Here is a 288,358-nt window from a genome sequence, read left to right as displayed (position 1 = left end):
AGCCACTCCTTTCCCCATTATAATCTGGGCTCTGATGCAAATCCTTGTCAGAGCTAGCATTTGCTGCATGGCTAACGATGGGAGAGGAGTACATATGAGAAGGAGAGTTGGTGGAGTTATCTATGACTGTTATTTGGTTTGTATATGTGGTAATTCCTTATCCTTCTCCATTTTGGTTTATTCCCCTACATCCTCTCCCCGATGTATTCCTCTGTTATATGTGAGTGAATATTTTGTATGCCTGGAGTTTTCTTGTTTGTGTTGCCATGTTTGTCTGGTTGGTGTACTACAGCGCACAGTAGCGCCCCTCTGCCCTGGGTGGGGGAAGAGAACAGACGGAGGGCTGTCTCAGGAGATAAGGCAAGGATGGAGGTATCTTCACCTTCAGAAGTATCCAGTGAAATAGGGCGAGATAGGGCACCCCTAGTGTTAGGGACAGGGAAGGAGCCCCTGTTCCCGGGTCACACGACATCTGTGTTGTGACACAACCTCTCCACCACGGCTAAGATCAAAGAGCTGTCTATGGACATCAGGAAAACAATTGAAGACCTGCACAAGGCTGAGATGTGCTACAGGACAATAGGCAACCAGCCTGGTGAGAAGGCAACAACTGTGCAGTTATTAGAAAATGGAAGAAACACATGATGACTGTCAATCTTCCTCGGTCTGGGGCTCCATGCTAGATATCGCCTTGTGGGTAAAGGATGATTCTGAGAAGAGTCAGGTATCATTTTTTTCGATTAACATTATTTTAATGTACGAATATCCCCAATTCTAAAAATACTTAATTCACTGTCAAATCCAACTGGAGTAATATATAATATATAACTTTTAATATTTATATATATTAAAACCTAAATACAAACTAACACTTACATATACCTATTTTCTCACAGGGCCAGTTAAGTAAATACTACAGCAACCCTTATTTTTGATAATAATCCATATTAGCAACTATTTGTAATTGATATATATGATGCCTATTGACAAATTGCTAAAATACAGCAACTGTTGTTGCTGGAAGTCCAGCATAGCAATTAAATTATTGCTAATTCAAAAATATTTGGTTGATGGATTATTAAGTAACACCACTAATTAGGTATAATCATATTGAATACTGTTGGTGACCACTAGGTTTCGTGGGCACCTAAAGGTGTCACTAAATAATTCTCAAATCCTAGCACTCTACAAGATCCTGAGCATGGCCACCAAATTTCAGTGGTCACAAACCTCTCTACCTAAATGACCACTAGTTGTGGTGGACACTTCTCATGTCAAGATTTATTATTGAGGTTTAAACATCAGCACCTTAGAGAACAAGCCCTACCCGATTCCTCAACTATCTATCACTGTTTTGAGTCATCAGGGGCTAGCAGTAAATAAAGTGAACTCAGTGCAATCAATATCATGATGTGATATTGGTAATGTGTCAGCCTAGTTACTGGCTGCATTCGTCTGCCAAACCACCATCTTTAAATAGGCCGGGATTCCCCGCATCAGCAAATTCTCAGACACACCCCTTAACCAATCATATAGAGGGGGCTTAAACACATCTGACCTGCCCCACCAATAAACCATTGAAATGTGCAAAGGGCCTGTTCGCATGACCCAATCAGACCCCTTTACATCATAACTATGTTGGCTAATCAAAATTATAAGTGTCAAAGCCACGTCACAGATAACCGGGCCAATCAAATGATACCAAGTCTCAGCATCATCATGACGGGCATATCCAACCAATCAAACGACGGGAGTCCTCCACATCATCCCAATAGGCAGCGTAACCCTGATTATTAACCAATAAACAATTGAAACGTATAGAGGGTCTGTCCGCTTGAACCAATCAGACCCCTCTGTGCAGAGATGTATCAAGGTTTTCTGGCACCCGGGGCAAGAATTCAGTTTGGCGCTCCGCCCCCCACCCCCCTCACCTAGCACATATGGGATGTGTACACTTAGTCACGTGCCGACGAGCTGCTCTTCCTAGTTTTCTCAATGTTCAGTGAAAAACAGAGAAGCAGGAAAAGAGGCTTGTTGTCACATGACCAAATAGGAAAATCTCATATGCGTAAAGTGGCCATGAGATGACTGCTGGAACCAGCAATTAGAGCTGAATTCTGACAGTGAAGATATTACACTCTGTTAGGATTGGCATGCTACAATGCTTCACTTTATAATTAAAGGGTGCGTCCAGGTTTGAGATGAAAGTTTGCAGTCACTATAGGTGGCTGCAGACTTCTGAATTCTCACAGTGCATGCACTGCACACTTTTAGGATTCTCCCTTGCACAAGTATGGGGGGAAAATTGGCGTGCGTTTTATAATGCAGATATACCTTACCAGCTGCGGTGGAGCAGGGTCTCAGCTGGAGGAGGAAAGAGTGGAACGTTGCTGCAGGCAGCAGGGGGTGTTCGGATGTGCGGTGCCGCTGAGGCTGGTGTCTGGTGCTGTGGGAGGTCTGATGACATTTTGTGAAAGGCCAGAGGCCCCGCAGTCCCATGGTTTCCTATGAGGCGGACTCCGGGAAAATGGCTGCCGGGGCGGGGCATGTGCAGATGGAGATCTCCCGAGATCTTGATGCCGAAATCTGCATCTGCGCATGCGCCACCCCTGGCAGTCCACCACATAGGAACCATGAAACTGCGGGGGGGTTCTGGCCTTTCACAAAATGTTGTTAAAGCCCCCTGCAGCACCGGACACCACCCACAGCACCGGACACCACCCGCAGCACCTGACACCACCTGCAGCACTGGACAACCGCAGTGGCGCACCGCAAATCCGAACACTCCCTCATCCCAGCCTGCGGCCTGCAGCAATGCTCCACTCTTGCCTCCTCCAGCAGCGACCCTGGGACCCCGCTTTACCGCCTTCACCACCCCCAGTAAGCAATAAGACACATGGATTATAAGAAGCACCACCATTTTATTAAAAAAAAGTTTTTTTTCCTATTTTGCTCCTTAAAATTTGGAATGCGTCTTATAATCCGGAGTGTCTTATAATCCGAACAATACGGTAAATAAAAATATGAGAATTGGGCAGGATCACAAAAAAACATTTACATCAAGGTACCTTATAGATGACGCTGTCTGTAGTCGTTCTCTTTCTTTTCTTCTTCATTTTGTCCAGACGCTATGATTGATGACGTTTCTCATCCACAGCTCGTCTCCTCACACATCTCCACATGATGCCCTTAAAGTGTCAGTGTCATTATAATGCTCCTGATTAAAAATATCTGAATCCCTGAATAATTAATTACCCCTCACTATATTCCCTACACCAAATATGACCCCCACACTGTCGCTCTTATGGTACATCCCCTCCACACTGCCCTCTCCTTTCCATACTGGGCCATATCTTCACACCAGGGCCGGACTGGCCATCTGGCACTTTTGGCAAATGCCAGAAGGGCCGGTGCCAGTAGTGGGCCGCTGCACTCTCCCCCTCCCCCCGCCAGTGCCGCCGCTGCATTCAACTATACTGGCGTCTATGACGCCGGTAAAATTCAATGCAATGATGGAGGAGAGAGCGTCTGCTGATGCTCCCTCTCCCATCATTCCCCGCTCTGCCTCTGACACTGCGGGTGCACAATGACGTCATATCATCATGCACCTGCTGTGTCTCGGGCAGACTGCAGCCGCCGAGACAGCAGCAGGGATCAGCGCGGGCAAGAGGAAAGGTGCGGAGAGTGGTTTTTTTTGTTTTTTTTTACTGGACTGTGGGGCCATTATCGGGGGTGGAGGGGGAAGGAGAGGAGAGATGAGATGTGGGCTGTGCTAGTCTGTCATTGCCTCAGTTACAGTTGTGTGGGCTGTGCTGTATATACTACTGTGTGGGTTGTGCTGTATACTACTGTGTGGGCTGTGCTGTATATACTACTGTGTGGGCTGTGCTGTATATACTACTTTGTGGGCTGTGCTGTATATACTACTGTGTGGGCTGTGCTGTATATACTACTGTGTTGGCTGTGCTGTATATACTACTGTGTGGGCTGTGCTGTGTACTACTGTGTGCGCTGTACTGTGTACTTCTGTGTGGGCTGTGCTGTATATACTACTGTGTGGGTTGTGCTGTATATACTACTGTGTGGGCTGTGCTGTATACTACTGTGTGGGCTGTGCTGTATACTACTACACGGGCTGTGCTGAATACTACTTGGCGGGCTGTGCTGTACTGTATACTACTTGGCGGGCTGTGCTGTATACTACTAGGTGGGCTGTGCTGTATACTACTACGCGGGCTGTGCTGTATACTACTATGCGGGCTGTCCTGTATACTACTACGCAGGCTGTGCTATATTATGCAGGCTGTGCTATATACTATGCGGGTTGTGCTATATACTATGCGGGTTGTGCTATATACTATGCGGGCTTTGATATATACTATGGGGGTGTATATTATATTCTACTAGATGGTGGCCCGATTCTAACGCATCGGGTATTCTAGAATATGCATGTCCCCGTAGTATATGGACAATGATGATTCCAGAATTCGCGGCACACTGTGCCCGTCGCTGATTGGTCGAGGCAACCTTTATGACATCATCGTCGCCATGGCAACCATTATGACATCTACGTCGATACTGTGCCCGTCGCTGAATCAGAAACGTGAGATGTCTACGTCCTTTATGACATCATCGTCGCTGTGCCCGTTGCTGATTGGTCGAGGCCTGGCGGCCTCGACCAATCAGAGATGCGGGATTTCTACGTCGATGCTGTGCCGGTCTCTGATTGGTCGAGGCCGCCAGGCCGCCATGGACAATGATGATTCCAGAATTCGCGGCAGACTGTGCCCGTCGCTGATTGGTCGAGGCAACCTTTAGGACATCATCGTCGCCATGGCAACCATTATGACATCTACGTCGATACTGTGCCCGTTGCGGATTGGTCGAGGCCTGGCGGCCTCGACCAATCAGAGACGCAGGATTTCTACGTCGATGCTGTGCCCGTCGCTGATTGGTCGAGGCCTGGCGGCCTCGACCAATCAGAGAGGTGGGATTTCCAGGACAGACAGACAGACAGAAAGACAGACAGACAGACAGAAAAACCCTTAGGCAATTATATATATAGATGGGGGAGGCCGTTTTATATACTATGTGGCTGTGTTATATACTACTAGATGGTGGACCGATTCTAACGCATCGGGTATTCTAGAATATGCATGTCCACGTAGTATATTGCCCAGTCACATAGGATATTGCCCAGCCACATAATATATTGCCCAGCCACATACTATATTGCCCAGCCACGTAGTATATTGCCCAGCCACGCAGTATATTGCCCAGCCACGCAGTATATTGGCAAGCCACGTAGTATATTGGCCAGCCACGTAGTATATTGGCCAGCCACGTAGTATATTGCCCAGCCACGTAGAATATTGCCCAGCCACGTAGTATATTACCCAGCCACGTAGTATATTGCCCAGCCACGTAGTATATTGCCCAGTCACGTAGTATACAGCACAGACACGTAGTATATTGCCCAGCCAGGTAGTATATTGCCCAGTCACTTATGTAACAGGTTAAAAAATAAAAAAGAAACATACTCACCATCCGAAGAGCCCGTTGTAGTTCCGGTGCTTGTGTGCGGTGTCCGGTCCCAGGATTGGTATGAGCGCAGGACCTGTGATGACGTCGCAGTCACATGACCGTGACGTCATGGAAGGTCCTTCTCCCATAGCATCTTTGGAAGCGGAACCTGCCGCTTTCAGTGCCGAGGAGAGGACGCGACGGTGGAAGGTGAGAATAAGGTTTTTTTAAATTATTATTATTATTATTTTTAATATTAGATCGTTTTACTATTGATGCTGCAGTAAAAAGTTGGTCACACAGGGTTAATAGATGCGTAACCGGAGTGCGTTACACCGCGTTCCGGTAACGCTGGCATTAACCCTGTGTGAGGGCTGACTGGAGGGGAGTATGGAGCGGGCACTGACTGCGGGGAGGAAAGAGAGGCCATATTGCTGCCGGACTGCGGGCGTCGCTGATTGGTCGTGGCAATGGTCGTGGGCGTTTTGCCACGACCAATCAGCGACTTGGATTCCATGACAGACAGAAGCCGCGACCAATGAATATCTGTGACAGAAAGACAGACAGACAGACAGAAGTGACCCTTAGATTCTATGGAGGAGGCTGTCTTATATACTATGGGGGGCTGCATTATATTCTATGGGGGCTACATTATATATTATGGGGAGATGGGTTGTATTCTATTCGGGGCTACATTATGTTCTATGGGGGGTTGTATTATATTTATATTCTATGAGGGGTGATTGCATCATACTCTATGCTCTTTTGTGTCTTCAAGTTTCTTGGTGGTGTGTGAACATGTTCCTACAGACTTGTTCACTGTGCAAGTAGCCCATGTGTTCCTGTTTCCATAATTGTTCTCTTGTGTCTACAAGACTAGGGAGTTACCCACCACTCCTCTTGGGCTATCTGCACAAAAGCTGTTCCACTCAGCATGTCCACATGGACTTTTCCTCTCTGAACCCTGTTCACACAGGTAATATACAGATAATCAGGGTTTTAAATACATCAGATAGGGATTGCATACAGTACATCAGTTAGGACTGCTCTGATATGGGTATACCTTGACGATTGGTGGAGCAGCTTAGCATACATTTTTTGCAAAAAACGTATCAACCAAATACCCTGTTTTTTACATCTTTTACTAGCACTTGCGGATTACTGTGATTTTTTGAAACTGAGTGTTTTTGGTTCTACTATGCTCTTTTGTGTCTTCAATACTCTATGAGGGGGATGCATTAAACTATGAGGGGGGCTGCATTATATTCTATGGAGGGTTACATTATACTCTGGGGTGGCTGCATTATACTTTGAGGTGGCTGCATTATACTCTGGGGTGGCTGCATTATACTCTGTAGGGTGGTGGCTGCATTATACTGTATGTGGGCTGCATTATACTGTATCGAGGACTATGGGGAATACGTTATACTATATGAAGAACTATGGGGTGCATTACACTATGGGAAGTGAATTGTACTACATGGATGACTATGGCGGTGCATTATACTATATGGAGCACTATGAGGACTGTATTATGCTATATGGAGGCCTATGAGGAGTGTATTATACTACGTGGAGGACTGAGCAGTGTATTTTAATATATGGAAGCCTATAGGGAGTGTATTATACTATATGGAGGACTGTGGTGCACATTATAATATATGGAGGACTATGGGGTGTATTTTACTAAACAAGTAAAATGCTGCATATTCAGATTGTTTTTGCCGGAACAAAAATCCTTGTTCTCAGCAGCACATCGCCGGTGTAAACTGTAGATGTGCTGCTGATAACATGATACTGTATGGTGATCTGTTAGCGATCTATTAGTGATGGTTCTGTCCCATCATTCTTTCTCAGACGGTGGAAGAGGCCAGGAAACAAGCTTTGAACAACTTCAGTATCGTCGATCAAACTCATTTAGCGGCCTGAACTCGCATGTAATTACAACCGAAATGCTTTTGTGTGATGGGCAATATGTTGTCTAAGGCTGGAGTCACACTAGCGAGTTTTACGGACGTAAGAGCGCAGAAAATACGTCCGTAAAACTCGCCAAACAAACGGCACAATTATTCTCTATGCCCCTGCTCCTATCTGCCGTATTTTACTGATCAGTATTATACGGCTTTCTACGGCCGTAGAAAATTGCAGCATGCTGCGTTTGTCACCGTATTGCGCTTTTGCTATCTCCTTCCTAAACCCGACATGATATGAGACATGGTTTACATACAGTAAACCATCTCATATCCCCATTTTTTTTTGCATATTCCACACTACTAATGTTAGTAGTGTGTATATGCAAAATTTGACCGTTCTAGCTATTAAATTAAAGGGTTAAATGGCGTAAAAAATTGGCGGGGGCTCCCGCGCAATTTTCTCCGCCAGAGTAGTAAAGCCAGTGACTGAGGGCAGATATTAATAGCCTGGAGAGGGTCCACGGTTATTGGGCCCGCCCTGGCTAAAAACATCTGCCCCCAGCCACCCCAGAAAAGGCACATCTGGAAGATGCGCCTATTCTGGCACTTGGCCACTCTCTTCCCATTCCCGTGTAGCGGTGGGATATGGGGTAATGAAGGGTTAATGCCACCTTGCTATTGTAAGGTGACATTAAGCCAAATTAATAATGGAGAGGTGTCGATTATGACACCTATCCATTATTAATCCAATACTAGTAAAGGGTTAAAAAAAACACAAACACATTATTATAAATTATTTTAATGAAATAAAAACAAAGGTTGTTGTAATAATTTATTCTACGCTCAATCCTTCTGAAGACCCTCGCTCTGTAACAAAGTAAAAATAATAAACCAACATACCTTCCGAAGATCTGTAACGTCCCACGATGTAAATCCATCTGAAGGGGTTAAAATATTTTGCAGCCAGGAGCTCTGCTAATGCAGCGCTGCTCCTTGCTGCAAAACCCTGGAGAATGAAGGTAAAATAGGTCAATGACCTATATTTACCTTCATTTGCGGTGAGGCGCCCTCTGCTGGTTGTCCCTAGATCGTGGGAACTTTCCTAGAAAGCTCCCAGGCTCGAGTTCATAAGAGGCGCCCTCTGCTGGTTGTCCAGACGTTACAGATCTTCGGAAGGTATGGATATTGTTGGTTTATTTTTTTTGTTACAGATCGAGGGTCTTCAGTGAGTGGATTGAGCGTAGAATAAAATATTACAACAACCTTTGTGATTTTTTCATTAAAATAATTTTTAATAATGTGTTTGTGTTTTTTTTTTAACCCTTTACTAGTATTGGATTAATAATGGATAGGTGTCATAATTGACGCCTCTCCATTATTAATTTGGCTTAATGTCACCTTACAATAGCAAGGTGGCAGTAACCCTTCATTACCCCATATCCCACCGCTACACGGGAATGGGAAGAGAGTGGCCAAGTGCCAGAATAGGCGCATCTCCCAGATGTGTCTTTTCTGGGGTGGCTGGGGGCAGATGTTTTTAGCCAGGGGGGGACTAATAACCGTGGACCCTCTCCAGGCTATTAATATCGCCCTCAGTCACTGGCTTTACTACTCTGGCGGAGAAAATTGCGCGGGAGCCCACGCCAATTTTTTCCGCCATTTAACCCTTTAATTTAATAGCTAGAACGGCCAAATTTTGCATATACACACTACTAACATTAGTAGTGTGGAATATGCAAAAAAAATGGTGATATGAGATGGTTTACTGTATGTAGACCATGTCTCATATCATGTCGGGTTTAGGAAGGAGATAGCAAAAGACGGTAATTGAATTACCGGCTTTAAAGCTATCTAGCGCTGTATGAAGTAATAATATATATACATATATGTGTCTACTGACATATATATATATATATATATATATATATATATATAGAAAGTATATATGTTTTTTTTTTTTTTTTACACATGGATCCCTTGTATAGCCGTATGTCGGTTTCGCAAGCCTGCGAGAAAAACACTCAGTACGGATGCCATACGGATTACATACGGAGGATGCCATGCACAAAATACACTGACACACCCTGCCTACGGAGGAGCTACGGACCACTATTTTGGGGACTTTTCAGCGTATTACGGCCGTAATATACGGACCGTATTGTCTTACGCTGAGTGTGACTCCAGCCTAAGGGGTATCGTTTTTCCTTATGGAGAGTGACATACTATCTCTGTCTTGTCAAGGTAAGGAGGCTTATTCGCCGTGCAATGCTCCTCTGGGAAATATAATATGCAAATTGCCTCTTCTGAGAAAAAGAGGACTTAACTCTATAGCGCCACCTGTTGGAAGTAGCGATCCTACAAGTCACAATCAACTCTTTAACGAGTCGTGCAATATGACTTAGGATAAAAGCCAAATTAGTATCTCAATTCGCAGACACGGTGTTTCGGCAACTTGCAATATGTTAGCATTTGAGGCCCCATTTTAAACTTTGTCTAGGGCCCCACTTTGCCTAAAACCGGCCCTGCCTACAAGTATACAAAGATATTATACAGTCACTCACCATGTAAGAAGTGGGCGCAGGCTCGGACTGGCCCACCGGGGAACCGGAGGATCCTCCGGTGGGCCCTGACACTGGCATCTGCTGGCAGGGCCTCCCCCCGCTCCAGGGCCCACCCCCCGCTCCAGGGCCCCCCCCCGCCGCCGCCGCCCGCCCGCTCGCTCGCTCGCACGCCTGCTCGCCTGCCCGCCTTGAATACTCACCCTGCTCCAGCGATGGTCTCGGCGTCTGCACTGCAGCTCGTCCTGAACGAGCGGTCACGTGACACCGCTCATTAAGATCATGAATATGCGCATATTCATGATCTTAATGAACGATGTCACATGACCGCTCAAGCAGGAAGAAGGTGCTGCGCCGGCGCCGCCGCCTGGAGTCGGGACAGAGCGCGAGGGATGTCGGCACGGCCGTGCAGTGGGACAGGTGAGTATGAGGGATGGGGGAACGGGGGGGGGATGAAGGAGGACATAAGCCGGCGCGCCGAGCAGGAGCAGGAGCGGAGAGATAAGCCTGCATACAGGGGGGAATATGAGCCATGCAGGGGGGGATATAAGCCATGCAGGGGGGAATATGAGCCACGCAGGGGGGAATATGAGCCATGCAGGGGGGAATATGAGCCATGCAGGGGGGAATATGAGCCATGCAGGGGGAATATGAGCCATGCATACAGGGGGGAATATGAGCCATGCAGGGGGGAATATGAGCCATGCAGGGGGGAACATGAGCCATGCAGGGGGGAATATGAGCCATGCGGGGGGGAATATGAGCCATGCAGGGGGGAATATGAGCCATGCAGGGGGGAATATGAGCCATGCAGGGGGGAATATGAGCCATGCATACAGGGGGGAATATAAGCCATGCAGGGGGGAATATGAGCCATGCAGGGGGGAATATGAGCCATGCAGGGGGGAATATGAGCCATGCGGGGGGGAATATGAGCCATGCGGGGGGAATATGAGCCATGCAGGGGGGAATATGAGCCATGCAGGGGGGAATATGAGCCATGCAGGGGGGAATATGAGCCATGCAGGGGGGAATATGAGCCATGCAGGGGGGGAATATGAGCCATGCAGGGGGGGATATAAGCCATGCAGCGGGGGATATGAGCCATGCAGGGGGGAATATGAGCCATGCAGGGGGGAAAATGAGCCATACAGGGGGGAATATGAGCCATGCAGGGGGGGATATAAGCCATGCAGGGGGGATATGAGCCATGCAGGGGGGAATATGAGCCATGCAGGGGGGAATATGAGCCATGCAGGGGGGAATATGAGCCATGCAGGGGGGAATATGAGCCATGCAGGGGGGAATATGAGCCATGCATACAGGAGGGGGTAATATGAGCCATGCAGGGGGGAATATGAGCCATGCAGGGGGGAATATGAGCCATGCAGGGGGGAATATGAGCCATGCAGGGGGGAATATGAGCCATGCATACAGGAGGGGTAATATGAGCTATGTATATGGGATAGGAGGGAGATGAGCCATGCATACAGGAGGGGGGTCATTATACAGTATGGAGCATCATGTGTGGCCGTTATACAGTATGGAGCATCATTTGTGGTCATTATACAGTATGGAGCATCATGTGGGATCATTATACAGTATGGAGCATCATGTATGGCCGTTATACAGTATGGAGCATCATTTGTGGTCATTATACAGTATTGAGCATTATGTGGGATCATTATACAGTATGGAGCATCATGTGCGGCCGTTATACAGTATGGAGCATCATTTGTGGTCATTATACAGTATGGAGCATCATTTGTGGTCATTATACAGTATTGAGCATTATGTGTGGCCATTATACAGTGTGGAGAACTGTGTGGCCGTTATACAGTATGGAGCATCATGTGCGGTCATTATACAGTATGGAGCATCATGTGTGGCCATTATACAGTATGGAGAACTGTGTGGCCGTTATACACTATGGAGCATCATGTGCGGTCATTATACAGTATGGAGCATCATTTATGGTCATTATACAGTATTGAGCATTATGTGGGATCATTATACAGTATGGAGCATCATGTGCGGCCATTATACAGTATGGAGCATCATGTGCGGTCATTATACAGTATGCAGCATCATGTGTGGCCGTTATACAGTATGGAGCATCATGTGTGGCCATTATACAGTATGGAGCACTGTGTGGCCATATTTTTGTTTGCTTATAATTATTGTATATAAAACAGTGTGATCAGCAGCAGGCTCGGATTGGCCCACCGGGGAACCGGAGGATCCTCCGGTGGGCCCTGACACTGGCATCTGCTGGCAGGGCCTCCCCCCGCTCCAGGGCCCTCCCCCCGCTCCAGGGCCCCCCACGCCGCCGCCGCCCGCCCGCTCGCTCGCTCGCTCGCCTGCTCGCCTGCCCGCCTTGAATACTCACCCTGCTCCAGCGATGGTCTCGGTGTCTGCACTGCAGCTCGTCCTGAACGAGCGGTCACGTGACACCGCTCATTAAGATCATGAATATGCGCATATTCATGATCTTAATGAACGGTGTCACATGACCGCTCAAGCAGGAAGAAGGTGCTGCGCCGGCGCCGCCGCCTGGAGTCAGGACAGAGCGCGAGGGATGTCGGCACGGCCGTGCAGTGGGACAGGTGAGTATGAGGGACGGGGGAATGGGGGGGGATGAAGGAGGACATAAGCCGGCGCGCTGAGCAGGAGCAGGAGCGGAGAGATAAGCCTGCATACAGGGGGGAATATGAGCCATGCAGGGGGGGATATAAGCCATGCAGGGGGGGATATAAGCCATGCAGGGGGGAATATGAGCCATGCAGGGGGGAATATGAGCCATGCAGGGGGGAATATGAGCCATGCAGGGGGGAATATGAGCCATGCATACAGGGGGGGATATAAGCCATGCAGGGGGGAATATGAGCCATGCAGGGGGGAATATGAGCCATGCAGGGGGGAATATGAGCCATGCAGGGGGGAATATGAGCCATGCAGGGGGGAATATGAGCCATGCAGGGGGAATATGAGCCATGCATACAGGAGGGGGTAATATGAGCCATGCAGGGGGGAATATGAGCCATGCAGGGGGGAATATGAGCCATGCAGGGGGGAATATGAGCCATGCAGGGGGGAATATGAGCCATGCAGGGGGGAATATGAGCCATGCAGGGGGGGGATATAAGCCATGCAGGGGGGATATGAGCCATGCAGGGGGGAATATGAGCCATGCAGGGGGGAATATGAGCCATACAGGGGGGAACATGAGCCATGCAGGGGGGGATATAAGCCATGCAGGGGGGATATGAGCCATGCAGGGGGGAATATGAGCCATGCAGGGGGGAATATGAGCCATGCAGGGGGGAATATGAGCCATGCAGGGGGGAATATGAGCCATGCAGGGGGGAATATGAGCCATGCATACAGGAGGGGGTAATATGAGCCATGCAGGGGAGAATATGAGCCATGCAGAGGGGAATATGAGCCATGCAGGGGGGAATATGAGCCATGCATACAGGAGGGGTAATATGAGCTATGTATATGGGATAGGAGGGAGATGAGCCATGCATACAGGAGGGGGGTCATTATACAGTATGGAGCATCATGTGTGGCCGTTATACAGTATGGAGCATCATTTGTGGTCATTATACAGTATGGAGCATCATGTATGGCCGTTATACAGTATGGAGCATCATTTGTGGTCATTATACAGTATTGAGCATTATGTGGGATCATTATACAGTATGGAGCATCATGTATGGCCGTTATACAGTATGGAGCATCATTTGTGGTCATTATACAGTATTGAGCATTATGTGGGATCATTATACAGTATGGAGCATCATGTGCGGCCGTTATACAGTATGGAGCATCATTTGTGGTCATTATACAGTATGGAGCATCATTTGTGGTCATTATACAGTATTGAGCATTATGTGTGGCCATTATACAGTATGGAGAACTGTGTGGCCGTTATACAGTATGGAGCATCATGTGCCTTCATTATACAGTATGGAGCATCATGTGTGGCCATTATACAGTATGGAGAACTGTGTGGCCGTTATACACTATGGAGCATCATGTGCGGTCATTATACAGTATGGAGCATCATGTGCGGTCATTATACAGTATGCAGCATCATGTGTGGCCGTTATACAGTATGGAGCATCATGTGTGGCCATTATACAGTATGGAGCACTGTGTGGCCATATTTTTGTTTGCTTATAATTATTGTATATAAAACAGTGTGATCAGCAGTGCTAAATGGCTGCGGTTGGGACGTGGATATGGGTGTGACTAGTTGTGAAATGGGTCTAGTCAGAGGCGTGGCCTAAAATTTGCCACGGCGCACTACGCGCGCCGCAAACTTTATGCCTCCTTCCCTTCTTCAAAAGTTGGGAGGTATAGTACCACATTTGCCAGATCACGGCAAGTGCCGCAAATCCCATAGAGAATGACTGAGGCCGAACGCAGTGTTGCCATAAGTGATCCGTCACGCGGCAGATGCAGAAAAACTGCCCGATCTGCTGCAAAAGGCGACTTTCACATCAGCGATTCTTGCCAAAGTCACTGCCGATAGTGTCATACTCAACAATGGGGGAGGCAGCACTAAAAGTGCCTAGGGCAGCAGAAACTCTAAATACGGCCCTGGGGGGCTAAATTATATTCTGTGGGGGGACTGCATTATACTCAAGGTACTACATTATATTATGGGGGGCTACATCATACTATATGAGGGGTTACAGTATACTCTATGGGGGGCTGCATTATATTCTGTGGTGGGGCTGCATTATTCTCTCAGGGGACTACATAATATTATGGGGGCTACATCATACTATATGAGGGGGCTACAGTATACTCTATGGGGGGGCTGTATTATATTCTGTGGTGGAACTGCATTCTCTCAGGGGACTACATTATATTCTGTGCTGGGTGGCATTATACTATATGAGGGGGGGCTGCATTATACCCTATGGGGGTGCTACATTATATTCTATGGTGGGGACTGTGTCATACCTGAGAGGGTTGCATTATATTTTGTGGGGTGCTGCATTATATTCTATGAGAGGGGACTGCATTATATTTTATGAGGGGGCTACATTATATTCTGTGAGGGGGCTACCCCAACCCTTGCTACATTATTAAGACGTGAACTACCTTATATTATACCCTGATATTAGCGCTTTTTACCGCACAATTGGTGGTCTTGTATCTATTTCTATGTAGCTACATAGTGGGCCCCAAGAATGATTTTCTCTGGTGGGCCCAAGGTGCTCCAGTCCGACGCTGAGTGGGCGTGTGTAACTTCAAATGCCAGGGCTAAATTTTAGTTCCAGTCCAGCCCTGCTTCACACTGTCCAGTCTGGCCAGTCTCTATTCTATGCCCCCTCACCATGGTTTCCTTCCTTGGCTTGCTTTCCCTTACACTGTTCCCCCATGCTACCCCCCCCCCCACACACACACACACACACACACACACACACACTCTTTATTCTGTGCACACTCACACTTTTCCTTTTACCTTATTTATTTTATTCACTTATATAGCACTATTAATTCCACAGCGCCTTGCAGAGATTATAAGCACTGTCCTCATTGTGGCTCACAATCTACATTCCCTATCAGTATGTGTTTGGAGTGTGAGAAGAACCAGAGAACCCAGAGGAGACCCACGCAAACACGGGGAGTACATACAAAGTCCTTGCAGATGTTGTCCTTGGGATTTGAGGTGGGATTTGAACCCAGGACCCCAACGCTGCAAGGGTAACCACTGAGCCACCGTGCTGCCACAGACGTGTATAAGGCAACATGTGGGTGTCCTCAAAATTATATCTGGAAAACCAATAGGGAGATTTGGAGGCGGATTCTTAAACATATTGGTTATATCAGAAGAAAAGAGGACACCACATTGTCACGACATTCTGTATGTTTGAGTGGCACTCAATCAATCCCTTTGATCTTCAATTTCAAGTTCTAGAAGTAAGGCTAGATTCCCATTGCGTTAATGGGACCACGCTAACTGACAGCGTTGCACGGCAAAATTAAAACATTGCGTTAGCACAATCCGCTAGCGCTAGGCGCTAAACGTATTGCTCTAACGCAATCTGAACCTAGCCTAATGCGTCCACCAATCAGAGGTGGATATTTGGGACAAAATACTGTTATGGCTCATACTCATCTATGAGGAAAACGGATGAGTGCAATCCAATAAAAAAATCAGATTGCACTCTGACCAATGTTAATTTATGATCCCTTGCTCATTTGCATTTTTTTTTCTCAGCTGAAATCGGACTGAGAAAAAAATCTGTCCTCGTATCTTGGACGAGAGTCACCAATGCAAGTCACTGGGTGCAAAAAAAAAAAAATCACACTGCACTCAGACCATGTAAGTGCCTTTGGAGCGCCCCCAGACGCAGGGCCGCGGGGTACTCGGTTCGGGGTTGTCACGGTGGCTAGACCCGGTCCGTGACCCTGCTAAGGGGTGTCCAATGAAAGGTGATAGTGCGTGGTGCAGAACGCGAGGAATAACGAGGACGCAGGGTTGCAGTCTCTTTACCTTTTTACTGAAGCCTTCGGGATCCGCAATCCAGAGCACTGCTAACAGGGCTGGCTGAGACCGGCCGGTGCGAAGGCACATCCAGAGTTCCCTTTGCAGGTGGAAATCAGTGTCTACCTTCTAGCGCCTGTGTATTGTAGTCCTTCCCTGCTGAGCACCAAGGGATAGTCCTGACAACTGTCGTATCCGTTCTTTCTCTCTCCATCCCCCAGTATAATATGGCTAGGACGCACCCATATGACAGGTAGGCCTGGAGTTATTCTGGGACCCTAGAGACGCCCCTCTCCCACGATTGCCTCCTATGTCCATTCAGGTGATTTAGGTCAGACAGCCAACCTCTAATTAACTGTCCTGCCGCTGTTTGAAGTAATGCGTAGAGTCTGTTACTTCCTCGGTGCTCCGGCCACCGGCTACGCGCCTCAGAAGGATGTTGCCGCGATATTAGGGGCACGACTCCTTCTGGTTCTATCTCCTTAGTTCTCTGATCCCGTTTCTCACTTCTCCACAATATACTTCGCTTCGTGTCCTTTCTTAAGATGCCGCCGCAAGGTAGTGCAGGCGCGGCTCCGTAACCATCTGTCCTTTCTGCTAGGTACCTGCCAGGAACCCACTTCTGACAGGTCCTCCCTGGAGCTCTCCCAGGCTGCTTTCTCCCTGACTTCCTGTCCAACCCTCAGTTTTACCAGAGTGTGAGGAGTGGCCTAATACATAGAGCCTTTTGCTCCCCCTGGTAGCCGGAGTGTGAAGTGTAATGTGTGACTGTGATACCTGGTCAGGTGAACTCCTTTAGTGCAATCAGACATAACATCACTCCCCTTAGTGGCAGAGCAACATTACTGCAACGACCAGGACTCTGGGGCGCTGCACTCCCCCCCCCCTTGGTTAAATCCAGTACTCCCGTACTGGGAAAAGAAGAATAACAATACATGTAAATAGAAAATACACAACATTTTTAAGTACTATGAACAAGTAAGTATAACAGTGCTTTCCGTTACAGAAGGTGAGGACGCTTGAACGTTGCAAAAGGTTGGACATGCACAGTTCATGACTCCCAGTTCAGTAGGTGCAACCATGGAACAGCAGGGACCCCGGGTAAACAAAGGGGTCCCTGTGAAAGTTTTGGAGCGATTCACTGTCCATCACACCATTGTCCATTTTTTAAACCTGTAACAAAGATATTTACACAAACATTTTCAACTAAATAGCAACTATCGTTAATATCTCCAAGTTTTATAGCGAAGTGGAGTCTGATTCTTGGTGCTACGCGTAGACCTCCGCAGCGCAGGGGTTGCTACTGGCCTGACAGGGCCCGCTACACTTGCTATCGCTAGTGTAGTGCACTGTCTTCTAGCTACACTTCTAGTGAGTCTGGGCAGCACTTGCATGCTGGAGTCCTCAGAGCTGCCACTACTAATGGTGGGCATGGCAGATTCACCGATAGCAGAGGGAGGGCTTGCTGGCTCGACTGTTGGCACCGCATCTTCTGGTGGGGTCAGCTGTGCTTGCGGGACCGGATGACCTGGCAGCCCATTTAATTCTGGCGGTTTCAGTTGACGAAACGTTAAGACAGGTACCACAATGGCCTGATTTATTTGAGTCCAGGACTGGGGAAAATCGCCAAGAACAGTGTGTATCATCTTCTCCTCTTCCACGGGCGGAGAAGTCCCGGGGTCTGTTTCCCCATCTCTCAGCTTATCAGGGCATATTTTAAGGTGGTCTCTGGAAATTGCCGTTGAGGTTTCCCCTCTGTCTTTACTGATGAGACAGACCTTCGTATTGTCGAAATCAGAGGGCAGAATGGTATACGGCTCCGCTTCCCATTGGTCATCAAGCTTGTGCAGTCTCCTCTTCCGTTTGAGTACCTGCTCACCGGGTGACAAGGGAGTCGCGGGAGCATGCTGGTTGTAGTCCCTTTCTTGTTTTCGTCGGGCTTGTGCGAGACTTTTTTCTACACATTCCTGTAACATAGTAACATAGTAACATAGTTAGTAAGGCCGAAAAAAGGCATTTGTCCATCCAGTTCAGCCTATATTCCATCATAATTAATCCCCAGATCTACGTCCTTCTACAGAACCTAATAATTGTATGATACAATATTGTTCTGCTCCAGGAAGACATCCAGGCCTCTCTTGAACCCCTCGACTGAGTTCGCCATCACCACCTCCTCAGGCAAGCAATTTCAGATTCTCACTGCCCTAACAGTAAAGAATCCTCTTCCATGTTGGTGGAAAAACCTTCTCTCCTCCAGACGCAAAGAATGCCCCCTTGTGCCCGTCACCTTCCTTGGTATAAACAGATCCTCAGCGAGATATTTGTATTGTCCCCTTATATACTTATACATGGTTATTAGATCGCCCCTCAGTCGTCTTTTTTCTAGACTAAATAATCCTAATTTCGCTAATCTATCTGGGTATTGTAGTTCTCCCATCCCCTTTATTAATTTTGTTGCCCTCCTTTGTACTCTCTCTAGTTCCATTATATCCTTCCTGAGCACCGGTGCCCAAAACTGAACACAGTACTCCATGTGCGGTCTAACTAGGGATTTGTACAGAGGCAGTATAATGCTCTCATCATGTGTATCCAGACCTCTTTTAATGCACCCCATGATCCTGTTTGCCTTGGCAGCTGCTGCCTGGCACTGGCTGCTCCAGGTAAGTTTATCATTAACTAGGATCCCCAAGTCCTTCTCCCTGTCAGATTTACCCAGTGGTTTCCCGTTCAGTGTGTAATGGTGATATTGATTCCTTCTTCCCATGTGTATAACCTTACATTTATCATTGTTAAACCTCATCTGCCACCTTTCAGCCCAAGTTTCCAACTTATCCAGATCCATCTGTAGCAGAATACTATCTTCTCTTGTATTAACTGCTTTACATAGTTTTGTATCATCTGCAAATATCAATATTTTACTGTGTAAACCTTCTACCAGATTATTAATGAATATGTTGAAGAGAACAGGTCCCAATACCGACCCCTGCGGTACCCCACTGGTCACAGCGACCCAGTTAGAGACTATACCATTTATAACCACCCTCTGCTTTCTATCACTAAGCCAGTTACTAACCCATTTACACACATTTTCCCCCAGACCAAGCATTCTCATTTTGTGTACCAACCTCTTGTGCGGCACAGTATCAAACGCTTTGGAAAAATCGAGATATACCACGTCCAATGACTCACCGTGGTCCAGCCTATAGCTTACCTCTTCATAAAAACTGATTAGATTGGTTTGACAGGAGCGATTTCTCATAAACCCATGCTGATATGAAGTTAAACAGTTATTCTCATTGAGATAATCCAGAATAACATCCCTCAGAAACCCTTCAAATATTTTACCAACAATAGAGGTTAGACTTACTGGCCTATAATTTCCAGGTTCACTTTTAGAGCCCTTTTTGAATATTGGCACCACATTTGCTATGCGCCAGTCCTGCGGAACAGACCCCGTCGCTATAGAGTCCCTAAAAATAAGAAATAATGGTTTATCTATTACATTACCCGGAGATTTATCGATTTTAATCTTATTTAGCCGGTTTCGCACCTCTCCTTGGGTTAGATTGGTGACCCTTAATATAGGGTTTTCATTGTTTCTTGGGATTTCACCTAGCATTTCATTTTCCACCGTGAATACCGTGGAGAAGAAGGTGTTTAATATGTTAGCTTTTTCCTCGTCATCTACAACCATTCTTTCCTCACTATTTTTTAAGGGGCCTACATTTTCAGTTTTTATTCTTGTACTATTGATATAGTTGAAGAACAGTTTGGGATTAGTTTTACTCTCCTTAGCAATGTGCTTCTCTGTTTCCTTTTTGGCAGCTTTAATTCGATTTTTAGATAAAGTATTTTTCTCCCTATAGTTTTTTAGAGCTTCAATGGTGCCATCCTGCTTTAGTAGTGCAAATGCTTTCTTTTTACTGTTAATTGCCTGTTTTACTTCTTTGTTTAGCCACATTGGGTTTTTCCTATATCTAGTCCTTTTATTCCCACAAGGTATAAACCGCTTACAGTGCCTATTTAGGATGTTCTTAAACATTTTCCATTTATTATCTGTATTCTTATTTCTGATCTTATTTCTGTACTTTGTGGTACCTTTGCTGCCTCTCGGTATCCCAATCCGCATCTGGCGATATATCTTCGGGGGGGTCAGGACCTCCATGTCCAGATCGACGGGTAGCCTGCTAGACCTTCCTGGCATCAGGTACGCTGGGGTGCAGTTGGTGGAATTCACCGAGATGTGGTTGTACATGTCTACCAAGTCTGGTAACTTTGTGGGCCACAAGTTCCGCTCCTCTACAGGTAAGGTCTTCAGTAAGTCGATCACCACTTGGTTCATCTTCTCACACATCCCATTGGTTTGTGGATGGTACGGCATGGTTCTGATCTTCTTACACCCGTACAAATTTCAGAACTCCTGGAACACCTCCGCTTCAAATGCTGGTCCTTGATCGGTCAGCACCTTCTCCGGGTACCCATGGGGTCTACAGAAGTACTGCTGGAAGGTTTTGGCAGCCGTCCTAGCCATTAGATCTTTGACCGGCAAGACTACCAGGAATCTGGAGTAGTGGTCCACGATGATGAGAGCGTAGATATAATCTGACCGGCTAGGTGTTAGCTTTACGTGATCCAGCGCGACCAACTCAAGCGGCCGTTTGGTGATCATGGGCTGCAAGGGAGCCCATTGGCTGTTACGATCCTTCCGGCGTAGGCTACAGGGGCCACACTCTCGACACCACTTCTCGATGGCTTTCTTCATGCCAATCCAGTAGAACCTCCCACGGAGTGGCCTCTCCAGCTTCCTCCATCCGAAGTGTCCTGCTCCATCGTGGTACACTCCCAGGACCATTGGCACATCTTGTCTTGGGACCACGATCTGCCATACCAATTCATGAGTGCGTGGGTCGATGCTCCTCCGGCACAGCTTGCCATCGTGGATAAACAGTTTGCCCCTCTCCTTCCACAACTGTAATGCCTCTGGTGGATCATCCGGGCCAGGATGCAAACCTGCCTGGGTCAGGAGCTCTTTCACCCGACGGACCGCAGGGTCGCCATCCTGGTTCTCTGTCCACCCGTGATGGGGCAGGGGATCCAACGGGGCACCCTGTTGATTCCTACGCCTGTTCTCCACCTGATGGGAACACTGGGTTGCCTTGGGGCGATGGAAAGCGGGCAGCTCTACCTCTTCAAATGCTTCTGGATCTTTCCCCGTTTCAGGCAAGTGAGGCATCCGGGACAATGCATCAGCATTCGCATTCTTGTGCCCCGCCTGGTACTTGATGGTGAAGTCGTAATTGGACAACCGGGCCATCCACCGCTGCTCCAAGGCACAGAGTTTTGCTGTGTCCAAGTGCGTTAGCGGATTATTATCCGTGAAGATGGTGAATTTTGCTGAGGCCGGGTAGTGCTAGAACCTCTCCGTCATGGCCCAAATGACAGCAGGGAACTCCAGCTTAAAGGAACTGTAGTTGTCAGGGTTCCTTTCAGTGGGGCGAAGTTTCCTGCTGGCGTAAGCGATTACTCTTTCCTTGCCCTTCTGGACCTGGGACAGGACAGCTCCCAGCCCCACCTTGCTGGCATCCGTATACAATGCAAACGGTTGGTCATATTCAGGGTAGGCTAGTACCTCTTCTCCCGTGAGCACCGACTTTAAGCAGGTGAACGATTTTTCCAGTTCGTCGTTCCAATCAAACAGGGTATTCTTACCCTTGGGTTTCTTGGGTTGGCCCACCAACAGGTCTTGCAACGGTGCGGCCTTCTTCTTGGTGAAGTCTTTGATAAACCTCCAGTAGTAGCCACCAACCCGAGGAACTGTCGGACTTCGTGGAGGTTACCGGGCTGCGGCCAGTCCTTCATCACCGTGACCTTGTCAGGGTCTGGGGCCACTCCTTCGGCACTCACCACATGGCCCATGTACTGCACTTTGGGTTTCAGCAGATGGCATTTGGACGGTTTTACCTTTAAGCCAAAGTTGGACAGAGCTTCAAACACCTCGGCCAGGTGCTTCAAATGGTCTTCATAGGTCTTGGAGAAGACAACAACATCGTCCAGCTATAGCAGCACGGTCTCAAAGTTCTTGTGTCCCAGACAGCACTCCATCATCCTCTGGAACGTCCCCGGGGCATTACTGTTATGCTAGGCAATTCAGTAACACATTGTACATAGCGATCAGAGCACATACAGTGATCTGACAATAACCCAAAATAATAGAACGAGCTCTGAGACGTGGAAACTCTGTAGACCGCAATTCCTGATCCTCTCCAAACACAACTAGAGGCAGCTGTGGATTGCGCCTAAGGCTCCCTATGCAACTCGGCACAGCCTGAGAAACTAACTAGCCTGAAGATAGAAAAATAAGCCTACCTTGCCTCAGAGAAATATCCCAAAGGAAAAGGCAGCCCCCCACATATAATGACTGTGAGTAAGATGAAAAGACAAACGTAGGGATGAAATAGATTCAGCAAAGTGAGGCCCGATATTCTAGACAGAACGAGGATAGGAAAGATAACTTTGCGGTCTACACAAAACCCTAAAGAAAACCACGCAAAGGGGGCAAAAAGACCCTCCGTACCGAACTAACGGCACGGAGGTACACCCTTTGCGTCCCAGAGCTTCCAGCAAAACAAATAGACAAGCTGGACAGAAAAAATAGCAACAAATAGCAAAGAAGCACTTAGCTATGCAGAGCAGCAGGCCACAGGAATGATCCAGAGAAACACAAGTCCAACACTGGAACATTGACAGGAAGCATGGATCAAAGCATCAGATGGAGTTAAGTAGAGAAGCAGCTAACGACCTCACCAGATCACCTGAGGGAGGAAACTCAGAAGCTGCAGTACCACTTTCCTCCACAAACGGAAGCTCCCAGAGAGAATCAGCCGAAGTACCACTTGTGACCACAGGAGTGAACTCTGCCACAGAATTCACAACAGTACCCCCCCTTGAGGAGGGGTCACCGAACCCTCACCAGAGCCCCCAGGCCGACCAGGATGAGCCACATGAAAGGCACGAACAAGATCGGGAGCATGGACATCAGAGGCAAAAACCCAGGAATTATCTTCCTGAGCATAACCCTTCCCTTTAACCAGATACTGGAGTTTCCGTCTTGAAAGACGAGAATCCAAAATCTTCTCCACAATATACTCCAATTCCCCCTCCACCAAAACCGGGGCAGGAGGCTCAACAGATGGGACCATAGGTGCCACGTATCTCCGCAACAATGACCTATGGAATACGTTATGTATGGAAAAAGAATCTGGAAGGGTCAGACGAAAAGACACAGGATTAAGAACCTCAGAAATCCTATACGGACCAATAAAACGAGGTTTAAACTTAGGAGAGGAAACCTTCATAGGAATATGACGAGAAGATAACCAAACCAGATCCCCAACACGAAGTCGGGGACCCACACGGCGTCTGCGATTAGCGAAAAGTTGAGCCTTCTCCTGGGACAAGGTCAAACTGTCCACTACCTGAGTCCAAATCTGCTGCAACCTGTCCACCACAGTATCCACACCAGGACAGTCCGAAGACTCAACCTGTCCTGAAGAGAAACGAGGATGGAACCCAGAATTGCAGAAAAACGGCGAAACCAAGGTAGCCGAGCTGGCCCGATTATTAAGGGCGAACTCAGCCAAAGGCAAAAAGGACACCCAGTCATCCTGATCAGCAGAAACAAAGCATCTCAGATATGTTTCCAAGGTCTGATTGGTTCGTTCGGTCTGGCCATTTGTCTGAGGATGGAAAGCCGAGGAAAAAGACAAATCAATGCCCATCCTAACACAAAAGGCTCGCCAAAACCTCGAAACAAACTGGGAACCTCTGTCAGAAACAATATTCTCTGGAATGCCATGCAAACGAACCACATGCTGGAAGAACAAAGGCACCAAATCAGAAGAGGAAGACAATTTAGACAAGGGTACCAGATGGACCATCTTAGAAAAGCGATCACAGACCACCCAAATGACTGACATCTTTTGAGAAACGGGAAGGTCAGAAATAAAATCCATAGAGATATGTGTCCAAGGCCTCTTCGGGACCGGCAAGGGCAAAAGCAACCCACTGGCACGAGAACAGCAGGGCTTAGCCCGAGCACAAATCCCACAGGACTGCACAAAAGTACGCACATTCCGCGACAGAGAGGGCCACCAAAAGGATCTAGCCACTAACTCTCTGGTACCAAAGATTCCAGGATGACCAGCCAACACCGAACAATGAAGTTCAGAGATAACTCTATTCGTCCACCTATCAGGGACAAACAGTCTCTCCGCTGGGCAACGATCAGGTTTATTAGCCTGAAATTTTTGCAGCACCCGCCGCAAATCAGGGGAGATGGCAGACACAATTACTCCTTCCTTGAGGATACCCGCCGGCTCAGATAAACCCGGAGAGTCGGGCACAAAACTCCTAGACAGAGCATCCGCCTTCACATTTTTAGAGCCCGGAAGGTACGAAATCACAAAGTCAAAACGGGCAAAAAACGACGACCAACGAGCTTGTCTAGGATTCAAGCGCTTGGCAGACTCGAGATAAGTCAAGTTCTTATGATCAGTCAATACCACCACGCGATGCTTAGCTCCTTGAAGCCAATGACGCACCTCCTCGAATGCCCACTTCATGGCCAGCAACTCTCGCTTGCCCACATCATAATTTCGCTCAGCAGGCGAAAACTTCCTGGAAAAGAAAGCGCATGGTTTCATCACTGAGCAACCAGAACCTCTCTGTGACAAAACAGCCCCTGCTCCAATCTCAGAAGCATCAACCTCGACCTGGAATGGAAGAGAAACATCTGGTTGACACAACACAGGGGCAGAAGAAAAATGACGCTTCAACTCTTGAAAAGCCTCCACAGCAGCAGAAGACCAATTGACCAAATCAGCACCCTTCTTGGTCAAATCGGTCAATGGTTTGGCAACACTAGAAAAATTGCAGATGAAGCGACGATAAAAATTAGCAAAGCCCAGAAAGTTTTGCAGACTTTTCAGAGATGTCGGCTGAGTCCAATCATGGATGGCTTGGACCTTAACCGGATCCATCTCGATAGTAGAAGGGGAAAAGATGAACCCCAAAAATGAAACCTTCTGCACACCAAAGAGACACTTTGATCCCTTCACAAACAAAGAATTAGCACGCAGGACCTGAAAAACCGTTCTGACCTGCTTCACATGAGACTCCCAATCATCCGAGAAGATCAAAATGTCATCCAAGTACACAATCAGGAATTTATCCAGGTACTCACGGAAGATGTCATGCATAAAGGATTGAAACACTGATGGAGCATTGGCAAGTCCGAACGGCATCACTAGATACTCAAAATGACCCTCGGGCGTATTAAATGCAGTTTTCCATTCATCGCCTTGCCTGATTCTCACCAGATTATACGCACCACGAAGATCTATCTTAGTGAACCAACTAGCCCCCTTAATCCGAGCAAACAAATCAGATAACAATGGCAAGGGGTACTGAAATTTAACAGTGATCTTATTAAGAAGGCGGTAATCTATACACGGTCTCAGCGAACCATCCTTCTTGGCCACAAAAAAGAACCCTGCTCCCAATGGCGACGACGACGGGCGAATATGCCCCTTCTCCAGGGATTCCTTCACATAACTGCGCATAGCGGTGTGCTCAGGCACGGATAAATTAAACAGTCGACCTTTTGGGAATTTACTACCAGGAATCAAATTGATAGCACAATCACAATCCCTATGCGGAGGCAGGGCATCGGACTTGGGCTCATCAAATACATCCCGGTAATCAGACAAGAACTCTGGAACCTCAGAAGGGGTGGATGACGAAATTGACAGAAATGGAACATCACCATGTACCCCCTGACAACCCCAGCTGGACACCAACATGGAATTCCAATCCAATATTGGATTATGGGCTTGTAGCCATGGCAACCCCAACACGACCACATCATGCAGATTATGCAACACCAGAAAGCGAATATCCTCCTGATGTGCAGGAGCCATGCACATGGTCAGCTGGGTCCAGTACTGAGGCTTATTCTTGGCCAAAGGTGTAGCATCAATTCCTCTCAATGGAATAGGACACTGCAAGGGCTCCAATAAAAACCCACAACGTTTAGCATAATCCAAGTCCATCAAATTCAGGGCAGCGCCTGAATCTACAAACGCCATGACAGAATACGACGACAAGGAGCATATCAAGGTAACGGACAGAAGAAATTTTGACTCTACAGTACCAATGGCGGCAGACCTAGCGAACCGCTTAGTGCACTTAGGACAATCAGAGATAGCATGAGCGGAATCACCACAGTAGAAACACAGCCCATTCAGACGTCTGTGTTCTTGCCGTTCAACTCTGGTCATAGTCCTATCGCACTGCATAGGCTCAGGTTTAATCTCAGGTAATACCGCCAAATGGTACACAGATTTACGCTCAAGCAAGCGTCGACCGATCTGAATGGCCAAAGACATAGACTCATTCAAACCAGCGGGCATAGGAAATCCCACCATGACATCCTTAATGGCTTCAGAGAGACCCTTTCTGAAAATGGCTGCAAGCGCAGATTCATTCCATTGAGTGAGCACGGACCATTTTCTAAATTTCTGGCAATATAGCTCTATCTCATCCTAAGCCTGACAAAGAGCCAGCAAATTTTTTTCTGCCTGATCTACTGAATTAGGCTCATCGTACAGCAATCCAAGCGCCAGGAAAAACGCATTGATATCACTCAATGCAGGATTTCCTGACGCAAGCGAAAATGCCCAGTCCTGAGGGTCGCCACGCAAAAAAGAAATGACGATCCTAACCTGTTGCGCTGGGTCACCTGAGGAACGAGGTTTCAAAGCCAGAAACAGTTTACAATTATTCTTGAAACTCAGAAATTTAGTTCTATCTCCAAAAAACAAATCTGGAATAGGAATTCTCGGTTCTAACAAAGAATTCTGAACCACAAAATTTTGAATATCTTGAACTCTTGCCGTGAGCTGATCTACACATGAAGACAGACCTTTAATGTCCATTGTAACACCTGTGTCCTGAACCACCCAAATGTCTAGGGGGAAAAAAAGACAAATCACAGTGCAAAGGAAAAAAAATGGTCTCAGAACTTCTTTTTTCCCTAATCATTAGTACTTTGGGCTTCCTGTACTGTTATGCTAGGCAATTCAGTAACACAATGTACATAGCGATCAGAGCACATACAGTGATCTGACAATAACCCAAAATAATAGAACGAGCTCTGAGACGTGGAAACTCTGTAGACCGCAATTCCTGATCCTCTCCAAACACAACTAGAGGCAGCTGTGGATTGCGCCTAAGGCTCCCTATGCAACTCGGCACAGCCTGAGAAACTAACTAGCCTGAAGATAGAACAATAAGCCTACCTTGCCTCAGAGAAATACCCCAAAGGAAAAGGCAGCCCCCCACATATAATGACTGTGAGTAAGATGAAAAGACAAACGTAGGGATGAAATAGATTCAGCAAAGTGAGGCCCGATATTCTAGACAGAACGAGGATAGGAAAGATAACTTTGCGGTCTACACAAAACCCTAAAGAAAACCACGCAAAGGGGGCAAAAAGACCCTCCGTACCGAACTAACGGCACGGAGGTACACCCTTTGCGTCCCAGAGATTCCAGCAAAACAAATAGACAAGCTGGACAGAAAAAATAGCAACAAATAGCAAAGAAGCACTTAGCTATGCAGAGCAGCAGGCCACAGGAATGATCCAGAGAAACACAAGTCCAACACTGGAACATTGACAGGAAGCATGGATCAAAGCATCAGGTGGAGTTAAGTAGAGAAGCAGCTAACGACCTCACCAGATCACCTGAGGGAGGAAACTCAGAAGCTGCAGTACCACTTTCCTCCACAAACGGAAGCTCCCAGAGAGAATCAGCCGAAGTACCACTTGTGACCACAGGAGTGAACTCTGCCACAGAATTCACAACACATTACACAATCAGAAGGGCATGTAGTTGAACTCGCAGAGACCCATCGGCGTCGTGAAGGCCGTCTTTTCCTTGTCCGCCTCTGCCACGGGAACCTGCCAGTACCCACTGGTGAGATCCAAGGGAGAGAAATAGTTAGCAGACTTTAAAGCAGCCAAGGACTCCTCTATCCTAGGCAGGGGGTATGCATCCTTATGTGTAATGCGGTTTAGTTGCCTATAATCCACACTCATCCTCATGGTGCCATCTTTCTTCCTAACGAGAACTAATGGAGCTGCCCAGGGGCTACAGCTGTCTCTCACTACCCCAGCCTCCTTCATCTCTCGTAACATGTCCTTGGCACACTGAATGAGCTGGGGGTACAGGACGGTATCTCTCTTTTATGGGTGGGTGATCTCCTGTGGGAATATGGTGTTGAATCCCTTTTACCCGCCCGAAATCAAGAAATCAAGGGGGTGCTTGCTGAATACCCGCTCATACTCGTGAACCACCCTGTAGGCCCCCTGTATCTGGTGAGATGGAGTAGAATCAGTGCCCACATGTAATTCTTGACACCAATCTTTCGATTGCCCTGCAGAGCCGTTGTTCTCCGCCGGATTGTATGGGACCAAGGGCCCGGGTGCCTGTATCACGCTGTTATTAACAGTAAACAGCTTGGCAAGCGTGACATATTTGGTTAATGTGTGTCACTCTGCCCTGCTACATTGTTGTTGTCTAGTTGGATATCGGGTCATGGTACCAGCATTATAATTGTATATATTTCTCTGCCCATACTTATGGATTGATATCCTTTATCTTTGGAGTATGGTATGCTTTGGCTATGGGTGGGATCTTGGGCCCTCTGTTTTATGTATTATCACTTGAGTTCCTTTGTCTCCATACTTGTGTCCTCTGTATCTGTTCTGATACACTTTTTTATTGTATATTAATAAAGTTTATATTTTTATGGGATTTTTTTCTGCATTATTTGTGGTGATTAGGATAACTGGTAGGTTCGCAGCTGTCCCTATATAGTCCTCGATATACATACATGGGGTACTCCCTTGTGTAGTTTATATTTACATCATTGCATATTTTATTTTCCATGTATGTAAAATGCGAGTTACAACTCTATTATCCATATTTGGTTAGGTGGACTTCTTCCTCCCTACAGTTAAGAACACGTACTGGCACCCTCCCCTTGTGGACGTCAACCACCCCTCTGGCTGTCAGGAGGGTAGGCCTATTATCTGAATACACAGGGTTTACTAGGGCCTGATAGTCTTTGCCCCCGAGACCTATGGCTGCCCGACACCATATTAATATTTCACTCCTGGGGGGTATTGCAATGGGGTTCGAATCACTCACTGTGACCTGGCCAATTTCACCACCAGTCAGCTCCACCTGCTGTCTCCGCATTAGGGCTCTGATTTCTTTCTGCAGGGCACGTTGTTCACTGTACCCAGCTGTCTCTGCTACCTGCTGCAACAAGACAATAACTTCTGCAAGACAATTTTCTATGACATTAGTACCGATGGTCATCATGGGGTTACATTCACGTCGGTCAATATCAACAATGACAATTCCCTGGGCCTTCAATTCTACCCGCCCCACCTTAATGGGGACCTCTTTATACCCCACTTACGGCAGTGGCTGACCATTACTAGCTATTATGGTAAAATCATTATCGGGGCCACGGGTAATGTCAGTGTCCTCCCAATAACGTATATAAAGAATGTAGGGCATAGTTGTCACCTGGGAACCAGTGTCCAGCAAATCGTTCATGGGGATACCGTCGACCACGATGGGGAGTACTGGTCACCCTCCGATGTTATTTGGCTCTCCAATTCTGCGGGCCTGACCGTTCTACTCCTGGGGGTTGGCCCTCTGCCCCAGGGGTTGCTTGTTTAAATGACAGTACCTTGCAAGATGGCCCACCTGATGGCAGCGGCGGCAGATGGGTCGTCCATCCTAATGAAAGCGATCGTCGTCTCTGCCTCTGGTCGAAGGGACTCTCCTTGGTCGCTGCCAGGGGACATCTTCCGGTCTGGAAGCCAACTGGATCTTCTCCTTGGGAGCCTCCTGTAGGGATTGAACGGTCCGGGCTAGGGCAGCAACGCTCCTGGTCAGCTCCTGTATCTGGAGGCGCAGTGCTGCAGAGGAGTCGTCTTCCAGGGTCTGGGCATCGGCCTCGGCGGAAACTGGTGCGTCCGGCGCCACCTCCTGGTGGTACGTGAGGGCTTGACGCCTGGGAAGTGTGGTACAGCTAGGCTGTCGCTGCGGTAGTGCCTGGATGGCTTTATCTTTGAATTGTGCAAAAGTCAGGTCTGGAATCTGCATGGCCAGGAAGAGTAGCTGGGCCCTTTGGTTACTGCACAGGAGCCCCTCGATGAACCGCTCCTTCAGGAGTTTATCTTCATCTTGCATGCTGTTTGGGTCACTTTGCTTGATGGCCCGCAGAGCCTCCTGAAGATTAAGGGCATAGTCCCGTAAGCTATCCTGCGGCCTCTGCTTGCACCCATAGAATGTCAATTTAATTTCGGTAGCGGTGCGGGTGTCAAAGGTGGTTTTAAGCTTTGCAAATACCTGTTGCACAGTTCTCTTATCCGCAACGGGCCAGGACTTCACTTCCCTCAATGCTGCTCCAAAGAGTTGGCCGATTATTATATGAACTTTCTGAGGCTCTGTCAAGGGATAAAACTCGAGCAGGCTACAAATCCCCTCTTTAAAGTTAGTTAACGTGTGGGATTCTCCAGAATATCGTGGGAGCCAGGCGGCTCCTGGTAGGTATGGCATAGAGAAGGGCATTATGGCTGTTGTAGCTGCGGCAGTGTCCGGCTGGCTGATGGGAGCGGCAAGCCCCGCGGCATCTAGCGGTGATACCGGGTTTGTGGCTGCGTCTGCCACGGAATCTGGAAGTGCCCCTGAGTCTGCAGCTGTGGCCGCCGCCTCCGCTCCCCCGGGATCTGACATGGCCGTTCCTCCCCCCTGCTAACCTGCCGGGGTCGGGGTTCTCCTTCTGGGATCGGCGCCGGGGTCGGGGTTCCTCTTCCGGGATCGGCACCTCACCGCGTCTTCCCACTCTGCGCTCTTTTCCAGCCGGCTCCACCCACGAAGCTATGGCTCCTCCCCTCGAGCTCCACACGGCGCGGCAATGGCGGATTTTTGGCGGCAAATAGCGATACACAGTCTTTGCAATAAGTCACAGTTCACTCACAGTTCCAAGGCACACATGACCTGATTCTTCAGGCTTAAGTAGGTCCTGTTCGTGACGCCAAGTTGGAGCGCCCCCAGACGCAGGGCCACGGGGTACTCGGTCCGGGGTTGTCACGGTGGCTAGACCCGGTCCGTGACCCTGCTAAGGGGCGTCCAATGAAAGGTGATAGTGCGTGGTGCAGAACGCAAGGAATAACAAGGACGCAGGGTTGCAGTCTTTTTACCTTTTTACTGAAGGCTTCGGGGTCCGCAATCCATAGCACTGCTAACAGGGCTGGCTGAGACCGGCCGGTCCGAAGGCACATCCAGAGTTCCCTTTGCAGGTGGAAATCAGTGTCTACCTTCTAGCGCCTGTGTATTGTAGTCCTTCCCTGCTGAGCACCACGGGATAGTCCTCACAACTGTCGTATCTGTTCTTTCTCTCTCCGTTCCCCAGTATAATATGGCTAGGACACACCCGTATGACAGGTAGGCCTGGAGTTATTCTGGGACCCTAGAGATGCCCCTCTCCCATGATTGCCTCCTATGTCCGTTCAGGTGATTTAGGTCAGACAGCCAACCTCTAATTAACTGTCCTGCCGCTGTTTGAAGTAATGCGTAGAGTCTGTTACTTCCTCGGTGTTCTGGCCACCGGCTACGCGCCTCAGAAGGATGTTGTCGCGGTATTAGGGGCACGACTTCTTCTGGTTCTCTCTCCTTAGTTCTCTGATCCCGTTTCTCACTTCTCCACAATATACTTCGCTTCGTGTCCTTTCTTAAGATGCCGACCGCAAGGTAGTGCAGGCGCGGCTCCATGACCATCTGTCCTTTCTGTGTAAGGACTGAGACTGCATACCTGTTTTTGTCTGTTCTTGCCCTTAGTTCTGTTGGATTCTGCCCTTACCCAAGATGGAGTGGCTGGCTTCATGGGGGCCATCTTGTTTCCTGTCTGATACTCCTTGTTTCCTGTCTGCTGCATATATAAAGGAACTCTGCACACTATACCTTGCTTGTGTATCTTGTATCTCACTTGCTGCCAAGCTCAAGGACTTGCAACCTGCTTGTTCTTCTACTCCTCGGGATACCCCACTTGCTTCTGGATCTACGTACCACCGGAAAGACTCTGTTACTCTTCACCTGCTCTGCACCCACCTCTGCTACGGTCTGCCCCTCTGCTAGGAGCCAGCCTGGACTCTGACCTCTGGATACTGCATTGCTGGACTTGTACTTGCACCCTCGGTGTGTACTTCTAATATCTGCATATTCTTGAGACTGTTTACTACTTGCTTATCTGTAAAGCTGCAGTTTGCATCAGTTATCTGAAGTTCATCTTCCTACAGTGTATATATATATATATATATCTTGAACTGTGATATACCGTGTTTGTCGTCATTCTGACTCACGTCATCGGTCTCCATAGAACATTAGCATAATCTTATTACAGAATACACAAGCCTCAAAGGAAATGGAGATCACTGGGTCAGATTCTATGGAGGCGCGGGTGAAAAAGCTGTGCTCATTTGTCACAGGACTGCATGCGGAGCTTCAGGCAATTAAGACAAAGCTGGAGCATTGGAGTCTCAAACTAATCATAATGCAAATGTGGCTGATACATCTATCCAGTCTCTAGCCACTCGCCTCTCAAATGTGGAGACTACAGCTGTAGCTGCGGTTCCAGCCCCAGTTGCAAGTCCAGCTCCGGGTCCGGTTTTTCCCAAACTCCCACCATTCAGGTTTGGTGGAGAAAGAGAGAAATTCCGTCGGTTTCTGAATCCGTGTCAGTTTAATAATCTTTATTTTTCAGCACGTGCAGCTCAGTTCTCAACTGAACGGGACAAGGTGTTAACCATGATAATGTTGCTGACAAACAAAGCCTTAGCCTGGGCTAATCCTCTGATTGAAACCAATGATGCATGTCTAAATTCTCTGAATGACTTTATTACTGCAATGTGTCAGATGTTCGACGATCCCAACCGAAACCTCATGGCAGAGGCTGCTTTATTAACACTTCGTCAAGGAAAGCATCCTGTCGTGGAATATGCTATGGAATTTCGGAGGTGGGTGCTGGACACTACATGGTGTGACTCAGCAAAATCTGCAGTATTCAGGAGGGGTTTGTCTGCTACCATTAAGGATGAATTGGCTCGGGGTGAATCACCTACTAATCTGACTTTATAAATCATTGTATCCGGATAGATATTCGTCTCACCGAACGCCGGCAAGAGAAGTGGGCGGAGGCCAACCGTAATAACCCTATATTCCTCCCATCCTCCTCCAGGGAAACTCAAAACAGGTCGTCTTCTCCAGCAGAGCCTGAACCTATGATGCGGTTCGGAGGAGTACCATCGACGCACGCAAGGAACATCGCTTCAGAGAAAATTTATGCTTCTACTGTGGAAAATCGGGTCACTACATCTCGGTCTGTCCGGGAAAAAATCGCAAGTCCGCAGCTGCGGTAATCAAATGTGACTTTTCTGATGTCTCTTCTGTATGCTCTCAGTCAATTTCTTGCGCAAAAGTGATGTCAGATGAAAATCCAGACTTTCCTGATTGTAGTTCAGTAGCATCGTCACCAGTGGGTGGGGATGTATTTTCAATAAGTTCTGCTACGTCAATCTCAGGCGACGTCAGAAAAGACTCACTTTGTACTATTCCCATTAAGATCTGGGTGCAATCCTGTTGGGTTACTAGTACAGCCATGATTGACTCTGGGGCTAGCGGCAATTGCATGGACATTGCATTCGCTAAAAAACATGGTATACACTCGCAGAAGAGACGCTCACCGGTGTTAATGGAGAGAGTAGATGGGTCTCCGTTGGTATCTGGGCTGGTAGACTTTCAAACAACACCTCTGAAAATTCGTATGGGAGCAGATCATTCTGAAAAACTGTCATTTTTGCTAATTTCCTCTCCTCACTTCCCTATAATTCTAGGGTTACCATGGTTACAGCGGCAAAATCCCACTATCGATTGGAAGACGAAAGAATTGCAGTTTCCAAGTAAACAGACATCATCTGGAGAATTAACTTCAGTCAGGTCAGCAATTACAGTTGAGTTAAAATTACCAATTGAATATCAAGATTTTGCGGATGTATGTGATAAAAAAATGCAGACAAATTGCCACCGCACCGACCATACGACTGCCCTGTAGAACTACTCCCTGGTGCCGTGATTCCATTTGGGAATATTTATCCCTTGTCTGGACCTGAATTAAAAGCTCTTAAAGAGTATATTGACAAGAACTTAGCAAAGGGATTTATACGACCATCTTCCTCCCCAGCAGGTGCCCCAATCTTCTTTGTCAAAAAGAAGGATGGCTCTCTCCGCCCGTGTATTGACTACCGTGAACTTAACAAGGTTACTATTAGAAACTCTTATCCACTTCCACTAATTCCCGAATTACTCAAGAGGGTGCGACACGTCAAGATCTTCACAAAATTAGATCTCCGTGGTGCCTACAATTTAGTACGGATTCGCCCCGGGGACGAGTGGAAAACAGCTTTCCGGTCACGTTATGGACATTTTGAGTATCTCGTTATGTCTTTTGGTCTGCGCAATGCACCGGCTACATTCCAACATCTGGCAAATGATATTTTTAGGGACATACTCGATAGTTTTGTTGTGATTTATTTGGATGATATTTTAATTTTTTCCAGCAATATCGAGGATCACCAGCGGCATGTGAGAATGGTTCTGGATCGTTTACGGCAAAACCATTTATACGTCAAACTGGAGAAATATGAGTTTCACAAAACGGAAATACAATTTCTGGGCTATGTTATTTCTCCCCAGGGCCTCAGCATGGATGCGAGCAAGAAACAAGCTATTCAAGAGTGGTCAATTCCCAGTTCTGTGAAGGAGGTCCAACGATTCATTGGATTCGCCAATTTTTACAGGCGGTTCATTAAAAACTTTTCAGAGATCGTCGCACCCATCACTCAATTGACTCGGAAGAAGACGCCGTTTGTTTGGTCACCACAGGCACAACTAGCATTTTCTAAATTGAAGGCTAAATTTACTTCGGCCCCTATTTTCGTGCATCCAGACCCAGATCGGGCCTTCATAGTGGAAGTCGACGCCTCGTACTGTACTATAGGGGCCATACTCTCACAGAGAACAGGTGAGAAAGATCTCCTACACCCTTGTGCTTTTCTCTCCCAAAAGTTGTCACCTGCAGAAAAGAATTACGACGTTGGAAATAAAGAGTTGTTGGCGATTATAGCCGCATTCAAAGAATGGAGGCATCTGCTACAGGGAGCATCCCAACAGACTGTTGTGCTCACGGATTACCGAAACCTTGAATTCATGAGGTCGGCAAGGTGTCTTAAACCCAGACAAGCTCGGTGGAATCTGTTTCTTAACCAATTTGATTTCATTATTTCCTATAGACCAGGCTATCACAATGGGAAGGCCGATGCTCTATCCAGGATTCATTCGGATGATGTAACCTCAGCTTCGCCTTCAAGGACCATACTATCAGAACGAAACTTTGTAAGTATGCTGCATGATCAAGATCTATTAAAGGATATTAAGGAGGCCTACGCCACAGATTCACTTCTAATTCAACCACCTAATCAGGTAAATTTAACCTTGAAAAATGGCCTTTGGCTTCAGAGACAACGTCTGTATGTCCCGGAAACAATGAAATTAAGAGTAATGAAACTGATGCATGACTCTAAGATCGCCGGTCATAGAGGAGTTCAGAAAACTCAAGAATTTGTGTCTCGTTTCTTTTGGTGGCCAACTTTCCAAAAGGATGTACGACTGTACGTGTCATCATGTGAGCTATGTGCCAGATCAAAAGTTCCTCGCCTACTGGACTATTGCAACCTCTTCCTATCCCATCTCGTCCCTGGGGGTCTATATCAATGGACTTTATCGTAGAGTTGCCTACATCCCAAGGGAAGAGCACGATTCTAGTAGTAGTTGACCGATTAACCAAAGCTGCTCACTTCATTCCTTGTACCGGGTTACCGACGGCCAAACAGACTGCGGATCTTATCGTACAAAATATTTTTCGATTACATGGAGTCCCAGATGAAGTAATATCTGATCGAGGGGTCCAATTTACTTCAAAATTTTGGCAAAGTTTTTGTGCTGCTCTGGACATCAAGGTAAATTTGTCATCTGCATTCCATCCGCAGTCTAATGGCCAAACTGAACGGACCAATCAAACGCAATATATGCGTTGCTATGTGTATCACTTACAGGATGATTGGGTGAGTCTGCTTCCGCTGGCTGAATTCAAATACAATAACTCACAGAGTGCATCCACCGAAATGTCTCCATTTTTTGCTAATAAGGGATATCATCCCAGCATTCTTCCTTGACTTCCGATAGACATTTCTGTGCCTGCGGTAGCCGACCGCATTTCGTCTCTGCAGCAGAATCTGGAAGTTCTGAAGCAGACGCTGGCCACAGCACAAGAAAGATACAAGAAGGCAGCAGACAGATTCCGTAAACCAGTACCCACATACAAGGTAGGAGACATGGTCTGGCTCTCAACAAAGAACTTGAAACTCACGAGTTCCAACATCTAAATTGGGGCAAAAATATGTTGGTCCGTACAAGATCAGTAGCATAGTGAGTTCTGTAGCATGCCGACTCAAGTTGCCTAATTCTTTAAAAATACATCCTGTCTTTCATGTTTTCTTGCTTAAACCGGTAGTGGCAAATCCTTTCTCCGGGCGCACATCTGCTCCTCCTGATCCAATTCTCATAGATGGGCAGGAGGAATTCATCGTGGAGAAGATCATCGATTCTCAAATTCATAGGGGACGACTTCAGTATCTGGTAAAGTGGCAAGGATATTCGTCTGAGGAGAATTCCTGGGAACCTCTAGAAAATTCACGCTCCTCATCTGATCAGACAGTTTCACAGCAGATATCCCAATAAACCAGATATAAGAACGTCCAGAGGACATCTTTAAAGAGGAGAGTAATGTAAGGACTGAGACTGCATACCTGTTTTTGTCTGTTTTTGCCCTTAGTTCTGTTGGATTCTGCCCTTACCCAAGATGGAGTGGCTGGCTTCATGGGGGCCATCTTGTTTCCTGTCTGATACTCCTTGTTTCCTGTCTGCTGCATATATAAAGGAACTCTGCACACTATACCTTGCTTGTGTATCTTGTATCTTACTTGCTGCCAAGCTCAAGGACTTGCAACCTGCTTGTTCTTCTACTCCTTGGGATACCCCGCTTGCTTCTGGATCTACGTACCACCAGAAAGACTCTGTTACTCTTCACCTGCTCTGCACCCACCTCTGCTACGGTCTGCCCCTCTGCTAGGAGCCAGCCTGGACTCTGACCTCTGGATACTGCATTGCTGGACTTGTACTTGCACCCTCAGTGTGTACTTCTAATATCTGAATATTCTTGAGACTGTTTACTACTTGCTTATCTGTAAAGCTGCAGTTTGCATCAGTTATCTGAAGTTCATCTTCCTACAGTATGTATATATATATAGTGGGGCAAAAAAGTATTTAGTCAGTCAGCAATAGTGCAAGTTCCACCACTTAAAAAGATGAGAGGCGTCTGTAATTTACATCATAGGTAGACCTCAACTATGGGAGACAAACTGAGAAATAAAAATCCAGAAAATCACATTGTCTGTTTTTTTAACAATTTATTTGCATATTATGGTGGAAAATAAGTATTTGGTCAGAAACAAACAATCAAGATTTCTGGCTCTCACAGACCTGTAACTTCTTCTTTAAGAGTCTCCTCTTTCCTCCACTCATTACCTGTAGTAATGGCACCTGTTTAAACTTGTTATCAGTATAAAAAGACACCTGTGCACACCCTCAAACAGTCTGACTCCAAACTCCACTATGGTGAAGACCAAAGAGCTGTCAAAGGACACCAGAAACAAAATTGTAGCCCTGCACCAGGTTAGGAAGACTGAATCTGCAATAGCCAACCAGCTTGGAGTGAAGAAATCAACAGTGGGAGCAATAATTAGAAAATGGAAGACATACAAGACCACTGATAATCTCCCTCGATCTGGGGCTCCACGCAAAATCCCACCCCGTGGGGTCAGAATGATCACAAGAACGGTGAGCTAAAATCCCAGAACCACGCGGGGGGACCTAGTGAATGAACTGCAGAGAGCTGGGACCAATGTAACAAGGCCTACCATAAGTAACACACTATGCCACCATGGACTCAGATCCTGCAGTGCCAGACGTGTCCCACTGCTTAAGCCAGTACATGTCCGGGCCCGTCTGAAGTTTGCTAGAGAGCATTTGGATGATCCAGAGGAGTTTTGGGAGAATGTCCTATGGTCTGATGAAACCAAACTGGAACTGTTTGGGAGAAACACAACTTGTCGTGTTTGGAGGAAAAAGAATACTGAGTTGCATCCATCAAACACCATACCTACTGTAAAGCATGGTGGTGGAAACATCATGCTTTGGGGCTGTTTCTCTGCAAAGGGGCCAGGACGACTGATCCGGGTACATGAAAGAATAAATGGGGCCATGTATTGTGAGATTTTGAGTGCAAACCTCCTTCCATCAGCAAGGGCATTGAAGATGAAACGTGGCTGGGTCTTTCAACATGACAATGATCCAAAGCACACCGCCAGGGCAACGAAGGAGTGGCTTCGTAAGAAGCATTTCAAGGTCCTGGAGTGGCCTAGCCAGTCTCCAGATCTCAACCCTATAGAAAACCTTTGGAGGGAGTTGAAAGTCCGTGTTGCCAAGCGAAAAGCCAAAAACATCACTGCTCTAGAGGAGATCTGCATGGAGGAATGGGCCAACATACCAACAACAAAGTGTGGCAACCTTGTGAAGACTTACAGAAAACGTTTGACCTCTGTCATTGCCAACAAAGGATATATTACAAAGTATTGAGATGAAATTTTGTTTCTGACCAAATACTTATTTTCCACCATAATATACAAATAAAATGTTAAAAAAACAGACAATGTGATTTTCTGGATTTTTTTTTCTCAGTTTGTCTCCCATAGTTGAGGTCTACCTATGATGCAAATTACAGACGCCTCTCATCTTTTTAAGTGGTGGAACTTGCACTATTGCTGACTGACTAAATACTTTTTTGCCCCACTGTATATATATATCTTGAACTGTGATATACCGTGTTTGTCGTCATTCTGACTCACGTCATCGGTCTCCATAGAACATTAGCATAATCTTATTACATTCTGCTAGGTACCTGCCAGGAACCCACTTCTAACAGGTCCTCCCTGGAGCTCTCCCAGGCTGCTTTCTCCCTAACTTCCTGTCCAACCCTCAGTTTTACCAGAGTGTGAGGAGTGGCCTAATACATAGAGCCTTTTGCTCCCCCTGGTGGCCGGAGTGTGAAGTGTAATGTGTGACTGTGATACCTGGTCAGGTGAACTCCTTTAGTGCAATCAGACATAACATCACTCCCCTTAGTGGCAAAGCGACATTACTGCAACGACCAGGACTCTGGGGCGCTGTACCTTCCTATCTTTACACACCCAGATTTGCCTGCAGAATTTTCTGCACAGAATCTGCACCTCTTGGCAGAAAACACAGGTAAAAATCAGCGCATATTTTATGCATTTTTGATGCGTTTTTTTCATGCGGATTTGTATGAGTTTTTATAACCTAAATAAAGATCTATTATTTAAAAAAAAAAAAAAAGAATTGTGTTGTCATTTCTTTGTCCAACCTCTTATTTTACATACAGAATAGTGTTTACACACAGACAGACAAATATAGATAGACTAGATGGTGGCCCGATTCTAACGCATCGGGTATTCTAGAATATGCATGTCCACGTAGTATATTGCCCAGCACAGAGCCACGTAGTATATTGCCCAGCCACGTATTGCCCAGCCACATAGTATATAGCAGAGCCACGTAGTATATTGCCCAACACAGAGGCACGTAGTATAGAGACTTAAAAAAAAACAAAAAAACATATACTCACCTATAGCCCGTTGAAGTCCTGCTATACTTACCATCCGCCGCCTTTCTCGCTCCTCTCCACGCTCCCGGGATCGCTCCATTGCAAGCAGCAGCTTGCGGTCCCGTCCCAGCGCTGGTGTGAGTAGGACCTATGATGACGTCGCGGTCACATGACCGACCGTGACGTCACGGCAGGTCCTTGTCCCACAACAGCCCTGGGACGGGAGCGGAACCTGCCGCTTGCAATGGAGTGGTCCCGGGAGCATGGAGAGGAGCGAGAAAGGCGGCGGAGGGTGAGTATAGCAGATTTTTTGTTTTTTTTAATTATTTTTAACATGACATATTTTTACTATTGATGCCGCATAGGCAGCATCAAAAGTAAAAGGTTGGGGACACAGGGTTAATAGCGGCGGTAACGGAATGCGTTACCGCCGGCATTAACCCTGTGTTAGCGGTGACCGGAGGGGAGTATGGAGCGTGCGGGGAGCGGAGCGCCAGGGACACAGTGCGGGGAGCGGAGCGCCGGCGACACAGACTACGGGGAGTGGAGCGCCGGGGACAGTGACTGCGGGGAGCGGGCGCCGGCCACTGACTGCGGGGAGTATGGAGCGGCCATTTTCTTCCGGACTGTGCCCGTCGCTGATTGGTCGTGGCTGTTTTGCGGCGACCAATCAGCGACTTGGATTTCCATGATAGACAGAGGCCAGGACCAATGAATATCCGTGACAGAAGGACAGACAGACAGACGGAAGTACCCCTTAGACAATTATGTATATAGATAGATGGACAGATATAGATAATAGATAAAATGGTACATAAATAGTTAAAGACACACACACAAAATCGGCACGCAACATCTTTAATTTTAAAAAAAATTCTGCTCCAGAAAGGGAAAGCCGACGGCCGGGGACCAATATTTCTAGCCTGGGAAGGGGTTAATACACATGGAGCTTCCCAAGCTATGAATATCAGCCCGCAGCTGTATAATTAGACTTTACTGGCTATTAAAATAGGGGGTCCCCCAAAAAAAATTACATGGGGTCCCCCTATAATTAACCCCTTTCTGACCTTGGACGGGATAGTACGTCCAAGGTCAGAACCTCTGCTTTGATGCTCTGGCGATGAGTCCGCATCAAAGCCGGAACATGTCATCTGTTTTGTACAGCTGACATGTGCCCGCAATAGTGGCGGGTAGAATCGCTATCCACCTGCCGCTATTAACTAGTTAAATTCTGCTGTCAAACGCTGACAGCGGCATTTAACTAATGCTTCCGGCCATCGGGCCAGAAATGAGCGCATGTAAGTCATGTGATCGGGGGTCAGCGATGCGTCGGCATGACAACCGGAGGTATATTGAATACCTCTATGGTTGTTGATGCCGGATTGCTGTGAGCGCCACCCTGTGGTCGGCACTCATAGCAATGCTGTAATTCAGCTATATAGGAGCGATCTGAGCATCGCTCCTATGTAGCAGAGCCGATCGAGTTGTGCCAGCTTCTAGCCTCCCATGGAGGCTATTGAAGCATGGCAAAAGTAAAAAAAAAAAAGTTTTTAAAAATATGAAAAAATCTATAAAAGTTTAAATCACCCCTTTTGACCCCATTCAAAATAAAACAATAAAAAATCAAATATACACATATTTGGTATCGCCAGGTTCAGAATCGCCCAATCTATCAATAAAAAAACCTGATCGCTAAACGGCGTAGCGAGAATAAAATTTGAAATGCCAGAATTACATTTTTATGGTCACTGTGACATTGCACTAAAATGCAATAACAGGCGATCAAAAGAACATATCTGCACCAAAATGGTATCATTAAAAACATCAGCTCGGCTCGCAAAAAATAAGCCCTGAGCCAACCCCAGATCACAAAAAATTGAGACGCTACGGGTATCAGAAAATTGCGCAATTTTTTTTTTTTTTAGCAAACATTGGAATATTTTTTCACCACTTAGATAAAATGGAACCTAGACATGTTTGGTGTCTATGAATTTGTGACCGGTCACCTAACTGCGACGTCATCGAAGGTCCTTCACTCACTGCATCCTTAGGAACGGGAGAGCCAGGGTCCGTCGGAGAAGTGAGTATATCCATATTTTTATTTTTATTCTTTATTTTGTACATGAATATGGATCCCAGGGCCTGAAGGAGAGTCTCCTCTCCTCCAGACCCTGGGAACCACACGCAGTATAAGATGACTGGGCGTATAAGATGACCCCCGTCTTATACGGCGGGCATATCCCAAATTCCATATTTTATATGGAAAAGTTGGAGGTCGTCTTAGGCTTCTTTCACACTAGCGTCGGAATCTCCCCGTCGCAATGCGTCGGGGAGAGATTCCGACGCTAGCGTTTAACGCATTGCACAATGGAGGCAGCGGATGCATTTTTCTGGCGCATCCGCTGCCCCATTGTAAGGTGCGGGGAGGTGGGGGCGGAGTTCCGGCCGCGCATGCGCTGTCGGAAAAAGCGGTCCGTCAGGAGCAAAAAACGTTACATGCAGCGTTTTTTGCTCCCGACAGTCCGCCAAAGCACGACGCATCCGTCGCTTGATGGATGCGACGTGTGGCAATCCGTCGCAAATGCGTCATCAATACAAGTCTATGGGGAAAAAACGCATCCTGCAAGCACTTTTGCAGGATGCGTTTTTTCTGCAAAACGACGCATTGTGACGGATTGCAGAAAACGCTAGTGTGAAAGTAGCCTTATACGCCCAGTCGTCTTATACACCAGAAAATACGGTAATTCTCTATAATAAATCTTAGCACTAGGAGTATCCACCACAAGTAGTGAGTGGTCACTTAGGTAGAGAGAATTGTGACCACTGAAATTGGTCGCCATGCTCAGGATCTGAGCTTGTTTTTTAAGGTGCTGATTTCTAATAATTCTTAACACCATTAGTGCCCACTACAATTAGTGGTCACTTCAGTAGAGAGCTTTGTGACTACTGAAATTGGTGGCTTCTGCTCAGGATCTTGTAGAGTGCTAGGATTTAAAATTATTTAGTGACACCTTTAGGTGCCCTCGAAACCTAGTGGTCACCACCAGTATTCAATATGATTATACCTAATTAGTGGTGTTACATAAAAATCCGTCAACCAGATATTTTTAAATTAGCAGTAATTTTGTTGCTGTGACGGACTTTTAGCAATCTGTCAGTAGGCATTGTTTCAAACAATTATAAATAGTTGCTAATGGGGGGCGTGGCCTGAGAGTCCATGTGAGCGGACGTGCGGCTGTGAGCTCCCGCCGCTGTATATTGTAAAATCCTGCAGAGCCGCTGCTGTTTGGTCCCTGCGGGGGCTTACTGGCTGCGGGGAGACTTGGAGAGGCCGGCGGTGCTGTTCGGTAGCGCTGGAACCGACGAACATGACCAGGAGACGGCAGAAGGACGCGGGAGCCGGGGATGCAGGCGCAATCCAAGATGGCGCCGACTTGAGGGAAAAGGCAGACAAGGAGAACGCCGCATGCAGAAAGCGCATGGAGGTAGCGGCAAAGCTCCAGCAGTTTGCGAGAGCGGAGGCCGCAGAGGAGGGAGCCGGAGCTGATACCGAAGAGGAGGAGGAGGAGGAGAGCCCAGCAGGAGAACATGAGGTACAACAGGGGAGAAAGGAGAGTAAAATGGCGGTGGCAGAAGGGGGACCCGAGGAAATGGCGCCAGAAGCTGAGCCTACCCTAAGAGACGTTTTTGCGCTAGTCTCTTCATGTAAACAATCTCTGACCATACAGATACAGGAGGTTAAGGGGGACACAGCCCAGATAAACGCAGCCATGCAGAAGATTGACAAACGTGTGGGGGAGGTAGAGGAGAGAGTGAGCACTGCAGAAGACCATATAGTGCAGCTGCAAAAAGCAGAGAAAAAGTTCACTCAAGCAATAGCTGAATTGGCTGCGAAAAATGAGGACCTTGAGAACAGGTCCAGAAGAAATAATATTCGCATAGTGGGCATCCCTGAAAAAGCTGAAGGGAGGAATCCAACGGAATATATTGAAAAATGGCTGTTAGAGACATTTGGAGATATGGCGCTAACAAAAGTGTTCGCGGTAGAAAGAGCGCATAGGGTCCCGCCGAAACCACCTGTCCCTAGAGCGAATCCCCGTACCATGCTCGCCAAAATTCTAAACTATAGAGACAGAGACATTATCCTGAGGAAGGCCAGAGACATGACGGATCTGACAGTTGAAGGTCAAAAGATTGCTATATACCCAGACTATTCTACTCTGGTGCAGAAACAACGGATGATGTTCACGGGTATCAAGAGACGGCTGAGGGAATTGGGTGTGCAGTATTCCATGATGTTCCCAGCAAGACTGAGGGTGGTGGCGTTTGATAAAATTCATTTTTTCCAGAAGCCGGAGGACGCTACCCAGTGGATCGATATTAATGCTAAAAAGCTTAAAGGAAAAGGAGACTGAAACTGTGGGAAGAGTCTGAAGTTGTTTACTTATCTGTCAGTTGGAAAAGAGTCATGTGATTGACAAGCCAAGGGGTATGGGGGGGGGAGAAGGGAAAGGGATGGTGTAATGGCTGCTGGGAAAGGGGGAGGAAGGGTTTGCGACATATTTTAAGCTTATGCAGACTTCTTGTGTGTGCAAATAATTCTAAGTTAAAATGTTTTGAGAACGTTATTTTTCAAAATGTCTGAAATCCTGTTATGTACAGTGGTGGGAGGAGGGTTGGGAAGGTAATGCCAAACGGAGTGTTCGCTATGGGCGATGATGCCCCACTCTTGGAAAGAGGTGGAATGGTTAGATGTGAGGGGGGAAGGGTGGGAGGGGGAGTTGGGAGGGGGGGGGGGGGAGGGTAGTTAGACAGCCTGAGCTCAAAATTGATGATACTTATAGTGAAGATGAGCCAAGTGATGGGGACCCGTTTTAAGATTTTGTGCTGGAATGTGAGAGGCCTAGGGGAGAAATCTAGACGTGCTGCGTGTTTGCAATATGCAAGAGACCAAAGGGCCTCAATGATTTGCTTGCTGGAGACGCATTTGGTAAGGGAAAAAGTGGATGTTTTGAATAGACGATGGATCCAGAGGGGATATCATTCTACCTTCTCCACGTATGCAAGAGGAGTCTCAATCTTGGTTCCAGCGGGAGTTCAGTATGAGGAGGTGAAGGTATATGTGGACGTGGAGGGACAGTATGTACTATTACGGTGTATACTGTATGGAGTGATGCTGTGTGTTGCCGCGATGTATATTCCGCCTCCCTACTCTAGCAGGAAGATTAGAGAAGTAATGGAGCGAGTGGAAAAATGGGGACCGACACCGTTAATAATTATCGGAGATCTAAATAACATCTGTGATGAATATTGGGATAAAAATAAAAATACTCAGAATAGGTCGGAGGGACACATAACAACATTTGGCACCTATATACAGGAGATAGGTTTGATTGATCTGTGGAGGGTTAGACATGTGGGGGAGAGAGGGTACTCATGTTATTCACCGGCACATGCCACACTCTCTAGGATTGATATGGCTCTGGGTAACAGGATTTTGGACACATTGGTTGGGGAGGTGAGATATCTGCCAAGGGCCTTGTCGGACCATAGTCCAATTGAAGTAGAGGTTAGATTGGAGGGGGCTCGCTCGCTAAGTGGGAGAGAATGGAAGATTCATCCTAATTGGTTACAGAGTATTGAGTTGGAAAGTATAGGACGGGAGGTGGCGGAATTCTTTCTCTTAAATGATGGAAGCGCCGACGCTCTTACAATTTGGGATGCAATGAAGGCGTACCTGAGGGGACTACTGTTTAGGGACATTAGTAGGTGTAAGCGGAGGACGAGAGAGGTAGAAAAAGCGGCAGTTGAGGAGTTGAAGGAAGCAGAGGATGGGATGGCCACACTGGGAACCCCTGAGGCAGAGAGAAGAATGAAAAACGCACAAAATCATTTGGAAAAAATTCTGCTAGGCAAAGCTGAGAGGAAACGAGATTTCCAAAGGGTATTGTTCTATCAGGAGGGAGAAACAGTGGGACATATGCTGTCGGTAGTGGCTGCTGCTCAGAAAGGTTCTTCATATATACACTCTTTGGATTCTGCTAGTGGAGGTAAAATAACGGAAACACCTGAAATTTTGAGAGCCTTTGCGGACTTCTATGCAGATTTGTATTCCTCTCGGGTTGGTGAATCGGTCGAGGATGCACTGACTTTCTTGGAAGGTCTGGATTTGCCGAGACTGAGTGAGGCAGATAGGGAGAGCCTTGAGGCCCCTATCACTGAGGAGGAATTGAGTCGGGCATTGATGTCTATGGCCAATGGGAAGGCGCCTGGGGTCGATGGGTTACCCGCTGAGATCTATAAAGGGTTGGCAGAAGTGTTGATTCCTAGATTAAAAATGGTATTGGAGGAAGCTAGGTCTTGTGGGCGCTTGCCAGCCTCTATGAGAGAGGCCATAATAGTGGTCATTCCAAAGGAGGATAAGGACTTGGGGAAACCGGAGTCGTACCGCCCAATTTCTTTACTAACAATTGATGTCAAGCTTCTGGCCAAGGTGTTGGCTCTCCGCCTCTCTAGTGTTATTGCGAGTCTGGTGCATTCGGACCAATCTGGCTTTATGCCGGATAGATCAACGGCGATCAATTTGTGGAGGTTATATGTAAATTTGCAGGTAGAGTCTGATAACTGTGGTCGAAGAGTGATTGTATCGCTAGATGCACACAAGGCGTTTGACAGCGTCGAATGGGGGTACCTCTGGCAGGTGCTGGAATGTATGGGGTTTGGCCCGCAGTTTGTGGCCTGGATACAGCTGTTGTACTCATTACCATCCGCCAGAATTAGAGTAAATGGGGAGCTATCTCGTCCTATAGGGCTGGCTAGGGGTACTAGGCAGGGATGCCCGCTTTCACCCCTCCTGTTCGCGTTGGCTGTAGAACCTCTTGCTGCTAAGATTCGGCAGTCGGATGGGGTCCCTGGGTTTAGGTATGGCAAAGTAGAGGAAAAAATAGCGTTATATGCGGATGATGTTTTGCTGTTCCTGGAGGATCCAGACAATTCACTAAGAGGGGCCGTTGAAATTGTTGAGAGATTTGGTACTGTGTCGGGACTAACAATTAATTGGGATAAGACGGTTCTTTTTAGAGTGGATGACGTAGGAGAGAATGTGAGTGAGGATGTTGGGGATGAGAGGCTGAAGGTGGTTTCCCAATTTAAATATCTTGGAATATGGATTTCGGTGCCGGTGGCGGAGTTTCTGCAAAGAAATTTGACTCCTGTTATGGGGGTACTCAAGGCAAAGGTAGACGCCTGGAATAAGCTACATCTATCGGTCGTCGGTAGGGTAAACCTTATTAAAATGGTCCTTATGCCCAAAATTCTTTATGTTCTGCATAACGCACCAATTTGGATCCCTCGGGGGAAGTTCAGGCAGATTAATGCCCTCTTTAGAAGTTTGATATGGGGTAGACAATATCCACGTATTAGCTTGGAGACGCTTCAACGACCCAAGGAAGATGGTGGTTTGGCTTTGCCCAACCCGGAAATATACTTCCTTGCGGCCCAGAGCCAGCATTTGAAGGGCTGGGCGCGAGGGGCGTCATCCAGTGCAGTACAACAGCTATTGGAAGAGGTGACGGACCGACGACCGATGGCCAGGTGTTTGGAGGATGGCTCATTGGGCGCGCTGGGGAAAATATACCCAACCCTGTTCCTGATTCGTAAATTATGGAATAGATTAAGGCAGATTCGTGGGGTTACAGGGTTGACTAAATTCACACCGATATGGTCTAACCACAACTTAAAGGATTTTGAGGCCCTGGGAGGATTGATGGAATGGCAGAATAAGGGAATTTGCTTTGTTCACCAGATAATCCAGCAGCAGGAGCTGAAGTCCTTTTCCCAATTGCAGGAAGAATTTGGTTTGCGATCCACAGGGGAATATCAGTATGCGCAGATGAGACATGCCTTTAGAGCTCAGAATAAGAAGGCTGATATCAGGGTTCAAGATGATATAGTGTTGGAGTATGTGTGTGGTGAGGGTACTACAAGGGGAGTTATTTCCACTCTGTATAAGGACCTTATGCACACATTTCTGCTAGATTTCCCTATAAAGGCGAGAGCTAAGTGGGAGAGAGAAGTGGGGCCGATGGAAAATGAAACCTGGGAATCGGTGATGGAGTGGGTTCCGCGACTATCCTTGAGTGAACCATATAGGCTCTCGCAGCTATACATTTTGCATAGGGTATATAAATCTCCGGAAGTGTTATACAAAGCGGGATTGCGTGCCAATTCTGGGTGTCCGAGGTGTGCGAGTGAGAAGGCAGGAATATATCACATGATGTGGACGTGTCCGAGACTGGCTGCCTTTTGGGTGGTGGTTTTGAGCCGAGTTGAAGCAGCGTATAAGTGCAGAGTTGTTAGAGACCCGATAGTATGTGTGCTGGGATATGTGGAAGAAATTGGAGTTGACAATACTTGGAAGATTGCAATTGCTAGGCTACTCTACATGGCCAGGAAAGTAATAGCACGAAACTGGATAAACGCGGAACCACCTGTGAGAAGGGAATTTCTCCAATATGTTCAACATGGTCTAAAATTGGAAAAGGGGGTGTACAGTAAAAGAGGGAAAATAGAACTCTTTAATAAAATATGGTCTCCTTGGCTTGATTTGGATTGAGGAGTATAGGCGTCGTGTTTCCTAAGACCTGGAAGAGGATAAATTACAAGAGGCAGATAATGCCTCGGTGGGGTGGAGATTGAGACTGAGCTGTCTTATGGGGGAGGGGGGTAGTTGGGGTAATGTTGGGGTTTATTAAAGTAAGAAAATGTGTATCTGATATAATGCAATGTAAATGGCATTCTGTTGTTCTCCTTTTTTTTTATATTGTTAATAAAAATCTATTTAAATTAAATAAATAGTTGCTAATACAGATTATTATAAAAAATAAGGGTTGCTGTAGTACACTACCGTTCAAAAGTTTAGGGTCACTTAGAAATTTCCTTATTTTTTGGAAGAAAAGCACATTTTTTTCCAATTAAGCTAACATTAAATGATTCAGAAATACACTCTATACAATGTTAATCTGGTAAATGACTATTTTAGCTGCAAACGTCTGATTTGTAATGCAATATCTTCATAGGTGTATAGGGGCCCATTTCCAACAACCATCACCATCTTAAAGCTAATGAAAACCCTTGTGCAAGTATGTTAGCACAGCTGAAAACAGTTTGGCTGATTAGAGAACCTATAAACCTGACCTTCCTTTGAGCTAGTTGAGAATCTGGAGTATTACATTGGTTGGTTTCATTAAACTCTCAAAATGGCCAGAAAAAAAGAACTTTCATGTGAAACTCGATAGTCTATTCTTGTTCTTAGAAATGAAGGCTATTCCATGCGAGAAATTGTCAAGAAACTGAAGATTTGGCTCTGACCAGAGTAGAAAGAGAAGTGTGAGGCCCCGCTGCACAACTGAGCAACAAGACAAGTACATTAGAGTCTGTAGTTTGAGAAATCGACGCCTCACGGGTCCTCAACTGGCAGCTTCATTAAATAGTAAATGCAAAATGCCAGTGTCAACGTCTACAGTGAAGAGGCGACTCTGGGATGCTGGCCTTCAGGGCAGAGAAAAAGCCATATCTGAGACTGGCTAATAAAAGGAAAAGATTAATATTGGCAAAAGAACACAGACATTGGACAGAGGAAGATTGGAAAAAAGTGTTACAGATAGACAAATCCAAGTTTGAGGTTTTTGGATCACACAGAAGAACATATGTGAGATGCAACACAACTAAAAAGATGCTGGAATAGTGTCTGACGCCATCTGTCAAGAATGGTGGAGGTAATGTGATGGTCTGGGGTTGCTTTGGTGCTGGTAAAGAGGGAGATTTGTACACGGTAAAAGGGATTTTGAATAAGGAAGGCTACCACTCCATTTTGCAACACCATGCCATACCCTGTGGACAGCGCTTAATTGGAGCCAATTTCATCTTACAACAGGACAATGACCCAAAGCACACCTCCAAATTATGCAAGAACTATTTAGGGAAGAAGCACGCAGCTAGTATTCTATCTGTAATAGAGTGGCCAGCGCAGTCACCAGATCTCAACCCCATTGAGCTGTTGTGGGAGCAGCTTGACAGCATGGTATGCAAAAGTGCCCATCAAGCCAAACCAACTTGTGGGAGGGGCTTCTGGAAGCATGGGGTGACATTTCTCCAGATTACCTCAGCAAATTAACTGCTAGAATGCTAAAGGTCTGCAATGCTGTAATTGCTGCAAAGGGAGCATTCTTTAACGAAAGCAAAGTTTGAAGGAGAAAATTATTATTTCAAATAAAAATCTTTTTTTCAAACCTTGTCAATGTCTGGACTAGATTTGCAATTCATTTGGCAACTCATTTGATTAATAAAAGTATGAGTTCTCATGGAAAACAAAAAATTGTCTGAGTGACCTTAAACTTTTGAACGGTAGTGTATATACTTATCTGACCCTGTGAGAAAATAGGTAGTTGTTAGTGTTTGTTTGTGTTTTGGTTTTAATATCCATAAATATTATAAGTGATATTTTTTATATTACTCCAAGTTGATTTGACAGTGAATTAAGGGTCAGGAATCAGCCAAAACCTACATAGGAGAACCTGGTCAATGACCTGAAGAGAGCTGGGACCAAAGTCTTAAACATTACCATTAATAACACACAACAACATCGTGGATTAAAATCCTACAGGGCACGCAAGATTTCCCTGCTCACGCACATGTCCAGGCCGATTTGAAATTTGCTAATGACCATGTGGATGATCCAAAGGAGGCATGTGAAGGTCATGTGGCCAGATGAGACCAAAATAGAAATTTTTAGTATTAACTCTACTCGCTGTGTTTGGAGGAAGAAGGATAAGTACAACCCCAAGAACATTGTCCCAACCTTGAAGATGGTGGGGGAAACATCATACTTTGGGGGTGAGTTTCTGCAAAACTGACAGGACGACTGCACCATATTGAAGGGAGGATGGATGGGGACATGTATTAGGAGATTTTGACCAACAACCTCCTTGCCTCAGTAAGAGCATTGAAGATGTCTGGGTACTTCAACATGACAATGACCCGAAACAGCCAGGGCAACTAAGGAGTGGCTCCATAAGAGGCATTTCAAGGTCCTGGAGTGGCCTAGCCAGTCTCCTGACCTGAAACAAATAGAAAATCTCTGGAGTGAGTTAGAACTCTGTGTTGCCCAGAGATAGCCCCAAAACCTGAAAGATCTGTATGGAGGAGTGGGCTTAAATCCATGCTGCAGTGTGTGCAAACTTGGTCAAGAACTACAGGAAGCGTCTGACCTCTGTAATTGCAAACAAAGGTTTCTGTACCAAATATTAAGTTCTGTTTTTCTATTGTATCAAATACTTATTTCTTGCAATAAAATGCCAATTAAGTACAGTATGTAAAAATCACAGAATGAAGATTCTGTCTCTCATAGTTGAAGTGTACCTACGATAAACATTACAGACCTCTCCATTCTTTGTAGAAGTGAAAACTTGCAAAATCGGTAGTGTATCAAATACTTATTTTCCTCACTGTACATAATGAATCAATTACATAGTGTGAGAAATACTAAATAACAAATGTTCCCAGATAACAGTTCTGTTACATTATGCTCAAAAAGAAACTGCATTGCTATAATATTTCTGTGCCAAGAAGAGGAAAGTTCCGACATGGAAATTTTGCTTTCCTAGGTATTAGCCAGTTGGCATACAGAATGCAATAGGAAGGGCAGTAATAACAAAAAGGCGTTGCATGGAAATGTGAGTCATTATATAAACTTGAAAAAATTGGAGTCCGGCTCAACAGGACTGGATTTTCCTTTTCTTTTTCTTTTTCAAAAGAAATTATAGTGCATACAAAAGAAAAATGTACATGGTCGACATGACCCAGACGACGTGTTTCGACTGCACTAGGCAGTCTTACTCATGAGTAAGACAGAAAAGGAAAATCCAGTCCTGTTGAGTCGGACTCCAATTTTTTCTATTTTCCTTGATGTGAGGCCAGGGCGAGGCCGGAGTCTGGCTCCAGGTGGATGGGCATCGAGCGGCTGGGTAAGCTGGAGTCAAGTTTCTATAATTATATAAAGTTACTATTTCACAAACATAGATGTTGTGTCGAGATAATAAGCTGACATTCTAGTTATCAAATATTTACCCCGCTCACAGGCCTAGCAGGTTTTCTAGAACGGGGCGCGCCTAAAATATTTAATCATGCAGTAAAATTAGAAGAAAAGTAATATAACTATAGGGTGTATAAACTTTGACTGGCTAGTCTACAGGGGCAGCAAATGTATAGTACAAGTCACTTTGATAAACTTGTTGCATGTTAGACTGTGTCGCCTAATTTCACAGTATTTGAAGCTCTTATGAGGGTATTTTATAAAGTCAATTTTGTTTGTGGCTTTACATGATTTGAATGAAGTTTATGAAAGTATCAGACAATATTTGATAAATTTGGTGCTTCTTACAATATTACACTTCTTTCTAAATATGTTACTCCAGTTTTTACATTACCCATTTGCTGGAGAGTTTTTGCAACTATTTTTACTACTGTTTAAAAAACTTGTAATTCTTAAATCTCGCTAAAACATTTGCATGGCCACCTACATCCTCTTTGGAAAAAAGGCAAGAGTTAAAAAATTACACCAAAAAAAATGAAAATTTTGTAGCAAAAAGTGTCATATTTGTGCTTTTTATGAAAGAATACTGATGGAAAAGACTAAAACGGTTTGTGTCACCACAGAATGATTGTTCAAGCCAAGTACAGATGCTCGGTGCTTCATGGCGGGGCCAAGCATTTAAGTTCATCTTCCCACCAGCTTGTTTTCCATCTATCTTTACCCTTCTCTAGCTCTATGAAGCCAGAACTGTCAATCAAAGAGAAGGGGTGGTGAGGTGGAAATAGAGAGAAACAACCAGGTGTGAAGGTGCACTTAAATGTTTGGCCACACCATGATGCACCGAGTGTTTGTAGTTAGTTTTAACAGTCATTCTGTGCCGACAGAGTCCCTTTAATACATGCGCCTTTATAACTTAGTGCGGGGCAGAAGATGCAGGCTAGGCACTCGTCTTCAGCGACCTTGCGCATTACATGGAAGTGTGGGTCCTGACTGGTTGTATGGACCTGTGCTGTGAGGGCTTTACGCCCGTGTACACCACATTTAACCGGGGTTGTGGGCTTGCCAGGAACATGTGTTTTACAGTTCAATAAGAGAGTCTTCGGTTCCAAAATTAACTCTTTACTGAATAGTAACTAGATAAGGGTTGTATAAAAGGGAACATAGTCTTATGGATGTTTCCTTTACATTATGAAGCATTTTCCACACAGTATCCTTCCTCTGTAGTCTACTCTAGGGCTGTCTATGTCTACTGTTTCTTCTTACTTGACCACGGTGATCTGCTGTGAAGGCACTTAGCTTGAACTGCGGTGACCTTATCACTGGGATTTTCCCACAGTCCAGAGCTTACCACAGTTCAGCACGGCTGGGAGCGCACCCTCAGTGACATCACTGAGGCTGTGGTCGCAGCATCTCATTCACCAGTGGTTCTCTGCCTGGACGGTTGCATCTTGGCACTGTCCAGGTTGAAAGCTAATTCTCCCCCAGACATGGATTATGTAATGGGACTGGACGACCAGCAGGTGTGGTATATTGTTGTTGTTTTTTTTAATTTTAGTTTTATTACAGGAGATCGAGGGCTTTGGTGGAATTAGGCGAGGTCGTAATTATGGTTTAATTGAGATTTTTAAAGGAGTCTGTGTCTTTCTTTCAACTAAATGACTTTTTCTGGGTGTCTGTGTTTTCTTACAATGTGACTATAGGGTTAGTAATGGGGGTGTCTTATTGACGCCTCTCCATTACTAACATCGGGGCTTGATGTCACCAGACAATACAAAGGTGACATCAATCCCCCAACTATTACCCCACTTGCCACCACTACAGGGCAAGTGGGAAGAGCGAGGCTAAGAGCCAGAATTGGCGCATCTTAGAGACACTACTTTTCTGGGGCGGCTGAGAGTTGATGTTTTAAGCTGGGGGGGCAGTATCCATGGCCCGTTCCTAGGCTATAAATATCAGCCTGCAGCTGCCTGCTGCCTTGCTGGTTATTAATTATAGGGGGACCCCACATCATTTTTTTGGGGGGTCCCCCATTTTAATAGCCAGTAAAGGCTGAGTATACAGTTGTGAGCTAATATTAATAGCCTGGGAAGCTCCATGGGTATTACCTCCTTCCCAGGCTATAAACATCTGCCCACTCTCATCAGCTTTCCCTCTGCTGGTTACAAAAATTGCGCAGGAGCCTATGCCATTTTTTTCGAAAAATAATTTTTTATTAAATACATGTACAGTAATTTGCACACACACTCTACTAATTGTATTTGTCACTGACATCTATATATCAACCTATTCTATTTGTATTTACTGCATGTAATCCATCACTTCTATCCTGTCGGCTCTGGCAGTGATTTTACAGAACACGGCAGATGAATTACCGGCTTTTCTTCTATCTATCTCTCTATGCAATATAAATACATATATATATATATATATATATATATATATATATATATGTGTGTCACTGATATATATATATATATATATATATATACATCTATTCTATGTGTATATATCTATTCTATCTATCCTATTCTAACTTGTCACTGTGAATATATTGTACGCGGCAGATGATTTGCCAGCTTTTCATGTATCTATCTATCTATCTATGCAATACAAATACATACGGCATATATACAGTATATATGTCAGTCACTGACACCGCTCATCCCTCTCTCTCTTCTGCACCACGGACATCGTTCCCTCCCTGTTCTCAATTGCATTCACAAACACAATTTCTGTGTGCGACACTCAGGATAGGAACAGAGGAACGGAAATCTCCCGATTCACCCAGATCTCCAGCAAGACACAGGCCACTTCTAGCTTACGCCTTGTTGGAGAAGGTGCATGCAGGGGACATTAGATGGCGGGAAGGAGTGACGTCATTGCGCTGTCCAGCGCCACTGCAGCAATTCAGAGAAGATGAGATGGAGAATGGGAGGCAGGATTAGGCACATATAAACTTGTTTTTGTTGATACTTATATTACTGTTCAGGGGTGCATAAAATGAGAGGCTGTGCTGCTGGGGAGGAATAAAATGAGGGGCTCTGCAGGGGGGCGTGAAATAAGAAGCAATGAGGGGGGTCCATGAAATGAGGGGCTGTGCGTTTGGGCCATGAAATGAGGGGCTGTGCGGGGGAAATCAAAGTATATGAGGAGCTGTGGTGACTATACTGTATATGGGATGTGGAGGTCATTATTCTGGGGTGTGTGGTGAATATCATACTGTTTAGGATGCTGTTTGTGGGTCATAATACTGTATGGAGTGCTGTGGGGGCCATTATAGTATACATGGGGGCTGTTTTGAACATCATACTTTATATGTGGGGGCTGTGGTGGACATCATACTATATAGGGTGCTGTGGTGGACATTATACTATATATGGAGGCTGTGGTGGTGACCATACTATATATTGGCGCCTTGTTGTGGATATCATACTGTATGGGCGGCTGTGGTGACCATCACACTGTGTAGGGGGGACAGTATGAGGAGTGGTTACAGTTTGAAGAGGACAGTGTGCTAGGCAGTATGAGGGCATATAGTGAAGAGGGGGCACTGAATGAATAAGGAAGAAGGGACAGCTTGCAATAGAGGGCTAAATTGAGCGGTTAGCATGGCAGAGGGACAATGTGGAGCTATAGAAAATGTATTGGAAAATTGGAGATAGGACAGCCATGGCATACACTGTGGTGCATAAGGGCAGATAGTGTGGGGGTTATGGCTGATAGTGGTAGACAATGTGGAGGTCATATACCATATTTAGGGTCATACTATAAGCAGAACTTTTCATGCAGAGGACAAAGTCTTATTGTTAAGGGCACTATCGGGATGTGCTGCGGAGAGGAGTGAGTGAGTGAGCAATCACTAACAAGACATTGGGAGCAGTTTAATACACAAAAATGACATGACAGGTCCTGGTAAAGGGAACCTATCAGTGCCACTACCATGACACATATCCATTCAGTGTGAAATGCTCCTACCCTTCATCCACCAGACCAATCGCTATTTGTTACTATGACATACTTCACAGCTACGTCGCTCACACCCCTTCTCTACATGATGTCACTCCTCTTCTTCTACTTCGTTTCATCCATAGCGTTCTTCCAGTTACCACCTGGCGCTTTATACTGACCTATTCAACCTCAATATTCCTTTTGACCACTACATCAGTACTGGTACACTATATATCTCTCTGAGCAGGTATATCTGCTTTATTATATGTTTAATTTGTAATCAGTGATGCTCATTTCAGGTGCGGGGCTAGTCTGTTCACAATGCGTGAGCCTTCTTGCTGGCAAGATATTGTGACATCTCTCTATTGTCAGCTCATCACTACTGATCTGAGCCGACAACATAGCGCACGCTGTCATTGTGCACACCGTGCAAAGACTAGCCCTGCCCTGAAATAAGCAGCACTGATGATGCTTCATTTCAGGAAGGGCCCCCTGATGTCGCTTTATTTGAGTATCCCAGCAGGCACTGGGATTCTCAAACGAAGTGTCATCAGAAAGGAAGAAGGGAAAAAAGTAGAAAGCAGTTAGATGGTGTAGCTAGGGAATTTTTCATGTAAGTATATTAGAAATTTGTTTAAATTATGGAACTAGTTAGGGGTTTAGAATTAAATTTACTTTTCCAGGTCACCCCTTTAATTATTTGCTGCAGACATTTCTGCACCACAAAACGTGTCTCTTGGCAGAAAAAACCATGGGTTAAAAACGCTGTAAAAAAATGCTAAATGAATTGACATGCTGTGGATTTGATTTGAAACTACTTCAAATCTGCAAGGAAAAAAACAAGAAGCATGTGCATGAAACTTCAGAAATCTCAATCACTTTGCTGGTACGGTAAAATGCTGCGGGGTTTTTTATTTGAAGGCAAAAATCCCACTTATGAACTAACCCTTACATCGTTTTTCGGCCATATAAATAAATGGGAAGAAAACACATAAAAACGCATTGATTTTACTCAGCGTTTATTCTGCCAACACACTGGCTTTTGGTTCAAAGAAATCCGCTGCAAATACTCAACGTGTGCACTTTCCCTTATCCTGTTTCTCAGATAAACTTGAAACTTGCGTAACAAAGAGCAACATGCAGCGTGGCATTATTCTGTACACAAGTGAAACTGGCCATTACATACCAACCCTAGGGTGTCAAACAGCGACTACACAGAGCATCAGAGGGCTACAAACATTGGGCTACGAACCAGACATCCAGCTACAAGTAATGCATTGACCTCACGTCAACACTGCCAAAGGCTATCATAATGCAGAGCAAGACGGCAAGAAAGGCTGGATTAGAGGTCTACCTCTTCAGCGATGAGTCCCGTTATTGTCTTAGACGCAATGATAGACCATGTGGGCAATGCCATAAAGCAGTCTTCACGTGGGAACATCACACATGTCTTCATTCAGGATTATGGTGCACTGTGGCATAATGTACGGTAGCCAGACCCCCCTAACAGCTTGGAGTTATATTGATTTGGTCTTGAAACCAGCCATGCGGCCATTTTGAAATGTCCAAGGAGCTGTTTTTAACGTGACAACGCCAGGCCAAATGTTGCTTGTACTACTGTGAATAACTACAACAAAATACTCATCATAATATTGGAAAAAGGCCAAAACTCTGTACTATAGCACACAAAAGGAGCAAGAAAAGCCCAAAGAGTATATGATGCCCAATAAAAACGCTTTTTATTTTAAACCAGAAATAAAAATAAATATAATTATGTGGAACGATGAATAATACCAAGGTGGCTGCTAACCAAAAGAGCAGGGACTGTATCAAACAATGCACGGAGTGATAACAGTTCACATTGTATAGAATAGATATAGAGCCTAACACTATTTGCACTTTCAATGAGTTGTATGTTTCCTCCTTCTAGCAGTTTACGCAGTAATATATTAAGAAGAAATATAAGCCAGCTCACCCGTGATGCATAAACCAATATTCGGGAGCACAGACCCGCTGTGTCCAGGCGTATAAAGTCCAAGAAAGAAGACAATGTCCAGCTCCACCGAATCCGTAAAAAAGTTTTCTTTATTCACAAACTTTGAACATAGAGGATACAGACTTCAGCATGAACCATATGGGTAAGGCTACTTTCACACTAGCGTTAACTGCAAACCGTCCCAAAAACGTCTTTTTGCCGAAAAAACGGATGCGTCAAAAAAGTGGAAAACGTATGCAACGCATACAGCATTTCGACGGATCCGTCGCAAATCCGCTAAACGGTTGCGTTAAAATGCTGGATGCGTTGCATACGTTGCATACGTTTTTACCATCCGTTGCATCCGTTTTTACGACGGATCCGTTGTTAAAATGGGAGGCACCAAAATTTGATTGGCTACTGGAAAATAAGGGAAATCTATATACTGACTGTATTTACAGCCCATCTTTGAGGGTTTTAGTTTAGTGGCAAGGATGGATGGTGTACTTGGGAGGATTGCGAGTTTGGTTACTGACGTTATATTTGAGACGAATCGCCTGGATATCATAGTGCGGGAGAAGGAGGCGGCAGCAGAAAGACGGAGGATGCAACGGAGAGTGAGACGATTCTGGATACATCCGATCAATGAGCTGCGGATGACCAGGGGTGTCCAGTCCACTCTCTATCTGGAGTTGCGGTCTTGCTGTCAGGCTGGGGTCTTGATGTCCGGCAGGGATCTTGATGTCCGGCTGGGGTCTTGATATCAGGCTGGGGTCTTGATGGCAGTCTTGCTGGCTTCTTCTTGCTCTGTCTTCTTTTTGGCATATGTGGGGTTGAAGGCCCAGGCCAGGTTTATATAGATTTGGGGATGTCTGGCCAATTAGCTAAAAAATCCTGGTTCTGAGCATGCTCAGTAAAAAAAAACGTATTGCAGCGCTGCATTGCGTTGTACGACGTGTCTCGACGCATCCGTCGCTCATAGACTTTCATTGTAGCCAAAGACGCATGCCGCTGGATGCGTCGCGACACGTTTTTTTGTCGGAGCCAAAAAACGTTACAATCTACGTTTTTCCAGACGACGTGTCGCCTAATTTCGACGCATCCGTCGTACGACGTATACCGACGTATGCCAATCCGTCGCAATACGTCGCCAATACAAGTCTATGGGGAAAAAACGCATCCTGCAAGCACTTTTGCTGGATGCATTTTTTCGCAAAACGACGCATTTTAACGTATTGCAGTTAACGCTAGTGTGAAAGTAGCCTAAGAATCTCAACGCGTTTCTGGAAACTAAGCTCCCTTAATCATGACAACTGAAGTCTGTATCCTCTATGTTCAAAGTTTGTGAATAAAGAAAACTTATTTACGGATTCGGTGGAGCTGGACATTCTCTTCTTTCTTGAGTAATATATTAAACCTTGACACTTACACGACTAATCACCTGTAAGCATGAAGCCCCTGCCGCGCCAACGAACGTTTCACTTCTTCGTCTCGAGGTGCCTCCTTTATACCTGCCTAGAGAAATATATCGTGTACCACATAATTACTTTTACTTTTGGTTTAAAATAAAAATAGTTTTTATTGGGCATCATATACTCTTTGGGATTCTCTTGCTCTTTTTCTGTGTTGTACTACTGTGAGCAGCCTGCTTGCCCTAAACATGCTGGCCTGCAGCATCTCCGGACTTGTCTTAGGCCGGTTTCACACGTCCTAATATTTCCGGTACCAGAAAAACCGGTACCGCAGATATCTGTGTCCGTTTGTCCGTGTGTGTACTACGTATGGCACATGTGTGGTAACAGTGTTCCACCCATGTGCCGCATCAGTACCACACGGACAGCCAAATGAATGGGTCTGTGCACATGTCAGTGTGTTTCCACGGACCGTGTATCCATGGGCAAAACATGCTGACATGTCCGTTTTTTCCGTCATCACGGACAGCAAAATGTCCCGCACACGTGCACACAGAGAACACACTTAGATGTTCTCTGTGCAACATGGACGGCCACCGGGGAAGAAGCGCTGTTCCCCGGCGGCTGGTGCTGAAGCTGGCTGTCATCATTCTCCCCTGTTCGGCCAGTGAGCAGAGAATGAGGAGTGTTAAATTAAAGTCCGAACAACAGTAGGTGGTGGCATTTGGGACTATTACCCCCCATCATCTGACACCTACTGCCGCTAATAACAATGACAGTAGGTGCCAAGGGTGGGGGTATTCCACAGCCACCGGCTGCGATCGTTCAGAAATAAATGAATGAAAAACACGACGTGGGTTCCCCCCTATTTTATTACCCAAATAGACAAAACTCACAGCTAGGGGCTGTAAACCCCAGCTGTCAGCTTCTACAAGGTTGGTTATCAAGAATGGAGGGGTCCCCACACTGTTTTTTAAATTATTTTAATAAATAATTAAAAAAAAAAAACGCTTGGGATACCCCCCATTTTTGACAACCAGCCTTGCTAAAGCTCACAGCTGGGGGCTGCTATTCTCAGACTGAAAAGGGGCCATTGATTTAGGCTCCCCCTAGAATAAAAACGGCAGCCCGCAGCTGCCCAGAAAAGGCGCATCTATTAGGGGGCATTATTTCTGAAGGGACCACTCTGGGTCACATTATTATTGAGGAGGGCAGTATGAGAGAAGCATTATTACTGAAGGGGACTCTGGAGGACATTTTAGTGTAGGGGGAACTCGGGGGGAAATCATTACTGACAAGGCAACTCTGGGGGAATCCTAACACACCACAGGAAGAACACAGTCACTATGTCCCATAAAATATAAATATAAATCTTTATTCAATATATTTATATAAAACACAGAACATCAGAACAAGCACATTCAGTAAAACTGGGGCTGGTAAAACCAACTAAATGTAACACCAATATACACAAAAAGTAGTGGTGTAGGGGTTGACGCCCCCTTTTGTGTACGAGTTTTATGTCTAATGTGCGGCCATAATATTTAATAATGTTCTGCACTTTTTTGATTCTCCATTTTGTTATATTTACATACATGTGTTCCTTGCCCTTTCATGTGCCCTTATTCAAGGTGGCGTCCGGGATCTGTCTCTGCGCGTGCGCCTCTGTGCGGCCTGTCCACCGTGATGTCTGCTGTCATGTGGTGCCAGATCACGTGGGCCCGCGTGTTTCCGGTTCCGGATGGCGGCGGCGTCTTGGTTGGCGGTGTGCGCGGCAGGTGCGCATGCGCCGGTGACTACTTCCGGCGCCATGGCACATAAAACCGCTATGGACATCTACCCTCTACACCCCCTGAGGAAGGAGCCATTGTAGCGCTCCGAAATGCGCGTCGGGGTGGGCTCTGGTTCCCCCCTTGCTGGCGCACTACTAGGTAAATATTTTGGTGTATATGTGGCCATTTCTCTGTATATAGGCGTTTGCATGGGATTAACTATGGACATATTGGGCGTTTGTGCCCACCTGCATTAGCAGTTTATTGTTGTGTGTATGTTCATCGCTGATCCCTATTGGCTATTCTTATGAGATACTAGCATTTGGCCCATATTCCCATCTATACTTGGCATTATTAACTACCTTATTACTATCATTATCTTCTGTGCGCTGTTGCTATGGGGGGCACCATGTAGCCCTTTTTGTGTATATTGGTGTTACATTTAGTTGGTTTTACCAGCCCCAGTTTTACTGAATGTGCTTGTTCTGATGTTCTGTGTTTTATATAAATATATTGAATAAAGATTTATATTTTATGGGACATAGTGACTGTGTTCTTCCTGTGGTGTATTAGGATTCCTGTTTTACAGTTGTCCCTGTTACTTTGGTCCTTACATGCACACGTACCACATTACACTCCGCTGATGATAATAATTATTGGTATTCTCTGTATGTGATCTATGTGTGTAATATGTGTACTACAATTTCATTACCTAACTCTGGGGGAAGCAGTATTAATAAAGGTGACGCTTTAAGGGGCATTATTACTGAAGAGGGCACTCTGGGAGCATTATTATTGGAGAAGGCATTATTACTGAATGTGGCACTGTAGAGGTGCGTTATTCCCGAGGGGCACCCTGGAGGTATTATTACTGGAGGGGCACCCTAGAGGCATTATTGCTGGAGGGGCATCCTGGAGGCATTATTACTGAAGGGGCACCCTTGAGGTATTATTACTGGAGGGGCACCCTGGAGGCATTATTACTGGAGGGGCACCCTGGAGGCATTATTGCTGGAGGGGCACTCTGAAGGCATTATTACTGGAGGGGCATCCTGGAGGCATTATTACTGGAGGGGCACCCTGGAGGCATTATTACTGGAGGGGCACCCTGGAGGAATTATTACTGGAGGGGCACCCTGGAGGCATTATTACTGGAGGAGCACCCTGGAGGCATTATTACTGGAGGGGCACCCTGGAGTCATTATTACTGGAGGGGCACCCTAGAGGCATTATTACTGGAGGGGCACCCTGGAGGCATTATTACTGGAGGGGCACCCTGGAGGCATTATTACTGGAGGGGCCTCCTGGAGGCATTATTACTGGAGGGGCACCCTGGAGGCATTATTACTGGAGGGGCACCCTTGAGGCATTATTACTGGAGGGGCACCCTGGAGGCATTATTACTGGAGGGGCATCCTGGAGGCATTATTACTAAAGGGGCACCCTTCCACAGAAAAAACGCATCACGGTAAAAAAAAAGCAGCATGTTCATTAATAGCGTTTTTCCCGCTATTCTATGCGTTTGGAGAAAAACGCACCAAAAACACGTAAAAAATGCATGAAAAAACGCGAAAAAAAACGCATGCGGATTTCTGGCAGAAATGTCCGGTTTTTGTTAGGAAAATTTTTGCAAGAAATCCTGACGTGTGCACATACCCTTAGTCATTATATAATACTAGATGGCAGCCCGATTCTAAAGAATCGGGAGTCTAGAATCCATATATACTTTATTTATTCAAATGTAAGAATAATACAATTAATAAATAATAGTAAGAAAGAACAAAAATAATAGGCAGTATATGGAGAAAACACCAAACAAAAGTTCAAAATTGGTGTGAAAATGTCACTGAACCACTTCACAACTAAATATATATAGTTTTGGTAAATGGTATTATCATTTTTTTGACGAAATTCCGCAGGAGCTTGAAGAGCAACGTCACTGGGCCCGCCTCCACGCAGTAGAAACTTGCTGTGAGGTAAAAATTCAAAAATCACACCAAAATGGCGGGCGGAGTGTGTCACAGTACGGCACGTTTCTGATTGGTCGCTCGCAGCAGGCGGCAACCAATCAGACACTGGACACTGTTGACGTCACTTATCTCCGGACATTAGCTCCGGACATTATCTCCGGACATTAGCTCCGGACAGGAAGTTGGCACAAATTGCAGGAAGTAGTAGTCTAGGCAATTATATATTAGATTGGCTGACAGGACTGGTGCTTATCTCTATATGATCACTAAACTACTTTTATTTATTTTTTTAAAGTATCAGTTTTGCAGTGCAGTTGTGTTCTGTATTGGTATATACTGTGGAGGTGAATAGTGGAATTATTGGCAATATTGGTCTTTGTACTGTGTGTAGAAGTATTCTATACTATGTAGATTGTGAGCCCCATTGGGGACAGTGATGTCTGTAAAGCGCTGTGGAATAAGATGGCTCTATATAGGGAAAGCATAATATAGCCCCTATTTGAGTTATTCACATTGCGTTATGTGAACCCGTTAAACGGACTATGGTACACCGCGGTATAACGCGGTGTAACGTAGTCCGTTAACGCCGCCATTGCTTGTAATGGCGAACGCATCGCTAGCGCATGCCCAGATTGAGCGTGCGCTAGCGATGTGCCGTCATTTGAGTGACGGACTGCGAACGCTGCTTGCGTTCACGGTCCGTTCCTGGCTAGCGCAGATTGGGCATCTGCGCTAGCGGGATCGGCAAACGCGATCCCTTTTGGGACATTGCGTTAGCGCAGTCCGTAGCGCTATGCGCTAAGCGGACTGCCCTAACGCAATGTGAACCTAGCCTAAATGCAGGGGCGGACATATCATTGGTGCAATCGTCTGCACAAGGGCCCAAGAGGTAAGGGGGTCCATTTCTACCCCCAAAGCAGGTGGAATTTTGCATTTCTAGGAGCTTTTGGGCTCCAAAGGACCCATATATTGTTCTCTCTGTGCCCCCCAGTCCCTAAAGAGATTGTTGTCTTTTTGTTTTATTGTCTGCAGCCTGAGCAGTCACTAGACTATTGGTAACTGCACTGCAGAGTAAACCCAGAGGACACATGACATATACAGGACAGACAGATCTGACACAGAGGAACGACACCGCCCCTCGCAGCTGTCATATGTCAGACCGGAAGTGTGCAGGGGGTGAGGGGGAGAAGCTCATCTCCAGCCTTTGATCTTTCCTCCAAAAGCATGGCGCCTGTAAGGGGACAGAGAGGGACAGCTCCGGGGGCACAGCTGGTGCTGCTGCTGCTGGCCTGTAGCGTCCTGCAGAGCTGCTGCTCCCTGCACACCAAGGGCTCCTTATCCCTGGACCAGATCTCCTTCTATAAGGTAGTGGCTCCTGGGCATCACATCATCCAGGACACAGCATGGGGGTCCAGCAGGCTGCTGCCTGTCACTGGGTACACACAGGGTGGCCATCACACCAATCCTAGAAGTGCCCGCTTCCCCATCCTGATTGTGTGTGACATCTGTGCGATTCTGGAATTCTGCACCCAGCCCCAGCTCAGAGATGGTCACTGTCCGGGGACATAGATTTATCCAGTAGATCCTATCATTGATTATTTAGATCCATTCTGCTTCTCCGTATTTAGGGTCAGTGAACGCCAGCGCCCAGATGTTACAGCATAGTGGACGGGATACCAGCACGTACTGATATAGCGTCACGCCACATCGTGCCAAAAGCTGGGCAGCTGTACTAATAACAGCTGGTATTTCAGCAATTTCTTTCCTAATAAAAATATATCCGAGCCACATGTTAGCCCCAGGAGTGGGATTAAGGGGTGGGCTGCGATAGCTTTACGTAGCGTTTGATGACAACCCACTGTCTTATAAAAGGATTAACCCCCAAGTGGAAGTCCTGCTCACAATTAGGGGATGTGCACATGTGACAGAAGGTTTGGTGACTGTCCAGGTTATCGGAGTTGAGCTTGCAGAAATGTGCTTACTGCAGACAATCCTATTTACATACAGGGGTGAAATAAGTATTGAACACGTCACCAATTTTCTAAGTAAATATATTTCTAAGGGTATGTGCACACGTAGATGGAACCTCTGCGGATTTTTCCGCAACTGTTTTGAGAAATCTGCAGGTAAGAAGCACTGCATTTTATCTGCAGATTTACCGCGGATTTTACGCGTTCTTTTGTGCATATTCCACCTGTGGTTTTACACCTGCGGATTCCTATTATGGAGCAGGTGTAAAACGCTTGGGAATCCGCACAAAGAATTGACATGCTGCGGAATAAGCAACGCTACGTTTCCGCGCGTTTTTTCCGCAGCATGTGCACTGCGGATTTTGTTTTCCATAGGCTTACGTAGTACTGTAAACTCATGGAAAGCTGCTGCGAATCCGCAGCGTCAAGACCGCTGCGGATCCGCAGCAAAATCAACGTGTGCACATACCCTAAAGGTGCTCTCCACATAAAATTCTCATCAGATGTTGGTAACAATCCATCCTATCCACACAGGCAAAGAAATCCAACCATAGATGTCCACAAATTAAGTTATGTGTAATGAAAAATAACAGGGAAAAAGTATTGAACACGTCTACTGAAATGTAATTAATACTTCATACAAAAGCCTTTGTTGGTGATGACAGCTTCAAGACTCCTGTATGGAGCAACTAGTGGCAGACAATGCTCAGGTGTAATTTTGGCCCGTTCTTTCACACAAACTGTCCCAATCCTGAAGGCTACTTGGGCTCCTTCTATGAACTCTGAATTTTGGTTCCTTCAATACATTGTCTATTAGATTTAGGTCAGGTGATTGGCTGGGCCATTCCAGCAGCTTTATTTTCTCTCTCTGAAACCATCTGAGAGTTTCCTTGGCTGTGTGTTGTGAATTCTGTTGTCGAACTCCCTCCTGTGGTCGTGAATGGTACTTTGGCGAGTTCTGTCCATGGACTCCCTCTGGTGGCTGTGAGTGAAGCTGCTGCTTCTGAGGTTCCTTACACAGGTGACGTGGTTTATCCTTTGGTTGGCTGCTCTATTTAACTCCACTCAGATCGTTACTTCATGCCAGCTGTCAATGTTCCTGCATTGGTTTAGTTCGCTCTTGGATCTTTCTGGTGACCTGTCTTCTCCTGCAGAAGCTAAGTTCCTGATAGTTATTATTTGTTCATTGTTTCCTTGTCCAGCTGGTTATCATGAGTTTGTCTTGCTAGCTGGAAGCTCTGGGATGCAGAGTGGCATCTCCGCACCGTTAGTCGGTGCGGAGGTCTTTTTGCACACTCTGCGTGGTCTTTTGTAGTTTTTTGTGCCGACCGCAAAGTTACCTTTCCTATCCTCTGTCTGTTGAGTAAGTCTGGCCTCCCTTTGCTGAAACCTGTTTCATTTCTGTGTTTGTGACTTTCATCTTTACTCACAGTCAATATATGTGGGGGTCTGCCTTTTCCTTTGGGGAATTTCTCTGAGGCAAGGTAGGCTTTATTTTCTATCTCTAGGGCTAGCTAGCTCTTAGGCTGTGAAGAGGCGTCTAGGGACAGTCAGGAACGCTCCACGGCTATTTCTAGTTGTTGTGATAGGATTAGGGCCTGCGGTCAGCAGAGCTCCCACATCCGAGAGCTTGTCCTGTGTGAGTTTAACTATCAGGTCGTGCCGGGTGCTCCTAACCACCAGGTCCATAACAGTACAGCTGGCCTAAAGTATTAATGTATCTCAATAGAGGGATAAGAGAAGTTCTGAGACCATTTTTTTTTCTTTGCACTGTGTTTTGTCTTTCTTTTCCCCTAAACCTTTGGGTGGTTCAGGACACAGGTGTAGATATGGACATTCAAGGTCTGTCCTCTTGTGTGGATAATCTCACTGCAAGGGTACAAAACATTCAAGATTTTGTGGTTCAGAATCCTATGTTAGAGCCTAGAATTCCTATTCCTGATTTATTTTCTGGGGATAGATCTAAGTTCTTGAATTTCAAAAATAATTGTAAACTCTTTCTAGCTTTGAAACCCCGCTCCTCTGGTGACCCCGTTCAACAAGTAAAAATCATTATTTCTTTGTTGCGTGGTGACCCTCAAGACTGGGCATTTTCCCTTGCGCCAGGAGATCCTGCATTGCGTGATGTTGATGCGTTTTTTTCTGGCGCTTGGATTGCTTTATGATGAACCAAATTCAGTGGATCAGGCAGAGAAAATCTTGCTGGCTTTGTGTCAGGGTCAGGATGAAGCGGAGGTGTACTGTCAGAAGTTTAGAAAGTGGTCTGTGCTTACTCAGTGAAATGAGTGTGCCCTGGCGGCAATTTTCAGAAAGGGTCTTTCTGAAGCCCTTAAGGATGTCATGGTGGGATTTCCCACGCCTGCTGGTCTGAATGAGTCTATGTCCTTGGCCATTCAGATCGATCGGCGCTTGCGTGAGCGCAAAGCTGTGCACCATCTGGCGGTATTCTCTGAGCGTAGGCCTGAGCTTATGCAGTGTGATAGGACTTTGACCAGAGCTGAACGGCAAGAACACAGACGTCGGAATGGGCTGTGTTTTTACTGTGGTGAATCCACTCATGCTATCTCCAATTGTCCTAAGCGCACTAAGCGGTACGCTAGGTCTGCCACCATTGGTACGGTACAGTCTAAATTTCTTTTGTCCGTTACTCTGATTTGCTCTCTGTCGTCCTATTCTGTTATGGCATTTGTGGATTCAGGCGCTGCCCTGAATTTGATGGACTTGGAGTTTGCCAGGCGCTGTGGTTTTTTCTTGGAGCCCTTGCAGTATCCTATTCCATTGAGAGGAATTGATGCTACGCCTTTGGCCAAGAATAAGCCTCAGTACTGGACTCAATTGACCATGTGCATGGCTCCTGCACATCAGGAGGATATTCGCTTTTTGGTGTTGCATAATCTGCATGATGTGGTCGTTTTGGGGTTGCCATGGCTACAGGTCCATAATCCAGTGTTGGATTGGAAATCTATGTCTGTGTCCGGCTGGGGTTGTCAGGGGGTACATGGTGATGTTCCATTGTTGTCAATTTCGCCTTCCACTCCTTCTGAAGTCCCTGAGTTTTTATCAGATTCCCGGGATGTATTTGAAGAGCCCAAATCCGGTGCCCTACCTCCTCATAGGGATTGCGATTGTGCTATTAATTTGATTCCTGGTAGTAAGTTTCCTAAGGGCCGTCTGTTTAATTTATCTGTGCCAGAGCACGCCGCTATGCGGAGTTATATAAAGGAATCCTTGGAGAAGGGTCATATTCGCCCGTCGTCGTCACCATTGGGAGCAGGGTTCTTTTTTGTGGCCAAGAAGGATGGCTCTTTGAGACCTTGTATTGATTACCGCCTTCTTAATAAGATCACAGTCAAATTTCAGCATCCTTTGCCGTTGCTGTCTGATTTGTTTGCTCGGATTAAGGGGGCTAGTTGGTTCACCAAGATAGATCTTCGAGGGGCGTATAATCTTGTGCGAATTAAACAGGGCGATGAATGGAAAACAGCATTTAATACGCCCGAGGGCCATTTTGAGTACCTGGTTATGCCATTCGGGCTTTCTAATGCTCCATCTGTGTTTCAGTCCTTTATGCATGACATCTTCCGAGAGTACCTGGATAGATTCATGATTGTATATTTGGATGACATTTTGGTCTTTTCGGATGATTGGGAGTCTCATGTGAAGCAGGTCAGAATGGTGTTCCAGGTCCTTCGTGCGAATTCCTTGTTTGTGAAGGGGTCAAAGTGTCTCTTTGGAGTTCAGAAGGTTTCATTTTTGGGTTTCATTTTTTCCCCTTCTACTATCGAGATGGACCCTGTTAAAGTTCAGGCCATTTATGATTGGACTCAGCCAACATCTGTGAAGAGCCTGCAGAAGTTCCTGGGCTTTGCTAATTTTTACCGTCGCTTCATCGCTAATTTTTCTAGTATTGCTAAACCGTTGACTGATTTGACCAAGAAAGGTGCTGATGTGGTCAATTGGTCCTCTGCGGCTGTAGAGGCTTTTCAGGAGTTGAAGCATCATTTTTCTTCTGCCTCTGTGTTGTGCCAGCCAGATGTTTCGCTCCCATTTCAGGTCGAGGTTGATGCTTCTGAGATTGGAGCAGGGGCTGTTTTGTCGCAAAGAAGTTCTGATGGCTCGGTGATGAAATCATGTGCCTTCTTTTCTAGAAAATTCTCGCCTGCTGAGCGCAATTATGATGTTGGCAATCGAGAGTTGTTGGCCATGAAGTGGGCATTCAAGGAGTGGCGACATTGGCTTGAAGGAGCTAAACATCGCGTGGTGGTCTTGACGGATTACAAGAATTTGACTTATCTCGAGTCTGCCAAACGGTTGAATCCTAGACAGGCTCGATGGTCGCTCTTTTTCTCCCGTTTTGATTTTGTGGTTTCATACCTTACGGGATCTAAGAATGTGAAGGCTGATGCCCTGTCAAGGAGTTTTGTGCCTGACTCTCCGGGTGTTCCGGAGCCGGTGGGTATTCTTAAAGAGGTGGTAATTTTGTCTGCCATCTCCCCTGATTTGCGGCGCGTGCTGCAGAAGTTTCAGGCTGATAGACCTGACCGTTGTCCTACGGAGAAACTGTTTGTCCCTGATAGATGGACTAGTAGAGTTATCTCTGAGGTTCATTGTTCGGTGTTGGCTGGTCATCCTGGAATCTTTGGTACCAGAGATTTGGTGGCTAGATCCTTTTGGTGGCCTTCTTTGTCACGGGATGTGCGTTCTTTTGTGCAGTCCTGTGGGACTTGTGCTCGGGCTAAGCCCTGCTGTTCTCATGCCAGTGGGTTGCTTTTGCCCTTGCCGGTCCCGAAGAGGCCCTGGACGCATATTTCCATGGATTTTATTTCTGATCTCCCTGTTTCTTAAAGGATGTCGGTCATTTGGGTGGTTTGTGATCGCTTCTCTAAGATGGTCCATTTGGTACCCTTGTCTAAATTGCCTTCCTCCTCTGATTTGGTGCCATTGTTTTCCCAGCATGTGGTTCGTTTGCATGGCATTCCAGAGAACATCGTCTCGGACAGAGGTTCCCAGTTTGTTTCGAGGTTTTGGCAGTCCTTTTGTGCTAAGATGGGCATTGATTTGTCTTTTTCTTCGGCTTTCCATCCTCAGACTAATGGCCAAACCGAACGAACTAATCAGACTTTGGAAACATATCTGAGATGCTTTGTTTCTGCTAATCAGGATGATTGCCTTTGGCTGAGTTCGCCCTTAATAATCGGGCCAGCTCGGCTACTTTAGTCTCTCCTTTTTTCTGTAATTCTGGTTTCCATCCTCGTTTCTCTTCAGGGCAGGTTGAGCCTACGGACTGTCCTGGTGTGGATACGGTGGTGGCAGGTTGCAGCAGATTTGGACTCATGTGGTGGACAATTTGACATTGTCCCAGGAGAAGGCTCAACGTTTCGCTAACCGCCGGCGCTGTGTTGGTCCCTGACTTCGTGTTGGGGATTTGGTTCGGTTGTCATTTCGTCATGTTCCTATGAAGGCTTCCTCTCCTAAGTTTAAGCCTCGTTTCATTGGGCCATATAAGATTTCTGAAGTTCTTAATCCTGTGTCATTTCGTTTGGACCTTCCAGCTTCTTTTGCCATCCATAATGTGTTCCATAGGTCGTTGTTGCGGAGATATGTGGCGCCTATGGTTCCCTCCGTTGATCCTCCTGCCCCGGTGTTGGTCGAGGGGGAGTTGGAGTATGTGGTGAAGATTTTGGATTCTCGTGTTTCGAGACGGAAACTCCAGTACCTGGTCAAGTGGAAGGGTTATGGTCAGGAAGATAATTCCTGGGTTTTTGCCTCTGATGTTCATGCTGCCGATCTAGTTCGTGCCTTTCATTTGGCTCATCCTGATCGGCCTGGGGGCTCTGGTGAGGGTTCGGTGACCCCTCCTCAAGGGGGGGTACTGTTGTGAATTCTGTTGTCGAACTCCCTCCTGTGGTCGTGAATGGTACTTCGGCGAGTTCTGTCCATGGACTCCCTCTGGTGGCTGTGAGTGAAGCTGCTGCTCCTGAGGTTCCATACACAGGTGACGTGGTTTATCCTTTGGTTGGCTGCTCTATTTAACTCCACTCAGATCGTTACTCCATGCCAGCTGTCAATGTTCCTGCATTGGTTTAGTTCGCTCTTGGATCTTTCTGGTGACCTGTCTTCTCCTGCAGAAGCTAAGTTCCTGATAGTTATTATTTGTTCATTGTTTCCTTGTCCAGCTGGTTATCATGATTTTGTCTTGCTAGCTGGAAGCTCTGGGATGCAGAGTGGCATCTGCGCACCGTTAGTCGGTGCGGAGGTCTTTTTGCACACTCTGCGTGGTCTTTTGTAGTTTTTTGTGCCGACCGCAAAGTTACCTTTCCTATCCTCTCTCTGTTTAGTAAGTCTGGCCTCCCTTTGCTGAAACCTGTTTCATTTCTGTGTTTGTGACTTTCATCTTTACTCACAGTCAATATATGTGGGGGTCTGCCTTTTCCTTTGGGGAATTTCTCTGAGGCAAGGTAGGCTTTATTTTCTATCTCTAGGGCTAGCTAGCTCTTAGGCTGTGAAGAGGCGTCTAGGAAAAGTCAGGAACGCTCCACGGCTATTTCTAGTTGTTGTGATAGGATTAGGGCCTGCGGTCAGCAGAGCTCCCACATCCCAGAGCTTGTCCTGTGTGAGTTTAACTATCAGGTCGTGCCGGGTGCTCCTAACCACCAGGTCCATAACAGCTGTGTGTTTGGGAACATTGTCTTGCTGAAATGTCCACCCTTGTTTCATCTTCAGATGGCTACAAATTTTGAAGAATGTCTCAGTACATTTGTCCATTCATTCTTCCTTCAATTACTGTATTTTTCAATTATAAGACACACTTTTTCCCCAAAAAGTTTGGGGGGCAAAATAGGGGTGCATCTTATAATGCGGATATACCTTACGGGCTGCAATGGAGCAGGGTCCCAGGGTCGCTGCTGGAGGAGGCAAGAGGGGAGCTATACTGCAGGCTGCAGGGGGTGTTCGGATGTGCGGAGCGCTGCTGCGGGTGTTCAGTGGTGCGGGGGCTCCTCCGACATTTTGTGAAAGCCCAGAGCCCCCGCACTTACAATGGTTTACTATGCTGTGGGCTCTGGGAAAATGGCTGCCAGGGCAGCACATGCGCATATGGAGATCTCGTCACCAAGATGTTGGGAGATGAGATCTCCAGCAGCGATCCTGGGACCCTGCTCCACGCAGCCACCACCCCCGGTAAGTAATAAGAGGCATAGATTATAAGAAGCACCATTTTATTAAAAGTTTTTTTCTTATTTTTCTCCTCAAAATTTGGGGTGCGTCTCATAATCCACAAAATACGGTACATAAAGTTTGCCAGTGTGGTATGCTAAAAAACAGCCCCCACACCATGATATTCCCACCTCCAAACTTCACTTTTGGTATGGTGTTTTTGGGGTGATATGCAGTGCCTTTTGGCCTCTAAACGTGGTGCGTATTATGGCATCCCAAGAGGTCTATTTTCGCCTCATCTGACCAGACTATATTCTTACAGCATTTATCATGCTTGTCTAAATGTTGTTGAGCAAACTGTAAATGCACTTGAACATGCTTTTTGTTTAGCAATTGAGTCTTGCTTGGTGAGCGTGCATACAAGCCATGAAGGTTAAATGCATTACTTATAATTTTCTTTGAAAAAATTCCGGGTCTTTCTGTAGTGCGCCCCAGGTTGATTATTCTTTTTACGCCTCTGTCTGAAAGCTTGCAGGTAGCACCTAGTTTTGGACTATTCATGGTGGAATCATGGTTTTTTTTCACTTCTGAATTATGGCCCTAACAGTGCTTACTGGAATATTCAGTAGTTTAACCCCTTTACCCCCAAGGGTGGTTTGCACGTTAATGACCGGGCCAATTTTTACATTTCTGACCACTGTCCCTTTATGAGGTTATAACTCTGGAACGCTTCAACGGATCCCGGTGATTCTGACATTGTTTTCTCGTGACATATTGTACTTCATGATAGTGGTAAAAATTTATTTGATATTACCTGCGTTTATTTGTGGAAAAAACGGAAATTTGGCGAAATCTTTGAAAATTTCGCAATTTTTCAAATTTAAATTTTTATGCCCTTAAATCACAGAGATATGTCACACAAAATACTTAATAAGTAACATTTTACTTTACATCAGCACAATTTTGGAAACAAATTTTTTTTTTTGTTAGGGAGTTGTAAGGGTTAAAAGTTGACCAGCAATTTCTCATTTTTACACCATTTTTTTTTTAGGGACCACGTCACATTTGAAGTCATTTTGAGGGGTCTATATGATAGAAAACACCCGATTGTGACACCATTCTAAAAACTGCACCCCTCAAGGTGCTAAAAACCACATTCAAGAAGTTTAGTAACCCTTCAGGTGTTTCACAGGAAATTTTGGAATGTTTAAAAAAAATGAACATTCAACTTTTTTTTCACAAAAAATTTATTTCAGCTCCAATTTGTTTTATTTTACCAAGGGTAACAGGACAAAATGGACCCCAAAAGTTGTACAATTTGTCCTGAGTACGCTGATACCCCATATGTGGGGGGGAACCACTGTTTGGGCGCATGGCAGAGTTCGGAAGGGAAAAGTTGTTGTGCAATTTGTCCTGAGTACGCTGATACCCCATATGTGGGGGGGAACCACCGTTTTGGCGCATGGCAGAGCTTGGAAGGGAAGGAGCGCCATTTTGAATGCAGACTTAGATGGATTGGTCTGCAGGCGTCACGTTGCATTTGCAGAGCACCGTATGTACCTAAACAGTAGAAACCCCCCACAAGTGACCCCATATTGGAACCTAGACCCCCCAATGAACTTATATATTTCCCCCAAGGAAATATATTTACTTAGCAAATTGGTGACGTGTTCAATATTTATTTCACACGCTGTAAATGGAACTGATTTTTAGTCACAAGATTCTGCCCTCTGGGAATATTGCAAAAAGATGCAACCTCACAATTGACATGTTATATGCATCTCCTAGGACACATTTGTTAAACTCTAGCGGCCAAATCTGTAACGCAGGGTGAGTATATTTGCCCAAGACACCGGGCGAGTCCCCCAATTACGGTATATTTGGTCCGCGAAGCCAGGCAGGTCCCCTCTGTATATTTGTATTATATTTTGTATCCAGTCCTGGCATTGCACTTTCAACTATATCGACATCTAATGCCAATACAGTAGAAAGCAATGATTGGAAAAGGAACGTCAGCTGACGACCCCTCTCCCATCATTACCCCTCTGCGTCTGACGTCTCATCACAGTGCACACGATGACGTCATTACAACGCGCCCACTGCGCCACGAGTATCTGAAGACACGATGTAAAGACCAGGGTCATCATAGCGTGCATTTGGAGGAGTTTACTGTAGGGGTATCTCACTGTGTTTGTGGGCACTTTTGTTCTCATCATACTTTATTATCTGTATTATTCAAGGTTTTTTATCCTTTTTTATTATATATTTAAATTAGACCATATGCTTTTATACTGTTCGTACATATATTATTCCTATTTTTTAATCTAAATCTATTACGGTAATTAAAATGTGCTTTGTTCTTGGGACAACCCCATTAAGTTTTTCCATATGAAAAAGTTCATCGTTTTACTTGATAGGGAAAAACTTCCTCAGTTGTAGAATTTTTTTTTAATAAATATTGAATTTGGCCCGCAACTTTGTGCAGGCTTTTAATTTTGACCCTTTGTGTATTAGAGTTTGACGTCCCTGATCTAGGACCTCCTATTCTCCTATCACCCTCAGGTCCCACCTGCCTTCTGACCTTGGTAGAGTGATCTGTACTACTGATTTATTTTTCAATGTTGTGATCCCTGATGTTGGAGAAAAGTTGGGTCTGGAGCTGGGGATATATAGGTATTACAATATTGATTTTGTATTTATTTAGATATTACAGTGTTTATGGTTTTATATTGAATTGAGGTGTCCTGTATGTGTTGAATATACAACAGAGTACACCATGAATCCATAAAGTATCTTTCTGTATTTGATTTGTTGTATACTCTTCAGCTGGCAGTTCAATAAAACAAGATTAAAAAAAAAGGATTAGGAATTTTTTATGTTATTGTTTGCGGCCCATAGTCTATTAACGGTGGTCTTTTTCCTAGGCAAGGAGCGCAGTGTTTACAAGCTCTTATACATTCAGCTTGTAAGCACTACCAAATACCGGATACTGTTAGCTCCTAATCCTGGGCAGCTTTAGTGCAATTATGCTCCTACGATGCTGCAGAGGCAAAGCTCACTTTTGCTTTTAGCATCAGGGAGCACAGAATTTAGGTCCACAGAGCAACTATACTGGCCAGCTACAACGTCACTACACTCCTCCTATCCGGAGAGACAAAGCTGCCACTCAGGGCTGGACTGGCCATCTGGCAATTCTGGCAAATGCTAGAAGGGCCTGTCTGGTCGTGGGCCGCCTTTTCTGCTACATTGTTAGCGGAATCTGCATCCAAAAAACGACCATACTGTTTGTTAACAGTTGTGATGGAGCACAAAGTTGCAGGTGTCCCCTCTGTCTGCAACCTGCAGGAGGCCAGCACCTACATTGGACATTAGCGGTGCAATGACATCACTGCATCACGCTGTCAGCCAGCATCCATTGCAAGAAAGGATACAAGAGGAGTCAGACGCTGCGGAGGATGAGGATGAGTACGGGGATTTTTTTTTTTTTTGGGACGTTGTGGAGAACCATCACACTATATAGGGTGCTGTGAGTTGGACCATCATAGTATATAAGGGGCTGTGAGGTGGACCACCATACTATATATTGTACTGCTGGGGGGCCCATCATACTATATGGGGGGCTGTTGGGGGTACCATCATACTACATAGGAGCTGTGAGGTGGAACATCATCTTATATAGGAGCTGTGAGGTAACATAGTAACATAGTTAGTAAGGCCGAAAAAAGACATTTGTCCATCCAGTTCAGCCTATATTCCATCATAATAAATCCCCAGATCTACGTCCTTCTACAGAACCTAATAATTGTATGATACAATATTGTTCTGCTCCAGGAAGACATCCAGGCCTCTCTTGAACCCCTCGACTGAGTTCGCCATCACCACCTCCTCAGGCAAGCAATTCTAGATTCTCACTGCCCTAACAGTAAAGAATCCTCTTCTATGTTGGTGGAAAAACCTTCTCTCCTCCAGACGCAAAGAATGCCCCCTTGTGCCCGTCACCTTCCTTGGTATAAACAGATCCTCAGCGAGATATTTGTATTGTCCCCTTATATACTTATACATGGTTATTAGATCGCCCCTCAGTCGTCTTTTTTCTAGACTAAATAATCCTAATTTCGCTAATCTATCTGGGTATTGTAGTTCTCCCATCCCCTTTATTAATTTTGTTGCCCTCCTTTGTACTCTCTCTAGTTCCATTATATCCTTCATGAGCACCGGTGCCCAAAACTGGACACAGTACTCCATGTGCGGTCTAACTAGGGATTTGTACAGAGGCAGTATAATGCTCTCATCATGTGTATCCAGACCTCTTTTAATGCACCCCATGATCCTGTTTGCCTTGGCAGCTGCTGCCTGGCACTGGCTGCTCCAGGTAAGTTTATCATTAACTAGGATCCCCAAGTCCTTCTCCCTGTCAGATTTACCCAGTGGTTTCCCATTCAGTGTGTAATGGTGATATTGATTCCTTCTTCCCATGTGTATAACCTTACATTTATCATTGTTAAACCTCATCTGCCACCTTTCAGCCCAAGTTTCCAACTTATCCAGATCCATCTGTAGCAGAATACTATCTTCTCTTGTATTAACTGCTTTACATTGTTTTGTATCATCTGCAAATATCGATATTTTACTGTGTAAACCTTCTACCAGATCATTAATGAATATGTTGAAGAGAACAGGTCCCAATACTGACCCCTGCGGTACCCCACTGGTCACAGCGACCCAGTTAGAGACTATACCATTTATAACCACCCTCTGCTTTCTATCACTAAGCCAGTTACTAATCCATTTACACACATTTTCCCCCAGACCAAGCATTCTCATTTTGTGTACCAACCTCTTGTGCGGCACGGTATCAAACGCTTTGGAAAAATCGAGATATACCACGTCCAATGACTCACCGTGGTCCAGCCTATAGCTTACCTCTTCATAAAAACTGATTAGATTGGTTTGACAGGAGCGATTTCTCATAAACCCATGCTGATATGGAGTTAAACAGTTATTCTCATTGAGATAATCCAGAATAACATCCCTCAGAAACCCTTCAAATATTTTACCAACAATAGAGGTTAGACTTACTGGCCTATAATTTCCAGGTTCACTTTTAGAGCCCTTTTTGAATATTGGCACCACATTTGCTATGCGCCAGTCCTGCGGAACAGATCCTGTCGCTATAGAGTCCCTAAAAATAAGAAATAATGGTTTATCTATTACATTACTGTACCATCATACTGTATGGGAGGGTGTTGCGGGGATTTGGGGGACCATCATACTATATAGGGAGCTATTGGAGGGATCATCAAACTGTATGGGGAGACTATGAGGTGGACCATCGTACTATATACTGGGCTGTGATGTGAAACATGATACTAAACGGGGGGTCTTTAGGGGTACCATCATACTATATAGGGGACTGTTGGAGGGAGCATCATACCATATGAGGGACTGTGAGGCGGACCATCATACTATATAGGGGGCTGAGGTGAAACATGATACTAAATGGGGGGTCGCTGGGGTTCCATCATAATATATAGTGGGCCTAGAGGTGTATCATCATACTATATAGGGGACTGTTGGAGGGAACATTATACTATATGGGGACTGTCAGGTGGACCATCATAGTATACAGGGGGGCTGTGATGTGGACCATCTAACTATATACGGGACTCTGTGGGAGATCATCATACAGTATTGGGGCTTTGGGGGATCTTCATAGTGTATGGGGGATCTATCATATTTTGTGGGGTGGCTATCTTACTGTGTGGTGTGGCTGTGGTGGACATTATACTGTCGGGAGGTCTATGGGTTATGTTATACTATGTTGGGGGTTGTTGGTGACTCATACTGTATGGGATGGTTATGGAGGACATCATACTGTATGGAGGTTGTGGGGCCCTCATATAATATATGGGGCTTTGGTGGACATCACAATTTATATAGAGGCCTGTGGTGGACATCATACTGTGTGTGGGTCTGTGGTGCCTCTCATACTGTATATTGGGGGCTGTGGTGGATGCCATACCGTATGGGAGGCTGTGGTGACAATCTTACTGTGTGGGGTGCTGTGGGGTCATCATACTTTATAGGGGCATAATACTCTATGGAGAGTGGTATCATAGTAAGTGAAACCACTTAGGGGTTTCATTAGCTGCAAAATAACTGTCTTAGTGCTACAATACATTTTGTTCTCCATTTCTTAAAATGTTGGGAGATCTGCTCTTTGACTGTGATGTGATAGGACTTTTTCTATGGGGCGTCTGTTATTTCCATGTATGCTTCTGCTCAGGAGCATTATAACAATAAAGAGCCATTATTATAAGGAGGCACAATGGAGGGATCATTATTATGGGGAATCTAGAAGTCATTATTTTTAACCCCTTAACGACCAGGGGTATTTTTGGTTTTGCATTTTCATTGTTTGCTCCCCTTCTTCCCAGAGCCATAACTTTTAGATTTTTTGGTCAAAATGGCCACGTGAGGGCTTGTTTTTTGCGGGACGAGTTGTACTTTTGCACGACACCATTGGTTTTACCATGTCGTGTAACAGAAAATGGGAAATAAATTCCAAGTGCAGTGAAATTGCAAAAAAGTGCAATCCCACACTTGTTTTTTTGTTTGGCTTTTTTGCTAGGTTCACTAGCACTGGTGTAAAAACTGAGGTCACCATTATACGGTCACTGCATGGTGGTAATATCAGGCTTAGTACAGTGGATTTGGTTAAAGCAGTTGTCCAAGCCTGACGTTACAGTCTGCAGTGACTCTATGTGACTGAGGACTTCTGAGTCATCACAGACCTCGCTGTAAGGATTCTCTGGCTTCGGCGTCGGGAACTGGTGATCATGTGCAGTGGTGTAACTTACATAGCACGGGCACTAAAGCAAATGTCTAATGGAGCCCCCAATTGTTGCAAGACTTTAATAGCATTGGTCTTTTTATATAAGCCAAAGGGACTTTTAGGGCCCCCTAGGCTCCAGGGCCGGGTGCAATTACCGGTACCACCCTCTCACCTACTGCAGTTGCGCTTGGTCATGTGACTGCATGTATGAGATTTTCATCTCACTAGACGTGCTCGGACTCAGAAGTCTGAAGTTACATAGACTTTAACCTGAACACCTTTAATGATCAGTATGGTGGTATTGTTAACACTGTATATGCTGGTGATATTGGTTGTGGTTTGTTGGTATTTGTCTGTAATATTGCAATGTTATTATTTTGATATTATAATTATTGAATCTGATACAGCGATATTATAGGTAATATTAGAAATATTGGTCTTGTAGTAAATCTTTCTTTCCTCCAGGCAGGGTAATATTAGTAATATATCCCCATCTGGTGCTCGGGGGCGAGGACAACATGGGCCTGTGTGATCTCAGATGCCAGGGCTGAATTTCAGTCCCAGTCCGTCCCTGCTGCCGCTACTTGTATCACTGGAGAGCGCACAGTTTCGACCGGCAGTGTTACAACGCCACTCATCTGAACTGTCAATCAAGCAGGAAACCAGGATCCTTACAGAGAACTTGCCACCACCCCTGACATGCCTGTTTTAATAAGTTCTTGCTCGAAAATATTTTCCTAGAATTCTGCATTATGCTCCTCTGGTATTCCTTATAGAAAGTTATGCAGCTGCACATGTTCCAATGAGGCCACAATAAAGAGATAGAAGAAAACATTCTCAAATATGTTGTTTCATGGTTAACACCAATAGTTACTAATACTGAAATGTCAAGATTGGTGACATCTTTAAAGGGAACCCGTCACCACTAAAATGGAGACCAATCTGCAGGCACCATATTATAGAGCAGGGGGAGGTGAATTGATTAATATATAGTTTTGTGAGAAGGGATTCAGTATAATCAGTGTTTTTCATCATTTATTTCAAACTTTATATCAAATTTGGTATATTTTTGCTCTGTCTGTGCATCAGGAAACGGAACTCCTTCAGCTATGAGGTGACAAAGGTTTGTGATGTAAGTTACGCCAGCTTTCTGCCGTACAGTTCAGTACATTTTTGTGCAGTGGTTGACCTGTCCTCTTGTAGAAAAGTGTCAGAGTCGGATCAAAAGGTAAAAAGTTTTTGAGCAGATACCCCTTGTGCTAAATTTTGCCACTTTTACAGATCCAGCCAATAAACAAATGGTTCTTTGGTCTAGGAAAAAAAAAATAATCTTAGGCTCCGTTCTCACGGCAGTATTTTGGTCAGTATTTCACATCAGTATCTGTAAGTCTAAACCAGGAGTGGGCGATAATACAGAAGTGGTGCATATGTTTCTATTATACTTTTCTTCAGATTGTTCCACTCCTGATTTTGACTTACAAATACTGAGGTAAAATACTGACCAAATACTGCTAGTGTGCACATGGCCTTAGACAAATCTTTTCAGTTATAAAAATTAGGTCTCTGATGATCTCTGACCTAAGGTTGCTATAAGCATACAATATATATATAGGGGTCATTTAATTTATTATATTGCTATATTCATTTATATAGACCCTATTTTTAAAAAATCTCACTCCCATCCCCCCATTGAGTTGAAACGTTTCTTATGAAGTACTAAGGTTTATGCTACCTCTATGGTCCCCCTAAAATGGCCCTGGTATGAGGCCTAGTTAGTAGAGTTAATTATTGTATCCATGTGATTTTGGAGTTTAAAGTGCATGCTGTAAACAGCAATAAGCCGTTATGACCTCTGTATAAATTGGCAGACTTCTTGTGGTTGATGTTTAAACCAGTGTGTGTTGTAGTCCTGCTACTAAAAGTATATAGACAAATTGTTAATGTAAGTGCACCTGGAAGATGGAGACAAAGGGGATATTTAACCAGCTAAATCCACCAGAATTGTGGTGTAATTTGCACCAAAAACTGTCTTTCATGACTTTCACCATTTATGATGGTGCTTTTTGCGTGACACAATAGCCCTGATTCATCAAAGTGTTTACACAAGAAATCTGGCATAACACATGCCAAATGTTTACGTAACGCGAGGTGGGGGTAGGACACCCCCTTGTCTACTTCATGACAAGCTGTGGTGTACAGGGGTGCATTAAGAGTAGCCAGGGAATTTAGACAGTGTGTGTGTTCCCCAGGAACCCGATGTATGACGTGACATGTCACATGCCCCCCTGGTAGATCATGTGATAGGTCATGTGAGTAACACACTGGTGCTCTGTGGCACATCCGTACACAGAAAACAACAGAGATGGCGCTATACAAAATAGGGTAGGGGGGGAGTGGCCACATGACAGACTGTGACTATTTTGTAGGCCGAAATTCATTCTCAATATTAACAAAAAAATACTATTAATAATTGTATGACTTAATATTGGATATAAATTCAGCCGTGGTGTAGTCCCCCCAAAAATACTATGAACTCATAAAGGACTAAAATATAACTTTTACTAAATCTATTAAAATAATTAACAAAAAGTGCAAGATGCAGACCAACAAACAAACAAACATGTGTGGGCTGCGCTGTGGATTTTTACTTATAGCATCTCAACAAAACCAACGCAACTACCACTACAACCTAACAATTCACATAGGTTGCCCCTCAGTAGAATACCCCTGAATTGGGGATATAAGTACCACTAGATACTAGAACATAAATCACATAGTTTTGGTGATAATACTACACAGCAATCCCAAAACAAAAGGTACTTTCTAATAAAATATAGTTTATTATACAGAAATAAAACATACATAGACATCAAGTGACAAAAAATATATAAACACAAAATCACAAAAATTCACAAAAAAAGGGTACAAAAGACCATTAAAAAGAGGGACATATCCATAGGAGAACCACTAAATACTATGATGCTGCGGTGCTGTAAAGTAAAGAGAGGCAAAATACCTCACTAATAGAAAAAGGTCATAGTCTAGTATGGCCCATATGTAGTATCATGTGTTCCTGTCTAAGTTTTTAGACCATCCTATATTGTACAAGTGACACATATGGTACTCTAAGGGGAGAAGCCCCTATGACTAAAGTGGTAAGTGCCGATATCGGCATAAAAAGATGCTAGTTACCCGCAGTATGCAGTGTAGTCTCTCCTCGGCGTCCCTCTGCCCCAACGCGCGTTTCACTGACGGCTTCTTCAGGAGGCCACTTTAGTCATAGGGGCTTCTCCCCTTAGAGTACCATATGTGTCACTTGTACTTTACAGCACCGCAGCATCATAGTATTTAGTGGTTCTCCTATGGATATGTCCCTCTTTTTAATGGTCTTTTGTACCCTTTTTTTGTGAATTTTTGTGATTTTGTGTTTATATATTTTTTGTCACTTGATGTCTATGTATGTTTTATTTCTGTATAATAAACTATATTTTATTAGAAAGTACCTTTTGTTTTGGGATTGCTGTGTAGTATTATCACCAAAACTATGTGATTTATGTTACCACTACAACCTCACTAATAATCTGAGCATCCGTGGAAGCAGACTGGAGGATATACTACGCTCTCACAACGGGCCTGTGGTCCCCCTCTATGTCCGCACTTTACAGGGTTAACGCCTTTTCCAATAACACTGAAAACCTCTATATTAAGTGCTCAGGACTGGGGTTTACATTGATGGATACTCTGTTACACCGCATAACGGCATATAAACTGTACCTTTTGCGTGTTTGCCTAACAAGTATGCATATCCATAAATCTGACTGGAAAAATGTACAGAACGGTCTCACCCGCCCGGAACCGTGTATCATATCCTCATTCGGTTCTCCTCATGGCAGTGGACTTATTCCCCTCCTCTCCCGACATGTTTCGGTAATCCTCATCAGGGGGTGACGTTGGGGTTCATCTCATATGTGTTATTCAGCCGACGCTGACATCCGTGTGCGTGCTGTTCACTTGTACATCAGTCTATTTCAAAGCGCGCCTTGTATGTCGACATCCGGTCTGTGTGACGCGTACTGCCGCTCACCTGACCGGATGTGAAGTAGTAGAAACATATCAGCTGTCCGCAGCTTCGGACTGCTGGGTGCCGCGCCTCCTCAGGAGCACAGAGTGTGTACTGCGCCTGCGCTCCATGGTCGGCACAGCGCATTGCCTCATGTTGCCCAACCTAGAAGTGCCGGAGTCGAGTGCAATGCATCTGTTTTTTTTTTTTAAAAGGGGGCGTGTATCTTAGATGCTATTACTCAGTAAGCACTCACCTACACAAAGCCCTCAATATACCACCATTCTTATGTGCAGATTTACACCGTTTACGGTAAGACACTGTCGTATTATCCAAGGAGGGACAAACTATGACATAAGTACATAGAGTGCAGATCCTGTTAAATGTTCATACCGGGGACACAGTAGAGTGAAATGTCAGTACTATTAGAACATGAGTTGAACTCACTGCAGTATGAAATCCATATATTGTGGATAGCGATGGATATTACTCCTCAGGAGAATAGGAAGCATAGAAATTAAAGGTAAAGAGTGGAAAACAGAAACCCCAAATAGAAAAGCCTGCCGTTACCCTAGGGTGCCCTATTCTCACTCCTCCCTGCCTGTCGCGGAGGTTGGCACCCTAGGACCTGGGCAGTGGCGCCCCCACTCATTGGCGGCTATCCCTAGCTAGTCCTTTATGAGTTCATAGACTTAATATTGGGCAGAATTAAGTTTGCTGACACCCCTATATACATTATGACCCACCACATAGCTCCCTACATACAATATCATCCCCCACATAACCCCTTCAATCAGCAATCAACCTATGGGCACCTTATACATGTAAACCATAACGAAAAAAACCTTAGAAAATTCTCTGGTTAGTTACTTTAAAAATCTAATACATAAAGACATACATGCACACACATCTGCACAGAAAAACAGCGATATAAAAAAGCAGAAATGAAGGGAAATTGGAACAAGTTTTTTCCTCCACGCTTTACTTCTAATGATGAGCGAGTATACTTGTTACTCGGGTTTTAATGAGCACGCTCGGGTGATCTCCGAGTATTTGTTAGTGCTCGGAGATTTCTTTTTCGTAGCCTCAGCTGCATGATTTACGGCTGCTGGACAGCCTGATACATGTGAGGATTCCCTAGCAACCTGGCAACCCCCACATGTATTCAGGCTGGCTAGCAGCCGTAAATCATGCAGCTGCGTGTACAAAAACGAAATCTCCGAGCACTAACAAATACTCGGAGACCACCCGAGCAACGAGTATACTGGCTCATCACAATTCCCTTCCTGACAGCGGAAGTTGGCACCCTAAGATGTAATGGTATGGCGCCTCGTCGACTGCCCCTATGTAGCCCTACCACTTCTCTGATTGACCTGGCATCCTCTATAGGTGATCAGATAACATGTAATGAACATATATAAATACATACAATATAGATACTAATGGGCTGAGGGGTATATACAGTATATATCATCAATATTTTTCAACAATCTGACCAGAAAAAAACCCTAACCAAGTCCAAGAAGAAACATATATATGATATCCTGGTCAAACAAAGAATAAGAATCCCTTAGTCTTTTTCAGTAGGCTCCATAATCATGGGGAAGATTACTGACTTGACAGATGTCCAGAAGGCAGTCATTGACACACTCCACAAGGAGGGTAAACCACAAAAGGTCATTGCTAAAGAAGCTGGCTGTTCACAGATTGCTGTATTCACGCATATTAATGGTAGGTTGAGTGGAAGGAAAAAGTGTGGTAGAAAAAGGTGCACAAGCAACCGGGATAACCACAGCCTTCAAAGGATTGTTAAGAAAAGAGCATTCAAAATTTTGGGGGAGAGTCACAAGGAGTGAACTGCTGCTGGAGTCATGGCTTCAAGAGCCACCACACACAGACATATCCAGGACATGGGCTACAAGCGTCGCATTCCTTGTATCAAGCCACTCATGAGCAATAGACAACGCCAGAAGCGTAAATTTTGCATTTCATTTGGAAATCAAGGTCCCAGAGTCTAGAGCAAGAGTGGGGAGGCACACAATCCAAACTGTTTGAGGTCTAGTGCGACCTTTCCACAATCAGTGATGGTTTGGGGAGCCATGTCATCTGCTGGTGTAAGTCCACTGTGTTTTATCAAGACCAAAATCAGCGCAGCCATCTACCAGGAAATTTTAGAGCACTTCATGCTTCCCTCTGCCGACAAGCTTTTTGGAGATGGAAATTTCATTCTACAGCAGGACTTGGCACCTGTCCACACTGCCAAAAGTACCAATACCTAGTTTACAAACAATAGTATCACTGTGCTTGATTGGCCACCGAACTCGCTTGACCTTAACCCAATAGAGAAACTATGGGGTATTGTCAAGAGGAAGATGAGACACCAGACCCAACAATGCAGGTGAGCTGAAGGCTGCTATCAAAGCAACCTGGGTTTCCATAACACCTCAGCAGTGCCACAGGCTGATCGCCTCCATGCCACGCCGCATTGATGCAAAGGGAGCCCTGACCAAGTATTCACTGCATTTACTGAACATACATTTCAGTAGGCCAACATTTCGGATTTTAACCCCTTACTGACATCGGATGTATTAGTACGCCGATGTCAGTATCCCCTGCTTTGATGTGGGCTTCGGCGGTAAGCCCACATTATTCCAGGGACATGTCAGCTGTTTAAAACATGTGCCTGCAATAGCTGATCTGAACATTGCCTCTATGTAGCAGAGGCGATCGAGTTGTGCCAGTTTCTAGTCTCCTATGGAGACTATTGAAGCATGGCAAAAGTAAAAAAAAAAAGATTTTACAAATATAAAAAAATAAATATAAAAGTTAAAATCAATATACAGTGTGAGCCCTCACGTAGCCTCCTGTATACAGTGTGAGCCGTCACATAGCCTCCCGTATACAGTATGAGCCCTCACATAGCCTCCTATATGCTGTATGAGCCTGCACATAGCCTCCTGTATACAGTGTAAGTCCCCATATAGCCTCGTATATACAGTACGAGTCCGCACATCCCATACACATATTAATTAAAAAAATAAGATTTACTCACCTCGCTCATGTTTCTCTGGCGCTCTGCTCTGGTCCCTGAGGCTTCACTTCTACTGGCCAGCGTGTATATGCTAGCGCAATAACGTCATCTCGCTGGTACGTCACAGCAGAGGTAATGGGAGCTTACCTAGAGCTGCGCTGCCATTCTGCATCGTCGGCAGAGCCAGGAAAACTCCCTACCTGCATTATAATGAGGGCAATCTGGCGATAATCCACCCAGAGGTTCAGGCCCTGGGCGGTACTCCAGATTGCCCTCATTCTAATCCGCCTATGGTGGTGTACCTTACACCAGTCCATCCAGCATTTGCAAGTGAAAAAGGAGTTGAAGACAGGAAAAAGCCAATTTTTTTAATTTGCTCCAAATTCAAGAATTTCATTCTCTAATTTTGATTAACTTAGTGCCAAAAATGGCAACTTATACCAGAAGAATAAAAAGGAAAATTACTTAAAAAAACCCTCTCAAATGATGAATCGAGGCTTATGTGTTTAACATGACGGTTCTCTTTAATCTGCTTAGATCAGCAAAGTTAACTGGACATTAATATTATGTCGATAAGTTATGCTAATACATGTTCTGGCTTGTATGGTTTCCTGAGTGCCATTAACATGTTTTGCCTTTCAGGAACTATGCCTTTTAATGATAGCAGTGATGATTGCTTTGTCTGCATTTGGTTGAAGCTGAACTGGTAGGAGCACTCGTCCCCTATTATCGGCTAATTTAAACACGATGACAATCACCAGTCGAACCAGTATAATTCTTGTTTGTTGGGTTTGTTGATATTTATTGAGTCTTAAAAATCATTCTTCTCAGCAGACCATTGTCCAGTGTAAGCAATAGATGTGCTACTGATAACATGGTAAACTATGGGCACAGAACAATCCTATTAGCAATCATTCTGTGGACATAAAATTCTGGTCAGCCTGTCTAGACAGGTCAGTAAGTCACCACCAATTGTCATAGAAGTAATTGATCTGAGATTGTCTGAGGGACTGGATCAGCTGGTGTACAGGCACCATACGTAAGGGTCTCTGGTAATGTGTGTAGTGTTGTGCTATTATACATGCTTCATACTAGGGTATTGAAGTGTGTAATGTGCCGAGAGAGGAGTGTAGTGTGATGTGTATCAGCAAAATTGTGATCTGTGGAGAATTCTTGGAGTCTACTAGGGCTCACCACTGCTGAGGTGGAGTCCTTGGGTGACTTGCTTTGTGGTTCCGGACCACTTCCAGGTTCCATCCAAGTTCTCGGCTTCACTGGCCACTGACCAGCTCCAACACAACAGGTGTATTCTGTTCGAAAGGTATGGACCACTTTGGGAGTGCTTATTAACAGAGGTTAGAGGCATTATTATCTCAACAGCAATGATGACCAAAGTCAGTGTCTGAGCCAAGCCTTGAGGGTAAGTTATGGTGAGTTGCTTTATAATCACCAAGCTTTCATTCCAGCAGGCTATAACTGCTAAGAATCGTGACCATGCACTGTAACCTCCGAGCTAAATGCTTCTGTTTTTAAATATTACACTCTGTGCTCGCTTGGAATAAAGTTTCAGTGGCATACTTTTGAACTACGCCTGCCACATTTGTATGCTCCAGCGGGTCACCATCATAGGGTCAATGGCTATATGCCCCAAACTCATCCTCTTGCATAATCTCAAGTGTTCCTTCTTCTTGCTAACCCTGGAAATGAGTGGAATCAAGGAGTAGAAATAAATAACAGATTGAATGGGCTGCAAAACCTGAATTCCCAGGCATAAAATATTTTTTTTTTCTCCACAGAGGTACTTAAAGGGAACCTGTCAGCAGGATTGTGCTCAGTAAACTACACACTGTGTCAGGTTGGTGCTGTTATACTGATTAAAATGATACCTTTCTTGATGAAATTCATTTTGTGGTTGTTGTTTAATCTTTATTTGTAGTTTGCAGTTAATGAGATTCTCGTGCTGCGGGACGGCCTGTGGAGGGGTCTTCATGTGGTGCTCTACTTGCATATTCATCTGTATGGCTTATGACAGATCACTGATCCCTCACTGACCTGCCCTCTATTTTATATAATGCATATAATTTTGCGGGCTAAGAAAAAAAAAAGTTAATTCAGCAAAATGGCGATAGATGCTACTGTGCAAGCGCCGCTGGTGGCGCCATTTTGTTATAGGGAATTATTTTTGACTGCAGCAAAATGGTGGCGGCACTTGCGCAGTAGCATCTATCGGCAAGTGATAGATGCTGCTGTGCATGCACCCCCGGCGCCATTTTGCTAAAGTTACTTTTTTTTTCTAAGTCCACAATATTCTATGCAGTATGTAAAATAGGGGGCAGGTCATTAAGGGATCAGTGACCTGTCAGAAGCCATACAAGTGAATATGTAAGCAGAGCACCACATAAAGACCCCCACAGGCCGCCAAGGAGCACGAGCATATCATTAGCTGCAAATACAGATTAAACAACAACCACAAGACGGATTTCATCAACCAAGGTATAATTTTAATCAGCATAATGGCACCGACCTGACACTCTCTGTAGTTTACTCAGCACAATCCTGCTGACAGGTTCACTTTAAAGAAGCACTTACTTGATTTTTTTTTTTCACTAAACATGTGTATATGTAGTGTGTGTTAGTATACTCACCTATCACCTCCATCTCCTGTATACAGCGCTGGTCTGCTCCTTTTCTGAATGCCGTCACCAGTGTTCACTCTCTCGAGAATTTCCGGATCACTCTGTGCTCCATGTGTGACCCTGAAGTCTCTTTTGCAATGTAAGCCTATGAAGCCTCATTCTGACACTCCAAAGACTTACATTGTAAATGTCACTTTTATGCCATGCAGAGCTCAGCGTCACCCAGAGAGTCTGAAGAGTCGATATGTCCATAGGTGGATTATAGTGAGAGCAATCTGGGCTACCACCTGAGGCCCTGGGGGGCCCATGGCCAGATTGTCCTCATTATGTTTTGTGCGCTGCCATCAGTGGTGCACATATCCTGGCTGGAAGCTTTATTGTCGCAGAATGGCAGCGCAGCTCAAAGGGAGCTCCAATCACCTATGCTGTGACCTGCCAGCGAGATGAAGTCATCAGCTGGCGCCAGAAGCACCAGCATGTAGTTGTCATCAGCGAGTACAATTGGAGCCTTGGAGATCGGAAAAGAGCGCCGGGGGAACGGGACCGAGGTGAGTATGTGTTTTTTCTTTTTTGTTTTTTTTATATTTTGTGTGAGATGTGTGGCTATGTGTTTACTGTAGATAAGTTGCTATGTGGAGGGTCATCTTGCATATAGAAAGTTATGTGGGGCTCATACTGTGTATATAGGGGCTCATACTGTATATATGAGGCTATATGGGACTCATACTGTATCTAAGCCCACAACAGCTATTTGCGGGCTCATACTGTATATAGGGGGTTGTGTGGGGGCTCATACTGTATATAGAGAGCTATGTAAGGGCTCATGTGGGAGCTTATTCTGCATATAGGGAGCTATGTGGTGGCACATATTGTATATAGGACGATATGAGAGGGCTCATACTGTATATAACGGCTATGTGGGTACTCATACTGTGTATAGGGAGTTATGTATGTGCTCATACTGTATATTGGGGCTATCTGATGGCTTTACCAATTCAGCTTTCCCCTTGCGCATGCACTTCCCACACTATGTGCGCATATAATGTAAGTTGCTGTTGAGAATTCACCCTCGTACATATAGAACGCTGGCGTTTTGAAAAAAGTCAAAGTTTGTCCAATGCGCACAAGCCCCACAAATTACGGGACATACATCAGGAACGACTAGGTTAGCTAGGCTGCATGCGCCCCACATATCACGGCGCATATTCCAATCATAGACACAGTAGAAAGTGGTTTCAAGAAAGTCCCTAATAAATCTATGTATATCACACATCATACTGTGCAAATTAATACAAAAAAGTGCACCGTACCTATATTAAATTATAAGAGATTCCCTATACTACATTTGTGCATGCGCTAGACATAATGGATTCTCTCATTGTACTTTATCTGCCGTGTTATGAGTTAACATCATGTCACAAGAACATGAAAAAAGTTTTTGCTCCTCATGCATTTTAAACTATTGTCAAAATTGTACCTCAATCAATTCTTAAAATATGCCTATAAGCCCGTGCCGTAGATAACATGATATTATTTTGCATACTTTTTGTTTTAATCAATGAAGTATATCCATATTACAAAATACTGTATTTACCCAGGAGAGTCAGCTTGGAAAAGATATATAAAATAGAGGATAAAAATCCAAGCAGGTCGTATGAAGCAAGAGCAAATAAGGGTAAGTGAATTAAATACAGCATATGGTGATATAAGATGCCCAATATAGGAAGCTCTTTTCAAGAAGAGCAAATATAGCTGACCTAGTCGTTCCTGATGAATGTCCTGTAGTTTGTGGGGCGCGTGCGCAAGGGGAAAGCTGAATTGGTAAAGCTTACATGGATAACCGAATATGATGTCTTGCGCATGCGCCGTGTGCAGGACACCGATCTTTTGGCCGTTTCGTCTCTCCTTGCTGCTGACCACCTGGTATGGATTTAAGTATCATTATATGGGAATATTTATAGATGAGCTTTTCAATTCAAAGACACACTTACCTTAAGAAAGACACGGTGGTAGTTGATACGCGTGGGTCCATGTCTCCTTTACAGCCGGTGCCATACATATGGGTTTGAACATTATCGTTTAAACTGCTGATTCCCTGAATTTTTTCCCATGATGTGCCTTATTTTGTCTTTTTGTGACCTCCTTTTTTCTTGAAACTGTTTGAGGTAATTTTTATCTCATTGTGCTGACAGCATATATTTTGATCATTTGGCTTTACCTTTTGGTCATGTATATATCTGCCTTCTATGTGATCATGACACAATAGATGTATTATCAGCACTATTAAGGCTTTGGAGTTATATCCATGATTGAGATCATGTATGCTTAATCGTATTTATTTATGTATGAATTTTTTATTATTGATTGTGTTATTGTTGTTATCAGGCTGTTAGGGACATTTATTATTGAACATATGTATTTTTTGGATCAATTGGGGAAATCCTTGTTTGGATGCTTTTTAAGTGTTTTTAATTTTTTGTTAGCTCTCTAATTAAAGTTTGTTAATATTTGGTGATCCCTTGGTTGTGTGCATATATTCCTTTTCTTTCTATGTATGTAATTTAATAGATATGCACTTAAGTGATCCCGTTCCAAGTATTGTTTTTTGATGGTGCCCACCTATATTTACTTACTTTTGAGGCTATGTAGGGGCTCATACTGTATATAGAGGTATGTCAGCATACTTAAAACGAACCTCCTAGGAACCTTGAGTACTGCAGTAATTCTTTTGTAACCTTGGCCAGATCTGTGTCTTGCCACAATTCCGTCTCTGAGCTCCTTGGCCAGTTCCTTTGACCTCATGATTCTGATTTGGTCTGACATGTACTGTGAGTGGTGAGGTCTTATATACACTGTGTGCTGAATTATTAGGCAAGTTGTATTTTGATCACATGATACTTTTTATACATGGTGTCCTACTCCAAGCTGTTCAGGCTTGAGAGCCAACTACCAATTAAGTAAATCAGGTGATGTTCACCTCTGTAATGAGGAGGGGTGTTGTCTAATGACATCAAAACCCTATATAAGGTGTGCTTAATTATTAGCCAATTTCCTTTCCTTTGACAAAATAAGAGATTTGACGGGCTCTGAAAAGTCAAAAATTGCTAGATGTTTTGCATAGGCATGCAGCATTCTTGAAATTGCCAAACTTTTGAAGCGTGATCACCGAACAATCAAGCGTTTCATGGCTAATAGCCAACAGGGTCACAAGAAGCATGTTGGGCAAAAAATAAAATAGCAAAATAACTGCCAATGAATTGAGGAAAATCAAGCGTGAAGCTGCCAAGATACCATTTGCCACCATTTTTACCATATTTCAGAGCTGCAACATTACTGGAGTAACAAAAAACACAAGGTGTGCAATACTCAGGGACATGGCCAAGGAAGGCTGAAAAACGACCACCTTTGAATAAGAAACATAAGATAAAACGTCAAGACTGGGCCAAGAAATATCTTAAGACTGACTTTTCAAAGGTTTTATGGACTGATGAAATGAGAGTGACTCTTGATGGGCCAGATGGATGGGCCAGAGGCTGGATCAGTAAAGGGCAGAGTGCTCCACTCCGACTCAGACTCCAGCAAGGTGGAGGTGGAGTACTGGTATGGGCTGCTATCATCAAAGATGAACTTGTGGGACCTTTTCGGCTTGAGGATGGACTGAAGCTCAACTCCCAGACCTACTGCCAGTTTCTGGAAGACAACTTCTTCAAGCAGTGGCACAGGAAGAAGTCCGTATCGTTCAAGAAAAAAAAATGACTTTCATGCAAGACAATGCTCCATCACATGCCTCCAACTACTCCACAGCGTGGCTGGCCAGTAAAGGTCTCAAAGAAGAAAAAATAATGACATGGCCCACTTGTTCACGTGATCTGAACCCCATAGAGAACCTGTGGTCCCTCATAAAATGTGAAATCTACAGGGAGGGAAAACAGTAGACCTCTCGGAACAGTGTCTGGGAGGCTGTGGTGGCTTCTGCACGCAATGTTGATCGTAAACAAATCAAGCAACTGACAGAATCTATGGATGGAAGACTGTTGAGTGTCATCTTAAAGAAAGGTGGCTATATTGGTCACTAATTTTGGGGGGTTTTGTTTTTGCATGTCAGAAATGTTTATTTCTAAATTTTGTGCAGTTATATTGGTTTACCTGGTGAAAATAAGTGAGATGGGAATATATTTGTTTTTTATTAAGTTGCCTAATAATTCTGCACAGTAATAGTTACCTGCACAAACATATATCCTCCTAAGATAGCCAAAATCTAAAAAAAACACACTCCAACTTCCAGAAATATTAAGCTTTGATATTTATGAGTCTTTTGGGTTGATTGAGAACATAGTTGTTGATGAATAATAAAAATAATCCTCTAAAATACAACTTGCCTAATAATTCTGCACACAGTGTAGACAGATGTGTGTCTTTCCAAATCAAGTCCTATCAGTTTAATTAAACACAGCTAGACTCCAATGAAGCAGTAGAACCATCTCAAGGAGGATCACAAGGAAATGGACAGCATGTGACTTAAATATGAGTGTCTGAGCAAACGGGCTGAATACTTATGAAGTTACGAAATGGCTGCAATGAAACAGAGTGAAAAATTTAAAGCTAACATATTAAACACCTTCTTCTCCACGGTATTCACGGTGGAAAATGAAATGCTAGGTGAAATCCCAAGAAACAATGAAAACCCTATATTAAGGGTCACCAATCTAACCCAAGAAGAGGTGCGAAACCGGCTAAATAAGATCAAAATAGATAAATCTCCGGGTCCGGATGGCATACACCCACGAGTACTAAGAGAACTAAGTAATGTAATAGATAAACCATTATTTCTTATTTTTAGGGACTCTATAGCGACGGGGTCTGTTCCGCAGGACTGGCGCATAGCAAATGTGGTGCCAATATTCAATAAGGGCTCTAAAAGTGAACCTGGAAATTATAGGCCAGTAAGTCTAACCTCTATTGTTGGTAAAATATTTGAAGGGTTTCTGAGGGATGTTATTCTGGATTATCTCAATGAGAATAACTGTTTAACTCCATATCAGCATGGGTTTATGAGAAATCGCTCCTGTCAAACCAATCTAATCAGTTTTTATGAAGAGGTAAGCTATAGGCTGGACAACGGTGAGTCATTGGATGTGATATATCTCGATTTTTCCAAAGCGTTTGATACCGTGCCGCACAAGAGGTTGGTACACAAAATGAGAATGCTTGGTCTGGGGGAAAATGTGTGTAAATGGGTTAGTAACTGGCTTAATGATAGAAAGCAGAGGGTGGTTATAAATGGTATAGTCTCTAACTGGGTCGCTGTGACCAGTGGGGTACCGCAGGGGTCGGTATTGGGACCTGTTCTCTTCAACATATTCATTAATGATCTGGTAGAAGGTTTACACAGTAAAATATCGATATTTGCAGATGATACAAAACTATGTAAAGCAGTTAATACAAGAGAAGATAGTATTCTGCTACAGATGGATCTGGATAGGTTGGAAACTTGGGCTGAAAGGTGGCAGATGAGGTTTAGCAATGATAAATGTAAGGTTATACACATGGGAAGAAGGAATCAATATAACCATTACACACTGAACGGGAAACCACTGGGTAAAGCTGACAGGGAGAAGGACTTGGGGATCCTAGTTAATGATAAACTTACCTGGAGCAGCCAGTGCCAGGCAGCAGCTGCCAAGGCAAATAGGATCATGGGGTGCATTAAAAGAGGTCTGGATACACATGATGAGAGCATTATACTGCCTCTGTACAAATCCCTAGTTAGACCGCACATGGAGTACTGAGTCCAGTTTTGGGCACCGGTGCTCAGGAAGGATATAATGGAACTAGAGAGAGTACAAAGGAGGGCAACAAAATTAATAAAGGGGATGGGAGAACTACAATACCTAGATAGATTAGCGAAATTAGGATTATTTAGTCTAGAAAAACGACGACTGAGGGGCGATCTAATAACCATGTATAAGTATATAAGGGGACAATACAAATATCTCGCTGAGGATTTGTTTAGACCAAGGAAGGTGACGGGCACAAGGGGGCATTCTTTGCGTCTGGAGGAGAGAAGGTTTTTCCACCAACATAGAAGAGGATTCTTTACTGTTAGGGCAGTGAGAACCTGGAATTGCTTGCCTGAGGAGGTGGTGATGGCGAACTCAGTCGAGGGGTTCAAGAGAGGCCTGGATGTCTTCCTGGAGCAGAACAATATTGTATCATACAATTATTAGGTTCTGTAGAAGGACGTAAATCTGGGGATTTATTATGATGGAATATAGGCTGAACTGGATGGACAAATGCCTTTTTTTGGCCTTACTAACTATGTTACTATATATGAATACTTTCTGTACCCACTGTATAGTGCTGTACATAAGGGAAAAATTATCTGTCATTCTCTCATTCTCCATCTAAAGATGAGCAACAGAGCACCTCTGTGTTACTCACATAATCTATCAAAGGATGACTTGTCACGTGATACATAGGTACCTGGGGTGGAGGTGGGCACGCCTTGTAAACTGCCTGGGGCCCTGGCTACTCAATCCACGCTGGTGATGTCATGCGGAAGAGAAGCAGGACGAAGCCGTATACCGGAGAAGGCGGTGGTAGGTTGGTATATTAACACACTGACAATACACTACATTCACATATACACAGCTTTAATTGGAGGGCTTCTTTAAGAATACATAAGAAGTGTAGAAAGAAAACAAAGGCTAATTACAAATGTATTTTTAGTTGCGTTGGAGATATAGTTGCTTGTTTAGTTGGGAATAATCTTTAATACTTGATGACTTGTTTTAAGAAGAAAATTCTGACTTTAACGTATGTAGAAAAGTTCAATTTCAAAATGTAATTATATATTTTTCCAAGTAAAGCAAGCACGTATTGATACAATGAGTATTTCCATAAAGTATGCCATTTTCTCTTCCACTACAGGTCATTCCAAAGATGAAGTTTGTGTTGGTGAAGTTTGATACTCAGTATCCATATGGAGAAAAGCAGGACGAGTTCAAACAATTAGCAGAAAGTTCATCTTCTAGTAAAGAGCTTCTGGTGGCTGACGTTGGGATCTCAGGTAGCTCGAGCGTTGCTGATGTTTCTAATTTTTGTTCTGTAGTTTAACATTACATTCACTCTGGTTTCAGTTATGTATGCATTTATCTTATAGTAAAGAAAATACATCTACTACTGAAGCAGCCAGCATAGTAAATGATCTCACAGAATTGCTGACCAGTGTTCAGCATCTTTGAAAGCAAAATTAATACAGAAAGAATCTATTACATAATTTGAGCCTCCAGTATCTTTTCTTACAACTCTACATGGTGTGTCTCCTCTGTTAATCCTCACAGAAATGTATGAATACATTGAGATCTGATTTTTTATTTCCTTTGTCAACAGTCTTTGTCACGATATTGCAGTTATTGTCTGCATTCATATCTTATCCTCTTGTTTAACGTGTAACTCTGTTTTTAAGTAACTTTTCAACATAAGGTGTGCCGAAAAATAAACATTTCTGGCCATTATGTGACCTATATCCTACATTCTCACCAGTTTTCCCCTATGCATACTCTATCTATAATTTTCAATCCACTGGTAGCCGAGAGGAGGAGACGTACTGCAGTGATTTCTCCATACACAGCACATATAGGGATTGCCTGCTCTTCATTCAGTTTTTATCTCACTGGGACAAGCTGCAGCAACGTGCAGGACATTTTATAGCAGAGCTGAGCTGTCTTGATCTGAATGAGCTCTTATGTGAGGTAAAAGACTTGTTGCAGAGCTCTGCACAATGTTTTTTTTTTATCTGTTTCCTCTCTATAGAGCAGTGTTCCCCAAGTCCGGTCCTCAAGAGCCACCAACAGGTCATGTTTTAAATATTGCACAGGTGATAATTGCATCACCTGCACAGGCAATAATTCCATCACCTGTGCAATACTAAGGAAATCCTGAAAACATGACCTGTTGGTGGCTCTTGAGGACCGGACTTGGGGAACACTGCTATAGAGGATAAAGGCTGTGTCACATGACACCTGCAGTCATCTTTTCTGAGCAAAACAGACTTGAAATGTTTTTTTCACAGTGGATGACAAGTTCAGGAGGCCGGGGTGAGGAAGAAGGGTCTGATAAGTGGGTGAGCAAGTTGATTTCTCTGATTTCTTATAATCTCCTTTACTATTGATTTATGCAAAATTTTATGAAAGTACAGTTCTGTTTTAAGAACCTGTACCTGCATTCTCTGACAAGCCTTTAACTAAAGGAATGAAAATACTGAGTTGTCCATTCATACATTTCCAGAAGAAATACTAGAGCAGTGGCACAAGACTTCATTCTAAGAAAAGGTGTTTTAGCATTTTTTTTTAATTTGTACCCTTTAAACAAAACCAAATCCTAGCTTGTGACATTCACACATTAGATTGGTATTTCCCCCACATAAATTTAGTGTTATGTGGTTCACTGTGCTGTTCTATACCTCTCTAGATCAAATGCGAGTCAGCTGCATAGAGCTGTGATGGCGGTGCGCCAGTTTTAGACAGCGTGAGTGTTTGCCAAAGGTGTAGCTACTTCCTTGAACTCAACAGGAAAAGTCTGGGAAAAATCTAATCTAACTACTAAACTTGAAAGTTTCAAAAGGCACCACAGAATTTGTATAGCGATAAAACGTAGCTTTATTCCATCCTCAAAATAGCGAAAATACAAAAATGAGGTAGACGATGCCTCAGAATTTTTGGAACGTTCATTGCTTTGGAGGTTGTGGGAGGTCATACCGAGTCTACACGAAGTCACCATTGATGCATGAGAAGCGCTCACTGGATCCACTAGCTACTAAACTTGTCAGATTCCGTTTGTACTTGCTGTTTAAATGAGGAAGGTTAGGTACACTCTGTATATGTGCCCACTGTGAAGCTCAGGAAATATGTGCCCCAGTCAGGATGGAGACCTAGACATCCATCCACCATAGGGACCCATTGTGCATGTTTGTGTATGTGTGTGTGTGTAGTCCACAGCAGGGATAGGCGCCTAACATTAACTTCAGAATTCACTCTAAGCCAGATACCCTCTATTTAATTAAATGATATCACAGTACCCCAAAGCTTTGGTTATACACTGACGCACAGTATAAGGACATTGTGAGTACCTTTGTGGAACACATACCAAAAAGTAACCACCTAAGATCTAAAGAAAACAGGAGCAAGCCTTAACCCCTTAGTGACAGAGCCAATTTGGTACTTAATGACCAGGCCAATTTTTGCAATTCTGACCACTGTCACTTTATGAGGTTATAACTCTGGAACGCTTCAACGGATCCCGCTGATTCTGAGATTGTTTTTTCGTGACATATTGTACTTCATGTTAGTGGTAACATTTCTTCGATATTACTTGCGATTATTTATGAAAAAAACGGAAATATGGCGAAAATTTTTAAAATTTTGCAATTTTCAAACTTTGTATTTTTATGCCCTTAAATCAGAGAGATATGTCATGAAAAATAGTTAATAAATAACATTTCCCACATGTCTACTTTACATCAGCACAATTTTGGAAACAACATTTTTTTTTGTTAGGGAGTTATAAGGGTTAAAAGTTGACCAGCAATTTCTCATTTTTACAACACCATTTTTTTTTAGGGACCACATCACATTTGAAGTCATTTTGAGGGGTCTATATGATAGAAAATAATGAAGTGTGACACCATTCTAAAAACTACACCCCTCAAGGTTCTCAAAACCACATTCAAGAAGTTTATTAACCCTTTACGTGCTTCACAGGAACTGAAACAATGTGGAAGGAAAAAATGAACATTTAACTTTTTTTTGCAAACATCTTAATTCAGAACCATTTTTTTTATTTTCACAAGTGTAAAAACAGAAATGTAACCATAAATTTTGTTATGCAATTTCTCCTGAATACGCCAATACCCCATATGTGGGGGTAAACCACTGTTAGGGCGCACCGCAGAACTTAGAAGTGAAGGAGCGCCGTTTGACTTTTTCAATGCAGAATTGGCTGGAATTGAGATCGGACACCATGTCACATTTAGAGAGCCCCTGATGTGCCTAAACAGTGGAAACTCCCCACAAGTGACACCATTTTGGAAACTAGACCCCTTAAGGAACTTATCTAGATGTGTGGTGAGCACTTTGAACCCCCAAGTGCTTCACAGAAGTTTATAACGTAGAGCCGTGAAAATAAAAAATCGCTTTTGTTTACACAAAAATGATCTTTTCGCCCACAAATTCTTATTTTCACAAGGGTAACAGGAGAAATTAGACCACAAAAGTTGTGCGATTTCTCCTGAATAAGTCGATACCCAATATGTGGGGGTAAACCACTGTTTGGGCGCACCGCAGAGCTTGGAAGTGAAGGAGCGCCGTTTTACTTTTTCAATGTTGAATTGGCTGGAATTGAGATCAGACGCCATGTCGCGTTTGGAGAGCCCCTGATGTGCCTAAACAGTGGAAACCCCCCACAAGTGACACCATTTTGGAAACTAGACCCCTTAAGGAACTTATCTAGATGTGTGGCGAGCACTTTGAACCCCCATGTGCTTCACAGAAGTTTATAATGCAGAGCCGTGAAAATAAAAAAAATTTTTTTTCCACAAAAAAGATTTTTTAGCCACCAAATTTTTATTTTCACAAGGGTAACAAGAGAAATTGGACCCCAAAAGTTGTTGTCCAATTTGTCCTGAGTATGCTGGTACCCCATATGTGGGGGTAAACCACTGTTTGGGCGCACGGCAGAGCTCGGAAGGAAGGAGCGCCGTTTTGGAATGCAGACTTTGATAGAATGGTCTGCGGGTATTATGTTGCGTTTGCAGAGCCCCTGATGTACCTAACCAGTAGAAACCCTCCACAAGTGACCCCATTTTGGAAACTAGACCCCCAAGGAACTTATCTAGATGTGTGGTGAGAACTTTGAATGCCCAAGTGCTTCACAGAAGTTTAGAATGCAGAGTCGTGAAAATAAAAAATATTTTTTTTTTCACAAAAAAGATTTTGTAGCCCCCAAGTTTTTATTTTCACAAGGGTAACAAGAGAAATTGGACCCCAGAAGTTGTTGTCCAATTTATCCCGAGTACGCTGATGCGCCATATGTGGGGGTAACCCACTGTTTGGGCGCACGGCAGAGCTCAGAAGGGAGGGAGCACCATTTGACTTTTTGAGCGCAAAATTGGCTGTCGTGTTTGGAGACCCCCTGATGTACCTAAACAGTGGAAACCCCCCAATTCTAGCTCCAACCCTAACCCCAACACACCCCTAACCCTAATCCCAACCTCATCCATAACCCTAATCCCAATACACCCCTAATCACAACCCTAACCTTAACCCTAATCCCAAACCTAACCCTAATCCCAAGCGTAACCCTAATGCCAACCCTAACCCTAATACCAACCCTAATCCAAACCCTAACCCTAATCCCAGCTCTAACCCTAACTTTAGCCCCAACCCTAGCCCTAACTTTAGCCCCAACCCTAACCCTAGCCCTAAGGCTACTTTCACACTTGCGTCGTTTGGCATTCTGTCGCAATCCGTCGTTTTGGACAAGAAACGGATCCTGCAAATGTGCCCGCAGGATGCGTTTTTTGCCCATAGACTTGTATTGCCGACGGATCGTGACGGATGGCCACACGTCGCGTCCGTCGTGCACTGGATCAGTTGTGTTTTGGCGGAGCGTCTGCACAAAAAAACGTTCAATGAAACGTTTTTTTGTACGTCGCATCCGCCATTTCTGACCGCGCATGCGTGGCCGTAACTCCGCCCCCTCCTCCCCAGGACATAGATTGGGCAGCGGATGTGTTGAAAAACTACAGCTGCTGCCCACGCTGTGCACAATTTTCACGTGCGTCGGTATGTCGGGCCGACGCATTGCGACGGCCCCGTACCGACGTAAGTGTGAAAGAAGCCTAACCCTAAGTTTAGCCCCAACCCTAACCCTAAATTTAGCCCCAACCCTAACCCTAAATTTAGCCCCAACCCTAGCCCTAACCCTACCCCTAACCCTACCCCTAACCCTAACCCTACCCCTAACCCTACCCCTAACCCTACCCCTAACCCTACCCCTAACCCTACCCCTACCCCTAATTTTAGCTCCAACTGCTGTTCTCCTGCCGGCCGGCAGATGGAGACAGATGGCGGGCGCACTGGGCATGCGTCCGCCATGTTCTGCTGCCGGCGGCCAGGAGGAGCAGCAAGAGGATCCAGGGACCTAGGTGAGTATGCTAGGGTCCCCGAATCCCCCTATTTCTCTGTCCTCTGATGTGCGATCACATCAGAGGACAGAGAATTACACTTTACTTTTTTTTTTTTTTGCGGTCGCCGGTAAACAGTTAATTACCGGCGATCGCAAAACAGGGGTCGGTAATACCGACCCCGATCATGCTCTTTGGGGTCTCGGCTACCCCCGGCAGCCGAGACCCCAAAGATTCTCCCGGTGCCGGCCGGCGGGCGCACTGCGCATGCGCCCGCCATTTTGAAGATGGCGGCGCCCACCGGGAGACACGAGGAGCATCGGGGGAGCTAGGTGAGTATTGGGGGGCCACCTGGGACCCCTTTTCTCTGTCCTCCGATGTGCGATCACATCGGAGGACAGAGAAATTAAAAAGAGATCGCTTTTTTTTTTTTTTTGCGATCGCCGGTAAACGGTTAATTACCGGCGATCGCAAATGCGGGGTGGGTTAAAAACCCCCCGAATCATGTTCCCCGGAGAAAATCGGCCTCTGGGGGGCGCTATGGACTTTTTCCACAGCGCCGTTAATTAACGGCGCTGTGGTTTAAGTACCCTTAGCGGCCGCCGTTAAAAGGCGTATCGGCGGTCGCTAAGGGGTTAAAGGGGCTGTACAGTCACCAGATATTGATGACCTATGCTCAGAAAAGGTCATCAATATCTGATCAGTGGAGAGACAACTCCCCCACTAGCAAGCTGGTCTAAGATCCAACACATCAACGATAGGTCATCAATATCTGGTGGCCAAGTAACCCATTAAAAGGATATTGAGTGACCACAGCAGAATAAATATGGATATGTTGATTTTTAGTTGTCACCAGTGTGTTTCTGAATACTGTGCCATGGCACGGGTACATTTTACTTACTACTTTACTGAAAAACCCAGAAAAAAAAATGATTTTAGGAATACAGTAGTTTTCAAAACAGCAATGTGTTCAAAAACATAATAATAATAATAATAATAATTTTTATTTATATAGCGCCAACATATTCCGCAGCACTTTACAATTAAGCAGGGACAGGTACATATAATAAATTCAATACAAGTTAAGACAATTTAAACAGTGACGTTAGGGGTGAGGTCCCTGCTCGCAAGCTTACAATCTACAAGGAAATAGGGGGACACAATAGGCTAAAAGTGCTTGTGAAAACATGAGATAATCACAAAATCTTTACGCTAGTTTTTATTTCCATGCATTGGGGACATTGCACACTGTTTTCTAATTCAAAACATGAAGAGAAATGTATATAGTTTTAACTACTTTACTGAAAATAGCAAAAACTGAACACTGGACTGTTCTAAGAAAAATAGCAGTGTCTGCATTCGTCTTTACAAATTCACAATATGAAAAAGCATTTGTAATGTCACGCCTCAAGTGTTCTATTGGATTGGGCTGGCCACTCCATAACCTCAATTTTGTTGGACTGGAACCAAGATTCTGCATTTTTACTGGTGTGTTAGGGTCGTTGTCTTGTTGAACCACCAATTTCAAGGGCATATCCTCTTCAGCATTAGGCAACATGACCTCTTCAAGTATTTTAATACATGTTAACTGGTCCATGTCCCCTGCTATGCGGTAAATAGGTCCAGCACCATAGTAAGAGGAACATGCCCATATCATGATGCTTGCATCACCATGCTTTACTGTCTTCAGAGTGTACTGTGGCTTGAATGCAGAGTTTGAGGGTTGTTTGAGGAACTGTCTGCTGCCCCTGGACCCAAAAAAAACATTTTTACTTTCACCAGTCCACTAAATTGTTCTCCATTTCTCTTTAGGCCAGTTGACGGGTTCTTTGGCAAATTGTATCAGATTCAGTACATGTCATTTTTTTAACAGTGGGACTTTGCGGGACTTCTTACTAAGAGATTAGTTTCACATAAGCGCCTTCTGTCACAGTACTCACAGGTAACTTGAGACTGTCTTTGATCATCCAGGAGCTGATCAATGGCTGAGCCTTTGTCATTCTGGCTATTCGTCCATCCATTTGAATGGTAGTCTTCCGTTTTCTTCCACGTCTCTCTGGTTTGACTTTCCATTTTAAAGCATTGGAGATCATTTTAGCTGAACAGCGTATTATTGTCTGCACTTCTTTATAAGTTTTACTTTTTAATCTAAATGCTCTGTTCTTCTAAACAATGTCTTGAATAACCCGTATTTCTCAGGTTTTCAAGGAGAAATGCATGTACAACATGTCCTGACTTCACTCTTAAATAAGGTCCACCTGATTCACACCCGTTTCTTCACAGAATGATTGACCTCACTAATTGAACTCCACACTGCTATTATTTTGAGCACCCCCTTTCAATTATTCTAATACACAGACTCAAATACATGCAGATCATGGATGCTGAGTCTGTTGGTTTTCTTAGAATCTACGGCACCAACTGGCAAATTGTTTGACATGTGGTAATATAATTTATACCAAAATCAGTGATTAATCTGGTTAGTCATATTGGACTGCTATTATTTTGAACACTACTGTATAACTCTGAGTCATGCCATATTATTGATGGGTGTCCAAATGCTTGGACTTACAAGATCTTGAGAATGAGTAGACTGCCAGCCTTACCTAAAAGAGCAGATGTTTTGACATTAATCAGTGTGAACTGAAAGTCTGTTTGTTAATAGGATTGTTACTGTGACAGGAGATTTTATGCTGAGATTAACAAACACAATGTTCTCGACCCTTTGTCCCTGCTAAGTCTTCTCCATTGTTGGACATAGCATTAGTGATATATATTGTAAGCATAACATAATAGGACACATTACTTAGAAGAATACGCCTCTCTCTATGAGAAATTATATGTAGTGTTGTTATTCTGATCATATAAATCCCAGCAGGTACAATATTACATAGTTAGGAGCCCTTTGTCCAAACTAATTACTCACTTCCCGTATTTGTAGGAGATATTAACACCTCTGAAGAAGTTTGACCTTGTCTAACCTTGCACCATGGCAGGCTCTTCAGCATCACGCTCTCATTTTTAGACCGTTTTTTTAAATGGCTCTAATTTAAAGGTCCATCTTTTCTGCTGGGTAGAATAATGACTACAATAAGAGAATAATAGACTACACTATTTGGCCTGTAGAGTAATGGAAAACCACATAGCACTCGGACATAGAAAAAATTCAGAATGATTATCATCAATGGGTATGACTGCAACATCGGTTTGCCTGATACTTACAGGGAAATATGTGGACTCAACCATCCTGATTATTTCTACATTTAGTCAATATTTGTTTTAAATTCTTCCTTTAAATTGCAATCTTTTTGCAAAATTTTACTTTTGACAAAGAGTTTCCATCAATGACAGAGTGATGATCCAACCTGCCACTAGTATTGTTGAGTGTGTAACCCATTTTTCTGTCGATGAATCTGAAGGAGCTATAATGGCAGCCATATTGTTGGTTGCAAAGAAATAGGTCACTGAAGCTGTTAACAACTTTAAAAAAAACTAATTTACTAGGAGAAATCTTAAACACAAATTTATTACTGCCTGTATTATTGCAAAAAAAGTTGCAAAGTTTAGTGCAAGCCTGAAACTCCACTCCTTATAATTGTAATTTTTACCAAGCCATATAGAACGTTCTGTACCGAGCATACGTTATTCTGTTCAATGGGTTAATGCTTTCTTGAGCATTTTTGGCATATCCACAGAGTAAGTATTAAATGGGTACAGATTTCACTCAAAGACCCATGTGTCACGATTCCTCTGCTCAGAGTGTTTGGGACTCAGTGATGGACAGCTCTGTCATCCTATCCTGTACTGGGGCGTGCTGAGCTGTCAGTGTTTTGATTGACAGCTCGGTAGATCTATCTGAGACTGATAGGTGCAGAGATTTCCACAGGTGCTCCCTGTTCTTAGTAATTGCCCTGCTATTTAGGTCAGCTGTCTGGCCCATATCAATGCCAGTCAAAGTTTGTTCCAAGCTTGTGCTCTCAAGCGTGTTCGCCTGATCTCTGTGCTGTAAGTTCTGATCTTCTTCTGCTGCTTACCTTTGGACTGTGTTCAGACTACCCGTTTGTTATTGCCCCTTTGCATCTGATATTCTGCTGACCTTTGGACCGTGTTCTGACTAAACCGCTTGTTATTACCCATTTTCTTATCCGCTATTTCTCTGGTACTCTGCTGCTGGCATGTGACCTGTATTTTTCCTTGGTTTACTACGTGCTTTTTTTTGGTATTGACCCAAGAACATCTGACTTTGCTGACTCACGGCCGGTCTGTGGGTCTTGACTAGCGTCACACCATGGTCCTTAGTCACCCATGTGTAGATTCTGGCTGTTTGTACTTTCTGTTAAAATCTAGTTATAAATGGGATTTCTACATAACTCACAAGCTTCACCTTCAGTGCTGTAATGAGCTAGTGAGGTAGATCCTCTTAGCTGTAGGTCAGGGTGAATAATACGGGAAAAAAGGTGGTGCCATAGCAGGTAGGACTTGCCAGATGGCACGTGAATCATTGAGGACCAGGATAGCAGACAGACAGTAGAGCAGGAAACACCAGAAGACACTGAGCCAGGTATATAGACAGACACACACACAGGAACTGTCCATGTACACTCAGTCCAGGACTTGCCAGAAACAAATAGCAGCGTTGATGAGCAGACAAACTGAATACTTGCTTGTAGTGTGAAGAACACCAGAAAAGAGTGTATTCTACTTAAAGCAGATGAAGGGTTGAAGGGAACCTGTCACCCCCCCTCCCCACCCCTACCCCAGGCATTTTTAACAAAAAGAGCCACCTTTGTGCAGCACTAATGCTGCATTCTGTCAAGGTGGCTCTTTTAGTTCGGGTCCCTACAAACGCTGAAATAATCATTTTTAGAATTTGCCCCTCATAACTGCAGTTTGTCAAGGGGGCATGTCTTTTCTCCCCTGACACAAACACCTCCCAGCCATCACTCAGGGCCTCTGTGCGCCACCTCCATTTCCTTCCTGGACGTCCCCGGCACCTGCGCTGTAAGTTCCCATCATGTGATGGGAGTCGAAGGGCAGCGCAAACTGCACATGCCCCTCAAAAAAACTTACAGCGCAGGCGCTGGGGACGTTCAATGAGTCAGGTATACAGAATATTTTCTATATAGCATATTCTGGTGTTAGATTTGCTTTAAAGAGTTAACTAACATAGTAACATAGTAACATAGTTAGTAAGGCAAAAAAAAGACATTTGTCCATCCAGTTCAGCCTATATTCCATCATAATAAATCCCCAGATCTACGTCCTTCTACGGAACCTAATAATTGTATGATACAATATTGTTCTGCTCCAGGAAGACATCCAGGCCTCTCGTGAACCCCTCGACTGAGTTCGCCATCACCACCTCCTCAGGCAAGCAATTCCAGATTCTCACTGCCCTAACAGTAAAGAATCCTCTGCTATGTTGGTGGAAAAACCTTCTCTCCTCCAGACGCAAAGAATGCCCCCTTGTGCCCGTCACCTTCCTTGGTATAAACAGATCCTCAGCGAGATATTTGTATTGTCCCCTTATATACTTATACATGGTTATTAGATCGCCCCTCAGTCGTCTTTTTTCAAGACTAAATAATCCTAATTTCGCTAATCTATCTGGGTATTGTAGTTCTCTCATCCCCTTTATTAATTTTGTTGCCCTCCTTTGTACTCTCTCTAGTTCCATTATATCCTTCCTGAGCACCGGTGCCCAAAACTGGACACAGTACTCCATGTGCGGTCTAACTAGGGATTTGTACAGAGGCAGTATAATGCTCTCATCATGTGTATCCAGAACTCTTTTAATGCACCCCATGATCCTGTTTGCCTTGGCAGCTGCTGCCTGGCACTGGCTGCTCCAGGTAAGTTTATCATTAACTAGGATCCCCAAGTCCTTCTCCCTGTCAGATTTACCCAGTGGTTTCCCGTTCAGTGTGTAATGGTGATATTGATTCCTTCTTCCCATGTGTATAACCTTACATTTATCATTGTTAAACCTCATCTGCCACCTTTCAGCCCAAGTTTCCAACTTATCCAGATCCATCTGTAGCAGAATACTATCTTCTCTTGTATTAACTGCTTTACATAGTTTTGTATCATCTGCAAATATCTATATTTTACTGTGTAAACCTTCTACCAGATCATTAATGAATATGTTGAAGAGAACAGGTCCCAATACCGACCCCTGCGGTACCCCACTGGTCACAGCGACCCAGTTAGAGACTATACCATTTATAACCACCCTCTGCTTTCTATCACTAAGCCAGTTACTAACCCATTTACACACATTTTCCCCCAGACCAAGCATTCTCATTTTGTGTACCAACCTCTTGTGCGGCACGGTATCAAACGCTTTGGAAAAATCGAGATATACCACGTCCAATGACTCACCGTGGTCCAGCCTATAGCTTACCTCTTCATAAAAACTGATTAGATTGGTTTGACAGGAGCGATTTCTCATAAACCCATGCTGATATGGAGTTAAACAGTCATTCTCATTGAGATAATCCAGAATAACATCCCTCAGAAACCCTTCAAATATTTTACCAACAATAGAGGTTAGAAAGAGAGGCCTCCCCGTCGGACCCCGATCTCCCGCGTGACAGGCGGGGACTTACCACTATACTAACGAGGATTGGATACCATCCCCTATCTCAGTAATCTAACAATTTGTCTCCACAAAATACAGATTTGACCCTTGAAATGAGAAAAGAAGAACATTTCCTTGATTAGATATATTACAAAGTTGCTTATTTTCTTGTGAACTTTTGACTTATGAGAAAAGTTATAATGACGGTTACTCTTTGAGGACACTGGCTTTTCCGAAATGCTTTCAGTGCTTATTCTGTACTGTTCCTTTTTTCTTTTACAGATTATGGAGATAAATTTAACATGGAGTTGGGTGAGCGGTACAAACTGGATAAGGAAAACTTCCCATATTTTTATCTGTTTGTAAATGGGGATGTCGAAAATCCAATCCCTTACACTGGAGTGGTTAGAACCAGTGCTATCCAGCATTGGTTGAAAACCCATGGAGTATATTTGGGCATGCCCGGGTGCCTGGAAGACTATGATATGCTGGCTGGAGAATTCAGAAAGTCCGCTAATCAAGAGGAGAGGAGCAAGCTCCTTAAGAAAGCTCAAACCATGTCTGTCAATGTTAGAGAGCTGGAGAAACAGTCTGCAGAGCAATATATGAAGATCATGAGCAAAATCCTGGAGCAAGGGGAGAACTTTGCTATCAGTGAGTTTGAGCGCATTACAAAACTGATTGAAAAAAATAAGATGAGTGAATCCAAGAAAGAAGATCTACAGAAGAGGCTCAATATTCTCAGCAGTTTCCAGAGCAAAACTCAAGACAAACAGGAGCTTTGAATATCGATATACATTTTTTTCCAACAGTATATATCCAGAGGTCATATACACTGGACAAGAAACATTCTGATGTGTCTCATCACACTTCATGAACATCTGTTCCTACCTTATAAGAAGCCTTTCATCCCTCCCAGTTTTGCTAAAAACAAACAAACGTGTTTTCGTTTATTTCACACCAAGAGAGGTGACTATTTTCTTATATTTCACCATTATAGCATTTCATAAAAATAGTATTTTTGGTTATTTTTGTATTGTGACATACTACTTTGATGCAATAGGTGTCTCATTTTTAGGGTTCCCAAAATTAAAGAGATAATCACCCCTGCCTTGATGATGGCTTGTGGAATTTATACATGGTGCCTTAAAAGAAGGTTCTTCATAAATCCATGTGAAAACTTGGTGTGGATTACTCATTTACCTACAATTATATACCTTTAACCAGTTCAGGACAATGCCATCACCTGGCTCTCCTCCCGCATCCCCTCTTCCTGACCATGCAAAAAAAAAATATATATATATATTTTTGCTCTTTTGATGGTTCAAAAAAATTTTCTTGTTTGGATATTCAAATATTTTATGTATTTTTTTCGTCATACATGGGGCTTAATTGTTAGGTAATTTGTATATTCCTATTTATTCTGATATCAGAGGAAAGTGTAAAGATATGTAGGGAATAGGTGTCAATTTTTCACTTTATATTTACTTTTTTTCCACGACCACCAAGGGCCACTAAAAACATTTAATTGTGTTCACCTTTCTACAGATATTATTTTTATATATTGGACATATTTATTTTTTTCAATGGGCGTGGGAATAGCAACCAGGTTGCAAACTTGCAGATTCCGCCAGTTTCGTTTTATTTAATTTTACACCTTACCCCCCCCCCCCCCCGATAATGTCTTAAAAGATCCGTAGAACATTTTTTGCATTGCTGATTTTTGCTGTAACTAGGGCTGGTACCGTATATTAGACCCAGTTACAAGGGAATTTCAGCCTCCTGGCTGAAAAAAGAGGTGACTGGGTTTCTTAAGACCCAGCATCAACTTCTCCCTTCATACACTCATTGAGGACATTTTCATTGGTCCAGAGGAGTAAGTGCTACTGTTTTCTAAGTTGTATATACCAACATTGGTTCAGTGCTGTGTATACAAGATGGAGGAGGTAAACATGGTAACATATCATGTTTAACAGCCAGCTTCCAGCTCCTACCGCGTCATTATATTGTGCATGCTGGTTAATCTGCATGGGCATTATAGCACATCAGCGTAGTGAAAAGTGTGCACTGCCGGACTTTTATAGTCTATGGGCAGTCTAGAAATAGTTAAAGAGGACATTCAGTCTGAGCACGTTAAACTGGCCACATAGTGGAACATTGACTGCAGAGCTGAGTAAAATATAGTTTTACATTTCTAATTTCTGTTGGGAGATATTAGCTTCTAAAGTTTAGATTATAATCCATGATAAGCCCAACTGGCCATTACCAGATATTATTCTCTGGGATCATGTACTTTGTCTCCTGTATGACATTGACCAATCATAAGCAGGAGGCTTCATGCAATAGAAAAAAAAGAACACTGATCCCTGCAGCCACTGTATATTATAAATCAAATTAGAGAGGATAAAGTAAGAAAAACAATATAGAATATATGCACCCATAGATATCAGTCACATTGATAAGTTACTGGGACACAAGGTGCCATACGTATACGTAGGATGTATAATATATAATAGGTGTGCATATGATGGACTGTGATGCAAAGAAGACTAATCGGTGATAGAACAGAGCACCAAAAGGGGGGGAACAGGAAATCTATTAAAAAAAAGTAAATAAAGGAAAGTTGAAAATGTTATTGAAGAAGCAAAATGGCGTGTAATGGACAAAAAGAGAAAAGGAGGCGCAAATCAAATGAAGACTATGATACAAAAAATCCTAAGCATGGATAATCCAAACGCAATAAAATGCAGAGGGGAGAACTCTGCACAAAGGCAACACGCAAGAGGGTAAATCAAGTAGGTAAATCAAGTGGTGTAACCTGTAATGAGCTGTAATAGCACCGATAAGACTAAGTGGGCTCATATCAATGTGGTGAGTGCCTGTTGCAGAAGTCAGTAGTATGCAAACCAGGTGGAAGAAACTAGTGCGTAAACATGGGAAGTGTCAGGTCTGCAGTCACATATGATAGGTCTGCTGATATACAGCTTACGTAATAGAAAAATGGCTACAAAAGAATGTTGCCTAGGTAGATACCAGCAAAGACTCCCTAGAGATGCGCCCACCCAGACGCGTGTTTTGGTGTTGCCCTTGTCAGGGGGTTGTTGTCCACTACACACAATTTTGCTTGTTCAATAAAGTTTTCTACTTTGCATTATGAGATTTATTGACCTTTTTTATTGGTTTTCTATACTATAAATTAGCACTGACTGTGTTTACAAACACTTCCAGATCTCCTCTCAGGGCAGTTAGTGTGGTGGAAGGTTGAATACAGCAGAACAGAGTGTGATCAGAGTGAAATCCGTCTTGTGGTTGTTGTTTAAGCTTTGGTTTCAGTTTTGAGTTAATGATATGCAGGTTTCCCGGGGCGGCCTGTGTGTGGGGTCTTCATGTGGTGCTCTGATTAGCTATTCATACTGCTGGCTTCTGACAGGTCACTGATCCCTCACTGACCTGCCCCTAGTTTACATAATGAATATTAACTCAAAACTGAAAATAAAGATTAAACAACAACCACAAGACGGATTTCATCAAGCCAGGTATCATTTTAATCAGTGTAACAGTGCCGACTTGACACTGTGTGTAGGTTATTGTGCATAATCCTGCTGACATGATCCCTTTAATGCACTTATACGCCTTCCACAGTATCTTTTTGGTCTATCTTGTGGGTTTATGCTAAGATTTATGAACAATTCCATATGGAGATATCTAATGAAAAAAAACAATCACCATGGAGCAAACATGTTTATGTTACTTTTTACAAAGTATCATATGAGTGACAAATGTGTAGTGTTATCTCTCATAGCTATTCGTTTAAATGGTTTGTATTAAGTTAATACGTTATCCCTTATTGATAAATTAGGGCATGCTTATTGATCACTGGCGGTCTGACTGCTGGGACCTCATAGATCCCAAAAATGGGGCTCTTAAAGGGTCTCTTTCTGCATAGAATGATTGTTGAAACTAAGTCCCACCGCTCGGAGCTTCACGTTGGGGACTATCATTTAAGCACACCATCCCACCTGCTAGTTTTCCCTCAATCTCCACCACACCCCTTATTTGATGGACAGCTCTGGCTTTATAGAGCCAGAGAAGGGCAGAGTCTCTTTAAGGCCGGGGTCAGACTAGTGTATGGCATCGGATGCGATATGCTAATGACCCTCAGCTCCTGCTCTGCTGCGAGCTGGAGCAGAGTGTCATGCGTCTGTGCTCCGAGCCTCTCGCACAGAGCGGAGCGGAGCGCAGCTGCGGAGGAGGCAGAGAAATTAATTTCTCCATCTCCTCCATTGCTGGGGTCAGCGTATAATGCACATCATTCAGATGAAATCTGAGTGATGTGCGCTGTCTCACTCGCACCTATAGGCTTATATGGGTGTGAGTGAGACTAGACTCGGCCGAGTGTCGGTGACAATTGCAGCATGATGTGATTTCAATCGCACGTTAAAAACAGCCGAGAAAATAAAAACTGCTGTTGTGAGCTGCCCCATGGATAAAACATCGCATAGCACTCATCCGTATTCATTCCATGTGTGACCCGGCCTTAGAGTCCCATCTGAATGGAGCGGAGGTTGAATATATGCATCGGCACTCCATGCATTGTGAGAATAAGGCTGCCGTCACACTAGCAGTATTTGGTCAGTATTTTACCTCAGTATTTGTAAGCCAAAACCAGGAGTGGAACAAATAGAGGAAAAGTATAATACAAACACATGCACCACTTCTGCATTTATCACCCAATCCTGGTTTTGGCTTACAAATACTGATGTAAAATACTGACCAAATACTGATAGTGTGACAGCAGCCTTATGCTGTTTTTTGTCACCTGTCCTGTTGTGAATTCTGTTGTCGAACTCCCTCCTGTGGTCGTGAATGGTACTTCGGTGAGTTCTTTCCATGTACTCCCTCTGGTGGCTGTGAGTGGAGCTGCTGCTTCTGAGGTTCCTTACACAGGTGACGTGGTTTATCCTTTGGCTGGCTGCTCTATTTAACTCCACTTAGATCGTTACTCCATGCCAGCTGTCAATGTTTCTGCATTGGTTCAGTTCGCTCTTGTATCTTTCTGGTGACCTGTCTACTCCAGCAGAAGCTAAGTTCCTGATAGTATTTAATTTGTTCATTGTTTTCTTGTCCAGCTGGATATTATGATTTTGTCTTGCTAGCTGGAAGCTCTGGGATGCAGAGTGGCGTCACTGTACCGTTAGTCGGTGCGGAGGTCTTTTTGCACACTCTGCGTGGTCTTTTGTAGTTTTTTGTGCTGATCACAAAGCTACCTTTCCTATCCTCTGTCTATTTAGTAAGTCTGGCCTCCCTTTGCTGAAACCTGTTTCATTTCTGCGTTTGTGACTTTCATCTTTACTCACAGTCAATATATGTGGGGGGCTGCCTTTTCCTTTGGGGAATTTCTCTGAGGCAGGGTAGGCTTTATTTTCTATCTCTAGGGCTAGCTAGCTCTTAGGCTGTGACGAGGCGCCTAGGTAGAGTCAGGAGCGCTCCACGGCTATTTATAGTGTGTGTGATAGGATTAGGGGTTGCGGTCAGCAGAGTTCCCACATCCCAGAGCTTGTCCTGTGTGAGTTTTAACTATCAGGTCATTCCGGGTGCTCCTAACCACCAGGTCATAACACACATGATCTGCTTCTGCTCTATTCATGTGGGAGCTTTCAAAGCCCTGTTCTTAGGATTGGTCGGAGTCTCAGCAGTCAGACCCCAGCACTCAGTAAATTATCCCATATTCTATTGAAAAAGAATAATTATTTGATTAAATTCCCTTTAAAGTATATTTTTTGAGCTTTTCATGATGTATGCATTAAAAGTGTATTGTTACTGCACTGCTAAAGGCGCCTAGGAATGACAGCAGAAGCTGGGAAATGCATACAGCAACTATTTCATAGAAGAATGCAAGAAATTCAATCAAAAGTGCATCACTAAACATCCCTCAGTAGTTTTCTTCTGCATTGTTAAAATGGGATTTTTTGTTTTAAATCCCATTCACTGTTGTGTAACTTCTGCAATGAAAATCTACTTAAAAAGAAACAAAAGGATAGAGGAGAGGGTCCTGCTGGTTACGGCTTAGGTGTTGTAGGAATTGATTACTGTGACAAAAATTGTAGATGTCACTCCAAGTCCCTGTAATCTCTCTGGTCTCCCAGACATATGGCACATACTGCATTCACACAGATTAATAGACTGAAACAGTCAATAAAAACCTTCAAAATAAGAAGTGCGTTAAGTAATATAGCCAACTAATAGGAACAAATATGAAATCACTTTACTTTTTTTTTCACTTTGGCAAGCCAAAAAAACTATGAACCTGCAGAAGTTCATTTCCTCCAGGCAGTGGGGCTCTCAGTGTAGGTGCACACAATATCAGAACGTTATTAACCTGCAGATTAACCCAATCTCTGCAAATTAATGGCATTACTTTACTTGACAGGTTCCCTTTAGGACACTCGTGACTAGATTTCTAAACTAATTTATTATGTAATGTACTGTACCTTGATATAAAAGGGCTTGGAAGTTAAAGGTAACCATGGATCATTATTAGATTCTATTTACTATAAGCAGAATATAAAGATTTATGTTAGACCTGTGATGGTTCCAATGTACTCACCTGCTCCTTTCATTGTCTATGTGACTGCAGAGTACAGTGATTGGGTTCTCTCGGCAGTGCCATAAGCAGTGAATGTATCATAGGCCAAGCACGTGCACATCTGCTCCATTCAATGCAGGGAGGCATCATACACATGGCTGTAGCAGGATCTGCAAGGTAAATAGCTAATAAAATAATTAAATATCGATTCAATATGCAATATTCATCCAGTTTGTATGCACAATCCGAAATCGATAAACCTTTGCACAAACACACAAGAAAACATCCCGCTAGCTGCATCATTCTTGTCACTCATCCATTAAGGACTGTTAGAACTTGTCACATGTAGGAAATGCTGCTGATCTGTGACTTCCTTCAGAATTGTTGGCGCCTCTGTTGTTAATCCCTTTCACTCCCAAAGGGTATGTGACCTTTAAAGTTTATACAAGTAGACTTCTGACACTATATACTTAGAGGTGTCAAATACTATTCAACTGTTGTAAGCATGTCACTCTTGGTACCATGTATTCTAGTGGGAGATTGTTCATTGATTGCAGTTGTATTTTTGTGCTCCTGACATGTAAATCAGTTTAATAAAAGAAGTAACCTATCAATTACATGGACAGCAGCGTGGTATTTTGATTAGGGTTCTCTAGATTGCAGGTACACAGATAAAATTATTATGGGATGGCTAGGGGTGTAACGATAGCGGTCGCAGAGGTCGTGACCGGGCTCATGTGGGTGCACGGCCTGCTGACCCCAGTACAAACTTAAACAGATGCACATTCAGCTGAAGTGTATTGCGGCGCAGCGCTGCAATACACACTGCCATCCAATCAGAAGCCAGCAGCTGATGTAGGCGTGCACTTGACTGGAGCGTCATGGCAGTGCAAGCTGAAGTCAACTGCCTGCTATAGAAGAGGATGCCGCACGGTGGGGGATCAGCGGAAGGTGAGCCTACAACTTTGAACATTTGGTAACAACAAAGAGCAATAAATCTGAAAAGTTCAAACTATTCTACTTTGTAAAGCCTTCTTTTGTGGCAATTACAGCTGAAAGTCACTTGGGGCAAGTCTCTATGAGCTATCCTCATCTTGCCACTGGGATTGTTGCCCATTCCTCAAGGCAAAACTGCTCCAGCTACATCAAGTTAGATTTCCTCTGGTGAACAGCAATCTTTAATTTGGATTAAGTCTGGGCTTTGACTAGGCTACCCCAAAACATTTACACTTTTCCCATTAAACCACTCAATTGTTGCTTTAGTAGTATTGCTTTGGGTAATTGTCTTGTTATTATTATTTATTGTTATAGCGCCATTTATTCCATGGCGCTTTACATGTAAGGAGGGGTATACATAATAAAAACAAGTACAATAATCTTAAACAATACAAGTCATAACTGGTACAGGAGGAGAGAGGACCCTGCCCGCGAAGGCTCACACCTTGTTGGAAGGTGACACTCCGTCCCAGTCTCAAATCACTGACAGACTGAAAAAGGATTTGCTCCAGAATATCCCTGTATTTTGCACCATCCATTTTCCATGTCCCTGCTGCCTAAAAACATCCCCACAGCATGCTGCTGCTATGATGTTTCACTGTGGGGATGGTGTTTTTGGGGTGATGAGCAGTGTTGGTTTGGCACAAGACATTCCGTTTACCTTGGTGGCCAAAAAGTTAAATTTTGGTTTCATCTGACCACAGCACCTTCCTTTGGGGAGTATCCCACATGTCTTTTGGCAAACTCAAACGAGCATTATCATGCGTGTAAGTAAAGGCTTTTTTTCTGCCACTCTTCCAGAAAGGCCATCTTTATGGAGTGTACGGATCAGGGGCGGACATACTTCCGGTTCAGCCTGTGCAGCTGCACAGGGGCCCCGAAGGAGAGGGGGCCCGATCAGCTGCTGAAATGTCTTGTTCTGTCATAGAGGCAGCGGCAGCATCTCCAGTAAGTGGAGAGGAAGGGGGCCGGTACCTGAGTCATTTGCGTTAGAAAGGGCCCTGCAATCTGCAGCAGACGCTGTAGGGGGCGCTTCCTCTCTTAATGCTGCTGCTGGCTCTATGATGCAGGTCAGGAGAATCGCAGCATTGCTTTCAGTTCCACTTGCAGGGGGTGGCCCCTGCAAGGGACGCTATGGAAGTTTGCAATCAAACTATTTAGTATAGTTTGATTGCAAACTTCCATAGCATTCCTTGTGCACACACGCTGAGCTGGTCCGTGAAGCTCCTCCTCTGAGTCCTCTCTGCTTGTTGTCACATGCCTGCTGCTCCAGCATCCATCCTGTGCAGAGCGTGTCTCCTGCAGCTGCTACAGACCTCAAGGCCTCATCTCTTGGAGCACAAGGTGAGGGATGGCTGGGAGTTATCACTGCTGCTGGTTAGTATCTGCAGAGCAGCAGGTTGTCCATGACAGCAGTGACTTAGTGACTGTATGCTCGGTGCTTCCTGGTCGGTGCTGTGAGTGGCTGAGAAACCTGATCCTGCACTGATCAGCTAGCAGAGAGCTGCATCACAGGCACTAATTCACTGCTTGTATTGTAATCACTGACCCCAGATGCCTCCTGCCATTACTGATGCAACATCTCCAGGCTGAGGCTCGGAGTGGCCCCTGACCCCAGCCTTCCTCCTGTTCTGTATTTTGTATTGCTGCACTTAATATATACAGTATAATTCTGTATAATATGCGCACACAAACAGTATAGTACACAGATGTGTATTTTATGAGTATATTCCACTTGTGCAAAATCATAAAGAAATCCTCAATATATATAAAACCAATTTTTTATTAATTAAAAGCAAGGCAACGGACCCCACCAATAGTGACAAATAACAACAAAAACCCAAACCAAAAAGACAAAAAAAGTGCTACTAAAACACCGTAAAACTGATGGGGAATAACTGTCGGGGTCGTCACGACAATGCCCTTCCTTCACCAGTCATTCCAAATCAGAATAAAGCAGTGGTACCGGAGTGAAGAATGAGTCAGACAAAAGCTGGTTCAAACTCAGTGCCTGCTCGTGTGTCTACAAAGTGTAGTAGCGTCTCAGCAACTGACTTTATTTTCTAATACACAACACTACATGATCTATTGGGGGAAGGTGTGCAGAGGGCGGGGATATGCAGGGGTTAAGCAATGTATCTAGTATTCAGTCCTTCTGGTTGGCTCTGACATCATCTGATGAATCTTCCTTTGTCCACATCTTGTCCACATCGCTTTAAGTATCATTTCCAGAGAAATGATACTTGTCCTTCTGGAATGTGTAACTTGCTTCTTCAGCAGGGCGAATCTGGGGCAAAGGTGAATACTGGCAGCCATCTTAAATACAGTTACATATGCATTAGCAAACATAAAGGGGAAAACTTATTGTTTCACAGCATAAGAATATATAAAAGTACAAAAGTGTATAAAGATATATATTTTCACCTTGACAATCCCCCCTAAACACTAAGTTTTTCCCTAAAAAGAAAGATCCTTCGAGACTGTCCATGTGATGGGGAAAGGGAAGGTGGATTTCTTCATCCAGACACCTCAGAAGCTCTCCCCTTGTGAGAGGCCTCCAGGCAGCTGAACCCTTCACTAGCTTCACATGGAGTTCCCCCGCTGTCCCTAAACTAACTCTCTGAGCATCATCTGAGAGTAAAGGGTATTGTCTATCTTCTTGAGGGGGACGTACTTGGGGATCTCCCCTGGATCAGTGCCATCGTACTCTGGTGAGTCTACTTCTTGGTTAAGGAAGGTGCCAGTCGGAGTTGCCTTAGTGATAACCTTTTTATACAGGGGAATAACACAACAGAGGATTATTGATCCAACTACAAGGAGAGCAATCAGTACTAGACAAGCTTGTTGAAGGAATCCTTTGAGCCCACCCAACCAGCAGGAAAAGAAAGATGTGTCTACTCCAGCATTAGTTTTTAATTCTGCTGCTAACCCATTTACAGTGGGGCAAAAAAGTATTTAGTCAGTCAGCAATAGTGCAAGTTCCACCACTTAATAAGATGAGAGGCGTCTGTAATTTACATCATAGGTAGACCTCAACTATGGGAGACAAACTGAGAAAAAAAATTCAGAAAATCACATTGTCTGTTTTTTTAACATTTTATTTGCATATTATGGTGGAAAATAAGTATTTGGTCAGAAACAAACAATCAAGATTTCTGGCTCTCACAGACCTGTAACTTCTTCTTTAAGAGTCTCCTCTTTCCTCCACTCATTACCTGTAGTAATGGCACCTGTTTAAACTTGTTATCAGTATAAAAAGACACCTGTGCACACCCTCAAACAGTCTGACTCCAAACTCCACTATGGTGAAGACCAAAGAGCTGTCAAAGGACACCAGAAACAAAATTGTAGCCCTGCACCAGGCTGGGAAGACTGAATCTGCAATAGCCAACCAGCTTGGAGTGAAGAAATCAACAGTGGGAGCAATAATTAGAAAATGGAAGACATACAAGACCACTGATAATCTCCCTCGATCTGGGGATCCATGCAAAATCCCACCCCGTGGGGTCAGAATGATCACAAGAATGGTGAGCAAAAATCCCAGAACCACGCGGGGGGACCTAGTGAATGAACTGCAGAGAGCTGGGACCAATGTAACAAGGCCTACCATAAGTAACACACTACGCCACCATGGACTCAGATCCTGCAGTGCCAGACGTGTCCCACTGCTTAAGCCAGTACATGTCCGGGCCCGTCTGAAGTTTGCTAGAGAGCATTTGGATGATCCAGAAGAGTTTTGGGAGAATGTCCTGTGGTCTGATGAAACCAAACTGGAACTGTTTGGTAGAAACACAACTTGTCGTGTTTGGAGGAAAAAGAATACTGAGTTGCATCCATCAAACACCATACCTACTGTAAAGCATGGTGGTGGAAACATCATGCTTTGGGGCTGTTTCTCTGCAAAGGGGCCAGGACGACTGATCCGGGTACATGAAAGAATGAATGGGGCCATGTATCGTGAGATTTTGAGTGCAAACCTCCTTCCATCAGCAAGGGCATTGAAGATGAAACGTGGCTGGGTCTTTCAACATGACAATGATCCAAAGCACACCGCCAGGGCAACGAAGGAGTGGCTTCGTAAGAAGCATTTCAAGGTCCTGGAGTGGCCTAGCCAGTCTCCAGATCTCAACCCTATAGAAAACCTTTGGAGGGAGTTGAAAGTCCGTGGTGCCAAGCGAAAAGCCAAAAACATCACTGCTCTAGAGGAGATCTGCATGGAGGAATGGGCCAACATACCAACAACAGTGTGTGGCAACCTTGTGAAGACTTACAGAAAACGTTTGACCTCTGTCATTGCCAACAAAGGATATATTGCAAAGTATTGAGATGAAATTTAGTTTCTGACCAAATACTTATTTTCCACCATTTATTTTATGCAAATAAAATGTTAAAAAAACAGACAATGTGATTTTCTGGATTTTTTTTTTCTCAGTTTGTCTCCCATAGTTGAGGTCTACCTATGATGTAAATTACAGACGCCTCTCATCTTTTTAAGTGGTGGAACTTGCACTATTGCTGACTGACTAAATACTTTTTTGCCCCACTGTATCTTTTTAAGGGCTATCATGGTCTTTCCATTTACCCCAGAGTTCTGAGGGATATAGGTACAACACTCCTCTCCCACCATCCCACAGACTCCTCCTTTCTCAGCTAAGATCATATCAAGGGCTAGTCGGTTTTGGAGGGTCATTCTAGTGTTAGGGCCCAACTCCTCAACTATACCCTGGAATGCATCACAGGTAAAATTGACAAACCTTTGTTCACTGTAATATATGTAATTGATCCAATCAACATTTTTATCAATCTGCACTTGTGGATTAAAGAAGCAAAGCTAGCATAGATCTGGTTCTGGGCTTTAAATTGGTCAGGCACCCCCCTTGGCACTCCAATGGCATCGACATATACCAATGGATTTTCTTCATAACTCATGTGGAGCTGATCGAGACTTCTCTTCTTTCTGGTATGTTCATCAGGTATCTCTGGATCCCAAGGTAAAATCTTGAACTGCATAGCTAGTTTAACAAGGGTGCATTGACCTATCCAGGTATTAGGCAACCTAGGACGGAGCTTACCATCTCCACATAACCAATAAATGTCGTACATATACTGTGTATGATTAGCTAGCAAATCAGTATCTAGGGAATTGTTCTCTTTGCAGAACCCTGTCTCGAAGACCCCTACTGGTGTACCTGTAGTGTCATGGGAATTATAGCAGGTATAATTATCAGCTAACACAGTTATCCCTCCTGGGACCTTTAGTTTAGGTGCTTCATGTATTAGTGGGACATAATCTGAGCAATCAGTGGACTTTAAACCCTTCAACAGATTCATAACACAGGCAGTAGTATTGTCATCAGGAAAAAAAAACAATGCATGTGTGTATAGATGTGTATTCGCTGCAGCACAAGCAATACATCCTACAGAGATATTCTGGACTCTTACATTGTATCTTACCCATTCTAACCATAAATTTTTCCTTGGGACTGTTTGTGTTTCTATGGAGAAAACTTCTTGCCAACTGAGACCTGGAATGGGGATTACTTCGTTAACTACATTTTGCGAATGTTCACCTAGGCCTGTTTTAGGTGTACTGGTAACGGGGGCCTTGATTGGTCTGAAGCTAATATCCTGGAGCTGTATATGGCCTAAATTCCCATAGTATGCACTACTAAATACACTATGAAAATACCTCCCCAGTACAAACGTCTGCAGGTCAGCTGATTGGGGGCTTTCAAGATTTAGGAGGAGGGGGTCACAGTTTCTACCCGATGTACAGCCCCTAGGTGGTTGTAACAGGGCTGTTAGATGCATTCTCCCACGAAGACTCATACCCATCCCATCCTTAGGGGATATGGCTTCGCTAGGTCTATATCCCCAATCATCCCCTGTATTCCAGGCAGCATCTGACCAATAATGACAATTATTATTGTTTTCTCTGGTAACACATATATAAAACTGGATAATTCCCTCTACCACCCGCTGAGTCTCGGGGCACTTGACTATATCACAGAAATCAAATCTCCAGATATTTACCGGGGCCGTTAGATTTACCCAGAGAATAGTGGCACCGGAATTCTTATTTACAATAGGGGCCGAGGAAGTAGGGGCGGGGTTGGCCCCCAGCCTCAGGACCAAAAACAACAGCAACATTTTCCTTCGATCACCACTGTGACTAAGCGCTGGTTCGGTCTCTTTTGCAGTGTGAAGCGTAGTTCCAGGTGCTCTTTCCTTCAAGTTTTACTGACATAGCTTTTCACGACCATAAAACCACCAGGCTTCAAATTGTGACCAATATCGGTTTCTGCTGAATCTGGAAGGGAAGAAGAAACTAAAACATGGGTGTTAGCAACATTTTTACTAAGTTGAATAACATATTGAACAGCACGGTAAGTTTCTTCTGACAACTACTGAGACTGAAAATTTGCAACTGAGAACCTAGCACCAACCAATATCTCATATGGGGACAGGCCATGTTTTGCCTTAGGGGTAGTGCGAACGTGTAAGAGCCCTGGCCATGGAGCCGTAGTCTCCTGCATCATTTTGGTCAATTGTCCCTTCAGCGTGCCGTTCAGCCTCTTAACTTTCCTACTAGATTGTGGATGGTACGGAGTATGGAGGGCTACAGTGGATCCAAGCATTGTCAGAACCTGATACACATGAGAAGGAAAGGCCGGGCCTTGGTCACTTTCATCAACTTCTGGAACACCATATCTGCATATAACTTCCATCACCAGTTTCTTTGCTGTGGTCCTTGCAGTCACGTTGGTAACGGGGAATACTTCTGGCCAACTGGAGAACATATCGACAACCACCAGACAATATTCATACCTTCCAGACTTAGGCAACGTGATGAGATCCACCTGGAGCTTTTGGAAAGGATAGTCAGGCTTAGCAAGGTGCTTCGGGGTTACACGTTGAAGCTGACCGGGATTGCAGGTCTGACAGATACCTCGATGTGTGGGCCCATGTGCCCACGTGGCAATAGCAGGGTACATCCGCTTAGGGAGACACACAAGTTGGTCCTTTTTCCAGCGACCATTGTCCATACGTGCTCCATCAGCTTTCCACTTCTTCCTTTGGAGACATTCTCTGCATCGTCATTAAGCGGTCTTGCGGGGTCCGGCAGAAAACCTCAGTCTGGCATGGATCATCAGGTTCCTGTAGAGTCAGTGTTTCTTGTAACTGTTTACGCTGAGAGCGTGTGGTCACCATAGCTGGTATGGTCTGTTCAACGGGCAGAAGAGCAGCGGCTTTTGCTTGCATATCCGCACAGGCGTTACCAACAGTCTGTGGCCTGTTCCATAGTACCGTGCTCCTTAACTTTGATAATGGCCACCTGGGTAGGTAATTTGATTGAGTCCATGAGGGCTTTAACAGCTTCAACATTCTTCACTGAGTCCCGGCGGTAGTAACAAACCCTCGATTGGTCCATAGGGCTCCGAAATCATGAGCAATACCAAATGCATACTGTGAATCCGTATATATATCAGCCCGTCTGTCTTTGGCCAGAACACATGTAGTAGACAGATCCTGAAGTTCTACTTCTTGTGCTGACAGGGAGGGAGGGAATGCAGCTGCGTGCAATACAGTGTCTTCTGTAGTAACAACGTATCCGGTGTGAAATCTGCCAAAATCATCACCATATCTTGAACAGTCATTCAGGGCATTGTAGAGAGGTAGCATTATGCGGGATGCGTTCGGTATCCACTAACAACAATAAGTACATAGTCCAAGGAAACGCTGGAGCTCAGTCTCATCCTTTTTTCCTTTCTTCTGTGAGGTGTCTGGCACCCTGAAGGAGACAGTGTTTCTTGTAACTGTTTACGCTGAGAGCGTGTGGTCACCATAGCTGGTATGGTCTGTTCAACGGGCAGAAGAGCAGCGGCTTTTGCTTGCATATCCGCACAGGCGTTACCAACAGTCTGTGGCCTGTTCCATAGTACCGTGCTCCTTAACTTTGATAATGGCCACCTGGGTAGGTAATTTGATTGAGTCCATGAGGGCTTTAACAGCTTCAACATTCTTCACTGAGTCCCGGCGGTAGTAACAAACCCTCGATTGGTCCATAGGGCTCCGAAATCATGAGCAATACCAAATGCATACTGTGAATCCGTATATATATCAGCCCGTCTGTCTTTGGCCAGAACACATGTAGTAGACAGATCCTGAAGTTCTACTTCTTGTGCTGACAGGGAGGGAGGGAATGCAGCTGCGTGCAATACAGTGTCTTCTGTAGTAACAACGTATCCGGTGTGAAATCTGCCAAAATCATCACCATATCTTGAACAGTCATTCAGGGCATTGTAGAGAGGTAGCATTATGCGGGATGCGTTCGGTATCCACTAACAACAATAAGTACATAGTCCAAGGAAACGCTGGAGCTCAGTCTCATCCTTTTTTCCTTTCTTCTGTGAGGTGTCTGGCACCCTGAAGGAGATAGTGACCCAAAAATATCACTTGACCAAGGCAGAACCGAAGTTTCGAGGCCGAAACCCGACAGTTCAGATCTGCCAGATACTTGCGAAAACTAACAGTGGCAACAATGGCTTCCTGCTCTGACTGCACACAACAAAAAAAATTACCCACATACTGAAGCAGCGTAACATAGGGATATTCTAACTGCCAGGGTTAGAGACACTATCCCCCCCTTTTTTTTTTTTTTTTTTACAAACTGATTGGGAAAGGGCGTGTAAGATACACATCTCATTATGTTCATCTGCATAGGGGTTATGTAACATAAGGACCATCTGACCATCATCTTGGCTCACCAACTCTCTATGTCTGCTCAGGTGCACTTATACATCCATCATATTGTCTTTGTCTGTAAAATGGGAAAGGTTTGTTCTCAGGGTCATCCAATTATTTTAGCGTAGCTAGCTAGTCAGAGGGCTTCCAGGGATAATACTCCTGTATCTGTCTTACACTACCTGATCTGGTTGGTTCTCTGGTGGTGGGGGTGACATGACATGCTGGTCTACAGCTCCTTCCCAAAAGGATTACTGTCAGCTTACTCCCAAAATTAATGTCCCCACTACCCACAATCCTGTCTCAGCTTCTTATATCACTACATGTGATCTTGTCTGGACAGGATTCAGTGTAATTCACTTAGGTTGGGTTGCAGCACAGATTATACAAGTATTTCTCCAGTCTGGGTTTGTCTGACCGCAATGTTTACAAGTCCATCTGTCTTGTCTTGGTCTGAGAATTAATATGGTGAGGGAGATTTCCAGACACAGGGTTAAAATGGATATTGGAGTATGAGACTGGATTTGTGTAGGGGAGGGGGGCTGGAGCTGAAGTCTTCTGCTTGGGCCACTGATAAGGAACAGAGCTGGGAGCTGTGTCCTTGCAGCTGTGGGGGGGGGGGGGGGGCTGAGAGCGGTGGGGGCTAGAGAGCGCAGCTGCTGATACAGAATGGGTTAAGTTCTTCTGGAAACTTTGTACTACTTTTAATGCATCGTCCGGAGTGGAATTCTCGGTCAGGTCTAACTGATATTATTGCCTCTTTCAATTCAGATTTAAAACTCGGACATCAAACCTACCACAAAAACATGTGAATGGGCTTTATTACACAGTGAAAAACCCAGATCTTTAAACACTACCATAAGACGCCCATAGAACTTCTCGGCAGTCTAGGATATATTGGTGCCTTGGGGTTAAGGGGCACAGAGCTTACAGTCGGGAGAAGAGACTTAATTTCCTGGGGAGGGACCATATTACCTAACAGGGAGCCCCCCTGTACCAAATTTCTTATTGTTTGCTTTCCCAACACATTAATCTCAGTCACTTTCTCAGTTCCTTCTTACACCACAAAACATCCAGTTTTTTTTTTCAACGTAACAAAACAGATCCGAATTCACTTTCTCTGTTAATCCTTAATTTGCTATATATCAACCATTCAACTTGAAACAGGTGAATCTTTTACCAATTTTTTTTTTTCAATTACACTGATAACCAAACAATCTCCTAAAACAAAACACATTTCACTTTAAAGTTACAATAATTCTTACTACACAAGGAGAGGACGCAGCGACTCGCCCCCTCCATACCAGAAACACGGAACAGATAAGAACATCACAGCATTCCTCAACACAAAGAAGAAAGGCACAGCGCAGCTGTTTGACCCCTCCCATCGGGTGTCTCAGAAAACCACACAGAGTAACGGAATACAGCAGTTCTCAGACTTAATTAATTTCTACAAAACTTTCACACAACTCATATGCCAGAACACCCTAGAAAAACTAACTATTGAGGTATTTTATAACCAAACATGGGCTCTGCATCCTTTCATCTTTCCTCTCCATCAACCTTTTTCCATTCCTCGTTCTTTAAACCTTGCGCAACTCGCAGATGAGCTTGCGCTTGTTCTAACAGTCCTTTATCTTTCAATATGCCCTTTTTGTTCTCTATGAGATGGTGCCATGTAGACGGCTGCAATCTCCCTGTCGAGGGCAATCCTACATGCTTGTACAACCTCTCAACATCCTTGACTGCCTTCTTGCCCTCCCGTGACTCTACTATTGTCTTGACTTCCACAGCATCCTCACTTAACTCGTGGGGCACGGACTTCTTCTGCTATAAGAGACGCAACATGACTCACAGAATACTACGCCCTGCTGCAGCTCAGGATCGCTGACAGCGACAGCAACACTATATTCCCACTTAAAAAAGAAACACGGAGCCTCTCGCTCGACGTGCTGTCCCTAACCTGAACACTAGTGATTAACAGTCTGCCCTGTCACGATATTCTAACCAGTCGGGAGGCGGTCTCCTAGTGAGAGCCCTCCACAGAAAAACAGGTGGTCCCCTCTCGGGACGTCTTAATTACCTAGTTGGTACAATATCAGAGGCTGCGTCTCCTGTCCCTTTCTCAAAGCCGCCCACAATCTACAACTTCCTCAATCTTTCACTCTATCACTACTAGGCAATAGTCACGGGTAGGGTGGTTGAATGGAGTACAATGACCGGTGGAGGTGTGGTGTACACAAGGACGCACAGAGTGCGACGTCTCTCAGTTGCTGGTTCGAAGCGTGGCACGGGATCGCGCTCGGTCTCACCACTCGACCGGTCACTCCCCAGACCCAAGGAGACCACAGACTAACCAATAACGGCTGAAACACTAGCAAGTGTGACACATACAGAATGTATGATCTCCACTTACCGTGTTTGGAGGGTGATCAGTCCTCGAGGTCAGCCACTACGGGTGTCGTCCACGGACGTCCAGGTATGGGTCCAGGGGGTCTCGGATCTCGCGGGCCACGCCCCACGTTGGTTGAGCCAAATTGTCGGGGTCGTCACGACAATGCCCTTCCTGCACCAGTCATTCCAAATCAGAATAAAGCAGTGGTACCGGAGTGAAGAATGAGTCAGACAAAAGCTGGTTCAAACTCAGTGCCTGCTCGTGTGTCTGCAAAGTGTAGTAACGTCTTAGCAACTGACTTTATTTTCTAATACACAACACTACATGATCTATTGGGGGAAGGTGTGCAGAGGGCGGGGATATGCAGGGGTTAAGCAATGTATCTAGTATTCAGTCCTTCTGGTTGGCTCTGACATCATCTGATGAATCTTCCTTTGTCCACATTTTGTCCGCATCTCTTTAAGTATCATTTCCAGAGAAATGATACTTGTCCTTCTGGAATGTGTAACTTGCTTCTTCAGCAGGGCGAATCTGGGGCAAAGGTGAATTCTGGCAGCCATCTTAAATACAGTTACATATGCATTAGCAAACATAAAGGGGAAAACTTATTGTTTCACAGCATAAGAATATATAAAAGTACAAAAGTGTATAAAGATATATATTTTCACCTTGACATAACTATACCACCCTAGCTGAGGCACCTATATCCGCCCCTACCTGGCTGGGGAGGTAGACACCCTAGGGGGGAACGTTGTGGCGCCCCCGCTCCACGATGACTGTCCCTAGGGGCCCTAATATGCCCTGCAGCAGCTAATGAGAGCCTCTACCCAGAAGCTACAGGGTCCTCTAGCACTATACATAGACTAACTGTGCTAGGGAAGACCTAGATCCCCAAAAGAACAAAGTTTTACATAGACACATATGGCGGTAACTGGTGAATGTACTGGATGATAATAGCTCCCCAGTGGACTATTAGAAGTATCTCACATTCATATGGATACACTACTACCGGACATACTTCATTATTTACTCAGGCAGGAGCACCAGTGCTGTGTTCCCCTGTTGCATCACCAGTCTAGATGATAAGCTCCAACAGCATAAATAGTTTCCTATGTATCGATATATATGGAAGCCATCAGTACTCATCTGTCAGTAAGTCCACTGTGCCTTTGAGGCGTTCACTTTAGATGGCGGTGTGGTGGAGCACAGTGGACTTACCGACAGATGAGTACTGATGGCTTCTATATATATCAGTACTCATCCTTAATTGCATAATTTCCTCTTTACTAATGTATAACACCGTCCCTTATTACGTAGCATCCTTTTTAGTTATGTATGTTGCTGTCCTTTATTATGTAGTGTCCCCTGTTGTTAGTTTTTTTTCTGTTGGAGAAGGCTATCATGCTCCATCAGCAATCATTTCAGCTTATATCTAACAAAAGAGGACGGTATGAAATAAAGACCAGGGCACTGTAAATAACAGTACTGTATATAGCGGAGAAGGCACTGTGTAATAAGAGATGGTGTTACACATAACAAGAGAGGGCACTGTGTAATAAGGGACTGGTGCTCTTTATAACAAGAGAAGGCACTGTAATAAGGGACTGTGCGTTATATAACAAGAGAGGGCACTGTGTAATAAGGGGCGGCAATAAACATGAGAGGATACTATGTAATATATGCATACTGTATATCTGTACATTGGTAGCCATAAAAGGAGGGGGGCCCAAACACATTTCTTGCACAGGGGCCCCAAATCGTCTGTGTCCGCCCCTGGTACGGATTATTGTGGTGGTATAGACAGATAATTCAGTCTCTGCTTGGTAACTCTGCAGCTCATTCAAGGTTACCTTTGGTCTCTGTGCTGCCTCTCTGATTAATGCCCTCCTTGCCCGGGCTGAGAGTTTTCATGGGCGGCCGTTTATTGGCAGGTTTGTTGTGGTACCGTGTTCTTTCCATTTGATGGTGCTCCGGGGGATCAGAGATTGGGATATTGTTTTATACCCCTACCATGACTTGTACTTCTCAACAACTTTTCCCCTGACTTGTTTGGAGATTTCCTTGGTCTTCATGGTGTTGTTTGGTTATTGGTGCCACTTGTTAATACTGTTGCAGCCTCTGTGGCCTTTCAGAAAAGGTGTGTGTATACTGACAGACAGGTGACACTTTGATTGCACACAGGTGGACTTCCTTTTACTAAGCATCTGACTAATGAAGGTAATTGCTTGCTCCATTCATTTTTAGGGGTTTCATAGCAAAAGGGGTGAGTACAAATGCACATGCCAATTGTTAGTTTTCTGCCATCATCAACTTTAGAATATTTAGTGCTGATGCACCACTTACAAATCAGATTACATAAATAATTAAACACAGGTTGGAATGTAATAAAATAGGTAAAAGGCCAAAGGGGGTGAATACTTTCGTAAGGCACTGTATATATACCAGGATGAGGAACATGTATACAAGAATGGGGGCCATATACACCAGGAAGGAGCCCACGATGGGGGAGGAGGTGCAACTTGTGTGCCCTTATAGGATTTAGACCGCTACAAGAGCCTATACATCTGACCAACATGTGAGTGGGAGGACCAGGTCCAAATCTTGCACCAGGGCCCATTGGACTCTAGTTACGCCACTGGTGATGGCATCATCTGTACTTAATGTAATTTTTACTTGCAGACAGCAAGGTTAGAATTCTCAGCTGCTCTTATGCAACAAATCAGCAAACCTTTTGAGTCAGTTTGTATGCTGCGCTCCATGAGCAAACTATGGCCTGAGACTGCATGTGGAGGTTGTGTGTAATGCTAAGGCCTTTTAGTCAGACGTATGTGTTATATACAGTACATTTTTTTCACAAATACCCATTAAATCCTGTGATGCTATGTACATGTCAAGGGCCAATAAGTCTAAGGGACAATGAAGAACATGGATGACGCAATTGTGCTCAGTGTTTAACATAGCAAAGAATAAGAGCTTTTTAATGTATTTATCCATCCATGACAAACACTGATTGTAAAAACGTACACACTGGTCCAATACGCCGATTACACCGCTACCATTTTTTCACGTATGAGTTTAAACACGGACGTGTGAGTGAGGCCTAAAATAAAGTTGCAATGTTGCCATGTCCTGTAACCACCAGTGTGTTTATTGAGATGGCCAGGACAGGCGTAAAAACAACAAATTCTGCGGTAAAAAAAAAAAAGCAACAAATCTGCAATGTGTGCACAGGCCCTTATAAGGGATTTCCTCTAGTAGGAAGGTGATTAGTTAACGGGATATAGAATGTTTACGAGTTTAGCTGACAAATCACAGCTGATATCACCCCCAACTACCAATACCTCGATTAGACTGGGAAGGGCCCAATAATCATGGACCTTCCCACTTTGAGAACATAAGCCCGCAGTTGTCTGCTTTACCTTGGCTGGTTATCAAAATAAGGACAACCCAACATAATTTTTTAAATTTATTAGGTTAAACCTGGCTAAAAACACCAGTGCAAGAGTATTTACAACGCATACGCATTTTTTTTAACTGTGGATTTACCGCATCTAATGCAAGTCTATGGGGAAATTCTGCACAAAAAAACTGAGCGTTCCCGCAAGGGAAAATGACATGCTGCTGCTCAGAAACCCACACCGTAGGTATTTTTCCACAGCGTAAAAAAACAGCACAGTGGGCATGAGATTTCTATCAAATCCACTGTGCTTGTACTGTGTAACGCAGCATTTTGTACGCTCCAAAAATATGCTGCATCCAAAATGCTAGTAATGTTCTGCATGAGTATTTCAAAGCCAAAACAAAGTATGGAGAGAATGAAAAGATTACTATATCTTCTTTTTTTTATTCTCCCATACACATTAGAAGGCTGTCAGCCGCACAAAGCTTCGTTCGTTCGCTTGTTCAAGGACCATCTCTCCAACACACAAGCGCTCAGTTGGCCGAGTACTCGTGTTCTCTGTGCGAAAACCGCCAAAAGACATTTCTTCCAGCGACATCACCAGAACATTGCGATCGTCAGTCCGAAATCGAGCTTACTCAATCAACATCTCCAACGACAATCACTTGGATGGCACCTACATTCACATTAGTGTCGGCGGACCTCATCAATATTCTCAGGTGTGGCAGACATTCGTTTAACGTGTATGAGGGGCTTTAGCTTATAGACCACAGTACAAAAATGGCCATAATACTGCCCTATTCCATACCGCTATCAGGAGGGGCTTGTAGATGACATGAAAATCACATCTGAGAATATTCTATGTAATATAGTATTAGCTGATGTCACTGTCTTGTTGATGACTTTGAAGTTACAGGTTCACGCTAAGGACTTTGTGACCTTAAAATACCATTACAATCCTAAGAGCTACTGAGCTATTTCAATTTTGTCCGATTACCTGAGGTCAGATATGAAAACCTTTAATAACCTGCAGCTTCCATAACAAATACAGGAGACTATTTAGCTTTCACAGACTAAATCACTTTAACTGAAGTTATTTCCCTCCAGCTAAAGTGGCGCAAGACAAGACACTGAAATACTAAGCGAGAAGCCATATGCAAAAAAGAAAGGTATGACATGGCCCATGCAACATGAAGACATCTTCAGCTTGAATAAGGGCTCGTTCACACATCAGTGTTTCGGGTATTAGTGCGCTCCATGTTATATACAGATAGCACTTGTATGTGTGATGGTCTATGGGGCTGTTTATACATCATTGATATTTTTTTTTTTTGCTGACCGATGTTGATCTGAGTATTGGACCAAACTTGTCAATACAAGTCTAGGAGACCATAAAAAAAAAATGGACGATGCCATCCGACTGCTGTCCATTTTTCACTGGACTGTTAAGTAGAAGTTCAAGACTGTTTTTTCTCATATGTGGGGAAAAAACAATGATGAAAACCCGCACCAAACTGATGGAGCTTGTTCAGTTTTTCTCCTATGAGGAAAAACAACCCCTGATGTATGAATAAGGCTTAAAGGGAACCTTTCACCCCCCAAAATCAAAGATGAGCTAAGCCCACCAGCATCAGGGGCTTATCTACAGCATTCTGGAATGCTGTAGATAAGCCCCTGATGTAAACTGAAAGATGAGAAAGATTAGATTATACTCACCCAAGGGCGGTCCCGCTGCGGTCCGGCGCCTCCCATCTTCATACGATGATGTCCTCTTCTTGTATTCACGCTTTGGCGCACTTTGTCTGCCCTGTTGAGGGCAGAGCAAAGTACTGCAGTGCGCAGGTGCCGGGCCTCTCTGACCTTTCCCGGCGCCTGCGCACTGCAGTACTTTGTCTGCTCTGTTGAGGGCAGAGCAAAGTACGCCTGCGTCGAAGCATGAATACAAGAAGAGGACGTCATCCTAAAGATAGGAGGCCCCGGACCGGACTGCGACGCCCACCTAGGTGAATATAATCGAACCTCTTTTTCTCATCTTTCAGGATACATCGGGGGCTTATCTACAGCATTCCAGAATGCTGTAGATAAACCCCTGATGCTGGTGGCCTTAGCTCATCTTTGATTTTGGGGGTGACAGGTTCCCTTTAAAGAGGTATTCCCAGCTCAAAGAGCCTATCCAAATATGTAGGAGTAATAATATTAACAAATACCTCCAAGTAGAAATGTAGTATAGTGCTTGTGATTCACTATGTCGCTTAATCCATGTGTAGGGCATTGCAGTAGCTTAGGTCTCAGTGAGTGACAGCAGTGTGAGCACGCATGCTGAGCGCAGACTCTTCTCTGCCTGGATCCTGCCGATGCTTTGGAGTACTGTGCCTTCAGCCAACACGCTGCGATGTGCTGCTTAGGCTACTTTCAGACTTCCGCCCGTACGGGCCCGTCACAATGCGTCGGGCCGACGGACGTTGTGAAATAACTGCAAGACGTGGGCAGCGGATGCAGTTTTTCAACGCATCTGCTGCCCATTCTGCAGTCCGGGTAGGAGGGGGCGGAGTTTCGGCAGCGTTGCACAAAAAAAGTTACATTGAACTTTTTTTGTGCGTCGCGTCCGCCAAAACACGACGGATCCGCTGCACGATGGACGCGACGTGTGCCCATCCATCGCTAATACAAGTGTATGGGCAAAAAACGCATCCAGCAAGCACATTTGCAGGATCCGTTTTTTGCCCATAACGATGGATTGCGACGGAGGACAAAAGACGGAAGTGTGAAAGTAGCCTTATTAGAAAACAAATCACAGGGCTTGTCAGCCGAGAGGAAGGCACTTCAAAGCTTCAGCAGAGTCTGCCTGCACCACACATTACTATTCTCAAATCAGACTTCACTCTCCCCTCTACTTGGATCCTGCTGAAGCTTTGAGGTTCTGTCCACTCCGCTAACAAGCCCTGCAATTTGCTTTCTAGTAACAAGCAGCACATTACAGCTATTCATCATTACTTGACTTTGCCTATGGTTTTCGGATGTGATGCACGAGCGTGCTCGGATAAGGTGTTATCCCAGCACGCTAGTGTCCTAATCGCGTATTTCGGAGTGCTCGAAAAATATGCTCTTGTCACCGCCACTGTATGAGCTGTTTGACAGCCACAACACAGGCAGGGATTGCCTGTTAGGCAATTCATGCATGTGTTGCGGCTTTCGAACAGCAGTGAGATATGCAGCCGCAGGGACTCAAGCATATTTTACAAGCGTGCTTGCTTGGGTATGCACCGAGTATTGCAGGTGCTCAAGTGACATGTTTAAGTCCCCGGAGCCGCATGTTTGTTAGACAGCCACAAAACATGCGGGGATTGCCTGAAAAGCACAGGCAATCCCCATGGATGGTGACTGTCTAAAAGCAGTAAAACATGAGGCCATGGGGACAAGAACTTGTCACCCGAGCACCCTTGAAAAAGTCGAGTAACGAGAACTTGCACTCATCACTAATCGCAGAGCTTGTCAGCTGAAGGCACTGCACTCCAAAGCATCGGCAGGACCCAGGCAGAGGAAAGTCAAGTGTGATCTGAACATGCATGCTCAGACTGCGCTCACTCACAGAGGTAGCCCTGATCCCACCAATGACATGCTCTACTCGGTTTGACCGATTTCATTTTCTAGATTGGAAATAGCAGAGTCAAAATCACAACAGAAGCATTCATCACCCACCTAGAGATCACCTTACAGGGCAGGTAATAGAAGTATATTAGAAAAATGATTATTAGGAAGAGTTAGGGCATATGAAAGGGGGTGAAATTAAATAGTCGGAAAACATCTTTAACCTGTTCACAACTTTGGACAGAGAGATACATCCAAGTTCGCACCCCTGCATTTGATGCAGGCTCCGATGCTGAGCCCACATCTTTCCCTGCACATGACAGCTAATTTGAGCAACTGTCATGTGCCTTTAACAGCCGCGGGTGCAATCCTGCCTTACGCAGGCGTGTACTACGGAGGACAGAGAATGAACTTCAATCCAATATTGCGGCCAGCATGCAGCCAGCGGGTAAGGAAAGGGTGAATAAAACACCCGAAAATTCCGCCCATATGACCGAAAACCGGTCCCGCCAAATTCAGGTGACAGGTTCCCTTTAAGTTAAATGCTGCTATCAATCTCTTGGCAGTGGCATTAAATATGCATGATTAGCAGAGTCACAAGACACGCCCCAATCATGACACCCATTGTAAATCTATGAACATTGGAGGGTGAAATGCTGCTATGTGCAACACAGGCAATCGAATGATCACAGCTTCAAGCCTTCTACAGAAACTATTGCAGCAAGTAAAATGTAAAAAAAAAAAAATTAAAACAAAAAGTTCAAATCACCCCCCTTCTTGCAACATTCAAAATAAAACAATAAAAGAATTATACATATTTGGTATTGCTGCGCTCAGAAATGTCATATCAAAATATAAAGTTAATCAGATCGGTAAACTGGCAACAAGAAAAAAAAAAAAAAAAATCAAACTGCCAGAATTTTTTATATTTGCACAATAAAATGCAGTAACAGGCGATCAAAACATTGTATCTAATCAAGATGGTATCAATAAAAATGTCAGCTCTGGGTGCAAAAAATAAGCCCTCACCCAACCCCCAGATTAGGAGAAATGGAGACTCTAAGGGTCTCGGGTAAATGGTGTTATTTGTTACTTTGGAACATATTCATGTTTGGTATCTACGTACTCGGACTGACCTGGGGAATCGTGGTTATTTTAGCATTTAGTTAACATGGTAAAAAAATAAAAAGATAAAAATCAATTGCTCCTTTTTTGGGAATTTCACAGCACTTTTTTCCCCCCATTTTACAGTAGACTATATGGTAAATGATGTCATTCAAAAGTACAATTCATGCCGCTAAAAAAAGAGCCCTCATACGGCTATTTTGATGGAAAAATAAAAAACTATATGGCTCTGGAAAGGGAGCAAAAAAATTAAAGCGCAAAAATAGGGATTTTTGTGTACTCACAGTAAAATCCTTTTCTCTGAGCCAATAATTGGGGGACACAGGACCATGGGTGTTATGCTGCTGCCACTAGGAGGACACTAAGTTAACACCAAGAATAGCTCCTCTCCTGCAGTATACACCCTCCTGCTGGCTCTAAGTGAACCAGTTCGGTAACAAAGCAGTAGGAGCTTAACATTTAACAAAAATGAACTATGTCAAAACCAAGTCAACACAGAAAAAACTAAAGCCAATAGGCTAACAGGGTGGGTGCTGTGTCCCCCAATGATTGGCTCAGAGAAAAGGATTTTACAAGACAAAGCCGCCAACTTTGAGACTCGTTGGATGGACGTGACCGCAACCAGGAAGGCAACTTTCCATGACAGAAAAGACAGGGGAACGTCCTGCAGAGGTTCAAAAGGGGCCTCCTGCAAGATTACGAGGACCAAATTAAGGTCCCATTGTTCTAACGGCATCTTATAGGGCGGCACCACAAGGGAGACTCCCTGAATGAACAACTTCACCTGTATTCTGTTGGCAATTCTACGTTGGAACAGGACTGACAAGGCGGAAATCTGCCCTTTGAGAGAACGAAGGGCGAGACCAAAGTCCAAACCCGACTGAAGGAATTCGAGGATGGAAGGAATGGAAAATTCATTAGAGTGTCCTCGGTCCTTTAACCATGCGAAGATGGTCTTCCAAATGCGATGATATATACGCATAGACGTAGGCTTTCTAGCACTGATCATGGTAAAAATGACCTTCTGAGAGAACCCTGCCTGTGTTAGCACCCAGGACTCAACGACCATGCCATCAAACACGCGGCCTCTGAGTTCTGGTGGTAAATGGGGCCTTGAGACAACAGGTCTGCGCGATTCGGAAGTCTCCAGGCGACATCGGCGACTAGTTGAACTAGTTCGGCGTACCAGGCCCTGCGCGGCCAATCTGGCGCAATCAAGATTACTGGTATCCCCTCCGCTCTGATCTTCTTGATGACTCTTGGCAGTAAAGGAAGCGGGGGAAATATGTACGGAAGCTGGAACCGATGCCATGAGTAAATGAGTGCATCTACCCAGATGGCTGCCGGATCGTGGGACCGAGCTATGAAGTTGGGAACCTTGGAATTTAGCTGTGTGGCCATCAGATCCACGTCCGGGGTTCCCCAACGACACAGCAGATCTGGTGGAAGATCTCCGGATGGAGAGACCACTCTCTGGAGTCAAGACCTTGACCGCTGAGGAAGTCTGCTTCCCAATTTTCCACTCCCATGATGTGAACCGCTGAGAACATTGAGCGGTTTTCCTTGGCCCAGTGGAGGATGTGGCCTACCTCGGTCATGGCTGCTTTGCTGCGTGTTCCCCTCTGCCGGTTGATGTATGCTACTGCCGTGGCATTGTCGGACTGAATCCTGATGGGACGACCCGCCAGGAAGGGATGGAACTGGAGAAGAGCCAACCGGATTGCCCGTATTTCCAGGATGTTGATGGGCAGGCATACTTCCTGAAGAGACCAGCGGCCCTGAGCAGTGTGATGGTGGAACACCGCTCCCCAGCCCAGAAGACTGGCATCTGTTGTCACAACTAGCCAGTGTACTGGGAAAAAAGACTTCCCTTGATTCAGGGAGGACTTCAAAGTCCACCACCTGAGAGACTGTGACTCGCTGGGGAAGGAGGATACGACGATCGAGAGAGAACGGGTTCCTGTCCCACACAGCCAAGAGAGCATGCTGTAAGGGGCGGAGGTGTCATTGAGTGAATGGGACCGCCTCCATAGCTGCTACCATCCTGCCGAGGACTCATACTGAAACGTAGAGAGTATGAGGTTGGGAGAGCTAAGCTTCCCGGTGTAAGACTGAGATCTTTTCTGGGGGAAGTACCAACCCCTGGGACGAGTCCAGTATCATTCCTAAAAAAAAAAAAAAAAAAATGTATGGACCGTACTGTACCGTCCTTCTTTGGAACAATGAACAGGTTTTAATAAAAACCTTGAAACCTTTCGCTTTGAGGAACTGGGATAATAACCCCTTCTTCTTTTAGAGAGCTTATGGCCTGGAAGTACTGTGATGCCTTTGCCCTGGGAGGAGAAGACAGGAAAAAGCGATTTGGTGGAAGAGAGAAAAATTCTATCTTGTATCCGGAGGACACTAGGTCGTGGACCCATTCGTCGTGAACGACCGAGAGCCACGCATCGCTGAAGGAAAGCAGGCGGCCGCCTACTTTGGAGGTGTCCTCCGGATACCGAAGGGAGTCATTGTGTGGGAGACCTGCCCGGTCTGGACCCCGACTGCCTAGGCCTGCCTCTCCAAGAGGGGGAAGGTTTGTAAGAGGTCTGAGGACCTCTATCCCTACGTAGTGCCCGGCCAGGTCCGGAAGATGTGGAAGTAGAGGACCAATTTGAGTTGAAGCGAAAAAATTGTGACCGAGCCTGCTGCTGCTGGTTCTGAAAGGGAATCTGTTGTGGAGGCAATTTAGTCTTCCCTCCAGTGGCGTCGGAATTTAATTGGTGGAGCTTTTCGCCAAAAAAGCGACCGCTGTGATATGGAAGAGAAGTCAATGACTTTTTGGAAGCTGAATCCGCACGCCAGTCCCTGAGCCATAAGGACCTCCGGATGGTGATGGCGTTTGCTGCTGCTTGCGAAGCACAGTTAGCAGCATCCAGGGACGCGGTAACTACAAAATATCCAGCTCTGGCTATTTGAGTAGCGAGGTCTGCTATCTCGGGGGGTGGGGTCGGTATCCAGCACCGCTGCAGACAAGAACTCAGCCCAGTGGGTCATAGCCTTAGCCACCCACGTAGCAGGAAGGTAAGAGTGCGGCTGCTGAGGCTTCAAAGGCTGAACACGCCATATTGTCGATCTGACGATCGGTTGGGTTTTTGATAGAGGCGCCCTCCGAAGAGGATAAAATAGATTTAGTAGCCAGGCGTGATACCGGAGGATCTACTGGAGAGATTGCGACCAATCTTTTCTTAGATCCTGGGCAAAGAGATAATTTGGTTCCATGGGCTTCTGCCCTATGAATCGTTTATCGGGACGGATCCTATGAGATTCAACGATTTCCTTAAATTCGGGATGAGTGGCGAACACTCTGTGAGCTCGCTTGGACCTCTTAAATACATGGCGTGATCCGTTTTAGATAAAGGTTCCTCCTCAAGTTTCAAAGCCTTATTCACTGACTCAAGAGTCGAGAGTCTCCTGATCGTGATGAAATTCCTGATCTAGGGACGTGTCAGAATCGTCCTCTGAAACAGGTTTTCTACTAGCCCCGAATAGAAGGGGAGCGAGAAATGGAGCTCTCAGAACCTGAAACCTGGTGATGGTCTGGGGATATGGCATGAGTCCTTTACCTGGACAAGCGAGAGCTCCTTGGCAAGGTACGACCCCCAAAGTACGAGGGGTTTTGAGGATCGGAAGCTTCATCCGTAAGAGTGCCCTGGCTAGAGGAGGGGTCTCGGAATGATTCTAACGCTTTTGCCAGGGATGCCATAGACCGGGTAAGGGAGGTAGCCCACTCGGGGGACTAGGCTCACTGGGTTCGGTATCAGTAAAAGGTGGTTCCTGCACTATGCAGTATTGTAACCCTGGGGTAATGAGACCTTACAAGAGGTACATGCAGCAAAAAATACAGTGTGGGTTTTCCCAGACTTTTTTGTGAGGCCTTGATTGAGACATAGTAGCCTTGAGAGCACTTACTAGCAGGGGAAGGGTTAAGCTATGTATCTGCAGCTTACCCAGGTCCTGTGTCTTGAGTCCCCAGACGAGGTCCGCAATGTATGGTCCTGAAGGCTGTAGATCGTTATCCAGAGATTAGGAGAGCTGGAGCAGTGCTGCAGGATCAGCGCTGTGGGTGTACCAAGATGGCCGAGATCTGAGAGAGCACTTCTCAGGGAACAAGAAGCGCTAGAAAAGATGGGCGGCGGTAATTGCCGTGGGCGTGGCCAAGAACTCTGGCCTGGATGAAGGGGAAAAGCCTGGGACTAAATTTGAAAACCTTGCGGTTGCGGCCCACGGCGCTGCGACCGCTATTAGTGCCATCCTGAGCCGCGCTTCTCATAAAAAAAACCGCGCTGCGGACTACCCACGGACCCAGGCTTTATGCCCTGCTAGTGCAGACCTTCCACACCCCATACCAGGACCCTCCAGCACCTCGGCCCCCGCAGTGTACTCACGGTAGATGCGATGGGCCGGTGCTCAATCCACCGTCGCCATAGTCAGGGAGGGGGTGGAGAGCTTCTGCCGCCTTGCATCATCTGCTATATCAGTGGTGATGCAGTGGGGGGGGGGCTGCACGGACGCCATACGTAATATGTCTGGCTATGCACCTGGCTCCAGGAGAGGTAGATGGAGGACTACTCAATGTGGTCGCTTGCTATGGAGGGGGGAGATCGGAACACGAAGGAACCGTCACCCGTAAGGTGAGCTCAGGGCTGGCATCTAACTTTGTAGGAAAAGGTCCGTCGCCCCCATTCGCTCCATTAAGGAAAAAAAGAATAAAAATAAAAACGATGGGGTCTGAAAGCAGACCCAAGTGCCTCCTACAGACACTAAGAACTGGTTCACTTAGAGCCATCAGGAGGGTGTACAGTGCCTACAAGTAGTATTCAACCCCCTGCAGATTTAGGGGGCGCAGTTGTTAGCACAGCAGCCTTGCAGCGCTGGGGTCCTGGGTTCTAATCCCACCCAGGAAAACATCTGCAAAGAGTTTGTATGTTCTCTCCGTGTTTGCGTGGGTTTCCTCCGGGCACTCCGGTTTCCTCCCACATTCCAAAGACATACTGATAGGGATTCTAGATTGTGAGCCCCATCGGGGACAGTGATGATAATGTGTGCAAAATTGTAAAGCGCTGCGGAATATGTTAGCGCTATATAAAAATAAAGATTATTATTTATTATTAATAAGATGCAAATAAGTTAGAGCCTTCAAACTAGAGCAGGATTTATTAACAGATGCATAAATCTTACAAACCAAAATGTTTTGTTGCTCAGTTAAATTTTTATAAATTTTAAACATAAAAGTGTGGGTCAATTATTATTCAACCCCTAGGTTTAATATTTTGTGGAATAACCTTTGTTTGCAATTACAGCTAATAATCGTCTTTTATAAGACCTTTTCAGGCCGGCACTGGTCTCTGGAGTTATCTTGGCCCACTCCTCCATGCAGATCATCTCCAAGTTATCTAGGTTCTTTGGGTGTCTCATGTGGACTTTAATCTTGAGCTCCTTCCACAAGTTTTCAATTGGGTTAAGGTCAGGAGACTGACTAGGCCACTGCAACACCTTGATTTTTTGCCTCTTGAACCAGGCCTTGGTTTTCTTGGTTGTGTGCTTTGGGTCGTTGTCTTGTTGGAAGATGAAATGACGACCCATCTTAAGATCCTTGATGGAGGAGCGGAGGTTCTTGGCCAAAATCTCCAGGTAGGCCATGCTATCCATCTTCCCATGGATGCGGACCAGATGGCCAGGCCCCTTGGCTGAGAAACAGCCCCACAGCATGATGCTGCCACCACCATGCTTGACTGTAGGGATGGTATTCTTGGGGTCGTATGCAGTGCCATCCAGTCTCCAAACGTCACGTGTGTGGTTGGCACCAAAGATCTCGATCTTGGTCTCATCAGACCGGAGAACCTTGAACCAGTCAGTCTCAGAGTCCTCCAAGTGATCATGAGCAAACTGTAGACGAGCCTTGACATGACGCTTTGAAAGTAAAGGTACCTTACGGGCTCGTCTGGACAGAGACCATTGCGGTGGAGTACGTTACTTATGGTATTGACTGAAACCAATGTCCCCACTGCCATGAGATCTTCCCGGAGCTCCTTCCTTGTTGTCCTTGGGTTAGCCTTGACTCTTCGGACAAGCCTGGCCTCGGCACGGGAGGAAACTTTCAAAGGCTGTCCAGGCCGTGGAAGGCTAACAGTAGTTCCATAAGCCTTCCACTTCCAGATGATGCTCCCAACAGTGGAGACAGGTAGGCCCAACTCCTTGGAAAGGGTTTTGTACCCCTTGCCAGCTTTGTGACCCTCCACGATCTTGTCTCTGATGGCCTTGGAATGCTCCTTTGTCTTTCCCATGTTGACCATGTATGAGTGCTGTTCACAAGTTTGGGGAGGGTCTTAAATAGTCAGAAAAGGCTGGAAAAAAAGATAATTAATCCAAACATGTGAAACTCATTGTTCTTTGTGCCTGAACTACTTCTTAATACTTTAGGGGAACCAAACAGAATTCTGGTGGGTTGAGGGGTTGAATAATAAATGACCCTCTGAAAAGACTTTTCACAATTTAAAAAAAAAATAAACAAAGAAATAACATTCTTTTTTGCTGCAGTGCATTTCACACTTCCAGGCTGATCTACAGTCCAAATGTCACAATGCCAAGTTAATTCCAAATGTGTAAACCTGCTAAATCTGCAATTTTTTGCGGGACGAGTTGTACTTTTGAACGACATCATTGGTTTTAGCATGTCGTGTACTAGAAAACGGGAAAAAATTCCAAGTGCGGTGAAATTGCAAAAAAAAAGTGCAATCCCACACTTGTTTTTTGTTTGGCTTTTTTGCTAGGTTCACTAAATGCTAAAACTGACCTGCCATTATGATTCTCCAGGTCAGTACGAGTTCATAGACACCTAACATGACTAGGTTATTTTTTATCTAAGTGGTGAAAAAAAATTCCAAACTTTGCTAAACAAAAAAAAAAAAAAAAAAAATTGCGCCATTTTCCGATACTCGTAGCGTCTTTATTTTTCGTGATCTGGGGTCGGTTGAGGGCTTATTTTTTGCGTGCCAAGCTGGCGTTTTTAATGATAGCATTTTGGTGCAGATAGGTTCTTTTGATCGCCCGTTATTGCATTTTAATGCAATGTCGCGGCGACCTAAAAAACGTAATTCTGCCGTTTCGAATTTTTTTTCCTCGCTACGCCATTTAGCGATCAGGTTAATGCTTTTTTTTTTTAATTGATAGATCGGGCGATTCTGAGCGCGGCGATACCAAATATGTGTAGATTTGATTTTTTTTTTTTATTGATTTATTTTGATTGGGGCGAAAGGGGGGTGATTTAAACTTACATTTTTTTTATTTTTTTCACATTTTTTTTAACTTTTTTTTTTTTTTTACTTTTGCCATGCTTCAATAGCCTCCGTGGGAGGCTAGAAGCAGGCACAACGCGATCGGCTCTGCTACATAGGACCTCTATGGTCACCATCCTGACGCATCGCCGACCCCCGATCATGTGACGGGGGTCGGCGATGACGTCATTTCCGGCCAACCGGCCGGAAGCGGTAGTTAAATGCCGCTGTCTGCGATTGACAGCGGCATTTAACTAGTTAATAGGGGCGGGCAGATCGCGATTCTGCCCGCGCCTATTACGGGCACATGTCAGCTGTTCAAAACAGCTGACATGTCCCGGCTGTGATGCGGGCTCACCGCGGAGCCCTGCATCAAAGCAGGGGATCTGACCTCGGACGTACTATCCCGTCCGAGGTCAGATAGGGGTTAAGGTCAATTTTGACACATTGTGAGGTTTTAATACTAGAAATTAGGACTATCGTGATTAGTTCCACCTTGTCACAGTAGGATGGCTTTCACACTTTTTTCTTTATAGCACAAACAGTATTTACCAAGTACCCCATCTTATTTATAAGATGCACGGTGGCGCAGTGGTTAGCACTACAGCCTTGCAGCGCTGGGGTCCTGGGTTCTAATCCCACTCAGGACAACATCTGCAAAGAGTTTGTATGTTCTCTCTGTGTTTGCGTGGGTTTCCTCCGGGCACTCCGGTTTCCTCCCACATTCCAAAGACATACTGATAGGAATTCTAGATTGTGAGCCCAATCGGGGACAGTGATGATAATGTGTGCAAACTGTAAAGCGCTGCGGAATATGTTAGCGCTATATAAAAATAAAGATTATTATTATTATTTATATGTACTATTGCTAGTACAGCAGGGTATATGTTCATATTGTTCCTCTCTTAGGTTTTGACAGTACCTATCTATAAAGTTATAGGTCATCGATAGGTGGAAGATTTTATCATTGTACAATATTTTTCTTCCTCGTTTACAAGCTTAAAAAAAACATGCTCCAAACAAGTAAGAATAAGGACGGACGAAAAACAATTCAATTTAACAAGTTGTAACTCCAGTTCTCACACCAAAAATGCTTACACTTTAATTTCTTACAGTCTGTATTTTGAAGATTTTTTTCCCCCCACATCGTTGGCAATTTTCAAACCCATAAAATTATACTGAACATTTGAAAAGCAAATATTGAGTCAGTCAGACACAGTGCGTAATAGGGATAGGGATTTATTTTAAAAATACTCTTGTCAACCACCTAGCATCACTAACAAAATGTGTTTGTAATATAGGGCAAAATCCCGATTGCCAGGCTCTCTGAACCCTTACATACAGTTTGTGAAAACAGTCAGGTAAAAGATTAGCGAAAGTCTGTAACTCACCCGGCAACCCAAATCAAAACCTATTCCTTTCATGCTGGTCTCATCTGCACGTAGGGCTGAGATTGGCATTTTATTACATACGTTTGTCTGTATGCATATGTGTATGTACATAATTATATACTATACAAATATACATACCCACATATAGATTTATATAAATATACACCAGCACTCGGATAGTGACAGGGTTGCATAAATAAGCATACAAAATGATGTAATATCTTTAGCAAAATGGAGAAAGCCACTTCAGAACCTGAAGAATGGTGAAAATGTCTTCTGCCATAAAAAGCAAAGGAACACAGGTTTAACATTTCAAAGAACCTGAACGACTGGGAAAAATGGCTGAAACTAGACCTGGCTTAAAGCTCTTAATAATTTAGGACTTACTAATTAGATGTAGTACTGTAACAATGGGGTAGACAGCTCTTCTGGTCTTTACATGGTTAACAATATATTTGAAGTTCCCCATACACATTAGATAGCCATCGACTGAGCAACTATTCTGTTGACAGCCATCTCCTTAGGAGTCACCCATATACAAAGGCGCTTGGCAGAGCTCTACTGAGAGCTCCTATGCTCACTCTTGAGAAAGTCACCGCCAGTCTTCTTTGGCGGCAGCATAACACCCAGAGAACAAAATTATTGGCCGTTGGAAATTTGAAAGATCCTGTCAATAACTGGTAGGTTCCCTTGACTGTTTCTGGGGGTCTTTAGATTAAATATGTGGCTTATTGAGAGTTACTTGTCTCAATCTCATAGTTGGCAGCCATTTTCAAGCCCATGTTCCAGATGATGTGTATATCAGCTTTTCAGTGGTCTGGGCAGTGACAAAGGAAAAAAAAAATCTAAATTTTTCAAGCTCTTGAAACACATCATTTCATATAATTTAAAACACCTACTAGAAAGGGGGAAAGAAGGCCAACTGCAAACCATTCAGTTCATGTTTAGGTGAAGAAAATGATGTAATAAAAGATAAATAGAAAAAAGGAATTTCATAAAGCACCCCCTCCCCCCCCAAAAAAATAAATAAAATTTATCTAGCGATGGGGGAATAACGATTGGGATTCAGCCAATTACTATTGCTGCATGTACAGAGTTTCTATGTTCGCATGAAGGGGGAAGAAAAAAGGTATGAAAAATTAATTGCTGAAAGATCATGAGCATGTATAAAAAGTGGTCAGGTGCAGGCCACGGCTGCTGCGTTATGTACAATAATTTAAACCAAATTGTATAAATTTCATTCACGACTTTAAAAAAAAAAAAAGAAAATCAGATTGTTGAAGTCCTTCATGCATGTTCTTGGGAAGTTCTGGATTAGGATGACCGCCAGAAGCTCAACAATGTTTCCAAAGACCGTTCTTATTCACATTCTAGAGTTTTAGTTTCTTAATTGTTTCGAGTCTCTTCCGCAAGAGATCGCCCACCTCTTGCAATGAGTGCACGTAGCTGTTCTGAACCTTGTCTGATGACAGCTTTGTAAACTTCTTTTCTTCCTGAATAAGAAAACATTAAAAATTACATTTTTTTTAATGAAAAAAAGTTAATGGTAATTGACACAAAAGGTGATGTTTACGTTTGTAGCCTAAGCTGCACAATACAGTGGCCGTTACTAGTTTAGACATTCACACGTTTTAGGGGATTTCATCTTTAACAACCCCCGTGTCTGATCTCGTGCATCTTGTGGTTCTATGTCACTGTTGAAAGGTCCTGTGCATAACGCCCGTGAGACAACTATTGGCCATAGTCTAAATATGCCAACGTAACGGCAGGACCAGTGTACTGCTGGAAAAGGGGATGGGTTTTATTTATTTTTTTTAATTTTTACTAGATGACTGATGATAAGCAACATCCAATCAAAATAGAAGACAAATGCTTCTAGAGCCATCAGATGCTTATAATTTATGCCAAGCATAAAATTATACCAACAGGAGAGTTATACATCAACATGAGGTTATGCAAATGAACAACATATCCTTAAATTACACTTTCATGGATTATTACTTTTCAGTTGATCACTAATCCTTCAAACCTGCACTAAACCACATAAAAATCACGCCTAAGCGCATATTCGCATGACAGCATTTCTTGTCTCTGTGACATTCATTTTAAAAATGGACAGGACCCAGACCCGTACAATTTAATCAAACCATTTTACACTTTTTTTTTGTTTTTGTTTTTTTAAAACAGATACGAGAGTCAGAAACAAGATGCAACTCATCTGACTTCCGGAATTCTAACAAAACACATGGTAACTGCAAACCAACTTTGTAATAAAAGGATCGAAGGCTGCTTATTAAAGAATGTTCACATCCATGTTAGGGGGGAAAGACCTGCCTCCCTGGTGATTTCACAGGTATGAGGGACCAAATTCAAAAGCGATTACCGTATATACTCGAGTATAAGCCGAGATTTTCAGCCCAAATTTTTGGGCTGAAAGTGCCCCTCTCGGCTTATACTCGAGTCAATGTGGGTGGCAGGGTCGGCGGGTGAGGGGGTGAGGGCGCTGAGGTATACTTACCTAGTCCCAGCGATCCTCGCGCTGTCCCTGCCGTCCCACGGGCTTCTGTGCTGCAGCTTCTTCCCCTCTTCAGCGGTCACGTGGGACCGCTCATTAGAGATATGAATAAGCGGCTCCACCTCCCATAGGGGTGGAGCCGCCTATTCATTCCTCTAATCAGCGGTGCCGGTGACCGCTGACAGGAAGAGCTGCGGCACCGAAGACCAGGCAGAGGGACAGCGCGAGGATCGCCAGGACTAGGTAAGTATAGCATATTCACCTGTCCTCGTTCCAGCCGCCGGGCGCCGCTCCATCTTCCCGGCCGGCGCCTCCATCTTCCCGGCGTCTGCGCTCTGACTGTACAGGCAGAGGGCGCGATGACGCATACAGTGTGCGCGGCGCCCTCTGCCTGATCAGTCAGAGCAGAGACGCCGGGAAGATGGAGGCGCCGGAACGAGACGCCGGGAGCTGCAATCAAGGGAGGTGAGTATGTGGTGTTTTTTTTTTATTGCAGCAGCGGCGGCAGAGATTTCTATGGGGCACAATGAACGGTGCAGAGCACCGTATATGGCACAGCAATGGGGCACAATGAACGGTGCAAAGCACCGTATATGGCACAGCAATGGGGCACAATGAACGGTGCAGAGCACCGTATATGGCACAGCAATGGGGCACAATGAACGGTGCAGAGCACCGTATATGGCACAGCAATGGGGCACAATGAACGGTGCAGAGCACCGTATATGGCACAGCAATGGGGCACAATGAACGGTGCAGAGCACCGTATATGGCACAGCAATGGGGCACAATGAACGGTGCAGAGCACCGTATATGGCACAGCAATGGGGCACAATGAACGGTGCAGAGCACCGTATATGGCACAGCAATGGGGCACAATGAACGGTGCAGAGCACCGTATATGGGCACAGATATGGGGCACAATGAACGGTGCAGAGCACCGTATATGGGCACAGATATGGGGCACAATGAACGGTGCAGAGCACCGTATATGGGCACAGATATGGGGCACAATGAACGGTGCAGAGCACCGTATATGGCACAGCAATGGGGCACAATGAACGGAGCAGAGCACCGTATATGGGCACAGATATGGGGCACAATGAACGGTGCAGAGCACCGTATATGGCACAGCAATGGGGCACAATGAACGGAGCAGAGCACCGTATATGGGCACAGATATGGGGCACAATGAACGGTGCAGAGCACTGTATATGGCACAGCAATGGGGCACAATGAACGGTGCAGAGCACTATATGGGGCACAGCTATGGGGAAATAATGAACGGTGTAGAGCACTATATGGCACAGCTATGGGGAAATAATGATCTATTTTTATTTTTGAAATTCACCGGTAAATGCTGCATTTCCACCCTAGGCTTATACTCGAGTCAATAAGTTTTCCCAGTTTTTTGTGGCAAAATTAGGGGGGTCGGCTTATACTCGGGTCGGCTTATACTCGAGTATATACGGTACTTCTGCAGTGCAACGAATAATAACTAAAAGAGCCACCTTGTCAGAATGCAGCATTAGTGCTGCACAAGATGGCTCTTTTAAGGTCCCGTCACATTTAGCGACGCTGCAGCGATATAGACAACGATGCCGATCGCTGCAGCGTCGCTGTTTGATTGCTGGAAAGCTGTCACACAGACAGCTCTCCAGCGACCAACGATCCCGAAGTCCCCGGTAACCAGGGTAAACATCGGGTTACTAAGCGCAGGGCCGCGCTTAGTAACATGATGTTTACCCTGGCTACCATTGTAAAAGTAAAAAAAAAACAAAAAACACTACATACTTACATTCCTGTCGCGTCCCTCGCCTTCAGCTTCCCGCACTGTGTAAGCGCTGGCCGGAAAGCAGAGCGGTGACGTCACCGCTGTGCTCTGCTTTACGGCTGGTGCTGTCACTTGGGGACTTCAGGGAAGCTGATGCTGAGGAACGTGACAGGAATGTAAGTATGTAGTGTTTTTTTTTTTTACTTTTACAATGGTAACCAGGTAAGCCCTGCGCTTAGTAACCCGATGTTTACACTGGTTAACAGTGAAGACATCGCTGAATCGGCGTCACACACGCCGATTCAGCAATGTCAGCGGGTGATCCAGCGACGAAATAAAGTCCTGGACTTTCCCCAGCGACCAACGATCTCCCAGCAGGCGCCTGATCGTTGGTCACTGTCACGCATAACGATTTCATTAACGATATCGTTGCTACGTCACAAAAAGCAACGATATAGTTAACGATATCGTTATGTGTGAAGGTACCTTTAGTTACAAAAGCCTGGGGCAGGAGGGAGCGGGGGGTGACAGGTTCCCTTTAAAGACAAGAGCAAAACTTTCCAGGGACATAGCACCATGGGATGACCTAAAGACATTACAGAAGGTGAAAGAATCTGGGGCTGGCATAGCCACATGTAAATCTTGTAAAATAAGGAGCAGGTGACAGCCTTGCAAACTAAGAAAGAGGCCATAGACACCCAATTGCCGAATAGACAACAAATGCTCAAGTGGAATGAGAAGTTACCTAAAAGGGAGAAGCTTTTCCCTTGGATCTTGGCCACCATCATGAAAGGTTACCGATCTATCAACTTGAAAAATGCTAGATCCTTGTGCAGCATGTCAGATCACAAACAGCAAATCAAAAAACCTAAAGACTTTCATAACACAGACACAAACTGAACTGAACAAATCCAGTCAATGTAAGGTGCACACCCTGGGATCGGAAAGGCAAAATGTAGGCTGCACAACAGCTTCATGATATAGAAGGTCAACAAGACCTTTGGCAGGAATGATGGCAGCCAACCCAAGATAACCTTATGCTGGTAATGCACTAGAAAGGAGGAAAACGCAGAAAGCTCTGAAACCCTACAAAAGTTTCTAAGAGGTAGAAGTGAGTTCTATAAGGGAGAAGTCTGTAATATATCTAGAAAAGGTTAAGGTGCCACGAGTCTTGTGGGGGAAGATTCAACGATAGACTTCTTGAAAAAGGGTCTTGCTCTGCCTAAAGAGAGTCCGGATATATTAAAAAATAATAGACGTGACCCTTAAAAGGAGCAAGGCTGAATAGCGACCTTTGGAGTACTGGACTTTGGGAAAAGTATGTCAGGATGAAGGTGACAAGGACTAAAGAGCTTCCGAGACCAGATTGCCACAAAAGGCTTAGTCAATCTAGGACTATGGGACAGCTCAGAATACAATACCATCCTGCTCTGAACCCTCATGCAGAAGCAAACAGAATCTAGGTCAAAACAGGAGACACCCAGGATTAATTGACACGTATGGACTAAGGCAGGCAGTGTCCGATTTATGCTGCTTGTGTCACGGAGAGCATGAATCATGCCCGGACGGCTTGAAGAATATTCTTCTGGAATCCAAGTTACAGAATGAATGAAACCTCCGAATGTGCCTAAATGGCTAGAAGAGTCAGAAATTCTGAGGAAGGAAGTTCCTCTTTTGAGAACCTGAGAAGCAACAGAAATCACCCTGGCAACCAACCATGTGGACTCCAAAAATCTGAAAGTATGACAGCTGTGCGGAATGATTCAGAATGTTATCCTGGTGGGCTGGTGATAGACTAACATAGCATTCTGCTCGGACTGTGAGAATTTCCCAGAGGATCCAGACTGAACACATGGGAAAGGCAGTGTAGACAATAATGGCTCCATCATATATAGGAAGTCTTCTCAATTCAGCCGATTTGGTAAAGATATGGGCATAGACACAAAAGGCATAAGTGACATGAATCAACTATGCACTATGTTATACAGTGGTTGTTTTTTTACAGAATGAAAATTAGCCTTAGAAGCCAAAAACTTGCCCCCAATATAAATTATTACACCGGTTATATATTAATATAGGGAGCATGATATATTTTGCACTTTTAAAATATATATTTGTTAAAAATCATCCAAAAAAACCCACAAACTTGCTGGCAGTGAAGATTATAAAACAATGAATCATATTTAAAGGGGGTTTTCTAACAAAGTACATTTTAATTAATAGATTTTGGAATAAAAATAAGTTCCACAATTGGATGCAATAAAAGAAAAAAAATTCCTGTGCTGAGATTATCTTATAAATGTGCCCCTGCTGTGTACTGTGTAATGGCTGTGTCTGACTGTACAGGGACATGGTCTGATCATAGCACAGCTCCTGGACAGGGGAGGAACCAAAAGAGCATACAGACAGGACAGCAGGGGGATCACTGCTGATTATTTGAGGTAAAACATGGATTAAAAACAGGCAGGGGAATGTTTTACCTCACAAAAATGATCCCCCTGCTGTCCTGGCTGTATACTCTTTTGTTCCTCCTTGCCCAGGAGCTGTGCTATGATCAGCCCATGTCCCTGTACAGTCAGACACAGCCATTACACAGTACATAGCAGGGGCAACCTTTACAAGATTATCTCAGCACAGGAACATTAATTTTTATTCTTTAAACCATCCAATTGTGGATTTTTTTATTATTCAAAGATCTATTGATTAAAATTAATTTTGTTTGTGGGAAAACTCCTTTAATGGTATCAATATTTTTTTTCTTTAGTTATGGTTTGCTTCACTATCTAAAACAATGAAAATGTACAACCCACCTCGGTAAAATTGACATTATTAAGGGACAGATCTTCAACTTTGAGTGCTATCAGAGAGGTCTCCACCTCCCGTATATAGTCGGTCACATTTGTTAGCAACGTTTGCAGCCCAGTAACATAATCCTGGAAGCTACTGAATACTGGAGGCTGTAAAGACAAAAATTTGCACACAAAAAAAAAGTTTCAGAAGTTGAAGTGTAGTTATTAAATAATAAATGGTTTATAGGTTGCTCATATCACGATGTACTGAAAACAGCACTTTAAGGGTATGTGCAGACGATCAGTAAATGCTGTGTACTTGTGTAGCCTCCAAACCGCAGCGTCCAGATGTTACAGACGGCCGCGGCTTACCTGCGGAGACTGACATGGGGTGCGTCACTCCAGACTGCAGCATGTCTATTTCTCATGCGGAGATGTGTGTCTCCGCAAGAGAATTTCACCAGTACAATGCACTGGATGCGGTGAATCCACACAGTTCAGTGATTCACCTGCATTCAATAGATGGAAATGCCTTGGATGCAGCGAACATGCGCTGCCAGATCCTGATCGTCTGCACATAGCAGGATACCTGCAGAATCGTTCTCTGAATGGGAATTTAGAGCAGAATTAAAAAGCGTGTAGTGTTAACTGTTCTAGACTGATTGGCTATTTCGGCTTGTTAAATATTGTATGTTGAGGACATCTAGATACCAATTATTTTCTGTTTGTAAACATGTTGATAGTGAAGATACGACCAGTACTAGTTTTGGTAAAATCTCTCTATTTAATAACGTGACACCAGTCTTTGGGAAAATCTTCATTTGGACAAAATAACTGTTTGGCATGGAATACCTTGGCAGGTATAGGACTATATAGATGCTAAGGGTGAAACGGATTTGTAAAGTTAATGGTGTTTGTACTATAATGTATATAACTGTTGATAAAAATCAAAATCAATAAAAAGGATGGATTTTTTTTATTCCAGCACCACTTGCCAGCAGACACCCTAATTAGTATATGGTGCCAGTTTCCAGTCACTCTATAGGACCGCAGACTTGTGAATCATCACATCATGCTCGCTGTGGGCTGTAAGGATTCTCCGCTGCCGGCAGTCATGTGACTGCGAGTATATGACATGCATACTTCGGGCCACATTTCGACTAAACAGTTTCCGACCTCACTAAATGCAAGTGCACTGAATGAGGTCGGAAACAGCCTAGTTGGAATGTGGCCGGGAGTATTCATGTCACATACTTTTGGTCACATGACTGCCGTTTCCAGTGCGCGTGATGTGAGGGTTCACAAGTTTGCAGTCACATAGAGTGACCTAACAAAGCAACCGCAGAGTTTTAGGCTATGTGCACACGTAGGAAATGTGGTGCAGAATTTTCTGCACTAAATCTGCATCTCCTGGCAGAATCCGCAGGTGCTTTTTTAATGCGTTTTTTGTGTGTTTTTTGTGCGTTTTTGTGCAGATTTTACCACTGTGGATTTCTATAATGGAGGGGTGCAGAAACGCTGCAGAACTGCATAAAATAAGTGACATGCACTTCTTTGAAATCTGCAGCGTTTCTGCGCAGATTTTTCTGCACAGCTTTTTTTTTTCACATGGATTTACATTGTACTGTAAATCACAGTGCAGTTCTGCAGCGTCCATAAAAAGTGAGCTGCCTATCACAGGAGGGGGCGTGTCAGACCAGAGCTCACTGACCAGCTAGTCACAGCAATGATGAGCTACTGGTGCTAATAAAGCCTGGGTCTTAACCCTTACCTCATGCTCTGTTCAGAATACATAGCAAACACCTGCTGACAGTTTCCCTTTAATCAGACACTATAGCTAAAATTATTTTTTTTTACAATTGTTACTTAAAGAAATATAAAGCACAATGAATGCAAAATGAAGATCCAAAAATTAAATCCTCTTAATTCAGAACATCACTATAGATGAACTGGTAAAGACGGGGTCTGATTATGCTATGTATTTGCACAGTAATCACTAGCACAGTCACCGGGAAGTCATGCACACTTACGGTGGCACAGCTGTCCTTTTTCTTCTTTTTCTTTTTTTGAAGATTTGATTTAAATGGCCTGAGGACCCCAGCAAAATATCCGGATACCCAGAGAACAACTGAAATGGCCTAATAGAAAAAAAAAACAAGACCTTTAAGTGCTATAAGCCTGTGTAGATTAAGAAGGTCAATGGAAATTGAAAATACGGAATCTGTATTTAATTAGCCTCAAGTAAAAAACAAACAAACAAACAGCAATTTCTACCAAAATAACAGGATTTTTGGTTGCTTACCGTAAAATCTGTTTCTCGGAGCCTTCATTGGGGGACACAGAAACCATGGGTGTATGCTGCTGCCACTAGGAGGCTGCCACTATGCAAATAAAAAAGTTAGCTCCTCCTCTGCAGTGTACACCCTACCGACAGGAAGTAGGATATTCAGTTAGTGAGAAAGCAGTAGGAGAAGCAACGTGTAAAAGAGAAAGAATAATAATAACATAATAAACTTTATCCACATAGCGCCAACAAATTCCACGGCGCTCCATAGATTAACAGTTTCAAGCACTCAAAGAGTATTCAAAGAACTCACACGTAAACGGTAAACAGAGCTGTTCAACTTGGGAGGGAGCGGTGTCCCCCAATGAAGGCTCCGAGAAACAGATTTTACGGTAAGCAACCAAAAATCCTGTTTTCTCTATCGCCTTTCATTGGGGGACACAGAAACCATGGGACATCCCAAAGCAGTCCCTGGGGTGGGAAAAACAGACTTCCATCAAGTACGAGGACTCACCACTGCCGCCTGCAGGATCCTTCTGCCCAGGCTGGAGTCCGCCGTAGTCCGGCGAAACGTGTGGATGGAGGACCAGGTTGCCGCTTTGCAAAGCCGTCGGCGAAAGCCCCTGTGACGTACCACACTGGAAGCGCCGACTGCCCGGGTAGAGTGAGCCTTTATCTCAGGAGGGGCACTCTGTTCTTGACCCGGTAAGCTTCAAAATTGCCGTTCTGATCGAGCGAGCAATAGTCACCGTGGAAGCCGGCAGGTCTCTACGCAAACCATCAAGGGTGACGAAAAGAGAATCCATCTTTCGGAAAGCGGCCGTGCTAGCCAGGGAGATCCTCACTGCCCTGACGGGGTCCAGCCTGTACAACGATCGCTCCAGAGGATGAGTCGGAGCTGGACAAAAGGAAGGTAGAACGATGTCCTCGTTGAGGTAGAAAGATGAAAACCACCTCGAGAAAGGAAGGAAGGCGGAGGCCTGGGACCACCTTGTCCTGGTGGAAAAACCATAAAGGAGGTCGGCAAGAAAAGGCCGCCAACTCAAAAACGCGGCGGATCGAAGAGATGGACTTGAGAAAAGCCACCTTCCGAGATAGAACTGACAGGGAAAACTCCCTCAGAGGCTCAAAAGGGGGGAACCCCTGAGAATAACCAGAACAACCTTTAAATCCCATGAATCCACAGAGGCCCTGTACAGAGGGACAGCGTGGGCTACTCCTTGAAGGAAGGTCTTAACCTGTGGCTGAGAAGATAACGTTTTCTTAAAGGGAAGAAGAGCGCAGGAACCTGGCCCTTTATGGAACTGAGAGCGAAGCCCAAATCCAGTCCTGCCTGAAGGAAAACCAAATGGAAGACAGGGAAAGGACATAGGTGAAAAGCGGTTGGACTCGCATCAACGAAAGTAAGCCTTTCAGGTACGATAGTAGATCCTAAAAGAAGACGAAGGCTTCCTAGCCTGGATTATAGCGTGACCCATCCGGGCCGAAAGACCGGACGCTCTTAGAACTGTGGAGTCCACAGCCACGCCGTTAAACTGAGCGACCGATAATTCGGGTGGCAGATCGGACCCTGAGACAGCAGATCGGGTCTGTTTGGAAGGCACCAGGGGTGACCGCGAGAAGATTGATGATGTCCGCAAACCAAGACCTCCTGGGCCAATCCGGAACGATCAGAATGACCGACACCCATCCCGCCTTGATCTTTTCGACAGCTTGGAAAGCAAGGGAAAGGGGTGGGAACCGATAGGGGAGCGCGAACTGCAACCAAGGAATGGCCAGAGTGTTAACACCACTGTGAGAGGATCGCGGGACCTTGGACCGACCCAAGGTACCTTCCTATTCAATCGGGGCGCCATGAGGTCCACATCTGGAGTCCCCCAATCGAAGAGCAATCCGATAGGAAACCTCCTGAAGTACCACAAGGCCCTCGCGGCCGAGGAAGTCGGCGGCCTAAATGTCCACGCTGGGGACATGCACTGCGGAGCTCACCAGGACCGTTACCTTTGTCCAAAGGAGGATCCTGGAATCTCGGCCGAGGCCAGAGACCGCCGAGTCCACCCCTGGTAGTAGATATATGCCACTGCTGTGTCATTGTCTGTCTAGGCTGCTGAGAATCCTTACCCAGTGAAGGAAAAACAGAAAGATGATCCGAAACTCGAGGACATTGATCGGCAAGGAGGACTCCTGCACCGACCAACAACCCTGAAAAGAACAGGTGACAAAGCCCCGCGCCTCCGCCGAGCGGGCTGACGTCCGTCGTCACCACCTGCCAGGGAACTGAAAGGAAAGATATGCTGTGAAGGATCTACTCTGGGATAAGAGAAGTGACCTTGGCCACCAGTCGAGGAACCGTTTGACCCGGGGGAAAGCCGGATCGGACGATGCAGGGAGAAGACAGACCTGTCCCCCTGTGATAGAATAGCCTGCTGAAGAAGTCTTGAATGAAACGGGCGAAGGGAAAATTGCTCCCGATGTTGCAACCAACCTCCTTAGGACCTTTAAGGCCCATCGGAAAGGAGGGGACCGAAAACCCTGGAGCAAGCAAACTTCCTGACAAAGGAGGGATATCCTGTCTTCGGGAAGGAAGACTCTGGTCCGACAAGTGTCGAAGAACATGCCCGGAGATACGAGGCGCTGAACAAGACGGAACTTCTTCCTGTTGACGAGCCACCCGCAACGGCTAGAGTGTCGGGAAGATGGATACACTTTCGGGAGCCTGAAACCGAAAATCCTGAGCCTCCATGGAAGCGATTACTGAACGAGGGAATATCATCCTGAAGTGTCTCCGACGAAACCTCCTGTTCAGCAAATTGAGATCCGAACTGGGACGAACCTTGTCGTCCTCTGATTCGAAGAGAAGCCTGTGAACCGTTGAACTGTTCCTGTTCTGGGACGGGAACGATTACCCCGGATCTAAGGAGGGAAACAATGGCTGTAAAGAAACCCGGGACTAGAGCGGGGTCTCTTGGAGGTTGGGATTCGAAGAAAACGATCCCAGGGCCGTGAAATGAAGATTTTGTATCTAGAGCAGAGGTCCCCAACTCCAGTCCTCAAGGCCCACCAACATGTCATGTTTTCAGGATTTCCTTAGTCTTGCCCAGGTAATAATTGCATCACCTGTGCAATGCAAAGGAAATCCTGAAAACATGACCTGTTGGTGGGCCTTGAGGACTGGAGTTGGGGACCTCTGATCTAGAGGATACAAGTGCCCTGGCCCATGCGTCCTCTACTGAGGAGACCCAGACGTCCCTGAGGAACAGGAGAAACGGGCTAGAGTCTAATCGTGGGTCATGCCTAGGTGGAACTTCCAGTCCTGGACCTGGAGAATCCACCTTAGAAGTAGCGGGAACGCCAGGAAGGAGTGAGTCGAAGAATACCTTCTTTTCTTAACGTGCCTGTGGCCTCTGTTGCGAAAAGGAATCTGATGCTGCGAAACGACGCAAAAAAGGCCGAAAAGGACCGAAGTTGCCAACTAAGAGAACTGGTGCCGCCAGTGGCATCCTTAATAATTTGGTCCAGCTTGGAACCGAAAGGACGTGATCCTTGAAAAAGCCAGGCTCGTAAGGGACTTCTTTGATGACTCTTGAGCCAAACAGAACAACGGCTGGCAACAACATTACCGGGTGTCTGAGCGGCAGAAGACGCGACGTCCAGAGAACACATTATTCCCCGGCATGAGTAATCTGGGTGGTAACTTCCGCCAGCCAGTCTGGTGGAGCTCCGGCTTGAATGCCCCAACGGAGTTGTTTTAGCCCCTTCGGATACCGACTTCGAAACCCAAGTGCAAGCGGGCATAGGGATGATGCGGCAGGTTCGAGAGCCGAATTCACAAAGGATTCCATGATCCTATCGATGGAACCTGTCAGAGTCGCCCCACCGGACAGCGTGAGGACTGTGTTGGTGGCAAGTCTAGCAGCCGGCGGATCCACAGGGGGAGAGGTCGTTCTCCATCACCTCTCATTCCAGTTGGCGATGAGATCCGGAGGAAAGATATGAGACTCCAAGACGCTTTCCTCTTTGAGAACGTCTGGTCGAATTCGCTCTTTCTCTGGCCAGAAGCTCCTCGATTCAGGATGAGGAGCGAATCTCTTGGGAGGTAGTTTAGACCGTCTAAACGAAACCGCCTGATCTGCGGGTTTCGTAGAGGAATCTTTGTTGCCACAGGTCAGATTGGACGCTCCAATGAGGCTTTGAACCATATCCCTCATGATAAGATATGGTTCGACTCCGGCCCCAAATTATCCTCCGAAGGCACATCAGAAAAAGCCTCGCCTGACTCCGGGGGGGGGAGGATAAGGGGAAACTCGACCACAGAGAAAGACCGTGGGGCGAGATGGACCGAGAAGAGAACTCAGACTGGCGTTCCCGTCTGAATCTTTCGCGGCCTGTATTGGAAGACTCGGACAGAGCTTCCTGCGACCCGCTGGCTACTACGGAAGGCTGCAGGGGCAACCGATCGAGCACGGACACAAGGGTCTGGGACACCCGTGTGAGATCCGCTACTGATAGAGACAGAGGGGAGGCCCAGCCTGGGGTGGGGACTTCGCTCTGAGGCGGAGCAGCGGGAACAAAATGTGGGTTGCTGCAGGCCTGCCTGAAGGGAGCTTGTGGTTACAAGGCGAACCCTGAAAGTGTTTCACTAAGACACAGGAAAAGGTAGGAGGCCGGGAGCGACCTCCCTTAAAATTAGACCGAACGGGCCCCTAAGGGAAATGTCAGAAGATTAGGGGTTTGAGTCAAACTGCGGTGCAGAGGTACTCACGGCAGGCGCTGCGGTGTCCAGATGGAAGGCTGCACGGCTTGGAAGATGCTCCTCAGGAACGATAGCCCCTAGGAGAACAGGTAGACACATCTGGGGCACTCTTGTCCGGAACTTACTGCAGGCCTGAAGAACAGCAGTGGAACAGAAAGATGGAGCTGCTGCCCTGCAGCCTCTGGTGTGATCCGCGCAGATGATGTGCTGTGCCCCCAGGAGAAAATGCGGGCACGTTGGAATCTCCTGCCCTGGCTCAGCAGCGACGTGGGGGAAGGGACGGAGACAGCACACATGGCGCCGGTGGGCGGAGATTGCAGGGCACAGTTTGTCGGGCGGGAGAAAGCCCGCCCGAAGAAAGCGGAAGTGAAGGAGCGCGGTACCGGAAGTAGGCCCCGGCGGGAGCCGGGACCTAAATTAGAGGCCGGTGCCGCTGGAAGAGACCGCGGCCCCGGAACAGTGCACCACAGAGCAGCGCGGCAGCCTGCCAAGACTGCAGGGACGGGACGCGGCGCCGAAGTAGGCCCCGGCTGAAGCCGGGACCTAAAGGAGAGGCCGGTGCCGCTGGAAAAGAAACCGCGGCCCCGGAACAGTGCGCCGCAGAGCAGCGCAGCAGCCTGCCAGAGCCGCAGGGAGAATGGGACGCGGCGCCGAAGTAGGCCCCGGCAGAAGCCAGGACCTAAATTAGAGGCGGCCGCCGCCGGCAAGGGGATCGCGGCGCCGAAGCCCGCAGTGCGGCCGCAGGGGGGAGCGGTGCCGGCGTCGCCAGAAAAGTGACAGTGCGGCCGCAGGGAGGGCCCCGATGAAGGGGATAGCCCGTAGTGCAGAGCCACTGCTCGTCTTGGTGCCCCTAGGATCCCTTTTAAAATAAAATCAGCGCTGCCATAGAAGATAGTGCAGCGTATTTAGGGCCAACTACTCCCTCACACCGTGAGAGAGTAAGGGGAAGATCTGGAAATTTAGGGGAAATACTCACCTAAACATCCCACGCAGTTACTAACCTGAAGGTATCAGACGTCCACGGAGCTGTGATGGACGTCCTCGTCTCCTCCAACCGACAGGCTCTGGTGGGCGAGTGGGTGGGGGACGGAGCCAGGACCGGACTTCTGAGCACGCTGGTGTGCTAGGATCTTGGTCCTGGAGAGGGATCTATGAGGATACGGGGTGGCAGTACACGCCGTACTCATAGTCCGCATAGTGGGACTACAGGTGTGACTGTTCACCCTGTATCCCTCCGGAAAAATCTGAAAAGAAACGACGCACATTGAGGTAGATAAGGGTCTAATGAAAGACCCGTGTCCACCTCCTACTGACACTAAGCTAAACTGAATATCCTACTTCCTGTCGGTAGGGTGTACACTGCAGAGGAGGAGCTAACTTTTTTATTTGCATAGTGTCAGCCTCCTAGTGGCAGCAGCATACACCCATGGTTTCTGTGTCCCCCAATGAAAGGCGATAGAGAAAATCAGAGCGTGAAATTTAAAGGATAACTAACATTAATTAGATTTCTAAAATATTTTAAAGGGTTGAGGGTCTAGAGATCCCCACTGAGTTGTGGGAACATTACTCTGAAGTGCACAGCTCCTGCATGAACCATTAGTATAGAGTGGTGTAAGGGCCCAACAGTAAGGGTACCGTCACACTGAAACGACGCTACAGCGATACGACAACGATGTCGATCGCTGCTGCGTCGCTGTTTGGTCGCTGGAGAGCTGTCACACAGACAGCTCTCCAGCGACCAACGATCCCAAAGTCCCCTGGTAACCAGGGTAAACATCGGGTTACTAAGCGCAGGGCCGCGCTTAGTAACCCGATGTTTACCCTGGTTACCAGCGTAAACGTAAAAAAACCAAACATTACATACTTACATTCCGTGTCTGTCCTCCGGCGCTGTGCTTTCCTCTGCACTGTCAGCCGTAAAGCAGAGCGGTGACGTCACCGCTGTGCTTTCTGGCTGTCCGGCGCTGACACAGGATGCAGGAGGAGTGCAGAGAAGCACAGCGCCGGGGACAGACAGCTGAAGGTAAGTATGTAGTGTTTGTTTATTTAACGTTTACGCTGGTAACCAGGGTAAACATCGGGTTGCTAAGCGCGACCCTGCGCTTAGTAACCCAATGTTTACCCTGGTTACCAGTGAAGACATCGTTGAATTGGCGTCACACACGCCGATTCAGCGATGTCAGCGGGAGATCCAGCAACGAAATAAAGTTTCAGACGATCTGCTACGACGTACGATTCTCAGCGGGGTCCCTGATCGCAGTAGCATGTCAGACACAGCGAGATCGTAACGATATCGCTGGAACGTCACGGATCGTGCCGTCCTGGCGATCAAAGTGCCACTGTGTGACGGTACCCTAAGTAAATGTATGGCCAAAGTGTAGACACCTTTAAATTATTGGATTAGCTGATAAAATGGATAAGCGAATTTTCCATAACTTTACACAAATCATGAATAATGTTTAACTCAAACATTAAGGAACTAACCTCAACAAAGAAGCCCAAGTTCTCGATGATATGGGGTGAGACCTTACAGTGACCCTCCTGCATGCTTAATAGGTCGCCTTTACATTGGTGAAAAACTTCTAAAAATAAAAATACAATGTGGCATTTAAAAATTAGAAGCTTCTACTCCGAGCAACAATACTGAGTGTACTTGTAAATACCTTGCAAATGGCCAAGAGAAGATTTTAATCTGTTCCCAATTTTTTCTTGGACTTCGCAACTATCATCTGTAAATGGAAAAAATAATAGTTGCTTCAAAAGGACCACACATAGAAACAAAGAACAAAAAAAAGTTTCCATAGTAATAAGGGTCAGATGCTATGGTGCCGCCTGCAGCCTCAAGGAACATCTAAAGCGGTTACTGGAGCTGAATTGTGATGGAACTGTAAAAATCAGCGTTTAGCAAGCTTTCCGAAGTGGTAGATGCAGGCCACGATTTTAGTACCTAAAGGGAATCTGTCATAAGGTTTCTGCTGGCCAGTCAAAGGGCAGCAATGTAGAGCCAGAGACTCCGATTTCAGTGATGTGTCGCACACTGGGCTGCTTGCTGTACTTTTGATAAATCGCTGTGTTCTCTGCTGTAGATCTAGCAGTTCTCTGAATGCTGAGCTGTGTATAATCCCGCCCACACCCCTGATTATTATTATTATGATTTATTTATATAGCACCATTGATTCCATGGTGCTGTACATGAGAAGGGATTACATACAAATTGCTCATCAAAACGACAGCCAGCAGCCCAGTAAGTGACATTTGCTGGAATCAGGGTCTAAGCCTCTACATTACGCTGCCCTCAAATTAGATGGTAAAAACCTGCAGAGAAATTCCCTTTAAAGGCAGAGGTGTCATCAGTAGTGATGAGCGAGTATACTTGTTGCTCGGGTTTTCCCACGCATGTTCCGGTGGTCTCCAAGTATTTGTTAGTGTTCGGAGTTTTAGTTTTCATCGCTGCAGCTGGATGATTTACAGCTATTAGCCAGCTTGATTACATGTGGGGATTCCCTAGCAAGCAGGCAAGCCCCACATGTACTCAGCCTGGGTAGTAGCTGTAAATCATTTTGCGGAGATGAAAACTAAATCTCCGAGCACTAACAAATGCTACTAACCCGAACATGCGTGGGAAAACCCGAGCAACGAGTATATTCGCTCATCACTAGTCATCAGCACCCAGTACCTGGTGAAGTTTTATATGGTACAGCAAATCTGCTACAATCAACTGTATCCACGTCCTTTTTAGATTCCCAGGTAGATTTGCAGTGAAATTACAAAACAATGTATCATTTCTATTACTCTTCACAAATACTTGCTACTTTGTATTGGGATGTCACATAAAAGCCCCATAAAATACATTTAAGTTTGTGAATGTAACAATAAAAAGTTCATAGGGTATGAAAACTTTTTCAAGGCACTTTAACCCCTTCATGACCCAGCCTATTTTGACCTTAAAGACCTTGCCGTTTTTTGCAATTCTGACCAGTGTCCCTTTATGAGGTAATAACTCAGGAACGCTTCAACGGATCCTAGCGGTTCTGAGAATGTTTTTTCGTGACATATTGGGCTTCATGTTAGTGGTAAATTTAGGTCAATAAATTCTGCGTTTATTTGTGATAAAAACGGAAATTTGGCGAAAATTTTGAAAATTTCGCAATTTTCACATTTTGAATTTTTATTCTGTTAAACCAGAGAGTTATGTGACACAAAATAGTTAATAAATAACATTTCCCACATGTTTACTTTCAGCACAATTTTGGAAACAAAATTTTTTTTTGCTAGGAAGTTATAAGGGTTAAAATTTGACCAGCGATTTCTCATTTTTACAACGAAATTTACAAAACCTTTTTTTTTTAGGGACCACCTCACATTTGAAGTCAGTCTGAGGGGTCTATATGGCTGAAAATACCCAAAAGTGACACCATTCTAAAAACTGCACCCCTCAAGGTGCTCAAAACCACATTCAAGAAGTTTATTAACCCTTCAGGTGCTTCACAGCAGCAGAAGCAACATGGAAGGAAAAAATGAACATTTAACTTTTTAGTCACAAAAATTATCTTTTAGCAACAATTTTATTTTCCCAATGTTAAAAGGAGAAATTGAACGACGAAAGTTGTTGTCCAATTTGTCCTGAGTACGCTAATACCTCATATGTGGGGGTACACCACTGTTTGGGCGCACGGCAGGGCTTGGAAGGGAAGGAGCGCCATTTGACTTTTTGAATCAAAAATTGGCTCCACTCTTTAGCGGACACCATGTCACGTTTGGAGAGCCCCCGTGTGCCTAAAAATTGGAGCTCCCCCACAAGTGACCCCATTTTGGAAACTATACGCCCCAAGGAACTTATCTAGATGCATAGTGAGCACTTTGAACCCCCAGGTGCTTCACGAATTGATCCGTAAAAATGAAAAAGTACTTTTTTTTCACAAAAAAATTCTTTTAGCCTCAATTTTTTCATTTTCACATGGGCAACAGGATAAAATGGATCCTAAAATTTGTTGGGCAATTTCTCCTGAGTACACTGATACCTCATATGTGGGGGTAAACCACTGTTTGGGCACATGGTAAGGCTCGGAAGGGAAGAAGCGCCATTTGACTTTTTGAATGAAAAATTATCTCCATCGTTAGCGGACACCATGTCGCATTTGGAGAGCTCCTGTGTGCCTAAACATTGGCGCTCCCCCACAAGTGACCCCATTTTGGAAACTAGACCCCCCAAGGAACTTATTTAGATGCCTAGTGAGCACTTTAAACCCTCAGGTGCTTCACAGAAGTTTATAACGCAGAGCCATGAAAATAAAAAATAATTTTTCTTTCCTCAAAAATGATTTTTTAGCCTGGAATTTCCTATTTTGCCAAGGGTAATAGGAGAAATTGGACCATAAATGTTGTTGTCCAGTTTGTCCTGAGTACGCTGATACCCCATATGTGGGGGTAAACCACTGTTTGGGCGCACGGCAGGGCTCGGAAGGGAAGGCACGCCATTTGGCTTTTTAAATGGAAAATTGGCTCCAATCATTAGCGGACACCATGTCACGTTTGGAGAGCCCCTGTGTGCCTAAACATTGGAGATCCCCCAGAAATGACCCCATTTTGGAAACTAGTCCACCAAAGGAACTAATCTAGATGTGTGGTGAGGACTTTGAACCCCCAAGTGCTTCACAGAAGTTTATAACGCAGAGCCATGAAAAAAAAAAAAAAAATTATTTTCTCAAAAATGATCTTTTAGCCTGCAATTTTTTATTTTCCCAAGGGTAACAGGAGAAATTTGACCCCAAAAGTTGTTGTCCAATTTCTCCTGAGTACGCTGATACCCCATATGTGGGGGTAATCCACTGTTTGGGCACATGTCGGGGCTCGGAAGTGAAGTAGTGACGTTTTGAAATGCAGACTTTGATGGATTGCTCTGTGGGCGTCACGTTGCGTTTGCAGAGCCCCTGATGTGGCTTAACAGTAGAAACCCCCCACAAGTGACCCCATTTTGGAAACTAGACCCCGAAAGGAACTTATCTAGATGTGTGGTGAGCACCTTGAACCCCCAAAGTGCTTCACAGAAGTTTATAATGCAGAGCCGTGAAAATAATAAATACGTTTTCTTTCCTCAAAAATAATTATTTAGCCCAGAATTTTTTAATTTTCCCAAGGGTAACAGGAGAAATTTGACCACATTATTTGTTGTCCAGTTTCTCCTGAGTACGGTGATACCCTATATGTGGGGGTAAACCACTGTTTGGGCACACGTCGGGGCTCAGAAGGGAAGTAGTGACTTTTGAAATGCAGACTTTGATGGAATGGTCTGCGGGCGTCACGTTGCGTTTGCAGAGCCCCTGGTGTGCCTAAACAGTAGAAACCCCCCACAAGTGACCCCATTTTAGAAACTAGACCCCCCAAGGAACTTATCTAGATATGTGGTGAGCACTTTGAACCCCCAAGTGCTTCACAGACGTTTACAACGCAGCCGTGAAAATAAAAAATCATTTTTCTTTCCTCAAAAATGATGTTTTAGCAAGCATTTTTTTATTTTCACAAGGGTAACAGGAGAAATTGGACCCCAGTAATTGTTGCGCAGTTTATCCTGAGTATGCTGGTACCCCATATGTGGGGGTAAACCACTATTTGGGCACACGTCGGGGCTCGGAAGTGAGGGAGCACCATTTGACTTTTTGAATACGAGATTGGCTGGAATCAATGGTGGCGCCATGTTGCGTTTGGAGACCCCTGATGTGCCTAAACAGTGGTAACCCCTCAATTCTACCTCCAACACTAACCCCAACACACCCCTAACCACAACCCTAACCCCAACACACCCCTAACCCTAACCACAACCCTAATTCCAACCCTAACCCTAAGGCTATGTGCCCACGTTGCGGATTCGTGTGAGATTTTTCAGCATCATTTTTGAAAAATCCGCGGGTAAAAGGCACTGCGTTTTACCTGCGGATTTTCCGTGGATTTCCAGTATTTTTTGTGCGGATTTCACCTGCGGATTCCTATTGAGGAACAGGTGTAAAACGCTGCGGAATCCGCACAAAGAATTGACATGCTGCGGAAAATACAACGCAGCGTTTCCGCGCGGTATTTTCCGCACCATGGGCACAGCGGATTTGGTTTCCATATGTTTACATGGAACTGTAAACCTGATGGAACACTGCTGCGGATCCGCAGCCAAATCCGCACCGTGTGCACATAGCCTAATTCTAAAGTTATGTGCACACGCTGCGGAAAACGCTGCGGATCCGCAACAGTTTCCCATGAGTTTACAGTTCAATGTAAACCTATGGGAAACAAAAATCGCTGTACACATGCTGCGGAAAAACTGCACGGAAACGCAGCGGTTTACATTCCGCAGCATGTCACTTCTTTGTGCGGATTCCGCAGCGGTTTTACAACTGCTCAAATAGAAAATCGCAGTTGTAAAACCGCAGTGAAATGCGCAGAAAAAACGCGGTAAATCCGCCATAAATACGCAGCGGTTTAGCACTGCGGATTTATCAAATCCGCAGCGGAAAAATCTGCAGAGGACCAGAATACGTGTGCACATACCGAAACCCTAACCCTAGCTCTAACCCTAGCCCTAACTCTAGCCCTAACCCTACCCCTAACCCTATTCTAACATTAGTGGGGAAAAAAAAAAAATCTTTATTTTTTATTGTCCCTACCTATGGGGGTGACAAGGGGGGGGGGGGGTCATTTATTATTTTTTTTATTTTGATCACTGAGATATAATCTATCTCAGTGATCAAAATGCACTTTGGAACGAATCTGCCGTCCGGCAGATTCGGCGGGCGCACTGCGTATGCGCCCGCCATTTTGGAAGATGGCGGCGCCCGGGGAGAAGACGGACGGACCCCGGCAGGATCGGTAAGTATGATGGGGTGGGGGGGCACGGGGGGGGGTGGGGGTGGTAATCGGAGCATGGGGGGGTGGAACGGAGCACGGGGGGGTGGAACAGAGCACGGGGGGGTGGAACAGAGCACGGGGGGGGGGTGGATCGGAGTGCAGGGGGGGTGATTGGAGCACGGGGAGGGTGATTGGAGCACGGGGGGAGCGGACAAAAGCACAGGGGGAGCCGGAGCACAGGACGGAGGGGAGCCGGAGCAGTGTACCGGCCAGATCGGAGGGCTGGGGGGGCGATCGGTGGGGTGGGGGCACATTATTGTTTCCAGCCATGGCCGATGATATTGCAGCATCGGCCATGGCTCGATTGTAATATTTCACCAGTTATAATAGGTGAAATATTACAAATCGCTCTGATTGGCAGTTTCACTTTCAACAGCCAATCAGAGCGATCGTAGCCACGGGGGGGGTGAAGCCACCCCCCCCTGGGCTAAACTACCACTCCTCCTGTCCCTGCAGATCGGGTGAAATGGGAGTTAACACTTTCACCCGGCCTGCAGGGACGCGATCTTTCCATGATGCCACATAGGCGTCATGGGTCGGATTGGCACCGACTTTCATGACGCCTACGTGGCGTCAAAGGTCGGGAAGGGGTTAAGGGTATGTTGCCACGGTCAGGAAACGCTGCAGGTTGGACGCTGCGTACATCCACAGCGTCAAACCCGCAGCGTCCAGATGTTACATCTTAGTGGATGGGATTTCAAGAAATCCCATCTCCACTATGCGTACAGGGATGCCTCTGGCTTCCCGCACATGCGACACGTCTTTCGAGTCATTTCCTGTCCAATGTATAGGACTCGGTGATTCCGCATGGTTCAATGAACACATGCGAAATCACCGGCGTTCAAAAGCCGGCAGCGTTTTGGAAGGAGCGGGTATCTGCTGCGCCCAAAGCGCTGCATATCCTGACCGTGGAAACATACCCCAATTCACATGAACACAAGTGGGTGAATTTCTCTTTCAGAAGATTTCATTACAATGTTAACTCATCCTGCACTACACTGCGATGTAAAAAGTTTTTATCGACAAGGGGGTTTATTCTGATCTTCTACATTTATGTCAAGTCTACAGGAATGTGGAGGTGGCCACGGCCATGCATGTGTGGCTCTCTCCATTCACTTTGATGGGAGACTGGTTTCACGGTGTACGACTCCTCCACAATGACACTGGTGCACAGTGGGCCCTCATCCTCGATAGTGGGAGGCTCATCTATCATACATTTATAGGCTTTACAGGAGATATCAGCTCACAATTATCAGACTCTTAGGCCAAGTTCACACTAGGCGTTTTTTTTACAGCTTTTTTTGTGCATATTTTCAGCTGTATTTCACAGTACCAGCAAAGTCTGAGTTTTCAGAACTCATGCACACCGCTTTTTTTTGGTCATCAGGATTTCTTTATCGCTTCATTGGGGGACACAGGTAACCATGGGTGTATGCTGCTGTCGCTAGAAGGCTGACACTATGCAAAAAAAGGAAACCAGCTCCTCCTCCGCAGTATACACCCACCGACAGGCACAAAGTACCTCAGTTTAAGCTTAGTGTCTGTGGGAGGCGGACCTGGATCTGATCCCAGATCCGTCTATTCCTTTTCAGGTCACCTGTTGTGTTTTATTAATCTTTTTCCTGTGTCTTTCAGGCTCTTCAGCTTCAGGGTAACAGGGTGTAATGTCTCACCCTCTTTTCCCACACTTATGCGAACGAGAGCAGTGTGGCGTCACCCACATCGCCCACTCTCGGACCCGCAGGCAGGACTTTATCCCCTGTCACTTTTACTGGTGTTTCCCCTCCTCACCCCTCTCCTCGGAGAGGGCTGAGAGGAAGACTGTGGTCACCAGCGGTGACCTCCCCACCTTCTTGTAAGGAGTTGGTGCCATCTTCTGCACCATCCGGAGATGGTGCGGGAAGGAGGATCCGGCTTCCAGTGACCCTCACCCACCCTGAGGGCTCCTGATGTGATCCTCGTCAGTGAAGAGGGATTCGGGACTCACCTTTTACAGGTATGTCAGTTTCTCTGTCCCTGGCAGCTTCCCGCCCGCCTCACTGTTTACCCGTGACAGAACTGTGCACAGAATATGGCGTCTCTGAACGACAGCGGCCATCTTTTTTTTCATGCTAGTGCTTCATTAATGCCCCCACCAGCATTAAGCACACGTAATTATCGCACCCTTTTTTTTCCTATCAAGGGGCCTTCTCTTCCTCCCGATGCAGTCCTCTGGCCGCACAGCCAGGGTCCCTACTCACGGATACAGTCAGACGTGGCCAATTTTCGTGCCGGACTAGGACCTTAATTAAACGCTATTTTCCGGTCCTCTCATTGCAGGTGCCGAGGCTTCGCATAATCGCATGTCCTTTGTTAATTTAGCCCCCGGCTTTGGCCATTCTACCGGACTCTGTAGCCACGCCCGCTTACCGTGCCCCAGCCAATAAGCAGTCGCCATCCACTTAGCCACGCCCCCTTGCTGGACTATCGGCTAATTAGGGCATGCTGAGGCCCAGTCTCATGACCTAATAAGAGAGCGTGTTTTCTCTATCCCTCTCTCCCGAGACGCCCCCCTGCAAGGGGGACATTGTGTATCTCTGCCTGCAAAGTGTGTGAAGATTCGAAAGCGTATGAAGAATCGTGCAGTCACCATCGTCTAAAGGGCACAACAGGCGTCCATCACTAACCGGCACTGGATCTGGGGGACACTGCAGCCTGAGCAGTGACATTGCTGTCTCTGTTATCAGGTAGGACCAGCCCAGACTGGTTAATTTCTTTCTTCACAAGAGCTTAGCTCTCCCCAGCTGTAGCCCTAGTCTATCACTTATGTCCAATCTCAGGGAGGCCCATTCCTGTCCCTATAATCCTGACGCCTGTGCCATCTGTAGAAGTGGCATTCAGAGAATCCCTCTAACGCCCGGGATGAGAGCACTCCCCTCTCTCTGGAGTGGGCTATTGCTATGTCACAGTCGGTCTCAGATCTGACTAAAGTCTCACAGTCCCTGGTCCAGGTCCTGGAGCGACCTCCACGTTGTTCTGCCACCAGTGCTCCGAACACCTCTCACGGTGATTCGCACGCACCTGACCGCGACCTTCACAGAGACAAATCGGGTACAAAGCAAAGGAAGCTGCGGGTTCCTCTTTCTCCTGGATGCATTCCTCATCCCATGCCCCCTCTCAAAGGCAGTTTTTGGGGTCGGATATGGATTCCCAGTCTGAGTCCGATACGGACCAGACTTGAAAGATGCAGGCTATGCTCAATAGCCTCATCTTGGCAAATTACCAAAATTCTGAACCTAAGGAAGGACGAGGCACCTGCTCTGGAGCACTCCGTTGCTTTCTAAGGGGTAAAATGTCCTTCCCGGAGTTTTCCCTATTCTCAGGCAAGATGTCATGATTATTTCTAAACACTGGGAACTCCCTGAAAAGCGCTTCCCAGGTAGGAAGAGGCTGTACATCCTCTACTCCTTTAGCCCAGACCTTCTTGATAAATGGGCAGAATCCCTAATGTGGATCCGCTGGCTTCTCGCCTGTCTTCCAAGACAGCCTTGTCTCTACCGATCAGTGCATCGCTTAGGCTACTTTCACACTAGCGTCGGATTCGGCCCGTCGCATTGCGTCGGGCCGAGATTCCGACGCTAGCCTTTGATGCGCCGCACAACGTGTGCAGCGGATGCATTTCTCCGGCACATCCGCTGCCCCATTGTGAGGTGCGGGGAGGTGGGGGCGGAGTTCCGGCCGCACATGCGCGGTCGGAAAAAGCGGTCCGTCGGCAGCAAAAAACGTTACATTCAACGTTTTTTTGCTCCCGGCGGTCCGCCACAACATGGCGCAACCGTCGCACGACGGTTGCGACGTGTGTCAATACGTCGCAATGCGTCGGTAATGTTACTCTATGGGGCAAAAACGCATCCTGCAAACAACTTTGCAGGATGCGTTTTTTCCCCTAAGCGACGCATTAAAAAAAACGCTAGTGTGAAAGTAGCCTTAAGGATTCTACAGATAAACAGATTGAATACTTTGCTAAGTCAGCATTTGAAGCAGCTGGTGCCTCTCTCTTTCCTATATTTGCTTACACCTGGGTGTCAAAATCCATGTCTGCCGGGGCAAGAATGATTACTCAGGGTATTCTAGCGGCAGCTTCTCCAGATGGGATGCCATATCTGGCATATCAGATTGCCCGGCACACGGCAAATATCTCGTGACCTCTCCCTTTTGATTGCCCTGGTTTTTCCGACTCGGCTACCAGCAACATCGAAGCTATACATTCCAAAGCTCTAGACCTTTTGGATCCAAGCTGGATCAAGTAATTTCAGATGCCAACGGCGGGAAAAGCACCCCGTTTTCCCAGTCCAAGTCGAAATGTCCTTTTAATAGGAAAAGGTTGTTTCAATCTCGAGAGAGATAGCGACTTCCGGCTACAAAACCGACTTTTCGCCCAGGAAGAAGTTTCCTTCTGTTTCGCCCGTCAAGACATACGTCGCAGGCCCCAGGAGCTCTTCACCTTTCCCCACTACGCACAGGAGTTATCGTACCCGTCCCCAGAAATGTACGGTTTTTGGGGTTCTACTCTGTTCTTTTCATAGTCACAAAGGAAGACGGACCACTCCCTCAGTTTTTGGACCTCAAGCAGTTTACCTATCACGTTCGGTTCTGTATTTTCAGGAACGAGTCCCTAGGTTTGGTAATCACTTCCATGGACTCGGGAGAATTCTTCACATTCCTGTTTGTGTTTAGCATCAGAGGTTCCTATGGTGTGCGATCTAGGAGGGTCTTTATCAGTTCACGACCCTTCCTTTCGACCTGGCCTCTGCTCCCAGACTAGTCACGTCATGGACAACCTTATGTCCAGGGGTTTTTTATATTTCCCTACTTGGACGATCTTCTGACCACAGCCGAGGCTTACATAAACAAGTTATGATAGAGGTAACAAGGGTTCTGCAATGGGCAGAACATCACATTTCCACCATGTCAGCCGTGCACATTCCGAGGGTAGAAAGTCGGGCAGCCGATTTTCTGAGCCATCTGGGTCTTGCTTCAGGGGGGGGTGATGGCTCAGCCCCGCCGTCTTCATCCAGAGAAATGAGGCTTCTCAGACGTCGTCTTCATGGCGTCTCCGATAAACCACGAGGTTCCTTGGTTCGTAGCCAGGTCCCGGGATCCACTAGCCACCTCCTGAGATGCTCTAGTAATATCGTGGTTACAATTCCAACTGCCTTATCTTTTTCCGTCTCTCCCCTTGTCAGAGTGTCGTGAAAAGGATAAAGGAAGAAGGGATCCCTGTAATCCTGATAGCTCCAGACTGGCCAAGAAGGGCCCGGTGAACATGTTCATGGACGCCCCTTGGAAGCTTCCAGGCCGTCCAGATTCTCTCTCTCTCAAGGTTCCCTCTTCTACCAGAGTTTATAGTCTCGGAGTTTAACAGCATGGCCGTTGAGAGCATAGTCCAGAGGGTCGTTCAGACCATTATTAGGGCCAGGAAACCAGCATCCTTGCATATTGACTACAAATACTAAAGGGCCTTCTTCCGGTGGAGTGTGGACAAAGGTTTGGTCCCGGTGTCCTTTTTTCTTTTCCTTCCATTCTTGGTTTTCTACAAGCGGGTCTCGACTTGGCTCTATCGTTTGTGTCAATTCTTTTGCAACGAAGTCTGGCTTCTCGTTCCCAGGTAAAGGACCTTTCTTCAAGGAGTTGCCTACCTGGTACCTCCTTATCATCTTCCTATAGATCCATAAGTTTTTAACCTTGTCTATGGCACGCTGCAGCGCACTCCTGTTGAGCCCATTCAAGACATCACGTTTTTTCTCTCCTGTCTTGGACAGTTGTCTTCGTTAAATTACGTCCATCAGGAGAGCTTCTGAGTTAGCGGCATTGTCCTGCCGTTCCTCACTCCTGATTCTATAGCAGGGCAAGGTAGTTTTCAGACCCGTTTCCTTCCTTTCTACCAAGGTGATCTTGTCATTGCTCATTAATGAAGACATTGTCCTTCCTTCTGTGTCTCTCCGGTCCATCTCCTGCAGAAGTCCCTCTACAAGCTGGATCCCATCACAGCTATCAGAGTCTACATTTCAAGCACTGCTCCCTTTCGTCAATCTGATGCCCTGTTCATCATCTCTGAGGGTTTTCTTAATGGGATCCTAGCATCTAAGTTCACTATTGCCGTGGGGGCATTCCGCGTTCAGGACAAACAGCCTCTTCAGGAGGTGAAGGCTCACTCTGCTCTGCTGTGGGGGCCTCCTGGGCTGTTCGTTACCAGGATTTGGCTTTCCAGATTTTAAGGCCGCAACCTGGTCATCTTTGCACTCCTTTGCGAGTTTATACTGGGTTCATACCCATGCCTCGTCTAATGCAGGCCTGGGAAGGAAGGTACTGCAGGCGCAGTTTTGCAGCGGCTGACCAGAGTCCATTTATTCCTTGAATCTTCCTGTTTCCCACCCTAGGGACTGCTTTGGGACGTCCCATGGTTACCTGTGTCCCCCAATGAAGCGATAAAGAGGGATTTTTGGTACTCATCGTAAAATCTTTCTTGGAGCCTTCATTGGTGGACACAGCACCCTCCCTAACTGTTTGTACCATTATTTGGTCTATGTGCCTTCGTTGTTGGATTGGTACATATGTTGTACCATTATTTTGTCTGTGTGTCTTCGTTGTTGGATTGGTACATATGTTGAGTTTTTTTGGTTGCTTCTCCTACTGCTCTAACACAGATACTTTGTGCCTGTCCGTGGGTGTATACTGCTGAGGAGGAGCCATCTTCCTTTTTTGCATAGTGTCAGCCTCCTAGCGACAGCAGCATACACCCCAATGGTTACCTGTGTCCCCCAATGAAGGCTCCAAGAAAGATTTTACGGCGAGTACCAAAAATCCCTCTTTTATGCTTTGCATGGTATTTTGCACAATGGGGCATGTCACTTTCAGAATGTTTCATCCATTGAAATGAACGTGTGGTGAAAAAATAGCAGGTATCAATGCATTTTTTATGCCAAAACATTCCTCATTCTATGGAATAGGACTTTCTTTCCTCCCAACACTGAACAATCAGCATGCACAAGAGAAATTTAGCATGCCAAAACTGCAGCAAAAAAATGGACAAAAAACATCAAAAATCCCAAGGAAAACATGCTTTTTTTTTTTAACTGCAGCTTTTTTCCTGCCAAGAGATCAGGTTTTGCTGCATAAAAAGACATGCTGAAAAAACAACTAGTGTGAACTTACCCTTAAAGTCTCCAGAAAGTGATGGAATACAGCACAAGAGTGCGGTAGGGGGAATATACACCGAGCCTCATCCGTGTGTATGGTGTAAGGGTAGCCGTACATCTCAGATAGCTGACAGTAAAAACTTTTGGCAGATAGGTATTCCCCACAGTGCACCCTATATATTACACACTCAGCTGAGCCAAAAGCATCATCATTAAAAGGTGGGAACAACATCTCGGGGAATGCAGAAATCCAAAATGCTGGTTCACCCTAGCCCCTCAACTACTATTGGATAAAAAAAAAAAAAAAAAAGATGTGACCCTCTATAAATGAAATAATTGACAGGTTTTGATAGCATTTATCTAGTGTGTGTGGCCATCTTCACTATCCTGCCCTTCCTTACCCTCCAGCAGTAGATCAGTCATTATCCTCTAACAAGGAGATCACTCAGACAGCAAAGCGGGCTAGTGAGCCCCAGAAAGCGGGAGGCATCAGCCTAGTGTGACTACTGCAGCGGCCAGTCTGGAAAAAGCTACATTTCATTAAAGCAAAAAAAACAAAAAAAATCTCAAAAAAATATTATAATGTCATTTTCTGGTCCCTTTAAATTATGCGCATCATGCAATCATCACCTAATCTTTGAGAAATGATTAATGTGAACGTTTTAAAGGGAAGTTTTTCTGACAAGTAAAAAGAATAATCCTAAAGTATGCGAGTAATTCCAGAGTAAAGCTGGGGATAATTAACCTTAAGTGGCTTTGAGAGGAAAAGGAGGGACACATTATAAAGCAAACAGAAACTGCCGTCACAGGAACGCAGCTTGTTTCCAATACGAGACTACCATGTGATGGTAAAACAGGACACACCCAAGGGTGAAACCTACACGAAAACCCAGGGCAATGAAAGGGGATTCCAAGCAATAGAATTTACATTGAATGAGTCAAACGTATCAGTGGAGAGTACCGCAACTTCTTAATGTCTTGCATGGTATACGAGTATGCCGGTTAAAGCTTGCGAAAAATAAGCAGCATACGCTACCCACAGATTACTAAGAAAATAGCTTCACGCCTCAAAGAAAATCTATTAGCGGGATTTCACCCTCTAAACTATATGCACAAGTAGTTCTTTCATAGACAAGTCCCGCAATACCTTTACATGGCCAGTGAATTCCTCCATTACTGAGAAATCAGCAGTTGAATTGATATAGAAATTAGGCTGAAGAGCTACTGTAGATCTGAAGCCTCTGCCACTCCTGCTCTATTCCCCGCCCAACGCGGGATTTTTCTGCTGCTTTTTAATCAATTGGTGGTGGTCTCAGGCCCCACGTATTTGTGAAACTAATACCATACAGTGGCATCCATCACCTATAGACTTTTTTTTTTATTATTTAGATCTACATCATGATGGAGGCAATGTCAAATTAATTGGTGGCTATTTAAAAGATGTGAAGTACATTTGTGCAGCTCCTTCTGTTCATGTATCACAAGGGGGGCATATAAAATGAGATGTTTCACTTTAAGTAAAATAAATACAAACAAAGGTATCGAAGAGTTCTTACCTATTCCACAAGTGTCCAGCTCATAAATATCATTCACTAGCTGAAAAGCCCCTTTTTGACACTGACAGCTGCCACTCCCCAAGAACCCAGCAAGCCGAGATGATGGAGGTCCCAGAAAAGGATACTATACATAAAAAAAAAATAAAAAAATCCATATATATATATGCATTAGTAGTTCAATATGACAGAAGGTATTTAATGTTTTGTATTCTAATTTCAACTCAATCAAATCTATACCGTAATCATCTTCTCATTAAATTGTTTTGCTGACTCCAATGCCTCTTCATACTCTCGTAACAAAGCTCGGACAGTGTCAATCTTGGATGAGACTCCATTTTCTGTAGCCTTCTCTGAATTCTTCGTTTCATTTGTATGGTTTAGAGTAGTCAGTCCACTAACCAATCTTAAGGTTAGCGATCGGATGAGCAGCCAAATCCGCTCTTCCTCCAGTGATAGCGTCCTATGTTCTTCCGACACATCGCTATAAAAAAAAATAATAATAATAGGGTTGGTAAAAACGATTACAAGGGGAGTTGTCCAAATTATGTAACTTATTCAGTAGATGACAGTCTGTATACTCCAAGTGACCTCTGCAGGCAATCACTAGCCTTAGCGAGATATGACCAAGAGACCGCTGAGGTCAGTGACTGGCTGCAGATGTCACATGGGTATACGAGCTGTGATGTATAACAGTCCACTCATGGGGGGCAGCGGCGGCAGAATGGAGTGTACATATGTATTTGTTTTAGCAGTGCACACAACCTGGAAAACCCACTAGTTTTTTGTCATACAAAATTCAAACATGGCAAATTATATATTACCGATATCTCTAAGTTTAAGGAAATTTGTTTAATGGCTGTTTCTATGCAGAAATTTCTAGAAATCCAAGATAATTTTTGACTAGGATTGGATTCTATAGAATACGCCTGAATGAATGAGACCATTGCAGAAATTTTTGCAAATGAGTCTACCATGTGGGAGTATACCCAAAATATCAATCACCACAGCACCTCTCCAGAATTTCTTCTTATTGCAGCCGGATCGCTCCAGTGTTTGTCTGGTCACAACTCAATATAAGTCTATGGTGACCAGAACGAGGCTGTCAGACTTATACTGAGCACTTGTGACCGTTACCTCTGACTACAGGTCAATCAGAAGTTGCGGTCACAAGATGGCAGCCTGGGACCAGAGCGGCGCCGGGAAGAACTGAAGACAGAGGCTGGTAAGTATAATACTAGGGTGAGGGACCTTAGATTAGTAGCACCACTGTAACCCTAAAATAAAAAACAAATGCTGGAGTGGTGCCTTAGGATAAAATTTACTGTGTGTGCAACTTATATTTTTTATAGTTACTTTTTTGTCATTGATATTCTACCATTTTGCATGTATGCACACTTGATATATTCACTTATTTGGAGGCCGCCACATTGTATGCATAATAAGTAGAGTCATATGTACCGGTCCTTTGAGTCCCAGTTAAAAAGAACAGTCAGGTCCCTGTTGTCTCGGAGTTCTTTCCACGGAATGTCCTCTTCCTCTGGGTTCAGACACATGGACTTTATATTTTCTTCTAGGCTAGTGGATCTGAGTAATGTACAGCAAGTAATAAAGCGGTTAATTGCAGAAAAACTAATGCAAAGCACACAGAAAAACTGAGGGAATCAGTATTGTACATGTCAATGTGGCTGTTTCTGCAGCATGTGCAGAGAAGTCAGACTTCAGCTGAAAGGTCTGCCCGGGTGAATGTACCAGCAATGCAACAGTGCAAAATTAAAGACACCTACACTGCACATATGTAGTACTAGAGTAAACCTTCTGAAAACCAGCAACTTCGGGATGGACATGACCTTTGTATCTAAAGGTGATCCCAGTCTGCCAGACTGGGCGCGCTGCACTTTTCTGGCATGGCACATATTTGGCATTGAAACCCTGATCAGAACTGTGATAATTGCAGGTTGATGCTGGAACCAGAGGCTTAAGACATTGAAAACCAAAAGCTTCTATTTCAAAAGTTTGGTCATTGAAGGATAACCTCTGGTTAACAGCACATAACACCGTAAAGGGAATGTCTAGAGTCTTGTCGTAAACCATTTTTTATCTTTCAGTTTGTGGCCATAAAACTTTCTAGGAACACAAAGAAACCAATCCTTACATATTAGCATCAAGTAAGAGATCCAGTAACATTCGTTCCGTGCGAACTTGTGCAAAATGAAGAGAGTTGTTCAACCGGTTCCTAAACGCAATGAATTCAGGGATTTTTTCAAAAGCTCCATATTTGTAGGCTTGTATTATATATTCTGAGGTCTAAAGTAAAAGCAAAACAAGAAATACGTCAGACGTGAACAGCCAAAAAATGTATCCAATCTACACTTCAGAGATAACTACAGATAATAAAAAGGTATGGTCTTATCAGATGCATGTGTCAAGTATGTGCCCATGACAACACTTCCTGACATATGCTCTATGCAGGTAAACTTGTAGGAAGGGACATTTACTGGAAGCCCAAAATCACTGTCCTAATGATCTTAGGCTTCTTTCACACTTCCATCGTTAGTCACCCATCAGAATGCGTCGTTGTGGCGTATCGATGGATGTCTTAAAAATAGTGAAAAACCGATGTAACGCATCCGGTGTCCTGACGGATGCGTCGAACGAGGCGCTGCCTGAATTTGAATGTATAAAATGAGAGAGAGAGAAAGAGAGAGAGAGAGAGAGAAAGAGAGACGCACACTAGAAAATCATTCCAGGCATGCTCAGAATAGAAAAACTGGATACGTCGCTGGATTCCAGTTTTTGACGGTCAGCGACGGATCCTGCGTCCGTAGGCTTCCATTATAGCCAACGACTGACAGCGCAGGACCGATCGTTGACCGATTTTCCGACGTGCAGAAAAAAACGTTCCTCTGTTTTGTCCGCCCGATGGACAGCCATTTTTTTCGACGGATCCAGTGCACGACGGATGAAACGGATGGCCATCCGTTACAATCCGTCACTAATACAAATCTATGGGAAAAAACAGAAAAATTTGCAGGATCCTGTTTTCTCAAAAATTGACGGATTTCGATGGGAGCTAAATGACGGAAGTGTGAAAGAGGCCTTAACTACAAGCTAATGCTGATCAATATGAGATTTGTGTCCAAATATGGTCCCTACCACAAATCGGAACTGACAGATTCTAGGGCAGAAAGTGTTGTCAAGAGGTTAAGAGCAGAGATACTTCACGCTCGAGGCTTGTTCCTAGAGTCAAAATCTTAGAGGAGATCAGGAGCAGATGAAGACATCACATTAGCTCATCCGGCAGGCACAAGATACTTACATCTTTCTGGTTAGAATGGAAAAATCTAAGAGCGGCGTTGCAAGATTGTGATGCAGCAGTGTAGTGACCCAAGGGTGCTGCAAAACGAGTCAGCAAATAGCTGTAAAGCAAGAGCACGTGTTAGATTTCCATTACTGAGGGGCACACCATAACCCTCCATCAGAGCAGAACATTGCATTACTAAAGACGTCAAAGATCTCCATAGACAATAGGAAGGAAAACAGATAAAGCTAATTGTAACTACTGTATAAGGCATGAGGTGGACAGAAGAAGTGGTCTACAGAGTATGTCTGGGCAAAAAAAGTTTCACTTAAAGAAGAGCAGCTGGATGAGTGGTCAACTTACTAGACAACTATTGCATTAAAGCACCACTCCAGTATTTTTTCTTTTTTTATTTCAGTGCTGGAGTGGCGCCATTACAGGAAGTTCATAGTCCCTACTTACTAACTGCCTTCTTCAGCTATTCCCAGCATTACTCCGGTCCTGATTTGCCATTTAGTGACTGCAACTTAGGTCTGACCAGAAGTCAAAGGTAACAGTCAAAAGCTCTTAATGCATGTCAATGAGTCCCTCGTTCTGGCTCTCATAAACTTACATTGAGTAGTAACATCAGATCACCCGGCAAACACTGGAGCAATTTGGCAGGGCACATCATACAGAAGATGACCGGATGTAGATTAGTGACTACACTCCAGCCGTAAAATAAATGAAAATATATATATTAATTTATTTTACCGCTGGCGTGTTTACAGTAATCAACATCTGGTCATCTGCAGGTTGTATCTATCAAAGGAAAAAAAAAATGCTGGAGTGGTCCTTTAATATAAGTGAAAAACTGAGAAATTCCACATTGTAAACCTTACCCAATGGTGTCATGCTGTATGTGTTTAGCATCAAGGCTGCCGTACAGCTCTACTGACGGCTCGAATGCTCCCAATCTGCAGTAAATGCGAATAAGCAGCAGTTTAAACTGAGCATTTGAAGGACTGTTACTCAAACCTTCTTCCAAAAGGGCAAGACATTGCCATACTGCCCAGTCCTCTCCTGAGAAAGAAACACAAATTGATTCAATGGTTCTGCTACAGATAAAGGGGTTTTCCCCACGAACAAAGTGCATTTTAATTAATAGATCTTGGAATAAAAATTATTTTCACAATTGGATGTGTTAAAAAAAAAATAGTCCCTGTGCCGAGATAATCTTATAAATGGGCCCCTGCTGTGTATTGCATACTGGCGGTGTCTGTCAGGGTCCCATTTATAATATCTCAGCACAAAGAGAGGGATTTTTGGTTCTTACCGTAAAATCTTTCTTGGAGCCTTCATTGGGGGACACAGGTAACCATGGGTGTATGCTGCTGTCGTTAGGAGACTGACACTATGCAAATAAAGAGAGAACTCCTCCCCGGCAGTATACACCCTCCGACAGGCACCAGACAGTTGGTGCAAAAGGAGTAGTAGGAACAAATATAAACAACTCAACCTATGTACCAACCCACAACAACGGCACAATGAACAATACGGTACAACATAAAGGGAGGGTGCTGTGTCCCCCAATGAAGGCTCCAAGAAAGAGATTTTACGGTAAGAACCAAAAATCCCTCTTTCTTTCTCGCTTCATTGGGGACACAGGTAACCATGGGACGTTCAAAAGAAGTCCCAAGGGCAGGATAATAAGAGTAGAGAACTAGGTCGGCCGGTTCAGGACCGCCGCCTGCAGTATCTTCCTACCCAGGCCTGCATCTGCAGAAGCCTGAGTGTGCACCTTGTAGAATTTCACAAAGGTGTGGATAAATGACCATGTTGCAGCCTTGCAAACCTGCGAGGCCGTAGCTTGGTGACGAACTGCCCAAGAAGCTCCCACAGCCCGGGTAGAGTGAGTCCTCACCCCCGGGGGAGGCTGAATATCTTGGACACGGTATGCCTCCAGGACCGCTGAAAGGATCCACCAAGCAATTGTGGATTTAGAGGCGGGGAGCCCCTTCCGACGACCTTCAGAGACAACAAACAGAGTCGGACTGACGAAAAGGAGCAGTTCTGGAAAGATAGACTCGGATAGCCCTGACCACATCCAAATTGTGGAGAGATTTCTCCAAAGGATGAACTGGGGAAGGGCACAAAGGAGGAAGAACAATGTCTTCATTAATGTGAAATGCCGAAACCACCTTTGGCAGAAAAGAAGGAACAGGCCGAAGGACAACTTTGTCCTGATGGAGGACAAGAAAGGGAGAACGACAAGTCAATGCCGCCAACTCGGAAACGCTCCTACTGGAGGTGATAGCGACCAAGAAAGCTACTTTCCAGGAAAGAAGCGAGAATGAAATGTCCCGAATCGGTTCAAAAGGCGCACCCTGGAGGCCGCCGAGCACAAGGTTGAGGTCCCAAGAATCAGCCGGAGGATGGTAAGAAGGTGCTATATGAGCAATTCCCTGAAGGAAGGTTCTCACCTGGGGAAGAGAAGCAAGGTCTCTTTGAAAGAGAATTGACAGAACAGAAACCTGACCCTTTAGAGTGCTCAGGGAGAGGCTAGAATCTAGACCCGATTGACCCGATTGAAGAAATCCGATAAGCAAAGGAAGGGAAAAGACCATAGGAGATAAAGCGTTGACTTCACACCATCGGAAAAAGGCTTTCCAACGTCTATGGTAGATACGGGAAGATGCCAGTGTCCTAGCTCTTATGATTTGTATGACACGTTGAGAAAAACCTGCGTCCTTCAGGATCGCGGCCTCAACGTCCATACCATTAAATTCAGAGACCGAGAATTCGGGTGGAAGAGGGGACCCTGCGATAGAAGATCCAGACAGTCTGGGAGCCTCCAAGGGACGTCCGATAACCTGTTCACTAGCTCCGCATACCAGGCCCTGCGGGGCCAATCTGGAGCTACCAAGAGAACGGGAACCCCCTCTGATTTCATCTTCTTTACGACCCTTGGAAGCAAGGGAAGAGGAGGGAACAGGTAAGGCATCTGAAACTGGGTCCACGAGATCGTCGCAGCCGACGGCTCTTGGATCCCGGGATCTGAATACGTACTGGGGAACTTTGTGGTTTGTTTAGGAGGCCATTAGGTCGATGTCCGGCACTCCCCACCTTTGGCAAATCTGGTTGAAGACAGCGGGGAGAAGAGCACACTCGCCTGACATGAGCCCTTGATGGCTGCTGCAAGTCGACTTCCCAATTGTCCACTCCTGGGATATGGACAGCTAATATGGAAGGCACGTGGATATCCGCCCACCTCAGAATTTTTGCCACCTCCGTCATGACTTGCTTGCTGCGAGTCCCTCCCTGATGGTTTATGTAAGCCACGGCTGTGGCATTGTCCGACTGAATCCGGACGGATTTCCCGAGAGGAGGGACTGCCAGCGCAGGAGGGCTAGGAAAATAGCCCTGATCTCCAAGAGATTGATCGGGAGGGCGTGCCTCTTGAGCAGTCCAGCGCCCGTGGGCTCTAAGGTGGAGAAAGACCGCACCCCACCCCTGGAGACTGGCGTCGGTGGTGATGACCTGCCAGCGGAGGGAGAGAATGGAAGTGGATAGCGTCCACCAAGTGAGAGACTGTCTCACATCGAGAGGGAGGTGAACTGGGCGGTCTAAGGAGAGCGGATTCCTGTCCCAAACTGACAGAAGGGCCAGTTGGAGAGGGCGAGAGTGGAACTGAGCATAAGGGACCGCTTCCATGGAAGGGACCATCTTGCCCAGAACCCTCATGCCGAATCGAAGAGGTAGAGGGGTAGGACGTTTTAGGACTTGATGCCCCTCCGAAGAGAGAAGAATTTCTCCCTTGGAAGACAGGAGCCTGAATGGTGTCGAATTCCATGCCCAGGAATTCCAGACACTAGGTCGGAATCAAGGTGGACTTTTGTTTGTTGATTATCCAACCGAGGCGGGTTAACGTGTCCAGAGTGATCTGGAGACTCTGACTGCAGTCTCGGCGAGACGGACCCTTTACGAGAAGGTCGTCGAGATAGGGGATTACAAGAATTCCCTTTGACCGAAGGATGGCCATGACCGCTGCCATTACATTCGTAAAAACTCTGGGAGCGAACGCCAGGCCGAAAGGAAGAGCCGTGTATTGGAAATGTTGGTCCTGGATCGCAAAACAAAGAAACCTTTGGTGCTGAACACAAATCGGAATGTGCAGGCACGCATCCCGAATGTCCAGAGCACAGAAATTCTTCCGGTTCCATGGAAGCGATCACCGAGGGCAGAGACTCCATCTTGAAGTGCCGAATCCGGAGGTAACGGTTCAACCATTCGAGGTCCAAAATCGGGCGAAGAGAGCCGTCTTTTTTCGGAACTACAAAAAGATTTGAGTAAAAACCGGAAAACCGCTGGTTGGAAGGTACTGGGACGATTACCCCTGAGGTGAGAAGGAAATCGACAGACTGGAAAAGCCCTGGGACATGGGAGGGCTGTTTTGGTGGACGAGAGAGGAAAAAACGTTTTCGTGGGAGTGATGAAAAAGGAGATTTTTGTGTACTCACCGTAAAATCTCTCTCTCTTAGCCTCTAATTGGGGGACACAGGACCATGGATGTTATGCTGCTGTCCACTAGGAGGCGACAATATGCATAATCTAAAAAAGATTAACCGTTGCTCCTCCTCTGCAGTATACACCCCTGGACGGCGTCAGCCTTCTCCAGTTTTGTGCAAAAGCAGTAGGAGGAATGTAACATGAATAACATAACCATGCCTATAAGAAGGCAACTATGTACGAGCTCACGAAAACAATATGAGAACTCAAACAGTAACAACGGCCCGGAAAGGGCAACAGGGTGGGAGTTGTGTCCCATAATTAGAGGCCAAGAGAAATAGATTTTACAGTGAGTACACAAAAATCTCCTTTACTCTGTCGCCTCATTGGGGGACATAGGGCAATGGGACATCCCAAAGAAGTCCCTGGGTGGGAAGCAATGGACGAATATTGTGCAGACAGGCACCTATACTTGGGGCACCGCCACCTGCAGAACACATCTACCCAGGCTCGCGTCCGCTGAGGACTGGGTATGAACCCTGTAGTGTTTAGTAAACGTGTGTAGGCTAGTCCAAGTGGCTGCCTTACACACTTGTTGCGCCGAAGCCTGGTGACGAATGGCCCAGGAGGCCCCTACTGCCCGTGTAGAGTGTGCCGTAATACCAGCTGGAAGAGGAGAATTCTCAAGGTGGTAGGCCTCTTGTATGGTGGATTTAATCCACCTGGCAAGGGTAGCTTTGGAAGCTGGCAGACCCTTGTGGCCGCCTTCTGGAAGAAGGAAAAGAGAATCAGACCTCTGGAAGGACGCAGTCCTAGACACATATATACGCAATGCCCTGACAAGGTCAAGCGTATGCAGAGCCTTCTCCACTCTATGAACCGGGACCGGACAAAGGTAAGGCAGAGATATTTCCTCATTGAGGTGGAAGTTGGACACAACCTTCGGAAGGAAGGATCAGACCGTACTGAGAACTACCTTGTCCTGGTGAAAAGCCAGGAAGGGCCGTCTGCAGGAGAGAGCCGTCAGTTCAGACACCCTGCGCAGCGAGGTGATTGCCACCAGGAAAACCACCTTCTGGGAGAGAAGGCGGAGCGGGACCTCCTTAAGGGGTTCGAAGGGTTGTTCCTGCAATGCTGTCAGGACCAGGATGTGGTCCCACGTTTCTAGTGGTCGTCTTGGGGGAACCAATCAGGAAACCCCCTGAAGAAAAGTCCTTACTTGCGGCTTGGTAGCAATGCGCCTTTGAAAAAGCACTGAGAGGGCTGACACCTGACTCTTAAGCGTGCCCAGGGGCAGCCTGGCCTTCAGACTCGATTGGAGAAAACCAAGTAGTTTGGGAAGGGAATAAGGAAATGGGGATGGTCACAAGATTCGTACCAGGTAAAGAAAGCTTTTCAGGTACGGTAATAAATCTTGGCAGAGGCTGGCTTCCGTGCCCTGATCATGGTCCTAATGACGTCCGGCAAGAGTCCTGCCTGGGTTAGAACCCCGGTTTCAAGGGCCACGCCGTCAAATTGAGGGCCCCTGAGTTCTGGTGGTAGAAAGGGCCTTGTGATAGAAAATCCGGGCGGTCGGGGAGGCGCCAGGGGGCGTCTGCTGTAAGTTGTACGATGTCGGCGTACCATGTACGTCTGGGCCAGTCCGGTGAGATTAGGATGGTTGGAACTCCCTCTTGCTTGATCTTCCTCACCACTCTGGATATCAGGGGGAGAGGTGGAAAAATGTACAGAAGCTGGAACTGGGTCCAGTCCTGAACCAGAGCATCTGCTTCGAGCGACCGCGGATCGTGTGCTCTGGCCATGAAGTTGGAGACCTGGGCATTGAAGTGGGATGCCATTAGGTCCTCATCCGGGATCCCCCAGCGATGGCAGATCTGGCGAAAAATTTTGGGATGGAGAGACCACTCTCCCGAGTCTATTCCTTGTCGCCTGAGGAAGTCTGCTTCCCAGTTGTCCACACCCGGAATGTGGACCGCCGAGAGAACCGATCCTGTGTTCTCCGCCCATTGGAGGATGTGTGACACTTCTCGTATCGCCTGGGTACTGCGCGTCGCCCCTTAATTCACATATGCCACAGCCGTGGCATTGTCCGACTGTGTTCTGATGTGAGAGGCTGCCAGTAAGTGATGGAAGGCCCTCAATGCCAGGAGAATGGCACGAATTTCCAGGATGTTGATGGGCATGGTTGCTTCCACTGGGGACCACTTGCCCTGTGCCCTGCGGTGTATGTGCACTGCACCCCAACCCGTCAGGCTCGCATCGGTGGTCAGAACCTTCCATTGACCTGTGAGAAAGGATTTCCCCTTTGCTGCTAGTGAGGTTGGCTTGAAGCCACCAGTGCAGGGACCTCCTGGTTGACGACATTAGCCGGAACTCCCTGTTGAGAGAGAAAGGGTTCTTGTCCCAGGACCTGAGGATGGCTAGTTGGAGAGGCCTGAGGTGAAACTGGGCAAATGGGACCGCTTCTATTGCTGCCCCCATCCTGCCGAGGACTCATGGCAAACTGGAGAGATCGAGGGGGTTTGCGGAGGAGGGTGCGAACTCCTAGGCGGAGAGCCAGTGCCTTGTCCTTGGGAAGGAGCACTAGACCCCTGGAGGTGTTGAATAGCATTCCCAGGAAGGTCAGAGATTGCCTCGGGGTAGGTGATGACTTTTGTAAGTTGACTAACCAGCCCATGCGACTCAGAGTGTCGATTGTAATTGAGACGCTGAGCTCGCAGTCCTTGAAGGTAGGAGCCTTGATGAGTAGATCGTCCGGGTATGGAACGACTACTATGCCTCTGGAGTGCAGGACGACCATGGTGGCTGCCATGACTTTGTTAAACCCTCTGGGAGCCGTGGCGAGTCCGAACGGGAGAGCCATGAACTGGTAGTGGTCCTGGTCGATTGCGAACCTGAGAAATCTCTGATGGGCGTGTGCAATTGGTATATGCAGGTATGCGTTTTGTATGTCTATGGAGGCAAGATATTCTCCCTTCTCCATGGACGCGATGGACCGAAGGGACTCCATGCTGAAGTGACGGACCCGTACATATTTGTTGAGTTGTTTTAGGTCCAGTATGAGCCGCACGTTGCCTCCTTTCTTGGGGACTGCGAATAGATTGGCGTAGAACCCTCGGAAGCGCTTGGCTGTGGGGACCGGTACTATGACTCCTGCTTGAAAAAGCGAGGAGACCGCTTGTCGGAAGGCACGAGCCTTGGCTGGTGGTTTTGGGGGCACAGAGAGGAAGAATCGGTCCGGTGGGTTGGAGGTGAACTCTATCTTGTATCCGGAAGACACTAGTTCCCTGACCCACCTGTCTTCTGTAATAGGCAGCCAGACTTGATGAAAGAGCAAAAGTCGGCTGCCTACGGGTGTGGTGTCTTCCGGAGTCCATAAGTCATGATGAGGAGAATGTCTGAGATTTTCCTCCTCTGTGCTTAGACTGGCCTGCTTTTGACTGCCAGGTCTTGTCCGACCTTTGCGTCGATCGTGAGTTGTCCCTGCGCGGGGAACGGTTACGATTTTGTGCTAGACGCGAGACGGATCAGCCCGAGGATTTCCGAAAGGATCGGAATCGAGTTTGGTTACGCTTCTTGTAAGTGCGTTAAGGTTTCAGTTGGGGAAGAGAGGTACTCTTACCTCCGGTGGCGTTGGATATCACCGTGTCCAACTGTTCACCGAAAAGTCGCCCACTGAGGTAGGGGGGGTGCCTGAGGGACTTCTTTGAGGCTGCGTCCACTTTCCATTCCCGCAGCCAGAGGATACGCCGAATTGTGATGGCGTTTGATGCTATCCCCGCTACACCCCTTGCTGAATCCAGAGCTGCATGAAGCATTTAATCTGCTATGACTGCTATTTGAACTGCTTGGTCCGACAGCTCAGGAGCGGATGCTTGGAGGCCAGCTTGTAAATTTTTGGCCCAGGCCAGAATGGCCTTGGCAACCCAAACTGAAGCGAACGCGGGAGCCAGGGATGCCACTGCAGCCTCAAAAATTGAACGAACTATGCGTTCACTGGGGGGTCCACTTCGGGTGGGTCTGTCCATTCCTTGGTATCCTTCTGTGGGAACGGGTACCTCGCCGCCAGATATTTGCAATTATCAAATTTTTTCTCAGGCTGTGAGAGCTGCTTTTTAAGGATCGCCTTAAACTTTGGGTGGTTAGAGAAAACCTTAGGCAGCTTCAGAGGTCCTTCAAAAGAAATCTTGTGTTCTGGGGCCTCTGGTGGCGGATCAGAAATGTCCAGCACCCGATGGATGGAAGAGATTAAGTCCTCAACTAGCGCTGTATTGCTAGGGGGATTGGGATCAGATGCCTTCCGAATCCTGTGTATCACTGAGGCATCCCCTGCTGGGTGAGCTGGGGCGGAGAGGCCTTCTCTGGTCGAGGATTGCGGAGATCTGCATTGTCTGCTCCTGGAAGGGGACGGTCTAGATGACCTGGAACTACGGTGTCTCTCCCTAGAAGGAGATGACCGTGTGCTATGGGATGACGCAGATGGATTTGACCTATGGGTCCGCTTGCATCCTGACCTAGACGTGGATGTGTAAGGGTCACCCTGTCCCTGAGTCAAGCTCTCCCTTTGCTGGGTAACGGTCATAGCCGAGGCATGACTCTGCAGAGCCTGAAGCTATGTGGAGGTTAGGTTATCTATAGACTTCGTCATAGATTGCGACATCCGAGTGACCCATTCCGGCGTGGCATTAGACACCGAAGCATTGGCAGGGGCTTCTCGGGGCTCTGACAGTAGTCTGAGTGCAGTCTTGGCAGTGCGGGTACGTGCTGCCACTGGGGAGAGCGGTCCTGCAGACTGTGCAGAATGCATAATAGCAGTCCTGCCTGGCTCTTTTGGACATTGAGCCCGGCATAGTGCACAGAGTGCAGAAAGGCTGGCTGTGCAGAGCACCTTACAGGGGTAGCTATGCAGAGGAACCTATAGGGGAGCCTTATAGGGAATATGGATTCACAGCCGAGTAAAACAACCCAGTTGTGATCTTACACCACCAGTTTGCCCCTAGGTCCAGCGCCGAAGATCCACAGTCCTGTGCCCCCCGGAGACTGGCTGGCCTGGTCCTGCTGACCAGGAGATGCAAGGTTAATCCTTGCTGCAGTAGAAATGGCCGCCGAGGAGAAGAGGAAGGGGGAGAGGGGGGCGGAGAGCTGAGAAAAAAGGCTGCAAAGCTGTGTAAAAACGCGCCATTTCTGTCTCGATCCGCCCCCTCTATGACACTGTAGAGTCATATTTGTCATCCGGGGGGCGGGCCAGAGAGGAGGAGGCGGCTTCAGCTAGGCCAAAGCCACGGCCTAAATTAGATGCCTGATGCCCAGAAAGGCTCCAGGCCGGCGCTAAAGTCCGGGAGGGGGTCAGATCTGAACCGGACCCCCCTGGATTTAAAAGCAGGATAGCGGTGGGGCTATAAGCGGAAGGAAGGGGGGGCCCTGTGAGGGGTCCCCCTGAGGCAGTATAGAGCTGGTGATACCGCAGATACAGGGGCGCAGGGAGCCCTGTGTCTATTGTGCCATGCCTGCCTGCACTCCCCCCGGCCCCGACAGGGGCCCGCAGCTGGGCTGGGGTCCCTCAATGCAGGTGCAGTGTGCTGGCCCATTGCTGGGAGCTGCAGAGTGCTGCCTGTACAGGCCCTACCTGAGGGGTCTCAACTTAATGCCCCCCAGAGGGGGATTAGGGAGGGTGCTGCTGTCACATTCAGGGGGCTTTATCCTCGCCTTGACCTCAACCCAGAAACCAAAAGGAATTGGGGAAGGAGGGGGGTCTCAACTTCGAACCAGCACCCGAGGGACTGGGGAAGGAGCGACATGGGGAATAGCCATCTCTACTTCAAACGGGCGCCCCGTAATAGGGGGCCGAGGAAGGAGCCATGCTGGGAGTCTCACAGGAGACCCACTTTTCTTCATCTGTAATCCGTCGGGGAAAAAAACGGAAAATGGAAAAGCAAAAACTGGAGAAGGCCAACGCCGTCCAGGGGTGTATACTGCAGAGGAGGAGCCATGGTTAATCTTTTTCAGATTATGCATAGTATCGCCTCCTAGTGGACAGCAGCATAACACCCATGGTCCTGTGTCCCCCAATGAGGCGACAGAGTAATTCTATTTTGTAGCCTGATGTGACGATCTCCCTTACCCAGGCGTCGACCACCGATAACCAAGCCTCTGAACAGAAAAAGCCTGTCCTCCCACCCTGGAAAGATTTCCAGGTGGGGGTGAGCCATCATTTGGAAGAAAACCTGTGGTTGCGAGAACCGGAAGGTTTGGAGGGGCGGCTTTTAGCTCTCCAGTGAGGGTTAGGCCTGAATGAAGGCTTCCTTCGCTCCCTTTGATTGTAGGACCGGTCTTACTGAGGTGCACCGCCTGAGGCGGCGAGGGAGCGAAAGGAGCGAAAGGGGCGAAAGGACTGGGGTCCCCTTCTATTGAAGGGACGCCTATGCTTGGATTGCGGTAGAGAGGTGCTCTTACTGCCGGTGGCATCCAAAATCATTTGGTCTAGCTGTGCGCCAAAAAGCCTGGAACCCTGAAAGGGCAGACCTGTGAGGGATTTTTTGGAAGCGGGATCTGCGTTCCACACCTTCAGCCTAAGGACACGGCGAATGGCGACAATCTTGCTGTTTGCCCTTGCGGAGCAAGCAGCCTTCCAGAGAAGCATTCAGAAGGTACTTTCCAGCCAGTGAAACCTGATCTGCTAAATCCGCTAACTCCTGTGCAGTAGCCGAAGCTACAATACCTCTGCTTAGGGTCTTGGCCCAGGCCAACACTGCTTTCGCCACCCAGGTAGAGGTGAAATTGGGACAGAGAGAGGCGCCAGAAGCTTCAAAAGCTGATTTGGTTAGAGCCTCAATTTGCCTGTCCGTGGGGTCCTTTAGAGACGCTGCGTCAGGTATGGACAAAACTGTCTGGAAGGATAATCTGGACACAGGCGGATCTACCTTAGGAGATTCGGACCATTTGCTAACAAAGTCTGAAGCAAACGGGTACAAAATGTCCAAGTGTTTTCTTCCTGGAAAGCGTTTGCCAGGGTGTTCCCAGTTTGTAGACGTAGTGTTGTCAAACTCCTTATGATTGGGAAAAACACTAGAAGGACGCTTCAACCGTTTGAAAGAAATGGAGATGTCCTGAGAAGCTGCCTGTACCTCCTTAAGATCGACCGTTTGAACAATAGCGGAGATAAGGCTGTCAACCATATCCTGTGTCTCGGAAGTCTGATCTGCATCTGAGTCAGATTCCGACGGAGAAGTTACATATGACCCGACGTCATATGAAAATGGCATGCGCTAGCGATGCGCTACAGCAAAAAACGACATTGCTGTCAATGGGTGCGCTAACGGGCCCGTTGCACTGAGTTAATTGCGACATTTTCGCCGTGCAACGCAGTCCGTTAGTGTTAACCCATTAACGCAATGTGAACCTAGCCTTAATGTGGGGAAAACAGGGTGAGAAGCTGCACCCTGTTACCCTGAAGAAAGCATCTGAAAAAGAAAGGGGAAATGATTTATAACACACAACTAATCCATGTAAGATAAATGCGGATCAGGTGTTAGATCCAGGTCTGCCTCCTACAGACACTAAGCAAAAACGGAGTTGCCTGGTGCCTGTCAGAGGGTGTATACTGCCGGGGAGGAGGGAGTTATTTTTTATTTGCATAGTTTCAGCCTCCTAGCGACAGCAGCATACACCCATGGTTACCTGTGCCCCGCAATGAAGCGAGAAAGAATATATATATATTTTTTTTTAAACAAATCCAATTGTGTAAATTATTATTTAAAGATCTGTTAATTAAAGTGCTTATTAAAATTAACTGTGTTAGCGGGGAAACCCCTTTAAAGAAAATATATATTTAGTATCTCCTTTAGTTACCAAATGGAAATCATCTATGACTTGAGTGAAATGGAGACGTTACATGACATGAATAATACACTTGCCATCATTCCACAGGTCCAGCAGCATATGAGCACCGATTAAACAGTAGTAGTCAGAGAACTGCAGCTCTGTCTTCAGGCACGAGCTTCCTGTGGATAAAAGAGTACACCAATAACATGTCAGCAGGGCTCGGCACACAACCCATCTACCAGTTCTAAGCTTTTATTTATGTCAGCAGAAAAGATGGTAGCGTACCCAGGTAGATTTAAGCAGCAGAAAAAAATGGTAGCGTACCCAGAAGTTAGATAAAAGTTAACAGCGTGTGACCGATACTTACCAAACTGTAGCCCGTGTCTGTACCTCCCAATAACCTCTCTGATGGCATCCTGCTTCTGCATCTTTTCCATCTTGTAACTGAGGCCAAGCAGCCTGGTGAGCTGAACCACGCACAGATGTCTCTGCATAGCCTTGATGTCTGCCGGCAGAGCGACGTCGCCTTCTGCTGGAGGAGTCAGAGGCAGTGATCCAAGCAACCTGTTTATAAACTACATTATATGGATGTTGTTAGCAAGGTTTGGTGCCTTAATTAGTGCGTGTACTTCCCCATTACCCCATGTACTACTTGGGGGACTATTAGGCCACATACCATTACTTAGTAATGGTCAATAGAATGAAGTCTGGAGAATGTACTGTGTGAGATCATCAAAGGGAACCCGTCAGCAAGAACTACTTACAACTGAATGCTGACTGGAAGAAAGGAGATCCACAAACACCTTAATATCAGTGAAACAACAAGGCTTGTCCCCGAACTTCAGGAAAAACTCAAACATCAGATCCTCTGGCTCTCCTGAACAGAGACAAAAACCAAATGAACACTCCGCTCCCCCTGTTCCATAATACACAACTGGCCAATTGAGCAGCATGTAAAATGTGACCAGGAGCACCCTAAGGGTCTATGCACAGGGTGCAATCAATAATAGGGTATTGTAGCAATTGGTGCAAAATCAGTTTTTTTTTTTTTTTTTTTTTTTTATTGCTTCGTGAAATTGTGGCAAAACTGGTTATTCAACTGCACCACGAGAACAGACCTTAAAGTGGTTGCCCAGTAGGTTATATTGATGGCCTACACTTAGGATAGGTCATCAGTAACAGATCGAGGGGTGCAAAACCTGCCAGCCCCACCGATCAGATGTGCTCGGTGCCAGTCGGAAGTGATCAGTTGTAGAAGAGTATAGCTCCCATAGGAGCAAGGTGCTGCAGATCCACTCCTATTTATTCAAGTAAAGGGCCCGGCAACAATGCAGTTGACTGCCATGTGCTGTTCCACTACGCAACTGATGGCTGCTGCTGGCACCCCACAATGTGATATTGATGACCTATCCTAAGGATAGGTCATCTATATAAAAGTGTTGGACAACCTCTAATGATAGATATGCAAGGAGCGGAGGGCAATTTACCATATTTTTCGGACTATAAGACGCAGCGGACTATAAGATGCACCAAGGTTTTAGAGGTGGAAAATAGGGAAAAAAATATTTGAAGCAAAAAAGGTGGTAAAATATTTAATAACATAGACATACTATTATATGTGTTATTATATACAATAGTATGTTATTGTGTTGGAAGCTGCAGGTAGAAGATGGTGCTGCGGGACCAGTGTGGTGTCTGTAAAGTACTGTATGAAGATGCTGGAGGGTGAGTAGAAGAATGGGGGCATAGGGCTTATATTTAAAGCACCACTCCAGCACTGAAAAATAAGACTGGAGTGCTGCTGAGATCCCATTGGGAAGAACTATAACTCCCAGCATGTCCTGCAGAACCTATGGCATGTTGGGAGTTATAGTTCACCACAGAAGTGGCAGAGTGCTTTATTGTGTGTTGTAGTGACTAACCTTTTAATTCTGGCAGCCAGCCACACTGGTGAGGTAAAATGGTGGAGCATCCCATCCCATGACACCACAGAGCGCTCCCTCTTGTTGCCTCTCCACAGCACAGGAGTAAGCTTGCAGATTGTAGTGTGGTGTCTGCAGGACCTGTGATGACATCAGAAGAGGGAGGGCTCTGTGCTGCCATGTGATGCTCCAGCCCGCCCTCTTCATGACATCACACAGGTCTTTGTGCAGGAGCACTCCGCATCAAGCACAGCCCCGGCAGGCAGGTACACAGTGATCTTGTCCCCTCTGGCCCCTGCTACTGCCTCCTCCACCAGACACACAGATCTCCCCAGCTGCTGCAGGAATCCAGCGCTGGGGAAACCATGTGTGAAAGAGTATTCATTTGCTGCTCCCGGTAAATAGCCTAACATCACCCTGCAAATTAATCACCGAAGTGTACAGATGTATAGACAAGATTCAATGGGGTTGTCCAGATTTATGAAATAAAGTAGACTTTTTTATTTAATCAGCAACACCCACCATTGGTTGTATATGGTATTGCAGCTCAACTCCATTCTATTCAATGGGTCAGAGCTGTAACAAGACACAACCAATGGTCGGGGTGGAACTGTTCTTGAAATACAGCAGCCACGTTTTCCTAATCGTGGATACATCTTCAACACGCAAGACTATAAACTGTAAATGGAAATCAACAAAACTCTGTTAGGACACTTACCAAGCTTATACTCATCATTACAGCCCCTCAGTCTTAGTCGACGAATCAGCTCGAGTTTGGCTAAGTGTGGCCCCCGAAGTGGGCGAGGGTTCTGTGAGTCTGACTCTATTTGTTCTTCTATAAATGTAACTACTTGTTCAATAGTGTAATCGAGATTTCCTTCCAATGACCTGGAGGAAAGACAAAGGTGGTGACTCGCTGGCGATCGCTAATTAAACTTTAAGACGCATTACGGTTTGCTTTTTTGTTTTTTTAACATCAGTGAAGTTGATCCCGTATTAGAAAGGTAATGCCCACAGATCAATCAGTCCTATGTAACGCTTTCATGGGCTAACTTAACTGGACTAAGAAAGGAATCAGTCACGCGACACCCAACTGGTACTCAACACCATGCTGATCCTTCTCACAGAACATGTTGGGGCCCCCTATAGACATCAGATGGTTGGGAGTCACACCAACTTTAACCCCTTCCTGCCATGCCCAATTTCCGTTTTTTCCTCCCCTTCTTCCAAGAGCCATAACATTTTTATTTTTCGGGTCACATAGCTGTATAAGAGTATGTGCACACGTTGCAGATTTCTTGCGGATCCGCAGCGTTTTTTTCCACGCAGAAATACTGCAGATCCGCAAGTGATTTACAGTACAATGTAAATGAATAGGGAAAAAAATGCTGTGCTAATGGTGTCGAAAATTCCGCACTGGAAACGCAGCAGATTCAAAAAAGGACCATGTCAATTCTTTTTGCAGATCTGCACCCATTGATTTCCATTGATTCCGTCAAATCTGCAGCAAAACCGCAGGATCTGCGTGTGTCTGCGGTGGTCTGCGCGTGTCTGCGGTGGTCTGCGGGGCTATGTGTGTCTGCGGTGGTCTGCAGGGCTGTGTGTGTCTGCGGTGGTCTGCGTGTGTCTGCGGTGGTCTGCGAGGCTGTGTGTGTCTGCGGTGGTCTGCGTGTGTTTGCGGTGCTCTGTGTCTGCGGTGGTCTGCGGTGCTGTCTGTGTCTGCGGGGCAGTGTTCAAGTGTATAAAAAAAAACAAAAAAAAAAACACACATACAATTCAGACAGTACATACAACAAACAGTACATGCTCAATTACCTACAGTATACTCCCTGATCTGATGTGATCCATATAATAACGAGTGTCCCACGACGATCTCCCGTGGAAAGCTATCACATCGGCAGATGCGACCGCTCTCCATGGGAACTGGCGATCCAATGACAGAAGGTATCCTTCCGCACTGTATCCCTCTGCAGCTGTGAGTACAGAATAGTCCATACTGTCACTTGCGGCACAGCTGCGTGGGAAAATTCTCAGCAGCAGTGCCGTAAAGTGAGAGTAATGAATCCATTGAACCCTCAGTGATAACACTGCAGGAGGCTGTGTCTGTTAGTGTGTCACTGAAGGCCTATAGAGCGGTCACATCTCCTGATGTCACTGTTCTATAGGGGAGATCATGGGATTACGTCGGAACAGGGAGTATACAGTTGGTTTATTATTTTTTTTTTTTTTTTTGCAGGTGATCGATGGCTTCGGGGAATTAGGCGTGGCTGGAATTATGGTGAAATTAAGAATATTAAAATACTTTTTTCTGGCTGAGGTTTTTTTTTTTTTTTTTAACTCTTTCACTACTATACTATATCCATTACTAACCGGGCTTGATGTCACCTTACAATACAAACGTGAAATTAACCTCTTATTACCCCATATGCCACCGCTACAGGGCAGTGGGAAGAGAGGCAAAGTGCTGGAATTGCGCCATTTCTGGGGTGGCTGGGTGCATGGCCCTTCTCTAGGCTATGAATATCAGCCCGCAGCTGTCTGCGTAGCCTTTCAGACTATAAATTATAGGGGGACCCCACATCATTTTTTGGGGGGTCCCCCTATTTTAATAGCCAGTAAAGGCTACGCAGACAGCTGTGGGCTGATATTCATAGCCTGGGAAGATCCATAGGTATTTCCCGCTTCCCATGCTAGAAACACCAGCCCCCAGTCGCCGGCTTTCCCACTGTGGACTTGAAAATTGCGTGGAAGCCCACGCAATTTGTTTTTCCATTTTTTTTTTTTTTTAAATTAAGCAATTATTGTGTTTGAGGCCGGGGTCACACATTTGCGAGAAACTCACACGAGTCTCGCACCTCAATACCCGGCACTTGGGACCGGAGTGTGCATGTATTTTCATGCAACTGATCGCTCTGGTCCGAGTGCCGGGAATTGAGGTGCGAGACTCGTGCGAGTTTCTCGTAAAGTGTAACCCCGGCCTAACAGATTATTTTCTATAGATAGATAGATATATCCATCTACCTAAAGATGTATCTATAGATATATGTATCTGTCTAGCTCATTCCTTCTATCTATCTGTGTGTGTAATGGAGTGCGGGTTGGACAAATGTTAAAGAAGAAGGTTGGACCAGAAATGACATCACAATTTTTTTTCGTTCAATAATAGATCTTTATTTAGCTTTCAAAAACGCAATCAAATCTGCATGAAAAAAAACGCATTAAAAACGCATCAAATCCGCACCTGCGTTTTCTGGCAAGAGAGGATAGAATCTGCACAGAAAATTCCGCAGGCAAATCTGTAACGTGTGCATATAGCCTGAAGGCTTGTTTTTTTTTTTTACAGGACAACTTTTACTTTTTATTGGCACCATTCATTAATTCCACAATTCGTTTTTATTTACCGTGTGCACTATACAGTCATCAGTCAAAATGACCTGGCAACAGGATTCTCCAGGTCAGTACGATTATGCAGATACCAAAACACGTCTATCGTTTGTGTTTGGTTTTCTATTTAAGTGGTGAAAAATTCGGAAATTTGTTAAAATTTAGTTTGTGTCCTCATTTTCCAAGACCCGTAATTGTTTTAAGTTTTTGGTCCACAGGGCTGTGTGAGGGCTAATTTTTTTGCACACGGAGTTGATGTTTTTAATTATACCATTTTGGGGTAGAATGCCCATTATTGCAGTGTTGCAGAGACCAAAAAAACAATTCTGGCATTTTGATTTTTTTTTTTTTTTATCATGCAGTTTACTAATTTTATAATTTTTCTTTGCTAGTCATTCTAGGGGACTTGAACCTGCAATCAACTGATTGCTTGTCCTATAGAAAGCAGTGCTATCCAATCACATTCTCTATATGCGAATCTGCAAAGTTATTTAAGAACGGTATTTAAACGGAAAGATAACCAATTGTTCCATTTTTTATGAAATTGAGCTATATTATTATTAGATGTAGCGATTATTTTTTCTGATAGGATAGTTATTGTAATGTCACCATTTCCCCTATCCTCTTCCCTTCCCTAATCCCCATAACGTTGTGTTAATTATTAAGAATTTAATGTCAATAAGATGTAATGCTCGACAATTAGTAAATAAATAAAAATGTATGTTTCATAAAAGAAAGCAGTGCTACAGTACTGCTGTGTACAGCAAAAATCACAGTCTCCTGTGAATGTCTGGTAGAGGCTTACTTGTACAAGAGATCAGTCATTACAAGCACGGAGGTTTTCAGCAGCCCCCTATCTATCATGGGAACCCACTGGGGCCTTACAAACTCATCACGGGCATATAGTCACACGTCCCCCTGACGCATTTAATGCTGCCAGAGATTGCCTACCTTTTCCCAATTTGTTCTCATGTTTTAACTAAACCTCTTCATAAACACATGCAGAGACTTACATTGGGCCTTCTGCTGGCGGTGTCCAAGTCTCATCAATGAGGTGAAACACAGAATCAAAGTAGGATATATAGAACTGCCAGTCATCTGAGCTGAAGGAAAGAAGAAGAAAAGAATTAAAGGTAGTGGGACAAACCATATTAATCTACTAACATACTACAAGACGCATTGTACAAAATCATCGATATATGAAAGATGAAAAAGAAAAAGAAAAAAACTGTCTGCGCTGGAAAACCCGTTAGAGGACCCTGGGGCAAAGTCCGTTGGTACAGTAAATAAGTCCGTTGAGACAGTGAATAAAAGAAAAAACGGAGAATACTACTGCTGCAATACACACTCAAACTACCTCATACCGCAAGATATATAAAAATCAATTAAAAATATATAGCTACCTGAGGGAGTAGTCAGAGTGAGATGAGAATCCTTCAATGTAGTTTACTCGAGACGCCCGAAGAAAGTGAAAAATAGGGATTTTTGTGTACTCACCGTAAAATCCTTTTCTCCGAGCCATTCATTGGGGGACACAGACCATGGGTGTATGCTGCTGCCACCAGGAGGCTGACACTAAGTAATACAAAGAAAAAGTTAGCTCCTCCCCTGCAGTATACACCCTCCTGCTGGCTCCCAGCTAACCAGTTCGGTGCAAAAGCAGTAGGAGATCAATAACGACATATAAGCGTAAAGCATGTCACATTATATATAAGAGTATAACATATCAAAAGATAAAAACAAAGCATAAGCTAATAACAGGGTGGGAGCTGTGTCCCCCAATGAATGGCTCGGAGAAAAGGATTTTACGGTGAGTACACAAAAATCCCTATTTCTCCTTCGCCTCATTGGGGGACACAGACCATGGGACGTCCCAAAGCAGTCCCTGGGTGGGGACAACATCACTTCAGGCCGTGTAGCCGCTACTTACAAGTGCGCCACCGCGGCCTGCAAAGTCCACCTGCCCAGACTCACATCTGTGGAAGTGAGTGAATTATAGTGCTTCAAGAATGCATGCGGCCTGGAGGAATTCGCAAGCCTGTGGTCGTGCTTGCCGACGTCTGGCGCCTAGAGCCCTCAGACAGGGAGATAGGCTGGCATCTAGCGCGAAAGGACTCCTGGATGGAGAAAAGAATCCACCAGGCTAACGTGGCCGAAGAAAAACTGCTAAACCCTTCCTGCGACCGTCAGGAAGCCTACTTACCGTCGAAAAACCCGAGTAAAATGTCCAACCTTTGGAAGGACGTCGTCCTCGATACGTACCCACTCGGAGCACTCACTTCTTCCAGATTATGGAGAACCCATTCCGCTTTGTGGACTAGAGCCGAAGGAGATGAGAGGACGATGCCCCTGCAACAGTGGAGATATAATACCCCTTGGCAACGAGGGAAGGGGATGGCTAGAGGGCAACCTTGCCTTGAAGGTAATAAGGAAAAAAGATAAAGAACAGAGCGTCGAGATCTGAAGACTCATCAGGAGGACAAGAACGCAGAGAAAGAAGTGGGAGAGACCCTCCCTGATAGAAAAGTCTATCCGGATCAGAAAAGGAGTCCACTGTAAGATGCCCAGGACCATTAAGGTCCCACGGATTTAACGGTACGCGGTAGGGAAGAACTACAGGTTGAGGCCTGCAAGAAAGACCATATTTCCAGCTTGAGACAATAAGCCGGAAAAATACTAGTACCGCAAGCGAGAAAAAAACCTGACATGGTCAGTGCGGGTCTCCCGGGATCACTGGGGCCCTACCCGCTTCCGAAAAGGTTTCAGACGTAGTGGAAGAGGGGTTATGGAAATTGGTACCATGGAAGAATAGATCATGCACTGCAATGGTCTTGGATCGCGAGGCCAAACCATGAACTGGAGTACATTGGCATTCAGCTTGGACGCCATCCGAACTACCTCTGGAGTACTCCAGTGAAGGCAGGTCCGATGGAAGATTTCCGAGTGAAGTTCCCACTCACTTGAGGAAAAACCCGGACGGCTGAATATGTCTGCCGCCCAGTGTTCTACTCCAGGGAATGTACTGTTGAGATCACCGAAGATAGAACTCGGCCCATCAGAGAGTGCGAGGTACCTTAGCCATGGCGCTTGACTGAGGGTACTTGCTAGATGGCTAACTTGGGGCACAGCCGAGGCATTATCCAACTGAAGACCCGCCAGAAGGCAGAGGGCCTGCTGAAGGAATAGCCGTACCGTTCGGATCTACAGAGAGATGATCGGGAGAAGAAAACTGGCAATGGTATCTCCCAATAGCCCTTGGGCCAGGAGAAGGCTCTGGAAGAGAAAGGAGCTCAGAGACTACCCTTTGAGAGCCTGATTGACTTGCAGAAAACGAGCGCAGCGAAGGAAACTGCTTCCGTAGACGTCCTTTCCCTCAGAACCCTCCTAGTGAATTGAAAGAACCGAGGGAATGAGAGATCGAGTGCGCAAGCTCCCTGTAGAAGGGCCACGACCTAGACCCGAGAGAGAATAACCATCCTTCTTGGGCAGGATCATCCTCAAAGAGGATCTGCTGGGCTGAGAATGAGGGAAAAAAACTTGTCTAAGTTTAGCTGCTAGCCCAATAGAGAGGTAATTGCAAGTGATATGGACGACTCAGCGTAGTCCTAGGAGAGCGGCTACAAAGTCGACCAAATAGGGCAGGACGACCATGCTTCTAAGGTGCAAGAAGAACATGACAACCGTCATGACCCTTGCGACCACTCTGGTGTGGTAGCCAGGCAGAAGGGCCAGGTCGTGAAAATACTGATCGCGAATGGAAAGGCGAAGAGATTATAGTAGAGAGGAGAAATAGGTATGTGAGGGTAAGAATCCCGAATGACGATGGATGCCAGAAAACAACCACGTTTCTCTGTTGAAGTAGTGGCTGAGCGGAGGAACTCCATCCGAAAAAAGAAAGGGCCCTGTCAAAGGTTGTTAGAAGTTTGGGGTCCAGGAATGGAGATACTTTTCATTCCCTCCATTTTGGAACCAAGATCCCTTAGATCTAGACTGTCCTGGCCAATGCTTCCACTGCTGGTTGAGCCTGAAGAAGAGATACGATCCCTTGCTAGTCTCCCGCTCAGAAGATTTGATTGGCCAGCTATACTGTGGAACGAAGTAGATAAGGTCTGGGACCCGGAGACTTTCATTCTCTCCCTTTGGTCAAGCAACCCATGTGGCGGCTAAGGAAGGGTAGAGCGCTGAACCTGAAACCACAAGACGGAACGAACTAGATTTGCTATCCGACCGTCTGTGGAATCTTAATTGATGATACACCGGCCAGGATACTGGTAGGAATACCGCAAGAAATTCAGCCCGGCGAGTCTGCCAAGTGACAGAATGCGGGACTGTAACCAGCAGGTCTCTGCCATCGTCGTGCAGAGAAGAATATAAGGAAAAACCTCGATCCACCATCTTCTTAACAGGGAAGTGGAGAGGAATCGTCCACTTTCTTGCATCTGATACAAAGGGGGGAAAACCTCCTTGTTGGGACGCCACAAATGTGGACGCCACATCCCCAGAATTGAGGTTTCCGAGTGGACAGGGCAGGTTGTGGCGATAGACCTGGATGCAGAAGAAGATACATGGAGGCGACACTCCGTGTGCTCGTCTGTTGAAGGTGTGGGGGGAAATCGGAGCCCTTTAAGGGACCCGTCGCCCATAAAATTCCGACCAGGTATGGTATCCTACTTAGAGGTCTTCCAGTGCATCACCGTCAAATGTTGATAGAGATTTTCTAGAACCTGTACGTTTTTCTAGAATACTTGCGGCCCCTGCTAGCCGACGGCTCCCATTGTAAGAGAGGGAGCATGTGAGTGCTCCAGAGCTCAGTTAGGGTGACCAGCTTAGGATAGATGATGTGCCCTTAAGACCAGTAAATACTGGTCATGCGCCTTTAAGGCTAGGGGTTACTGGCCATGAGCCTTTAAGACCAGGGAATACTGGTCTTGTGCCTTTTGTAAGATGACATACTGTTCATGTGCCTTTAAAAGCAGGGCATGCTGAAATCCAGGAGATAATGGTCATGTGCCCTTAAAACCAGGGTATGCTGGTCATTTGCGTTTAAGACCAGGGCGTACTGGTCCTGAGCCTTTAAGTCCAGGGCATAATGGTCACGTGCCTTAAAGACCAGGGCATACTGGTCGTGTGCCTTTAAAAGCCAGGGCATACTGGACATGAGCCTTTAAGACCAGGGCATACTGGTCATGTGCCTTGAAAACCAGGACGTACTAGTCATGTGCCTTTAAGACCAGGGCATACTGGTTATTGCGTTTAAGACCAGGGGATACTGGTCACGTGCCTTTAAGACCAGGGCATACTGGTCATGGCCTTGAAAAACCAGGACGTTCTAGTCATGTGCCTTTAAGACCAGGGCATACTGGTTATAGCGTTTAAGACCAGGGGATACTGGTTACGTGCCTTTAAGACCAGGGCATACTGGTCATGTGCCTTTAAGACCAGGAAATACTGGTCACGTGCCTTTAAGACAAGGGCATACTGGTCATGTGCCTTTAAGACCAGGGTATACTGGACACGTGTCTTTAAGACCAGGGGATACTGGTCACGAGTCTATAAGACCAGGGCATGCTGGTCACGTGCCTTTAAGACCAGGAATACTGGTCATGAAAGGAATGTTGGAACAAGTGCCTTAAAGACCAGCAAAGCTGGTAATGTGCCTTTAAGAACAAGAATGCTGGTCATGCTCCTTTAAGACCAGGGATGCTGGTCATGTGCCTTTAAGACCAGTGCCTACTGGCCTGATTAAGTACTAAGGAAAAGGAGACCGGCTTCTGGCAGAGCAGAGAATGCTGGGGATGTGACCCTTTTAAAACTAGGGGACCCTTAAGACCAGGGAATGCTGGTCCTGGGATTAATAAAAAGGCATGGAAAGCTGGGGATGCACCTATGGGCCCAGCGACTACCGGGCAGAGTATTAAATACCAGGGAATGAGTCACCAGGGAATGAGTCACCAGGGAATGAGTCACCAGGGAATGAGTCACCAGGGAATGAGTCATGAGAGCTTCATTGCTGGGAACTCACAGCTCTCTGTTTGCAAGCCTGCACACTGTACTATACATTCTGTAGTGTGCAGGAGCACCAGAGATTGCAGCCTTAAGTATATAAAAAAACAGGGAAAGCTAGTCCCTTAATGCTGCCGGGATGCGTGCCGGGGGGGGGGGGGGGGGGGGGGGGGAGATATTGGGGCGATTCACCTTACTCAGGTTCTGAGTCCCCCGTCTGGAATAGCGCTGACTTCAGCACTGAAAAACCGCCGGCCGCAGCCCCCTCCAGAAGAAATAGTGACCGCAATGGAGGAGGAAGAAGATGGCCGCCGAGATCTCGTCTGGAACGAGAAGCGCCTGAATAGGGGGGCGGAGCCGCTAGAAGGGAGCAAGCGGTGGGAGGGGCTTCCTGGGATGCGGCCTAAACAGGGCCGAAGCCGGGGACTAAATTTATGGCTTCGGCCGGCGCGCACCCGCAGACTGAGGGGAAAAGTGCCGCGAAGCTCTGTGGGGATCCAGTCGCTATGGAGCCCTCCTCTGACCGCCGGAAAACCCAAATCTCACGGAGCACTTACCCCAATATGGAGGGGGTGGCAGATGCTGCAGGTAGGAGCTGTGCCCGGGTAGATAGGACGGTGCAAGGTTGGGGAGCCTCCATCCACCATCCCTGCAGAAGAGGGGTGGAGAGGAACCGTCTGCCTCCTTCCATCATCCGCTTTTTCAGTGGTGATGCAGTGGGGGCTGCTCGGACGCCACGCTGGAAGGTGCCTCTGTACAGCCGAGGGTAAAACCTGGTGGACAGGGCTGAATGTCCGGCAATAGGCCTGGCTGCAGAAGAGGATACTGAAGGTGAAACTCCAGTGCTCGTCTGATAAGGGAGGGGGGAGATCGATGCCCTTGAAGGGGCCCGTCGCCCCTAAAATCAGCTCAGGCAGTGGCTTCCCACGTCGCAGGAGAGGATACGGAGAGGTAAAACTCCCGTGCTCGCCTGTTGATGGTTCGAGGAGATCGGAACATGAAAGAATCCGTCGCCCCATTCGACCGTAGTAAAAAGTAAAAAACGGTAAAAAAGAGTTCTTTGGGTCTGAATAGCAGACCCGTCCGTGTGCCTCCTACGGACACTAAGCAAGAACTGGTTAGCTGGGAGCCAGCAGGAGGGTGTATACTGCAGGGGAGGAGCTAACTTTTTCTTTGTATTACTTAGTGTCAGCCTCCTGGTGGCAGCAGCATACACCCATGGTCTGTGTCCCCCAATGAGGCGAAGGAGAAAGATAAAGTGCCAGATGATTTTTGATCAGTAGCGATTGCCCAAATGTTGTTGTTTCTTCCAATCCTTTGCCGGGAAAAGATATAGTCCACAACTAATCCCGTGATGATCCGGATCGCAGGCACTGCCCCGGCCGGTGGCAGCGCACGTCTGCGTGCAGAGAAGTGTGTCCACGCTGCTGGACGAAGCCGTTAGGTCTTCTGCAGTCGCAGGACCTAGTGTGACGTCACAGACACGTGAGTAATCACGTGACCGGCTATGGAAAGAGCTCAGGACCAATTCCAACGCGTTTCGGAGATAAACGATCTCCTTCCTCAGGGATGGTCCTCTCAAGGTATTACGCTCTTATATAGTGGACCGTGGACACACAACCATATTATGAGTTAAACGCAAATAACTCGATTTCGCTGTTCAGACCCCTCGGGATTAGAGTATCCAGTTTAAAAATCATCTCCGTCTCTTGGCCCTCTGCTCATGAGGTTTCAGTGTATACCCCCATATCATCACACGCCTTCCAAAATAGATTTCAGGTTCTTAATAAGGGGGAAGACCTTCCATCCACCAGTGGAGGGGTTACGCATAATATGACGAGTTGTGATAACTCTCCTATCCTACAAAGTTCAAATAAACCCCCTAAAAAACCTTTAAAAAAAATGGCTAGATCTACTGGTTCAATCAATCCCAATTCCCAACCAGTACAAAAGAACAAATATAAACATCACCCTTTTTTTCAGGTAGGTCTAAAAAAACAAGAAAAAGGGGCTGTAGGGGCGGGAAACTTGCCCAAAAAAAGAGGAAACAAAATGACAATAAAAAGGAACTAGACAGGGAGGAAGAACAACAACAGAAAATATTTAATTTAAGTAGCCATAAACTGGATACAAAGGAAGTTTCTATACTGAATAAAGGCCTTAAATATGCCCCAAGTGTCAAATTTGACAAATTTCAGGCCTTTATTGGTATAAAATTATTTATGAAACGACTGGCTGTTAAAAAATATTTTTTAAAAAATAAAGTCGCTACAACAAACGACCCCCACTCGCAGACGGATCCCTTTATACATACAGGTCCTTCTAAAAAAATTAGCATATAGTGTTAAATTTCATTATTTACCATAATGTAATGATTACAATTAAACTTTCATATATTATAGATTCATTATCCACCAACTGAAATTTGTCAGGTCTTTTATTGTTTTAATACTGATGATTTTGGCATACAACTCCTGATGACCCAAAAAACCTGTCTCAATAAATTAGCATATTTCACCCATCCAATCAAATAAAAGTGTTTTTTAATAACAAACAAAAAAACCATCAAATAATAATGTTCAGTTATGCACTCAATACTTGGTCGGGAATCCTTTGGCAGAAATGACTGCTTCAATGCGGCGTGGCATGGAGGCAATCAGCCTGTGACACTGCTGAGATGTTATGGAGGCCCAGGATGCTTCAATAGCGGCCTTAAGCTCATCCAGAGTGTTGGGTCTTGCGTCTCTCAACTTTCTCTTCACAATATCCCACAGATTCTCTATGGGGTTCAGGTCAGGAGAGTTGGCAGGCCAATTGAGCACAGTAATACCATGGTCAGTAAACCATTTACCAGTGGTTTTGGCACTGTGAGCAGGTGCCAGGTCGTGCTGAAAAATGAAATCTTCATCTCCATAAAGCATTTCAGCCGATGGAAGCATGAAGTGCTCCAAAATCTCCTGATAGCTAGCTGCATTGACCCTGCCCTTGATGAAACACAGTGGACCAACACCAGCAGCTGACATGGCACCCCACACCATCACTGACTGTGGGTACTTGACACTGGACTTCAGGCATTTTGGCATTTCCTTCTCCCCAGTCTTCCTCCAGACTCTGGCACCTTGATTTCCAAATGACATGCAAAATTTGCTTTCATCAGAAAAAAGTACTTGGGACCACTTAGCAACAGTCCAGTGCTGCTTCTCTGTAGCCCAGGTCAGGCGCCTCTGCCGCTGTTTATGGTTCAAAAGTGGCTTTACCTGGGGAATGCGGCACCTGTAGCCCATTTCCTGCACACGCCTGTGCACGGTGGCTCTGGATGTTTCCACACCAGACTCAGTCCACTGCTTCCTCAGGTTCCCCAAGGTCTGGAATCGGTCCTTCTCCACAATCTTCCTCAGGGTCCGGTCTCCTCTTCTCGTTGTACAGCGTTTTCTGCCACATTGTTTCCTTCCAACAGACTTAAGGTACCTTCACATTAAGCGACGCTGCAGCGATACCGACAACGATCCGGATCGCTGCAGCGTCGCTGTTTGGTCGCTGGAGAGCTGTCACACAGACACCTCTCCAGCGACCAACGATGCCGGTAACCAGGGCAAACATCGGGTAACTAAGTGCAGGGCCGCGCTTAGTAACCCGATGTTTACCCTGGTTACCATGCTAAAAGTAAAAAAAACAAACACTAGATACTTACCTACCGCTGTCTGTCCTCCAGCGCTGCGCTCTGCTTCTCTGCACTCCTCCTGTACTGGCTGTGAGCCGGAAAGCAGAGCGGTGACGTCACCGCTCTGCTTTCCGGCTCACAGCCAGTACAGGAGGAGTGCAGAGCACAGCGCTGGAGGACAGACGGCTGTAGGTAAGTATCTAGTGTTTGTTTTTTTTTACTTTTAGCATGGTAACCAGGGTAAACATCGGGTTACTAAGCGCGGCCCTGCGCTTAGTTACCCGATGTTTACCCTGGTTACCAGTGAAGACATCGCTGGATCGGTGTCACACACGCCGATCCAGCGATGTCAGTAGGAGTCCAGCGACGAAATAAAGTTCTGGACTTTATTCAGCGACCAACGATCTCCCAGCAGGGGCCTGATCGTTGGTCGCTGTCACACATAACGATTTCATTAACGATATCGTTGCTACGTCACAAATAGCAACGATATCGTTAACAATATCGTTATGTGTGAAGGTACCTTTACCATTGAGGTGCCTTGATACAGCACTCTGGGAACAGCCTATTTGTTGAGAAATTTCTTTCTGGGTCTAAGGGTACCGTCACACAGTGCAATTTTGATCGCTACGACGGCACGATTTGTGACGTTCGAGCGATATAGTTACGAGATCGCAGTGTCTGACACGCTCCTGCGATCAGGGACCCCGCTGAGAATCGTACGTCGTAGCAGATCGTTTGAAACTTTCTTTCGTCGTCTAGTGTCCCGCTGTGGCGGCATGATTGCATGGTGTAACATATATCGTATACGATGTGCGCATAGTAACCAACGGCTTCTACATCGCACATACGTCATGAAATTATCGCTCCAGCGTCGTAGATTGCAAAGTGTGACAGCAGTCTACGACGCTGGAGCGATATTGTTACGACGCTGGAGCGTCACGGATCGTACCGTCGTAGCGATGAAAATTGCACTGTGTGACGGTACCCTTACCCTCTTGCTTGAGGGTGTCAATGATGGCCTTCTTGACATCTGTCAGGTCGCTAGTCTTACCCATGATGGGGGTTTTGAGTAATGAACCAGGCAGGGAGTTTATAAAAGCCTCAGGTATCTTTTGCATGTGTTTAGAGTTAATTAGTTGATTCAGAAGATTAGGGTAATAGGTCGTTTAGAGAACCTTTTCTTGATATGCTAATTTATTGAGACAGGTTTTTTGGGTTATCAGGAGTTGTATGCCAAAATCATCAGTATTAAAACAATAAAAGACCTGACAAATTTCAGTTGGTGGATAATGAATCTATAATATATGAAAGTTTAATTGTAATCATTACATTATGGTAAATAATGAAATTTAACACTATATGCTAATTTTTTGAGAAGGACCTGTACTACTCTTAGGGCTAAATCTAATTTTAATCCGATTCAAGAGTATTCAGAATCGTTTGAAGCCTTTCAGAAGAACGTTATACGGGATATTAAAAAAATTCCCGATAAACGGTGCACAAGATTCAGGAATAATTTAACATATGCGGACCAACAGGCTATAAAACAGATTCAAGCCAACAAATCTATAACTATTAGACCAGCAGACAAAGGGGGGGTATAGTTATATTGAATACGGAGGATTATAAAAAAGAATGTCTAAGGCTATTAGGAGACAAACAAACTTATACTCTCCTATCTGAAGACCCATCCGATATATACATTCAGGAAATGAAGGATCTATTTAAAAAAGGATACGATCAAGGGATCATTACGAAAAAAAAAGAGTTTGACTTTATAAATATCAGTCACCCCAAGATAGCCCATTTTTACTACCTCCCAAAAATTCACAAAGATCCAGTCAATCCCCCCGGAAGACCCATAATTTCCGGGGTAGACTGTCTAACAGCAAACTTCTCAAAATACATAGATTGTCATCTCCAAAAATTGGTCCCCGAACTTCCTTCTCATCTAAAAGACAGTACACATATTCTCAATAAACTAGAGAATGTAGAATGGAAGGATCATTTCATTATGGGCACGCTGGATATTACCTCATTATATACTATCATACAGCATGATAAAGGCTGTGAAGCGGAAGAATTCTTTTTAAACAGACAAGGCTTATTGCCAAAAAGTCAAATCCAATTTATTTTAGACTGCATGCGTTTCATTTTATCTCATAATTATTTTAAATACAATGCGCACTACTATACCCAGCAGTGGGGCACTGCTATGGGTACCAGATTCACACCAAGCTATGCAAATCTCTACGTGGGTAAATGGGAGTATGATACCATCTATGGGGACTCCCATTGGGGTGCGAATCTGGTACTCTGGCAAAGATTTATCGACGACATTGTTTTTATTTGGTCTGGTGGTCCCGATTCTTTGTTTGATTTTATTAGTAACATAAATAAAAATTCATATTTTTTAAAATTTACTGGAACCACCAGCTCCATTTCTATCAACTTTTTAGATCTTAATATTTTTATTGAGGAAGGCATCATTCATACTAGGACATTCCATAAACCGACGGATGGCAATAACTATATTGCTCTTGATAGTTGCCATCTTCCTAACTGGCTATTGAACGTGCCCAAAAGTCAAATGATCAGGGCACGTAGGAACTGTTCCCGAAAGCAGGATTTTATGCAGGAATCCAAAATTTTGACTGAGAAATTTAGTAAGAAGGGTTATTCCCATAGTTCTTTGTCCTTGGCTATTAACCAGGTAGAAAAATTACCAAGATCTAGTCTCTTGCAAACAAAAGAAAAAGAAAAAATCAATAAGAAAGAATGGTTAGATCGAGTCCCAATCATAACTAGATACAATGCTAATACTAACTTGTTTAAGAAAATTGTAAGTAAACACTGGGACATCCTTAGAGAGGACAAGGTCATTGGGGATAAACTCCCAGAACGTCCATGGTTTATATATAAAAAAGCCCTCAATCTAGGTAGCAGGATAGCCCCCACAGTCCCACGTAACCTTCTCCCAATTAAATATCCATTTGGAAAGACACCTCAAGGCTTCTATCCTTGCTTAAAATGTAAACCATGTAAATTATTGGGAAGCAAAAAACAACATTCATTTGAGAAGGGGACCATCAGTTGGAAAATTAATAACTTTATTTCTTGTAACACCAAGGGGGTTATATACGCTATTACATGCCCTTGTGATAAAGTATATATAGGCAGAACCAAAAGAGCCCTTCATACAAGGATCAACGAACATATCAGAAATATAAAGAAAAAATTTGTTGGGCATCCTCTTTCCAAACACTTTCTGACTCAACATGAAGGGTTAACATGTAGAACCGCCTTTACTGGTCTCAAAGTGGTACAAAAATGCTGGAGAGGGGGGGATTTTATCAAAAAAATGTCTAGGGAAGAGACGGAGATGATTTTTAAACTGGATACTCTAATCCCGAGGGGTCTGAACAGCGAAATCGAGTTATTTGCGTTTAACTCATAATATGGTTGTGTGTCCACGGTCCACTATATAAGAGCGTAATACCTTGAGAGGACCATCCCTGAGGAAGGAGATCGTTTATCTCCGAAACGCGTTGGAATTGGTCCTAAGCTCTTTCCATAGCCGGTCACGTGATTACTCACGTGTCTGTGACGTCACACTAGGTCCTGCGACTGCAGAAGACCTAACGGCTTCGTCCAGCAGCGTGGACACACTTCTCTGCACGCAGACGTGCGCTGCCACCGGCCGGGGCAGTGCCTGCGATCCGGATCATCACGGGATTAGTTGTGGACTATATCTTTTCCCGGCAAAGGATTGGAAGAAACAACAACATTTGAGCAATCGCTACTGATCAAAAATCATCTGGCACTTTATCTTTTTCACTTTCTTCGGGCGTCTCGAGTAAACTACATTGAAGGATTCTCATCTCACTCTGACTACTCCCTCAGGTAGCTATATAATTTTAATTGATTTTTATATATCTTGCGGTATGAGGTAGTTTGAGTGTGTATTGCAGCAGTAGTATTCTCCGTTTTTTCTTTTATTCACTGTCTCAACGGACTTATTTACTGTACCAACGGACTTTGCCCCAGGGTCCTCTAACGGGTTTTCCAGCGCAGACAGTTTTTTTCTTTTTTATCAGATTTATCTATTTGTTTGCGGTGGGTGGTACCGCTATTCTGTTTGCTGCAGGTATAATTTGTTGTGAGCGCTACAGGTTTTTCTTTAAGTATTGATATATGAAAGATGTCACCCAACAGGTTACATTGCCAACATCCTCGCAAAAACAGGATTTTTGGTTGCTTACCGTAAAATCTGTTTCTCGGAGCCTTCATTGGGGGACACAGGAACCATGGGTGTATGCTGCTGCCACTAGGAGGCTGACACTATGCAAATAAAAAAGTTAGCTCCTCCTCTGCAGTGTACACCCTACCGACAGGAAGTAGGATATTCAGTTAGTGAGAAAGCAGTAGGAGAAGCAACGTGTAAAAGAGAAAGAATAATAATATTATTATAATAATAATAAACTTTATCTACATAGCGCCAACAAATTCCACGGCGCTCCATAGATTAACGGTTTCAAACACTCAGAGTGTTCAAAGAACTCAAACGTATATAGTAAACAGAGCTGTTCAACTTGGGAGGGTGCTGTGTCCCCCAATGAAGGCTCCGAGAAACAGATTTTACGGTAAGCAACCAAAAATCCTGTTTTCTCTATCGCCTTTCATTGGGGGACACAGGAACCATGGGACGTCCCAAAGCAGTCCCTGGGGTGGGAAAAAACAGACTTCCATCAGGTCCGAGGACTCACCACTGCTGCCTGCAGGATCCTTCTGCCCAGGCTGGAGTCCGCCGTAGTACGGCGAAACGTGTGGATGGAAGACCAGGTTGTCGCTTTGCAAAGCCGTCGGCGAAAGCCCGTGACCCACTGGAAGCGCCGACTGCCCGGGTAGAGTGAGCCTTTATCTCAGGAGGGGGCACTCTTGTTCTTGACCCGGTAAGCTTCCAAAGATGCCATTCTGATAGAGCGAGCAATAGTCGCTTTGGAAGCCGGCAGGCCTCTACGCACGCCATCAAGGATGACGAAAAGAGAATCCATCTTCCGGAAAGCGGCCGTGCTAGCTAGGGAGATCCTCACTGCCCTGACGAGGCCGGCTGTTCAACAATCGCTCCAGAGGATTAGTCGGGAGCTGGACAAAAGGAAAGGTAGAACAATGTCCTCGTTGAGGTAGAAAGATGAAAACCACCTCGAGAAAGGAAGGAAGGCGGAGGCCTGGGACCACCTTGTCCTGGTGGAAAATCAAGAAAGGAGGTCGGCAAGAAATGGCCGCCAACTCGAAAATGCGGCGGATCGAAGAGATGGACCTGAGAAAAGCCACCTTCCGAGATAGAACTGACAGGGAAAACTCCCTGAGAGGCTCGAAGGGGAGAACCCCTAAGAACAACCAAGACAACCTTTAAATCCCATGAATCCACAGAGGCCCTGTACGGAGGGACAGCGTGGGCTACTCCTTGAAGGAAGGTCTTAACCTGTGGCTGAGAAGATAACGTCTTCTTAAAGGGAAGAAGAGCGCAGGAACCTGGCCCTTTAGGAACTGAGAGCGAAGCCCGAATCCAGTCCTGCCTGAAGGAAAAACAAATGGAAGGCAGGGAAAAGGGACATAGGTGAAAAGCGGTTGGGCTTGCATCAACGAAAGTAAGCCTTCCAGGTACGATAGTAGATCCTGGAAGACGACGAAGGCTTCCCAGCCTGGATTATAGAGTGACTCATCTGGGCCGAAAGGCCGGACGCTTTTAGAACTGTGGAGTCCACAGCCACACCGTTAAACTAAGCGACCGATAATTCGGGTGGCAGATCGGACCCTGAGACAGCAGATCGGGTTCGTTTGGAAGGCATCAGGGGTGTCCGCAAAAAAGTTGACGATGTCTGCAGACCAAGACCTCCTGGGCCAATCCGGGACGATCAGAATGACCGGCACCCATCCCGCCTTGATCGTTTGACAGCTTGGAAAGCAAGGGAAGGGGCGGGAACCGATACATAGTAACATAGTTAGTAAGGCCGAAAAAAGACATTTGTCCATCCAGTTCAGCCTATATTCTATCATAATAAATCCCCAGATCTACGTCCTTCTAGGGGAACACGAAGTGCGACCAAGGAATGGCCAGAGTGTCAACACCACTGTGAGAGGATCACGGGACCCTGGGCCGACCCAAGGGACCTTCCTGATCAATCGGGATGCCATGAGGTCCACCTCTGGAGTCCCCCCATCGAAGAGCAATCCGATAGGAAACCTCCTGAAATACCGTTCCCCTGCCGCGAGGCCCTCGCGGCCGAGGAAGTCGGCGGCCTAAAAGTCAACGCCGGGGACCTGCACTGCGGAGCTCACCAGGACCATTGCCTCTGTCCAAAGGAGAATCCTGGAATCTCGGCTGAGGCCAGAGAACGCCGAGTCCACCCCTGGTGGTAGACATATGCCACTGCTGTGTCATTGTCTGTCTGGATTCGAATTGGCAGGCTGCTGAGAATCCTTACCCAGTGAAGGAAAGACAGAAAGATGATCCGGAACTCGAGGACATTGATCGGCAAAGAGGACTCCTGCGCCGACCAACAACCCTGAAAGAACAGGAGACAAAGCCCCGTGCCTCCGCCGGGCGGGCTGGCGTCCGTCGTCACCACCTGCCAGGGAACTGGAAGGAAGTATATGTTGTGAAGGATCTACCCTGGGATAAGAGAAGAGACCACGGCCACCAATCGAGGAACCATTTGACCCGGGAGGAAGCCGGATCGGACGATGCAGGGAGAAGACAGACCTGTCCCCTGTGATAGAATAGCCTGCTGAAGAAGTCTTGAATGAAACGGGCGAAGGGAAAATTGCTTCCGATGTTGCAACCAACCTCCTTAGGGCCTTTAAAGGCCCATCGGAAAGGAGGGATATCCTGTCTTCGGGAAGGAAGACTCTGGTCCGACAAGTGTCGAAGAACATGTCCGGAGATATGAGGCGCTGAACAAGATGGAACTTCTTCCTGTTGACGAGCCACCCGCAACGGCTAGAATGGCGGGAAAGATGGATAGACTTTCAGGAGCCTGAAACTGAAATTCCTGAGCCTCCATGGAAGCGATTACTGAACGAGGGAATATCATCCTGAAGTGTCTCCGACGAAACTTCCTGTTCAGCAAATTGAGATCCGGACTGGGACGAACCTTGTCGTCCTCTGTCAGTACAAAAAGATTCGAAGAGAGGCCTGTGAACCGTTGAACCGTTCCTGTTCTGGGACGGGAACAATTACCCCGGATTTAAGGAGGGAAACAATGGCTGTAAAGAAAACCCGGGACTAGCGGGGTCTCTTGGAGGTTGGCATTCGAAGAAAACGATCCTAGGACCGTGGAATGAAGATTTTGTATCTAGAGGATACAAGTGCCCTGGCCCATGCGTCCTCTACTCAGGAGACCCAGACGTCCCTGAGGAACAGGAGAAGGTTGCCCAGCCTGAGAAACGGGCTGGGGTCTAGTCGTGGGTCGAGCCTAGGTGGAACTTCCAGTTCTGGACCTGGATAATCCGCCTTAGGAGTAGCGGGCACGCCAGGAAAGAGAGAGACGAAGAATACCGTCTTCTCTTAACGTGCCTGTGGCCTCTCTGCTGTTGCGAAGAGGAATCCGATGCCGCGAAACTACGAAAGAGGTCGAAAAGACCGGAGTAGCCACCTAAGGGGAAGTGGGCGAGGTCTGGAGAAGGGGACTGGTGCCGTCAGTGGCGTCCTTAATAATTTGGTCCAGCTTGGAACCGAAAGGACGTGAACCTTGAAGAGGCAGGCTCGTAAGGGACTTCTTTGACTCTTGAGCCAAACAGTGTGAAGGCTGGCAACAACACTACTGGGCTCCTGTGCGGCAGAAGACGCGACGTCCAGGGAAGAAATTATTCCCCGGCGTGAGTAATCTGGGTGGCAAGTTCCGCCAGCCGGCCTGATGGAGCTCCATCTTGAATGCCCCAACGGAGTTGTTTAGCCCTTCGGATACAGACTTCGAAACCCAAGTGGAAGCCAAAGCCGGGCATTGGGATGATGCGGCAGTTTCGAAAGCCCACTTCACAAAAGATTCCATGATCCAATCGATGGAATCTTTCAGAGCCGCCCCACCGGACAGCGTAAGGACTGTGTTGGTGGCAGGTCTAGCAGCCGACGGATCCACAGGGGGAGAGGTCGCTCTCTAACGCCTCTTATTCCGGTTGGCAATGAGATCTGGAGGAAAGAGATCTGAGACTCCAAGACGCTTGTCTCTTTGAGAACGTCTGGTCGAATTTGCTCTTTCTCTGGCCAGAAGCTCCTCGAATTCAGGATGAGGAGCAAATACCTTGGGAGGTAGATTAGACCGTCTAAACGAAACCGCCTGATCTGCGGGTTTCGTAGAGGAATCTTTGATGCCACAGGTCTGATTGGTCGCTCCAATGAGGCTTTGAACCATATCCCTCATCTTAGCGATTTGGTTTGAATCCGGCCTCAAATTATCCTCCGAAGGCGCATCAGAGAAAAGCCTCGCCTGACTCTGGGAGGAAAGACCAGGGGGAAGTCGACCACAGAGAAGGACCGTGGGGCGAAGTGGACCGAGAAGAGAACTCAGACCGGCGTTCCTGTCTGATTCTTTCGCAGCCTGTATTAGAAGTCTCGGACAGAGCATCTTGCGACCCGCTGGCTACTACGGAAGTCTGCAGGGGCAACCGATCTAGCACGGACACAAGGGTCTGGGACACCCGTGTGAGAACCGCTACTGACTGATAGAGACAAAGAGGATGTGGACCTTGCTCTGAGGTGGAGCAGCAGGGGGGGGGGCGGGAAGTCCTGGGCGGTGAGCATAATGTGGGTTGCTGCAGGCCTGTCTGAGAAAAGGTAGGAGGCTGGAAGCGACCTCCCTTAAAATTAGACCGAACGGGTCGAGGAAAAAAAATCAGAGGGGGAGAGTATCAGTCTGCGGTGCAGAGCTACACATGGCAGACGCTGCGGTGGGCATAAGGCAAACACGCAAAGTGTTAGACTAAGGCAGAAGAGGGAGGACAAAAGCGACTTCCCTTAAGATTAGACATGGCGAAGGAACCCCTGAAGAAGCCAGAAGGTTAGGGGACAGGAAGCTGAGGAGAGTGTCAGTCTGCAGCAGAGCTACTCACGACAGGTGATGGATGGAAAGCTGCACCTCATGATGTCGATGGTCCTTAACGCAGGGGTGCAGGCAGACAGAGCAGACTTCTGGGACACTCTCCTGTCCGGGACCGGCTGCAATGCTGAGCCGCAAAGGATGAGGACGCCAGGCTATGCGCTTTGGGGAGCCAGCGCAAGGCGGCCCTGGTGCCGAAAACAACATCAGGGGCGCAGGAGAAAGTGGGCGGGGCTAACCGCCAAGATGGCGCTGGTGGGCGGAGCTCACCGACTTGACCCAGTCGGGCGGGAGAAAAGCCCGCCTGATATAAGGAGGAAGTAGCGGAGTCGCGGCCGGAAGTAGGCCCCGGGCGAAGCCGGGGCCTAAATTAGAGGCCGGCGTCCACCAGTGCAAGACCGCGGCGCCGGAGCTGTGCGGGTAGGAAGCGGCGCGGCAGCCTGGGACAAAAGCAACGCGGCTGCAGAGAGCTGGCACAGATGGCAGGGGAGCCGCTAAGGGCGGCCGGAATCGTGCTCGCAGGGGTCAGAAGTGGTGCGGTAGCCTGTAAAGGCCGCCGCGCCGGAACAGGAGGCAGAACGGCCGCAGCTATGGAAGCGGTGCGGCAGACAGAAAGAGCACGGCCGCCGTGCGGTAAAGGGATCTCGGCCCGTGCGCGCAGAAAAAAAGGTCCCTGCAACTGCGTGCAGCTGCCCGTGCAACGGGCGACGACCAGTGGGATCCCCCCCTTTGAAGATCTGTATGGGATGGAAAGGAATGGGGAAAATACTCACCTTAAACATCCCACGCCGTTACTGACCTGAAGAGGAATGAGACGTCCAGGGAGCTGATGGACGTCCTCGTCTCCGCAACCGACAGGCTCTGGTAGGCGAGTGGGTGGGGGACGGAGCCAGGACCGGACTTCTGAGCACGCTTGTGTGCTAGGATCTTGGTCCTGGAGAGGGATCTATGAGGATACGGGGTGGCAGTACACGCCGTACTCATAGTCCGCTTTGTGGGACTACAGGTGTGACTGCTCACCCTGTATCCCTTCCGAAAACCTGAAAAAGAAACGACGCACATTGAGGTAGATAAGGGTCTAATGAAAGACCCGTGTCCACCTCCTACTGACACTAAGCTAAACTGAATATCCTACTTCCTGTCGGTAGTGTGTACACTGCAGAGGAAGAGCTAACTTTTTTATTTGCATAGTGTCAGCCTCCTAGTGGCAGCAGCATACACCCATGGTTCCTGTGTCCCCCAATGAAAGGCGATAGAGAAACAGTAATTTTGCATGTGGACAGAATGGACAGAAGTCTCCACCAGACGACCCTGTCATGTGTGTTTTTAATGCTTTGCCAGACAAACTAAAGTGGAGAAACCAGTCATTTAAAAACTCCCCAGCCCACTCCTCCCCTCCTCCAAAACGCCCCCAAAAGACTGAAGCATCATAAACAACCGCTGCAGGCTTGGTGCTCAGTGGTAAGGACAAGCAGGAAATCCATGGACTCACTTTAGTAACAGAAGTCTTTTGGAGAGTGCATTGCATTCAGGCCACCTGCTCAGCTTCTTGTACATCGCCATACATTTGTTTTCTCGGCTCTGCAGCTCGCTGGTCAGCTTTTCTACATATCGATCATACAAGACATAACTTGTCAAAGACATATGAGCTTTTTTTTTTGTTTTACAACAAGGATTAAAACATTGAGGGTAGGTGCGGACAGTCATTAAACGCTGTGGGTTGTACGTTGCGTACTTGTGCTGAATCCAACCCACAGCATCCAGATGTTACAGCATAGAGGATGGGATTTCAAGAAATCCAGAGATGCCTGTGGAGACAGACATGTGGCGCATCTCTCCAGACTGCAGCATATCAATTTCTGCAAGAGAAATTTCACCAACAGAATGTATTAGGCGTGGTGAATCCGCACGGTTCAGTGATCACATGCAAATCCACCTGCGTTCAATAGACGGCAGCGCTTTGGACGCAGCGAACATGCCCTGCATCCAAAGCGCTGCCACTTCCAGATCGTGTACATATACCATTAGGCAGTAAATGGGGACATGGATACAATGCTATTCTTGGGCCACAATATAAAGAAAAAATAAACAATAACTTCAGATAGATGTCACAATGAAAAGCAAAGCAGTTTAGGAACGGCTAGAAGATACATACCACCGAGCTTTCCTCTTATAACCTCTAGGGCTTCCTCATGTTTTCCCAGAAGTTCCAAAATCATATAGTACAGTTCAACCTATAAAGACACGTTGGCTTTCATTAATATTCTAGGGATGACAAAAATAGGACATAAAATCATGCAACTTCCTTACATACTTTGTTGCAATTTCTCTACATTCTTGCAATTTCTCCTTCATTCAGTGATGCTTGTAGCCCATACAGACAAAAAATACTGCAGCCCCCAGCTGGGAGTTTTGCCTGGCTGGTTATCAAACATACAGGGGAACCCATGCCGGGCATTTTTTTAAATTATTTATTTACAGCACAGGAGTCGGCTTAAGAATACTCCCATCTGCCGCTACTACTCTTGCTGTTATTAGCACAGCAAGTGTCGGATGATGGGAGCAGTAGTCTCATCCGCTGACACCAGTGACCAGAGGTAAACTTTATACCTCTGATCACTGCTGAGCGCTCTGTCTTTTGACAGCGTGGGAATCGCGGCTGTCTGACTGACGGTGATGCTTTCACCGCTCATCAGAAGCGGTGCTTGCCGCGGTGCCATGCATATGACAGTGTGACAAACACCCGGTGTTCGGGCAGCCGAACACGAACAGTAACATGGACTGATGAAGACCGTGCCCAAATTCCCTTAATTTTTTCTCATCATTTCTTACAGTTGTAGGTCCAAATTCTGTTTTGCTGTCACCACACTAACAATTCTTGGTTGGGGGGGGTCTACAGATTTAATATGGTCATTAAAAAAATGACATGCTCCAAATCTATAGGCAAAAAGTACGATGATTCAGAATGATCCTAGATTGGCCATTTTGGGAACCAGCTAATGCTTCCTTTCCCCCTATGGTGGAGCTGCAAGGAATTTATACACTTGCTCTGGGACCCCAGCAATTATAGCCATTTGCTGGGGTCCTAGACACAGGATATTGTGTGATCATCTTATCACAGGATCCTTCTATAAGAAAGTCTACAGCAGACATCCCCTAGTCAAGACAAGTATCTGTCTAGTCTGAACAACCATATATATCACATCATTGCTTTTCATTGCTGAGGGAAACGGAATATTGCTTTATGATCTTTATATGCAACCTGTCCTTACTTCAGCCTCTGCTTCGATCTTGTCCTCCTTAACCATTTTTTCAACCATTCTTTCAGCCAGAGGTAAAAACATGGTTTTAGAAAGTTTTTCATCTTGTGCTGAAATAGACTGGAAATATATATTGGGTTAAATGATGGTATAAATATTTTCACTAATATACTGGAAGAACTTGTCATTTTTTAACCATGTAAGTTCCATGCAGATTAGTGCATGGAGATATAACAGAAGCCCCCTTAGAACTATGTAATGGTCAACAGTCACACCGCACATATGCACAGCTTACTTTAGTGTTAGGGGAATCTACTGGGAGCACTATTCTGATTCAATATAAAAGGGCATAAAAAACAAGGAAATCTCAATGAGACAGATTCCATTCTACTTAGGCTGTGTTCACGTTACATTTTTTCTGCGTTTTCTTCTGCAGGCAAAACAACAAATCGAAGCTGCAACACTTTACCAATTCATGTGTGTTCAGTGCCTACCTGCATAATTAAACTCATCACAGACCAGAAATAATACGGGTTTTTCGGAACAATTTTGTAAAGTGCCATCCCAGCCTGTAAAACAAGATATGGCAGTACTTAAGTAATCTTTAGGTATACCATAGCTACAAAGCATTAATTTGCTCAAAAGAGGCATCAATTTGACTATTCCAGTAGAATAGTATAACACTTAAAGCAACACTCCAGCGTTTTGATTTTTTTTCAGCGCTGGAGTGGTGTTTTAAATCTAAGTCACTTGCCCCCAGTCATATACTCACCCTCTGACATCTTCACAGTTTTTTCGGTGCAGCTCCGGTCCCACTGCGCCATCTTGTGATCGCAGCCTATGACTGTCCGGAAGTCAGAAGTTACGTCACAAGAAAGCAATGCAAGTCTGAGAGCCAGAACGATAGACTCTATTGTGACGTGACCTCCGCGCAGTTCCCTTTTCGCTGGAGACCAACAGGGAGCGGCGGCGAAAACTAATGAAAACACCAGAAGGCAAGCATCAGGCTGGGCTTGCATTTAGAGCACCTCTCCAGAGGTCCAATATAAAATAACAAAAAAAAAAACCTGCTCTGGAGTGGTGCTCTAAATGGAACCCGTCACTACATTCATGCTGCCAAAACTACGGACACCATGAATCCGAGAGTAGCTGCATGTTTGCAGCCAGACAGTAAATTAAACTGAACGATGCCAAGAAAAGGTCTGTAAATCACATAGACCCAGATTCATCAAAGCTTTTACATCAGAATTCTGACGTAAAAAGCTTTGAGAAGTCTCAATTTTTACACAACCTGAGATTACGCAATTTATTGTTTAGTGACTTCGAGTTTTCATGTCCCCCCAAAACAAAGTTACCAATCTGCAAGAAAGTCGGAAATGCCGGGGCGTGACAACCTTTGCTCAAATTCATGACGATCAGTGGCGTACCTTACACCAGTCCCTGACTGAAGACAGATATGTGGGGAGGTGCACAGATGCATGAAACTTCAAGCCTCGCTTGAATTAATTAGCGCGTGCCTATAAAACGGAACCTGTCACCCCCAAAATCGAAGGTGAGCTAAGCCCACCGGCATTAGGGGCTTATCTACAGCATTCTGTAGATAAGCCCCCGATGTATCCTGAACGATGAGAAAAAGGGGTTAGATTATACTCACCCAGGGGCGGTCCCGCTGCGGTCCGGGGCCTCCCATCTTCTTACGATGACGTCCTCTTCTTGTCTTCACGCTGCGGCTCTGCGTACTTTGTCCTGTTGATGGCAGAGCAAAGTACTGCAGTCCGCAGGAGCCAGGAAAGGTCAGAGAGGCCCAACACCTGCGCACTGCAGTACTTTGCTCTGCCCTCAACAGGGCATCAAAGATATGCCTAGCTAGAGTGTAAGCCCATGCCCCACGCGTTTCATCCAGCTTCGTAAGGGGGCATGTTTACCTCTGAAACACTCCGGCGGGGACTACAGGGAAAGACTGGACTAGCTCGTCAAAGCTCCTCTGCTCCAGGTGATTGACAAGTCTCTCCCAATGTACACACGGAAGAGACCTGTCAAGCATAGCGCGGAGCAGCCAACCAGGGGCCGAACTAGACTAGTCCCCCTTTAATTCTATACTCTGTGGACTCCTCTCCAAACTACGTTTTCTCTGAAATACTGGAGCATTTCAGTGAAAAATTCATGTTGCCTGTAGTTTAGGCATGAAGCATTGCCTGATCATTAGGGCAGCCTTCCTTACAGAACGTTACTGAAGGATCCTGTGACCGGACCTGTAAATCAGCCTCCTCCAATTGGAATCCAGCTTTCTCATGAACAGCGCTTTAATTGAGACGACTGATGGGACGGTCTGGTCACACGCGCCTCCACCCACTGCCATAATGCAAAATGGAGCGCTGTGCCATCAGTGAGGAAGGCTGTACTAACAGGAGAATGATCTGTAACACTTAAATATTATTAAGTGCTACCAACTCATGGCCACAACACACGCTTTATACAGTTCATTCCTAATTAGGCTACTGACTGGATGATGCACAGTCCGTAAGAGTTGATGCAACGGCAGTGAATTAGTTATTGGCTATAATGTCATTAGAAGAAATAGCAATGGACTGATTACAGGAAAAGCTCCCTTACCTGCTGCATCTTCTTGTATTCCCCTACTCTGGCGTAAGCCATGAAGAGGTGCGAGTGATATTCTTCACTGCTTGGGACTTTTCTTACAGCCGCCTCATACAACTTAGTAACCAGTTCCGCTAAAATACAAGTAAATATTGTCAATTAAGCATTTAATCTCATGTTGCAAAAAAAAAAAAGCAAATGTAAACAAGTTTATATTAATTAACAGGACGACGCCTTGAGCTATAAGACACCTGGACTGATGAGCAGACAATAACCCCAAAGGAAAAGGCACTGAGCAGAGGTTTATTGTCCCAGGAGTAAGGAACATGGCAGGAGAGGAGCAGAACGCCATCCGTCTATGTACAAGGTATGGTAGACTTGCAGTGTGAAAGCTGGGCTGTAAAAGTCCTTTAAATATTTGGTTGCGGTAATAGCCATGAATAAAATAATTTACCGTATATATGTTTTGTCTTAAAAGGGAATATGCCACCATTTTTTTTCACCTAATCCGAGACCAGCATGACGTAGAGGCAGAGACCCTGATGTGTCACGCACTGGGCTGCTTGCTGTAGTTTTCATAAATCACTGTTTTATTAGGAGATCACTACTAGAGGACCAGTAAACCTGCCGCCAGGCAGTCCTTTATATGCATGATGTCTGTATAATGAGGTCATGGCTGAAAGCTGCCAATCAGAGGTGTGGACACGGTTATACAAGGCTCAGCTTTCGCAGACCTGCTAGATCTGCAGCAGATAATTAAGTGGTTTTATAAAAAACACAGCAAGCAGTCTATCAAGTGCCATCACAGCAATCAGGATCTCTGGCCCTACATCTTTCTGCGCTCATACGGGGTAGCAAAAACCTGGAAACAGATTCCCTTTAGTAGAATAACATTAACAAGAAATATTACAAGAAAAATTCCCAAAAACTCAGGAGAACGAGCTTTACCACCCTTACCCTAAGGGTACCGTCACACAGTGCAATTTTGATCGCTACAACGGCACGATCCGTGACGTTCGAGCGATATAGTTACGATATCGCAGTGTCTGACACGCTCCTGCGATCAGGGACCCCGCTGAGAATCGTACGTCGTAGCAGATCGTTTGAAACTGTCTTTCGTCGTCTAGTGTCCCGCTGTGGCGGCATGATCGCATGGTGTAACATATATCGTATACGATGTGCGCATAGTAACCAACGGCTTCTACATCGCACATACGTCATGAAATTATCGCTCCAGTGTCATAGATTGCAAAGTGTGACAGCAGTCTACGACGCTGGAGCGATATTGTTACGACGCTGGAGCGTCACGGATCGTACCGTTGTAGCGATGAAAATGCCACTGTGTGACGGTACCCTAACTGCAGAAAGATGACAAAATCACACAATATATTGTTCTTACGTCTGTGCATTTCCCTGTACAAGATTGTTAGTGCCTGCAAGGAGTTGTCATCCGTGGGCTCCAGAGCGGCTACCTCTTGTGCAAGTACAAACGCTTCATCCTGCTTCCCGGTTCGTTGTAATCCAATTGCTTTGAGGACCTGAGAGAAAGAGAACATTGGAGCTAAAAACATTATCTTCCAATAAAGGTACCGTCACATTAAGCGACGCTGCAGCGATATAGACAACGATGCCGATCGCTGCAGCGTCGCTGTTTAGTCGTTGTGTGGTCGCTGGAGGTGCTGAGGTCCCCGGGTAACCAGGGTAAACATCGGGTTACTGAGCGCAGGGCCGCGCTTAGTAACCCGATATTTACCCTGGTTACCTAAAAAAAAAAAAAAAAAAAAACACTACATACTTACATTCCGGTGTCTGTCGCGTCCCTCGCCGTCAGCTTCCCGCACTGACTGAGGGCTGGCCGTAAAGCAGAGCACAGCGGTGACGTCACTGCTGTGCTTTACGGCCGGCGCTCACAGTCAGTGCGCGAAGCTGATGGCGAGGGACGCGACAGACACCGGAATGTAAGTATGAAGTGTTTTTTTTTTTTTTTTAGGTAACCAGAGTAAATATCGGGTTACTAAGCGCGGCCCTGCGCTTAGTACCCCGATGTTTACCCTGGTTACCAGTGAAGACATCGCTGGATCGGCGTTACACACGCCGATTCAGCGATGTCTGCGGGAGCTCCAGCGACAAAATAAAGTTCTGGACTTCTAGCTCCGACCAGCGATGTCACAGCAGGATCCAGATCGCTGCTGCCTGTCAAACACAACGATATCGCTATCCAGGACGCTGCAACGTCACGGATCGCTATCGTTATCGTTGTTAAGTTGTTCAGTGTGAAGGTACCTTAATACCAAAGACATATTACTATGAAAAGAAACCCATCAGCACATTTTGGCTGTTTAATCTGAGTGCAACATAATATAGAGCAAAAGAGCCTTCCAGGGATGTGTCCCTTATTAGTCTGGGTGCTGTAGTAATACAATCAGTATTTTATCAGCAGCATATTATCACTGACTGACTACATCTCACATGCCAGGCTGTCAGACTAATCTGTGTAACACCGCCACTGATTAGCAGCTTGCTGACAATTCATAGTGTACACAGGAAGCTGCCAGAGAGCGGAGTTATACACAAGTGTTCGCTCTACATCACACAAACTAAGATTCTATCAAAACTACACCAAGCAGCTCAGCAAGTCATACATCGCTGGAATCAGGCTTTCTTGCCCTATATTAAGCTGTGCTCAGATTATATAGCAAACATGGCTAACAGAATCCCTTTAAATACTGGTCAGATCTGTCAGCAGTTACAGTGGTGACAGCATAAAAAACTGCCCCTACCTTGGCGCAGTGCAGGTCTTTATGTTTCTTAAGCAGCTTTTCAGCCTGCTGGATCGCCATCTTGTTGTTCCCATTGTCCAGGTAATCTATAATAGGAAAGCGGCTTTATTCATTTACTGTAGAGTATTAAATATGTTTTACAGGAAGCCTTAGAAATCATTGGAGCAGAGGACCGCTGATGGCAGGCGGCTCTGCTGCTTGGACCCTCTGCAATCTGGTGACAATCACAAGCAGCTTTTTTGTCTCACACGTTATAAGTTCCTGCTGCTGAGGCGCTTTCCTTCTGTACCTCCAGCACGCCGGGGCTGATGAGCGCTCTAGTAGCACGCTGCCTATTCAAATCGCCTGGAGCAATTTATGAAATACAAAGATGTTCCAGAATTGCTATATCATGCTTTCCAGTCTCTTCCTTGGTGCTGAGGAAGGGACACACCTACCTGGATGACATTTTTGGTTCAGAAACTTCAGCCCGCTACTGTGACAAGCAGGTTTTTGCTATATAAAATCGGAGGACACCATAGTGTAGTAGTGGACAGATTTCAGGGCTGTGTTACTTATTAGGCTGTGTGCTGTTTACATACAATGAAAGTTTTATCACCAGGAGAGTGTCAATGCCAAAACAGGTGCTCACACTAGCCCTAGTCCATGTCCACCCTCTCCTCTGATAAGCAGCTCACTGTCAATATACATAGAAAGCTGTGGTCTGGGAGGGATCAGCTTTCTGAGCTCTGCTAAACGCTATATCTAATAACTCACACCCAGTAACCTAAGTGATACATCCTTGGAATCAGCGCTTTCCCTCACTATGCTGCTCTCAGAGGAGGTAGCTTAACCATGGTGACAGATTCCCTTTTATGGTCTGGGTAGTGCTTGTTCTATACTGCTGCTATATTTGTACCTAGAAATAAGAGGATCTTTGAACAAGCACATGGCTCAGGAAAGTGAGAACAGCGATTAGGAGAACTGTTCTGGAAACAGGGCCAGGGGCTAGTGATTTTGCAGGACTCCTAACAGGATTGGAGCTAACAGGGGTGGTAAGCAGCTACGGTAATTGCTGTATAGAAATCAATGGACAGGAGAGAACCGACTGATATCTCACAGGTTACCTAGGTAACGCCTCAGCCTGTAATTTAACTATTCCGTACACTACTGAGAGAGATTTTGGAGGCCGGTCTCCTTGGCAACAAGCTGTACACCATGTAAAATAAGTGCTCTCATAGCAGGAGAATGATGGCAGATAGAAAAAGCAAGCCAATTGTCTCATGCTTTCTAACCATGACAAATTAAAAGGGGGTATACAAATGTTATTAATTTATCACATTAGCAAGCAGAAACTCAGCAGCCCAGCAAAGCTACTGGACCAGAAATGTCACACAGAGGAGTGCTGCATTTCAAGCAATAAGATAAGGTGACTGGAGACATGTCAAGATTAACCCTTTAAGGATGAAGTAGTTGGCATTCTCCTGAAATACAGCTGCCAAGAGGCTGCTTCATAATCAGCGGGGCTTTCCACTATCATTAGAAATTAATTTCACATAGCCTGCTTATTGTCAATGGCTACACATTAAGCAATCCATTGTCATGTATTTCTAAGGATACAATGGAAAGCCGCTGCTAGAAAGCATGCCCTGACACCTCGCAGTGTGCAGGACACTGAGGCTGGATATCTAGGCATTCATCGACTGATTGACAGGTCTCACCCTATACTAGATAGCAAGTCAGGGAGAAGCTGGCGGAGAGCCACCACCAAGACTTCTCCCCGTGCCCAGCTGCCCCTTATATAGCGCTCTCTGAAACGCTGCATCTTAAGGTACCGTCACACTCAGCGACGCTGCAGCGATATAGACAACGAGCCGATCGCTGGAGCGTCGCTGTTTAGGTCGCTGTAGAGACGTCAAACACAGCAGCTCCAGAACGATGCAGGAGCGATCCAGTGACATAACGGCGACTCACTTATCGTTCTCGCTGGTTGTTAGCTCCATGTAAAATGTTGCTGGCATCGTTGCTTTTGCTGTCAAACATGACGATACACGCCGACCCGACGACGAAATAAAGTTCTGGACTTCTAGCTCCGACCAGCGATGGCACAGCGGGATCCAGATCGCTGCTGCGTATCAAACACAACGAGATCGCTATCCAGGACGCTGCAACGTCACGGATCGTTGTCGTTCTCGTTGTAAAGTTGCTGAGTGTGAAGGTACCTTAAGAGTAAAACACTTCCCATAGTTTAACATCAATTAGAAAAACTAAAGCAGCTTTTTAGGTCTTCATTCTTATACAATCTGCAATGCATCCTATGAACCCAGCCCACTAATCTGCAGTAATACGCATGGCTACGTGAGCTAGCTGCTGACCTACTTGACAGCTCACTAGTGCTGAAGATTTTATGTGCTTAAACAGAATTATTCTAAAAGCTGGTAAATAGATAAATGGATTAAGACGTTGACACCTACGATTGCTTTCCTAGGCTTTTACACAGCACGCACTGGGCTACAAAGAAAAAAATGCCCAATTATTCTTACCATGCAGAGTATGGCAGCAGTTAGGCTAGGTACACTGCTCCTGTGCATCGACTCAGGACATGTGCATCTGACAGTGGCTACAGGATACGGTAGGTTTCTTTGTAGGAAAGCTCGGTCTGCTGCACTTCACTATACAGCAAAACAAACAAACTACAGATCTGGCAGTAAAGGTACCGTCACACAACGATTTCTTTAACAATATCGTTGCTTTTTGTGACGTAGCAACGATATCGTTAACGAAATCGTTATGTGTGACAGCGACCAACGATCAGGCCCCTGCTGGAAGATCGTTGGTTGCTGGGGAATGATCAGGACCTTTTTTTGGTCGCTGATCACCCACTGTCATCGTTGAATCGGCGTGTGTGACGCCGATCCAGCGATGAGTTCACTGGTAACCAGGGTAAATATCGGGTTACTAAGCGCAGGGCCGCGCTTAGTAACCCGATATTTACCCTGGTTACCATTGTAAATGTAAAAAAAAAACAAAAAACAGTACATACTCACATTCCGGTGTCTGTCATGTCCCCCGCCTTCAGCTTCCCGCACTGACTGTGAGCACCGGCCGTAAAGCACAGCGGTGACGTCACCGCTGTGCTCTGCTTTACGGCCGGCGCTCACACAGTCAGTGCGGGAAGCTGACGGCGAGGGACATGACAGACACCGGAATGTGAGTATGTACTGTTTTTTTTGTTTTGTTTTTTTACATTTACAATGGTAACCAGGGTAAATATCGCGTTACTAAGTGCGGCACTGCGCTTAGTAACCCGATGTTTACCCTGGTTACCCGGGGACTACAGCATCGTTGGTCGCTGGAGAGCTGTCTGTGTGACAGCTCTCCAGTGACCACACAACGACTTACCAAAGATCACGGCCAGGTCGTATCGCTGGTCGTGATCGTTGGTAAATCGTTTAGTGTAACGGTACCTTAACCCCTTCCCGACCCATGACGCCACGTAGGCGTCATGAAAGTCGGTGCCAATCCGACCCATGACGCCTATGTGGCGTCATGGAAAGATCGCGTCCCTGCAGATCGGGTGAAAGGGTTAACTCCCATTTCACCCGATCTGCAGGGACAGGGGGAGTGGTAGTTTAGCCCAGGGGGGGTGGCTTCACCCCCCCGTGGCTACGATCGCTCTGATTGGCTGTTGAAAGTGAAACTGCCAATCAGAGCGATTTGTAATATTTCACCTATTATAACGGGTGAAATATTACAATCCAGCCATGGCCGATGCTGAAATATCATCGGCCATGGCTGGAAATACTAATGTGCCCCCACCCCACCGATCGCCCCCCCAGCCCTCCGATCTGCCCGGTACACTGCCCCGCTCCCCTCCGTCCTGTGCTCCGCTCCCCCCCGTGCTCTTGTCCGCTCACCCCCGTGCTCCAATCACCCCCCCGTGCTCCAATCACCCCCCCTGCACTCCGATCCACCCCCCCCCCCCCGTGCTCCGTTCCACCCCCCGTGCTCCGTTCCACCCCCCATGCTCCGTTCCACCCCCCGTGCTCCATTCCACCCTCCCCGTGCTCCGTTCCACCCCTCCCGCACTCCGATTCACCCCCCCATGCTCCGATCCCCCCCCCCCCGTGCTCCCCCCCCCACCCCATCATACTTACCGATCCTGCCGGGGTCCGTCCGTCTTCTCCCCGGGCGCCGCCATCTTCCAAAATGGCGGGCGCATGCGCAGTGCGCCCGCCGAATCTACCGGCCGATTCGTTCCAAAGTGCATTAGTGATCACTGAGATATAATCTCTCAGTGATCAAAATAAAAAAATAATAAATGACCCCCCCCCCCTTTGGCACCCCCATAGGTAGGGACAATAAAAAAATAAAGATTTTTTTTTTTCCACTAATGTTAGAATAGGGTTAGGGCTAGGGTTAGGGCTAGGGTTAGGGCTAGGGTTAGGGCTAGGGTTAGGGCTTCGGTATGTGCACACGTATTCTGGTCCTCTGCGGATTTGATAAATCCGCAGTGCTAAACCGCTGCGGATTTAACGGATTTACCGCGTTTTTTCTGCGCATTTCACTGCAGTTTTACAACTGCGATTTTCTATTGGAGCAGTTGTAAAACCGCTGCGGAATCCGCACAAAGAAGTGACATGCTGCGGAATGTAAACCGCTGCGTTTCCGTGCAGTTTTTCCGCAGCATGTGTACGGCGATTTTTGTTTCCCATGGGTTTGCATTGAACTGTAAACTCATAGGAAACTGCTGCGGATCCGCAGTGTTTTCCGCAGCGTGTGCACATACCTTTAGAATTAGGCTATGTGCCCACACTGCGGATTGGCCGCTGCGGATTCGCAGCAGTGTTCCATCAGGTTTACAGTACCATGTAAACCTATGGAAAACCAAACCCGCTGTGCCCATGGTGCGGAAAATACCGCGCTGAAACGCTGCGTTGTATTTTCCGCAGCATGTCGATTCTTTGTGCGGATTCCGCAGCATTTTACACCTGTTCCTCAATAGGAATCCGCAGGTGAAATCCGCACAAAAAACACTGGAAATCCGCGGAAAATCCGCAGGTAAAACGCAGTGCCTTTTACCCGCGGATTTTTCAAAAATGATGCTGAAAAATCTCACACGAATCCGCAACGTGGGCACATAGCCTTAGGGTTAGGGCTGGAATTAGGGTTGTGATTAGGGTTATGGCTACAGTTGGGATTAGGGTTAGGGGTGTGGGGGGGTTAGTGCTGGAGGTAGAATTGAGGGGTTTCCACTGTTTAGGCACATCAGGGGTCTCCAAACGCAACATGGCGCCACCATTGATTCCAGCCAATCTCGTATTCAAAAAGTCAAATGGTGCTCCCTCAATTCCGAGCCCCGACGTGTGCCCAAAAAGTGGTTTACCCCCACATATGGGGTACCAGCATACTCAGGATAAACTGCGCAACAATTACTGGGGTCCAATTTATCCTGTTACCCTTGTGAAAATAAAAATAGAATTATTCTTACCGTTAATTCGGTTTCTAGTAACCCACCACGACAGCACACCTGGAGGATGTTACCCCTTTCCTAATAGGGACAGGAAATGACAAGAGGTTAAATAACCCCTCCCTCATCTTCCCCTCAGTGTTATTATAAAGGACCACAGGAGAATGAATGCTTCAAATTATATTTATTCTTTTCAGAACGTATATTAAGCAAAGGGAGGGATTACTCCTGCTGTCGTGGTGGGTTACTAGAAACCGAATTAACGGTAAGAATAATTCTATTTTCTCTAGTAACCCCCCACGACAGCACACCTGGAGCAGTACCCAAGAGTAATTTTCAGGGAGGGACTACAGCACTAAGGACTTTTTCTCCGAAGGCTAAGTCTTCTTTTGACATCAGGTCAAGCCTGTAATGTTTGGAGAACGTATGGACCGAGGACCATGTAGCCGCTCTGCATATTTGCTCGATGGAAGCACTGGCTTTCTCGGCCCAGGAGACAGCTGTTGCTCTAGTAGAATGGGCTGTGAGCTTTCCTGGTGGTGGAAGGCCTTGAATTTGATAAGCCTCCAGGATTGCTCTTTTGATCCAATTTGCAATTGTGGATCTGGAAGTCTTCTTCCCCTTATTCTGGCCGAGAAGATGAATAAACAGATTTTGATCTTTTCTAATCTTTTCTGATGCATGAAGATAATAGAGTACCATTCTTCGAACATCCAAAGTATGGAAATGTTCCTCTTCCTCATTCTTTGGTTCTTGATAGAATGATGGAAGAATTATCTCCTGCGATTTGTGAAAATCGGAGACGACCTTTGGGAGAAAGGATGGGTCTAATCGTAGGATAAGCCTGTCCTGAAGAATCTTCATGTAGGGCTCGTTGATTGACAGGGCTTGTAGTTCACCCACTCTTCTGGCTGTTGTTATAGCTACCAGGAAGGTGGTTTTCCAAGCGAGTTTATCCATGGTTATGGAAGATAAGGGTTCAAATGGTGGCAGTGTAAGTCCTTTCAGGACTATATTCAGGTCCCAGGATGGAACTATATTTATGGGTCTTGGAGATGTGCGGGATGCCGCCGTCATGAATCTTCTTACCCATCTATGGTTGGCTAAAGATTGGTCAAAATAAGAGCTCAAGACTGCCACTTGTACCTTGAGGGTGCTGGGTCTGAGACCCTTCTCCAGCCCATCTTGTAGAAAATCCAGGATCTTGGCTAGGTTTGGTTTATCTGGGTTAGGTTGCTCAGGAGCACACCATGTGATGAACGTCTTCCAGATCTTTTGGTAAATAGAATTAGTAACCGTTTTGCGACTTTTTTGTAATGTTTCAATTACCCTCTTTGATAGTCCTCTAGTTCTCAGAATTGAGAATTCAGAAGGCAGGCATTTAGGTGTAGCCTCTCGGGATCTGGATGCAGTATTGGCCCCTGGTAGAGAAGGTCTTTGACCGGTGGAAGTGCTATTGGCCCATCTATCTTTAGACTGACGAGGGCCCCAAACCAACCTCTTTTGGGCCAAAGTGGAGCCACTAGGATCACCTTGAGTCTTTCTGCCCTTATTTTCTGCAAGACTTTTGGTAGGACCGGCAATGGCGGGAAAGCGTACGCTAGCGAGAATGTCCATGGCTGGACCAATGCGTCCACAGCTAACCCCGGATTCATCAGATCTAGCGAGAAGAACTGGTCTACCTTTGCGTTCTGACTGTTCGCGAACAAGTCCACTTCTGGCTGTCCCCATCTTTTGACTAGTATCTGAAAGACTTCTGGGTTTAGGCTCCATTCTCCTGGATGGACCTCTGTTCTGCTCAGGAAGTCAGCTTGTACGTTTATCTCCCCTTTTATGTGTAGGGCGGATATAGAGAGAACATGTTCTTCGGCCCACGAAAATATTCTTGCTGATATTCTTTTTAGATCTTCGTGTCTTGTACTTCCCTGGTGGCGAAGGTGGGCAACTGTTGTCATGTTGTCTGAGTATATTTTTAAGTGGGAATTTTGTACAAGAGTTACCGCCGCTTTGAGAACTTCTTCTACTGCTTTTAGCTCTTTGAAATTCGAGGATTGTTGTGCTATTTCGGCTGACCAGAATCCCTGGAATATGTGCTGGTCTACCGTAGCTCCCCAACCTTTTCCACTGGCATCTACTGTTATGGTCACTGCTGGGACCTGCAACCAGGGAACTCCTCTTATTAAGTTCTCTTTTTGTAGCCACCATGTTAATGAGGACTTTACATGCGGTGGTATCCGGATCTTTTTGTCTAGAGAACCTGGGGATCCGTCCCAGCTTGACAGAATATGTGTCTGAAGTATCCTGGTGTGGGCTTGAGCCCATGCCACCATCTGGATGCAAGATGTCATGGTACCTAGAACCGACATGGCCCATCTTAGAGATACTCTCTTCTTGTCCCGCAATGTTCTTATCCTTGATGTAAGCAGGGACCGTTTTTGTTCGGGCAAGAAAGATGTTTGTCTGTGGGAGTCTAATAAGACCCCTAAAAAGATCTTTGTTGTGGACGGAACCATATCCGATTTTTGGGGGTTTATCACCCAACCCAGGGATGACAGGATCTGGACTGTTGTTTGAAGATGTTCCTGTAGAATTGGAACCGTGGGGGCCACTACCAAGAGGTCGTCGAGGTATGGGATTATGCATATCCACTGACTTCTGATGTACGCCATAACCTCGGACATGACCTTTGTAAAGATCCTTGGAGCTGATGATAGTCCGAATGGGAGGACATTGAACTGGAAGTGGTCTATAACTTCTCCTCTGGTGACTGCAAACCTTAGAAATTTCCGATAGGTTGGATGGACTGGGACGTGATAATATGCGTCCTGTAAGTCGATGGTTGCCATGACGAAGTCTTGCCCTATTAAGGGTACTGTCGATCTGACGGACTCCATTCTGAATCTTCTGTAGGTTACATATTGATTCAGCGGTTTCAGATTGATTATCATCCGATGGGTTCCGTTTGGTTTCCTTATCAGAAATAGGCTGGAATAATGGCCCTTGTTTCTTTCGTCTTTTGGGACTGTGGAGATCACATTGTTGATTAAGAGATCTTCTATCCCAGTTATCAGGGTGGACTGTAGCTTCGGTGTTGATAACGTTGTAGTTTTCATTCTTTTTTGGGGGTATGATGTAAACTCTATTTTCATCCCCTCTTTGACCAATCTTAAGGTCCACTGATCCACCCCGATCTCTTGCCAGACTGGGAGGAAGTTCGAAATCCGACCCCCCACTATTACAGCGTCATTGCTTTCTCTGGTTTTGGGGTTGTGAAAGAAAAAGATTCCTGTCTTTCCCTCCTTTCGGATAGCTCCAGCGACCTGTCTTACCCTTTCCTCTGTATTGAGGAGTATGCTCCTGCTGAGCGCGGAAGGGTCTTTTCCTTGGGTTTCTAGGTTCTGGTAAGATCTTTTTCTTGTCTGAAGCCTTCTCCAAAAGATCATCCAAGGCTGGTCCAAACATATACTTTCCTTTAAAAGGAATAGAACACAGCCTCATCTTGGAAGTCATATCCCCAGACCAGGATCTTAGCCAGAGTGCACGCCTTACCGAGTTTGACAGTGCGGATGATCTCGCCGTCACTCTCACGGATTCTGCAGAAGCATCTGCTAAAAAGCCTGTTGCTTTCTGGAAGATAGGCAAGGAGGCCAGAATATCTTCTCTCGGAGTACCTGAGGACAAGTGCTCCTCTAGCTGCCCCAGCCAGCGATGCATCGATCTAGCCACGCAAGTGGATACTGAATTGATGTTCAGTAAAGATGCTGACGTTTCCCACGACTTCCTTAGTAGTCCGTCCATCTTACGTTCCAGAGGGTCTCTCAGTTGGGAGGCATCCTCGAATGGTAGCGTGGTCTTTTTGGCTACTCTGGCAATCTGGACGTCCACTTTTGGGACTTCTGACCAGCATGACGCTGTCTCGGCATCCACAGGAAATCTGTCTTTAATTTCCGCTGGAGTAGTCAGCTTCTTTTCTGGGGATTCCCACTTGTCCAGAACTAAATCTCGGATGTTTTGGTGAATAGGAAACACCTGGCGCTTCCTAGAACGAAGTCCTCCAAACATCTCTTCTTGCACTGACTGGGCCGTCTTCTCTTCCTCAACCTCCATAGTTTTCCTTACGGCCGTAAGGAGTTCTTCAATATTAGATGAAGAGAAGTAGTACGAGGAAGCAGACATCTCCATAGTCTTCACCACACAGTGGTCCTACCTGCGATGTCTTCCTGTCCAGGGCCTGAATATATAGGCGACCGGACGCAGCACCTGTCCTCCTGGATGAGGACCTCCTCCTCCGGTGTCCGGAAGTACGTGGGGGGAGAACGCCGACGTCTTCCATGCTATCTGCCTAGCGTTCCTGGCTGAAACGCACGAGGAAGTTCCTGATTCAGAGAAGCCGGCCGGCGTCTGACGTCATATCCGGCCGCCGGCTTCAGACCAGAAGTACCCACACACGCGCGCGCGGTGCGGAGGAGGAGAAGGGCTGGAGAGCTCCGAGAGGCCTCCAGCCGAAGAACGCCCCAGACCTTACCCGCAGGCGTGGAATGGCGGCGGTGAAGAGTCCCGAGTCGGAGGAGACGGGAGCAGCGACAGGGAATGGACGTAAGTCTGATCTCAGCTGCCCGGCCAGATTATCTGTATTCCCCCCGGTGATCGCTGCCGGCACAGTGCACCTGGGATGACCTCTTCATCCCTAGTAGGGACAGGAAAGAACACTGAGGGGAGGATGAGGGAGGGGTTATTTAACCTCTTGTCATTTCCTGTCCCTATTAGGAAAGGGGTAACATCCTCCAGGTGTGCTGTCGTGGGGGGTTACTAGAGAAAAAATGCTTGCTAAAACATCATTTTTGAGGAAAGAAAAATGATTTTTTATTTTCACGGCTCTGCGTTGTAAACGTCTGTGAAGCACTTGGGGGTTCAAAGTGCTCCCCACATATCTAGATAAGTTCCTTGGGGGGTCTAGTTTCTAAAATGGGGTCACTTGTGGGGGGTTTCTACTGTTTAGGAACACCAGGGGCTCTGCAAACGCAACGTGACGCCCGCAGACCATTCCATCAAATTCTGCATTTCAAAAGTCACTACTTCCCTTCTGAGCCCCGACGTGTGCCCAAACAGTGGTTTACCTCCACACATGGGGTATCAGCGTACTCAGGAGAAACTGGACAACAACTTTTGGGGTCCAATTTCTCCTGTAACCCTTGGGAAAATAAAAAATTCTGGGCTAAATAATTATTTTTGAGGAAAGAAAACGTATTTATTATTTTCACGGTTCTGCATTATAAACTTCTATGAAGCACTTGGGGGTTCAAAGTGCTCACCACACATCTAGATAAGTTCCTTTCGGGGTCTAGTTTCTAAAATGGGGTCACTTGTGGGGGGTTTCTACTGTTTAGCCACATCAGGGGCTCTGCAAACGCAACGTGACGCCCGCAGAGCAATCCATCAAAGTCTGCATTTCAAAACGTCACTACTTCAATTCCGAGCCCCGGCATGTGCCCAAACAGTAGTTTACCCCCACATATGGGGTATCACCGTACTCAGGAGAAACTGGACAACAAATATTGGGGTCAAATTTCTCCTGTTACCCTTGGGAAAATAAAAAATTGCAGGCTAAAAGATCATTTTTGAGAAAATAATTTTTTTTTTTTATTTTCATGGCTCTGCGTTATAAACTTCTGTGAAGCACTTGGGGGTTCAAAGACCTCACCACACATCTAGATTAGTTCCTTTGGTGGTCTAGTTTCCAAAATGGGGTCATTTCGGGGGGGATCTCCAATGTTTAGGCACACAGGGGCTCTCCAAACGTGACATGGTGTCCGCTAATGATTGGAGCTAATTTTCCATTTAAAAAGCCAAATGGCGTGCCTTCCCTTCCGAGCCCTACCGTGCGCCTAAACAGTGGTTTACCCCCACATATGGGGTATCCGCGTACTCAGGACAAACTGGACAACAACATTTGGGGTCCAATTTCTCCTATTACCCTTGGCAAAATAGGAAATTCCAGGCTAAAAAATCATTTTTGAGGAAAGAAAAATTATTTTTTATTTTCATGGCTCTGCGTTATAAACTTCTGTGAAGCACCTGGGGGTTTAAAGTGCTCAATATGCATCTAGATAAGTTCCTTGGGGGGTCTAGTTTCCAAAATGGGGTCACTTGTGGGGGATCTCCAATGTTTAGGCACACAGGGGCTCTCCAAACGCGACAAGGTGTCCGCTAACAATTGGAGCTAATTTTTCATTCAAAAAGTCAAATGGCACACCTTCCCTTCCGAGCCCTGCCGTGTGCCCAAACAGTGGTTTACCCCCACATATGAGGTATCGGCGTACTCGGGAGAAATTGCCCAACAAATTTTATGATCCATTTTATCCTATTGCCCATGTGAAAATGAAAAAATTGAGGCTAAAAGAATTTTTTTGTGAAAAAAAAGTACTTTTTCATTTTTACGGATCAATTTGTGAAGAACCTGGGGGTTCAAAGTGCTCACTATGCATCTAGATAAGTTCCTTGGGGCGTCTAGTTTCCAAAATGGGGTCACTTGTGGGGGAGCTCCAATTTTTAGGCACACGGGGACTCTCCAAACGTGACATGGTGTCCGCTAAAGAGTGGAGCCAATTTTTTATTCAAAAAGTCAAATGGCGCTCCTTCCCTTCCAAGCCCTGCCGTGCGCACAAACAGTGGTTTACCCCCACATATGAGGTATCAGCGTACTCAGGACAAATTGGACAACAACTTTCGTGGTTCAGTTTCTCCTTTTACCATTGGGAAAATAAAAAAATTGTTGCTAAAAGATAATTTTTGTGACTAAAAAGTTAAATGTTCATTTTTTCCTTCCATGTTGCTTCTGTTGCTGTGAAACACCTGAAGGGTTAATAAACTTCTTGAATGTGGTTTTGAGTACCTTGAGGGGTGCAGTTTTTAGAATGGTGTCACTTTTGGGTATTTTCAGCCATATAGACCCCTCAAACTGACTTCAAATGTGAGGTGGTCCCTAAAAAAATGGTTTTGTAAATTTCGTTGTAAAAATGAATAATCGCTGGTCAAATTTTAACCCTTATAACTTCCTAGCAAAAAAAAATTTTGTTTCCAAAATTGTGCTGATGTAAAGTAGACATGTGGGAAATGTTATTTATTAACTATTTTGTGTCACATAACTCTCTAGTTTAACAGAATAAAAATTCAAAATGTGAAAATTGCGAAATTTTCGCCAAATTTCCGTTTTTATCACAAATAAATGCAGAATTTATTGACCTAAATTTACCACTAACATGAAGCCCAATATGTCACGAAAAAACAATCTCAGAACCGCTAGGATCCGTTGAAGCGTTCCTGAGTTATTACCTCATAAAGGGACACTGGTCAGAATTGCAAAAAACGGCAAGGTCTTTAAGGTCAAAATAGGCTGGGTCATGAAGGGGTTAAGAAACAGATCCGGTACAAATGAACGAAAGAAGGAGGGCTAATTATCAGATCTGTTTTTCGTAGACTCTAGTGTTATCAAAAACGGATCCAGCAGAGATCAGCTATTTAAAAATGGACCGAAAGTAGCCAATGGATTGCTGCGGGATCCACTGTAACTGATCACTACTGGGCATGTGAACAGCGCCCAAGTCTGTAACACACTGGAGTGGGAAGGCACTATACAAGCATAATAAATAGGAGCGTAACAAAAACAACAAATGTCAAAATCACTGTACACACTGCACTTGGACTACCTTTGGTGTAAGTTAAGCGTCACTACATGTACAGTGGCTTGCAAAAGTATTCTCCCCCTCCCCCCCTAGCATTTTCATGCGTTTCATATTTTGCTACCTCACAACCTGGACTTAGTTATGTTTGCAAATGACTACAACTGAAAATTTCAGTGTGCATAAGTATTCCCCCCAAAGTCAGTACTTTGTTGAGCCTCCTTTTGCAGCAATTACAGCTGCAATATGCTTTGGATGCTTTTCTATGAGCTTTCCACATCTTACCACTAGGATTCTTGCCCATTTCTCAAGGCAAAAATGCTCCAGCTCCTTCAAGTTAGATGGTTTCCTCTGGTGAACAGTAGTGATGAGTAGTGTTGAGCATTCCGATAATGCAAATATCAGGTATCGGCTGATATTCGCTGTATCGGAATTCCGATACTTTTGCGATATCGGATACCGGAATCGGAAGTTCCCATAGTGCAATGTGCACTATAAAGGAGTGTGGGCAGTGCGTGGGCGGAGACTGCGTGCGTGTGTGTGCGGGCGGGCTCTGTGCATGCGTGCAGGCATAGTCCGATGGGACTACAAGTCCTACAGTGACATTATTAACTTAAATTATCATTAACACATTAGCCAATGATGGGACAGTAGTAGTCCCATCATCCGGCTAATGTGTTAAAAAAAAAACATACATGCTACATACATACATGCTACATACAGTACATTCATACATTACATACAGTACATACATACAGATATACAGTACATTAAACAGAGTACATACTGCTCTCACCATTACTTGTCACTTTGTTCCCCAAAGCCAGTGTCATCAGTAAAAAAAAATATGAAAAACAACAAAACCAATATACTCCCTGTCTGCAGAAATCCACAAGTGTCCCATGACGATCTCTCGTAGAGAACGGCAGCATCAGCTGATGCGACCGCTTTCTAGGGGCTCCAGGATCATAATGACGGGAGGAAGGTATCCTACCGCACTGTATTCCTCCGCCGCTGTAAAAAAAAAAAAAGTCCCTAGTCTCACTTTTGGCATTGCTGTATGAGAAATTTTCCCACGCAGCAATTGCCATAAAGTGAGACTTTGTCCTAAGGTAACCTCTCAGTGATGCACTGGTAGTATACGGTTTATTATTTTACTTTTTTGCAGGCGCTGAGGTATGCAAAGTATGGTTAAATGAAGAATATTAAAATATTTTTTCCTAATGTGTGTGTGTTTTATTAACCCTTTATTACTATTGGATTAATAATGGATAAGCGTCTTATTGACGCCTCTCCGTTATTAACCCGGCTTAACGTCACCTTACAATAGCAAGGTGACATTAACCCCTTATTACCCCATATCCCACCGCTACACGGGAGTGGGAAGAGAGAGGCTAAGTGCCGGAATTGGCGCATCTTACAGATGTGCCTTTTCTGGGGTGGCTGGGGGCAGATGTTTTTAGCCGGGGGGGGGCAATAACCATGGACCCTCTCCAGGCTATTAATATCTGCCCTCAGTCACTGGCTTTACCACTCTGGCGGGGAAAATTGCGCGGGAGCCCACGCCAATTTTTTGCGCCATTTCAGTGGCGGCTGCGGACTGGTATTTGTAGCCGGGGGGCAATATCCATGGCCCCTCTCTAAGCTATGAATATCAGCCCGCAGCTGTTTGCATAGCCTTTCTGGCTATAAAATATAGGTGGACCCGTCATTTTTTGTGGGGTCCCCCTATTTTAATAGCCAGTAAAGGCTACGCAGGCAGCTGCGGGCTGATATTCATAGGCTACAGATATTGGTCCCCGGACGTCGGCTTTCCCCCTCTGGGAGCCCACGCCGTTTTTTTCCGTTTTTATTTTTTTAAATTCAATGCTCATTAAGGCTTCTTTCACACTTGTGTCGGTACGGGTCGGTCGCTATGCGTCGGGCCAACGTACCGACTCACGTTGTGAAATTTGTGCATGACGTGGGCAGTGGATGCAGTTTTTCAACGCATTCGCTGCCCATTCTGAAGTCCGGGGAGGAGGGGGCGGAGTTTCGGCCACGCATGCGCGGTAGAAAATGGCGGACGCGACGGACAAAAAAACCTATACCAATAGTAATAAAGGGTTAATAAAACACAAACACATTAGGAAAAAAGTATTTTAATATTCTTCATTTAACCATACTTACCATACTTCAGCGCCCGCAAAAAAACGTAAAATAATAAACCGTATACTACCTGTCCGCCGTAGTCCAATTAATAACGAGTGTCCCACGACGATCTCCCCTATAGAACAGTGACATCGGGTGATGTCACTGCTCTATAGGACCCTCAGTGACACACTGACAGGAGACAATGGCTCCTGCAGTGCATCACTGAGGTTACCTTAGGACAAAGTCTCACTTTATGGCAATTGCTGCGTGGGAAAATTTCTCATACAGCAATGCCAAAAGTGAGACTAGGGACTTTTTTTTTTTTTTACAGCGGCAGAGGAATACAGGTCCTTCTCAAAAAATTAGCATATAGTGTTAAATTTCATTATTTACCATAATGTAATGATTACAATTAAACTTTCATATATTATAGATTCATTATCCACCAACTGAAATTTGTCAGGTCTTTTATTGTTTTAATACTGATGATTTTGGCATACAACTCCTGATAACCCAAAAAACCTGTCTCAATAAATTAGCATATCAAGAAAAGGTTCTCTAAACGACCTATTACCCTAATCTTCTGAATCAACTAATTAACTCTAAACACATGCAAAAGATACCTGAGGCTTTTATAAACTCCCTGCCTGGTTCATTACTCAAAACCCCCATCATGGGTAAGACTAGCGACCTGACAGATGTCAAGAAGGCCATCATTGACACCCTCAAGCAAGAGGGTAAGACCCAGAAAGAAATTTCTCAACAAATAGGCTGTTCCCAGAGTGCTGTATCAAGGCACCTCAATGGTAAGTCTGTTGGAAGGAAACAATGTGGCAGAAAACGCTGTACAACGAGAAGAGGAGACCGGACCCTGAGGAAGATTGTGGAGAAGGACCGATTCCAGACCTTGGGGAACCTGAGGAAGCAGTGGACTGAGTCTGGTGTGGAAACATCCAGAGCCACCGTGCACAGGCGTGTGCAGGAAATGGGCTACAGGTGCCGCATTCCCCAGGTAAAGCCACTTTTGAACCATAAACAGCGGCAGAGGCGCCTGACCTGGGCTACAGAGAAGCAGCACTGGACTGTTGCTAAGTGGTCCCAAGTACTTTTTTCTGATGAAAGCAAATTTTGCATGTCATTCGGAAATCAAGGTGCCAGAGTCTGGAGGAAGACTGGGGAGAAGGAAATGCCAAAATGCCTGAAGTCCAGTGTCAAGTACCCACAGTCAGTGATGGTGTGGGGTGCCATGTCAGCTGCTGGTGTTGGTCCACTGTGTTTCATCAAGGGCAGGGTCAATGCAGCTAGCTATCAGGAGATTTTGGAGCACTTCATGCTTCCATCGGCTGAAATGCTTTATGGAGATGAAGATTTCATTTTTCAGCACGACCTGGCACCTGCTCACAGTGCCAAAACCACTGGTAAATGGTTTACTGACCATGGTATTACTGTGCTCAATTGGCCTGCCAACTCTCCTGACCTGAACCCCATAGAGAATCTGTGGGATATTGTGAAGAGAAAGTTGAGAGACGCAAGACCCAACACTCTGGATGAGCTTAAGGCCGCTATTGAAGCATCCTGGGCCTCCATAACATCTCAGCAGTGTCACAGGCTGATTGCCTCCATGCCACGCCGCATTGAAGCAGTCATTTCTGCCAAAGGATTCCCGACCAAGTATTGAGTGCATAACTGAACATTATTATTTGTTGTTTTTTTTGTTTGTTATTAAAAAAACACTTTTATTTGATTGGATGGGTGAAATATGCTAATTTATTGAGACAGGTTTTTTGGGTTATCAGGAGTTGTATGCCAAAATCATCAGTATTAAAACAATAAAAGACCTGACAAATTTCAGTTGGTGGATAATGAATCTATAATATATGAAAGTTTAATTGTAATCATTACATTATGGTAAATAATGAAATTTAACACTATATGCTAATTTTTTGAGAAGGACCTGTACAGTGTGGAAGGATACCTTCCTCCCCTCATTGTGTCCCTGGAGCCCCTAGAGAGCGGTCGCAACAGCTGATGCTGCCGTTCTCTACGGGAGATCATCGTGGGACACTCGTGGATTTCTGCAGACAGGGAGTATATTGGTTGTTTGTTATTTTCATATTTTTTTTACAGATGACACTGGCGTCGGGGAACAAAGTGACAAGTAATGGTGAGTATGAACTCTATGTTTAACGCAATGAATTGTAGGTAGCATGTATGTTTTTTTTTTTCCATTCAACACATTAGCCGGATGAAGGGACTACTACTGTCCCATCATTGACTAATGTGTTAATCACTGTCACTGTAGTAGGCATCGTCCGATGGGACTTGTAGTCCCATCGAACGATGCCTGCACACAGGCACAGAGCCCCGGCAGGCACGCACAGAGCCCCGGCAGGCACGCACAGAGCCCCGGCAGGCACGCACAGAGCCCCGGCAGGCACGCACAGAGCCCCGGCAGGCACGCACAGAGCCCCGGCAGGCACGCACAGAGCCCCGGCAGGCACGCACAGAGCCCCGGCAGGCACGCACAGAGCCCCGGCAGGCACGCACTGTGTCCGCCCACACTTCCCCCCCCTCCCCCCCCCGGAACAGGATGTAGAAGGACAGAAAGGGCTTATTTACATTCCGATGTTTGTGTCCCATTGACTTGCATTGGTATCGGGTATCGGCGATATCCGATATTTTTTGGATATCGGCCGATCCAATCCGATACCTTCTGATATCCAGAAGTATCGCTCAACACTAGTGATGAGCGAATATACTCGTTACTCGAGATTTCTCGAGCATGCTCGAGGGTCCTCCGAGTATTTTTTAGTGCTCGGAGATTTCGTTTTTTTTTCTTGCCGCAGCTGGATGATTTACATCTGTTAGCCAGCATAAGTACATGTGGGGATTCCCTAGCAACCAGGCAGCCCCCACATGTACTTATGCTGGCTAAAAGCTGTAGATCATTCAGCTGCGGCGATGAAAACTAAATCTCACCCGAGCGTGCTCAGGAAATCTCGAGTAACGAGTATATTCACTTATTACTACTTAACAGCAATCTTCAAGTCTGACCAGATTCTCAATTTGATTAAGTTCTTTGCTTTGACTAGGCCACTCCAAAACATTTAAACGCTTCCCCTTATACCACTCGAGTGTTGCTTTATCGTATGCTTCGGGTCATTGTCTTGTTGGAAGAGGAACCTCTGTCTCAGTATCCCTGTATTCAACACATTCCATCTTACCCTCGACTCGAACCATTTTCCCTGTCCCTGCTACCAACAAACATCCTCTCAGCATGATGCTGCCACCACATTTCACTGTGAGGATGGTGTTTTTTTGTAATGAGCTGTGTTGGTTTGGTGCCAAATATAGCATTTACGTTAGTGGTCAAAAAGTTCAATTTTGGTCTCAGCTGACCACAGCACCTTCCTCAATAGATTTGGGGATCCTCACACATGTCTTGTCAAAATCAAAATGAGCCATACAATTTTTGTAAGTAAAGGCTTTTTCTGACCACTATTCCATAAAGGCCACCGCTATGTAGTGTATGGCTTATTGTGGTAGTATAGACAGATAATCCAGTCTCTACTTTGGAACTCTGCAGCTCCTTCATTATTACCTTTGGTCTCTGTGCTTCCTCTCTGATTAATGCCCTCCTTGCCCACGCTGAGAGTTCTGGTGGACGGCCCTCTCTTGGTAGGTTTGTTGTTTTGAACAGCTGACATGTGCCCACAACAGCTGCGGTTGGAATCGGAATCTACTAGCTGCTGTTAACCAGTTAAATGCCACTGTCAATCTCTGACAGAGGCATTTAAAGTGATCGCTCGGTAAGCACGTCACTAATCCTGCCCATCGGCACCCGTGTCACATGACCGTGGGTCAACAATTGGTTAGCATGACAACCCAGGGTCTGCGGTCAGCGCTCACAGCAAGTGACCATTTCTGCTACACAGGCGATCTGATCATCGAATGTGTGTAGCAGAACTTCAGCTTCTAGTCTCCCATGGAGACTATTGAAGCACGCAAAAAATATAAAAAGTTCAAATCACCCCCCATTCAAAAAATAAAAAATGCACACATATTTGGTATTGCCGCGTTCAGAATCACCCTATTAATATATAAAATTAATCCAATCAGTAAACTGTAGCGAAAAAAAAAAGGCAAAACACCAAAATTACGGGGTTTTTTGTTGCCGCAGCATAGCATTAAAACGTATTAACGGTCGATCCAAAGAACGTATCTACGCCAAAATGGTATCATTAAAAACGTCATCTTGGCAAGCAAAATAAAAAGCTCTCACCCAGTCCCAGATTACAAAAAAAATGGAGACGCTACAGGTCTCGGAAAATGATGCTTTTATATATATATATATATATATATATATACATATATATATATATATATATATATATATATATATATATATATATATATATACAAACTTTTTTTTGTTTTTAACCCCTTCATGACCCAGCCTATTTTGACCTTAATGACCTGGCCGTTTTTTGCAATTCTGACCAGTGTCCCTTTATGAGGTAATAACTCAGGAACGCTTCAACGGATCCTAGCGGTTCTGAGATTGTTTTTTCGTGACATATTGGGCTTCATGTTAGTGGTAAATTTAGGTCAATAAATTATGCGTTTATTTGTGATAAAAACGGAAATTTGGCGAAAATTTTGAAAATTTCGCAATTTTCACATTTTGAATTTTTATTCTGTTAAACCAGAGAGTTATGTGACACAAAATAGTTAATAAATAACATTTCCCACATGTCTACTTTACACCAGCACAATTTTGGAAACAAAATTTTTTTTTGCTAGGAAGTTATAAGAGTTAAAATTTGACCAGCGATTTCTCATTTTTACAACGAAATTTACAAAACCATTTTTTTTAGGGACCACCTCACATTTGAAGTCAGTTTGAGGGGTCTATATGGCTGAAAATACCCAAAAGTGACACCATTCTAAAAAATGCACCCCTCAAGGTGCTCAAAACCACATTCAAGAAGTTTTTTAACCCTTCAGGTGCTTCACAGCAGCAGAAGCAACATGGAAGGAAAAAATGAACATTTAACTTTTTAGTCACAAAAATTATCTTTTAGCAACATTTTTTTTATTTTCCCAATGGTACAAGGAGAAACTGAACCACGAAAGTTGTTGTCCAATTTGTCCTGAGTACGCTGATACCTCATATGTGGTGGTAAACCACTGTTTGGGCGCACGGCAGGGCTTGGAAGGGAAGGAGCGCCATTTGACTTTTTGAATGAAAAATTGGCTCCACTCTTTAGCGGACACCATGTCACGTTTGGAGAGCCCCCGTGTGCCTAAAAATTGGAGCTCCCCCACACGTGACCCCATTTTGGAAACTAGACGCCCCAAGGAACTTATCTAGATGCATAGTGAGAACTTTGAACCCCCGGGGGCTTCACAAATTGATCCGTAAAAATGAAAAAGTACTTTTTTTTCACAAAAAAATTCTTTTAGCCTCAATTTTTTTCATTTTCACATGGGTAACAGGATAAAATGGATCCTAAAATTTGTTGGGCAATTTCTCATGAGTACGCCGATACCTCACATGTGGGGGTAAACCACTGTTTGGGCACATGGTAAGGTTCGGAAGGGAAGGAGCGCCATTTGACTTTTTGAATGAAAAATTATCTCCATCGTTAGCGGACACCATGTCGTGTTTGGAGAGCCCCCGTGTGCCTAAACATTGGAGCTCCCCCACAAATGACCCCATTTTGGAAACTAGACCCCCCAAGGAACTTATCTAGATGCATATTGAGCACTTTAAACCCTCAGGTGCTTCACAAATTGATCTGTAAAAATGAAAAAGTACTTTTTTTTCACAAAAAAATTCTTTTCGCCTCAGTTTTTCATTTTCACATGGGCAATAGGATAAAATGAATCCTAAAATTTGTTGGGCAATTTCTCCCGAGTACGCCGATACCTCATATGTGGGGGTAAACCACTGTTTGGGCACACGGCAGGGCTCGGAAGGGAAGGCGCGCCATTTGACTTTTTGAATGGAAAATTAGCTCCAATTGTTAGCGGACACCATGTCGTGTTTAGAGAGCCCCTGTGTGCCTATGCATTGGAGCTCCCCCACAAGTGACCCCATTTTGGAAACTAGACCCCCCAAGGAACTTATCTAGATGCATATTGAGCACTTTAAACCCCCAGGTGCTTCACAGAAGTTTATAATGCAGAGCCATGAAAATAAAAAATAATTTTTCTTTCCTCAAAAATGATTTTTAGCCTGGAATTTCCTATTTTGCCAAGGGTAATAGGAGAAATTGGACCGCAAATGTTGTTGTCCAGTTTGTCCTGAGTACGCTGATACCCCATATGTGGGGGTAAACCACTGTTTGGGCGCACGGCAGGGCTCGGAAGGGAAGGCACGCCAATTGGCTTTTTAAATGGAAAATTAGCTCCAATCATTAGCGGACACCATGTCACGTTTGGAGAGCCCCTGTGTGCCTAAACATTGGAGATCCCCCACATATGACCCCATTTTGGAAACTAGACCCCTAAAGGAACTAATCTAGATGTGTGGTGAGGACTTTGAACTTCCAAGTGCTTCACAGAAGTTTATAACGCAGAGCCATGAAAATAAAATAAAAATTTTATTTTCTCTAAAATGATTTTTTAGCCTGCAATTTATTATTTTCCCAAGGGTAAAAGGAGAAATTTGACCCCAAAAGTTGTTGTACAGTTTCTCCTGAGTACGCTGATACCCCATATGTGGGGGTAAACCACAGTTTGGGCACATGTCGGGGCTCGGAAGTCAAGTAGTGACATTTTGAAATGCAGACTTTGATGGAATGCTCTGCGGGCGTTACGTTGCGTTTGCAGAGCCCCTGATGTGGCTAAACAGTAGAAACCCCCCACAAGTGACCCCATTTTAGAAACTAGACCCCGAAAGGAACTTATCTAGATGTGAGGTGAGCACTTTGAACCCCCAAGTGCTTCACAGAAGTTTATAACACAGAGCAGTGAAAATAATAAATACGTTTTCTTTCCTCAAAAATAATTTTTTAGCCCAGAATTTTTTATTTTCCCAAGGGTTACAGGAGAAATTGGACCCCAAAAGTTGTTGTCCAGTTTCTCCTGAGTACGCTGATACCCCATATGTGGGGGTAAACCACTGTTTGGGCACACGTCGGGGCTCAGAAGGGAAGTAGTGACTTTTGAAATGCAGACTTTGATGGAATGGTCTGCGGGCGTCACGTTGCGTTTGCAGAGCCCCTGGTGTGCCTAAACAGTAGAAACCCCCCACAAGTGACCCCATTTTGGAAACTAGACCCCCCCAAGGAACTTATCTAGATATGTGGTGAGCACTTTGAACCCCCAAGTGCTTCACAGACGTTTACAACGCAGAGCCGTGAAAATAAAAAATCATTTTTCTTTCCTCAAAAATGATGTTTTAGCAAGCAATTTTTTATTTTCTCAAGGGTAACAGGAGAAATTGGACCCCAGTAATTGTTGCCCAGTTTGTCCTGAGTACGCTGATACCCCATATGTGGGGGTAAACCACTGTTTGGGCACATGTCGGGGCTCGGAAGTCAAGTAGTGACGTTTTGAAATGCAGACTTTGATGGAATGGTCTGCGGGCGTCGCGTTGCGTTTGCAGAGCCCCTGGTGTGCCTAAACAGTAGAAACCCCCCACAAGTGACCCCATTTTGGAAACTAGACCCCCCAAGGAACTTATCTAGATATGTGGTGAGCACTTTGAACCCCCAAGTGCTTCACAGACGTTTACAACGCAGAGCCGTGAAAATAAAAAATCATTTTTCTTTCCTCAAAAATGATGTTTTAGCAAGCAATTTTTTATTTTCTCAAGGGTAACAGGAGAAATTGGACCCCAGTAATTGTTGCCCAGTTTGTCCTGAGTACACTGATACCCCATATGTGGGGGTAAACCACTGTTTGGGCACACGTCGGGGCTCGGAAGGGAAGGAGCACCATTTGACTTTTTGAATAAAAGATTGGCTGGAATCAATGGTGGCGCCATGTTGCGTTTGGAGACCCCCTGATGTGCCTAAACAGTGGAAACCCCTCAATTCTAACGCCAACACACCCCTAACCCTTATCCCAACTGTAGCCGTAACCCTAACCACAACCCTAACCGCAACACACCCCTAACCACAACCCTAACCCCAACACACCCCTAACCCTAACCACAACCCTAATTCCAACCCAACCCTAACCCTAAGGCTATGTACCCACGTTGCGGATTCGTGTGAGATTTTTCCGCACCATTTTTGAAAAATCCGCGGGTAAAAGGCACTGCGTTTTACCTGCGGATTTACTGCGGATTTCACCTGCGGATTCCTATTGAGGAATAGGTGTAAAACGCTGCGGAATCCGCACAAAGAATTGACATGCTGCGGAAAATACAACGCAGCGTTTCCGTGCGGTATTTTCCGCACCATGGGCACAGCGGATTTGGTTTTCCATAGGTTTACATGGTACTGTAAACCTGATGGAACACTGCTGCGAATCCGCAGCCAAATCCGCACCGTGTGCACATAGCCTAATTCTAAAGGTATGTGCACACGCTTCGGAAAACGCTGCGGATCCGCAGCAGTTTCCCATGAGTTTACATTTCAATGTAAACCTATGGGAAACAAAAATCGCTGTACACATGCTGCGGAAAAACTGCACGGAAACGCAGCGGTTTACATTCCGCAGCATGTCACTTCTTTCTGCGGATTCCACAGCGGTTTTACAACTGCTCCAATAGAAAATCGCAGTTGTAAAACCGCAGTGAAATGCGCAGAAAAACCGCGGTAAATCTGCCATAAATCCGCAGCGGTTTAGCACTGCGGATTTATCAAATCCGCTGCGGAAAAATCCGCAGAGGACCAGAATACGTGTGCACATACCGAAACCCTAACCCTACCCCTAACCCTAACCCTACCCCTAACCCTACCCCTACCCCTAACCCTACCCCTAACCCTACCCCTAACCCTACCCCTAACCCTACCCCTACCCCTAACCCTAACCCTACCCCTAACCCTACCCCTACCCCTAACCCTACCCCTAACCCTAACCCTAACCCTAGTTCTAACTCCAACCTTAGTGAAAAAAAAAAAAAATTCTTTATTTTATTATTGTCCCTATCTATGGGGGACAAATGGGGGGGGTCATTTACTGTTTTTTTATTTTGACCACTGTGATAGATTATATCACAGTGATCAAAATTCACATTGGAACGAATCTGCCGGCCGGCAGATTCGGCGGGCGCACTGCGCATGCGCCCGCCATTTTGGAACATGGCGGCGCTCGGGGAAGAAGACGGACGGGACCCCGCCAGGATCGGTAAGTATAAGGGGGGGAGATCAGGGCACAGGGGGGGAGATCAGGGCACGGGGGGGCGTCGGAGCACGGGGGGGGAGGGATCGGAGCATGGGGGAGAGTGATCGGTGTGCGGGCGGGTGGATCGGTGTGCAGGGGGGGTGGATCGGTGTGCAGGGGGGGTGGTTCGGAGCACGGGGGGGGATCGGAGTGCGGGGGGGTTTGATTGGAGCACGGGGGGGTGTGATTGGAGCACGGGGGGAGCGGGCAGGAGGACGGGGGAGCGGAGCACAGGACGGAGGGGAGCGGGCCACAGATCGGGGGGCTGGGGGGGCGATCGGTGGGGTGGGGTGGGGGCACATTAGTATTTCCAGCCATGGCCGATGATATTGCAGCATCGGCCATGGCTGGATTGTAATATTTCACCATTTTTTTAGGTGAAATATTACAAATCGCTCTGATTGGCAGTTTCACTTTCAACAGCCAATCAGAGCGATCGTAGCCACGAGGGGGTGAAGCCACCCCCCCTGGGCTAAACTACCACTCCCCCTGTCCCTGCAGATCGGGCGAAATGGGAGTTAACCCTTTCACCCGGCCTGCAGGGACGCGATCTTTCTGTGACACAGCATATGCGTCACAGGTCGGATTGGCACCGACTTTCATGACGCATACGCTGTGTCACAGGTCGGGAAGGGGTTAACGGTGAAAAAAATCCAAACTATACAATTTTTGGTATGTATGAACTTGTAATGACCTGGAGAATCATAATGGTCAGTTTTAGCAACTGGTGAACATAGTAAAGAAAAAAAAATCCAAAACACAGTTGTGGAATTGCACTTTTTTGCAATTTCACCGCACTTGCAATTTCATTCCCCATTTTTGAGTACACAATATTGTGAAACCAATGGTGTTGTTCAAAAGTACAACTCGTTCCGCAAAAAACAAGCCCTCACATGGCCATATTGACGGAAAAATAAAGTTATGGCTCTGGGAAGAAGGGGAGCGCAAAACAAAAACGAAAAAGGGCTGAGGCGTGAAGGGTTTAATGGTGATGCAACCTCTGTGGCCTTTTAGAAAAGGTGTGTATGTACTGAGACAGGTGACCCTTAGATTGCACACAGGGGGACTTCCTGTCACTAAGCATCTGAATTAGAAAGGAAATTACTGGCATCAGAAATTTTAATTGCAAAAGAGATGAATACAAATACACATGACAATTTGCAGTTATTTGATCCCAAAAGTTTAACTTATGCCTATATTTTTCTCACTTCAGCTTAGACTATTTAGCTCTGATGCATCACACACAAATTGGATTACAACACTATTTAAACATAGGTTGTAAAAGTAACAATATTGGTGAAAAGCTAAGGGTGTGAATACTTTCACAAGCCACTGAGTGTAGATGCAAGAGCCATAATCTCATGATAAAATATCTCTTTTTGGAGCAGGCATATATAAAACATTTAGGTCATGTTTATAGCAAAATGTTCCCCTAGTACTGAACAGTGGATATAACCTGATCGCACAGCAATGGGAAACGGAGACCAAAATAGTATATATCAGTATATAATAGCCGAGACGTTAGTAACAAGGGAGGGAATGTAGCTCCGAAACCCAACTAGAGGACAAAAAGGACAGTCCCCATAATAAGAACGAGGCCAGACCCAGCAGAATTTATGGCCAGTGTAACAACGAAATACCGTATATACTCGAGTATAAACCGAGATTTTCAGCCCAAATTTTTGGGCTGAAAGTGCCCCTCTCGGCTTATACTCGAGTCACGGTGGGTGGCAGGGTCGGCGGGTGAGGGGGGAGAGGGCGCTGAGGCATACTTACCTAGTCCCGGCGATCCTGGCGCTCCCCCTGCCGTCCCACGGTCTTCGGGTGCTGCAGTTCTTCCCCTCTTCAGCGGTCACGTGGGACCGCTCATTAGAAAAATGAATATGGACTCCACTCCCATAGGGGTGGAGCCGCATATTCATTTCTCTAATGAGCGGTAACAGCGACCGTTGATAGAGGAAGAAGCTGCGGCTCCGAAGACAGCTGTCCGGGGGAAGGAGGGGGACGCCGGGACCAGGTAAGTATCGCATATTCACCTATCCCCGTTCCACACGCCGGGCGTCGCTCCATCTTCCCGGCGTCTCTCCACTCTGACTGTGCAGGTCAGAGGGTGCGATGACGCATATAGTGTGCACGCCGCCCTCTGCCTGATCAGTCAGTGCAGAGAGACGCCGGGACGAGACGCCGGGAGCTGCAAGCAAGAGAGGTGAGTATGGCTTTTTTTTCTTTTTATTTTTTATTGCAGCAGCAATGGCACAGCTTTCTATGGTACATCAATGGGGCAATAATGAACGGTGCAGAGCACTATATGGCACAGCTATGGGGCAATAATGAACAGTGCAGAGCACTATATGGCACAGCTATGGGGCAATAATGAACGGTGCAGAGCATTGTATATGGGGCACAGCTTTATATGGAGCATCTATGGGGCAATATTGAACTGTATGGAGCATTATATGGGGCTCCTGATTCAATATGGACATTCAAAAACACTTAAAGGGAACCTGTCACCCCGTTTTTTCAGATTGAGATATAAATACTGTTAAATAGGGCCTGCGCTGTGCGTTACTATAGTGTATGTAGTGTACCCTGATTCCCCACCTACGCTGCGCAATACATTACCAAAGTCGCCGTTTTCGCCTGTCAATCAGGCTGGTCAGGTCGGGTGGGCGTGTTCACAACGCTGTTTCTTCCTCAGCTTTACGTTGGTGGCGTAGTGGTGTGCGCACGTTGAGGTGACTAATCCACTGTGGGCACGTGAACAAGGAGCGCGCGATCTGCGCTATCACCCCCTGTCATCGGTGGGGGCGGCCATCTTCCTGGGGCCGCGCGTGCGCAGATGTAGTGCTCTGCTGCACGGGGCTTCAGGAAAATGGCCGCGGGATGCCGCGCGTGCGCACAAGAGATCGCGGCGGCCATTTTCCCAAAGCCGAATTTGCATCTCGGCTTTGGGAAAATGGCCGCCGCGATCTCTTGTGCGCACGCGCGGCATCCCGCGGCCATTTTCCTGAAGCCCCGTGCAGCAGAGCACTACATCTGCGCACGCGCGGCCCCAGGAAGATGGCCGCCCCCACCGATGACAGGGGGTGATAGCGCAGATCGCGCGCTCCTTGTTCACGTGCCCACAGTGGATTAGTCACCTCAACGTGCGCACACCACTACGCCACCAACGTAAAGCTGAGGAAGAAACAGCGCTGTGAACACGCCCACCCGACCTGACCAGCCTGATTGACAGGCGAAAACGGCGACTTTGGTAATGTATTGCGCAGCGTAGGTGGGGAATCAGGGTACACTACATACACTATAGTAACGCACAGCGCAGGCCCTATTTAACAGTATTTATATCTCAATCTGAAAAAACGGGGTGACAGGTTCCCTTTAACCTACTGATTTCTCAATTAATTTTACTTTTATTGGTTTCTATTTTTATTTTTGACATTAACCGATAGCTGCTCCATTTGCCACCCTAGGCTTATACTCGAGTCAATAAGTTTTCCCAGTTTTTTGTGGCAAAATTAGGGGGGCCGGCTTATACTCGAGTATATGCGGTACCGCTATCGTTTCCACTGCTCCCCTGCATATTTATTCCACTTTTTTTAATCCTCATACAATTCCAGAAATATGGGCCTTTTTATGGTATTTACCAAAGGAGTGTGCCTCACAGGGTAATAAGCCAGCACAAAGAAAAAAAAATATCCTGTAACCAAATTCCTCAAATGGAAAACAAAAAAAAACAATTAAAAAGAAAAAGAAAAAAAAAAACTCAGGGAAGCAGCAGAAAGTAATCACTCTAAACTGATTGCAAGGCCTCATTCATGACATCTGTTTCATGGACAGCTTCTGCGATTACCATTATGATCTAGATTTGTTCACGTGTCCACATTTCTCGCAGAGTCAAAAAGAGAAGCAGACCAGTTCTGATCCAAATTACAGATCAAAATCAAATCTGTGGACTGGTAAACTCGGGCATCACATGACACTCAGGGTCTGGGGGGTTTTACCTACAGTTTTTCTTTGCACATGTAAATGTAAAAGCTGACAAACCCTGATGAATATGATCCAGCGCTAAGAAGATGATGGCTCGGCAGCTGCTGCTTTTTCTTTCTCCCCTTGCTCTGTTAGCATTAGACTGTCCAACAGCCTACGACTATGGGCTTGTTCATATGTAGCATTAACAAAAAACACTGTTTTACAGTAGCAGCAAAATGAATGAGTTTTCAAAAATCATTCACATGTTGCGTTTTTGTTCTTTACATTTTTTGACCTAGTGCTTTTTTTTTTTGCCCCCATAGAATGTCGATTTCTCAATTTTTACTGCCTTTTCCCCACTGAGATCAAAAAGGTTGAGCAGCAAAAAAAATAAAAAATCTAAGGTTGTGTGCACACAGCGCATTTTTGATGCTTTTCATAGCGTTTTCTTCCACAAGGAAATGGGCCAAAACCGCTATGGAATCCTTATGCAATCCTGAAGTGTTTCGCACATGATCAGTAAACTTCCCTAAGTAATACAGTGCATTTTTTTTCTGCAGCATGTCAATTCTTTGAGCGTTTCTGCGCATTTTTGACCCATTGACTTCAATTGAGCAGGTATAAAAATGTTTGCGGATTTGCTGAGTTTTTGTTAGCATTTTTATGGGCTTCCTATGGTGTTTATCATGCTGCCATTTGTGTGAGTGTGGGAAACACTGGTGCGGTGGTTCTTATCGGCAGTAACGCTACAGCTGGTAAGACCGCCTGTAAGAGCGCTGCGGGGTCATGCTGTCAGATGTCAGCGTGACCCCGCAGCTGTGACTGACCCGCAGCTGTGACCACAGGTCAGCAGGGATGGGCTGAGGAGACTACTGCTCCCATCGGGCTACGTATGCTGTTGCTAATAACAGTGATGGCAGCCAGTCTGATCAGCTGGCGCCTGTGCCCACAGTGTAAAAAAAAAAAAAAAAAAGTAAAATAATTAGATATTCAAATAAAGAACTAGTGATGAGCAAATATTATACTCGTTACTCGAGATTTTCGAGTATTTGTAAGTGCTCGGAGATTTAGTTTTCTTCGCCGCAGCTGAATGATTTACAGCTACTAGCCAGCTTGATTACATGTGGGGATTCCCTAGCAACCAGGCAACCCACACATGTACTTATGCTGGCTAATAGCTGTAAATCATTCAGCGAGGCGATGAAAACAATCTCCGAGCACTAAAAAATATACTCGGAGGACACCCGAGCATGCTCGGGAAATCTCGAGTAACGAGTATATTCGCTCATCACTAGAAAGAACCCATTATACTCACCTAACAAAATCCCCGATGCCCTCGTCTCCTAGAAAGAAATGTAACATAAACCACCATATACTCACCTGTCCGCTAAAGTCCACCTAATCCTGAGTGTCCCCCGGCGATCTCACGAGATGTGACTACTCTACCCGGCCGACGGAAATATGCCCCCGCAGCGTATCACTCAGCTGATCAGCTCCATTGCTCTCACTTACAGCACCACTGTGTGAGAACTTTCTCACGGCAGCTCATAGATACACTGAGGGAATGATTACTTCCCTTCAGTATATCCCCGGCTGTCTTTGAGAGCAGTCACATCAGTGACTGTTCTCAAAGTCATCAGGATCGTCATGGGACATTATTGATTATCTTCTCTGCAGACAGGTGAGGAATTTTGTGGTTTATTATTTTATTTTTGTTGCAGGAGACGTTGGCGTCAATAGATATTAAGACTCATTAAAGGAGTCTGTGCCATTATTTCAAATAAAGGACTTTATTCTGGGTGTCTGTGTTTTTATACAATATCACTATGGAGTTACTAATGGATAGGTGTCTTATAGATGTCACCTAACAATACAAAAGGTGACAATGCCACAAATATGAACCCCAATTGCCACCGCTACAGGGCAAGTGGGAAGAGCGAGGCTAAGTGCCAGATTTGGCACATCTTATAGAAGCGCCTTTTCTGGGGTGGCTGAGAGCTGTGTTTTTAACCTGGGGGCAATATCCATGGTCCATTCCTAGGCTACTAATATCAGCCCACAGCTTTCTGCCTAGCCTTTGCTGGTTAGATTTTATATTGGGACCCCATGTCAATTTTTTTCTGGGGTCCCCCTGTAAACTAGCCAATAAAGTCTAAGCAAACAGCTGTGAACTGATAATAGCCTGGGAACCTTTATGGCTACTGGCTCCTTCCCATAATATTAACATCAGCTCACATGTACAAAGTCTGTCTTCCCAGGTTCATCGATTTTTTCGTATCCCCATAGACAGTTATGACCGAGCCTGATCCACAAAAGGGATGAGAACAGAACATGCTCCGATTCTCACAGAGCAGAAACACAAATCAAGTGTAAAACTGATGCGTGTACGGCTGAAAGAAACTATGGCTCAGTGAGGACAACACTAGGAAGTACCACGCGGATGTGTGAACGCAGCTCTGCACACATTAATAAGCTGACGGAAAGCATGGACATCAGTTTTTCGGTGCAACTGGAGCAGAGGTCAGGCACATTTTGGTTAGTAAATTTCTCGGTGGGCCAAAATCAAAGAATAGCAGATCTCAGGGGCAGAAATTCCTTCAGAGGAAACTCATGAGATATTTATCACTGCTTGCATTTCCCCAGTTCATCCTTCATTAAAATGTACAACCCAGATACCATGAGTAATGTGCGCTATCAAGCTGGGAACATTGCTGGCTCCTAGCCATTGATTAGCCAAGAACTGCGCCTACTGCACACAGTCACCCGTGGCACTAAGCCATGAGCAACTAACAGCAGAGAGAAGGGTGGGCACGTATCGGGCACTACCACTTCATAGGCACACACTGTCTACCTGCAGGTTTATATCTAATGATGACGAGACATCAGCGAGGGAGCGTTTCCATGCAAGACACATTTAGAAGGAGATATAATAATACAGTATTTATCCGCCTAAGGCTGCATTTATTATACCTCTAAAGATACCTTAATCTGTGAAATAAACACGACAGCAGCCTTCTGTCAGAGGGGACCTGTCAGCATGGAAATGTCAGGAAAGGAGAGGAAGATATAGGTTTATGGGACACAATTCAGTCTAACTTATATCCAGTAAAATCTCCGCTCATCCTGAGCACAGCAGTCACGATAGTGGGTTTAATCACTGCCGTCTGTGTATAGGCAGGCATGACATCTGTGTCTGGGTACAGACCGCAAACTCATCACAAGCCTATGGCTATGAGGCTGCTGTTGGATTCTGATCAGGAGGCCCACGACCAGTATGTATATTTTGGTCTGTACCCAGATGTGTGAAGCCGGCAAAAAGCAAGCCCATAAACAATAGATAGCTGTCGGTCAATCGTCAAAGGTGTACTTCATTTGTAAAATTTCATTTGGAAGTTTTAGAGAAATCCAGCATTTATCTTCTAGCCACAAGGGGGCACTGTACTAACAGCTCTCCTGCCTCTCCTCTATTCCCCGTCAGTAGACGGCCTCCAGCCTTTCACCAACAGGTCACTCGTCTCTGATCTGCCTCCTCTTGTTTGGGATTTTGCGCAGGCACAGTCATTGCTTGAAGTTGCCACCTCAAACAAGGAGGCGCATGCACATGTTGATAGTCTGGCTCTTGCCCCAAGGAGGCACACGCGGGCACTGACTGTGCTTGCACTAAGTCTCAGGCAGTGGAGGCAGATCACAGACAGAGACAGACCCATCAGTGAAAGACTGGAGGCTGTTGGCAGGCAGGGAGTAGAAGAGCAGTGTTCACAGCTAAAACGTAAATGCTGGATTTCTCCAAAACTTCCACATTAAATTATACAAGCAAGGTAAACATTCAATAAGCATTAAATGGCCTTTATACATATGGTCGTAGTTAGGGGAGGGGTGTGATATCCCGACAGGTTCCCTTTAAACAACAGAGGCATGGAAGTTGGAAGAGTTATCACAAGGATAAACGATGGAGGAAGAGTCCGATCAGAGGTAGTGACTGAACACGATACCATCTGATACTCACCTGTTCTAGTCACTCGATCGCTGCAGCCAACAACAGAGCTATGGTGGTCAGACGACCAAAAAACATAATGCTACCTGAGACCATCGGGGCAACAAAAAAAAAAGAGTGACAGCGCCAAAGATTTTAAGTTTGGCTTATATATACACACATATACACACACACACACACACAAGACAGAAAATCCCTTTAGGGCCCATGCACACAAGCAGATAATTGATCAAATTCATCTGCAAACTAGAGAGTCCATGACAGTTGTGTGATGTAAATAGCCGAGAGAAGACGAAACGACTGGCAATAAAATGGGAATCTAAAAATAATCAGTGGTGGTTCCTCCATTAGGGAATGTAAAAAGACAAGGGACGGCAATAAATAGGTGAGCAAACATTGAATTTTACACAATCTGTGTGTGGAAATGGATCTTCGTAACGTGCAGCATTAGTGTTAGATAAACAAGTGGAAGAGCGGCAATGTGGCCGCCTGTCTGCTCAGCAACTACTATGTATGGAGAGCTGAACACTTGCCATAAGTGGCTGCACAGCAACACCTGTTCTGCGAGAGAGGATGAGCCTTGTTGTTCTCAATATAGAACATGCTGGTAACAAATGTTGGCAAATCCCCCATCATACGGCCATTAGTCTACTCAATGACACCGCTTCAAACAAGGTGGAAGCACAGGCCGACAGTAATTCTATCATGGGTGGAAATGATCAAACTGTCAAAAATGAAACAGAAAAATGCTACATGAGTAAGAGGGCAACTGGGAACACAAATGAGCTACATTTTGCAGCACCTACCACTATAAACGCCTTTTCTTTACATTGCGACGTTCGTAAGAGTTATAGTAAAGCCTCAGTGAGATGGACAATGTATTTTATCTCATACACGAAAAACAGACTGATTGTCAGCAGAATCTTGGATCGGATTTTCAGCGGTATTTGGTCAGAGTCATAGTCATGGAAATTGAGGAGTCGGAGGTTTGGCTTACCAACTCCACAGCCCTGGTCAGAGTATCAATTTTTACCATCAGCATTTTATCACGTCCTTGAAAAAAAAAAGTAAAAAAAAAAAAAGAACTGATTGGAGGTTTATCAAGCTTCTTCCACCGGTCAGGAAAAACAGACTGCACACAATGCCCCCCGAGAGCGCTCCCAAATGTCCACAGACCCATAGCCTTGCATTAGCAAGTGGGATCCAGGAATGGGATCAAAATTGGACAGTTTTTCGTTTTGTTTTTGCAGACTCTTGGTCCGAAAAAGTAAACCAACAACAGAACAGGCATCTATCCTAAAAACATAAGGGTTGTGTCGGTGTGCTGCCAATGACGCCGTGGAGGATACGGTAGCAAAAAAAAAATATCTTATTTCGGATTCAAATTCACAGACTGGTTTTTGGCTCCGGACCGAGGTCTTCATCAGGTGCGGCGTGGTGGGCTCAATCAGAGCTGGCATCACTGTCTCCACCTTCGAGACATCGAACATGAAGGGGGAAGTCTGGGGGCTGCAGCTGATCTTGGATTTCCTTGTCATGCTCAATTCGACAGGAGAGGACAGTGACGCCAGTGCTGATTGGATGCCAGAGTCACATGTCACAACAACCACACGGGAGCCGCTAACACGGGCGGGAATGGCACCAGCACGGGAGGCGAGTACAGGCTAAATTATTTTATGTCAGCCAAGTGAGGAGTTTGAGAAGAAATTGTCCCAGTAGAGGACAGCTTCTCTAAATACACATTTAGGTGGGAATGACGGTGTGGACATTTGATTTATGGCTATAATTATGTGTGGAGCTTACCTAGTGATACTTCTACCATCGCTCTGCACTTTCATATGGGAAAAAAAAGTAATAGCCCCGAAAACTACAAGTCCCACTGGCACTGGTTGCATTTAGAGGCCACAATACAGGCCACCCTCGAATCACCGGACGCTGTCATACTGCCGGGGTCTTTGTAATCGTAACAAAAGCGCAACGTTCTCCCCAGATTCCATGGATGGGAGACTGGTGATACTCGCACTGCCGCCTCACAGCCCGATATATCCGCCAGTCCTGGGAATAGGTTGCAACGTCACAGTCTGCACTGACCAGCCAGAAAAAGGAGAGAGTGGCTAATGTCACCAGCGCCCACCGGGGTATATCAGCCCACGTAATAATGTGCTAGAATACAGCGCCCACCGGGATATATCAGCCCACGTAATAATGTGCTAGAATAGAGCGCCCACCGGAGTATATCAGCCCACGTAATAATGTGCTAGAATACAGCGCCCACCGGGATATATCAGCCCACGTAATAATGTGCTAGAATACAGCGCCCACCGGGGTATATCAGCCCACGTAATAATGTGCTAGAATACAGCGCCCACCGGGGTATATCAGCCCACGTAATAATGTGCTAGAATACAGCGCCCACCGGGATATATCAGCCCACGTAATAATGTGCTAGAATACAGCGCCCACCGGGATATATCAGCCCACGTAATAATGTGCTAGAATACAGCGCCCACCGGGGTATATCAGCCCACGTAATAATGTGCTAGAATACAGCGCCCACCGGGATATATCAGCCCACGTAATAATGTGCTAGAATACAGCGCCCACCGGAGTATATCAGCCCACGTAATAATGTGCTAGAATACAGCGCCCACCGGGATATATCAGCCCACGTAATAATGTGCTAGAATACAGCGCCCACCGGGGTATATCAGCCCACGTAATAATGTGCTAGAATACAGCGCCCACCGGGGTATATCAGCCCACGTAATAATGTGCTAGAATACAGCGCCCACCGGGATATATCAGCCCACGTAATAATGTGCTAGAATACAGCGCCCACCGGGATATATCAGCCCACGTAATAATGTGCTAGAATACAGCGCCCACCGGGATATATCAGCCCACGTAATAATGTGCTAGAATACAGCGCCCACCGGGGTATATCAGCCCACGTAATAATGTGCTAGAATACAGCGCCCACCGGGGTATATCAGCCCACGTAATAATGTGCTAGAATACAGCGCCCACCGGGGTATATCAGCCCACGTAATAATGTGCTAGAATACAGCGCCCACCGGGATATATCAGCCCACGTAATAATGTGCTAGAATACAGCGCCCACCGGGGTATATCAGCCCACGTAATAATGTGCTAGAATACAGCGCCCACCGGGGTATATCAGCCCACGTAATAATGTGCTAGAATACAGCGCCCACCGGGGTATATCAGCCCACGTAATAATGTGCTAGAATACAGCGCCCACCGGGGTATATCAGCCCACGTAATAATGTGCTAGAATACAGCGCCCACCGGGATATATCAGCCCACGTAATAATGTGCTAGAATACAGCGCCCACCGGGGTATATCAGCCCACGTAATAATGTGCTAGAATACAGCGCCCACCGGGGTATATCAGCCCACGCAATAATGTGCTAGAATACAGCGCCCACCGGGATATATCAGCCCACGTAATAATGTGCTAGAATACAGCGCCCACCGGGATATATCAGCCCACGTAATAATGTGCTAGAATACAGCGCCCACCGGGGTATATCAGCCCACGTAATAATGTGCTAGAATACAGCGCCCACCGGGGTATATCAGCCCACGTAATAATGTGCTAGAATACAGCGCCCACCGGGATATATCAGCCCACGTAATAATGTGCTAGAATACAGCGCCCACCGGGATATATCAGCCCACGTAATAATGTGCTAGAATACAGCGCCCACCGGGGTATATCAGCCCACGTAATAATGTGCTAGAATACAGCGCCCACCGGGGTATATCAGCCCACGTAATAATGTGCTAGAATACAGCGCCCACCGGGGTATATCAGCCCACGTAATAATGTGCTAGAATACAGCGCCCACCGGGGTATATCAGCCCACGTAATAATGTGCTAGAATACAGCGCCCACCGGGATATATCAGCCCACGTAATAATGTGCTAGAATACAGCGCCCACCGGAGTATATCAGCCCACGTAATAATGTGCTAGAATACAGCGCCCACCGGGGTATATCAGCCCACGTAATAATGTGCTAGAATACAGCGCCCACCGGGGTATATCAGCCCACGTAATAATGTGCTAGAATACAGCGCCCACCGGGATATATCAGCCCACGTAATAATGTGCTAGAATACAGCGCCCACCGGGGTATATCAGCCCACGTAATAATGTGCTAGAATACAGCGCCCACCGGGGTATATCAGCCCACGTAATAATGTGCTAGAATACAGCGCCCACCGGGATATATCAGCCCACGTAATAATGTGCTAGAATACAGCGCCCACCGGGATATATCAGCCCACGTAATAATGTGCTAGAATACAGCGCCCACCGGGGTATATCAGCCCACGTAATAATGTGCTAGAATACAGCGCCCACCGGGGTATATCAGCCCACGTAATAATGTGCTAGAATACAGCGCCCACCGGGATATATCAGCCCACGTAATAATGTGCTAGAATACAGCGCCCACCGGGATATATCAGCCCACGTAATAATGTGCTAGAATACAGCGCCCACCGGGGTATATCAGCCCACGTAATAATGTGCTAGAATACAGCGCCCACCGGGGTATATCAGCCCACGTAATAATGTGCTAGAATACAGCGCCCACCGGGGTATATCAGCCCACGTAATAATGTGCTAGAATACAGCGCCCACCGGGGTATATCAGCCCACGTAATAATGTGCTAGAATACAGCGCCCACCGGGATATATCAGCCCACGTAATAATGTGCTAGAATACAGCGCCCACCGGAGTATATCAGCCCACGTAATAATGTGCTAGAATACAGCGCCCACCGGGGTATATCAGCCCACGTAATAATGTGCTAGAATACAGCGCCCACCGGGGTATATCAGCCCACGTAATAATGTGCTAGAATACAGCGCCCACCGGGATATATCAGCCCACGTAATAATGTGCTAGAATACAGCGCCCACCGGGGTATATCAGCCCACGTAATAATGTGCTAGAATACAGCGCCCACCGGGGTATATCAGCCCACGTAATAATGTGCTAGAATACAGCGCCCACCGGGATATATCAGCCCACGTAATAATGTGCTAGAATACAGCGCCCACCGGGGTATATCAGCCCACGTAATAATGTGCTAGAATACAGCGCCCACCGGGGTATATCAGCCCACGTAATAATGTGCTAGAATACAGCGCCCACCGGGGTATATCAGCCCACGTAATAATGTGCTAGAATACAGCGCCCACCGGGATATATCAGCCCACGTAATAATGTGCTAGAATACAGCGCCCACCGGGGTATATCAGCCCACGTAATAATGTGCTAGAATACAGCGCCCACCGGGGTATATCAGCCCACGTAATAATGTGCTAGAATACAGCGCCCACCGGGGTATATCAGCCCACGTAATAATGTGCTAGAATACAGCGCCCACCGGGATATATCAGCCCACGTAATAATGTGCTAGAATACAGCGCCCACCGGGGTATATCAGCCCACGTAATAATGTGCTAGAATACAGCGCCCACCGGGGTATATCAGCCCACGTAATAATGTGCTAGAATACAGCGCCCACCGGGATATATCAGCCCACGTAATAATGTGCTAGAATACAGCGCCCACCGGGATATATCAGCCCACGTAATAATGTGCTAGAATACAGCGCCCACCGGGGTATATCAGCCCACGTAATAATGTGCTAGAATACAGCGCCCACCGGGATATATCAGCCCACGTAATAATGTGCTAGAATACAGCACCACCTGCCATACTGGCACCACAGGGCCACATCACGGCTGCCATGCCAGAGCCACCAAATCACTCATGAGCCCCTATATGAGGTATTACCACAGCCTGCACCTCCCTGGGAAGAGGCTAACAATATATATATATATATATATATATATATATATATATATACACACACAGTACAGGGCGGCACACTGGGACTATACCGCCCGGTGTTCACTCCTGGCCCCGGTTACCGGAGCGCTCTCCGCCGTCCTAGCAGCCATTCATCCCGGTGCCAGGCCCAGCTCTCACGTGAGCTCCCGGTTTTCCTCTGTTTCTATCACCAGCCCGACGTGTAGTTTCGCCTCACATTACGTTAGCGCCCGGCACCCCGCCTCACGAGCCCCGGACACTCACCGTAAATCGGTCTCAGCCGTCTGTCGTTAGGGTCCTGCACATGGCCCCGCGCCGCCATGATGACAAGCGCAGAACCTAAGGGCGCATGCGCGGCAGGAAGCGTACGGCGGCGTTAAAGGGACAGTGCAGCGATGTGATGGCTGCTGCTCACCTCCGCTGGGGTCACGGCCTCCTGTGGTAGTGATTGCGGCCAGAGCTCCGCACCGCGTCCGCCCAGAGACACAGGGCCCGGGGAAAGAACGCGAGTGGGCTGTTAGCACAGAGTACGAGATGTGTCAGCCAGTATCCGCAACCAAGAGGATCTACCTGACAGAAACATGCTCTATGGAGGGACCACCGCTTTCTGGTGGAGAACAAATTAGATTTTATTGTAGAAATCAACCAAAAAAAACACTACAAATATTAAAACATTTAAAAACAAACACATTTTGCAGACCCCATGATGGGGTCCGACCCCCCCTGCACATGGCAGCACCAAAATACATCAATAAGGCTACGTTCACATTAGCGTCATGCGACGCAGCGTCGCCGACGCAACGCACGACGCATCGGAAACGCACGCAAAAACGCACCTTTTTTGACGCAAGCGTCGGACGGATGCGTCGTAAAACGCAGCGTTTTTTGTGCGTTTTTGTTGCGTTTTTACATAAAAACGCAGCGTTTTACGACGCATGCGTTGTCAAACACTGATTAGATCTTTACACACAATTTAGTGTCTAGACACTAGATAACACCACCAATGAATAGAAGAGGGTGGTTCTAGTGTCTAGACAATCGATAATGCCACCAATGGGTAGATGGGGGTGGGTATTAATGTAATAGTGGTATATATACCCCGGCATAGATTATTTCCAACCATAGAGCATCAAGATGGATCGTCCCATGGAGAGTATCTACCTCAATTTTCAGCTGGAATTAGCCCTTGCTATTGCTTATGCTATTGCCTGTCATGAACAGAGGAAAAGAGACAAACTACGGAGAAGGAGTCGTCGGCGGTTTTGGCTACACCCTATAGTGGAAGTCCGAGAGAGTCGTGGAGCCTACCATTGTCTGTTTGGCGAATTAAATGAGAACCAGGACAAATACTTTGAATACACCAGGATGTCAAAAGACAGCTTCCGATATCTGCTGCGTCTGGTGGAAGGAACCGCAGCACCGTAAATCGATTTCCCCTGAGGAACGTCTGCTGGTGACTCTACGGTACGTAATGGAATGTGAAGGATTTATATGTTCTTGCCATTTTTTAAAGTAACGTGTTTTTGTTTTGTGGGGTGGGGGGATTGTTATTAAAAATGAAAAATTCTTTCATAACAATTTTATTAATTATATTTATTTATTTTTCTTCTTGTCAGTTTCCTGGCTACCGGAGAGACATTGAGATCACTGCATTTCCAGTTTAGGATTGGAGTCTCAACACTGTCGGGTATTATTGCCGACACATGCCGCGCATTGTGGGACAACCTCCGGGAGGAATTTTTACCCATCCCTACAAGAGAAATATGGCTTGCCAACGCCCAAAAATTTGAACAAGTGTGTTCTTTCCCTAACTGTATTGGAGCCGTGGATGGGAAGCACATTAGGATTACCAAGCCTTCAAGAAGTGGATCTCTTTTTTTTAATTATAAAAAATACTTTTCCACCGTGCTGATGGCAATTGCAGGTGCGGACTGCAGGTTTCTCGCTGTGGACATTGGAGCGTTTGGTCGTGCTAATGATTCACGGACATTTAAGGAGTCTGATATGGGCCGAAGATTGTACAATAACAATTTTAATTTCCCCCATCCACGACCTCTTCCCAACACCGACGGCCCGGCCCTGCCATTTGTTGTGGTTGGGGATGAGGCTTTTCAAATGAGTGGCAACCAACTTAAACCGTACTCAAGTCGTGGGTTGGACCGCACCAAAACTATATTTAATTACAGACTGTCCAGGGCCAGAAGAACTGTGGAGTGCGCCTTTGGCATCCTGGTCTCCAAATGGCGTATCTTAGGATCCGCCATAAATTTGAAAATTGAGACAGTGGATGAGGTGGTGAAGGCGTGTGTGGTTCTCCACAATTTTATTATTGATAAAGAGAGAGTCAACGTGGAACTCGATGAACCCATACCAAATCCATTGCCTGATTATCAAGCTCATCCTCTGCGGACAACTTTGGAGATTGCTCATATGAGGGACCAATTTGCTGCATACTTTGTTTCTGATGTTGGCCGTGTTTCATGGCAAGATCAAATGGTTTAATTCTTCGTGTTATTATGATGTCATGTAAACACTGTGGAGTCCATGTCATTTAACCATACTATGTATGGTTATTGTTAAAATGTCCCCTGATTGTATAATACGTTGTGTTTTGAAATAAAGTTCTTGTGCCTTTCTGTTTTCACCAAACAAATCTCCCATACGTTTTTCCATAGTAATAGAATTGTAAAATCCAATTTTATTGAAAGTAATGTGTGTCACACAAAATTTGTGTGTTCCATAGTTTTGACGTATAACATAATCGGCTCCCACCTTGTCAACCATTTTTAATCCTGCAGACTATTTGCATATGGAACCAGGCTTGACAAGGAGGGAGACGATCATGTTTGCAAAACTCTACAGAGTTAACACTATTGTACTCAGGATGCTAGAATTCGTCCAGAGTCAAATAGTGGCGACACTGTGAACATTGCTTCCACCTCACCTGACCAATAATCTTAAGGTACATTAACAAAACTATTATCCAACGATACCGACCAGTGATACAACTGGACCGAGATCGTTGTTTTGTTGTCGCGTGGTTGCTGGAGAGCTGTCACACAGATAGCTCTCCAGCGACCAAAAAAGAGCAAGTCCCGTGTAATCTGGGTAATGTTATGAAGCGCTTTGCCACACTCACGATGTTTACCATTGTAAATGTAATTTTAAAAAATACAAAAAACCCTTACACTCCGGTGTATGAAACGTCCATCGCCGTCAACTTCCCGTACTGTGGCAGCCCTAAAGCACAGCACAGCGTTTATTATTAAGTCAACGGTGTGCTCAGCTTTACGGGCGGGAATCACAGTGTCAGTGCGGAAAGATGACGGCGAGGGACGTGGTAGACACCTTTTTATATTTGTGGGGTATTGTTCACTTTTTATTTGAGTGTTTAAAACAGTGCGCTAGTCACCCAATATTCCCTTGTTTAAAACAAAGACATCGCTGGATCGGTCTAAACTCGCCGATCCAACAATGACAGCGTCTGATCAGTTACCCAAAAAAATTCCAAATCATTCGCTGACACCAAAAAACTCACAGCAGGGGCTCAATCGTTTTACGATTTCAGAAAAGATAACGTTGGTTACACACAAAAAACAACTTTATACTGAAATTGTTGTGTGATGGTACATTTTAAACTTGACATATTGAGCAATGCTGTTTGTGATTGTAACATCTGAGTACAATGAGCGACAGCCCTATAAAACAATGAAAAAAACAAATTGATAAATATTGTCAGACATTGCACATCAGGTGTTACAAAGACAAGATTTGTGTATACGGCGCAAGGAGTGATTTGGTGCAAACTTTATTTGAGACAATAAAAACTAATTTTTAAAAAAAAAATAACATTTATTTAGGGTACAAAAAAAAAAAAATTGGGAAATGTTATTAGGGGGTACCAACATCCGCAATTAAAGGGGATTGATATCCCACACTTTTTGGGGGTGTTGAGGAGACCGAGGAGGAGGACGAGGGGGAGGAAGCAGCATACTCTATGACACTAGACGGGATGCTGACATCAATCCAGCCAGTGGATGGTGGCGTGACTAGCAAAGCAGGAGGTGAGGGAGGAGGAGGGACGACCAGTGTCCTTGGCTGGCTACTCCGGCTCCGGGTAGACCCAGGCTGTGATGGTGTACTCCTTGTAGACCCAGGCTGGGTACTGGGTGTACTCCGTGTAGACCCAGCCTGGGTACTTGGTGTGCTCCGGGTCGACCCGGGGTGTCTTCTGGTGGTACTTTTGGGAGCAGCTATAGCCAAGGTCGTAGTACTTGTCGTCTTCTTCTTCTTTTTCCTCCTCTCTCCCTCTGGGTGTGGGTCGGCTTCCCGTCTGTGTCCCCTTGAAGGCCTGTCAGGCTCTGAAATTTGGGGCTCTGTTCTGTGGTGGCGGTGGCGGTGGCCCTCGGCACGCGGAGCTCTGTGGTGGTGCTCTGCAGCAGGAGTCGGAGTCATGGCAGCCAGCGATGGTACTGCGGGCATATTTGTCGCTGACTGCAAGACCCGAGCCTGCTGCAGAGCACTGACATATACATTGTTGCAGCCCTGCATGACCGAAATCTGGAGTTCCGGCGTAAGATGTTCAACCATGCCGTTGTGAATGGCAGTAAAAAAATGTTTGGCCGGCCTCGAGAGATCCGTTTCGATGTTTTCAAGACGCCGTTCGATATTGCACATTTTATCGCACAGCGCCTTGAAACCATTCTGAAATACGGTGCTCAGATGTAAAAATTCGGGCATGAAAAGCCCTGTCCGAGGCCCGCTGACGCTGTCGGGAAGACCCAAAGGAAGGAGCGACAGAGGCCTCGGCCAGGGGAACATCTGATGGACCGGCTGCCGGTTCGCCAGATTGTGGTGGTGCAGACCTGCTCTCGCTGTGGGATGGCTGCGACTGTTCAGATGGCGCTTCACAAAGGACCGCTCCAGAGGGTCGGACAGTCTCGCGGGTGCTGCTGTGTGTTCTGTGAAAACATAAGGAAACCATTAGTATACTAAATATCACATTTCACATGCGTCATTAATTAACTTTACCGCCAGGTATCCATTGCCGCCATTAATATTAACCTATTTTTAATATTGACACTGCATATGCACCATCAATATTAAAAAAAAGGTATTTATTTAATTCACAATAGTCACCCATGGTTGTGGTTTGCAACGCCAGACAATTATGCTTACGTTGGAACTGCCATGACGTCACGGTCATGTGACCGAGACGTCATCACAGGTCCTGCGAGCTGAGCAACCATGGGAACATAACCTGCTTTGCAGTGGAATGTATGCCGTATCTATTATATTTTACTTTTTTGTGTATAAAAAATCGGGGATACACCTGGATAGGCACTATACTACTCCACTATGAAATATTGGCTGGGCATGGCCAATCTACTATTTTTCTGTGTTCTGTATACTTCAGATTTCAGTGAAATTGCTAGTAAGTCAAGCTCAACATTGTAGTAATCCCAGAAGGCTCGGAGCACGGAGCCGCTGTGTCAAGTGTGAGAAGACCAGAAATGAATAAAAAATTCTAGGTCAACGAGGCGTGAAAAGTAAAAACAAAATACTTTATTCACTTCAATCAGAAGCAGAGGATGAAACATCTGCACAATACAATAAAAACACTATCTACGCGTTTCAGGTCTGATGTTCCCTGTCTCCTGAAACGCGTAGATAGTGTCTATTGTATTGTGCTGATGTTTCATCCTCTGCTTATGATTGAAGAGGATAAAAGTATGTATTTTGTCCTTTTCACACCTCGGTGAACTTGCCTTTTTTTCTTCCTTTCTATACTTGGTACTTGCCAAAATAAATGGCTGGGCAATAAGCTACGTGGCTGGAATGTTGTATGTGAATATGCATGTTGTAAAAACTAGGTGTGTGCATAGGTACTATACTTACTCTCTGCTTTCAAGGACCGGTCGCAAGAACTGCAGTATACGGTTGTACTTGTACACCGAGGTCCTTGAAGCGGCAGCACCACTACGAGTCTGTCCCTCCTTTTTCAGGCCCCTCCTGAAGCGGTCCTTCATGGAGCGCCATCTGGTCTTCAATTGTTTAACTGTGTATAAATTGAAAAAAATAAAAAAGGTTTTAGATAATATATTGAAAACGATTACGCAACCGTGTGCAATCCCAATAGAAGACATCACAGACGGTTGTGTAATCCTGGCATGATGGGTCACAGCAGCATTTTGTAAATACTTACGGAAACTAGCTTTGGCCTTGGGTGAAGCGCTGTCGAAGCCATCCCACAGCGATTGTGCCACCTCTTTCCACAGACGCCGCAATATGCCCTGGTCCGCGTGCCGGGGGTCACGGCTGTCCCACAACGGGCCCCGTGCTTCAATGGATGCCACCATCATGTCAATATCGAGTGGTTCATCCAGGGCCCGTTGTGAAACCTAGAAAAAATGGAAAATATTAATGTTTGAAAGATAAAAAAAATTGTCCCTACCTCCTCCACCGCCACCTACTACACACAACACCACAACCTCCCACCACCCCCCATAACCGCAAAAACAAAAAAATTAAACAAAAAAAATGAATAGGTTTGAAATAAATACTTACTCTCCGTCCTGCAACCACATCTTGGCCCCGTGGTCCCTGCTGCTGCTCCCTCTGTTCCTCCTGGTTCTCCTCCTCACTTGAAGAAGCCTGCAAAATAGTTTACCAAAAAGTTGAGTGAACCAACTACAAATGACAGCGAATATAGTAAGCAATAGTAGATCATGTACTCACCGGACTCCTCAGCGGTGGGGTGTGGCTGGAATCGCTGCCGCTGGCCATGACTAATGCAATTCTGAAATAAAGAACAAAATAACATTGATCCTATGCTCCTATGCACAATCCAGCAATATATAAAAAAAAAAAAAACTCATTTAAACCACAAAGAACATTGCACTCCAACTGAACTAACGCTGAGCAAACAACACTGCCACATTGATTAAATTAAAGAAACAATGGCAGAGACAACCCAATGCCAGAGTACAAAAGCCTAAAGATAAGAAAACTAATCTACAACAGACCCTATGTAGTAATCCCAAAAGGTTTTGTTTTTTTTCCAAAGTACAGTATGCACGGAGCAACACAAAAAACACAATATTTTTTTGAAAGTAAAAAATTAACAACCCCCAAAAATTAAGGGCAGAAACATTAATAACACACCATACTTTACAATAAAACCGACAGGGACGGATACAATAAAAGGGCCATACAACGCCATACAGCACAACCAGAAAACATACAACAATGTCTTTACACAACCACAGTGCTGAACATAATACACAACTTGCAATATAAATTATTACATTTAATAAAAGGGCGCAGAATCATTCTATACTACCATACTTAACAATAAAACCGACAGGGCCGGAGACAATAAAAGGCCATACAACGCCATACATCACAACCATAAACATACAACGATGTCTTTACACAACCACAGTGCTGAACATAATACACAACTTGCAATAAAAAATTAATAAATGTAATAAAAGGGCGCAGAATCATTCTATACTACCATACTTAACAATAAAACCGACAGGGCCGGAGACTATTAAACGCCATCATATAACGCAAGAATAAAACAGCACAACTGAATACAAAAAACACCACCAAACCAAAAAATGGAAACGAAAAATCTATCCTGGAAAGAACAATAATCAAGGCCGCAGACAATGAAACGCCATACTATACAACGCCATACATCACAACCAGACTAAAAATACCACAATATCTTTAACCACAGTGCAGAATATAATACACAACTTGCAAAAATAATTTAAAAAAACATGGAGAAAATGCACAGAATCATTCTATACTTACATCTCTGGACAGCGGATGAATAGTAGAAGTCGTCTGGGGTTCTGGTGTGATGCCTCTAGATGTTCTGGAGATGTGCCTCTGGTGTCTTGCCTCAAGATGCTGCAGCAGAAGTGACAAACAATCCAACATTTTCTTTATATATGGGGGATGTTTTTCTCACTGTTTGCACTGTCTAGACACTGTCTAGACACTTTTTTGTTTCATTTTATCTAACGACGCATGCGTCGTACAACGCACGCACGACGCACACCCGCGACGCAAGTGCGTTGTCAATACGTTTCAATGGGAAATTGTAACGCATTGACGACGCAAGTGCGACGCAAGTGCGGCGCGCGCGTTTTTTGGACGCTACAAAAATGCAACATGGTAGCGTCTCCGACGCCACCCATGTGCGGTGAAACGACGCATGCGTTGTGCGTTTTACCGAAAACGCACGACAACGCAACGCATGCGTCCCCAATGATAAAGATAGGGGCGCATGACGCATGCGTTGTCGTGCGTCGGCGACGCTGCGTCGCATGACGCTAATGTGAACGTAGCCTAAAGTGGACAAAGTGCTAGAGTAGATAACCCGCTGTACTGGAGCGATTTATCACATTAATATCCCAACAGGCTGTGATCCATTGCACTGGATAATATGGTGTCAGCAGTGGGAGCTCAGAATGCTCCAGGCCTTAAGAGGTTAAAAAAAAAAACCAAATCATTACATTAGTGGGGTTTGGCCCAGAATATAGATTTGCAGTGGAACGCCTTGTAGCTTGATTAGAGAAGGCAACAATGCCTACATAAATGGCTCATATAATAAGAAACCATTAATAGTTATATAAAAGTACCAAAATGTACCAATACCTGAAATGGAAAAAGAAGCATGGTTGCTAACTTATTGGCATGTTCCTATAGATGGAATAATCCTAATCAAGCAAAGATCAATGATTTGGAACCTGATATATCCAAGCAAAAAACCTTTGTAGACTGATTCTCCAAAGGGTTAAATGGAGACTAAGCTCAGTAACCAGATGCTACAAATAGCCGTCAATAATAAAAATAGCAAAGCTTAAAAGGGAATCTGTCACCTCAAAATTGGCCTATAAACTGCGGTCACCGGCCTCAGGGGCTTATCTACAGCATTCTGTAATGCTGTAGATAAGCCCCCGATGTATCCTGAAAGATGAGAAAACGAGGTTAGATTATACTCACCCAGGGGCGGTCCCACTGCGGTTCGGTCCGATGGGTGTCGCGGTCCGGTCCGGTGCCTCCTATCTTCATATGATGACGTCCTCTTCTTGTCTTCACGCTGCGGCTCCGGCGCAGGTGTATTTTGTCTGCCCTGAGGGCAGAGCAAAGTACTGCAGTGCGCAGGTGCCAGGAAAGGTCAGAGAGGCCAGACACCTGCGCACTGCAGGGCAGATAAAGTACACCTGCGCAGGAGCCGCAGCAGAAGACAAGAAGAGGACGTCATCGTAAGAAGATGGGAGGTGCCGGACCCCGACCGCAAAGCCCATCAGAATGGACAGCAGAGGGACCACCCCTGGGTGAGTACAATATAACCTGTTTTTCTCATCTTTCAGGATACATCGGGGGCTCATCTCCTACATTACAGAATGCTGTAGATAAGCCCCTGATGCTGGTGGCCTTAGTTTATAGGCGAATTTTGGGGTGACAGATTCCCTTTGGAACATGACCACAATACATGTATGCAAACCAGAGGTCCGGGGGGCATGAAGAGCCCAACGTGTATCGCCACAAAAGTGGCTTCGTCAGGGGCAGATGCAGCAGTGTAGGCTGACTCCAAATATATATATACAGTGGGGCAAAAAAGTATTTAGTCAGTCAGCAATAGTGCAAGTTCCACCACTTAAAAAGATGAGAGGCGTCTGTAATTTACATCATAGGTAGACCTCAACTATGGGAGACAAACTGAGAAAAAAAAAATCCAGAAAATCACATTGTCTGTTTTTTTAACATTTTATTTGCATATTATGGTGGAAAATAAGTATTTGGTCAGAAACAAAATTTCATCTCAATACTTTGTAATATATCCTTTATTGGCAATGACAGAGGTCAAACGTTTTCTGTAAGTCTTGACAAGGTTGCCACACACTGTTGTTGGTATGTTGGCCCATTCCTCCATGCAGATCTCCTCTAGAGCAGTGATGTTTTTGGCTTTTCGCTTGGCAACACGGACTTTCAACTCCCTCCAAAGGTTTTCTATAGGGTAGAGATCTGGAGACTGGCTAGGCCACTCCAGGACCTTGAAATGCTTCTTACGAAGCCACTCCTTCGTTGCCCTGACGGTGTGCTTTGGATCATTGTCATGTTGAAAGACCCAGCCACGTTTCATCTTCAATGCCCTTGCTGATGGAAGGAGGTTTGCACTCAAAATCTCACGATACATGGCCCCATTCATTCTTTCATGTACCTGGATCAGTCGTCCTGGCCCCTTTGCAGAGAAACAGCCCCAAAGCATGATGTTTCCACCACTATGCTTTACAGTAGGTATGGTGTTTGATGGATGCAACTCAGTATTCTTTTTCCTCCAAACACGACAAGTTGTGTTTCTACCAAACAGTTCCAGTTTGGTTTAATCAGACCATAGGACATTCTCCCAAAACTCCTCTGGATCATCCAAATGCTCTCTAGCAAACTTCAGACGGGCCCGGACATGTACTGGCTTAAGCAGTGGGACACGTCTGGCACTGCAGGATCTGAGTCCATGGTGGCGTAGTGTGTTACTTATGGTAGGCCTTGTTACATTGGTCCCAGCTCTCTGCAGTTCATTCACTAGGTCCCCCCGCGTGGTTCTGGGATTTTTGCTCACCGTTCTTGTGATCATTCTGACCCCACGGGGTGGGATTTTGCGTGGAGCCCCAGATCGAGGGAGATTATCAGTGGTCTTGTATGTCTTCCATTTTCTAATTATTGCTCCCACTGTTGATTTCTTCACTCCAAGCTGGTTGGCTATTGCAGATTCAGTCTTCCCAGCCTGGTGCAGGGCTACAATTTTGTTTCTGGTGTCCTTTGACAGCTCTTTGGTCTTCACCATAGTGGAGTTTGGAGTCAGACTGTTTGAGGGTGTGCACAGGTGTCTTTTTATACTGATAACAAGTTTAAACAGGTGCCATTACTACAGGTAATGAGTGGAGGAAAGAGGAGACTCTTAAAGAAGAAGTTACAGGTCCGTGAGAGCCAGAAATCTTGATTGTTTGTTTCTGACCAAATACTTATTTTCCACCATAATATGCAAAAAAAATGATAAAAAAACAGACAATGTGATTTTCTGGAATTTTTTTTCTCAGTTTGTCTCCCATAGTTGAGGTCTACCTATGATATAAATTACAGACGCCTCTCATCTTTTTAAGTGGTGGAACTTGCACTATTGCTGACTGACTAAATACTTTTTTGCCCCACTGTATATCATATACCCATTTAGACAGAGCGGTCATCAGCTGTGGAAACTGGCATGCAATGGTGGAAAGTTCAGACTCCGGCGTCCATGGCACCAGAAGCAGAATAAGCAAGGAAGAGCTTGCTTGGGTGTACTAAGATGGCTGAAAAACAATCACCGTGCCTGCACGTGTGCCGTCCACGGATAGAAGGAGATACCACAGGTGTAGCAAGATGGCGGTTTGTTAGAATAATGCGCAAGTGCCGGTGTCCAACAGAAGGAGATGCAAGTGGCGCCTGCGCACATCATAGGGCACCTGAATGTGTTTAAGGGTATGTGCACATGCTGCGGATTACTCTGCAGATTTTTCCAAACTGATTTTGGTAAAACCACAGGAAATCCGCACTACGGAATTACTGCGGATTTACAGCGTTTTTTTGTGCTGATTCCACCCGTGGTGTTACACCTGCAGATTCCTATTATGGATCAGGTGTAAACCGCTGCAGAATCCGCACAAAGAATTGACATGCTGCAGATTAAACAACACTAAGTTTCCGCGCTTTTTTTTCCGCAGCATGTGCACTGCGGATTTTGTTTTTCATAGGTTTAAATGGTACTGTAAACTCATGGAAAACTGCTATGAATCTGCAGCGGCCAATCAACTGCGGATCCGCAGCAAAATCCGCAACGTGTGCACATACCCTAAAGCCACGGCACTTTTGATACATGTGTGCCTAATATTGCATCTAGGCAGGGGCGGATTATAAGTGGGTCAATATGGGCGGTAGCCCAGGGTCCAGTGGTGTGGGGGCCCCTGGGCTACCGCACAGATTGCCTGCCGGCATTTATGGGCCCCCGGACCCGGTGGGCAGAGAGAGGGGGCCCGCATCAGGCCCCATCTCATCTGCTCACCGGGCCCCTTCCGGCGCTGTGGCAGTTTCCTATTTACGTGCGGGCGCGCGCCCGCACGTCAATAGTTAACAACAGCCGCCAGCCAATTGGAGGCTGGCAGCTGAAGTCGGCCGCAGGCGCAGTGCACACGCCGCCGGCGTCTGACGTCATTGTCAGTCACCGGCGAGTGTGCGCTGCTGGAGGGAGCTCGCCGCTGGAGCGCACAGGTCAGGTGAGGAGACTCGTTTTTTTGTTTTGTTTTGTTTTTTGATAACCTAACGGTGGACACACTGGGGGCAATGCTGGAGGACACACTGGGTCAATGCTGGAGACACTGGGGCAATGCTGGAGATACTGGGGCAGATTGCTGGACACAATGGGGCAATGCTGGAGACACTGGGGCAATGCTGGAGACACTGGGGCAGATTGCTGGACACACTGGGGGCAATGCTGGAGGACACACAGGTGCAGATGATTGCTGGAGACACTGGGGCAATGCTGGAGACACTGGGACAGATTGCTGGACACACTGGGGGCAATGCTGGAGGACACACTGGGGCAGATGACTGCTGGAGACACTGGGGCAATGCTGGAGACACTGGGGCAATGCTGGAGACACTGGGGCAATGCAGGAGACACTGGGGCAGATTGCTGGACACACTGGGGCAGATGATTGCTGGAGACACTGGGGCAATGCTTGAGACACTGTGGCAATGCTGGAGACACTGGGGCAATGCTGGAGACACTGGGCCAGATTGCTGGACACACTGGGGGCAATGCTGGAGGACACACAGGTGCAGATGATTGCTGGAGACACTGGGGCAATGCTGGAGACATTGGGACAGATTGCTGGACACACTGGGGGCAATGCTGGAGGACACTGGGGCAGATGATTGCTGGACACACTGGGGCAATGCTGGAGACACTGGGGCAATGCAGGAGACACTGGGGTAGATTGCTGGACACACTGGGGCAGATGATTGCTGGAGACACTGGGGCAATGCTGGAGACACTGGGGCAATGCTGGAGACACTGGGGCAATGCTGGAGACACTGGGGCAGATTGCTGGACACGCTTACGGCAATGCTGGACATACTGGGGCAGATTGCTGGACACACTGGGGCAATGCTGGATACTCTGGGGCAATATGCTGGACATACTGGGGCAGATTGTTGAACACACTGTCTGGGGGCAATGCTGGACACAATGGGGCAATGCTGGACACACTGGGGCAATGCTGGACACACTGGGGCAGATTGTTGGACACACTGTGGGCAATGCTGGACAATTGGACATACTGGGGCAGATTGCTGGACACACTGGGGCAGATTGCTGGACACACTAGTGGTAATATGCTGGACACACTGGGACAGATTGCTGGACACACTGTCTGGGGGCAATGCTGGACACACTGGGGCAATATGCTTGACATACTGGGGAAGATTGCTGGACACACTGTCTGGGGCAATGCTGGACACACTGGGGCAGATTGCTGGACACACTGTCTGGGGGCAATGCTGGACACACTGGGGCAATGCTGGAGACACTGGGGCAGATTGCTGGACACACTGGGGGCAATGCTGGAGACACTGGGGCAATGCTGGAGACACTGGGGCAGATTGCTGGACACACTGGGGGCAATGCTGGAGACACTGGGACACTGCTGGAGCCACTGGGGCAGATTGCTGGACACACTGGGGGCAATGCTGGAGGACACACTGGTGCGGATGATTGCTGGACACACTGGGGCAATGCTGGAGACACTGGGACAATGCTGGAGAAACTGGGACAGATTGCTGGACACACTGGGGCAATGCTGGAAGACACACTGGGGCAGATGATTGCTGGAGACACTGGGGCAATGTTGGAGACACTGTGGCAATGCTGGAGACACTGGGGCTATGCTGGACACACTGGGGCAATATGCTTGACATACTGGGGAAGATTGCTGGACACACTGTCTGGGGCAATGCTGGACACACTGGGGCAGATTACTGGACACACTGTCTGGGGGCAATGCTGAACACACTGGGGCAATATGCTTGACATACTGGGGGTAATATGCTGGACACACTGGGGCACATTGCTGGACACACTGGGGGCAGGACTGGAGGCATGGGCAGAATGTAGACACGGGGCTGGGGCATGATTGGAGACACGGGGCAGAATGAAAGACATGGGGCAGGATTGGATCATGGGGCAGGATGGATCCGATGGAGACAGATGGGGCAGGATGGGGAGATCATATGGGGTAGAATGGATACTCATGAGTGCAGGATGGCTGGAGCCAGGAATGAGATAAACGGGCCCACCTGGATTATCTAGCTTTGTAAACCGGCACATGAGCACTATTTCGATCAATAACCATCTAGTTATACTGGCGGTATTTCTCCCAATTTGTGCATGGCGCATGCGCTGTGTTCAGTTTTTCAGCCATCGTCGCACTCTGTAAGGGGCATATTCGGCCCTCTGTCTCACCCGTGGCAGAAGGGTTTTTCTTTGTGAAGAAAAAAGATGGTGGTTTTTGACCGTGCCTCGACTTTCGGGAACTGAATAAGATTGCTGTAAAGAAAATGTACCTTCTTCCTCTGATTTCCGATTTATGTAATCAACTCACGGGGGCCAAATGGTTTTCTACGCTTGACGTACTGTCAAGGTGAAAATATATGTCTTTATACACTTTTGTACTTTTATATATTCTTATGCTGTGAAACAATAAGTTTTTCCCTTTGCTTGCCAAATGCAAATTTAACTGTATTTAAGATGGCTGCCAGTATTCACCTTTGCCCTACTTTTTGTTCTTGCCAAGAATCTACTTTCGTTTCTGAAGCTAAAGTGCCATTTCTCTGGAAATCGAAACTTAACAAGATGTGGACAAAGGAAGATTCATCAGATAATGTCAGGCCAATCAGAGGGACTGAATACTAGATACATTGCTTAACCCCACCTAACCCTGCCCTCTGCACACCTTCCCCCAATGGACCATATAATGTTGTGTATATGAAATAAAGAGTTCAGTTGCTGTGAGGTTACCACTACGTGTGGAAGCATAAGCAGACTCTGAGTTTGAACCAGCTTTTGTCTGACTCATTCTTCACTCCGGTACCACTGCTTTTAATCTGATTTGGAATAACTGGTGGATGAAGGGTATTGTCGTGATGACCCCGACAATTTGGCGACCAACGTGGGGCGTGGCCCGCGATCCGAGACCCCCTGGACCCATGCCTGGACGTCCGTGGACGACACCCGTAGTGGCTGACCTCGAGGACTGATCACCCTCCAAACACGGTAAGTGGAGATCGCATACTATGTATGTGTCACACTTGCTAGTGTTTCAGCCGTTATTGGTTAGTCTGTGGTCTCTTTGGGTCTGGGGAGTGACCGGTCGAGTGGTGAGACCGAGCGCGATCCCGTGCCACGCTTCGAACCAGCAACTGAGAGACGTCGCACTCTGCGCGTCCTCGTGTACACCACACCTCCTCCACCGGTCATTGTACTCCATTCAACCACCCTACCCGTGTCTATTGTCTAGTAGTGATAGAGTGAAAGATTGAGGAAGTTTGTGGATTGGGGGTGGCTGTGAGAAAGGGACAGGAGACGCAGCCTCTGTGATATTGTACATATTGGTAATTAAGACGTCCCAAGTGGGGGGACCACCAGAATCACATTGGTAATTAAGACGTCCCAAGTGGGGGGACCACCAGAATCACATTGGTAATTAAGACGTCCCAAGAGGGGGACCACCAGAATCACTTACTTGCACACATTGGTAATTAAGACGTCCCAAGTGGGGGGACCACCAGAATCACATTGGTAATTAAGACGTCCCAAGTGGGGGGACCACCAGAATCACATTGGTAATTAAGACGTCCCAAGTGGGGGGACCACCAGAATCTCAGTGGAAGGGTCTCACTAGGAGACCGCCTCCCAATGTTTAGAATATCGTGACAGGGCAGACTGTAATCACTGGTGTTCAGGTTAGGGAAAAATATTGAGCGCGAGGCTCTTTATTCATAGTACGTCGAGTGCGAGGCTCCGTGTTAGGACACAAGTGTTGCTGTCGCTGTCAGCGGCCTACTGCAGAAGGGCGTAGTATTCTGTGAGTCATGTTGCGTCTCTTGAAGAAGAAGTCCGTGCCCCACAGGTTAGATGAGGATGCTGTGGAAGTCAAGACAATAGTAGAGTCACGGGAGGGCAAGAAGGCAGTCAAGAATATTGAAAGATAAAGGACTGTTAGAACAAGCGCAAGCTCATCTGCGAGTTGCGCGAGGTTTAAAGAACGAGGAATGGAGAAAGGTTGATGGAGAGGAAAGATGAAAGGATGCAGAGCCCGTGTTTGGTTATAAAATACCTCAATCATTGGTTTTTCTAAGGTGTTTTGGTATATGAATTGTGTGAAGGTTTTGTAGAAATTAATTGAGTCTGAGAATTGCTGTATTCCGTTACTGTGGTTTTCCAAAACACCCCATGGGAGGGGGGAGTCAAATAGCTGCGTTATTGTTTCCTTTTGTGTTGAGGAATGCTGTAAATTCTTATTTCTGTGTTTAAAGCTGATGGGAGGGGTGAACCCCTGCGCGAATTGTTTTTTTTTTTTACTTCTCCTCTTTGTGCTGCTGGCCAGAGAAAGGGGGGCCAAAGTTTTCAGAAGAACTTAACCCAGTCTGTATCAGCAGCTGCAGCGATCTTTACTCGCTCTCTAGTCCCCCTCCCCCCGCAGCTTCAAGGACACAACTCGCAGCTCGCTTCCTTATCAGTGGCCCAAGAAGCAGAAGACTTCAGCTCCAGCTCCCCCTCCCTTACACAAATCTAGTCTCATATTCCAATATTCATTTTAACCCTGTGTCTGGAAATCTCTCTCGCCATGTTAATTTTCAGACCAAGACAAGACAGATGGATTTGTAAATATTGCGGTCAGACAAACCCAGACTGGAGAAATACTTGTATAATCTGTGTTGCAACCCAATCTAAGTGAATTACACTGATTCCTGTCCAGATAAGATCACATGTAGTGACATAAGAAGCTGACACAGGATAGTGGGTAGTGGGGACATTAATTTTGGGAGTAGGCTGACAGTAATCCTTTTGGGAAGGAGCTGTAGACCAGCATGTCATGTCACCCCCAACCGGTCATCTAGTCACCCCCACCACCAGAGAACCAACCACATCAGGTGGTGTAAGACAGATACAGGAGTATTATCCCTGAAAGCCCTCTGACTAGCTAGCTACGCTAAAATAATTGGCTGACCCTGAGAACAAACCTTTCCCATTATACAGACAAAGACAATATGATGGATGTATAAGTGCACCTGAGCAGACCTAGAGAGTTGGTGAGCCAAGATGATGGTCAGATGGTATTTATGTTATATAACCCCTATGTAGATGAGTATAATGAGATGTGTTATAAAAAAAAAAAAATAGGGGGGATAGTGTCTCTAACCCTGGCAGTTAGAATATCCTTATGTTATGCTGCTTCAGTATGTGGGTAATTTTTTTTTTTTTTTTGTGCACAGACAGAGCAGGAAGCCATTGTTGCCACTGTTAGTTTTCGCAAGTATCTGGCAGATCTGAACTGTTGGGTTTCGGCCTGGAGACTTCGGTTCTGCCTTGGTCAAGTGATATTTTTGGGTCACTGTCTCCTTCAGGGTGCCAGACACCTCACAGAAGAAAGAAAAATAGCCGTCAGCTACAAAGGATGAGACTGAACTCCAACGTTTTCTTGGACTATGTACTTATTGTTGTCAGTGGATACCGGACGCATCCCGCATAATGCAATTTCTCTACAGGGCCCTGAAAGACTGTTCAAGATATGCTGATGATTTTGGCAGACTCCACACAGTATACGCTGTTACTATGGAAGACACTGTAGTGCACGGAGCTGCACTCCCTCCCACCCTGTCAGGACAAGAAGCAGAATGTCAGGATCTGTCTACTGCATGTGTTCTGGCCAAAGACAGGCGGGCTGATATATACACGGACTCACTGTAAGCATTTGGTATTGCTCATGATTTCGGAGCCCTATGGGCCAATCGAGGGTTTGTTACTACCGCCGGGACTCCAGTGAAGAATGCTGAAGCTGTTAAAGCCCTCATGGACTCAATCGAATTACCTACCCAGGTGGCCATTATCAAAGTTAAGGAGCACGGTACTATGGAACAGGCCACAGACTGTTGGTAACGCCTGTGCGGATATGCAAGCAAAAGCCGCTGCTCTCCTACCCGTTGAACAGACCATACCAGCTATGGTGACCACACGCTCTCAGCGTAAACAGTTACAAGAAACACTGACTCTACAGGAACCTGATGATCTACGACAGACTGAGGTTTTCTGTCGGACCCCGCAAGACCGCTTAATGACGATGCCGAGAATGTCTCCAAAGGAAGAAATGAAGCAGTGGAAGCTGATGGAGCACGTATGGACAATGGTCGCTGGAAAAAAGGACCAACTTGTGTGTCTCCCTAAGCGGATGTACCCTGCTATTGTCACGTGGGCGCATGGGCCCACACATCGAGGTGTCTGTCAGACCTGCAATCCCGGTCAACTTCAACGTGTAACCCCGAAGCACCTTGCTAAGCCCGACTATCCTTTCCAAAAGCTCCAGGTGGACGACAGGACCACATCACGTTGCCAAAGTCTGGAAGGTATGAATATTGTCTGGTGGTTGTCGACATGTTCTCCAGTTGGCCAGAAGCATTCCCCGTTACCAACGTGACTGCAAAGACCACAGCAAAGAAACTGGTGATGGAAGTTATATGCAGATATGGTGTTCCAGAAGTTGCTGAAAGTGACCAGGGCCCGGACTTTTCTTCTCATGTGTGTCAGGAGGTTCTGACAATGCTTGGATCCACTGTAGCCCTCCATACTCCGTACCATCCTGTTATGAAAGGCAATTCAGTATCACAATGGACATGGAGGTCAGAGCACATACAGTGGTCTGACAATAACCCAAAATAATAGAACGAGCTCTGAGACGTGGGAACTCTGCAGACCGCAATCCCTGATCCTCTCCAAACACAACTAGAGGCAGCTGTGGATTGCGCCTAACGCTCCCTATGCAACTCGGCACAGCCTGAGAAACTAACTAGCCTGAAGATAGAAAAAATAAGCCTACCTTGCCTCAGAGAAATACCCCAAAGGAAGAGGCAGCCCCCCACATATAATGACTGTGAGTAAGATGAAAAGACAAACGTAGGGATGAAATAGATTCAGCAAAGTGAGGCCCGATATTCTAGACAGAACGAGGATAGGAAAGATAACTTTGCGGTCTACACAAAACCCTAAAGAAAACCACGCAAAGGGGCAAAAAGACCCTCCGTACCGAACTAACGGCACGGAGGTACACCCTTTGCGTCCCAGAGCTTCCAGCAAAACAAATAGACAAGCTGGACAGAAAAAATAGCAACAAATAGCAAAGAAGCACTTAGCTATGCAGAGCAGCAGGCCACAGGAATGATCCAGAGAAACACAAGTCCAACACTGGAACATTGACAGGAAGCATGAATCAAAGCATTAGGTGGGGTTAAGTAGAGAAGCACCTAACGACCTCACCAGATCACCTGAGGGAGGAAACTCAGAAGCAGCAGTACCAGTTTCCTCCACAAACGGAAGCTCCCAGAGAGAATCAGCCGAAGTACCACTTGTGACCACAGGAGGGAGCTCTGCCACAGAATTCACAACACCATCCACAATCTAGTGGGAAAGTTAAGAGGCTGAACGGCACACTGAAGGGACAATTGACCAAAATGATGCAGGAGACTACGGCTCCATGGCCAGGGCTCTTATACATTCGTACTACCCCTATTTCAAAACATAGCCTGTCCCCATATGAGATATTGTTTGGTGCTATGTTCTCAGTTGTAAATTCTCAGTCTTAGTAGTTGTCAGAAGAAACTGACCGTGCTGTTCAATATGTTATTCAGCTTAGTAAAAATGTTGCTAACACCTATGTTTTAGTTTCTTTTTCCCTTCCAGATTCAGCAGAAACCGATATTGGTCACAATTTGAAGCCTGGTGGTCTTATGGTCGTGAAAAGCTATGTCAGTAAAACATGAAGGAAAGAGCACCTGAATCCACGCTTCACACTGTAAAAGAGACCGGACCAGCGCTTAGTCACAGTGGTGATCGAAGGAAAATGTTGCTGTTGTTTTTGGTCCTGAGGCTGGGGGCCATCCTCGCCCCTACCTTTTCGTCCCCTATTGTAAATAAGAATACCGGTGCCACTATTCTCTGGGTAAAACTAACGGTCCCGGTAAATATCTGGTGATTTGATTTCTGCGATGTAGTCAAGTGCCCCGAGACTCAGCGGGTGGTAGAGGGAATTCTCCAGTATTATATATGTGTTACCAGAGATAACAATTGTGCTGGGAAGATATTTTCATAATGTGTTTAATAGTGGATACTATGGGAATTTAGGCCATGTACAGCTCCAGGATATTAGCTTCAGACCAACCAAGGCCCCTGTTACCAGTACAGCTAAAACAGGCCTAGGTGAACGTTTGCAAAATATAGTTAATGAATTAATCCCCATTCCAGGTCTTAGTTGACAAGAAGTCTTCCCCATAGAAACACAAACAGCCCCAAGGACAAATTTATGGTTAGAATGGGTAAGATACAATGTACGAGTCCAGAATATCTCTGTAGGATGTATTGCTTGTGCTGCAGCGAATACACATCTATACACACATGCATTGTTTTTTCCTGATGACAATACTACTGCCTGTGTTATGAATCTGTTGAAGGGTTTAAAGCCCACTGATTGCTCAGATTATGTCCCACTAATTCATGAAGAACCCACACTAAAGGTCCCAGGGGGGATAACCGTATTAGCTGATAACTATACCTGCTATAATTCCCACGACACTACAGGTACACCAGTAGGGGTCTTCGAGACAGGTTTCTGCAAAGAGAACAGTTCCCTAGATACTGACTTGCTAGCTAATCATACACAGTATATGTACGACATTTATTGGTTATGTGGAGATGGTAAGCTCCATCTTAGGTTGCCTAATGCCTGGACAGGTCAATGTACCCTTGTTAAACTAGCTATGCAGTTCAAGATTTTACCTTGGGATCCGGAGACACCTGATGAATATACCAGAAAGAGGAGAAGTCTCGATCAGCTCCATATGAGTTATGAAGAAGATCTATTGGTATATGTCGATGGCATTGGAGTGCCAAGGGGGGTGCCTGACCAATTTAAAGCCCAGAACCAGATCTATGCTGGCTTTGCTTCCATAATCCCACAGGTGCAGATTAATAAAAATGTTGATTGGATCAATTACATATATTACAGTGAACAAAGGTTTGTCAATTTTACCTGTGATGCTTTCCAGGGTATAGTTGAGGAGTTAGGCCCTAACACTAGAATGACCCTCCAAAACCGACTAGCTCTTGATATGATTTTAGCTGAGAAAGGAGGAGTCTGTGGGATGGTGGGAGAGGAATGTTGTACCTATATCCCTCAGAACTCTGGGGTAAATGGAAAGACCATGATAGCCTTAAAAAGTTAAATGGGTTAGAAGCAGAATTAAAATCTAATGCTGGAGTAGACACATCTTTCTTTTCCGGTTGGTTGGGTGGGCTCAAAGGATTCCTTCAACAAGCTTGTCTAGTACTGATTGCCCTTCTTGTAGTTGGATCGATAATCCTCTGTTGTGTTATTCCCCTGTATAAAAAGGTCATCACTGAGGCAACTCCGACTGGCACCTTCCTCAACCAAGAAGTAGACTCACCAGAGTACGATGGTACTGATCCAGGGGAAATCCCTAAGTACGTCCCCCTCAAGAAATTAGACAAAACCCACTATTTTCAGATGATGTAAAAAGATTTAGTTTAGGGACAATAGGAGAACTCCATGTGAAGCTAGTGAAGGGTTCAGCTGCCTGGAGGCCTCTCACAAGGGGAGAGCTTCTGAGGTGTCTGGATGAAGAAATCCACCTCCCCTTTCCCCATCACATGGACACATGGAAGGAACTTTCTTTTTAGGGAAAAACTTAGTGTTTAGGGGGGATTGTCAAGGTGAAAATATATGTCTTTATACACTTTTGTACTTTTATATATTCTTATGCTGTGAAACAATAAGTTTTTCCCTTTGCTTGCCAAATGCAAATTTAACTGTATTTAAGATGGCTGCCAGTATTCACCTTTGCCCTACTTTTTGTTCTTGCCAAGAATCTACTTTCGTTTCTGAAGCTAAAGTGCCATTTCTCTGGAAATCGAAACTTAACAAGATGTGGACAAAGGAAGATTCATCAGATAATGTCAGGCCAATCAGAGGGACTGAATACTAGATACATTGCTTAACCCCGCCTAACCCTGCCCTCTGCACACCTTCCCCCAATGGACCATATAATGTTGTGTATATGAAATAAAGAGTTCAGTTGCTGTGAGGTTACCACTACGTGTGGAAGCATAAGCAGACTCTGAGTTTGAACCAGCTTTTGTCTGACTCATTCTTCACTCCGGTACCACTGCTTTTAATCTGATTTGGAATGACTGGTGGATGAAGGGTATTGTCGTGACGACCCGACAGTACGAGGGGCTTATAACCTTATAAGTATCCGAGAAGGAGATGAATGGAAAACAGCGTTTCTGACGACTGAGGGGTTGTTTGAAAATGTGGTTATTCCCTTCGGTCTCACTAACGCCCCTGCTGTTTTCCAGAATTTCATTAATGTTGTTTTTTCTGACTTGATTGGGCGCTATGTGGTCATTTACCTGGATGACATCTTAATATACTCAGAGGACAGTCAGTCACACTTACACCATCTACGTTCGATTCCTATGAGACTCAGGGAGAACCATTTATACGCTAAGCTGGAGAAGTGTTAATTCTTTATGCAAGAACTATCTTTTCTGGGTTTAATTATATCAGGGGAGGGATTCCACATGTATCCGGGGAAGGTTCAGGCCATTTCAGAAAGGGTGCAACCTCAGGACCTGAAGGGGTTGCAACGATTCATGGGCTTCCCTAATTACTATAGGAAGTTCATTAAAGGGTTTTCGCAGGTGGTGAAACCCTTGACGGACCTCACTCTCAAAGGGGGCTGATGTAAAAAAATGGTCCGTGGCCGCAAAAAATTCCTTCCAGACACTGAAGAAATGTTTTGCTTCAGCACCCCTGTTGGTACAACCCGAGCCGTCAAGACCTTTTATTGTAGAGGTCGATGCTTCTGAGGTGAGGGTGGAGGCAGTGTTATCCCAGGGCCCTCCCAAACTCAATAACCTCAAACCCTGCGCCTTTTTCTCTAAAAAATTCTCTTCGGTCGAGAGAAATTTAGACATCGACAACAGGGATTTGTTGGCGGTTAAATTGGCCTTCAAAGAATGGAGGCATTTTTTGGAGGGGGCCGTTTATCCCGTTACGGTCATCACTGATCATAAAAATTTGGCCTATATCGAGTCCGCTAAGAGACTGAACCCCAGACAGGCTCAGTGGGCACTTTTTTTTCTCGATTTAATTTTGCCATTACGTTCCGGCCAGAGTCTAAAAATGTAAAGGCGGATACCTTATCCTCAAGTTTTGATTCTGTGTCCCCTCCAGAACCTCCTTCCTCCATTTTTCAACCGGGAGTGATCGTGGCAGAAGTCTCATCTGAGTAACAGAGAGAGATTCTGGAAGCACAAGCTCCCAGGAATAAACCACATTTCCATCTCACATTCCTGCAAGAGTTTAATGATTCTGTGTTTAGTGCTCACCCTGGGATTGCAGCTACCCAGGGGGACAGTAGCTAGGAGTTTTTTGGTGGCCCTCTATGGGTACTGATATCAAAAGGTTTGTAAATACTTGTGGGGTGTACGCTCGCTCTAAGAGCTCTCAGGCCTGGCCGCCAGGGGGAATGGCACCTTTGCCAATTCCGGATAAACCATGGACACACCAGTCCATGGACTTTATCACTAATCTTCCGTCTTCCAAGGGCAACTCAGTAGTTTGGGTAGTGGTTGATAGGTTTTCGAAGCAAGCCCACTTTGTGCCGTTACCTGCGTTACCTTGTGCTGAAACCTTGGCTCGCTTGCTTATACAGCACATAGTTTGGTTGCATGGGGTACCTTTAAATGTGGTGTCTGACAGGGGTGTGCAATTTGTGGCCAGGCTTTGGAGGGCTTTTTGTAAGAAGTTGGGGGTTACGCTGTCATTCTCCTCTGCTTATCATCCGGAATATAACGGACAGACTGAACGCACGAATCAGTCGTTGGAACAAATTTTGAGATGCCTGGCATCTTCCAGACAGGAGGACTGGTGTGAGGTATTGCCCATGGCAGAATTTGGGTTCAACTGTCATATTTATCAGTCTACTGGTAAATCTCCCTTTCAGGTCAATTATGGGTTTGTTCTGCAGTTTGGAAAATTTTCCCACATGGATTCTGGTTGCCCTGGTGCCGAGGGTATGGTACAACAGTTAAGAACCCTTTGGAGGGAGGTTCAGGGGAACATCTCCAACGCCCAGAAGAAATGCAAACATTTTGCGGACAGGAGGAGGGGGTCAGCTCCTGCGTTGGCTGTGGGGGAGAAGGAGTGGTTGTCTACCTGTAACATCAAACTTAAGATACCCTCTATGAAGTTGGGCCCCAGGTTTATAGGACCATACAAGATTGTAGAGGTGATCAACCCGATGGCCTATAGATTACAGTTGCCCACCTCCTTCAAAATATCTGTCTTCCACAGGTCCCTAGTAAAATCTATGGGGACAGTTAGAGAAGACTCCTCATCCAATGCTCCACCAGTGTTGGTAGAGGGTCAGCTGGAGTACGAGGTAGGACACATCATTGATTCAGGGTGGGTGCGCCGGGGGCTTCAGTACCTAATCTGGATCGCCCCCATGGGGCCTTGGGGTACTCGGTACCAGGTCCTTCGGTTCACAGGGGGATGGCACGGTGGCTGACCCGGTCCGTGGCCCTGGGACGTCCGTGTAAAAGGGAAAAGTCTTTAAAGGGATAAAGTTTGTATTCGTTACGCCACCTGTGGTATTCGGTCAGGGTGACTGACGCTGCTTTAAGGGGTCCGCTGGGGTGATGTCATGGCAGCTGGATGGTATACCTTCCAACAGGTGAAGTAGGTCCCCATAGCTTCCTGGTGTGTAGATGGTGGATGGTGAGAGGCGCAGTGAAGAACGAGGACACAAGGTTGCAGTCTCTTTACATTTACTGAAGACGTCAGCATCCACAGTCCAGAGCACCAGATCACAAGGCAGGCAGAGTCTGGCCGGTTTGGAGGCAAGTCCAGAGTCCCCTTATCCAGGTAGAAATCAGTAGCCTTCCTTTGTGCTGCAGTGTTGTAGTTCCTTACTGCCTAAGGCTTCACATAAGGTCCTCACAACTGTTGTAGATGTTATGTCTCTCTCTCTGTCCCCCAGATAGGATAGGACAAACCCGTATGACCGGTGGCTTGAGGCGGTTTATAGGGACTCTATCATGCCCCAGCCTCTAAGGGGTGCCACCATGCCTCCTGAGTGTAGGGCGGACAGGTAACGTGAAATTAGCTGCCCTGCCGGTCTCTGGAGAAGGCATAAAGGTCGTTACTCCCTCGGTGTTTTGGCTACCGGGATTCTGCGCCTCAGAAGGAGGCAGCCTGTGTAAGGCTGGTCCCCTTCTGATATCTACTCCTTTGCTACGACTTCTTTGCACGCTCGCTGTAATCCAATTCTGCCTTCAATGTCTCTTTCTAAGAGCTGCAGCACTGAGGGCATGCACAGCTCTGTATCCTTCTCCTTTGCTCTCTGACAGGATCCCACCCCTGCCAGGGACCAGCTAACTGAGCGGAGCTCAGCCAGCAACTGACTTACTTTCCCTACAGGCGACCAGTTTTACCAATGTGGGGAGTGTCCTAATAAATAGGAGCAAGAGCTCCCCCTGGTGGCCTGGAGTGTGAAATGTGTTGCATGTTTGTGATACCTGGATGCAGTTGTCCTTCTTTGCCTCCAAACTTAGTATCACTCTCCCCGAGACGAAAGCAATACCACTGTGATGACCAAGACCCTGGGGCGCCACAAATCCACTGGAAGGGATATTCCTTTGAGGATTAGTCATGGGTTCCGGGTAGTTCTGTGCATGCTGATCGACTGGTATGGGCTTTTCATGTCAGAAACCCTGAGAAGTCTGGGTGTCCAGTGGTCCCCCGTTAAGAAGGGAGTACTTCTCATGGTTAGGACATGGTTAATGTCCTGTTCTCTCAGGATTAATTTGGCTGGCCTCTCTTTGGATCTGGGAGGGGTATTTATACTCACTCCAGACTAGGATTCCCTCTCAGCTATACTTTCCTCTTGTCTGTGTTCCTGACCCATGGAGTGTGTGCCCAGTTTGCAATTGTGTTCCTTGCTCTCTGTGCGATACTCTGCTTGTTCGTTCTTGTGGATTTCTGACCTCTGGCTTCCCTTCTGACAATGCCGTCTCTCCCCTTTGGTACCTTGTGATCTCCTGGTTCTAATCTAAGCTTGTTTGACTACTCTATTGTGTATATTGTCTCCTCTGTACCCTGGCAGTAATTAGAAAAATATTTACAATTTTTAGAATTAGATACATAGCTCAGTGCACTGTATAAATGTAAGAATTGCATTTAATCTGCACATGATTATCAATAAAGGGGTGGTTTACACCTAAAATGTCCATTCTAAGTACCAATAGCTCATCATACTGCACAACTCCAAGTTTTGGAGGTGGAAGTGACCCCCTGTGTCGCCGCACCAATGATATGTCTGCTTCTGATTACGCCCCACCCCTGCTGCTTATGTTCTACAACAGAAGCCAAAGAGGGTTAGCTGTGCTGTCCTAGCCATAAGACTATGAAAGTAATGGCTGTGCCTCTCCTCACCTTACATTGCCCTCCAATAGAAGAGAGCGGAGACGCCACCTGACATCTATGAGAGTGCAATCACTAGTTTGGCTGTGGTGAGAAGGATGTCTGTGGGTGTGATGGACCATGGGTATATAGTCTGGGAGAATCAACCCTTGCCCATCAGACTATATGTGTGAAAAGCACCAAGCTCAGTAACTGTATCCCACTTTTATCCAACACACACCGTCCCATGTCTGCGCACAGACTGAGCAGTGATATCCTAGCTTAGAAATCAGCCGCGGTGATTGGCTGCAGCAGTCATGTGACGATAAGCACC

At 45.8% G+C, this 288,358-nt stretch overlaps 3 protein-coding genes and 1 long non-coding RNA gene across 4 annotated transcripts; 2 read left to right on the top strand and 2 right to left on the bottom strand.

The window, feature by feature from the left end:
- The first annotated feature begins 64,826 nt into the window (after window positions 1-64,826).
- On the top strand, window positions 64,827-115,318 carry ERP29 (endoplasmic reticulum protein 29). The gene is made up of 3 exons (XM_069754829.1): window positions 64,827-65,029; window positions 96,282-96,420; window positions 108,398-115,318. Exons 1-3 carry the CDS (start codon window positions 64,889-64,891, stop codon window positions 108,898-108,900), a joined length of 783 nt encoding a protein of 260 aa, XP_069610930.1. The 5' UTR covers window positions 64,827-64,888; the 3' UTR covers window positions 108,901-115,318.
- A 28,179-nt stretch (window positions 115,319-143,497) lies between these two features.
- On the bottom strand, window positions 143,498-261,493 carry NAA25 (N-alpha-acetyltransferase 25, NatB auxiliary subunit). The gene is made up of 24 exons (XM_069754820.1): window positions 261,419-261,493; window positions 222,716-222,801; window positions 221,335-221,473; window positions 219,951-220,069; window positions 217,832-217,906; window positions 217,350-217,457; window positions 216,233-216,311; window positions 215,570-215,681; window positions 196,326-196,415; window positions 192,647-192,816; window positions 190,771-190,883; window positions 190,374-190,581; window positions 190,099-190,185; window positions 178,579-178,759; window positions 177,716-177,815; window positions 176,552-176,703; window positions 175,858-175,983; window positions 174,637-174,880; window positions 174,400-174,523; window positions 160,436-160,501; window positions 160,257-160,354; window positions 152,766-152,873; window positions 150,757-150,903; window positions 143,498-145,150 (listed from the first exon to the last, which is right to left on the bottom strand). The coding sequence occupies exons 1-24, from the start codon at window positions 261,474-261,476 to the stop codon at window positions 145,028-145,030; spliced, it is 2,913 nt and encodes a 970-aa protein (XP_069610921.1). The 5' UTR covers window positions 261,477-261,493; the 3' UTR covers window positions 143,498-145,027.
- A 43-nt stretch (window positions 261,494-261,536) lies between these two features.
- Window positions 261,537-263,799, top strand: LOC138657705 (uncharacterized). Its single transcript, XM_069745401.1, has 2 exons — window positions 261,537-262,618; window positions 262,771-263,799. The coding sequence occupies exons 1-2, from the start codon at window positions 262,485-262,487 to the stop codon at window positions 263,654-263,656; spliced, it is 1,020 nt and encodes a 339-aa protein (XP_069601502.1). The 5' UTR covers window positions 261,537-262,484; the 3' UTR covers window positions 263,657-263,799.
- A 3,955-nt stretch (window positions 263,800-267,754) lies between these two features.
- Window positions 267,755-269,149, bottom strand: LOC138657704 (uncharacterized). The gene is made up of 3 exons (XR_011317145.1): window positions 268,979-269,149; window positions 267,893-267,953; window positions 267,755-267,808 (listed from the first exon to the last, which is right to left on the bottom strand). It is a non-coding gene; the product is annotated as an uncharacterized lncRNA (long non-coding RNA).
- Between the last annotated feature and the right edge of the window lie 19,209 nt (window positions 269,150-288,358).

The sequence above is a fragment of the Ranitomeya imitator genome, chromosome 1, assembly GCF_032444005.1.
Source record: "Ranitomeya imitator isolate aRanImi1 chromosome 1, aRanImi1.pri, whole genome shotgun sequence".
NCBI lineage: Eukaryota > Metazoa > Chordata > Amphibia > Anura > Dendrobatidae > Ranitomeya > Ranitomeya imitator.
Note: the sequence above shows the minus strand (reverse complement) of the source record. Positions and strands in the feature narration are given on the sequence as shown.

What these genes read in the sequence shown, in the direction of transcription:
- ERP29 (XM_069754829.1), top strand. Translation starts at nt 64,889, where the DNA reads ATGGCGCCTGTAAGGGGACAGAGAGGGACAGCTCCGGGGGCACAGCTG. An exon ending in ACCAGATCTCCTTCTATAAG is followed by an intron (nt 65,030 to 96,281) that starts GTAGTGGCTCCT and finishes CTTCCACTACAG; the next exon opens with GTCATTCCAAAGATGAAGTT. An exon ending in GGCTGACGTTGGGATCTCAG is followed by an intron (nt 96,421 to 108,397) that starts GTAGCTCGAGCG and finishes TTTCTTTTACAG; the next exon opens with ATTATGGAGATAAATTTAAC.
- NAA25 (XM_069754820.1), bottom strand. Translation starts at nt 261,476, where the DNA reads ATGGCGGCGCGGGGCCATGTGCAGGACCCTAACGACAGACGGCTGAGA. An exon ending in TATAAGAGGAAAGCTCGGTG is followed by an intron (nt 215,682 to 216,232) that starts GTATGTATCTTC and finishes ATCGATATGTAG; the next exon opens with AAAAGCTGACCAGCGAGCTG. An exon ending in CCGCCAGCAGAAGGCCCAAT is followed by an intron (nt 192,817 to 196,325) that starts GTAAGTCTCTGC and finishes TCTTTCCTCCAG; the next exon opens with GTCATTGGAAGGAAATCTCG.
- LOC138657705 (XM_069745401.1), top strand. Translation starts at nt 262,485, where the DNA reads ATGAGAACCAGGACAAATACTTTGAATACACCAGGATGTCAAAAGACA. An exon ending in CGTCTGCTGGTGACTCTACG is followed by an intron (nt 262,619 to 262,770) that starts GTACGTAATGGA and finishes TCTTCTTGTCAG; the next exon opens with TTTCCTGGCTACCGGAGAGA.